The following is a 288,358-nucleotide window of genomic DNA, read 5'->3' as shown; positions in this document are numbered from 1 at the left end:
CAAAAAAAATGGAACCTATTTTGGGGTATAGATGAGCACATACTAAGCATTTGAAGTTGCAAAATTGGGATTTGTGATTTGAAGAAAAATTCAAGAATAGAGATCTCAAACATCTTGCACAAATGTGTAGATCACAAAATTCTACCCCAAAACAAAAAAAAAATTCTCAGAAAAAAGAGTCCATATGAGGGAGATATCACTATTTGAAAATCACCTCTATAATTATTTTTCCTAAATCACCATTGTCAGCCCTCCAAAAATAAATTGACTCTAGATTTCACCTCAAATGTCCAATTCTAATGAAAGAAAATTCAATTTGGTAGTTTTTCTAACCTTTTGAATATGATGCGAATATTTGATTTGCACTAGCTAACTCTAATCTTATTCAACAAAAAATCTCTCTATAAGCCCGATGGCCAAAAAAAATTCAAAAAAATATGCAAATCCAAAAAATAACGTAGAAAAATTGCATAGACTAAAATAATAAAATATGTAGATCTAAAAATTAAATTTAGAGATATGAAATGATCATTACCAAATTCGCAAATCAGGCCTTTTGGGTGCTAGTTTGCAAAAACAAATTGGTCTCAAATTTGACTATGGATTAGGGTAGGAAAGTTTATAGTCAAAATTCACCAAATTTACTCTCCAAATGCAATGGTGAGGTCCACCTTACCTCTAGACACTCCAAATGACTAAAGATTCACTTGATCTAAATCAGTGGCCCTCCAAGAGGTGAAGTAAGAATGGTCTCCAATGGCTATGAAATGATGCTCTTATGGCTTTGATACCATGTAAGAATTTGGTATAGCTATGATACCATGAAGAATTTTCCTTAGCGAAAGATGAAACCATGATCAAGAAACACAAGACTAGTACAATATGGACCAAATGATGTATGATCAGAATAACAATATGAGAATGAATATCTAATTATCTTTGGATATTAGATTATTCAATGATAGATAATTGATTGATTGATGTACAAGTACATGAGAAGTGTCTTTATATAAAAGCCTCTAAAATGACTAGGAGTTAGCAATATGATAAGCCTCACAACTAAGAACATGTCCACCAAGAGTGGATTATCCTCCATTGAGTACAAGAATTAGTGTGATAATGCAAGGATAAGATAACATTGGTGTGTCATGTAAAATTATGTTGTAGAAACAATGTGCTTAATTAAGAGTGTGAATAACTATGGTTTCTACATGAAAACTCAGTTAATTATGGAAACTCTAGTGTTGTAAACACCATGTGCTAAATTATAGTTGTTTACTCATGTGTTGTCAATATTACAACTCATATGAATACACAGACTACTAGGTGTCTAACCTAGTAAATAATAAAATAATGCATTTATCCTAAGTAAAATTAAGTAAAGTATAAATAATAATTATTTACATTAATAGATGTGTTACAATTGCAAGATATGAAGTATAGAAGACATGGAGATAAGAGATGCATATAATAGATTGCATGAGAATGGTGTTTTGAAAGAGGAATATAAAATTGTTGAGAAAAAGAGTTTAACACGAGCCCTAGATTTTCCTAATGTATTTAAAACTAAGTGGATATGAATTGTGCTAAGCCAAATTTATGATGGTTCTTTACGGCTAGATGGAGGACCTATCAAGATCACCAAGAGAATAATTCATAGGGTTACTAGCTACCCAACCCTAGATTGGCCAAAGACTATCGGAAGTGACTCCAAGGAAGTAATTGAGAAGACAATTGGAGCAAAATACAATGAGAGAGGCATGATGATAGATGTTATTGATTATGTATTGTTGAATTTTTCTATAAGAGTAATCTCACATAAATTCTATCAATCCAGTACATTGAATAGTGTACCCTATATAGCTATGGATGTTGGCTATTAGATTGTAAAGAAATATCATACATATGATCTGGAAGAGCTAAAATTACAAAAACTAATGGAGAATCTTTGAGCTATTAGGAAAATAAAGAGCACACCAGGGATTTTTTTAGTGATAATTAGTTGCCAATTAGCGAATATGTCCCGATCGGGCTATAGAAATTGGCGAAAAAAAACACCGTATACTAGTTGACCGATTCACCCAGATTTTATAAAATACTCATATAGTGGTCAAAATGTTCCCCACTATTATTAAATAATTTTAGTTTGGTAGTCAAGTTCTTTGCACATATTTCTCTTTAATGTTTACTCTTATTCACAGAATTAATTGAGTGTCTCTTTCAAAAATCATCATTCGCCAAATTCCCATTTTCCTATGTAAATTTTTAATTTGTCCTAGGACCCAATTCGCCATGCATCACACACAATGGGGTCCTAAATTCCCACCCTATAGGCCCACTCAATTACTTGAAATTATGCAAGCTTCACCAAATATTAGTTCTTATCATATGTAACGGTCGGCGCATTCGCCAAAATGAAAATGGTTTATTTATAGTTGTCTATTTAAGATATATGAGTTTCATTACTAAAACTAGGGATTGTTTTAGTGGTGATTACTCGCCAATTGGTGAATATGTCCCAATCAGGCTATAGAAATTGTTGAATAAAAATACGGTATACTAGTTGACCGGTTCGCCCAGATTTTATAAAATACTCATATAGTGGTCAAAACATTCACCACTATTATTATGTAATTTTAATTTTGAAGTCAGGTTCTTCATCCATATTTCTCTTTAATGTTTACTCTTATTCACCGCAAAATTAATTGAGTGTCTCTTTCGACGATCATCATTTGCCAAATTCTTATTTTCCTATGTGAAATTTTTATTTGTCCTAGGACCCAATTCACCATGCATCACACACAATGGGGTCCCAAATTCTCGCCCTATTCACCCAGTTGATTACTTGAAATTATGCAGGCTTTGCCAAATATTAGTTCTTATCATATGTAATGGTCGACTCATTCACCAAAATGAAAATAGTTTATTTGTAGTTGTCTATTTAAGATATATGAGTTTCATTTTTGAAACATGCCAAAAGACGGATCCTTCTTCATAGTATTGCAATCAGTAGAGAACCAGAATGACTATGACTACAAGTCCATAGTATTTTATTGCAGCCTTAATTTGATGGAGATGTCACAATCAAATTTAAATAGGAAGAGGAGTAGGACTAATGAAGGTGGAGACATCCAAGAGAGGCCAAAAAAATGCAGAAATATATCTTCATACTTTGGCGGGGGTAGATGCAATAGTGTTGGTCAAAGTAAGGAAGGTACATCATCAAAGGAGCCTGTACAATCTCAACCTACACAGGAGTCCATTCAACAAATTGGGAACCCTAATAAATCTGGTGACGAAGTTGTAGAACCCGATATCTCTAATGAAGATGACCTTGAAGAAGAATATCCAGTAAATAACTAGTACTAGGATGAATCAATCAACTTCGGTGATGATGATGGTGCAATTAATAGTAACACTAAAGGGAGAGGAAAATCGAAAGAAAAATTGATCGTCATTGGGAGATGGCTAGGAGATTTAAATTTGATTGGCCAGAAAAGTATCCACTCATTGAGCCCATTGACAATCCAATTGTAGGTAAGCCACCAATAGAATGCAGATGTGTAATTTGTAGTTGGAATTATAAAATGGAAAAGCGATTGCAACTTAAACTAGACACCATAGAGAAACATTTTGGTAATATTTACGAAACCTCAACTGTAGATGGTAAGGAAATAAAAGTGGTAAGATATAAAAAAAAGGAGCAATGTCAACATAAAAGGAATGCTGAAGAATATTATATGTTTCAAAAATTTTAGACGAAGCCTTGTGAAGTTCAAGGTTCTATTAATGCAATTTTTACAAAAGCAAGTGAAGTAGAAAATCATGGAAAAGTTGTTCAATTAAGTATTTTTTTCTATATTTTGAGTAGAGGGCATCCAATGATAAACTATCTAAAAATGAGTGGTTTTCTACGCTTTCTGAAAGTTCCTAACTATCCTATCAGTCATTGGTTGATAAATAGTGGATGGGAATGGGCAAGTTGTATTGTGTAGGTTGAAATAGAGGATGTACAAAGAAAAATAAAAGAGTCAACCTTTATTGCATTATCCTTAGATGAAGTTAAGACAATATATAATATGTCATGGGTATGCATGCATGTTTATACTGTATAGAATAATGTCCACCAACCACATCTACTAGCTATTGCTAAATTCAGAGACAATGTGACAACAAAAACTTTATTTCAATTATTAAAGAGAAATTTAATTGAATATGGAGCTATGGATGAATTGACAGTAGTGATGAAGTTGGTCTATGTTGGAGCAGATGGAGCTTCAGTAATGCAGGGTCAAAGGAATGGTCTTTGCACAAAGATGCATGCTTCTTATTCACCATATCTTGTTGACATTCACTTTATGGCCCATAGGATGAATCTTGCTTTTAGAGTTGTGAAGAAGTTTCCTTCAATAAACAAGGTTGAAGATTTAGTAAGAGAGTTGTATGCATATTTTTTTCGAAGTCCCAAGCATTTTAGGGAATTTCAGCACTTTGCTGATGGAATTACTGATGGAAACAAGCTTCTAAAGGATGTTGATACTAGATGGATATCTTTGGATGGACCAGTGCATTAAGTATTTTCTGAATATCAATATTTGATTGGACTGATGTACGCAAATCGGGATAATGCAGAAAATCAGAGATGTGGCAACGTACTTCTGAGGTTAAGCAATATAGAGACACTTTTGACTTTGGCATCTCTTCTTCCCATGATAGAAGAAATGAGGTTAATTATGAAAAAATCCCAACAAAGAGCCATGTATATTGTAAAATATGCTCAGTTGTGTAAAATGTCATGCCGAGCCCTCGATAGTCTCTATCATACTGACCTAAATTTATTTGATGATAGATTTAATCACTGGCAAAAAATAATAGATTTGGATGATCCTAATAATTATTTAAAGATCATTGAAAATGAAGATTTATGTGTTTGTGTAAGGGGATTTCAGATACCAATGTACTACAATACCCCAAAGAAGCAAGCTACAAGAGTTACAAGGGAAGAGTTTAGCAAGATCGTCAAGTCTATAGAATCTATTGCAAAGGACATAGCCTATAGAGTTTCCTCTAAAATAATATCATGATTCCCATATGATCAACTCTTTGAGGCCATGGCAATTGTGTTTCCTCAATATTGGTCCTTCAACAATAAGGAAGATTATCATAGAAGGTTGTTGATTTTGATAAAGGAATTTTGCAAATCTATAGAATTCAATGGAGTGACTATCAACAAAATATTAGATGAGGGTCTTCTTAGATAGCAATCAGGCACCTTTTCAAGGACCATGAAGCATCAATATCAATTGATGTGTAACCTACATGAAGAGGGATCGGCAACAAAGCTCTGGACAGAACTAAAACAGAGCACTTTGTTGCGTGAAGAAATTTTAGAGTACTTCAAGCTTGCTAATCTATGTCAAACCATGATATTGGGTTCAATGGAGGATGAGAGAGTTTTTAGTGCTTTGGGCTTCCTAAAATCAAAGCTAAGAAACAAACTAGACAAGAATTTGGAATAATTCTTGAGGGTATACACATGTAGGTAAAATGTCAATACTTTTCCTTTTCAAAAAGAAATGGAAATCTAGAAGAAAAGATGCAAAAGAAGAGGGGTGGGACTGGGCAACACCATTAACCAATCTCCTACAATGATTCCAAGTGGGACAAGTATAGTTGGCAGTGGCACTAGCTATGGGATTGGGAGTCATAGAAGTGGAGGTCAGACTGAACTTGAAGTTGAAGAAGACACAAATGAAAATGAAGAGAACAATGAAGCAACTAGACTACCAAAATTGGATGATGATGAAGACATAGAGATGAATTGGAAAATTTAGGAAATTTTTGCTAAATTAGTAGTGGAAACCAATAGGTATTTTTTGAACTTATTAACTACTATATGATATCCTAACATTCAATGTTCATTTTAGAAAAGCAAGAAATTAGAATCATTAAAATTTGAGAACAAAGACTATTATTGCTGCAGAGTGTAGTTTATATCATATCAACAATGATCATTCATATTTGAATTTGAAATTCCTTAATGAAATTTTATTTTCTATTTTATTTATTTATTTATTCAACATACATTGAATTTGGAAACATGAAAATTAGATAGAATCGTAGATTCAATTCCACAATTAATAATGATTAATGGTTTTCATTTGCAATATTCATCTAATATGGTACAATTCTTGTAAGCCAATGACCGTGAATTCCCTTTTATAGAAACAAGGGAGCAACAAAAGCTTTAGGTTGATTTTCCTAATGTGAAGTCTCAAAATCTAAATCAGTAAGACATCTACAAGTCTACAACATCTCTACAACTTTAGTTGTACATTTCTGCATTTGACAGGCTGGTTTAGTAAATTAGAAATTTTGTCATAGGCAAGAGCATCTGCAAGACTGCAACATTGATCCTGTTCAAAAAACAAAGTTCAAACTTGTTACTTTAAACTCAATTCTAGAGTCTAGACTATAGTATGTAGGATAATATGAAAGATATTCATATATAGTAAAGATATAGAGATGATTGAAACTAAAAGTACTTTCACATACAGACTATAAGTTTTTGTAGCATGCTCCATTCTTCTTTGGTAAGAAGGGAATTTTTTTTTATGTTATGGTAAATGACTTGCATTCTCGTCAACATTCCATACTTGGAAGAGCGAGTTTCAAGCAATGTTACTTCCACTAGTGCATGCAAATTTGTGAATATTTTGATGCACTTTGCAATGCCTTCATGAGTTCTGTCCTGAGAAAGGTTGCCTAAATTAGAGGTTATTTGGTCCTCCAGCTTTTGTTTGTAAACTTCTCTTCCAATGAAAGCCATTGTTGAGAAATTAGGTCCAGGACTCGTTAAACCAATAGATATCAATTTTGTTGTTTTATTGTTTATCTTTGCAAGAACTTCTTCTGCTTCTGTTAGTTTTTGACATTTATGAAATATAGAGGTCACTTTTATTATTGAACCAATGCGGTCTTGAATTCCCTTTCTTGGAAAATGCCTATTAGCAGTGATGTTGATTTCCTCCATAATCTGCTTTGCAATTTTTGTTTTTGACCAAAACTTTTGTTCTCCTCAAGTTGCTCTTTCAGCTTCCCAAAAACATTTGTAAGAGCTTTGTAGAGTTCGAACCAATCACACAACCTATCAATAGAAGTCTTTATTTTCCCCTAGAAGTAATTTTTATTTTCTTTATTATATTATTTACATGGTCATTCAAGCCATTTTCATATTTTTTAATAGTATCATTTGCCTTCTTTAGGTCTTCTTTCATTTCTGAGTGCTGGTGTTCACTATGTTTTCTTATTTGCTTTGCTTTATTTTCCCACCCTTTTACCTTCTCTTCCCACTCTTTTTTTTTTACCCTCTCATTTTAAAATTCTTTATTTAACTTATTGTTTACATTTGCAACATTCTCCAAGTTTTTGTATAACTTTGTTGAAGAGTCTTTTTCATCCTGAAATTTTTTTCCATTTTTTTCAAATTTTTCCTTAGAGTTTTCAATTTTGCGTCCATTTTTTATTGCTATTCAATTGCTTCTTTAGAGCTAGAGGATGAATTTTATATCCTTTTCTCTAATTCTTTGTACCTATTTACTACTACTTTCTCACTTGCCTTTACATTTGCCAGGTCCACCTTTAACTTATCTATTGTGCCCAAAAGCTTTCCTTTCTCTCTCTCCAACTTCATCACTAAACTATAGACCACTTGGTTGGTCATTTTGTACACATTTATATTGTCCAAATTTTTAATTTTGGATAAATCCATTTGGAGGGTGCTAACTTGAAATTTAGATGGATCTAACTAACTCTCTAGTGGATTGTTATCTCTAGCTAGGGGCATAACAACCATGAATTCCATCATATCTTTATCTCGGTCATATGTGGGAAATAACCTGTTGGTTGCAGGTGCTACATCACGAGATGCAACAATTGCTTCCATCTTCATTGTCTTACTATTTTTTCTATTCTTGTTTTTTGATTTTTCATAGTTAGTTACAAATTCATTATAACAAAAATTTGGATTTTGTGAGACAATTGAATGTTTGAATGGTGAAATAGCAGTAGCACTTGCTCTAATGTATGAGCTTCCACCAATACCATGAGGATAACCAACAGATAGACCCATTAGTGGGGTTTGTGGACTGTTTTGAGGGTTTTGTCCTGAAGGATGGGAAATTGTTGGACTCACAGTCACCATTAGCATTGTTGTACTAGTAGTACTACTAGTACCTGTCATAACCTTTTGCTTCTTTACACTTTCTTGATCTCTAAGATCAAATTTTTTTGCATCTATATACAATGTCCTTTTTGGACCACTAGTTGTAGTTGTACCTATGATATCTATAGCTATGGGAGTGACAGTTGATTTGGATTGAATCTGAGTGCTTGGAAGTGGAATTGTAAATGAAGCAAGAAAAAATTTAATTAACTGAGATGAATCCAATGTGGATGGAATTGACTAAGTTGATGATTGATCTCCATGCCCAAGGCCTAGTTTTTTATCATGTTTTGGTGCTATAGCCGGTTGTTGAGGTGGTAACCAAACCCCTTCTCCACTCGGACCCAGACCACCAGAACCTTGGTAGCCCATTTTTTCTACAATTTTTACCCCTTTTCTATATAGAAGTTTGGTGGACGCATCAACTCCTCTCTGAATTTGTGTAATGGATGAGGGATTCAAAGAATCCTGGTCATAGTAATCATCATCAGTATCACTGTGATGTGCTTCAGGTGGATTCTCCTTATTCTCCAATTCATCAAACATTGTATCCTCTTCAACCTCATCACAATCTAAAGAGGTCTTTGGCTCACTAAGATTCTTACTCATTTCCTAAAATTGAGAAATTTTTCTTTGACTCCCTCTAGCATCTATACATTCATTCATTAGCTCTTTTGGAATAGGTTTTGTAGATGGTTTATCAGCTTTCTTGTAGAAATTGGACAATTTCATGCCCTGCTCTTTTCCTTTCTATTTGTGCAATGACATTATTTGTGATGACAATTCCTGTATTGACATATTATTTTCAGCAACATATTTCTCCATCTATTTTTTGACCTCCTCATAGGAGTCCATGTTTTTAAAATTTCCAATCAAAGACATATTTTCATGTTGATATTTGCTTGTAGAAGTCCCAATGCCCTTAAGCCTTGCTCCAATTATGTTTAGTGGATCATACTAACAATGACTATCAACATCAAATTAAAAAATTGAAAAAAAGGCTTCTACCACTTTGAATCCTCTTCTCTCAAATGCGAACCCTCCAAAGGACAATGAAAAGGAGGGAAATATCATTTTCTTTTGCTGACCATGAAAGAGTACATCTATGCTCTCCATTTTTTGTACATATTCCAATGCAAGTACCCTCTCTATTACATGTATTGGAAGTTTGTAGGGTTCTACCCATGAACTGTAAAACCTTAACATAGTGTACTCTTCCATTAAGTACCAATTAGCCAATTGTAGTTCACTTCTGAGTTGAATACAATTTCTACAAGTAACAAGCAATCTAGGCATTAGAGTGCCTGTAACTTTATGGTACATTGGTGCCGAAAGGAAGTCTACAAAATTTTTATAGTTCCTTCTATTATCAATCATCCTTATCTGAGGTGCCCACTCATATATTGGATTTTGGCATTGAGTCTGACTACAAAGCTTGTTTGCCTCAAATAATGCACGATGCTTTGCTAGGAGAAGATAGCACAAGTAGGTTGTGAATCTAAATGTCTTCTCTGAACCTCTTTGAATCATTAGTAATTGATCTTGCATGCAAGGAACAATGTTCTCAATAAAATGATATCTTACTGGTTGTTTTTTAAAATGAATATGATAAAGCATTTCAAGAATGCTAACATCCACTTGTTTGTTACTATCCAATCCCAAACAAAATGCTAGCAAGGAAATATTGTCCTGTGCCCATGGTAGAAAAAAATAAAATCATAAGGAGGCATGTGATTTGGACTCAACCTACAACTACTTGTTATTCCTCTGATATAAGAATCTCTCTATTTTGCATCTAATTTTTAATAATCATCTGCCAGCTTTCCTAGGTCAATATGTACATTTGACTATTCAAGTTGTTGAAACCCTAGGTTCAACAGACTAGAAAATTCACTCTTAGTTATGGACAAAATTTCCTCCTGAGTAATTTTATTCACAATTTATTTTCTATTTTCATCATAATTTTTGACGTAGATCATAACAACTTCTGGGCAAGGGAATACTTGAGGTAACGCCATGTGTGCCGACCTAGCTACCCATCCGGTGCAATTTTATTTGTAGTTGCATTTGCACTAGGGTTAAATGAACAAAATTTTGAAGCCTTATTTGGATCGTTCCACTTGTTTTCAAGTGCAAATCTTATCTCCATTATACCCTTATTTCCATGAATAATAGGATCATGTATATCATGGAATAAATCACCGAAACCTGGTGTTTTAAGAATATTGTGGAATTCTGTTATTTTGCCCATGTTATTCTTGGTTTTTTTTCCCATTGTGGTAAATATTTAAACAAAGCTACAAGCCTATAGGGGTGATTCAAAATTAAAACCTTATAGACTAATTTTTTTAATATAATATAAAAAGTAAAGTTGTAAATCAGGAGGCTTGAAAAATTTAAAATTTCGGATGTAAATTTTTAGGATTTTAGTAGTTACACTTGTTCACATTCACGTTGCCCTTAGTTTCAATTTTTGCAGAGAGTTGAGAGACTATAGTTTGTTGCTTTCCTCAGACCACAATCCTCAACCTAAAAATTAAGAATCTGTAACTTTGTTGCGTTGTAACCCCTTTCTAATTTCTAAATCTATAGACAATGTATAACTGCAAAATTAAAGAAACTTAACGCACCAAAATTGTACAATCTATACTCAATAGTCTATAGTCATCACACTTGTCACACAGTACACTTTTAATTTAAATGTGAGTGGAATCGTGGACCACTAGTTACTAGACACAGATTAAGTGTTAACTAACCTGTCATAATGTCTTAATGTCATTCATAACGTCACTGTTAACTGCAAGTGGTATGTGGTTATGTCAATTTTTTAACTGAGTAGTGACATGTTTCATGATTCTAGGATGTGTTTGAAATGACAGGGTTTCTTTTTCCTTTCTGCCCAAAACTCAACTTCAGTCGTTGATCTATAAACATCCAATGACATTGGTGAATGTTGTGGTGGCCTCATGGGTCGTGGGTCCCACTCCCATTAACTAAGATAGTCAGGTATTAGGATGATTCACATCATGAGTCAGATGTGTCAGTGTCACGTCATCACCAAATTGAAACAACATTGTTATTTTTTGGTTGACCAAGGAGTTTAGTAACATGTGTCATGATTTCAAGACACATTTGAAATGACAGGGTGTCTTTTTCCTTTTAGCCCGAAACTCAACTTCGATCATTGATCTATAAACATCCAACGACATCAGTGAATGGTGTGGTGGCCCTGTGGGTCATGGGTCCCACTCCCATTAACCGAGCTAGTCAGGTATCAGGATGACTCACATCACGAGTCAGACGTGTTAGTGTCACATCATCACCAATTTGAAATGACATTGTTATTTTTTGGTCGATTGAGGAGTTTCGTGACGCATGTCATGATTTTTGAACATGTTTGAAATGATAGGGTTTCTTTTTCCTTTCAGCCTGAAACTCAACTTCGGTTGTTGATCTATAAACATCCAATGGCAATGGTGATTCATGAATGATGTGGTGGCCCCGTGAGACTACTGAGTTGCATAATTGCATATACAGAGTAATTTAAGATAATATTACTATTCAATTTTAACTAAATATTTGGGAAAACAACTAGCTAGTACAATCAAAACTAATATTAATAGATTTTTAAGACATTATCTATACATTAATATTCTGAATTAATATTAATATTATTAATCATCTCAAGATTTAATATATAAGTGCTAATCACATAATTAACATGGGTCAATGAGTCTACCTCAAATCCTTAAATCAAAATTACAATTTAATACATTTGTTAATTTATAAAAATTAAATTAAATTTTCTATATACCTAAAATTAAATATATTTCATAATACACACATATATATATATCTAAAATTTGTAATATTATATATTCACAAATTATATCTCTAACTAATATTATTTATCTTTATCTATAATATTTCTACTTTCTTTTCACAATAGGCAAAGACTTGTGCTCTAGCAAAGATCTTGTAGTTGTTATTATTATTATTTTTTTGGCAAAACTTTATTTAAAATCCAAAGAAGTGGAAAATGGATCTTTGGCACAAGCAAAAAAAATACATAAAATAATAAAATTTTACCTAACAATTGTAATGAAGGAAAAATTACAATTATTTACATAATTAATCTTGGTAGTTTAACTTTACTATTTGGACATTAGTTATTAGTGCCTGCTGTATGAACTATAGGAAATGAACGTTTTTAACCAGTGTTTGAAATAAACAACTTTAACCAATCAAGTTTCACATAACTTTTTAATAATAAGTAATAACATATTTTTCTATTAGGTAAAGTTTGAGAATGAACTACGTTACTCTACAACCTTGTTTCTAGGGGAAATGTATTAGTGATTATCATTATAAATAATATTTTATATTCACATAGGCTTTTATAAACAATTCTATAGAAAATTCAAAAATGCAAAATATTGCAATGTTGCATAAGTAAGCATAAGAACTTAAAATAATGAAATACAATTTTATATGGAATTGAAACTCTAGAAATTTCATTGATATTTCTTGAAATTTACAAAATTAGGGGAAAACCCTAGACTCTAGTACTACTATACTATTTATTGTAGAAACCACCAAAATTGACCATGGTTGCAAATTCTTGTAGCGAGTGGTTGCCATCTTCCACGTCATGCAGGAAAAATTATTTTTGATGAAAATTCAACCCAATTCTTACGCATTTTATATGGTGCTGCAACTACCCAATAGTCAAGCCTAGTAAAAATGGTTGCAGGAGCACATTCTGGCTAGGTTCTAGAAGCTTGTGGACTTCACCTGCCCAAGGGATCCCCACTCCTAAAACTGCATGAGAAAAAATTTGAATGTCATCACCCAAATATACTACTTTAAAAATCTTCCTCAGGAGTAGCACAATTTTGGTCGTTGCTTCTCCGAGGTCAAGCAAGGAGGCTAGAAATTGTGACATAATGTCACTGTTGACACAATACCGATTCTCATTCTTCAAAAACTCACGCCCTAGAACCATTTTGATAGCATCAATAAAAAAATTCACACTAGAGCATGAAACAACCTCATTACAAATTGATAAGAGGTTTTCCTTACGAACATGACCTAGAAAGGCATTCTACTCCTCTTCCAAAGTGCATCTTAGGCAAATAGGGTTGTCCATCTTTACTAGAAAGTTCAAACTCTAAGTTCTAGCAGACTAGCAACAAATAAACTTGACCTATCGACTACCAAAAATGAGATGAGCAATGATGAAAGAAGTAGCTCAATCACCTATAAATAAGCTTGGCGGGTAGGGTGCCAGGGATTATTTATTTTTTTCCATCCGACTGCCAATTCAATTATATTAAATTAGTAAATATTCTCAAATCTTGAACATAATTGCAAGTACGTGTTGAAAAGGCCAATTGTAATTAAACACTAAAATTGTCTATTTTCCTATAATGCATGTGAAGCCACTTAACCAATGGAAAATTCCAATTGTAATTAAGACTAATAGTACTACTGCTAGTGGACTGTGACATGTCCTGTAATGTGTGTGAAGTCGCTTAGCCGATGGAAAGGCCAATTGTAAATTGTAATTAACAGTGACAAGACATCAATATACTATCTCCTGCAACTTAAGTGATACATGTTGGACAGAAACGTGTCACCATTCTAGACACTTGAACAAGGTTGAGGCTTCATTCCAGACATTTGGTCCCAAAATAAACCTTCAACCGTTAATATATTATCATCGAACGGTAGTCTGAATCATGTAATTAATATTCTATATGTAATTAATGTTTATCATTTAAATAACCTAACCTTTGTTCATTTTAAACTTTAAATTTTCGTCTATAATCTACATGTAATTAATGTTTATCATTTCAATCATCTGAGCTTTGTTCATTTTGTATTGTTAATAATAACAAGTGCCACATAGTGGCGTGTATTTGCCATTATAGTTTTAATTTAATTAGTAATTAGAAATATAAGTTCAATTTAAAGTAAAAAATATAATGCTCTCAAGTTACACTTGCGAATTATAAAATTTGTAAAAAATTGTAAACAATTTTTTTAATCATATAACACATTTGAATCCTAGTTAGATTAACAAATAATCATTTTAATTATTTTTAGGATGTAAAAGTCATTTGACTAAATTTTAATAATAGTATTTTATATCTTTATTATAAATTTTTTTTTTTGTTTTTTAACCTAATTGAATATATCTAATTTTAAATTAGTTAGAGAACCAAATAAATATGCAATACTTGCTAAAATGTTTCCTTTATTATTAAAAATATATTTTTACTTTTCCTTTCATGCAGTTGTACACTATAAACCCATGATCAAAATGTGTATACTATTAAAAATATATCAAAGACATTTAACTAATTAAACTTAATACAAAATTTATCTCACAATTAGGTGTGATTGTCAAAATTTCAAGCCTCACACTAAGTAATTTAGTGTTGGGAGGTTATAAATAGAACATGTTTTTAATGTAAGAGATAAATAAATTTTATTTTATAATATCCTTTTAAAACTGATGTCTTCTATCAATATAAAATATTTAAATATGTAAAAATAATAGTTTATTTGTTGATAAAAATTTAAAAGTACTTCATCAATGTTTTGATGGGAGTATTTGTACTTCATTAATTTTATGAGTTTTTCAAAATCTATACTAAAATTTGGTTCTAATAAAAATTTAAATTTAATTTTTTTAATAATAGTAAAGTTATTGTTGCTCACTTAATTGTACATTTTTTTTTTAAAGATACTTTAGTCTATTTTATTTTGCACTCATCAATCAAGTTGTATGCAAAATAGAAAAGATAAATCTATAAACTAATATTTACTCCGAAAATCTTTCCTAAAGAAAAGAAAGATGGAGGAAGTCTCCGTAAAAAGGGGCCCTATAAGAGTAAACAAAATCAACCAATAAAATTTGAGAAAAATAATTTCTACAACATATAAAATTGATATATTAATAATAAAACTTTACAAATATTTAAATGTTCCAAAATACTAATATATAATTGGTGGAAACTAATTGAATAATAGGAGAGAGTGAATGCAATAGTATATTGCCTATGGAAAATACAATAAGATATCTTTCGGCTTATTATATATAGTTATAGATAAACTAAACTGCAATGGTATTGGTAACTATTGATAAAAAACTATTAGAAATCGGCTATACAATTTGGGAAGTGGTGTGTGGTTAGTGGTAGTGTACTAGTGAGAGAATGTCGCTATCACTGACATGGCATTTAATTCTTTCTAGGTAACTGTACTCTGTAGACAACTTACCTTGATACATGTCAACATTCTAGTGACTACCTCGACAATTCTTCTTCATTCAAGAAATGTTGGCTGAAATTAAACCTCAGCGATTGATCTTGGATCATCAGATACTTTGAGTTCTCAAATAATACATTTAGCATAATTACAGGAGTAGTGGCAAAGATTATGGTTCCATAATGTACGGTCAAACAACCACGTCTTTAAACTATCACTTGCTAGTTGCCAATAATTTATGTAAGTTGGTATGTTAGGTTAGGCTACTTATTTCCCATCTTTTGAAAATAGCCATACTAACTATAATTTTTTGAAAACCATTCGCCATAACAAATAAATTAATTCAATTATTTGGAAAACAATTTTACCATTTTTTTTATAAAAAAGGTATCGGTTATTAAAATATTTGCCAAACAATATCCATATTTCAAAACATAATTCGCCATCGATATTAATAATTTTATTAAAAACAAAAATTATAATTACCATTATTTTATAAAAATTGTCTAAATTATTAAAAAAATTGCCAACACTATTAATTATTTTCTCACCCAAATGACATGTGATTCGCCACAATTTTATAAATTTTGGGAGGGGCGGGGGGGGGTGTTCCTTAAAGTTATCCCAGGAGTACACAATGTAAGTTTCATTAAATACTAGTTTCCATTCTTTTATGTACATAATACATTTCCCTCTTTTGGTAATATAGGATGGTAGACCAATAGGTCAGTTATGGTGCAGATCAATGAGTTCATCAAGCAGATGGGAGAAAACTATGAAACCTTGATGACAAGTTACTTCGAAGATTTCAAGAAATCAATGAAGGAAAGAATAAGGATACTAGTTTCTTTGGTTGAACATGTTGGTCTTAGAGTGGTTTTGACAATGAAGTGTCAACACACTTAATCAATTTTCACATAGAAACCGAGTACACTATATATGCTGAGCTACACTATGTGCCAAGTCAAAATTCTAATAGGTGCCAAGCGATTTTTAGGTTCTGAGAAATCTTCAAGTGCCAAGTGACTTTAGGTGCTGGGTGAACCATATGAGCCGAGTGATAAATAGGTGCCAAGTCACAGTTGATGCCAAGCAAGCTAGAATGCTATAGGTGCCGAGAAAACTAGAATCATAGATATGCCTAGCACCAACAATCTAGTATATGCCGTGTAACACAAAAATTGGCATATGAGTTTGTGCCTTCACAAACTTAGATGTAAACCATTTTATTGAGCTGATATGGAAGGATCTCGAAGGATAATAAAGATAAGAATGAATCTTTTATATTTCCTATGCAAGCAGCATGCAGCCAATAAGAAAAATATACAACCAATAAGAAAAGTGCAAGGAATGAGTTGGAATTAAAAATTCAATATAAATCATAGATCCATACCCAACCCTAAGTCTTCAAAATCTTTAAAAGAAGGATGAAACTCCATTTTATGTGTGGATGAATGAAGTGTATGGGTAAACTATAGCAAAGTTTAGCAGGAAGAGTAAAAGAACTAGAGGAATAGAGCAGCATTGCAGTATCTAGATGGTCAGAACACAACAAGAACATCAAATAGATATGAGATCTCAAAGGGTCAAGATCAGAATAAGTAGATCAAGTGCTTGAATTCAAAAACCAAGGATTGTAAGCTAGTAGGTTTATTTAGTCTAATATTCTCTAGTAATTGTATTATAAGGAAAATCTTATGTTTATAGGTTAGCTTAATAGCTAGGTTGTAGATCCTTTGAAGAGGTGATAAAATCCTTTAGCAGGGTGACACTTCATATAAAGTGTTTGTAAATCCTTTAACTAGGTCACTATTGACACAGTGTAAAGCCTTTAATAGGGTAGGCCTTTAATAGGGCATACCATCAGATGTGGTCAAACATTATTGCTACATTAATTTTGTGGGTATCATCCCCACCCTAGTTTTACCTTCTCATTTTGGAGGGTGTTTGGGTTACCAAATTTGGTGTTATGTGTTGTTGATGCATGTGTTTACTTTATTCATATTTGATATGTTTACTCGGATGTAATTTATTTTTAGTTAAAAGTTTTTAAGGTTAAAAGTGTGATACTTCTAATTCACCCCTCCTCTCAGAAGTATACTTCCCATTTGATTATTCCAACAATTGGCATCAGAGAAACGTTCTCACAAGGAGAAGCCTAATAGCTTAGAGAAAAAATCTAAAGATGGAAGTCTTCAAACTTAGGAAGATTATAGACAATCAGGTGATTGATGTGCACCTCGCCCTCCACAACTTAGAGGAAGCTAGAGAAGAATTGAGAAAATCCTTGAAAAGAATAAAGGATATAGCCATAGCTGAAAATGACATACATTACAAGGAGATTGATACCACAAAAGTGTTTGCTAATGGAGATTCGAAAGAGTTTGATGCAGTAATAGAAGAATTGATAGAGAAGAACAAAGCTTAGGTAGAATAAATCAGAATACTCAAGTTTGGACAAGAATCACAAGCCATAATGCTTTGTGAAGTAACTAAATAGAAGAAGAAAGCCATTGAAGACAAGGCCATGATATAAGATGACAAGAGAAATATTACCAATATTACCAATATATTGGAGAAAAAGACAATTGAATTTGAAAGAATCTCAAACATGCAGTTAGACACCTTAAGCCAGATGATAAATGCACATCATGAGCTGAATATGAAAGACATTGAGATCTCTGTACTAAAGTTATAGAATGAACAACTACAAAATGACCTAAAAAGATAGAAGGAATTTGCAAAAAGTTTCAATAAACCCAATGAGGAAAACAAGTACTTTGAGTAGCTATTGAAATCACTAAGGGCTAGCAATGATAATTCAAGACTTGTTTACATCAGCACTGAACATGGAGAATCATCTAAGACTACAGAAGGAAGGAGTAACAAAGGTAAGAACACTAAACCTACTTGTCATTTCTATGGTAAAAAGGGACATACTACTAATGTATGTAGGAGTAAGAAGAAAAATTAGCATGATAAGCCTAAGAATGCAAGCTACTATCATAAGTGCAAGAAGCAAGGACATCAAGCACATGAATGCAAGACTAGAACTATAAGGACATCAAAATTTGAAGGTCATTGCTACAATTGGAAGAAGTATGGACATAGAACATTTGAGTGTATATCAAAGCCTATGTGGACACTAAATTAGGCAACAAGAGAAGGTAACCATGGTCATAATCACAATTGGGATTATAACACTAGGTATAGCTATCATTATTGTCAAGAATATGGACACATTCCTAAAAATTGCATAAGGACACATTTTAGAGGGAACTACAGTAGATGGCTAAGTCAAACTACATGTTTTAGTTGCTTGAAGACTGGTCATATAAGTAGGAATTTCCTAACAAAGTCAAAGACACCCAAGTCAAAAGTCAACAAAGGAAAAGAGAAGGTTGATATTAAACATATCAAAGGGAAAATGAATAAGACTTGGAAGAAGAAAGATGAATGTAGTTCATCAAATGTAGGGATCACTTCACCTAATATGTCAAGTGATCACACCTCATCCAACTAACTAATAGAAGGTGTATGAGATTAATACACAAAGCTATATAAAACATTAGTCTCAAGACAAACAAGCACCACAAAGAAGAAATCAACATGATTAGAGATGCAAAGTTAAATATTAAAAATTTTGCAAATGTTGTCGAGTTGTCCTTAGTTGTGGAGTAAATGTCAATGAATGTCAAGTTGTTAGTAGCGACTGAGTTGTTAGTTAGTGCCAAGTTGAGAAATTTCAATGGAAGCTGAGTGAAGTGGAAATCTAGTTAGTGTTGTGTAATGGAAAACTAATTGAAGCTGAGTCATGTTGAAACCTTCAAGAGTTGAGTGTACAACTGTATGCACCAAGCATTTAATGATAGGTTTTGAAAGGTATAAGGTCAATTTTTTATTATTTCGCATCATTTGAATGGAGAGAAAGATGAGAAGAGTGTAGAAGAGATCAAAGAATAGTAGTGAAGCCATTTGTATGGATTTTAAGAACGATCAAGCACAAATTTTGTTGTTCTAAGGTATTCTTCAAGTGTTGAGTTTTGTAGTTTTAAAGTTTGTTATCTTTTGAAACCCGAGTTTTATAGAATGGCTTCCAACTCCAAAAACCCCTAAAGAAAAAGGTCATGAGGTTCAATTGGTTAGCAATGAGGTCAAAAAAAAAGAGTTTAGGCCAATCCTAGAAGTCACCTATAAAAATAACCCTACAATGGTCCATTATTCCACCCAAAGTTATCATGGTATAGGATGTCAGGAAGTGCTACAATTGCAAGATAGGTGCAATAGGAGACCTTGAAATTTTTCAAGCCCATGATAAACTATGTGATAACAAAATACTGAGGGATGAATTTGAGATAGTTGAGAAAAAGGTTTTAACCCATGCCCTAGTTTACCCCATAGGTTTTAAAACGGAATGGATAAGAATAGTTTTAAGAAAGATACACAATGGTTGTTTGTGGTTGGAAGGAGGACCGATTAAGATAAAAAAGAGGATAGTGCATAGGGTTACTGACTTGCCAAGCCTAGATCAGCCCAAGACCCTGAGAAGTGACTCAAAAGAAGCCATTGAAAAGAACATTGGGCTAAAATGGAATAAGAGGGGCATGAAAATTGACATAATCATAGATCCCCTTCTAGATTTTGTAGTGAGAATCATTTCTCACAAGTTCTATCAATCTAGTAGATTGAACAATGTACCTTGTATTGTTGTGGATGTTGCATACAAACTTGTCAAGAAAGATCATACATATGATCTGTTAGAATTGATGTTGCAACAAATAATGGAGAATCTTGGAGCAATAAGAAGATCCAAAGGTGCTCAATGTAAGTTCGAATGAATCATTGTCTGCATATTTTTCTATGTTTTGGAAGAGTTTCCTTCTTTTGGTAAAGTTAACTGGAGATTAGACAAGTTAGCCATTACTCAAATTAATGAGTATATTGAGAAAATGGGAGACAAATTTGACTCTCTCATGACTAGTTATTTTGAGGATTTTTAGAAATCCATGAAACAAAGACTAAGGATACCAGTTTCCTTAGTGGAAAAACACATTAATGATGTTTTCTTCTTAGTTGGCAATGATTTCACTTATATTCTAGCATCACTTCCAAGGGTGAGATGGTTAAACCCATTAGGTTATGAGATAGATGTTGATGAAGCATCAACAACAATAACAACATTGCTTGTAGAAGAGATTGATAACGAGGCACCCCACTTTGGAACATTTGTTTTTGTACATTACAAGGTGGAAATGGAACTAAAAATTGCCTCAACCTTGAAGAAGAAGGATAAACTGGTAAAGAAGATAAAGAAGAAATTTGGTGTAGAAATTGAATAAGCAATAGGTGTAGAGGATGATGATGATGAAGATGATGATGAAGATGATGAATAGGGACAAGGCCCATTGGGATTGAAAAAAGGCTTGGGAGAGGATAAAGAAGAGGAGGAAGGTATAGAGGAAGGAGAAGCCAAGGAAACACCAACCCAAGAACCCAAGAAGAGAAATGATAAAACTCAGCCAACAACCCAACCCAAAGCAAAGAAGGCTAAAAAAACAACACAAACCAAGCTAGCACTAGTGACAAGAGCCACTAAAAGGAACTCTACTTAGAAGGCCAAGGAGCAAGTGAAGGAATAGAAGAAGGCCATTGAGGAAATTGGTGAAGTGCAAAAGAAAAGGAGAAAGTATCTAGCACAAGCAGATTTTGATGATGAGGAGAAGAATGAATCATAGGACATCAGCCAATATAAAGTGGTAAGACATCCTCCTAAGTCATATATAGATAAAATCTATGATAGTGTTAAGAATGTAGATTTTACTAATTTGGAAAATATTGATTTCAATAAGTTAAGTAGAGAGAATCAAAACAAGATAGAAAAGTCAGTGTATGTCATGATGGAAAAAATTAAGAATACACCTCTTGAGTTAGACAATACTATGCCTAGGGAGTTATATGAGATTATTGAAAATAAATGGCATTATTGTTTGAGGATGGAGAAGTAAATAAGAGAATCAACACTGGCACAAGTGATGCTTGATTTGATTAGAGGTCAACTAAATAAGGCTAACAAAAAACATGGTGGAACATTTGCAGCAAAGTATAGAGCCTTTAGCATCCTTCAAAATAAAATTGAAGAATTTGTCTAGAAATCAATAAGATTATGGAAATCAGTATATAACATAACTGATGACAAGGATGGAGAAAAAGAGAAGGATGCAGAAACAAATAAGGATGAGGCTAGTGAGAAGAAGAAGGAGAAAGATGACAAAATAGAAATAGAGGAAACAAGAAAAGGAGAAGAAGAGAAGAGAGAAGAAGAAAAGAAAGATGAAGAGAAGAAAGATGAAGAGGAGAAACAAAAAGAGGAGAAGGAGACACAAAAGGGAGAACAAATGGCAACAACTGAGCAAGAGCAACAATAAGAACAGTGTGTGCAAGATACACAGTTGCCACCTCCTAGCCCTCCTCATGTAACCATCACACCTACAGATAGTATAACTATGAAGGATGTTCTTGACACTTCTACTTAGAACATCAATCCATTGACTATAGAGGATCTCAAAAAGATCCTTCACCAATCAATGTTGCAAGCAAAATTATGCACAAATCTTGTATTGGTGATTGTGGATGAGTTGAAAAAAGTAGTAGCAAAACTTATTAGGGACAAGGTGAAAATAATAGAAGCACCTTCCACCACCTTTACAACTACTAGTGGTCAACTCCTAATGCTTCCACCACCTTTTCCAATAGTTGATACCATAGTGCAACAAAAGCCAAGTGGAGAAGTAGAGAAAAATACATCAATAGGAGAAACATTATAGATTGCTACATCTGATCCTATAGTATAGACATGAGGTACACCTCAAATTGATGTAATTGATTCAAGAAAATCAGATGAGGTGGAGGATAAAACAAAAGAAGAGGAGCAGATCACAAGACAAACACTGGTAGCGTTACCAAAAATAGGCACTCCTACAAAAACTCTTTAGAAGTTAAGCACTGATGCAACACCTTTGCAAATCTCTACACCAGGCTTGAGCTCAACCAAAGTTACCAAGGTACTTCACTATGGAGATCATGAGTTAGATGAAGAGATTGTCATACTTTTTTATGACTCCAAGACAATTAGCATTGAGTCGATCATAGAGATGCAGGATACATTAAATAGGAGAAAGAGGCAATAAATAATCAAGAAGGAGTATAAACAGAAGAAAGCATTGCATGAGATTAAGGACATCTTTATGGATGCCTTTAGCTTGCAGCCACCAGATGAGTAAAAGCCTATAATGGAACAACTATCAGATATTGTTGACTAGGTGACAAGTGAAGACCAAGAGACCAATGTGAAACTCATGGAATGGTCTAAAAGGAAGTTTCAAGGAAAAGTAAATTAGAAAATATCCAGTGCCATAGCACTTCAACAAGTTGAATTGGCCAAGAACATTGAAAAGGTCAAAACTATACTTGAGAATATCTTCTCATTATACAACAAGCTATGTGATTTTTCCAATTTCACACAATAGATAAGCCGAAGGATAATGAGCTTGGAGAGAAATCTAAAGATTTCTAGTATGCAGCTACCAAGAGATCTAGCTCAAAGTAAGAAGCATTTTACCGAATCACTTCACACCAAAATGGAGTTAACTGCACTTACAAGTTAAGAGGCCAATATAAAAGTTAGATTAATGAAAATATAGTCTTCCATAACCCCACATTTGGAAGTACTTCATAAAGAGCAAGTCTATGCTGAAATTGTTTTAAAGAAAGATCCTAATCTTTCTCCATTAGATGGACTTGTACATCTTGCTACAGAGACTGCCATCCAACATAAGTCACTAGAAATTGCTTTGGAGAATTGGGATGCAGCTCTACAAATGATTATGCAGGTAAAGAATATATTTTAGGAAAAATATGGTATTAATCCTTAGCACCCTTTGACATAAGTGTCAAAAAGGGGGAGAAATAAAATAAAGGGGGAGACATAATAAGGGAGAAATAACAAAGGGGGATAACAGACAAAAAAGGGGAGATACACTGTTTTGGGAATTGTATGGAAGGTAACATAGGTATAGAGTATGGAAACAGGGCAAAGGCAAAGAGTATCAGATACATCAGTACCATATTTTTGGTTATAGGAATGAAATGGAACATAAGCTTAGAGGAGTTATAAGAATTTTAAGGTATATTATTACTTACAAAATTTTGACCAAGGTTTTTGAAATTTTGTATATATGCTAAATAGATTGGATAATGTACTCATAAGGTCAAATAAATAATGCTTAGTTAAGTATTTTTGACACTCATGTCAAAGGGGGAGATTGTTGGTCTCAGTGTAGTTTTGGCAATTGAGTGTCAACACACTTAATGAATTTTCACATAGAAGCTGAGTACACTATATATGTCGAGCTATAGTATGTGATGAGTCAAAATTCTAGTATTTGTTGAGTGATCTCTAGGTGTTGAGTGAAGATCAAGTGTTGAGTGACTTCAGGTGCTGAGTGAACCATATGAGCCAAGTGATATATAGGTGCCAAGTCATATTTGATGCCGATCAAGAACGAATGATATATGTGCCGAGCAAACTAGAATCATACATGTGTCAAGCACCAGTAATCTAGTATGTGCCAAGTAATATAGAAATCAACATATGAGTTTGTGCCTTCACAAACTCAGATTTAAACTATTTTATTTAGCTGACATTGAAGGATCTCGAAGGATAATAAAGATAAGAATGAATCTTTTATATTTCCTATGCAATCATCATGCAACCTATAAGAAAAATATGCAACCAATAAGAAAAGTGCAAGGAATGAGTGGGAATTAAAGATTCAATATGGATTGTAGATCCATACCTAACCCTAAGTCTTTGAAATATTTAAAAGGAGGACCAAACTCCATTGTATGCATGGATGAATGAAGTGTATGGGTACACTATAGCAAAATTTAGTGGGAAGAGTAAAAGACTTAGAGGAATAGAGCAACATTACAGCATCTAGTGGGTTGGAATAGAACACAAGCATCAAATAGATGTTAGATCTCAGAGGATCAATATCAAAATGAGTAGATCGAGTGCCTAAATTCACCAATCAAGGATTGTAAGATATCAAGTTTATTTAGTATAATACTCTCTACCAATTGTATTAGAAGGAAAATTCTATATTGATAGGGTAGCTTACCAGCTAGGTTGTAAATCCTTTGAAGAGGTGATAAAATCCTTTAATAGGGTGACACTTCATGTAAAGTGTTTGTAAATCCTTTAACTAGGTCACTATTGACACAGTGTAAACCCTTTAACAAGGTAGGCCTTTAATAGGGCAAACCATCAGAAGTGGTAAACACTTATTGCTGTAGTGATTTTGTGGGTATCATCCCCACCCCAGTTTTACCTTCTCATTTTGGAGGGTTTCTAGGTTACCAAATTTGGTGTTATGTGTTGTTGATGCATGTGTTTACTTTATTCATATTTGATATGTTTACTTGCATGCAATTTATTTTCAGTTAAAATTTTTTAAAGTTAAAAGTGTGATACTTCTGATTCCCCCCCCTCTCAGAAGCATACTTCCTATTTGATTATTCCAATAGAACAACACTATAATGACATATTTTTTTCTTGTTTATGCTAATTAAACTTTTGTGCAAGCTACCACACTAAGGGTAATATGGTTAAGACCACTTGGGTATGACATTAAAGTTGATGAAGCCTCAACAATCATCACTACACTACTAGCAGAGGAAATAGATAAAAGTGCAAAGATATTTGGCAAGTATGAGAAGGTAAAATAAAAAATTACCATGGAGTTGATAACTATATTAGCCATTAAGAGGAAATATAAGATAGTAAAGAGTCTAAAAGCCAAATTTTGAGAAGGTGTCAAGGAAGAAGAAGAAGAGGATGAAGAGGAAAAAGAAACATAAACTCAAGTACCTCTTGCATTGACCCAAGGCATGGAAGAAGCCAAGGAAGAGGAGGAAACTGAAGGTGTCAAGGAAGAAGAAGTCGAGGAAGCACCTACTCCTACCAAGCCAAAGAAGAGGAAAGCTAAGGAAAACTTAGTGGCAATGACAAAGAAGATTGTCAAATCCAACCTAGCCAAGCCCACTACTCCTACCACTACAGCTAGTACATGTGCAACTATCCAATAGGTCAAAGAAAAGACAAATATAATAGAGCAAGGTGGCCAAGAGTAGTAAAGACAGAGAAGAAAATAAGTGGCATGACCAGATTCTGATGAAGAGAGGATAAAATCAGATGAAAATAACCACTTTAAAGCAGTAAGTGAAAATCCTCTATCTGATCTTGAAAACTTATATGAAAATATCAAAAGCAATGCAAATTTATCTTATTTGAAACATGTTGATTTTGATAAATTTGGAAAAGAAGAGAAAAACCAAGTGGAAGAGGCATTATATGCCATGATGTCAAAATTTAAGAACACTTCACTAGAATTTCCTAACTCAATACCAAAAGGATTATATGATATTGTTGAGAAAAAATGGCATTATTGTCTAAATTTGGAGAAATAGATCAGAGAAACAAAATTAGTCCAAGTAATGCTAAAATTGACAAATAGAAAAATTGCTAAGGCTATCAAGAGATTTGCAGTTAGTTTCACACCTAAATATATAGCCTTCAACATTCCTCAAAATAACATTGAAGATGTGGTCAAGAAATCAACCCAAATATGGAAACTTATCTATGGGTTTACCTTTACGAAGGAAGGAGAAGATAGCCCTTCAGAGGGCAAACATGATGATAAGGATGATGATAATGATGATGAAAAGGAAGATGATGAAAAGAAAGATGATGATACAGACAATATAGTTGAGGGAGAGATAGAAAAGCGAGATGCTAACAAGGAAATCCCTAAGTATCAACAAGATGAATAGAGTGTGAAGGACACACAAATGCCTAATGTCATTCCTCCTCATGACACAAGTGTAACAACTAAGGCTATAATTGTAAAGGATTTTTTTGATGCTTTAACTCAGAACATCAATCCACTTACTATAGAAGACTTGAAATAGATTCTAGACCAAACTACACTCCAAGCTAAACTTTGTGAAAATCATGTTTTGGCTAGTGTAGAAGAATTACAAAAGGTATTAATTAATGTCATAATGGAAAAGGTGAATACACAAGAACCACCTTCTATCATCCCTTTATTTACTAATGTAGAATCTTTAGTTCAAACATTAGGAGATACATCTACTAAGGTTGATACAAGTGTTAAAGTTCATACTATTGAGAAGAAGGCAAAAGAAAAAGATACAACTATAGGTCAACAATAGAAAATAGGATAGATGGATTCATTTGTACCTAAAGCACAAAAACAAGGTGCTATTTAAGATGTAGTGATAGATTAGGTAAATCTAGAAGAGCATAAGTTAACACATTAGGTGAAGGAATATGAAACCATTCGAGCACTGGTAGCCTTACTAGCATTTGGCACTCCTTCTACACAAGCTCTTCACAAGTTGGGCATATAAGCCATTCCATTGCAAGTTTTAGGAACTAGCCACAACTCATCAAAGTTTGATAAGGTAATTCACTATGGAGACATAAGCCTTGATGAAGAAATTTTTATTCCAAATTATGACTATGAAGCTATGACATTGGATCAAATAGGCATTTTACAACAAGCCTTAGAGAGGAAAAAGCATCAAGAAATGCTTAGGACAGAACATAGGCAAAAGAAAGAACTCCAAGATATTAAGGACATATTTTTAGATGCATTTAGCCTACCAACACTTGAAGAGACCAAGCCATTGATAGAAGAACTGACAGATATAGTGAAAAAATCAGTAATGAAGACCTTGGTACAACTGCAAAACCTTTAGAATGGTCAAAAAAGAAGTTTCAAGGTAAGATGAATGTCAAAATATCTACTAAAATAGCACTAACTCAAGTTGCATTGGCAACTAAGGTTGAAGAAGTGAAGAAGGTACTTGCGAATATATTCTCATTGTACACAAATCTATGTGATCCTAAACTCTTTAGTGAAGAGACTAGGAGTCATATTTTGAGTCTAGAGAGAAACCTCACCATATTAGGTACTAAGCTACCTCAGAACCCAGCTCGTAGAAGCATTTCTACTTTAGACACAAAGTCAATTTGTTTTAATGAATGTAGATGAGGCTAGCATGCAAGACAAATTGACATCAAGCATCCCTTACCCCATGCATGGAGATATTGCACAAGTAACTTGGTTTTGCAGAGACTCTACCGAAGAAATATTCCAATCTTTCTACTTTGGATGGCCTAGTGCACATTGCTGCCAAGCTTGTAATCCAAATGAAGTCATTATATTTTACATGTGACAATTGGGATGCAACCCTCAAAATCATAATTGATGTCCATAAATCTTTTTTGGACAAACACACTATACGTGTATAGCCCATGGGTAAAAGCACATATCTGTGTAACCATTTAGGATACCAAAACCTGTTTTTGTCAAATCTCATTTCTCTATCAAAACTCAAATCTTTTCAAAAACTAAAAATAGCTTTTTGTAGATCTCAGATTCAATATCATTATTATATAAATTTTTGAGTGTTTTGATTAGTTATGATATGTTATAATTTCAAAATATTATAAGTCAATATTTCAACATTTCAGAAGATGCTCCCTCAAAAAATGAAAAAAAATAATAAAACATATCAAAAACATTGAAAAAATATATTTATCTCTAGAGGAGAGAGTCTTCTTCATGAATATGTACTTTTTTTTCAAGAAGGTGTTGATTTGATAGAGAATTTTTGATGGGAATATTGCATTCTGATAAGGTCAAGCTTGAGTACTTATAACAAAAAAAACTATACATCAAAAATAATTATTTATTTTTCAATTCCCTAGCTATGCATGCCATCTATAAGATATTTTCAAATCAAAACAAAAAAAGATGATTTGCATATACTTGTTTGACAAAAACTACACCCTATATTTTTTAAAATTAAAAAAATGGACTTCAATATAAAATAAATTGAATATATTCTAACTCAAAAAAATTATTAAAGTTATAGGCATAAAATTTATCCAATTCTACACATTTCATCAGTTTACATCATCTTCAAATTGTAAACACAAATACCATTTTTTTTGTCATTAATGTTGACCTATCATATTCTGATATCTCATTTCTTCATAACAGGTAACACAGGTTTGTGCTTTTACCCCAATTTGACATAAGTGTAAAAAAGGGGGAGAATAAAGAAAGAGAGAGATATAACAATAAAATAACATGGGGAGATATAAAATAAAGGGAGATATAATATGAAAAATATGATATGGAGGAGTATAAACAAAAGAAAAATAGAATAGAAAAGGGGAGCATAGTAGCGGAGCTATATTATTGGGATGATATACATTTTTGGAGAGAAAACAACAAATAGATAAAGATATCAGCTAAGACAAATCATATCAGATGAAAGAGTATCAAATGCAATGCATTGAAGTCAAAGGGAGCACTGATTTCGGATACAAATCAACCACATTAATTTAGAGGAAGTTATCAATTTTGAGGTACATAAGTTTTTGCATAATTTTAAAATTTTAACGTTTTGTATACAAGCTAAGTCATGGATATGTTATGCTCAAGAAGATTAAGGTTGATTATATATATTCAAGTATTTTTGAAACTCATGTCAAAGGGGGAGATTGTTGATCTCCAATTGATTTTAACAAGTGAGTGTCAACACACATAAGCCATTTACTTAGTTCATGCCAAACTAGTAATACATAGCGAGCACAACATGTAAATATTAGGCCATGCTAAGTTGCAATAAGTATCAAGTCAATCATGTGTTGAGTCACTCAAGTGCTGAGAAAATTGACCATGCTGAGTGATTCAGGAGCCAAGTAAATAGGTGATGCTAAGTATAGTAGGTGTCGAGTCATAGTATATAGAATAGTGCATGCTGAGCATTAGAGACTTCATATGCCAAGTGACATAGTTTTGACATATTTATTTGTGATGGCACAAACAACTATATAAACCATTTTTGAGTTGACTTAAGGATAGATTATGATATTTTAGAGATAAGGATGAATCTATATTTGGATTCCCTATGTAATTTTATGTAGCTAATTAGAAAATGGGAAGGTTTAAGCAGTAATATAAATGAATCTAAGTTGTAGATTCATACCTAACCCTAAGGCACCTAATTCTTGTTAAGGAGGATGAAGCCCTAAAATCTTTATGAGTGAGTAATCAAATTGAAGGAGCAAACAAGATAGTTTTTAGAGCATTCAAGGTGACTTAGAAGAAAAAGTGAATTGAAGAATTGGTTAGAGAAGAATAGAGGATAGAGAGAAGCATACAACATTGAGACATCTGATCAGGAAGGATCAATTAAACATTGCATAAAAGTGATTTGTTATCAGGAAAGCAAGTACCAGTTACAGGATCTATGCCAAGACATTTTAAGAGGTGAGTTTAGTTAAATCTCTTAACAGAGCAGTCCTAATAGGTTGTATGAAATCCTTTAACAGGGCACTTACTTTGTTGTAAGTTGAAGTCCTTTAACAAGGCACTCTTCAAACACAGTGTTAAAATCCTCTAATAAGGTGAGACCTAACAATCTTTATAAGCAATCTTTATAAGCCTTTAACAGGGTAGAACTTTCATAGGGTAGACCATGACTCATGGTCAAATAATTGTAACCATCATTGGATACACTTTATTACTAAAATAGTGAAGATTTGTGGGTGTCATCCCCACCCCAGTTTTACCTTCTCACTTGTAGTCCATTTCTAGGTAATCATATTTGGCATTATGTGTTTGATTTCTTACATGTTTACATGATTTAGATGCATATGCTTTACATGTTCCACCCCTCTTGAAGTGTACTCTTTTCACTTGTAATTCCAACAGAATCAACTTTTAGTCTCAAGGGGAGAATACATTTTTGAATTAGATGATTTCATAATAAATTTTTTTTCCATTAATGTCAAAGGGGGATATTTTTGATCACTAGGCATAAGTTTCCTATTAGGGTTCAAACACAAAGTCATTTTCTAGGCAATATTACAAGGTGATCAGTGTTATCGATTTATCTAGTAAAGGCCTAGAATACAATACTTATACCAAGAAGGATAGTAATTGTTGGGCATTCAATAGAGACCAAGATAAATAGTAAAATCCAAGCAATATAATGGAGACCAAGAATATTGATTAGTTATCAAAATCCATGTAGATAGTGTTGAAAAGATATTATTTTTAGTGTGGAACCTATCATAGAAACAATAATTATTTTGTCACTAATTTCTAGTGAAAAATTTTCTTTTTGGTTTGAATGCTATGATTTGGTTGATTGATGAAGAGGATTTGAAAAGATAAGATAGGAAGAGTACCCAAAGAAAGGTTGAGTTATATGGTATGTAAAAGGAGCACTAAGATCAAGTAAGATTTATCTGATTTAAGATCTACAAGTTTTATGACTTAATCTGAAAAATCAGATATACATTTCGTATCTAAGCATTAAGTGCATGGCTATGTATTTTAACACCATTGAAATAACACAGAAGAGTAAATACTTTGAACACTTAAAATAATTATGTGTTTAATAACATCAATGAGGGAGAATAATAAAATGAAATAATTGAGAGAATAAGAGAGAGAAAAATGCAAACACTTTGATAAGAGAGTTTGTCCTTGGGGACTAGGTCTCTAGGTCCACTTCTCAATTCAAAGACTACTTTATTGATATCACCAAGAAAAAATCTGCTTTGTTACAATATCCAAGCTTCAAAGCCTTCACAATCTTTTTCACATACTTGAAGATGATATACTATATCTTTGTGCTTACAAAATATCTCTCACTTACAAAGTCTCTCTCAAGAACTTACAAAATTCTCCCAAGGAATTTTCCTCTAGAATTACAAAATAATTCTCCAAGACTAATTTCTCTCAAAGTTTCTTACACACTTAAAGGTCTAATTCCTCCAAGACTCATTATTTTTCTCTTCCAAGTTCCTCTCCTTTTTATACAAAATATTTCCCTTATTTGGTATAAAATCAAATAACAAAATTTACAACCATATCCCCATTTTAAAATAACAAGTAATCTCATTTTTGGCATTTATAATTATAAAACTTACAAAAAAATGATAATAAAGCTAACACCTCCATAATTGTAGGGAACATAATAACAAAATATTTCAAGAGGAAGCTTGTATAAAAAAACTTCTGATGCAATTTCTAAATTATATTTGGAATTGTTTTCCTAATATAATTTAAAATTTCTCCAAAATTCTAATGACATAATGATGACAGCATCAATTCTCTTTTTCCCAAACTCTGAATGATGATAACTTTCACATACATACTTTGATTTTGACAAAATGAAGGCCATTGGATAGCTCTTGATGAGCTCTTTAATTTGAGATGCATTACTGAACACTTTCAAGATAATCAAATTTCACCCCTAGTTCACCAATTTGAGTCAAACTTTGACAAAGTATATCTTGAGAAAATGGGCTCCTTTTTCACCCATTCAAGTTGCGTCGAGTTTAGTTTTCTAAGCTCTTCACAATGATGTCATTTTTCAGAGATTTTGAGACTGTGGAATTTTTAGCCTTATTGAATCCATCTGGATCAAAGATATTTATGATGTGATGTATTATTGATCTACTTGAGGGTAAATTGAATGGTTAATTAGGCTAAGTCAAGAAGAAGTGTTCTCATTAAAGGTGTCTACCAAGCTTGACTAAACAAATAGTATAAGCTGAGAAAAATTAGTTCAGGCCAGGAAGAATTAAGCATGTGTTGAGTTTTAGAAAATATAATAGGTGTCGAGCATCAATAATCTATAGTAAGGACAAAGAATCATGGAAATAATAGTGGTGGCTGAGCTGAGAAGACTAATTTGATTTTGAATAACCTAGTGTTGGTCGAACATCATAATACTATTATTATTGAGTGAATAGTGTAGATGTGGAGTGAAAGAAAAATAAGTTTAATCAAAGATTTGATGAATCTGAGTCAACAAAATTGATTTCTTGAATTATGTGAAGCATGTGGAGGATAAGTATGATGAGATAGAGGCACAAAATTCAAGGTAGACAATTTTGAGGTGAATCTAAGGAATTTGTAAGAGAAGTTTATAAAGGGAACCTAACAAAAAGAGGGTGGATTTGATGAATCTAACCTAACCCTAAGATGCATGATTCTGATTAAGGAGCGAAAGATCATAATTCTCTTTATAAGAAGATACAAGGCTAGAACTATAAAGTTTTGTTAAGAGAAAGTAGGTGTTGCTTCATATGTTGGCTGAAGGGATAAATCTACAATTGGCATAGTGAGCAAGAAGGCTTAAGGAATTGAATGCTTGAAGGGTGAACAATCAATCAAAGATAAAGGATATAAATGTCATGAAGAATGGAGGACTCAACAAGAGATTTGTATTTTGTTATCAAAGGGTGATCCCACAATAGTGTGTGCCAATTTTGTGGCACAAAAATATTTGGAAACAATGCGAAATTTCTAATTTTGAATGCTTTATGTGAACTACCATGTTTGTGCAAGCAATAAAGCAATTTTTATGTGAACACTTCTTGGACAAAGGTTTGTGTAAACATAAACAAATAAAACTAGGGATATATTAAAGTTGCGATTTTGACTTTCAATTCACTATTTTCAATTTTTCATTTTCATTTTTATGTTGGAGTAGAAATGCCTTAGACATTGGAGTGAACATGTTGGGCTGATAAGCTAATTGTGTCTTTTTTCTCCAAATTTTGGTCATTGCACTATTTTGAGTATGTTTATATCTAATTATCTAAAAAAAATTTATGATTTTTAAGTTTTAAAGGAATATTTTAGGGTTAATGAAAAATTTTGATTGCTTATGGATGTTAGTTAATTATATTAATTTTTTCATTTATAATTTTTTATTGGATAATTATCTATTAGTGTTATTAGAAAAATATTAGAAAACCATTAGAAAATATTTTTAAAAATTAGTCTATAATATTAGAAAAATATTAATTTAATAGCAAGAAAATAGAAAATAGAAAATAATAATAAGATGTCTAGCCCTAAACCTAACCCTATATATAACCCTAGTTCTATAACCCTAATTGTAATCTTAACCCTAACCCTAAGCCAAACCCTAACTCTAACTCTATCTCTAACACAAACTCAAAACTTAACTCTAACCCTAATTCTAACTCGAACCCTAACCCTAACCATAATCATAACTCTATCTCTAACCCGAACCCTAACTCTAGCTCTAACTCTAACTCTAACCATAACTCAAATTGTAACTCTAACTGTAACCCTAACTCAAATTGTAACCCTAACTTTAATGCTAACCCAAACATTCACTATAGCCCTATTGTAATTCCTAGAACTTGAATTCTGACTCTAACCCTAACTCTAATTTTAAGCCTAACTCTAGCTCTAATTCTTATTCTATCTCAATCTCAAACCCTAACTCTAACCCCTTAATTCCAACCCTAACCCTAGTCCTAACTCTATCTCTAACCATAACCCTAATACTAAGACTATTTCTAACCCTAACCATAACCCTAATCCTAATCCTTTCTCTAATTCCACTTGCAATCCTAACAATATATATAACCCTAGTTTTGTAACCCTAATTCTTATCTTAATTATAACTCTAACTCTAACTCTAGCTTGAACCCTAACTATCTCTAACTCTAACTCGAACCCTAATTATAACTCTTATTATAACCCTAACCCTAATGCTAACCCAAACTTTAACTATACCCCTATTGTGAACTCTTGAACTCTAATTCTACTTCTAACACTAACTCAAATTTTTACCCTAACTCTAACTCTTACCCAAACACTAACCCTAATGCTAAAGAAAACTTTAACTATACCCCTATTGTTAACCCTAGAACTCTAATTCTAATTCTTAACTCTAACCCTAAGCCAAACCCTAACTCTTACTCTAACTTTAACTCTAACTCAAACACAAACTCTAACACTAATCTAATCCTAACCATAACAATATGTTTAACATAATGCTATATTTAATATTTATATTTATTTGAAGTTTTATATAATGTTTTATTAATAATATTTTATTACATTCTTACTTGTCAATTATTATTTCAATATTGAAAATAATAATAGTAAAATATTGATAAATATTTTTATCAATCATCTTGGAGCATTGTAATTCGATTATTTGAAATTAAATATTTTTAACATTTATATTTCTAGTCCACCTCTAACAAAAAAATATTGAATTAAAAATAGTCAATTTATTATTATTATTATTTTGACTATTTGATGATAATTAATAAGTAGGAATGATATTTTGTATATACCAAAATCTTATAATTTTATTTTTAAGGGTAACAAAATTATAAATTAGTCAAGCATATAATTTTATTATACATTTTTTTTGCTAAAGCTTTAATAATAAAATATAATCATAATCTTAACTTAATAGTTGATTTCTGGCCTTAGGTCATTTGAATGTCTGGGGTGATCTATATCCCCTGACCACTTTTTTGTGAATATGTATCTTTAAATTATAATTAATGGAAAATTTCTATTCGTCAAAAGAAATATAATCATAATCTTAAATAAACTCTTATTTTAATATATTTATATTATCTAATTTTAACTATTTTCACAACTATATTTATTTTAAATATAAACATTAAATACAACACTATTTTACACTTATTCTAATAATTTTATTTGACTACAATAATATTCCAACCCTTAACTATTTCCCTAACTATAACCCTTTAATTCTAACCCTAAATCTAACCCTAGGTAGTCCTAACTCTACCTCTAACTGTAATGGTAACCCTAATCCTAACTCTATCTCTAACTCTAACCCTAACCCTAACCCTAACCCTAACACTAACTCTAATCTTAATTCTTTAATCCTATCTCTAATTCCACCCCTAACCTTAACCCTATATATAACCCTAGTTTTGTAACACTTATTCTAATGTTAACCCTCACAAGCTCTCTTTCTCATTTATGATATAGATGTGTAGATTAGTTGATGTACAATTTGAATCTTTTAAATTTAAATTTATGTGTCCTAGACTGCTATAAATTTATATATTTCTCTAGCTTAATCATAGTAGCTTTTTGCACATGTATGTATATGTGTATTTATAATATATATTAGCTCGATCATTGTAGATATGACTGCACACGATCAACTTGGTCATCAACTTGAGGGTGATGAGGCTCCTACTATGAATCATACTAGTGTAGCTCATGGTGTGGCTTATGGTGCAAATTATGGTACAGTTCATGGTGTAGCTCATGGTATGAGTAATGGTGGGGCTTGTGGTGCACCGTGTGGTGGGGCTCATAGTGCGGCTCATGGTAGGGTTCACGTTGTGGCTCATTGTGTAGGTTTTACTATAGCTCCTAGTGTAGGTCCTAGTGTGGCTCCTAGGGCAGGTCCTGGTGTGGCTCCTAGTGTAGGTCATAGTGTGGCTACTATTGTGGTATGTCCACACATTGATATTAATGCACTATTTTCATTTGCAGAGCAGGAGGTTACTAGATTAGAGTAGTCTATACTCTCTTGAGATGATGGTATATATAGAGACATCTATATGACCATATATAGGATCTTATAGGACCTAACTACTAGATTTAGATTACATCATTCTTTTATTCCTAAGGTATTAACTACCATATCTATGGAGCTTAGAGCTAAGATTTTGGGAGATGCATCTTTTGAGAATGTCAAGAAGGTGGCCCCAAAAGATGTCATCGAATGAGTTATGTTTCCATCATATGAGGATACCTAGGGTAGGTTGAGGGGCTATCGAGTGACACGTTGCATAGATCATGTTGTTTCTAGTATGATCTATCTCTATTTCTTAGCCATGCATGGTTGTTATCCTAATAAGAATCAGATTCCTCTTTTTTTTGCACAATAGTTTACATTGATTTCTGCATGGGGCTCAACATCAATTAGTTTGATATTCTAGATTATTGTGGATAGGGGCATGGTCAAATTGCACATCATGAATAGTATTATGGTATAGAGTATTTTAGACCTCTAAATGTCAGATAGTTTGTTGGGCATAGACTTTCTTGAGTGACTCTAGCACTAGCTCCTATTGTCGATAGAGTTTTGATTGCATCCCAGAGGAGAACAACTACAAGTATTGGACACATTGTATCTATGGCTGCCTATATCACATTTGACTCTCTTGGTTGCTCTATTCACACTCAACGGGGTCATCTAGGTTGAGCATTATTAGAGGCACCAAATAGGAACCTCCCCTGATGAGACATATAGTACTACTTAGGTACCATTACCAAGTGATGTTCATGCTCTTTCTAGACAACACACACATATACATCTAGCACTATATTTTTTTGAGGACCTATTGTGGGGTATCAGTTATATTTCTAATACACATGGGACACTAGTTCACTTAGTGATGGACACCATTAGATTGTATCAAGGCCTCACAATTCTATAGGAAATGACCACAATAGAAATAACCATTATACAACATAGCTCACAAAATTCTACACTAGCCTCATGAAACTCTACAAATTGCTTGGGCATATGAGTTACAGATATTAGGATCATAACTAAGGGTCTTGATGATTTTGTTGAGTAGTTATGAGGGCTATTTCAGATTGATACTAGTCATAGCATGGGATCATCATCGTTCATGTACATGTTATTCCAAGGCACTAACTTTACACCATTACCCAGCTAGTTACATACACTACTTAACTAGTCACTAGTAATTAGAGTTGTAGACATTGGGGTTGGCTTGGGTACTTTAAAAGATTGTGGCAGTAAGGGTGCTTTAGTAGATGTTGAAGCTTTAGGAGATGTTTTTGGTGTATTAGGACATGATGTTGACACTGGTACTAGAGGTGTACCAATAGATGATACAATGGAGGGGCAAAAGCACAAATTTGTGTCACCGTTTAGGATACCAAAACCTATTTTGGTCAAATCTCATTTCTCTATCAAAAATCAATTTTTTTCAAAAATTAAAAATGCCCTTTTATAGATCTCAAATTCAATATCATCATTATATAAATTTTTGAGTGTTTTGATTAGTTATAATATGTTACAATCTCAAAATATTAGAAGTCAATATTTTAACATTTTAGAAGATGCTCCCTCAAAAAAGGAAAACATATAGTAAATCATATCAAAAAAATTTAAAATTATATTTATCTCTAGAGGATAGAATCCGCTTGACAAATATGTAATTATTTTTCAAGAAGGTGTAGATTTGATAGTGAAGTTTTGATAGGAGGAAAAAATTGTTGGGTTTTGATATGGTCAAATTTGAATACTTATAAGAAAGAAAATATACATAAAAATTAATTATTTCCTTTTTTTTCCCCTAGCTATGCATGTTATCTATAAGATATTTCCAAATTAGAACAAAAAAAGATGTTTTGTATATACTTGTTTGACAGGAACTACACCCTATATTTTTTATAGCTAAAAAGGGGACTTCAAAATAAAATTAAATGAATAAATTTTTACTCAAAAAAATTATAAAAACTATAAGCATAAAATTCATCCAATTCTACACATTTCATTAGTTCACATCATCTTCATATTCTAAATACAAATACCATTTTTTTTGTCATTAATGTTGAACTGTCACATTGTGATATCTTTTTTCTTTATAAAAGGTCACATAGGTTTGTGCTTTTACCTGGAGTTTGATGATCATCCTCCAACTCCTAAAACTTGGGTACATATATATAATATATTTAAATTTAAAAATAAGAAATTTATAATATATAATATAACTTAAATATAACCTGCAGGCACATGTCGTAGAGCACATTATTACATATAGTGTTGGGTCATGGCATGTATGCCAAAGAGAGGACTCTACTAAGACACCCAATAGAGCTTGGGTACAAGTTTTATTATTTTTGTAAAGTTTTTTATGTTTCAAACTATATTCACTCGTATTCATGCACACATGTATATATATGTTTAGATAGATCTAATGTATATATATTTATAGGGCTTAGTTGTTGTACCTCGACAACTAGATATACAAGAGACTCAATCAAAGGGTCATTCTTTTCATATGTGTCTTCAAAGGTCAGCCCAGTAGTACTAGATATATGTATATTTTGATGTGTTTATATATTCAAGACTTTGTATACATGTTTACATATTCTAGAGACTTACATACATGTATTTTAGTAGCCAGATGACATTTATTTTAATGCTTAGTACTTCAGTATTTGGATGACATAAATTTTACTATTTATATTTCATGTATACATGTTTATTTGAGACTTACATGCATTATTGTTCACATAGTTTGCATACATGTATTTTGGAATATATATTAGATCTGGAAGTTCATTCTTGAGACGTACATGTATATCTCTATATTTTAGTAGATTAAAAATATTTATGTGAGCTTACATTCTAATCTTTATAACATGTAAATTTTCTAAATTCAAGTTTAAAAGAAACATTTGTAATAATTAAATTTATGTAATTTGTATATGAACTAAATTATGAGAGAGGGGGGCAAGGGGAAGAGAAAAGAGAAAGGGAAGGGGAAGAGAGAGAAAGGAGAGAGAAATAAATATTTTTAGTAGATTACAAAGATTTATATGAGCTTACATTTCAATCTTTATTACATGTATGTTAATTTGGTAAATCCATGTTTAAAAGAAACATACATAATAATTGATTAAATTTATGTAATTTGTATACAAGCTAAATTATAAGGAAAGGGCAGGGTGGGGGGATGGGAAGAGAGAGAACATATAAAGAAATTTGTGCATACAATAATCATATATGTTATCAATTTAAAATTAATTTTGAATTTCAAATATAAATTTAAATTTTTTTTATACTATGTTGTTCATGTATATCCATAAATAATCAACAAAAATAAAATGTTTAAATTTAAAAGTCCTAAGTTTTGATTTAAATTAAATTAGACATGGATCTCAATGTTGAAAATAGAGATGGAGTAACTCAAAGGGGAGGGGTGAATCAATTACCACAAAAATAAATCCACAGATCCTTGGATGTCTTAAAATAAAATTGTTGTTGACACTAGATAACCATACAAATAAATGTTGAAACTAGATAGATGTTTTGTTAACTTTGTTAAGCATTTAAAGTGGTTAACATGCATGCATAAAGAAATAATCATGAACACAGGAGACACCAGATTTAACGTGAAAACCCAATTTGGAAAAACCACCAAGTAACTAGTTACCAATTTTCACTCTTCTGAAGTGAGCCCTATTAGGAGCCAACCCTGTTAAAGGTTACCAAACACACTATTAGGTGTGACCTTGTTAGAGGATTTAATCACCCGATTAGAAGTGGCCTTGTCAGAGGTCTTTAAAACAATTCAACTGAATTGTCACCTTGTTAGAGGATCTACAAAATGGCTGTCAAACCAACTCTGTTAAGAGGTTTTAAATCACTGTTACAATGATTAGAAAGCAACAATGAAGTGATCTGAAATATATGCAACTTATCTTTGCTAAATAGAAATCTCTGTTCTGCTTCACTACATCCTTACTCATTGAACACAATTTTGTAGCTTCATAAGGATATCTAATCCTTCCTCAACATTCGATCATATATCCTCTTATTCATACATTTGCACTCTTATGCAGCCACACACTTGCATTTAATGAATTCCCAACTTGACCTTTCATATATACCTTTCAGATTGTCAAGTCGGCTAAATTACAAGTTAAAACAACTAAAAAACATTAAATCAGTTAGCTTCACAAGATAATTAAACTTAATTCTTTTAGAACAATAAAATTCTTTGCTGCGTGACCCAGCTCGATGACCATTGCTCTAGAATGGTATTCTCAGTGTTAACCAAGTGAAGCTCGATAAACATTGCAAACCTTGCAACTTTCTTTGGAGACTGAGTTAACTTGGTAACCACTAACCTTCCTTCATTTACCAAGTGAGCTCGGTAAAAGCTAACTTTCCTTCGCTTACCGAGTGAGCTCGGTAAAAGCTAACTTTCTCTTTGATGACTGAGTGAACTCGGTAGACATTGAACTTTACCTTTGTTAACCTTGGGAGCTTGGTTAACATTAAATTTCTACTACAAGATCCTTTGATGCCCGAGTGAGCTCGGTAAGAGCTAACTTTACTGTGTAATGTATAGGAATGTTCGGCAGACACTGTAAATTGCTTTGCCAACCATCTAAGCTCGGTAGACTCTGTCTGATGGCTAATATGAAATTTGTGTAACATCAAAGAGAATACACAATTAACAATTATATCCAACAATCTCCCTCTTTGGCATTGATGGAAACACAACATGTCATAGCAAAAATGAAATTTGTAGACAAGTCTTTCTCTTATATGGAAACAAAAACATGTCAACATAAAAATTCTCCCTCTAAGATAGAAAACTCTCCTTCTTACAATTATCTCCCTCTGTGAAGGAATTACATAAAAAATTCTTTATATTTTGAACAAATTTCAGAGAGATATGATAGTAAAACTCTTCCTCTTTGAAAACACATGCCAAAGATAACTCAACTCAAATGAATTTCAGTGTACCTTTAGTACTGATTCATATGCAGTATTTTCTGGTTACGCTGCATCAAATGATAGATCTTCAATCTTGTATGAGTTGATGCTTCACTAAAACTTTATTTTAGTGAACTTGAGATAGGGCAGTGACCCCTAAATTACCTCTTAGATACAGGAATGCATCCTTAGGTAATGGTTTAGTGAATATGTCAGCAATTTGTTCCTTTGTATGAACATATTCCAATCTGATCTCCTTATCTTGAACCAATTCTCTAACAAAATGATATTTTATTGCAATGTGCTTAGTTTTGGAATGTATCACTGGATTCTTAGATATGTTGATTGCACTTGTATTATCACAGAACATAACAACTGGTTCTTTGATTCCTATCTTCATGCCTTCCAACAATTGTTTAAACCAAACAATATTACAACAGTTTATTGCTATAGCAACATACTCTGCCTCTGCTGTAGATTGAGATGTACAATTCTGCTTTTTGCTTGTCCAAGAAACCAACCTCTTTCCAAGAAAGAATGCACCTCCAGTTGTGCTTTTTCTGTCATCAAGGTTTCCTGCCCAATCAGCATCAGTAAATACTTTCAAATCCAAATTTCCTCCAAACTTATACCTTAAACCATACTCTTCAGTTCCTTTCAAATATCTCATTACTCTTTTGATTGACATCATGTGATTTTGTTTAGGTTTTGCTGAAAATCTTGCTACAATACCAACTGCAAGGGCAATATCTGGCCTAGTATGAACTACATACTGCAACTTTCCAATCATAGATCTATACACTATTTGATTTACTTCTTTTGATTCATCTTAATTGTTGAGTTTTAATCCGGTACAAATAGGAGTCCAGACTAGCTTACAATCTACCATTCCAAACTTTTTCAATATCTCTTTGATGTATTTAGATTGAGTAATGTAGATACCATATATATTCTATTGAATTTGAAGACCAACAAAAAATTTGATCTCACCAAACATAGACATTTCAAATTCCTTGTTCATTTGTTTTAAAAATTCTTTGCATAGATCATCATTCCCTGTGAAAATAGTATCATCTACAAATATTTTTGCCAAGACAATCTTATTATCTGGACCTTCCTTAATATACAAGCTACTATTATCATTAGTTCTTTTAAAACCAATCTGAATAAGATAGTTATGCAATCTTTCATACCATGCTCTAGGGGCTTGTTTTAGACCATAAAATGCCTTGTGTACTTTGCAGACCATGTTCTTCTTATCTGGATCAACAAAACCTTCAGGTTTTTCAATGTAAACCTCTTCATCTAGTATACCATTAAGGAATTCTGACTGGACATCCATCTAATAAACTTTGAATCCTTTGTGAGCAGCATATGCTAGTAAGGTTCTAACTCCTTCCAGTCTTGCAATAGGAGCAAAAGTTTCTCCATAGTCTATTCCTTCTTCTTGAGCATATCCTTCGCATACTAGTCTAGCTTTTTTTCTTGATACCTTACCATCTTCATCCAACTTATTTCTAAATACCCACTTAGTTCCAATCACATTTTTGTCTTTAGGTCTGGGTACAAGAGTCCATGTCTTGTTTTTCTCTATCTGCACTATCTCTTCATTCATAGCCTCAATCCAACTATCATTTTCCAATTCATCTTTGACATTTCTAGGTTCAAAGTCAGCAAGTAAACAAGTACCTTTCAACTTATTTCAGCTAATACAGGTTCCTTTCCTTTTGAATGGATTTCATTATTATCTTCTTGCATTTCAACTTTAGTTTCCGTCTGTTCTGGCTTGGTAGATATTTGCTCGAGTTTTTCAAACTCGGTAGACACTTGCTTGGTATGCTATGGCTCGGTTTGAACTTCCTCTAACTTGGTTACAGATGACTAAGGAGTAGAAGATTCTTGATTCTCTGATGTAACTTGTACTGTATTAGGTTCACTGAAGACAAACCTTTTATAATCTTCTAGTTCCCTTTTGCTTTCTTTTTCAATCCTTTCTACAAACTCATCAACTTTCACATGTGCACTTTCTATGACTTTGTGAGTAAATAAGTTTAAACACCTATATGCCTTACTTTTGCATGAGTATCCAAAGAATATACCTTCATCACCTTTCACATCAAATTTTCCTTTTTTAGATTCTTTCAAAATGTAACATTTACTTCCAAATAATTTAAGGTAACTTACATTAGGTTTATAGCCATACCATAATTCATAGGGAGTTTTGAATAAGTCTTTCTTCAACTGTACTCGGTTCAAGGTATAAACTGCAGTGCTGATAGCTTCCTTCCAGTATTTGATAGCAATGTTCTTTTCAATCATTAAAGTTCTTCCACAATCCATGATGGATCTGTTTCTTCTTTAAGCTATTCCATTTTGTTGGGGTGTTCCAGGGGCTGATACCTGTCTTTTGATTCCTCTTTCAATGAAAAATTTATTAAACTCATGTTAAATGAATTCTCCACCTCTGTCTGACCTCAAGCATTTTAGCCTTTTCCTTGTTTCTTTTTCTACTCTGGCCAAATACCATTTGAAATTTTCAAATGCTTCTGATTTGTTTCTTAGATACATGATTGTCATCATTCTTGAGTAATCATCAACAAAAAGAATGAAAAACTTTTCTCCAATATAGCTTTCAATTCCAATGGTTCCACATAGATTAGTATGCACAATTTCTAATATATCTTCAGACTAATAGTTTTTGCTTTTAAAACTAGTCTTTCCCATCTTTCCAATCTGACAATTTTTGCATAGACAGACCTTAGGTTTCTTTATGTTAGGAATGCCTCTAAATTTTTTGAATTTTCTTATCTTTACTAGATTATCAAAGTTTACATGACACAACCTTTTATGCCATAACCAACTTTCTTCAACTTGAGCAAAAAGACATGAATATTCACCTAGTTCAAGATAGAACAAGTTACCTTTAGTTTGAGTACCTGATCCAATCAGCTTTCCTTTTCCATCCAACAGTCTTGCTTTACCATGCATGAATTCTACTTTGAATCCATTATTGAGTATTTGTGCCACACTTAACAAATTATGCTTTAGTTCTTTTACCCAATAGGCATTATCACATATAAGTTCCTTGGTTAGAGAGATTCTTTCTCTCCCTTTTATACAACAAGGTTCATTGTTACCAAATCTTACACTGCCACCATCGTAGTCTTCAAAGTATTCAAACTTAGTTTTGTCACCAGTCATGTGATGAGAAAAACCACTATCTATGATCCATGTATCATTTTTTCTCATATGAGAATTTAGTGCCATTTCATCATCATTATCAGATTCATATTTTATAACAATGTCCACAATTTCATCTTCTTCTTCATCATTAGAATCATTAGAATCTTTAGCCATAAAACATGTTTTCTTACCTTTATCCTTGAAGGATTTGAAATATTTCTTGCCATTCCATTTGTGATCTTTTTCTTCATCCTTATTCTGCTTTTTTGTACACCTAGCAACAATATGACCAACTTCTTCACATGAAAAATAGATTAGAGGTACTTTACCTTTGTATGTTTCTCTGTCTCTAGAATATTTCCTTGCTAGAAGGGCTTCAATTACTTTAAGATCACTATCTGAAATTTGGTTTGATTCATCTTCACTTTCTGACTAAGATTTCTTTTTGCCTTTCTCCTTGAGTGAAAGTTTGGCTTCAAATGCTGATTCAATGTTCTTGGAAGCTGGAACATAGTTATCAAAGTTGTCCAGTTCAAATGCAGTCAATCTTCCAACTATAGTCTCTAGATTTATCTTGTGATTTTCTTCGCATCTTCTTTCTTGAAGTTTTGAAACTCTGATTGCATAAATGAGAAGTAGAGTTTTGAGAACTTTACTTATAACTATCTCTTCACTGATATCTCCTCCAGAAGCTTTGATTGCACTGATACATGCTTTAACTCTTTCAACATATTTTGCAATGTTTTCATCCTCTCTCATCCTCATTTCATCAAATTATCCTCTCAGACTTTCTACTTTGGCTCTTCTAACATTATCATCTCATCCATAGATCTCTTTTAGTCTTTCCCACATTTCAAAGGCAGATTTGCAATCCTTGATATCATCAAATTCTTCATAACTCAGAGCAGATGCTATATCTATCATCATAATGTTGTGAGTCTTCTTTTCAGCAATATCATTGACAGATAGTGTACCGGCTGGTTTTACATATTTTTCATCAAGATATTTTAGTCCTATATCTCCAATAGAAACTAGATGAAGTCTCGTCAACCCTTGCTATGTTGAGAAGTTATTCCTGTTAAACCTTGGAATTTCCCTCTTGTAAGACATCTTGATATTTGGCTTAGATCCTTCAAATCTTTCCTGCAAGCACCAAAAGCTCTGATACCAATTGTTGAAAATAGAGATGGAGTAACTGAGAGGGGAGGTGTGAATCAGTTACCACAAAAATAAATCCATAGATCCTTGGATGTCTTAAAATAAAATTGCTGCTGACACTCGGTAACCATACAAATAAATGCTGGAAATAGATAGATGTTCTGTTAACTTTCTTAAGCATTAAAGTGGTTAACATGCATGCATAAAGAAATACTCATGAACACATGAGACACCAAATTTAACGTGGAAACTCAATTTGAGAAAAACCACCAAGTAACTAGTTACCAATTTTTACTCTTCTGAAGTGAGCCCTATTAGGAGCCAACCCTATTAAAGGTTACAAAACACACTATTATGTGTGACCCTATTAGAGGATTTAATCACCTTATTAAAAGTGGCCTTGTTAGAGGTCTTTAAAGCAATTCTGTTAGAATCTGAAAAGATTAATAACCCATAAAACTAGTGCAAAGAGTAAATATCTAAACTATGAATGCAAATGATACAAAATCAAAATAGAATCATAGAGTTAGTCTCCAAGAGAGTAATACAAATGCTAGAAGCAAAATAGCATTAATAGGATGCAAAAACAAGAGATGCAAATACAAGCAAGGTAGCATGCTTATATAGGCTAGGAAGAGGGAGGAGGTGGCAACACCAACCAATGAGGAGCAACCATCTATCGGACTAAAGATAGAAAAGTATCTTCCTAAGATAGCTAATGGATGCTCACATGTAGGAAGGTGACACCTCACAACCATTCACCTAATAAGACATGCTTTATTAACCTAAGCAAGATTATTAAAAGGTGTTGGAAAAACCTAGCAACATAGGAAAAATAAAAAACTACACTAACACCCCCCCCCATAAGAAAAGCTTACGTGGATGTAGAAATGGGTCCCGACAAGTCAAGCCTGATGAGGTACCCATGTACATAAGATTTCTCAAAAGAGAGAGAAAAGAGACCCACCCACAAAATAGTCAGGACTCTGAGTGAGAGGAAGAAGCCCCCCCAAAAGATGAAGCATCCCACACCCCCAGCAAAGCTCACAAATGAAGGAACTTGCTCTCAATGAAGGGTTTGGTGAAGATATTAGCAACTTGCTCGAAAGTCGAACAATAGCGAAGGTCAATGACATGACCATGGATAAGCTCCCAAATGTAGTGCATGTGGACCTCTATCTGTTTGGTCCGTTGATGATGAACTGGATTCCATGAGATCTGAATGGCACTCTGGTTGTCACAAAATATGACTGATGACCATCTGATCTGGATACCAAACTCAGTGAGAAGATAATGAATCCAAATGGCCTCAGTGGAATCATTTACATCCCCCCGATACTCAGCCTTAGTAGAAGATAGAGCAATAGCAAATTTCTTTTTGCTTGACCAACAAATAGGACCTGACCCAAGTGAGAAGCTATACCCTGAACTAGACTTGTGATCCTTAGAATCACCTGCCCAATCTAAATCTATGTAGCCCACCAAATCAAGCTCAATACCTATTGTGTAGTGAATCCCACAACTATGAGAACCCTGAATGTAGTGAAGCATCTTCTTGGCTTCTTTCCAGTGTAACTCATGGGGCTCCTGCATGAATCGAGAGACCATGCCTACAGCATAGGAGATATCAGGTCTTGTATGAGTCAGATAAATGAGACTCCCAACAAGTTGGTGGTACACAGTGCCATCAACAAGTGGAGAAGAACATTGAGCCTCAAGTTTGACTCCAGAAAGGAAGGGAGTCAGAGCAGGCTTACAATTAGCCATATCAAACCTCGAGAGTAAATCTAGAGCATACTTGGATTGTGTGATGGTGATCCCAGAAGGAGACAGAAGTATCTCAATCTCGAGAAAGTAATGCAACAAGCCCAAGTCAGTCATCAAAAAACTGTCCTAAAGCGCCACTTTGACAGCCTTAATGGTGGGTGAAGAACTTCCTATGATCAGCAAGTCATCAACATACAAAACTAAAAATAGAAGTGAATCACCTTGTTGCAAAATGTACACATTAGGATTAGAATGGCATCGAGTGAACCCAACTGATAGAAGGAAGGAGTCCATCTTGGCATACTAGGCCCGAGGAGCCTGTTTGAGGCCATAGAGAGACTTTTGAAGATGGCACACAAGTGAAGAATCCTCAAGGAAGCCCTGTGGCTGCTCCATGTAGATCTCCTCATGAAGGTAACCATGAAGAAAAGAACTCTTCACATCCATCTGATGTACTTCCCAACAATTAGTAGCAGCAATGGCAAGAACAATTCGAATGGAATTCATTCAGGAAACTGGTGCAAAATTCTTAGAGTAGTCAATCCTAGGAACCTGGGAGAATCCTTTGGTGAGCAAGCGAGCCTTGTGTTTGTCAACTAACCCATATGCTGCAAATTTTGTCCGATAGATCCACTTACATCAAACAACTTTTCCTCCTTTAGGAAGAGGGACAAGATCCCAAGTGTGGTTCCTCATCACGAAACTATACTCTTCCTGCATAGCTGTATCCCACTCAGAAATACCAGAAGCCTCATGAAAGGACTGTGGATCTGAGGTAGTAGCAATGAAGACATGTGGAACATCCTAGAATTGTGAATGAGTTCACCTGGTGTCTGATTGATCCCCAACCCAATCACCTACAGTCTGTAAGGTTTGTCTAGCCCAAAGTGAGCAAGAAGATGGAGAATCTGGAGGGGAATCATTAACCTCTGAATGATGACTAGGAGAGGAAGGAGGTGAGTTCTCTGAATCACTTTTTACATCAGAAGTAGAGGTAGAAGACTTTTCAGGTGAATCTGACTCATCAGAAGATCTGTCATGTATTCCAAGTTACTCTAATGTCAAGGTAGAAGGAGTTTGAGAAGTGATAGAAAGTGAGCTTGAAGAGCCCTCCTCAAACTGAACACTCATCTCAATGAATAACTCATGTGTAGTAGGGTGGAGCAACCGATAACCCTTCACATCATCAGGATAACCTACAAATATGCAAGATCTGCTTTGCAGATCCAAGGCCTTACATTTCTCTGTAGGAATGTGGGCCCATGCAGGGGAGCCAAAAACTCGAAAGTGCTTAACTGATGGTTTTTGACCGCTCCAAGCTTCAAAAGGAGTCACTCCCTTCAAGGCTCAATGAGGAACACAGTTCTGGATATAAAAAGCACAGTTAATGGCTTCTGCCCAATACTATGGTGCAAGAGATCTAGAGTGAATCATATAGTTTGCCATTTCCTTCAAGGATCTATTCTTCTATTTTGCAACACCATTTTGCTGAGGATTGTATGGAACTGAATGCTATAAATCAATCCCCTCTGAAGTGGAAAATCTTTCAAACCAATGGTTGACATACTCACCCCCATTGTCTGTGTGCAAAACCTTGATGGCTTTCCTAGATTGCTTTTCTACAAAATTTTTGAAGTCTTGAAAATGATCAAATACCTCTGACTTTTTTTTGAGAAAGTACACCCATGTATATCGAGAAAGGTCATCAATGAATGTGAGGACATATCAAGACCTGCTGAAAGAAGTATGTTGAAATGGACCAGCCAAATCACTATGAACTAACTCTAGTATCTGTGAAGCTCTCCATGCCTTACTTTTGTCAAACTTTTCCTTAGGATGCTTACCAAGAATGCAACCTTGGAAAACACCTCCCGAGAATTGAACCGAAGGCAACCCTATGACCATGTTTTGCTGGTTGAGCTGATGCAAATAGCAAAAGTTAAGATGGCCAAACCGCTCATACCATAATTTACTCACATCATTAGAGTGAGTGAGCAAAACAAATGAAGGAGGATCAGGAACAAAGTGAGAAAATAGATAGAGCCGTGACTGATGATATGCTCTCCCAACTACAACTACAGAATCACTATGCAACTCATGTATCTCCACTGAATTAGGAGTGAACTCAACCTGCTTGCCTAAACCTGTGTGAGTGATTTGGTATATTGATAGGAGATTAGTTGATAATGAGGGTACACAAAGAACATCATGGAATGTGCCATCCCCCACATCAATAGACCCTCTCCCACACACCTCAATAGGAGTGTCATCACCCATCAAAATAGAAGGCATAGTACATGGCTCCAAGGATGCAAGTTCTTCTTTAGATGAAGCCATGTGGTGTGAAGCACCCAAATCAAGAACCCAAGTGGATGGTGAGGAAGCAACTGCAACAAGAGCTTTTCCCTTTCCTTTCCGCTTGTTGTTTTATTTTGCCTTGTTAGACTCTTCATTAGAACTTTGTTTGATAGACTTAGGAACACTAATATTATTCTTCTCAAGAATGTATGTCAAGTGATCAATTTGTTTCTTCAAACATTTATGTTCATCATAACCAGGTCTTTTACAATAGGCACATTTAACCTTTTCTTTCTTAGGCTTATCGCCCTTAGAGGATGAGGTATCAATAGTTTCTTTTGAAGCAATTGGTATCTAATCCTTCTTTTCCTCACTATTATTTTGTTTCTCATCCTTACTATTGTTGTTACTACTTTGTCCTTTTTGTTCTTTTGTGCCTTAGTTAGTTGCTAAGGCATGTGACTTAGAGGACTTAAGAGTGCCCATCTAGATTAGCTTGTCCTATTCTCGAGTGAGATTGACAGAAAAATCATCTACAGATGGCATGGTGAATTGAGTACCAAGTGCACCCTTAGTAGCATAGAAGGTAGAGACAAACACAGAATATTCTGAACTTAGCTTAGAGAGAATACTGAGAATTAGTTGTTCATCTTTCTTTTCAATTCCACATTGTTTTAACTGCAGCCTTAGTGATTTCAATTTGGTGAAGAAATTTTGGATTGTGTTGAAATTGCATGGACTCAAACTAATTAATTCATTTTCCAACATATGACCCCTCATTGAATCTTGTGTGCCAAATAATGTTTCTAGCTTTGTCCATACTTCATTTGGTGTATCCAAAGACTCAATGTGAAATAGCAAGTCAGGAGAAATAGACAAACACAAATTTCCATATGCCTTATCACATTTGTTAAACCACTTAGGCTTGTCTTCATGCTAAAAAGAAGAGAACCCAGCCACGACAATGCCCCCCCCCCCCCCCCTTTTTACTCAATCAAAGAAACCCCCCCCCCTCCCCCCCTTCCAAAAGAAATATGATTTGGCACTTTATTTTAGTGCATTTACAACTACCACTAGAAAGAGATACTTAGTGGTCTTGATTTCAATGCATTACAAACCCTCATGAAGATCATATGCTAAAAGTGAAACTTGGGTACAATAATCAAGGAAACAAATAGAACCACTGAAATCTACTCAAAAAATCATGCACTTTCAAAAAAAGAATCGCCTTGATACGAGGTCGTATGAGAAAGTTATGATCCTCTGAAGTTTCCAAAATGAGAACTGTGCACAGTCACGGCTGAGAATCTGCAATTTCTGAAGAATTCATGCATGAAAATCAAAAAAAAACTCCACTAGTGGATAGAGCACAAAAAAATAGCCAAGTTCATAACAAGAATCATCAAAATCAGAGTCCGTATGAGCAAGAACGAGACATTTGAAAACTACATTCAAATCTGCGACTGCCAACGGAGAGGGGTATGGCTGTAGCTTTGCATGCTCGATTCTGAAAAATATACAGCTGGCATGCAAAATGTAAAAGATACCCAGATGGTTTTTCAGAGCTATGAACAAAACCTAGAAAGCATTTGTCTTGCTGATGTACAAAAGATGTTGTTGTAGTGTAAATTAGACGCCTTTAACAATAAAAAATGGCTCCAAAAATTAAAAAATGACCCCAGCAACCAAAATATGACATGCAAATGCTAGATTAGCTTCTCAAGTCCATCAATGGCATGCTGGAACCTGCAAAACTGATTGAAAACTCCAAATATGCAAGTTGGTTGTCAGATTTGAGATTGAAACCGCAGAGAAAAATTGTTTTTGTCAAAAATTTTATGATTCTCAAGATCATCCAAAGATGCAAGAGAAGAGCATACTTCATTTTTCAAAAAGCTACAATAAATTTTATTTGCCCCCCTCGAATCTCTCAAATAAGGAAACTAAAATCTACTCTTGAACATAGAAAAGCTCTGATACCATGTTAGAATCTGAAAAGATTAATAATCCAGAAAACTAGTGCAAAGAGTAAATATCTAAACTATGAATTCAAATGATACAAAATCAAAATAGCATCATAGAGTTAGTCTCCAGGAGAGTAAAGCAAATGCTAAAAGCAAAATAACATTAAGAGGATGCAAAAATCAGAGATGAAAATACAAGCCAGGTAGCATGCTTATATAGACTAGGAAGAGGGAGGAGGTGGCAACACCAACCAATGAGGAGCAACCATCTATCGGACTAAAGATAGCAAAGTATCTTCCCAAGATAGCTAATGGATGCTCACATGTAGGAAGGTGACACCTCACAACGATTCACCTAATAAGACATGCTTTATTAACCTAAGTGAGATTATTAAAAGGTGTAGGAAAAACCTATCAAAATAGGAAACATAAAAAACTACACTAACAAATTCAATTGAATTGTCACCTTGTTAGAGGATTTACAAAATGGCTGTCAAACCAACTCTGTTAAGAAGTTTTAAATCAATGTTACAATGATTAGAAAGCAACAATGAATTGATCTAAAATATATGCAACTTATATTTGCTAAACACAGATCTCTGTTCTCCTTCACTAGATCCTTACTGATCGAGCACAATTTTGCAGCTTCATAAGGATATCTAATCCTTCCTCAACATTCGATCATATATCCTCTTATTCATACATTTGCACTCTTATGCATCCACACACTTGCATCTAATGAATTCACAACTTGACCTTTCATATATACCTTTCAGATTGTCAAGTCAGCTCAATAACAAGTTACAACAACTGGAAAACATTAAATCAGTCAGCTTCACAAGACAATTAAACTTAATTCTTTTAGAACAATAAAATTCTTTGCTGCCTGACCCAGCTCAGTGACCATTGCTCCAGAATGGTATTCCCATTGTTAACCAAGTGAAGCTCAGTAAACATTGCAAACCTTGCAACTTTCTTCGGAGACCAAGTTAACTCGGTAACCACTGACCTTCCTTCATTTACCAAGTGAGCTCAGTAAAAGTTAACTTTCCTTTGCTTACCGAGTGAGCTCAGTAAAAGCTAACTTTCTCTTTGATGACCAAGTGAACTCGCTAGACATTGAACTTTCCCTTTATTAACCTTGGGAGCTCGGTTAACATTAACTTTCTACTACAAGATCCATTGATGCTCAAGCGAGCTCAGTAAGAACTAACTTTACTATGTAATGTACAAAAACATTCGGCAAATACTATAAATTGCTTTGCTAACCATCCGAGCTTGGTAGACTCTGTCTAATGGCTGATATGACATTTTTGTAACATCAAAGATAATACACAATTAACAATTATATCCAATACTCAAGGCCCAGTTCAACCATGATATTCACCTATAACATGTAATATCTTCTCATGATCTTCACTTTGTAGTCTCGGCTTGCAATGACCATACTTAACTTTGACTAGATGTACACAACGCCTAGTGGCAACAACTAGGTGACTATATTGTAAAACCTTATTGTCAGGTTGATAATCAATAGAGTGTGTTCCATATTGGACTATTTTGATTTGCTTCAAATATGTTCCCTGTATCACAAGGAAACCTTCACCACAAATTCAAATATTTTTAAAATTTGACTAATATAATGCTATATATATAGATATATTTATACATACACATGTATGTATAATACCTATGGGGAATAATATTTCATCACTTTCTTCAGGATCGTATAACTTTGTCCTCACTATAGTACATTGCAATAAATAAAAATTGATAGCTTCATGATTTCTAGGCTCAACAATCACTACAAAGAAATCTCTTGTACCACAAGTATGTACATGTAAATTACATAAGATAGTTCACTAATAATTAAAGAGAAAGTTGAGATTAATTTTTATGATACTTACCCACATTCACCAATCCTAAGATATAATTATAATCATGAGAAATCAATGGAATAGTATCAAAATTTTGGTCTTCAACTTTAATCGATAACATCAAGTGGTACCAAAATCCATACACCTATATATTTATGTGTTTGATTGATGCATTGTTCATAGTCTTCATCACTACAACTATCACCAAAAATTGAGTATTATCGTGTCTTCAATGTCAAATTGTGATTATCTATACTCATGACCGAATATAATTAATTTGTCTTTTCTATTCTCTTGTAATGATGCATTTTTTTTCTTAACTACTAAAAATTCATTACAAAAATATGGAAAAATTAAAGTTAAACTTCATTGAATCAAGATAAAACTTAAAAATTAAATCTAAAAACTTGATTGCCTAAAATTTAAATAAATGTACACATCCATAGTCGTTATCTCCGAAAATGTTCTATATGGTACTTGTCAAATCATTCATGATGAGGTCCCAACCTCATTTGATGCAAAATGTGTCTTATACCATTCAATGACATCATGTGCATTATTCATATGAACTCCCTTATAATTAATTTGATACAAGTTCATAGAGAATATTTGATGAAAGCTTCTATCACCATCGTCGTCACCTTTTCCATGTCCACTCTAAAGGAAATTCTATATATGTTTAATATTTTTACTACAATGATATCTATATAATTCATAAGATGGTCTAGATGATTTGAATTGTATGGCACATCCATCATACCAAATATAATATTTATCAATATTTATGTCTCTTTTATGCAAATAAGAAAATACCATATTGAATTAATGTTCTACATAGTAAATGTCATGTTCTTTATCATGAATTATATAAAAGTGATATTCCTTTTTAATGAATCATGCTTCTAGTGTACTTTGAACATCATCCAAATCTAACTGTACATGTATATAATAAACATGTACCATAATAGTGACCTACTTAGAAAAGAAAGAATCTGATTGAATTTATTTCTCATGAACAAATCAATTTTTTTTGCAAAATCAACCACTAATAGAATCGTTCCATGCAGGAAATTATCTTTGAAAGTTTAAAATTGTTGTGCTTGCCACTTTGCAAAATTTTTGTGGTGAATATAAAGTCGAATCAAATTCTTAAATCTATCCATAAATGTTACAATAGGTAACTCCTCTTCAACATATTCCAACCTTTTTGTCTCTTTCCCCAACTTTGTTTTGTTCTTTACATATTTTTAACTTTTGCAATTCACCTATTTCTTTACATCAATATTGTCAAATTTTAAAGGAAAAAGAGCTAATTAACCACATATTTCACATGTTCCTTTGATAAAATTTATTTGACCAACTGGATCATATATTTTGTCACATAAAATTGATTATATAGACTCACTTCACCTACTAGGAGGAGCAGGGTGAAAAACATATGTGTCTTCTACAAAATTTCAAAATTCTTGATAGTGGAGATCAAGTTGAATATGATAATGACAACAACAAGTTTCAAATACTTTGTTTGACCTCATGAAGTATGGCTTCAATATTTCAAAAAATAATCCCAATTTTTATATTAGGATGTTCACTACAAAATGACAAATCTAACTCATGTTGTGTTGTATCCAAAAAATGCTTTGTATGATGTTCATATTGACCAGATGCAATCCTATGGCTAATAACATCTGTATTGTTTGATGAAGGATGAGTTTTATTAATCCAAGATGATATTGTATATGAGCAATGTTAGTATGCTAATAGAAACCAAATTTAAATAAAGCTTCTACAAACTAAACAAAATTCATAAAATTCAAGATAGACTAAGATGAGCTCTCAATTGAGAATATGAGCCATTAATGGGCTCTCTTAATGAGAAGCTCTCTTTTTGAGTAGCTTTGTCTAAATAGATAGGATGTATGCTCAAGCTTATGATTCAAAAAGGGCTTCAAATGGAGTTGGAATTTGGGTGTGGGTGTATGGTTTTGATGTAAAGTGGCTTCTTAAAATGGCATTATGACTTTACTTCATGGATTGTGTTAAACTGGCTTGGGAGAGGATTCCTTAAATAGGCAAAGGGCCTGAGGGATCAAGGGCTAGGATGCAAGGATGGGAAAAAGCTCATGGATGGCTCAGATTGCATGAGAGGAGAGCACATGGATTGTGCTTCCTTAAACCCAATCAAGGAGTGACACATGTCATAGGGTGAGAGGATGGAGGAAAGGGGAAGGATGAGTCAACAAAGGAGGCTCAAGGGATAAAATCTTCATAAAGACCCTCATAATGGCTTGTAAGAGCAATAAAAGGGCTTGGAAGAGTCATTTATGGCCTAGTGGGCTTCATAAAGTTTTATGGTTGAGATATTTTGAGGGAGATGAGAGGAATTTTGACTTGGGCTTGATTAGGAAGGTTTTAAGCTTGCTTAGGCTTGTGCAAATGATTAGAAGATGGATTAGGATGGTTTAGGATTAGCTTAAGGATAGGCAAGTGGATGGCATTTAATGAGGGTGGGTGAAGGAAGAGATATTTCTTAACTTTGGCTTGGGTTAGTAAGTCTTAACCCATTTTTAAGGAATGTGACAAGGTTAGGAGGGCATTAGGATTAGGTTTAAAGACATCTTCTAGAAGAGTCTAGACTTTGGATGAGGATAAAGACTTTCTAGAATAGTCTAGAATTTCCTAGGATGAGGATAAATTAGATTTTTAGGAAATAAATAAAGTTTTATTTATTTCAAGGGTTTGGGTTGAGGAGATATTTATTAAAACTTTTTTAATAAACATGAGGATTAATATTTAATCTTAATTAAATATTTTGAGTTGGGATTAGGGGTAGGAAATGATGGGATTAGCCTTTAATCAAAGTTAAAGAAGGATTAGAAGATTTTGGAAGAGCTTAGTGGTCTTAAGGAAATTGGCCAAGTTTTGGGCAAAAAATGAATTTTTTTATTTATTTTGGGTTTTTTGGTCAATTTATTAATTAAATAATTAATAAATAAGGAAATAATGTTTAAATAAGATTTAAACATTTTTGGGAGGGATTCTTTAATTAAATATTTTTAATTAAGATAAAGGGATTTAATGGCATAAAAATAAATAAATAAATTAAATAATTAATTAATTAATAAATGATGATGTCATCAGGAATTTTTCAGAAAATAAAAATACTTTATTTTCTAAAGGTTTTTAAGTGTCTACAGATATGACTAAATTTTTTAATCCCTCATCAATCCTATTAGAATGACGTATTGTACACATGATTTCTCAATTTCCTTCCATAGTACTATCATCCAAAATTAATCTTTTCCTAATATATTCTCTCTTTTTCTCGAACTAAAACTCATTTCACACGAAATTAAAAATATTTGTCTATTTTGGGTCATATTCTTATTTACAACAGCTTTTGGGTCATATTATTATTTACAATAGACATCAACATACTTTTCCTACCATGGTCCTATCTTTATTTTGAGACTATTTTGCTATGTTTCTCAAACCTTGTTTAACATTTTCAATCACATCAGTTTGCATTTTAGAAAATATTCTCTTCTTTGATGTTGTGTCTACACTTAACAATTTTAATGCCTCTTACAACTTATTTTGTATAAGAAAAAGTGGAAGAAACTGAGCTTGTTCAAGTATTCCAATGTTATAAAGTATAGTCATTATTTGTCTTATAATCTTATTCATTGACCTCTTCTTAGAAAAGCTTAAGGGTTGACCATTATCTACAAGTGTCCTTAATTTATCCACATCTATTTTAAGTAAATGATATAATTTTTTATATGAAATTCCATTATTTATAGTTTGAGCAATATTTATGAGTTCAGCCATACTAGTAGGAGCACTTGATTCCAACCCTTCTCTAACTTTTGATACTTGAATTTATATAGCGAGAGATCTTGAGCCTTCTCCAAAATTCATTGTTTGAGATTCTACAAGGAGTGATCTTGAGCCTTCTCCAACATTCATTGTATGAAATTCTGGAGGGAGCAATCTTAACCCTTCTCCCATATGTACTTCTTCTACTTGTGTCGATCCTCCTTCAATATTTTCTTTACCTTCAACTTGTTAATTTTCTACAACATGTTAATAAATGAATCAAATTAGACAAAAAATTATATTGATACATAATTAAATTCAACACCATGAAAATAAATAAATTTAATATATGTGTGTAATTACATACATTATTTATTTTTAGGATAACATTGTTGGAAATGATTGAAATGATCATGAGGAAGATTGTTGGAAATGATTGAACAAGCTCAAGAATGAAGAGTAATGAAATTGGTAAAGAATGTTCTCAATCAGTGTTTTGTCATTGATTTCAAACTTGCTACTTACAGGAATGACAATTTCTTCAGTGATCCAAATACTATCAAGTGGTTGATTGACAAGGAGGTGGCAATCAATAAGATGTAACTAGAATACCTAGAGAAAGGTTGAAGTTATGATGATGTAATGTAGTACAAGGATCGGCTAAGCCATTGATGAAATAGTGTATTGATGACATACTCTAAGACATAGAGAATGGGCACACTAAAATACATCAAAGATGTAAGATTTTAGCTAAGTTATTTGTAAAGCCTAACTATGTTCATTAGAGAGAAAGAGGTGAGCAAGCTAGTTAGTGCGGAATAGATTCTTAATTGAAGCTGAGCAAGTTCAACTTCAATATGTCCTGAGTGAATATCAAGTGTTGAGTGATCTTCAAATGACGAGTAAAGAATAGATGTCGAGTGATCCTTAGATGTCGAGTGATCTTTAGGGGCCAAGTAAAGATTAGATGCCAAACAAAGATCAAGTGCCGAGAAAATATAAATGCCGACTAACACAGAGGTGTTGAGCATCAGTAAACCAATAGTCTTGAGTTGCTACATTATTTAAAAAATCAAATATTCATCAGATCTAAGCTGACAAGGTTGTTATCTAAAATTTTGTGAATTAAATAGAAGATAAGAGTGATGAGCTGGTGGCACAGAACACCATGTAGAATTTTTTTTTTAGAGAATACAACTGGACTCTAGATGAAGTTTCTAGATAAGAGCAAGATATGGGGTAGATACATTGTATCCTACCTAATCCTTTTGTAATCCTAAAGTTGGAGAGGGAGAATCAAGCTAGAAAGGAAATCTAGATTTCTATTTAAGGAGTCATAAGGTCACAAATTAAAAAAAAATAGAGGAGGTCAAGCATGAAAGCATAAAGTGCTAAAGGAGGTGCTAAGGAGTAAGAGAACATAGTTACTCTGCTTCAATGGATGACCACAGATATGGTTGCATTGGCATGATGAGTAAGAAGACTTAAGGAGATAAAGCTTGACATGGCAAGCTGTCAAAGCTGAAGTGATTAAAGCCAAGCAAAGGATTGAACTGAAGTGTGATCTGAAATCTGCAAGATATGCTATAAGTTGTATCAGATCAAAAAGTCATTATTGTTACTCTCTAAAAATTGTAACAGATAGTTTAAACACTATGGCCTTAGGTTGGTTTAATAGCCATGTTGTAAATCTTTTAATAGGGTGACATTCCAAGTGAATGTTCTAAAGTCCTTTTACCAAGCCTATTCTTAACAGTATGGTGAAATCCTCTAACAAGGTCACATTTAACAATGTGTGTTAAGCTTGTAATAGGGCAGGCTTTTAACAAGGCATCACTTTAGAAGAGTGAGAATTAAGTAGCATGTTATTGGTGTTTTTTTCCAAATTGAGTTTCCATGTAAATCACTGTGTCATATGTTGATCTTGCATATTTTATTTATGCATGTTGATTTGTTGTAACTTGCTAAGATGATTGATTTAAGCTTGGAAGGATGAATAGTTTAATAGGCTCACTATAATTGGTGAAAAAGTATTATTAGGGCATTTAGACCTTGGATAATTGATTCAGCCACCCCTCTTAGTTATTCTAAAGAATTTTAACAACTGGTATCAGAGCCTTGCTGCTGATTAAGTTTAAAGGAACTAGAAGCAAAAAAAGATCAAAATGCCTAAGAGAGAAGTTCCCAAGCTCAACAAAGAAAATTTTGTTGCATGGAAATGTTTGATGAAGCTACATCTTGGATCCATAGGAGATTATGCCCAAAATTCAATTTTTACTGAACATATTGATCTAACTGGTACTCTTACTGCAAAAGATTTAAAAAATAAAAAGGAACAAAACCAGACAATGTTGGAGATTATTTATGCACCCAACTATACTGAATTCGATGATATCAAAGGATGTGACATTGCATTCAAGTATGGTAATGTTGAAAATAGAGATGTAGTAACTAAGAGGGGAGGGGTGAATCAGTTACCACAAAAATAAATCCACAAATCCTTAGATGTCTTAGAATATAGTTGCTGCTGACACTCGGTAACCACACAAATAAATGCTAAAACTTGATAGATGTTTTGTTAACTTATTAAGCATTTAAAGTGATTAACATGCATCCATAAAGGAAATAATATGAGCACAAGACACACCAGATTTAACGTGAAAACCCAATATGGAAAAAACCACCAAGCAACTAGTCACCAATTTTAACTCTTCTAAAGTGAGCCCTATTAAGACCCAACCCTGTTAAAGGTTACAAAACACACTATTAGGTGTGACCCTATTAGAGGATTTAATCACCCTTTAAGGAGTGGCCTGGTTGGAGGTCTTAAGAACAATTCAACTAAATTGTCACCTTGTTAGAGGATTTACAAAATGGTTGTTAAACCAACTCTGTTAAGAGATTTTGAATCACTATTACAATGATTACAAAGAAAAAATGAAGTGATCTGAAATATATGCAACTTATCTTTGCTGAATATAGATCTTTGTTCTGCTTCACTAGATCCTCACTAATCGAATACAACTTTGCAGCTCCATAAGGATATCTAATCTTTCCACAACATTCGCTCATATATTCAATATTCGCTCATTCCATTTACATCCATACATTCACACTCTTATGCATCCACACTCTTCATATTCATGAATTCACAAGTTGATCTTTCATATATACCTTACAGATTGTCAAGTCAGCTCAATTACAAGTTACAACAACTAAAAAATATTAAATTAGTTGGCTGCAAACATTGCACAAAACAATTAAACATAATTCTTTAGAACAATAAAATTCTTCACTGCCCAACCCAGCTCGATGACCACTACGCCAGAATGCTTTCCTGAGTGTTAACCAAGTGAAGCTCGGTAAACACTACAAACCTTGCAACTTCCTTTGGAGACTGAGTTAACTCAGTAAACACTCACCTTCCTTCACTTACCGAGTGAGCTCGGTAAAAGCGAACTTTGTCTTCGATGATTGAGTGAACTTGGTAGACATTGACTTTCCCTTTGTTAACCGTGGGAGCTCGATTAACATTAACTTTCTTCTACAAAATCCTTTGATGCTCGAGTGAGCTTGGTAAAAGCTAACTTACTATGTAATGTTCAAGAATGCCCGGTAGTCACTATAAATTACTTTGCTAACCATTTGAGCTTGGTAGACTCTGTTTGATGGCTGATATGACATTTGTGTAACATCAAATATAATAAAAAATTAAAAATTGTATCCAACAATCTCCCTCTTTGGCATTGATGGAAACAAAACATGTCAACATAACAATTCTCCTTCTAAGATAGAAAACTCTCCTTCTTAGAGTAATCTCCCTCTGTGAAGGAAGTACATAGCAAACTCTTTATCTTAAACAAATTTCAGATAGATATGATAGTAAAACTCTCCCTCTTTGAGAACAAATGCCAAAGACAACTCAACTCAAATGAATTTTAGTGTACCTTTAGTACTGATTCATATGCAATATTTCTTGATTATGTTGCATCAATTGATAGATCTTCAACCTGGTATGAGTTGATGCATGACTAAAACTTCATTTTAGTGAACTTTAGATAGGGGAGTGACCCATAACTTACTTCTTAGATACAAGAATGCATCTTTGGGTAATGGTTTTGTGAATATGTCAGCAATTTGTTCCTTTGTATTAACATATTCCAATTTGATCTCCTTAGCTTGCATCAATTCTCTAACAAAATGATATTTTATTGCGATGTGCTTGGTTTTGGAATGCATCATTGGATTCTTAGATATGTTGATTGAACTTGTATTATCACAGAATATAACAACTGGTTCTTTGATTTCCACCTTCATGCCTTCCAACAACTGTTTAGACCAAACAATATTAGAATAGTTTATTGCTATAGAAACATACTCTGCCTCTGCTGTAGATTGGGATGTACAATTTTACTTTTTGCTTGTCGAAGAAACCAACCTCTTTCCAAGAAAGAGTGCACCTCCACTTGTACTTTTCTATCATCAAGGTTTCCTGCCCAATCAGCATCAGTAAACACTTTCAAATCCAGATTACCTCCAAATTTGTACCATAAACCATAATCCTCAGTTCCTTTCAAATATCTCATTATTCTTTTGATTGCCATTATGTGATTTTCTCTTGGTTTTTCTAAAAATCTTGCTACAGTACCAACTGTAAGGGTAATATCTAGCCTAGTATGAACTACATACTACAACTTTCCAATCATAGATCTATACAATGTTTGATCTACTTCTTTTGATTCATCTTCCTTGGTAAGTTTTAATCTAATACACATAGGAGTCCCAACTGGTTTACAATCTTCCATTCCAAACTTTTTCAATATCTCCTTGATGTATTTTGATTGAGTGATATAGATACCATTTTTATTCTATTGAATTTGAAGACCAACAAAGAATTTGATTTCACCAAACATAGACATTTCAAATTTCTTGTTCATTTGTTCTGAGAATTCTTTGCAAAGATCATCATTTCCTTTGAACACAGTGTCATCTACAAATATTTCTGCTAAAAAAATCTTATCATTTGATCCTTCCTTTATGTACAAGCTATTGTTATCATTAGTTCTTTGAAAACTAATCTGACTAAGATAGTTATGCAATCTTTCAATCCATGCTCTAGGGGCTTGTTTCAGACCTTACAATGCCTTATGTAATTTGCAGACCATATTCTTCTTATCTGTATCAATAAAACCTCTAGGTTGTTCAATGTAAACCTCTTCATCCAGTATACCATTGAGGAATGTTGAGTTGACATCCATCTAATAAATTTTGAATCCTTTGTGAGCAACATATCCTAGTAAGGTTCTAACTCCTTCTAATCTTGCAACAGGAGCAAAATTTTTTTCATAGTCTATTCCTTCTTCTTGAGCATAGCCTTTGCATACTATTCTAGCTTTGTTTCTTGATACCTTACCATCTTCATTAACCTTGTTTTTGAATACCCACTTAGTTCCAATCACATTTTTGTCTTTAGGTCTAGGTACAAGAGTCCATGTCTTGTTTTTTTCTACCTCTTCTATCTCTTCATTCATAGCTTCTATCCAACTATCATTTCCCAATGCATCTTTGATATTTCTAGGTTCAAAATCAGCAAGTAAACAAGTACCTTTCAACTTATTTCTTGTCATGGTTCCTTCAGATTTATCTCCAATGATCTGTTCTACTGAATGATGTCTCCTGACATACTTAGCTAATATAGGTTCATTGCCTTTTGAATTAATTTCATTATTATCCTCTTGCATTTCAACTTCAAGTTCTATCTGTTCTGCCTTGGTAGATATTTGCTCAGTAGATGTTGGCTTGGGTGTTCCAGACTCAGTAGACACTTTCTCAGTAGTCACTAAATTTAACTCGGTTTGCTATGGCTCGATTTGAACTTCCCATAACTTAGTTACAGATGACTCAGGAGTAGAAAATTTCTGATTCTCTGATGTAACTGGTACTGTATCAGGTTCAATGAAGACAAACCTTTTATAATCTTCTGGTTCCCTTTTTCTTTCTTCTTCAGTCCTTTCTGTAAACTCATCAACTTTTTGAGTAGACAAGTTCAAACATCTATATGCCTTACTTTTGCATGAGTATCCAAAGCATATACCTTCATCAACTTTCACATCAAATTTTTCTTTTGTAGATTCTTTCAAAATGTAATATTTACTTCCAAATACTTTAAGGTAACTTACATTAGGTTTATAGCCATACCATAACTCATAGAGGATTATGAATGAGTCTTTCTTCAGCTATACTCGATTCAGGGTATGAATTGTAGTGCTGAGAGCTTCCTTCCAGTAGTTGATAGCAATGCTCTTTTCAGTCATTAAAGTTCTTGCACAATCCATGATGGATATGTTCCTTCTTTCAGCTATTCCATTTTGCTGGGGTGTTCCAGGGGCTGATACCTATCTTTTGATTCCTCTTTCAATGCAAAATTTATTAAACTCATGCGAAATAAATTTTCCACCTCTGTCTAACCTCAAGCATTTTAATCTTTTCCATGTTTCTTTTTCTACTCTAGCCAAATACTATTTGAACTTTTGAAATGCTTCTAAATTTTTTCTTAGATACATGACTGCCATCATTCTTTAGTAATCATCAACAAAAAGAATGAAGAACTTTTCTCTAGTATAGCTTTTAATTCTAATGGGTCCACATAAATGAGTATGCACAATTTCTAATATATCTTCAGAGTGATAGTTTTTACTTTTAAAACTAGTCTTTCCCATTTTACAATTCTAACAATTTTTTCATAGACTAACCTCAGGTTTCTTTATGTTAGGAATGCCTCTTACTTTCTTGAATTTTCTTATCTTTACCAAATTATCAAAATTTACATGACACAACCTTTTATTCCATAACAAACTTTCTTCAACTTGAGCAATGAAACATGAACATTCACCTATTTCAAGATAGAACAAGTTACCTTTAGTTTGAGTACCTGATCCAATCAGCTTTCCTTTTCCATCCAGCAATCTTGCTTTAGCATGCATGAATTGTACTTTGAATCCATTATTGAGTAGCTTTGCCACACTTAACAAATTATGCTTTAGTCCTTCTACCCAATGGGCATTATCACATATAAGTTCTTTGGTTAGAGAGATTCTCCATCTTCCTTTTATATAATAAGGTTTATTGTTACCAAATCTTACACTGCCACCATCGTAGTCTTCAAAGTATTCAAACTTAGTTTTTTTTCCAGTCATGTGATGAGAACAACCACTATCTATGATCCATGTATCATTTTTGCTCATATGAGAAATGGGTGTCATTTCCTCATCATTATCAGACTCATCTTTCACAACAATGTAGACAATTTTTTCTTCTTCATCATCATTAGAATCATTAGAATCTTTAGCCATAAAACATGTTTCTTACCTTTATCCTTGAATGATTTGAAGTCTTTCTTGCCATTGAACTTGTATCCTTTCTTATCATCTTTGTTCTACTTGTTTGGGCATGTAGCAGCAATATGACCAATTTCTTCACATAAAAAATAGATTAAAGGAACATTACCTTTATATTTTCCTCTACCTTTAGAATATTTCCTTGCTAGTAGAGCTTCAATTACTTCAAGATCACTGTTTGAACTTTGGTCTGATTCATCTTCACTTTTTGACTGAGATTCCTTTTTCTTTTTACTATTCTCTTTGAGTGAAAGCTTGGCTTCAAATGCTGACTCAATGTTCTTGGAAGCTAGAACATAGTTTTCAAAGTTGTCTAGTTCAAATTAAGTTAATCTTCCAACTGTGGCCTCTAGGTTTATCTTATGATTTGCTTCACATCTTCTTTTTTGATTTTTAGAAACTCTGATTGCATAAATGGGAAGTAGAGTTTTGAGAACTTTACTTATAATTGTCTCTTCCTTGATATCTCCTCCAGATGCTTTTATTACACTGACACATGTTTTGACTCTTTCAACATATTTTACAATGTTTTCATCCTCTCTTATTCTCATTTGATCAAATTGTCCTCTCAGACTTTCTGCTTTGGCTCTTCTAACATTATCATCTCCTCCATGTATCTCTTTCAACTTTTTCCACATTTCAAAAGTAGATTTGTAGTCCTTGATATCATCAAATTCTTCATAACTCAGAGCAGATGCTATATCTATCATTGTAATGTTGTGGGTCTTCTTTTTAGCAATATCATTAACAGATAGTGTACCAGCTAGTTCTACGTATTTTTCATTGAGGTGTTTTAGTCCTGTGTCTCCAACAGAAGCTATATGAAGTCTCATCAACCCTTGCCATGCTAAGAAGTTGTTCTTGTTAAGTATTAGAATTTCCCTTTTATAAGACATCCTAATCTTTTGCTTAGATCCTTGAAATCTTATCCTATAAGCACCAAAAGCTTTGATACCAATTGTTGGAAATAGAGATGGAGTAACGGACAGGGGAGGGGTGAATCCGTTACCACAAAAATAAATCCACAGATCCTTAGATGTCTTAGAATATAGTTGCTACTGACACTCCATAACCACACAAATAAATGGTTAAACTTGATAGATGTTCTCTTAACTTATTAAGCATTTAAATTGATTAACATGCATGCATAAAGGAAATAAAATGAACACAAGAGACACTAGATTTAACGTGGAAACCCAATATGGGAAAAACCACCAAGTAACTAGTCGCCAATTTTCACTCTTCTAAAGTGGGCCTTGTTAGGAGCCAACCCTGTTAAAGGTTACAAAACACACTATTAGGTGTGACCCTGTTAGAGGATTTAATCACCCTGTAAGGTGTGGCTTGGTTGGAGGTCTTAAGAACAATTCAATTGAATTGTCACCTTGTTAGAGAATTTACAAAATGGCTATTAAACCAAATATGTTAAGATATTTTGAATCACTATTACAATGATTAGAAAGAAATAATGAAGTGATCTGAAATATATGCAACTTATCTTTGCTGAATACAGATCTCTGTTCTGCTTCACTAGATCCTCACTGTTCGAATACAACTTTGCAGCTCCATAAGGATATCTAATTCTTCCACAACATTCGCTCAAATATTCAATATTTTCTCATTCCATTTACATACATACATTCACACTCTTATGCATCCACACTCTTCATATTCATGAATTCACAACTTGACCTTTCATATATACCTTATAGATTGTCAAGTTGGCTCAATTACAAGTTACAACAACTGAAAAATATTAAATTAGTCAGCTGCAATCATTGCACAAAAAAAATAAACTTAATTCTTTAGAACAATAAAATTCTTCACTGCCCGACCTAGCTCAGTGACCACTACTCTAGAATGGTTTCCCCAGTGTTCACCAAGTGAAGCTCGGTAAACACTACAAACCTTGAAACTTCCTTTAGAGACCGCGTTAACTCAGTAAACACTAACCTTCCTTCACTTACAGAGTGAGCTCGGTAAAAGCTAACTTTCTCTTAAATGATCAAGTGAACTTGGTAGACATTGACTTTCCCTTTGTTAACCTTGGGAGCTTAGTTAAAATTAACTTTCTACTACAAAATCCTTTGATGCCAGAGTGATCTTGGTAAGAGCTAACTTACTGTGTAATGTTCAGGAATGCTTGGTAGTCACTATAAATTGCTTTGCTAACCATCTGAGCTTGGTAGACTCTGTTTGATGGCTAATATGACATTTGTGTAACATCAAAGACAACACACAATTAACAATTGTATCCAACAAGTAAGCCCTATCAGAGATTTATGGAGGAGATTTGAATGTCCAAAGAGAAAAAAGAGAAAGCCTTAGAGGAAAGTTTGATGGTATAAAAATGGAGGAAAGTGAGAATGTTACTCTGTATGGTGCTAGAATAAAGGAAGTGGTAAGTGCAATAAGATGTTTGAGTGGTCAATTGGATGAAGCTACTGTCAATAGTAAGTTCATAAGAACCTTCCTCCCTATCTATGCTATTAGAGTATCAGCAATACAACAACTAAGATGTGTACCAGGAAACAATCTAAGTTTTGAAGGTATAGTCGGTAGACTGACTGCATTTGAGTTATCTAACTTTGACAACTACAGACCTGAGAATTATGAATCTGCTTTCAAGGCCAAGCTATCACTAAAAGATGTTGAATAGGTGAAATCAAAGAAAGGAAGAAAAATGAAATATGTATCCAGTGATAGTAGCACTGATGAGGAAGATGTGGAACAATTCAAAGCATTGCTAGCTAGAAGATTTCATAGAGGCAAAGGAAAATTCAAAGGTAAGATGCTTATCATTTCTTTCAATTGCAATGAAGTAGGACATTTTTCTGAAAGGTGAACACAAAAAAAGGATTACAAGGAAGGCAACAAGTAAAAATATAGAAGAGAAGATGATAAGAGAGATTACAAAGAAAAAGGCAAGAAGTGTTATATTGTCGAAAAGAATTTTGATAATAATGATGATGAAGTTGTTTATGTCACCATGAAGGACCAATCTAATGAAGAAGAACCTACATCACTGGTAATATGTATGAACAAGAATGATAGATGGATCATAGATAGTGGATGCTCACATCACATGACAAGAGACAAAAGTAAGTTTGTTAACTTTACTCAGTATGATAGAAATAGTGTTAGATTTGGTAATGATGCTCCATATCAAATAAAAGGAAAAGACTCCATTAAGCTTACAGAGAAAATTTCATGTGATAATGCATACTATGTTGAAGGACTAAACTACAATTTGTTGAGTGTCTGACAGTTAGGCAATGTAGGATGCAAAGTAGAATTTGGAAACAAAACTGCAAAAATCTATGATACTGATGGTAAATTGATAAGAAAAGGAGATCAAACAAGAAGTAATCTATTTTATCTTGATATGGATGATGTTTCATGTTTTGTTGCAAAATTTGATGATGAATGGTTATGGCGTAGAAGGCTATGTCATGTCAATTTTGATAATATGGTCAGTATCAGTAAAATGAAGAAAGTCAAAGGTTTACCTAAACTGAAGAAGCCTGACAACATCATGTGCAAACAATGTCAGCTAGGAAAGATGGAAAAATCAAGTTTGAAAAGTAAAAACTATACATCTAAAGAAGTACTTGAGTTAGTTCATACTGACTTATGTGGTCCAATGGAAGTACAAAGCTACAAAGGAGATAAATATATAATGTTGTTTGTTGATGACTATTCCAAGATGATGACTATTATGTTATTAAAGAAAAAAATTGATGCTTTTCAAATGTTTAAGTGGTATGTGGCTAGAGTTGAAAAGGAAACATGAAAGAGTTTGAAATACACGAGATCAGACAGAGGTGGTGAATTCACATCAAATGAATTTGAGATATTTTGCAATGACAAAGGAATCAAGAGACAAATGTCAGCTCCTAGAACCCCCCCACAAAATTGAATTGCTAAAAGAAGAAATAGATTTGTGATTGACTATGCTAGAACATTAATGATGGAAAAGATTGTTGCTCTAAAATATTGGAGAGAAGCTGTAAGTGTAGCTGTTCATACACTGAATTGAGTACAAGTCAAAAAAGGTACTAGTGCAACACCTTTTCAATTATGGTATGGTCACTCACCCAATGTAAAACATTTCAAATTATTTGGTTGAAAATGCTTTATCCTTAAAGATGCTAGAAATGGGAAATTTGATGCAAAAAGTGATGAAGGCATACTCTTTGGTTACTCCACTAGAAGTAAAGCATATAAGTGTTTGAATACTAACACTAACAAAATTGTGAAAAGTGCAAATGTAAAATTTGATGAGCATACAGAAGTCCAAGCTGAAGAACCAAAGAGAATGGATGAATACAGCACCTTTGTGTATTCTTATGAAGGAATTCCTATAGACGAGGTTTCTATCAATCAAATTGGGATTTAACATCAAGTTTCAGTTTCAGCCAAGCAACAACCAGTGAATGCCAAGCTACATTCAGAAGCCAAGTTGCAGAATGAAGAAAATGCACATTTTGATCCTAAGGTCAATACACATGAAAGATATGAAGAACAACCTAACAATGAAGTACACAGTGACCCTAAATCTGAAATATCAAATATGGAAACAAGGACAGAACCAAGATTATCAAAATATGTAAAAAGACATCACCCTGCTGAACAGATAATTGGTGACAAAGATGCAAGACCAATGAAAAGGAATAGACTAAGAAATGAATCATGTCTAATCATCAAATTTGAACCTAAGCCAGTATATGGTGCATTACAAGATGATGAATGGTATAAAGTTATGGAAGAAGAGATTGATCAAATAAGTAAGAACAAAACCTGGAGTTTAGTTCCCATACCAGTTGACAAAAATGTGATTGGCACCAAGTGGGTATTCAGAAACAAGCTAGATGAGAATGGTGAGATTACTAGAAACAAAGCTAGACTAGTATGCAAGGGTTATGCTCAAGAAGAAGGATTAGACTATGGGGAAACATTCACACCTATTGCTAGAATGGAAGGAGTAAGAACTTTACTTGCATATGTTGCATATAAAGATTTTAAAGTCTATCAGATGGATGTAAAGTTTTCTTTTCTAAATGGTATATTAGAAGAGGAAGTCTATATTGAACAACTGGAGGGATTTGTTGATAAAAACAATAGGGATATGGTTTGTAAACTATATGTTGGTGTTTTAAAAGGTACTAAAACTACTAAGCGACAAAAAGCTTAATACCAGAATGATAGTACATACACAATCTAAAAACTAGCCTATTCTTATCAAAAATTGCATATGTAAGGTATTTGGACCCAACTTCAACAAAACCACAAATGGTTTTCTACTCTTTTGGCTCTGCACAACCAGGGTGGGTATACTGAGGGATGGTTCAAATATGAAACTGCTGTATGAGGATTATTCTTAGTTTCATTGTGATTCTCATTTAAAAATCCACAAATATATAAATAATTCTTACTAACTTGCCAAAACACATCCCATAAACAGATATGGCCAAGAAATCTTCTATAGATCTGCAGACGTTTTCAACAACAATGGCTAACTGAAGCTAAAAATATTTCATGCAGACAAGTGCTGGCCAACTTTGAAGATCTATAGGAAATAAAAGTAAAATTTGATTTGATGATGTATTTGAACAACCATTTGTAAGATACTTCTCTTTCAGCTGAAGTAACTTGATCAGTGCCTAATCCATTGGGGTTTCAGAGTCTATAGCAAAATCTAAGATCTAATTTTTTGCCTTACAAAAAATTGTATCAACAATTCTTATCAGAATTTATCATTCAAAATCCTTTTCAATACTTAAGGAATCTTATCACATTCATCAAATCTTTTACTTAATCTATTGAATTAACATCAATGATAGATGGATATACAACCTAACTAGATTGCATTCAATTGCATAGGCTTTTACTCATACAACATCAAGGTATCTAAGTATTGAGCAGGAGACAAAATTCAGAAAGAACGGATATGGGGACAATTCATAGTTTGTATTCATTTCCTTTGAAAATGGTACATCTTTTACAATAAACTCAGAATAGCCTTCAAAAATAAACATAGTTCATTCTATCTTCATGTATTTTCAAAAAAATTTGACAGAGAAACACATTACAAATTTGCCTTCAAAATTTGGACCAAAAACTAGACTAAGCACAATACTTAGAAGAAAAAGAATTCGGACCCTTATTTAGCCTTGGGATCTCACTTAAATAGTGTGAGATGCAACAAGCTTCAGGCTAAATAAATGACAGGTGTCCTTCTAAAGATAGGAACAAAATAACACAAAGGTTAATTACAACAAACATTTCTTGGTGGGTCCCTTTCTATTATGCTTCTTATTTGTTGAGATACAAATAAAAACGATCTGATCTTACAATCAATCTTCATCCTCAGAGTAAGTAGCCATGAGGTTTAAAAGTGGTGTGTTGTCTTCAGTTACCTATAAATTTACTTCAACTTGGGGAGTTTCTGTGTCCTCAGTATTAACTTCAGGGGTGATTGTTACTTTTTCACCTTCTTCCTCATCATCTTCTGATATTTGTTCTCAAAACTGATTTTTCCATTTATTAAAAGTATCATCATCTGGCCAATCAAAGCTCAGAACTTCTCTTTGTATCTTTATTAATGAATTTTCTTTTTCTTCTAAAACATCAAATTCTTTCCCCTTATCAGTATAAAATAACTGTACTTTTACTAGTTCCTCATTAGTCTTAGCCCAGAACCAGTGGCCAGTCTCACTCATGATGTTTATCATTCTTTCATTTAATAATTCATCCATCTCCCTCTTCCACTTTTCTTTTTCTTTTAGTATATCCACAGATTCTAAAGCACAAGGAAAAAGTGTGAAATTTTCAGCGATGTATTGGGAAAAATAGAGTGTTAATCTTCTCTGTAAAGAATCCCTTTCATCATCAAAATTCTCTAGCTTATTTAATAAATCAAAAATCTTCTCAACTTGATGATAGGGCATTTGAACTGCAGATATACATATGATTGTAATATCATTATTTCTCTCCCTCCATTTCTGTGCAAGAAGAGTCCGCTTATCCTTATCCCTGTTCAACTCATCCATGAGGGCTACAATTATGGCCAACTAATCAAAGAATTTTAACAATTTTATTTTATCCCTCAAATATATTATACCCTGTCTCAACTTTTCTTCATATTGATTTCTCAATTCTATCTGCAACTCATGCAATTTTGTTTTTTCTGCTTCAAAGTCCTCTGCAGTATAGAATTGGGGCCTTTCAGGGGTGTTAGGTATTTCAATGATAGGGGTTGATCCAAAAAATGACTGTGAAGGGTATGCAATTCTAAGTGTATTGGATTCTCCCACCTTTCTTTTCCCAAGTATCTTCTCCAATTGAGATACCTTGTTTTCCAGCTCAATTCTCTTTTTTACTTCTTGATTGTAGGCGTCCACCACTATTTCATACTTATTCTACAAATCAGTCATTTCCTTTTCTTCTCTTTCTGCAGTGGCCAAGGAAAATTTAGAATAGTCCACATTCATGTAGGCTCCCTGTACATTTGAAGTATCAGCGACCCTCCTCACAATGATACTCCTTGTTAGTCCTGAATCATCAGGTTGTAATGGAGTAGTCCTGGATCCTCTTCTTAGTGACCACATAACAAGGGTAGCTTGATCATTACTGAATGTTGTTCATAAGAATTCCTTTTTATTAGGATCCTGTAATCCTAAATTATTTGACACAGAATTAAAAATTAAGGCATCAGCAATATCCCAATTGGGCAATAACAAAATATTTGCATTTTTCACCATCTGTCTACCCTCATTAGGGGTTATATTTTGGAATTCTTGTATCATTTGTTCTTTTATTTGATTCTGAATGGAGGCTTCATCCATTTCTAGATGCTCTGCTTTCATATTCCTACACCTTTGTTCAAAAATGTGCATGTTTGCCCTCCATGCAAACTGATGGAAAGCCCTAGATTTTACAAAACTGTTATCAGACAAAAATTGCTGACTGGCTGGCTCCAAAATAGGATCTAATTCCCTTCCTCTGAAATCTGCTACAGTCAATTCAAGACTTGGCACAAGAGTCTCCTGAGGGTTTCCTTCATCAATTTCCACTTGAGTAACAAAAACTCCTCCTTGTGACCCCATTTGTTCAATTTGCTCATTGGTGAGCTGCTCTTCCTCAATTCTCATTGGAGTTTGGGAAGGTGAGTAACCTTCATCATGGGATTCCTCTTCCCTTATTTATTTTCTTCTTTTGGGAGAAGGTTCAGGGGGTCTTTCTTCAAGGATAGTACTAGTAGATTCAATTATCTGTTTTTCTTTGTTTACGATGGACATCTGCTCCCGAATAAAAGTATATCCTGTCCTCTTTCGCACAACCAGTGGACCTACTCCTATGTTAGGGATGAAACCCAATTTCCTCATAACTTCTCTAGCTTTATCTAGAAAAGAATCAATAAAATGTTGTTTCTTTTCATTCATTACCTTCATTATTTCTAAAAATGTACTCATGAGCTTATTTATCCTATCTGCATTATTTTCAGCATTACTAAGAGGACTGTAATCTTTGTCAAAACAATTAATGAATTCAAAAACTTTTGAATAGACTCTCCATTTTTCTTTCTTTGTTTCTTGCTCCTGGAGAGATTATTCATTCCTTATTATATCTTCAAGGAAATAGAATTCATGCTGACTTGGATGAAGCTTGATCCTATATCTAAGAGAAAAATTAAAGAAGTCTTCTGTGTCACAAAAATGAGCATGAGATACTGCCATCTTATATCGATCCAAAAATTTGTAGAGGAAGATCCACCCTTCTTTAGTGATTACAAACTGGTGAGCTATAGTGCAAGTAGGAAAAATTGATCATGTTCCCCTTTTGTGCAAAAAGGTTTCCTCCACTCCTCCCAACTGCCATAAAAATTCAGCTACCCCTACCTTTAAAGGTACCTGATAGGGTAGTACATGGGGTGTCCCTTTGAAACCGTAGACCCTAATGACAGTTGAGATTGGATATGGGATGATATCTCCCCAATTATCTAAAACTTTTTAACTATGGGGTCTATCCATAGGCCTAACAAGATGCATTAGTGCCTTAGGAATTCTAGGATTGTCACTCAATATGAGGCATCTTATTTTAGAAGCAAAGTGCCTATCAAATCCAACAAAACTAGCATTTTCTACTTCCCAAGTCATGTTTGCACTCCATAATTGAACTGGTAGTGCCTCCCCTTCTTGTTCCCTATTTAAAACCATTTCTTTATCGAAATATGTAACCCCTTTAAAAAGAAACATATGCATCAATAGGGAGTACTGACCCCAAACCTTTTCCACCTTGCCCTTTGCAATCCCCACTAATCCATTGTGAATCTCATTAGCCAAGTAGGATGCAAAATCAAAAAATATTTCTACACTGAAATTAGAGATTTGGGTGATCATATACATGAAGCTCACTAGAATAAAGTCTTCTTCACCCTCTCCGAAGACTCTGCACAGGGTCCTGTATATTTCTACTGCCTTGGCATTAAAGCATGATTTCTTGAAAGGTTCTTTAGAAGATAATGTTATTGTTGGTAGATTTCCAATCTTGCCTATGTGGGCTTTCAATGCACCTTGTCTAACTATCTCCCTTTTGGACATATATTCTTTTTCTAACTCTATCAAATTAATGGGCACATGATACATGGTGAGAGGTCCCAGACTAAAAACCTTCCTAATTTCTTTTGGACTGATGGTAATTAAAACTTCAACATCCATTCTTCTCACTACCTTAGTGGCTTGATCATAGCTTTTCGCTACAGTTTCAAGTAGGTCATAATCCATAAACACACTAGGAACAACAAGCTTCCCAAGATCAAAATTCCGTATATTGGCATGAGGGGCATATAATTTCCTTTTTGTGAACTATTTTTTGAACAGACTCAAACCAGTTTGAGAAGTCTGAGCATCCTGAACCCAATTACCCTTATCATATAGTCCATCAGCTATCCTTAGCCTAGGGTTTAATGAGGTTAACCTCTTAACTTGTGCTGTCTCTACAGTAGACTCAGGAAGCAACTCAAGAAAATAATCATGCACATTCCTATCCAAATAATTTACTACACCTAAAAATCCCTTCTTTGGAGGCATCTTGGACTTATTTGTCACAGAACTGAAAAGCCTATGAGGATAATGGTAGTATTACTTACTTGAATTTTGTCTTTGTTTTCCTTTGTATTTCTGCAAACTTTCTGCGAACAGACAACTTCACAATTTCTACCAGGCTTTGGCACACCTTCCTTCAGTAATTTCTTCTGCACAAGAATGGCTTCAAATCTTTGCTTGCATAAGTTGAAACTGATGAAATCTCTCTGTATTATACTCCATTTTTTCTCACAGACGATGCTTTCATGTCTAATTAATACAAGGAGTGGCACTACATTTTGTGTTTAAAACTGCGTCGTCGATCTTTAAAGATCTTACGATCATGTGATACGGAGAGAACAATTAGGAGTTGCATTTGACATGTCAGTCACTTTACCCAATGAGGACTTACCACGTATATCATTCTTTCCTTGATGACGCTTGTATCTGGACCCATTGACAATCTGAGGACACATGTCAGCATGTCACTACTCGTTATGCATAAAAAACAAGCATCTTGCCATAGCAAAGCAGCGACAATCGTCGATCTGATTCGGAATCAATCAAATGATATGCTATTGGGTTTGCTCAGAAAGAAGGCAGTGGGCCCTATTCGCTAGGTCGCTATAATTATCTCCCTCGCAACTCTTCATAGCGAGAAGGTGACAGTCGTTGATCACATGCTCAATCAAGGGTGAAGAAACTGTGCGGGGTCTTCTGATTCATACTCGCTATGTCGCATGGCTTAAAAAGCATGCAATTTTGCATAGCAAGGTAGCGAGGACCGTTGATTCTGTTCCAAGATGACGTTCAAGATCTCTTTGCACATTCGGTCAGAAAGGCATTAATGAAAAAAAAGATCTCTGCATAGTTGGCGCCTGTCAAAAATTTACTGTAGTCCTAATTATCATTCCGCGTCACCAAAGGTCATCGCCGATCTTTCTTTTTTACGGGGCCTCGCTACTTCGCTAACGGTGAAGTAACTTATTTTTCTGATAGCGAGGTAGTGAGTTTCGACATTTTTAATGAATTCTGTACCGAAAAAAGCAAAGGGGCAGAAGATAATTATTATTGTTATTTAAACTACTTCTGACAATGGCATTTATGACTTGTCACGCCACCTGGTGTAGTCACAGTGCTAGAAAAATGCAACGTCACCACCCCTTCAGATTTCATGGGCCTTGCTACTTCGCTAATGGTGAAGTGTCTAATTTTTCCAATAGCAAGGTGGCAAAGCGTCGAAAAAATCATCATTCTGGCTCTATTTCCAGATATTCTACTGGGTCCCCTTCCCTATTTGGATGGTAGTTGCAACGTGTACATGCACAATAAATCATTCAGAAAACAAATCTTCGACCACCATATCTTCACTTTGTGGTCCTGCCTCATAAAATACTCAGCACTCGCTACCTCGCATGGCTTAAAAAGCATGCAATTCTTCATAGCGAGGTAACGACAGCGGTAGATCTACTTGGATCTGATGGCTGGAAAGATTGAGAAAAAAGGGGATCTCGTGGGAACAAAAAATAAAGGGGACAGAATTTTCGTTTCACTTGAAAATTCAAAAGTTTTACGCGCGACAGTTTATGAACAGAGAGAACATAGGGTTTTCATGAGTTTTTTTCTTTATGGATGGATTATCTAGAAACCCTATGTTTGACTTAGAAATAAAAATTCTGACTTTTCTACAATTTAACAAAAACTTTTGTTGCACAAAAAGTCAGACCAACACTATATAAAGCACTCTGTGGTCTGAAACAAGCACCCAGAGCATAGTATGAGAGACTTCACAAGTATCTAGTGTAAATAGGATTTGAAAGAACTGATGATAGCATCAACATGTATATTAAATTAGAAGAAGACAAGGATATTATTGTCTCTAAAATCTTTGTGAATGGCATAGTTTTTGGAGAAAAGGAAGTCCGTTATAAAGGCTTTGCTGACAAAATGAAACATGAGTTTGAGATGTCTATATTTGGAGAGATCAAATTTTTTGTTGGATTGCAATTACATCAACTAAAACATGGTATATTTGTGACACATTCAAAGTACATCAAAGAGATACTTAAAACATTTGGATTGGAGGAATCCAAATCAGTCAACACACCAATGGTAACAGGAAATAAGCTATCCAAAAATGATGAATCAGCTGAAGTCAATCAAACAATGTACAAATCCAAGATTGAAAAACTACAATATGTTGTACATAGCAGACCAGACATAGCATCAGCTGTTGGAATAGTGGCTAGATTCTCTACTAATCCCAAAGAAAATCATCTCATAGTAGTAAAAAGAATAATGAGGTATCTCAAAAGAACTAGTAAATTTGGTCTATATTACAAAAAGAATGAGAAGTTTGAGCTCAATACATATACAATGTAGATTAGGGAGGCAACATTGATGACAGAAAAAGCATAAGTGGAGGTACATTATTTTTAGGTAAAAGGCTAGTTACTTGGACTAGCAAGAAATAAACATGCACATCCCAGTCTACTGTAGAATTAGAATATGTGGCAGCAACAATCAATTGCACAAACATTGTGTGGCTTACACATCTGTTGAAACGAATGAAAGAAGAGGTAACCAAACATGTGATATTGTATTGTGATAATACAAGTGCTATAAACATATCCAAAAATTCAGTAATGCATGCAAAAACCAAGGATATTGCAATCAAGTATCACTATGTCAGAGAGTTGGTAGAAGACAAACAAGTGAAGTTGGAGTACATTCACACAAAGGAACAAACTGTAGATATATTTACCAAACCATTACCCAAGGATGCTTATGAATATATTAGAGGCAAGTTGGGGGTAATGCCCCTACATCAAGCAGTTTAAAGAAACAAGGAGGATGCCCTACATCAACAGGAACAAATCATTGAAATATCTTAAGAATGATGCAAAGGATGACAACAGGAGCAAAAACTCCAAATTAGTCACAAGCATGGTGATAGAGGGAGAAAATAGATGATACAAAGCTTATACTTTGCATGTTAAAGATGTTACATCTTTGGCATTTATGTCAAAGAGGGAGATATAAGAGATTCTTAGTAAGGATGCAGTAGTTAGGAAAGAAGCAGAAAATGCATATAATTTTAATCTCATCATATTTTTAAATCATCATATGTTAGATATGTTTCACTCATCATAGGTTTAACTTATCATAATAGCATGGTGAAATCTTCTAACAAGGTCATATTTAACAGTGTGTTGTAAGCCTTTAATAGGGCAGGCTTTTAACAAGGCATCACTTGAGAAGAGTGAGAATTAAGTAGCATGTTATTGGTGGTTTTTTCCAAATTGGGTTTCCATGTAAATCACTATGTCATATGTTGATCTTGCATGTTTTATTTATGCATGTTGATTTGTTGTAACTTGCTAAAATGATTGATTTAAGCTTGGAAGGATGAATAGTTTAATGGGCTAACTATAATTGGTGAAAAAGTATTATTAGGGCATTTAGACCTTAGATAACTGATTCACCCCCCGGTCTCAGTTATTATAAAGAATTCTAACAAACATGTCAAAGTTTTGTGAATATTTATTTATTCTAGTTCATAAGATCTCTTCCTCGCATGTTTTCTTTGTCTTCCTTTCTTGTTTCCCATCAAAAAATTGTCATTTCCTTCAAAAATTCACATTTACTTTATAAAATTTTCATTCAATTTCAAACATTTGTCCTCATTGTGAAAGTGACCGATTTTGTGTATGGGTGAAAACATGCTTTTTTTACATGTTCGAGTGAACACATCAAATTAGAAATCTAGTCACCAAATGTTTTTGGTAGGCATATTCGTGCAGACATATGTTCACAAGAACACTTTAAAAATGTTCTTTGGGAGCACATATTTTTTAAAAACTTTCCTATTTTTTTAAGGGAAAAAATTGGTCTTTTGACCCTCAAGATTGGGATCAACTGATCTCTTATCATAAATCAAAAAATATCAAATTATCCTTCTTAGAGAAAGCTTTCCAAATACTATAATTTTAATATGTATATTATTCATTAAGTTTTTAAAAATGAGTTTAACTCATCATAGGTTGATTAATAATTAAACACCAAAAAACTTCAACACTTTGAGTCATTCTTTTTTCGAAAAGTATCCAAGAAATAGTTTACTGGTTGAGCTTTCTATTGAAAAAAGAAAACTTGATTTATGATATACTAAGTTCAAGTTATCCTTGTCAAAATGAACATATGTGTCAATTATGATTGATATTACTTCAAAACTTCATAAACTATATAGTATTCAACCAAATTGGATCAAACCAAATGTATCCTCTAGATAATGATGATACAAATCCAACATCAAAAGAATCACCTCAATATAATTTATAGAAAAAATGTTATTCTTATAAAATAGATTGTCATTCTTTAAAAAATTTGATTTTTCATATGTACCACTTTTCGGGGGAGAAGAGAAATTTGACTTAAACAATTTTTTTGAAAAAATTTAAGAATATGATTTAAAACTTGGAACAAAGTACTAGAAATAACTATTTTACATCATCCCCAACTTATTCATAGTTTTAATGATATAGTCACTTGAATGTGAGGTTTGTTTCAAAAGTATTGATTTTAGTTTCACCTAGTTAAAGGATTTACAAATGATTTTTGGGTCAATCTTGTTGAAGTTGATGAAAGCCAACTTCGAAGATGCCCAAGATCACTTGCATGCAAAACTTTTCAAAGAGAAGCCAAGGAGAGGAAGAGCATGGAGCAAGGGAAAAACCCTAAATGGATACGAGAGACCATAAGATATTGAAACACAATGAAAATGTATTTACAATATGAAAAGTGATGTTCTATGAAATACAATGAGGGAGCCCACTTATAAAGAGCTCATGGAAGCTTGTAGAACAAGCTAGAAGGTGGTAGAAAATAAGGATGACAACTCAACACACATCCACAAAAGGTGGAACATACTAGAAGGGAACAAACTCCCATGTTGTCAACAACTAACCACTACATGCATTAAATACAAAATATTAAATAAATGCATTTACCTAAGTAAACTTAAGTAATAGAATAAATAATTAATTATTTACTCTAACACGCCCCCTTAAGTCCAACTTAGGGAAATGCCTTAAGCTCACAAAACTAAGAAATCCAGAATGGGTCCCGACAACAAGGCCATGTTAGGTACCCAAGTACAATGCAAGAAGATGCAACCTCTGTAAATGGAGAAAGACAGAAAACCATGTGGGAAAAACCCTCCCCCCAAAAGAGATAAACCTAGTGAAGAATTGAAGAAGCCTCCAACTAGGGAAATGTCCCCTAAAATAGGTACAAGGAGTGATCATTAAGAGCATCATTGAAGCATGAAGAAGCCACAAAATCTACCAAACTACTGATCTAAAGAACCTCCATGGAAGAAGAAGGCATGAACCGAGCATGTCTATATGGTAGATGATCCATCTCACCGAAATGCATAGGTAGCCAGCCACTGCAATCACCTTGTACATAGGATCAACCACTGAATACATAGTTCACACTATCGAACCATCAAACCACGGATGCATTAGAACAATAGCATAACCCCCCCTTAATGCAGACGGGGTGTGATGACAGGCATTTGAGAAGGTGGGACAAAGTCTCCTATAGATGAACCAAGAATTATAAGAGAGGGAAAGAGGTACAAAAAAATCATAAAGACATGGTCAAACTGACTCTTCATGGGGCTAATGTCATGGAACAGACACTCACTTGACAAAGGGAGAAGGCTTGAAATAGCAAACAACTATTCCCCACATGGTGCTTTATAACAAATAGTGCAAGTACAACTGACTCAAAACAATATTCATGACCCTTGAAATGCAAAAGTGGCACTTTATCTCAGTGTGATACAAAAAAATGCTTCAAAATGATAGCTACAATGATAAGAACTAAAACCAAGCTACAAAAAAACAAAGTATAGCCTAAAACAAGGGAAATCATGCCAAGAAAATGATTCTCGAGCCTAAAACACTCAAAATATCTACCATATAGCAAAAATGCCAAAACTATGATAGAAAGAGCAGGCGACTAAAAACTAACAAAAAGGACAACATTTCTAAAAAGATGATAGAACCAGCTTTCCAAAAATATAAAGTTTGCAAAAAAATGGGCATGGGATCCAAAAGATATGCTTGCTAGAGTCAAAAATAGAACTTCAAAGTTTGACTGAAAAAATAGGCAATAAATGGCATCAAAACTAAAAATACCTGCACTAATGTCTCCATCTTGGAACCAGCTTTTCGGTACTTCTTTTGGATTGGAAAAATACCTTTGTATGCAAATGTTATGGCCAAAAAATACAAGTAGGTCCAAAATAGAACCTAGAAAGGTGCATGCAAGGATGATGTCATGCTGACACCAGCAAATTGGTGGAAATAAATTCACAACCCATCAGCCGTCACAAAAAAAAAGGTGCCATGTGGCAGTACCATGTAGTAGCCACATGACAGTACCACATTGGTTCCACATGGCAGTACAGATGACATGGCAGGGGCCACATGGCAAACTTGCCACATGTCATGCATTGATTCACTACGACTTGGCAAAAATGTAGATGTGGCAGACTTGGAGTGGAGAAGAGTGTAGAGGCAGAGGGCACCCAAGGAGGTGATAAATAGGAGAGGTGACTTGATAGAGGCAGTGCAGACACCGATGGTGCTAGCCAAAGCAGGAGACGCCGCTAGGTGTCAGCAGAGCGTAGGAGGTGGTGGCTCCGCAGTGAGGTGCCAGTGGTGCTTAGGCAGAGCAGCTTGCAACCGTTGCTACAAATTGCATGTGGGTGGAGTGGTGGTGGCCTAGTGATGGCACAATAGCGGCCCTAAATATTTTTTTAAAAAATTGCAATTAATGACCTGCAAATCATCCGTACGGCCTCCTTAGGTAAAAAAAATTTGCCTCTCGGAGCTCTGTCTCCAAAAATGGAAAGTTTTATATGAATCTTGATTGCAAATAGCCTTCCAAATTCAATGGAAATGTCCATTTGGCCCCAATGTGCTCCAAAAAATTGCTGATCCCCCAATTTGAAGAAAAAATGCACAAACAAACTAGGATTTGTGACTTCAAAAATCTTTCAACGAAGCTGCAGCAGGAAGGCTTTGATACCATGTTGGAGTTGATGAAAGCCAAATCTAAAGACACCCAAGATCACCTGCATGCGAAACCTTTCAAAGAGAAGTCAAGGAGAGGAAGAGCATGGAGCAAGGGAAAAACTTTAAACGGACATGAGAGACCACAATATATTGAAACACAATGAAAATATATTTACATTATGCAAAGTGATGTTCTATGAAATACAATGAGGTAGCCCACTTATAAAGAGCTCATGGAAGCTTGTAGAACAAGCTAGAAGGTGGTAGAAGATAAGGATGACAACTCAGAACACATCCACAAAAGGTGGAACATGCTAGAAGGGAACAAACTCCCATGTTGTCAAAAACTAACCACTACATGCATTAAATACAAAATATTAAATAAATGCATTTACCTAAGTAAGCTTAAGTAACAGAATAAATAATAAATAATTAATTAATTATTTACTCTAACAAATCTTAATCAAAAACATTTAATCTAGACTGATATACTAGTTAGAAAGTAGCAGAAGGACATGATTTGATAACAAAATACAACTCACATGCATATTATAGTTCTCTAGTTTATTCCTTCATTCTGCTTAGCATTCATACCCTTTGTCTCAGATTGCTTGTTCACTCTTCAAGCATTCAACTCCTTAAGCCTTGTTCATTAGTATTCCAACTGTAGATTCATCCCTTTGACCACCATATGAAGAAACACCTCCTTTCTCTTAACAAAACTCATTAATTTTGGCCATGTATCCCCTTATTAAGTGAATTATGATCTTTTACCACTTAGTCATAATCATACATCTTAGTGTTAGGTCAGATTTATGAAATCCTCGCCAAGGTATTTTTTAGTGGCTAATATTCGCAAATTGGCTAATTTTAGATTTTTTTTTCGAGTAATTTGGCTAATAATTTAAGAATTGATACAACCTAGATCGCCATAGTTTCATAAAATTTAGTTTTAGAATATTTAATATCGCACAATAATTTATTTTATTGAAAAATTTAAACTCAAATATTTGTCACAATATTCATTACATGATGAGATTTGAGTCACCTAAATATAATATATTATTTGAGATATTAAATTGAACTCACAAACAATTATCATAATTATTAGTTACTTTAGGGATATATCACCAATATTTAGTTTTCACTATTGATTTAAAGTATATGTAACGATCCTCATCATATTCCATGAGGTAAAAAAATGTTCAATTTTGATTTGTAATATTCCATGCTGATTAATGACCTTTCTATTATTATTGAGATTCATCAATATTTTATACAAAAATATTATAATTCAAGAATAATTGCTAATATTAATCATATTTAGAATAAAATACTGAGAGATCCGCCAATAGAAATAATTTTTTTTCTCAAAATAATGAAAGATTCACCAATATTTTATATCTTTATTTAGAGGAATCTTTCTTAAATTTTACCCTAATACTTTATCTTTCAATTAGGTTTCCTCTAGAAACTTCTATTTCAATCTTCATTAGATTTTTCTCAGAATGGTTTACCTTGAATTTTGTGTCTTAAACTCATCATACTTATCTCCCACACATTTCACATAATTCAAGAAATCAACTTTGTCAACTTAAATTTGTGAAATCTTCAATTAAACTCATTTTGTTGTCACTTGACATCCAAATTGTTCACTCGGTAATAATAGTCTTGTGATGCTCAACTTCAACTAAGTCTTCTTAGATTGGTCACCACTATTATTTACTTGACACTCGACACTTACTATAGATTATTGATGCTCATCACCTACTAAATTTTCCAACACTCTGTAAATGCTTAATTCTACTCTTCCTGAACTAAGTTAGCTCAACTTATAATGTTTTCTCTATTAGACTTTGCATACACCTTTTATGAAAACACTACTTCTTGACTTAGCTTAAGTAACCACTTACTTTAGCCACAAGTAGATCAATAATACATCATACAATTAATGTTTTACTTTTTCTTAGTACTCCTTTTATATACCATATAACTCAACCCTTCTCTAGGTACTCTTGTTATCTTATCCTTTCAAATCGTCTTCATCAATCAATCAAATGATAGAATTTAGGCCAAAGAGCAATTGTCTCACTAGCAAGTAGTAGGTTTGACATCAGTGAAAAAATAATGATTGTTACCATGATACATTGCACACTTCAAAAAATCTCTTTTCAACAATATTCCTATTTGACATTGATGGAAAACCAAACCAACAACAACACCAAATATAAACATAGTACCTTTGAAATTATCCCCCTATCAGTATGTGTCCTTCCTTTATATAGGGTAATATAATATTTTGTAGTATCCTTCTAAATTATATGAGCATATACTTCCTCTTTCTATATTGCATGTATATATCCCTCTTTCTTTTAATATGTTCTGTGTAGATACCAATATGTATCTCCCTCTTTGACAACAATGCAAAAGACTTCTCATCTTATCATGTAGATATTACCAATTCAAGTTCTCACTCTATAACCTTAAATGTGACTATAAATTTTCTATTTCACCTCATTCATTACTTTAGGAAGATCCTAAAGTAAATTCCACTACACCAAGTTATCAAACATGACATTCAACTTAGTTGATGTAGGCCGCTACTCTAACTTCTTCAAGTAGCTTGAGATAAGGGTATCACCCCTAGCTTACCCCTTAGATGTTCATGTGCATCCTTAGGTAAAGCCTTTGTGAATATATCAACTATATGTTCCTTTATATTCACATATTCTATTTTCAGTTCTTTTACCTGAACTGATTTTCTCAGATAATGATATTTGATTGCTACATGCTTTGTCTTTATATTCATCACAATATTTTTGGAAATTTTTATAGTACTTGTATTATCATATTATATTACCATAGGTTTAGTGATTTCTTCCTTCATACCTTTGAGTAATTGTTTGATCCACACCACATTAGTACAATTCACTGCAGCAACCACATACTCAACTTCATTAGTAGATTGTGAAATATAAATTTTCTTCTGACTAGTCAATTTAAATAGTCTTTTTCCAAAGAAAAATGCCCCAACACTTAAAATTTTCCTATCATCAATGTTTCTAGCCCAATTAGTATCTATATAGGCTCTCAATTCAAATTTGTCATTTTTCTTGTAGTATAGACCATAGTATTTTGTTCCTTTAAGATATCCAATTATCTTCTTAATATCCATTAAGTTATTCTTCTTAGGATTGGTAGAAGACCTTGGAAAAATCCCAATAGCTAGTACAATATTAGGTCAACTATGCACTACATATTGCAATTTACCAATCATAGACCTATACATAATTTTATTAACCTTAGTAGAATCATCATTTCTAGATATTTTGTGTCCCATCACAATAGGTGTGCTTACTAGGCGTAAATCTTCTATACCAAACATTTTCAAAATTTCTTTTACATATTTAGACCGATTAATGTAAACACTATATTTCTTCATATACACGTGCTAACCAACAAAGAATTTGATCTCTCCAAACATAGACATCTAAATTTATTTCATTATTTCATAAGAAAATATCTTACACAATGTATTTTGTCCTCCAAATATGATATTTTTAACAAATATTTCAGCTAGTAAATTCCTTTACCTCCTTTAGTTTTCAAGTATAGGTTGTTGTTGTCATCAGTCTTCTCAAAACCAATCATAACAAGATAATTATGCAATCTTTCATACCATGCTCTGGGATCTTTCTTCAAATCACATAAAGAATTGTGCAATCTACATATCATGCTCTTGTTGTTAGGATCAAAAAATCCTTCAGGTTGTTCAATATCAATCTCCTTTTCTAGTATACCATTCATAAATGTTAACTTAACATCCATTTGATAAACATTGAAACCTTTTTATACAAAGTAAGCAAGTAGAGTTCTCACACCTTCGAGTCTTGCAACTGGGGCAAATGTCTCTCTATAGACAATTCCTTCTTTTTAAGCATAGCATTTGCAAACTAGTCTTGACTTGTTTATTGTTACTTCACCATTCTCATCCAATTTGTTTATGTACACCCACTTCATTCCAATAAAAAAATTTCTCCATTCTAGGCACAAGTGACTTGGTTTTGTTCTTCACAATTTGATCAATTTTTTCATTCATAGCTTTAATCTAGTCTTCATTTCCCAATCTATCCTTCACAAATCTAGGTTCATGTATTCTCAACAAACATGTATCATTCTACAATCTATTCCGTTTCATTGGTCCATCTTCTCTTCCACCAATGATTTTTTCTGTAGGGTGATCTCTTCTAACATCCTTTGATAATCTTGGTTCTATTTTTATTTCTTCAACAATAGGTCTTTCTAGAAATTCAATTTTAGGTTCACTATGTACATTTTTGTTAGTTAATCTAGCATAATTTTCTTGTAAACTATTCTTGGCAACATTCTATAACTTGACAGTCATTGATTCTTGTTGATTAACAACTTCATTTTCAAAATAATCAGCAGTCATGCCTTCATAACACTATAAAAATTTATAGTAATCTTCACATTCCTTTTTTGGTTCAGCTTCATGTATATCTATATACTCATTAAGTTTTACATTTACACTTTCCACAATTTTTTTAGCGTTAGTCTTTAAGCACTTAGCTTTGCTTCTTTTGGAATAACCTAGAAATATGCCTTTTTTACTTTTAGTATCAAATTTACCTTTACTGTTTTCCTTTAAAATCTAACATTTGCTTCCAAATACCTTAAAATATTTGACATTGAGTGAATGTCCATACCATAATTCAAAAGGTGTAATACATGTATCTTTCTTCATTTGTACTTGATTCAAGGTATAGAAAACTTTATTCACATCTTCTCTTCAATATTTTAAAGCAACATTCTACTCCATCATTGATATCCTAGAATAATCTATAACAGATTTATTCCTCCTTTTACCTATCTAATTTTTTGGAGGGGTTATTGGTGTAGAGGTATGTCTCTTGATTCATCTATCATTACAAAAAATTTCTAACTCATTCGATGTAAAGTCTCTACCTCTGTCAGATCTCAGATACTTTAGAATATTGCGAGTTTCCTTCTCAACTATAGCCAAGTACCACTTAAAAATTTCTAAGGAATTATATTTCTTTCTCAAGAAAGATAAAAGTCATCATTCCATAATAATTATCAACAAATAGCATGAAGTATTGATGCAAGATCATCTTGGGTGTAAGGGTAATCTTGCATCATCGAAAAAAAAAATTTATTTTTAGTCTTTTCCATTTTAATAAGGACTATTAGATAGGGTGGTTACTATTTATGGGAACTTATTATTTTTAGTAAGTTCTTTATATGAGCCTAAAATGTTCTCATTTTTTGTAGGAAGGTTCATTTTAAATTTGTAAGCCTACCATAAAAATCTCATTGGTCAAGCAATAGTATCAGAGAAGTTATTATAGATTTTTGGTGCAAAAATTTGTAGAGAAATTTTTAGGCTCACCATTGGAGGCCTTAAAGTTCTTGGATAAGGTCTAAAAACTCAACGAAAGGGTGCTACCACTATTCCAAGCTTGTAGATTAGGAGATGGAATTTCTGAAAAGTGCTAATAATAGCTAATCAGAGAAACAATTAATGAGTTATGGTCTTCAAAAGTTGGGCTAGCAAAATTTCTAAAATAATTTGTCAAAGGTGTATTTGGCTGACTCTATGTGTATTGTTAGGGTCTATCAGCCCCAGGTATTAAATTTGAGCATCTAGAACCTTCCTAAGCGACATAAAATTGCCTATTTAAGAAAGGCCTAAACATTGTTTAAGACAACTCTAGGTGATAGTTTGCAATACTTTCTTGCAGATTACCACAATGAAAGTGCCCATTTGGGTTAGCTTATTGTAATTGACAATTTTTTAATTCCACATTTATGGCAATAATATGAAGTCCATATTCTTGCATTTTTTTTTGTTTCTTTGTTTCTGTTATGAGTGTATGGTATTAAGGGAAGTCCCTTGCTTCAAGCGATGTCAGAGCTAGAGTTCTTGAGTGTGTGGAAAAATTGCTGACTATGATGTAATTCACACCAGGACTATGTTTTGGGCTGATTGTGTAAATAGATCACTAATTGTGAGGCAATTTGCACTAGAGTTTTAGTAGAAGCATGAAAATGTCATGAAGAGTGTGGTAGAAGAGCTGTGTTACACCTGAGGGTTTCTCAACCCTCTAAAGGAAAATGCAAGCATTCAAAGAACAAATGCAAATAGGAATAAATATTCCTATTAGAGATGAAGGAAAGGATGAGGAAAAAGTAGAAGAAAATGCCAAAGCACAAACAATTCTAAATCCAAAGGTAGAGAGGCTTTTTAGGGCCATCTCCAAGATTGGAAAAAGAACTAAGTTTGAGGTTCCCACGATTTCAAAATATCTCAAACTAGAAGAGCTAATAAATTTGATCAATAAGGGGAGTACTTTGAGTATGAATATATTGATGATCCTAATAGGGTCAAGCTTGCAAAGGCAAAACTGAAGTGGCATGTGAAGATCTAGTGGTAAGAGATTTAGTTGGAGTGAAATAGAAAGGGAAAGAAAAAAATCACCAGATTGGATGAGATGTAAGATAAACTAAATCAACAAATCATTAATGTGGATTATGAGCTTGATCTATTAAATGAGATGCAAGGGTTGAAGCAAGTAGGAAAATCGATTCAAGAGTATATTGAAGAGTTCTACTGAGTTCTCATTAGAACTAACCATGCAGAAGTTGATAAGGAGAAATTTTCCTATTATCTTAATGGGTTAAGGCCCATCATTTAGGATGAGCTAAGTCTAGTTAAAATGCGTAGCATTGATGAGGCATACTAGTTTGACCTAAGAGTTGAGGAGAAACTAAGTAAGAATTTTAACAATAAGAATAGTGGAAGAGGTCGTGGTGGAAGATATGGTGGACGATCTTATGGTGGTCATAATGATGATCAAAATAACAAGGATGAGGCTAGACTTAACACTTAGAATAGAGGGGAATAATCTCAATCATTTCCATGATCAGAAAAATAGAGATCGGAGAGGAAAAGATAGAGGACAAGGATCTAGAAGAGGAGGCTTCCATGGAAAATGTTTTCACTGTGGAGGAGAAGGGCATAGAACATTTGAATGTACCTATAGAACCAGAATCAGTATGCAAAGAACATTAACAAATAAAGTAAACATTCACAAACCAAAAACTAAATTCACATATATGCTTAGACTAAGAAAGAAAATAAGAAGTGCAAACCTCACGAGAGAAAACACTCCATGCTTTCTTGATTCTGTAGATGTGTCCTTTTGCTGTGGATGTATGCTCAAGATGCTCAAAAGTTGCTTCAATGGAGATGGGTAATGGCAAATTGGTAGCTTTGTGAGCTCTCAATTTGGCATTATAAGGGTATGGTTGATGGATTTGGTTCTCAAAATAGCATGGTAACTTTAGCTCAAAGATTGTTGATTGAAATGGCTTGGGATGGGATTCAATTTATAGGCTAAGGGGTAGAGGGATGGAGGGCTTAGATGCAAGGATGGATGAAGGCTTAAGGAGGGCTAAGATGCACTCAAAGGGGAGCACATGGATTGTGCTTGTTTAGCACCAATGGGAAGGTGACACTTGTCACAAGGAGGATGAGTGTGAGAGGGTAGGGTTAAGGGTTGGTTAAGGGCATGATGAGTGGGGTTGAGTATGTAAGAGGGATGTAAGAGGAATGAGTGTGGAAGAGGGAAGAGTGTGGAAGATGGGTGTAAGAGTCATGAGTGGGCTTGTAAGAGTCTTTATGTTTTGTAAGAGCACTCATGACTTAGTGGTTGGGTTTTTTTGAGGGGAGACTTTGGTTTGGATTAGGAAAGTCTTAAACTTGTTTAAGGAATGTGACAACATTAGGGGGTGGATTAGGCTTGGGTTTAGGATTAGATTAGGGATGTTAGAGATGTGCAAGTGGATGGCATTAATGAGGGTGGGTGAGTTAGTGGCTAAGCTTGGTTAGTATGGGTGGATGGGGTGGATTAGGCTAAATGGAGGATTAGAGATAGGTTAGGGTTTTTTTGAATTTGAGGATTTCATTTATCAAATAGATTTATTTAATAAATGGGGATTTTTGGAATTAGATAGGAGAAAAGGATTTAATTGATAAATAATAGGTTATTTGATTTATCAATTAGGACTATAGATGATTAATTAAATTAATCAACTAGGGGATGACAAAGGATTAATTAAATAGAAATTTAATTAATAATGCCTTTTTAGATAACTAAATAGGATTACTAAAATAGTGTAATCAAATTTAGGTGTCTACAGTACCTAGCTCTAACAAAGGATAGATCAAAGAATAGAAGGTCAGGTGAGAGTTTCATGTATGGATGAAGATGCTAGATCCCCATATTCTAAATATGATAAAAGAGGAAAAGTCCTAGTTAACTGCAGAGTCTTGCTAAGTGGTGAGAATGAACCTGAGAAAAGAAGGAGCTTGTTTTACACAAGATATAGATGTGAAGATAAGTTTTGTGATGTGATCATTGATGGTGGAAGTACTAAAATTCTATTACTAGAAATGATGGTCACCAAGTTGAAGTTTAAGAGGCAAAAACAACCACATCCATAGCATAATGCTTGGGTGCAAGATGATGACAAGGTCATGGTCAATGAGCAGTGCTCAGTGAAGTTCAAGATTGGAAACTACCACAATGAGGTACTATGCAATATCATACCTATGAACATATGTCATATTTTGTTGGGTAGGCTGTGGTAGTTTCAGAGGCATGTTTGACATGATGGGTGAGAAATTACTTACACTTTAACTAACGATGGAGAGAAACATAAGTAGAAACCTTTGAAGGATAAAGAAGAAAAGGTATGTAGTGCTACTAGAATATGTTTTGTTGATGAAAAAGAGTTTCTTAAAGGTATGAAGAATGAGCATATGTGTTTTTCTATAATTCCTAAAGAAAGTAAGGAAGAAGTAGAGGAGCTACTTATAGAAGTTGCGAATATGTTGGGAGAGTTTTTTGATATTGTATCAAATAATGTACCTAATAGATTGGCCCTATTAGGGAAGATCAATCACCAAATGGATTTGGTTCTAGAGGCCAGTTTGCCAAATAATGTAGTGCATAAAATAACACCTGTAGAAAGTGAAGAATTGAATATGTAAGTTCATGAGTTGTTGTAGAAGGGTTTGATTCAAGAGAGTCTGAGTCCATGTGCTATACTAGTAGTGTTTGCACCAAAGAAGAATGGAGAATTGAGGATGTGTATAGATTCTCACACTATCAACAAGATCACCATCAAGTATAGATTTCCTTTTCTAAGGATGGATGATATTATGGACTATTTGGGCAGAGCTCAGTATTTCACAAAGATAGATGTGAGGAGTGGGTACCATAAGATTCATATTAGAGAAGGTGATGAGTGGAAGACTATTTTCAAAACAAGGGAAGGACTGTATGAGTGGGTAGTCATGCCTTTTGGGCTAACCAATGCACCAGGAACTTTGATGAGGCTAATGAATGAGATACCGAAGGATTTTCTAGGTAAGTGTGTCATTATTTACCTAGATGATATTTTGATCTTTAGTATGACACTAGAGGAGCATTTGATTGATATTTGCAAGGTGTTTGATAAATTGAGGGAAGAAAATTTGTTGATAAACATGAAGAAGTGTAGTTTTGTAAAGAAAGAGTTGGTGCACCTGAGACTTGTAGTCTTAGGAGAAGGTTTGAAAATGGACCTAAAGAAAGTTAAGGCTATCCTTGAATGGCCCACTCCAAGGAGTGCAACAATGATAATATCTTTTCATGGACTGGCTACATTTTATAGAAAGTTTATAAGAAGTTTTAGTAGTATTTGTAGACCCTTGAATTAAACAATGAGAGGAGATAGGAAAGAGTTTAAGTGGACTATAGGAGTAGATAAGAGTTTCAATCTATTAAAATAGAAAGTTAGTGAGTAGCTTGTTTTAGCACTTCTTGATTTTAAAAAGATGTTTCAAGTAGACTGTGATGCTAGTGATACTGCAATAGGAGCTATTTTGTATCAAGAAGATAGACCTATTGCTTATTTCAGTGAGAAGTTAAATGATGCAAAAGAAAATATTCTATTTAGGATCAAGAATTTAATGCTATAGTTCAAGCATGAAGAAGTAGAGATACTATCTTCCTCCTAAGGACTTTTTTTTGTATATTGATCATCAAGCTTTGCACTATTTGAATGGTCAAGGAAAATTGAACCAAAGGCATTTAAAGTGGATTGAGTTTTTGTAGATATATACACTTATTTTGAAACACGGGAGTGGGAAGTCTAACAAAGTTTCAGATGCTCTTAGTAGAAGACAACCTTCGCTGACAAAAATGTAGATATAGGTGGTAGGATTCAAGGCACTCAATACATTGTATCCAGATTATCCTAATTTTTGTGAAGCATGGAAGGCTTGTATAGAACCTGTTACACTTGACAAGACAAAGTGGTTGGATTTTATGATCCAAGATAGTATGTTGTTCAAAGGAAGCTAGTTGTGCATTCCTAAAAGTTCAATAAGAGAGAACCTGATCAAGGAGAAGCATAGTGGAGGATTGGCTAGACATTTTGGCATAGATAAAACTATAGCTTTGGTTGTTGAAAATTATTACTAGCCATAGTTGCATCAAGATGTAATGAAGTTTGTACAAACTTGCAGAGTATATTAGATGGTGAAAGGAGTGAAGCAGAATATAGGATTGTACCAGCCCTTACCTGTACTAGAGAAACTATGGGAGGATATTAGCATGGATTTTATTCTTGGATTATCAAGGACACAATGCAGACATGATTCTATTTGTCTGGTGGTTGATAGCTTTTGAAAGAAAGCACATTTTATTCCTTGCAAGAAGACTAGTGATGTTTTTCATGTAGTAGAGTTGTTTTTTAGAGAAGTAGTGAGATTACATGGTCTGCCAAAGAGTATAGTTTTAGATCAAGAAACCAAATTTGTTGGGTATTTTTGGCGTACATTGTGGAAGAAGATGAAGATAGATTTGAAGTTCAGTTCATCACACCATCCATAGATTGATTGACAAATATAAGTTGTGAATCACAAATTGGGAAACTTGATAAGATGCTTGGTCAGAGTAAACCAAAAGTATGGGATATGATTGTACCATAGGAAAAATTTTCATATAATAATTTTTTCAATAGGAGTATTGGTAAATCACCATTCTAGATTGTATATGGGAGTAGTCTTAGAAATGTTTATGAACTAAGGCAGTTGGACAAAGGAGAGATAGTGGTGTTGAAGCAAAAGATTTTGCTGAACATTAGAAGAACATCTATGAGGAGGTGAGGAAGCATGTAATAAAGATGATTACATAGTATAAGGATAAGGTAGATGTGAAAAGGTGGTATAAGGAATTTTAGATTGGAGATGAAGTCATGGTTCATTTAAGAAAGGAGCATTTTCTAGTGGGTATATATAATAAGTTGAAGATGAAGAAGTTTGGCTCATGCAAGATATTGAAAAGACATGATTCTAGAAATGCATATGAAGTTGAGTTGCCTACTAAATTGAATATTTCTCTTGTATTTAATATTTCAGATTTAACAAATTATTATGAAGGAGGTGATGGAGATGAAGTTATAGAAGTGCAATGGGGCATTCTAGCAGCTAGTTCGACTACAAAGGAGATTGAGGAGATACTAGATAGTTGTGTTATAAAAAAGTACCAAAAATAGAACTTATTAGGAATATCTAGTAAAAAAAAAAGGGAGACTGGTTGAGGATTCATCATGGCTAGCAAAGGAAGAGGTTAACCATCTTGGTTTTCCTCTGAACACCTAAGACATGACAGGGTCCCTTCTCAAATTAATCGAGGTGTCTGATGCAAGAGCATCCTGGGTGTAAGGGTAATCTTGCAGCACCCAAAAAACTATATATTATTTTCAATCTTTTCCATTTTAATAAGGACTAGTAGATATGGTGGTTATTGTTGATGGGAACTTACTATTTTTAGTAAGTTTGTCATATGAGCCTAGAATGTCTCATTTTCTATAGGAAGGTTCATTTTAGAGTTGTAAGCCGACCATAAAAATCTAATTGCTCAAGAATTAGTATCAGAGGAGTTAATGTGGATTTTTGGTGGAAAAGTTTGCAAAAAAAATTCCAGCTCACTATTGGAGGCCGTACAGTGTCTAGATGAGGTCTGAGCATTTAGATCAGGAGCTACCATTTCTGAAAATTGGTTATAATAGCCAATTGAAGCAATGGTTTGTGAGTCATGGTCTTTGAAAGTTGGGCTACCAAATTTTCTAAAATAATTTGTCAAAGTTTTATTTGGCTGATTCTATGTGTATTTTTAGGGTTTGTCAGCCCTAGGTATTAAGTTTGAGCATCTAGAACCTTTTAGGTAGCATAAAACTACCTATTTAAGAAAGGCCCGAATATTGTCTAGGATAGCTCTAGGTGATATTTTGTAGCACTATCTTGTAGATTATTGTAATGAAGGTGCCCATTTGGGTTAGGATATTGTAATTAAGAATTCTATAATTCCACATTTGCAGCGATAATAAGAAGTCCATATTTTTTTCTTGCATTTTTTGTTGTTTCTTTATTTCTATTATGAGTTTATGGTATTAAGGGGAGTCCCGTACTTCAAGTATTTATCACTTTTGTAGCTTTGCACATTAATTGGTCTAGATAGATCAGTATGAACTAATTCTAAAATTGCTTTCAAGAAGTATTAGTCTTAATCTTAAAGATAGACATAGTCATCTTACCTAATTGACATTGTTTACAAATTGCATTATCGAGTTTCTTCAATTTTGGTAAACCTATGTCTCTCTTCATCATATTGATACTGACCATATTATTAAGATTAAGACGACATAAGCTTTTGTGTGATAGCCATGCATCATCAATTTCTATAACAAGAAAACTAGCCTCATTCATGTCAAGATAAAATAGATTACCTCTAGTATGATCACCACTATCAATGAGTTCACGATTTCCATCATAAATATTAGCCCTTCTATTTCTAGATTCAAAATTATATCCTAAACTATTCAATTGTGGCACACTCAAAAGATTACTGTTAAGTTCTTCCAAATAATAGGCATTGTCACATATGATTTTATCTAATAGTTTTATTGGTCCTTTTTCTTTTATTAGATAGGGTGCATCATTACCAAATCTAACACTATTTCCATCATAATGCACAAGAGAGTTGGACTTAATTTTTCTCTAGTCATGTAATCGGAATAACCAATGTGAATGAACCATTTGTCACTATTATTCACATAAGACTCTAATGCAGTTGCCTCATCTTTATCAAAATCATCCTTCACAATAACATAGACAACTTCATTATCATGAAAATCTAATTTTTCATTGGATTCCTCCTCAATAATGCAGCAAGCTTTATTTCATTTAACTTTATGATAATTTCTACTCTTATCTTATTTATCTCTATATTTGTCTCCACTTCTATTGTTCTTCTTCTCAAGAAGCCTTGTAGTAATATGACCAACTTCATTACAATTGAAATTCATGATAGGTAATTTACCTTTGTATTTCCCTTTTCCTTTATGAAATATCCTAGCCAACAATGCTTCAAGCTCTTCTACATCATGTTCATCTGTATCACTATTACTAGAAACATGTTTGGCCTTCTTCTTTCTCTTATCTTTAGGCTCTTCTAGTGACAATTTAGCTTTCAAAGAAGTATTGCTATCACTAGAAACATGATTGACCTTACTATTTCTCTTATCTTTAGGCTCTTCTAGTGACAATTTAGCTTTGATTCAACATTCTCTAATCTAAAATTATCAAAATTTGAGAGCTCAAAAATAGTATGTCTACCAACCAGTTATTCAAGAGTCAGATTGTTCACTAAAACATATGGGGTCAAATTATGATGGTAATTTGTGTTGGTGATGTAATTTGTGGTCATTTTCATGTTTTTTCTGGAATTATTCCCAATGACATTGCAATATCAATTTCATCATCATAATTATGATGCCCTAGTGAGCATAAAAAAAGAAACATGACAATAATTTTCTATTTGTTTTGATTTTGGAGAGATTTGCACATGAAAACGGTGGAGAGGTATGAATGTTGTTGTGGCCCTTGCGATCAGAACATTTTGTTGTTGTGCCCTTGCTTTGTGATTAATTATAATATCATACTCTTTCTCTATGATTTCATTATAGTGTCATGCCCTTACTCTTCAATTTCATTATTGTTTGGTGCCCTTGTAATCTATGTTTCGTAGCTCTATGATTTTCTTTGAGGGTGAGAAAGGGTATGTATGTAAATGTTTTTTCATTTTTCTTGTAAATATCTACGTCTTTATATTTCCTTCTAAACATGTATCTCTTTATATATTCAGGGAGATCTTTTTCAAGGTGCTTATTAAATATATGATCCAGCTACATACATATTCCAAGATCCAAATAATAAAACAATAAAACTTAGTCAACCTGTGCTAAGTGACTTACCTCAAGATCCTACACAAAAATAATATAGACCACAAGAAATGGGCCATGTTCACTAGAAATTTTACAAAAACATATCATAAAAGATACTTTTAGATAGAAACAAACCAGAACCAATTACATGGTTCTAGTTTTTTATTAGCTAGGTTGATATCTACATATATTTAAGTATGTTATGGCTTTTAAAATTGAATGAACCTCATGATTATGCATATATGTTTGGTGTATTTATTTCTTATGATATATCTTTGCATTTCATTGTCATTCCCTTGCTCTACAATTTTCTTGTCATGCCCTTGTGATCTTTACATTTTCTTCTCATGCTCTTGCTCTATTATTATGGTGACATCATCTTGTTATGTGATTTTATTTCCATGTTGTGCCCTTTCTCTTTGATGCTATTGTCATGTTGTGCTCTTCCTCTATGATTTTGTTGCCATGAGTTCACCATTGGCATCATAAATCTTAGCCATTTTGTTTTTGGATTCAACATTATACACTAAACTATTTAATTGTGGTACACTCAAAATATTACAATTTTGTCCTTCCAAATAATAAGCACAGTCACATATTAGTATATTTGTTAGTTTTATTGACCTTTTTCCTTTCATCAGATAGGGTCATCATTTCAAATCTAATACTATTTCCATCATAATTCACAAGAGAGTTGGACTTACTTTTGTCTCTAGTCATGTGATTGGAGTAACTAGTGTCAATGATCAATTTGTGACTATTATTTAGATAAGACTCTAATGCAATTGCCTCATATTCATCAAAATATCCTTCATAAAAGCATAGAAAACTTCATCATCATGATCATTTGTTTCTTCATTGGATTCCACTTGAGTAATGTAGCAAGCCTTCTTTCATTTATATTTATGATCATTTCTACTCTCATCTTTTTTACCTTTATATTTGTCTCCACTTCTATTGTTCTTCTTCTCTAGACACCTTGTAGTAATATGACCAACTTCATTACAATTGAAAGACATGATAGGTAAGTTACCTTTGTATTTTCCTTTGCCTCTGTAAAATCTCCTAGTAGACAATGCTCCAGGCTCTTCTAATTCATGTTCATTTGTATTGCTATCACTAGAAACATGCTTGACCTTCTTCTTTCTCTTATCTTTAGGCTCTTCTGGTGATAATTTAGCTTTGATTAAACATTATCTAATCTAAAATTATCAAAATTAGATAGCTCAAATGTAGTATGTCCACCAACTAGTCCTTCAAGGGTTAGATTGTTCACTACAACAATTGGGGTCAAATTACAACGGCAATTTGCGACGGTGGTATAATTTATGGTCATTTTCATTTTTTTTTGCAATCATCCTTGATATCATCATAATATCAAAGTTAATTCTGTAGTTTTCATGTCTTCATGCATGAAAAAGAAAGAAACATGACAATAATTTTCTATTTGTTTTCATTTTAGAGAGATCTACACATGAGAGTGGTGGAGAGCTATGAATGTTGTTGTGGCCCTTGTGATCAGTACATTTGGTTTTCATGCCCTTGCTTTGTGATTTCATTGTCATGTCATGTCCTTTCTCTATAATTTCATTGTCTTGGCATGCCCTTTCTCTTTGATTTCATTATTGTGTAGTGCCCTTGTGATCTATGTGCCCTAGCTCTACAATTTTCTTGAAGGGCTAGAAAGGATACATATGTAAATGTTGTTTTATTTTTCTTGTATACATGTATGTATTTATATTTCCTTCTAAACATGTATCTCTTTGTATATTCAGAGAGATCTTTTTTGAGGTGCTTATTAAATATATGATCTAGCTACATACATATTCTAGGATCCAAATAATAAAACTATAAAATTCACTCAACCCATGCTAAGTGACTTACCTCAAGATCCCACACAAAAGAATTGCAGACAACAAAAAATGGGCCGAGGTCACTAGAAATTTTACAAAAACATATCATAAAAGATATTTTTAGAAAGAAACAATCCATAACCAATTAAATGGGTCTAGTTTCTAATTATTTGGGTTGATATATACATATGTTTAACTAGGTTATGGCTTTTGGAAGGTAATGAGCCTCGTGATTATGTATTTCTTTGGTGTATTTCTTTCCTATGATATATCTCTGCATTTCATTGTCATTCCCTTGCTCTATAATTTTGTTACCATGTCCTTGTGATCTCTACACTTCATTTACATGCCCTTGCTCTATGATATTAGTGTCATACCCTTGCTCTGTGATTTTTTTGCCATGCTCTGCCCTTTCTCTATGATTTTATTTCCTTGTTGTGCCCTCCCTCTATGATTTTGGTTCCATGCCCTAGCTTTGCAATTTTCTTCAATGGTATGTAAATATTGTCTCTTTTCCTTCTATATAGGTATCTCTTTATATCTCCTTTTGAACATGTATATTTAGAGATCTTTTTTAAGGCACCTATTACATCTTAGGTACACAATAGAAAAATTGATCCAGTTGCCTACATATTCCAAATTTATAAAAAAACTCACTCAACCTATGCTAAGTGACCTACGTCAAGATCCTCCACAAAAATAATGTAGACTAGGAAAAATAGGTTAAGTTCAAAAAACAGTTTACAAAAAACATATCATAGGAGATATTTTAAGAAAGAAACTAGCCATATGATTAGTTAAATGGATCTAGTTGTTGATTAGTTGGGTTGATTACAAATTCCTTTAGAATTGTCATCAGATTAGGTATAATAAAATGAAAAATCAATTGTTTCCAGGTAGTAGGATCAAATATAGTTTTCCAAGGTGATAAAATTACATATGCAAGGAATTGAAGAATAACTTTAGTGAAGAGTTGTGTGTAAGGAGTTGAAGAAGTAGTTCTTCTGTGTAAATGCCATAATCATGAGGCTCATTCCCTTGGAGAAGCCTCTGCCATAATGACATTACCTCTAAACAATTTGAAGGATGTTGAAGTGGTTCCTAACCTTGGAACACTCTTATAAGCAATTCATACTTAGGATCATCATAGGGAGACTGTGCTAATACTTGAAACATTGTTTTAAACATTTGATATTTGGACTATAAATTCTCAAAGACACTTACAAGTGATTTCAATGTCATAATACCTATGACAACACTTCCCTAAATTCTAACTAGTGTCTCCCATAATATCCTCTATGTTGTCTAGTTGTTGTTTATGACATGTAGTCTCTTTTTAAAGTTTTTCCTTCTCCTTTACTCTTGTGCTTTAAATTTTGATTATCAATCTTCTAAATATCTACCTCTATATTATCTAAAATCAACTTCGCAATGTGTTATAACTCTGTCATAGGTGTTTTATCATTGATGGCTTTTATTTAAGTATTCAATTTTTCAAGATTGGTTAACACCCTCACTTGTAGACCTCTCATGTCAAGCATTTTTTGTACTATTTCAACACCATGGCCTTTCTTTTGACCTAGTAGTTCTTCAATGCATTTTTTTGTAAAACATTGATTTTGTTAAACAATTGCAAAATCTTGTAAAGTGCATGATTGTTTTCATGTATGTATCTAAATATGTGTGTGTGTGTGTGTGTGTGTGTGTGTGTGTGTGTGTGTGTGTGTGTGTGTGTGTGTGTGTGTGTGTGTGTGTGTGAATGTATGTATTTAAGTATATATATAGAGAGATGTTGTGGATTTTGGATTATGGATCATAAAAAAAAATTTAAAAAAATATGGCATTAATATTTCCTCATTTGTTTTGACTGATTATGGAGAGTTGCATGCAAAAGAGGGTGGAAAGCTAAAAACAAGGCTAGAGAGCTCTGAACATTGGTGGAGATTAGTGGAGATCTAGGATTTTCTTGCCATTCCCTTGTGATCTCTGTGTCCTTGCTCTATGATTTTCTTCAAGGGGAGAAAAGGCACCTATGTAAATGTTTTTAATTTTCTTTCTAAACATTTATCTCTTGTTCATATATAATAGCTTTGGTTAGATTCAAGGATAACTTATTATGATGATTGTATCATATATCAATGTATGTATGTACAGTGAACTACTTTACATGCCTACATACATACTTGCATAGTACTTGTGCTAAATTAAATTAATCATTCATGTCTTTAATTCACACAAGCAATTATCATTGCATTCAATTAAATTTATTCATACCAAACTAAGCATGGAGAAATCTATACTTATAGACTATATAATCTCTTGGTGATTGAGTAAAGATCTCATGCATAATATCACCCAAGAGATGATTAGATACATTCACATTAATTCATAATAGGATTGAGAAGATGATCCATTTATGTTACTTCATACTTTTTTTATTAAACATTTTGTTTAACATAATTAGTAATACTAGATTTATATGGCTATAGCTAGTACACATGTTTAATTTATTTAATTATATACATTTAAGAATATTATTTTTCTTAAAATTAGACTGTATATTTATTATCACTAAAACACAAATATAGATCTCCAATAATTATATTTTTTTAATTTCAAGATCTTCATATTTAACATGAAGAGTTTCCACTACTAGACAGTGGAATAGCCACAATGTAGAGCAACATAGCTCATGGCCTTTTGCACCAAATTATATTTTTATGCTTCAAAAATATTATAGATGAATATTCTTCTAATTTTCCTTAGATTTAATAAATTTTTACTTGCCATTTGAGGTGATTTGTTATTATGAGATAGAGACATCTATCATAAGGATGGACATGTCAATATTGATCATACTACTTTCAAAGTTGATTCCCTTATCTAATTAATGAAACTATTTGCAACTAAAACATTGAGTTTTTGTAACTTGTCCTATCAATCATTCGCACAAATGAATCATCCTATATCCATAAATAAAATCTAATCTTCTATGAGTGTCTCTCCTCTAAAGACCCAATACATGGAGCCATTATCATCATGTGTAGATTCACTCTCCTTAGATGAATTCAATCTGAACTATTCATACCAAACTATTAGATGTATATAAAATTGAATATGTAGATGTATGTATGTATGTATGTATATATGTATGTATCTTTGCATCTCATTGTTGTGCCTTTCGGATCTTTTGATATGTGTGTATATATATATATATATATATACATACATGTGTATATACATACATATATGTATGTATATATATGTATATATATATACACATACATATACATAAAGAGAAGCTTCTCTAATCACTTGCTAGGGGAAATATAAAGAGATACATCTTTAGAAGGAAAATAAAAGAAAATATACATAGGTACCTGTTACCTCTGGTTTTACCGCCAAGGATTTAGATTCAAATGCACGGCTTATTCAACGGTTAGTTTTAGAGTTGGTATTTTAATGCTACAACCCACGAGTTTTTTGGCCGACGGATCTAAGCAGGATCGACGGTTGGTGCCATCGTGCTATAAAGAAAATGCACGATATTTATGATAGTGCGATGATGCCCTGAGGACACGTTGCAGAGGTGGGTCCAGCGTTCGGCGGGTTGGAAAAGTTCCACGGTGCCTTGTCCGCTATGTCGCTATTGCGTTCTAGCCAAAAATTCTCGATGGCGACATAGCGCCTGACTAAAATATTCGTGGCAGCGGGCAAAAGGATACAATGGGCCAGAAATTCCAAACAATGGCTTGGCGCTATGGCACTAATGGAAACTTCATGCATTTTTCGATGGCAACATAGCGCCCAAACAGAAAAGCCCACCATGGCAAAGAATGATCGGACGGTGTGTCCTGGTAGGTACCTTGCAAGCGCAGTCGACATGGTAAATCGGATGGGGACACGTGTTAAGGTCAGGGCATGCTGTCAGTGTGTGCTATGGCATTATGGGAATTTGGTCTCCATTTCTGCATAGCGACATGGCACCTAGCTAACACGTGGTCACTCTATGGATCAAGTCTTAGGTTGCGAGCTAGTGTTTCGTCGAACCAAATAGGGAAGTGCCATGTGTATGAGTCAGTGCACAGCGTACAGTGAGCCCAGTTGTTCCAGAAGGAATGGTGAGTCTTCACGATCGTCGGATCCGTAGGGATCTACAACTCGCGTTGTCTCGCTATCGAGAACTGCTCAGGAGCTAACATCGGCGACATAGCGCTTGTGCACCATGTGTCCTTGTGGATCCATGTTTCATATAGCTAACGCAGTAAGGATTAAGCGATCATCAGGCCAATAGGGAAATGCCACATATGCCGCGAGCCCAATGATTCACAAGGCAAAGGGGTTGCAAAATGATGAGTCTCCATGATCGTTGGATCAAGGCCGATCGACGATAGGCGCCATCGCACTATGGCGAAGATGTGCATGGGTTATGTTGGAGACACAATGCGTTGTCGACACGTGACCTATTAGTGCAGTCGAGGATGGTGGTTGGCAGTTAGTGTAGCCGTCACAGTCATGATAGTATTCAAGGTGGCGCGGTTAGTCCAATAAAGGGTGGTAATCCATAGGAGGACCTCCAGGTGGCAAAATAGAGAAATGCAATTGGCCCGCACAACCTAGTTGATGCATAAGGAGCCTGGTTGACCTTTTTGACTTTGACAGATTCATGAACTAGGAAACGAAGATAATCAATTTTTTGATTCGATCTGATCTCCATGATCAATCTCGACCTACCAGAGTAAACGTAAAATAAAGAATGACACTCCATCCATTCGTTGATCCATCTACTAGGTTAGAGCACAGTTATGGTCCCATTTTCAGTCTTCTCAGTACATTATTAGCGAAAGAGATCAAATTTTCTTGAGTTTTTTTTTCATGATTGTCTTCCACAGGACTTAATGGCAAGTAGTTGCAAGGTCATTTCAGTAGTAAAAGATCTCAGTTATGCCAGAGCTATAAAGGCAGATTTTGTACATTTTGTGAGGGTCGACTCTTCCTAATTTTCTTAGCTGCTACTTGCAGACTTGCGGTGTAAAATCCCTTTGTCTCTGAGCTAGATAAACATCCTGTATCATCTCTTTTAGCCATCAACGTGTATGTGTATCATTTTGCCTCTCGTTGATGCATTGTTGAGATCAGTGGTCTACATACTATATCTATCTTTTGCCTATTGAATAATATACAAGCAAAATCTTCTATTCCTGGTGTTATTCAGTCAGTCTCCTAATCTGTATGTGGTTGTTGGTTGATATAAGTTTGAATGAATGTATGACCTTGAATGTTACCCTAGTTTTGTAGTGCATATATGGGCAGAAGATGAGTTTGAACACTCTGTTTTGGTGCATCACCACCTTAGATTAGACTAGGTAGATTTGCTTTAATGCTCTCTTTCTTCCTTTCCCTTCTAAGAATAGATAGGTGCACCCTGACAGTAAGAGGAAGCCGGCCTTCTCTGGAGACTCAACCTCGCAGTTCAAGTCCCACAGCTTGGAGGTTTTTTCCATGTTTCACTAGGTTTTTCTCGTGCATAGGCCTTGGAAAAGGGTGCAAACCTAAGTGACAAGAGTTTTTGGCACACCCGGTGGGACCTATATCAGAAGATTTTAGGTCTACTGGTGTCAAGAAGAAAGAATTCTAGAGATAAATGCTAGAGTAGTAGTGTTGGCTTCAATTTTCAAGCCTTTAAGAGGCTGATTCTTCAAGTACTTGGTGACTCTGAACATCAAAAAAGTCTAGTTCTAGACCAAGTTTGCAGTAATTCATGCCCAGGACTGAAACAAGGGCGTCTTCTAGAGGTAAATTTCAATATCAAGAGCTTTCTCTTTCAAATCCTAGGAGAAGAAGGACTAGAACTTCATTATCACCAATTAGGGGTAGAATAACAGTTGGTATACCTATAAGATCTATCTCTACTTCCCCTACTGTTCTAACTCAGCCTAGATTGCCATCAACACTCATCAATAGAACACTTGTTTATATGGCACAGCGAAGAGTTCATGCTTTTGCCACCTTTAATGGTGGAAGTCCTCTATTGTTAGCCCAAAGACATGATATACCAGTATCTGCACTAAAAAGTATACCTAATTTTACTGGTGAAACTTCTATTTCCCCTTTAGAGCATATCCAAGAGGTAGTGAATGTCTACAATATTCATGGTATTACAAAAGATGATGTTGCTGTCAGAATTCTAGCCTCATCTTTAAAAGGAAAAGCATTACAGTGGTACAGAGGCTTAGCTCATGGTTCCATAACTAATTAGGATGGACTAGGAGCAGGATTATGCAAAAATTTTGAGGATAAGAGTGACCATTTGTCACTACTAGAGCAGCTGACTACAATAAAAAGAGCCCCCCATGAATGTATGATCGATTTTAATTACAGATTCCAAAAGACATGGGACAGAATACCTACTATAGTGAAACCTACCCCTGGTAATGCCTTCTTGCATTACCTTAGAGCTTTCAACAGTGACATTGCCACTACTATCCAAACTATGGGAGGAGATACATTACCAAATGCTTATGAGACAGCTATAAAAGTTGAGAATATCCTAATACAAGGTGGAAAGTTGGTTCCAAGGCCTCCTATGCCTTTCTTTCCTGATGTTCCCAACCACCAACTAGAAATAGCCCCCCTTCCTACAATTTCTACATCACAAGCCCTTACTCCAGTTCCCCAAGCTTCCACATCCTCAAACGGAATAGAGGAACTCAAGGAAATGCTCCAAGGTCTAGTGTTGAATACAGATAAAAGAGAGAGGACTCTTGATAAAAAATTGCAAGAGTAGGGGAAGGAGTTGAAGGAACAAGGGAAGAGATTAGAGGATTGTTTTTCTCTAATACAAAAAATGAGTAACAAGGTGGTGGCCTTAGAAAGGCAGCAAGCCCAAAGAGGTAAGCCCCCCCAATTACAACATTAGGCCCCGAGTGGTGGTAGGCCTCCTAATCATTGGAATAGCTCTTTTGATCATAACAAGCAAAATAGTCATGCTGCTGCTTCAAGCTCAAATCAGAGTAGAGCTTTAGTTCCTCAAAATAACTTAGCCCAAGATCAAGACTTCTGTCCTTCATGTAACTATTCTTATACCTACTGCCTATGTCAGAAAGTAGAATCTTATTTGGCCCTAACTATCCAGGGGTCCGCAGTAAAGCAATCACACAAGGAAGATCATCCCAAGGAGGCCTCATATGTTCAAAGGCAGGGTGATTGCTCTTTTATGAATCACCAGATTGAGGAGCATTGTAATGTAAACCAGGATTCCGTTGCTCATAACACAAGAAGCAAGAAGAGAGCTATGGAACATACTGCCACCCTTTCTCCTGAGCGGGCCTCAACTTTGAGTGTTATACCTCATACACAAAAAGAAAATGAGTAGAAAAACACTTCACAATAGAAAAGGCAAGGTCCAAGAAAGGAGGATGCAAGTGATCCCTATGATGCTCCATCTCAGCCTCTCATGGGTACAACTCCTAAAGTTTCTGCTAAATTTCCTAATGCACCCTTGAGTGTGGTAGAGAAAATGAAGAAAACCAATATAAGCATTTCCATGTGGGATGTAGTTGCCACCATACCAATGCAGAAAAGGATGCTGTAGCAAGAATTGGAAAAGATCGAACCCAAAGATCAGTCATCTACCATGGAGAGTGACACTAGTTTAGTACAACCATCAGTTATTGTGGAGACAAATAAAAAGGTTAGACCTCCTCCATTCTATGTTTCTCTGATTATAGGGGGCAAGTTAGTCCATAATTGCATGATAGATTTAGGGGCTAGCAGCTCAGTAATGCCTAGGTGTGTTGTTGATGCTTTAGGAATGAAATATGAGCCCATTATTAGGGATGTGTTACAACTAGATGGGAGTACTGTCAAAACCGTAGGCATCCTTAAGAATGTGGAAATGGCCCTACATGCATGCCCTGGTTGTACTGTGATTCAAGACATATCTGTTGCTGAAGTCAAGCCCTATTTTTCCATCTATCTTTCAAGAGACTTCACTGCCCAAATAGGTGGATTCATATCTACTGATTGATCTTATATGTCATTTAAGACCAGATATGGGGCCAACTCTTCAATTAGAGTAGAACCTCAAGCCCTTCATCACACTAAACCCTATACTCCCAACTTCATTAATATGAATTGCCCCATTTTGGAGATGGATGAAAATGACATAGTAAATGAGCCTGCCACCTCCATAGTAGAGATTCTTGATTTCTTCTTAGATGACTGGGAAAATACATGTTAGTTTGAGCCTATGTCAAAAACTCTTGAGACAAGCCTTAGTACATATTGCATAATAGAGAAGGAGGCTCAAGTTTCTGATCTTGTTGGAGCTAATGATGACATAGGTAGAATATGGAGTATGTACTTTGATGGCTCAAGGAATAGAAATGGAGTAGGGGCTGGTGTTATGTTGATCTCTCCTGCACAAATAAGATACTACTTCTCTTTTAGGCTCCAATTTAGTTGTACCAATAATCTGGCCAAGTATGAATCTTTGATCCAAGGTCTCCTACTTGCCCAAAAGAGGGGAATTCAAGCCTTGAAAGTATATGGAGACAGTGAGTTGGTAGTGAACCAAGTGAGAAATCAGAATATCACCAAAAATGGCCTACTCAAGTCTTACAAACATAGAGTCTGGGATTTGCTTGAGGGTTTCCAAGCATTTAATATCCAAAGCATTCCTAGGAAAGAAAACAAATATGCTGATAGACTTGCAGCAGTGGGTGCATCTTATGATGTGCCAAGGAATCTTGAGGAAGAGAAGAATCAACAAATAAGGGTGGTAGTAAGGCTTGCTGTTCCTGATAATAACACTCATTGGTAGGTGTTTGAGCCTGATGATCAAATTGTGAGTTTCTTGCAGAATGAAGTAGAATTTGGTGATCAGATCATTCACCTCAGTTCCAACAAGTTGCCCAAGGGTCTCATTACCTTGGAGAGTGTCTTTAATCCTAATGATCAGACAAGAGGCAAAGGAATAAATCTAGCTGCAGAAAAGGATGATCATGCTCCAGTTACTATTGCTGATGGAAAATCTCTTAACATGGGGAAGGTATGTTCTGAGGCTAAACAAGAAAATTTCATTCATCTATCTCAAGAATTTAATGATGTGTTCACTTGGACATATGATGACTTAAAGGGGTTTGACCCTAGTTTATTTCAGCATACCATAGATCTAGTTGATAGGGTCAAGCCAGTAAGGTAAAAATAGAGGCCAGTGAATCCCAAGATTGAACCCTTAATGAGGAAGGAACTATCCAAGTTGATTGAAGCTAACATAATTTTTCCTATCAAACACTCATCATGGGTGGCTAACCTTGTCCCTGTAAGGAAGAAGAATGAAGAAATCAGACTGTGTGTGGACTTTAGGGATCTTAATCAGGCTTCCCTTAAGGATCACCATCCTCTCCCTTCTATGGAGCAAATTTTATCCAAGGTCAGTGGGTCAAGGAGGTTCTCTTTTCTTGATGGATTTTCTGGTTATAACCATGTGTTGGTTAAAGAATCTGACAGATATAAGACAACATTTACTACTAAATGGGGCACCTATGCTTATTGCAAGATGCCATTTGGACTAACAAATGTAGGTGCCACATTCCAAAAGGCAATGGAGGTGGATTTCAAAAGATTAATCGATAAGTTTGTCTTAGTATACCTTGATGATATAACTGTATATTCCAAGAATGTAAAAGATCATCTTGATCATTTGAGATAGGTATTTCTAAGATGTAGAGAGTTTGGGGTTTCCCTCAATCCAGCCAAGTGTGTCTTTGCTACAAGCCAAGGAAAATTACTGAGACACATTGTATCTAAGGATGGGTTGACCATTGATCCAGAAAGAACAAAAGAAATACTTGCCCTTCCTCTCCCTAAACACAAGAAGGGGCTGCAAAGTTTCCTTGGTAGGATAAATTTTGTAAGAAGGTTTATTCGTAATCTTGGCATCATGGTGAAACCCCTCATACCCATGCTTAAGAAAAATATGGTCTTCTCATGGACCAAGGAGGGGAAGGAGAGTTTTGAAGAAATCAAGGAAGCCATAGCCTCAGCCCCCACTCTCATGAACCCAAATTTTGAGAAAGATTTCATCCTCTACACTTTAGGTGGTGAGTCAAGTGTTTCTGTTGTCTTGACTTAGACAAATGACAAGAATGAGGAGCAGCCCATAGCCTTCTTTAGTGAAGGACTCAAGGAATATGAAGATAAGTATAGCTTTGTTGAGAAGCAAGCCCTTGCAGTCATTAGAGCCTTGAAGAAATTTAGACACCTCTTATCCCACAATAGGATCCATTTCTTGGTGCCCCATGCGAGTGTAAAAGACTTCCTATTAAGCAAGGACATTAGTGAAAAGAGAGCTAGATGGATCACTAGGGTAATGGAATATGATGTTGATATTCAGATTACCAAATTAGTAAGAGGGAGAGGATTATGCAAAGAAATGTTATCAGGTCAGGATTCAGATGAAGGGACTGCTATGGTAATTGTAGAGTAGCAGGAGGAAAGAAATGTTAATGCCCCAAGGAGCTGGATGGATGACATGAGGAACTTTTTATCAGGGAATGGATACCCTCAGGGATTGGATAGAGTTAAAAGAAGACAATATAGTCTGCAGTCCATTCCCTATGTTGTGATTGATGATGTCCTATTTAGGAGGGATTTTGATGGGACCTTGTTGAGATGTATTGAAGAAGATCAGGCTGAGAGGATGATTAAAGAACTTCATGATGGCCCTGATGGTGGCCACTTCTCTGCAAGAACAACCGCCATGAAGATCATGAGGGTTGGATGTTACTGGCTGTCTCTGTTCCATGATTGTTATAGGTATGTGAGAAAATGTGAGAAATGTGCCTTTTTCTCAGGCAAACAGAGACTTGCAGCTCTTCCTCTTCATACTATTCAGGTGGATCAGCCCTTCACCTAGTGGGGTTTGGATTTTATAGGCCCCATTAATCCTCCATCTAGTGCAGGTCATAAATGGATCTTGGCTGCTACTGATTATTTCACTAGGTGGACAGAGGTAGTTTCCTTGAAGGATGCTACAGAGCCATCAATTTTTGAATTCCTTGATGGAATTGTATCTAGGTTTGGAGCTCCTTCTACTATCATCTCAGATAATGCCAAATCTTTTATTGGAACCCAGATTTGTGCATGGGCAATGAGTCACAATATCTATTTGAGCACATCATCGAACTACTATCCTCAAGGTAATGGTTTGGCTGAATCCTCCAATAAGAATCTGATGAGAATCATAAGGAGAATGATAGAATACAATCAGAGGGTCTGGCATAAAAAATTAAGGACTGATCTATGGGCTGATAGGATAACACCTAAGAGATCTATTGGGAATTCACCTTTTGTGTTGGTATATGGTACGGAGGCCAAACTTCCAATCTCGTTGGAATTCCCATCCTTGGAGTTGGCTCATCAGCTGGAATTGGTTGAAAATAGTCCCATGTTAGTGAGAATGGAAGAGTTGATTGAACTGGAAGAAAAGAGAAACAAAGCTATGCAAACCCTGGAGATACACCAGCAGCAGATGAAGAAGAGTTTTGATAAGAAGGCAAGGGCCAGAATCTTCAAAGAAGGAGATTTAGTTCTCAAGTGGGACTTAGATAGAGCAAAACCAGGAAGGCACTCCAAATTTGATCCACTATGGAGTGGCCCTTATCTGATCTCTAGTTGCAAACAGGCCAATGTGTTCCAGCTAAGCAGGCCAAATGGTGAAATTCTGCCCATTCCAGTCAATGGGATCCATTTGAAGCCCTATTTCTGAAGGATTGTGAATCCATGTACATAGTTATTCTAGCTGCTTGCTATTCATTCCTGTTGCAATAAGTGCGCGTGCACATGGCTCTCCTCTTGAGTCGCCAGTTTCCAAAATTTTGACAAGTCTCAGGTTGTTGAGGAAGTTCTATTTTTGTTCTAGTCACAGAAGTAGAGCTAGAGTTTAAGGGTTTTCAATGCTTTGATTTCCTCATTAGAGGTTAGCGTTTCTTGCAGCTCTCAGTTTTGTATCTTCCAGGTTTTCTTTTTGACTCTATGGCCCAATGGATTATTCTCAGGCACTAGTCATGCATTGAGCAGGCTCATGCCCCCTGTGAGTCACCAGAAGTGTTACCTCTAGTTCTACCACCAAGGATTTAGGTTCAAATGCATGGCTTATTCAACGGTTAGTCTCAGAGTTGGTATTTTAATGCTATGACCCGCGAGTTTTCTGGCTGACAGATCTAAGCAAGATCGACGGTTGGCGCCATCGCGCTATAAAGAAAATGCATGATATTTATGATAGCGCGATGACGCCCTGAGGACACGTTGCAGAGGTGGGCCCAGTGTTCGGCGGGTTGGAAAAGTTCCACGGTGCCTTGTCCGCTATGTCGCTATTGCATTCTAGCCAGAAATTCTTGATGGTGACATAGCGCCAGGCGAACATATTCACGGCGGTGGGCAAAAGGATACAACGGGCTAGAAATTCCAAAAGACGGCCTGGCACTATGGTGCTCATAGAAAGTTCATGCATTTTTTGATGGCGACATAGCGCCCAAATAGAAAAGCCCACCATGGCAAAGAATGATTGGATGGTGGGTCCCAACAGGTACCTTGCAAGCACAGTCGACATGGTGAATCGGATGGGGACACGTGTAAAGGTCAGGGCATGTTGTCAGTGTGTGCTATGGCATTATGGGAATTTGGTCTTAATTTTTGCATAGCGATATGGCACCTAGCTGATATGTGGTCACTCTATGGATCAGGTCTTAGGTTGCCAGCTAGTGTTTCATCAAACCAAATAGGGAAGTGCCATGTGTATGAGTCAGTGCATAGTGTATAGCAAGCCTAGTAATTCAAGAAGGAATGGCGAGTCTTCACGATTGTCAAATCCGTAGGGATCTACGACTGGCGCTGTCTCGCTATCAAGAACTACTGTGGAGCTAACATTGGTGACATAGCGCTCGTGCGCCATGTGTCCTGGTGGAACCATGTTTTATACAGCTAACACAGTAAGGATTAAGTGACCGTCGGGCCAATAGGGAAATGCCACATATGTCGTGGGCCCAATGATTCACAAGGGAAAGAGGTTGCAGAATGATGAGTCTCCTTGATCGTTGGATCGAGGCCAATCGACGATAGGTGCCATTGTACTATGGCAAAGATGTGCGCGGGTTATATTGCTGACACAACACCTTGTCGACACGTGTCCTATCAGTGCAGTCAAGGATGGCGGTTGGCGGTTAGTGTAACCGTCACAGTCATGATAGTATTCAAGGTGGTGTGGTTAGTCCAATAAAGGGTGGTCAACCGCGGGAGGACCTCCAGGTGGTAAAATAAAGAAATGCAATTGGCCCGCGTAGCCTAGTTGACACATAAGGAGCCTGGTTGACCTTTTTGACTTCGACGGATTCATGAACCAGGAAGCAAAATAATCAATTTTTTCATGCGATCTGATCTCCATGATCAATCTCGACCTACCAAAGTAAATGTAAAACAAAGAATGAAACTCCATCCATCCGTTGATCCATCTACTAGGTCAGAGTGCAGTTATGGTGCCATTTTCAAACTTCTCAGGACATTATTGGCGAAAGAGATCAGATTTTCTTGACTTTTCTTTTCTTGATTATCTTCCACAGGACTTAATGGCAGGTAGTTGCAGGGTCATTTCAGCAGTAAAAGATCTCAATTACGCTGGAGCTATAAAGGAAAATTTTGTACATTTTTTAAGGGTTGACTCTTCCTAATTTTCTCGGCTGCTGCTTGTAGACTTGTGGTGTAAAATCCCTTTGTCTCTGAGCTAGATAAACATCCTGTATCATCTCTTTCAGCCATCAACATGTATGTCTATCATTTTGCCTCTCGTTGATGCATTGTTGAGATCAGTGGTCTACATACTATATCTATCTTTGGCCTATTGAATAATATACAAGAAAAATCTTCTATTCCTGGTGTTATTCAGTCGATCTCCTGATCTATATGTGGTTGTTGGGTTATATAAGTCTGAATGAATGTATGACCTTGAATGTTACCCTAGTTCTGTAGTGCATATATGGGCAGAAGATGAGTCTGAACACTCTATTTTGGTGCATCACTACCTTAGATTAGACTAGGTAGATTTTCTTTAATGCTCTCTTTCTCCCTTTCCCTTCTGAGAATAGATAGGTGCACCCTGACAGTAAGAGGAAGCCGGCCTTCTCTGGAGACTCAACCTCGCAGTTCAAGTCCCACAGCTTGGAGGTTGTTTCCATCTTTCACTAGGTTTTCCTCGCGCATAGGCCTTGGACAAGGGTTCAAACCTAAGTGACAATAGTACCTCTTCTCCCCTTGAAGAAAATCATAGTGTAAGCACTACTACATTTTGTTTTGAACACCAAAAATTACATTGCCGTGGCAAATTGTCATCGTATTTTTACCCCAAATGTTGCAATGTTGCAAAGGGCACAAAGATCACAAGGGAACAACAATGAAATGAAGAGATCATAAGGGAAAATAAATGAAATCCTAGATCTCCACTAATATCCTCCAAGGGCATGACCAAAAAATACAAAGATCATAATGGCACGAAAAAAAAATGTAGTAATCACAAGGGCACAACAATGAAATCTCTACCAACATTTGGAGCTCTCCACCCTCATTCAGAGCTTGTCACCCTGTTTGGCATGTAGCTCTTCAAAATTAAAACAAATGGGGAATGATTTATGTTATATATATATATATATATATTTTTTAATATCTGAAATTGACTTCATATTGTATTGTAACTTTGCCATAGGTATTTGATCCTTGGTAGGTTTCATTTCAACATTTCAAGGTTCAAGTTTTCAAGTATCCTCTTCATTACATAGTCATTTCCACACTAAAAACCACTTTGTTACTTCATTAGAATTAGGACTTGAACAAAGCCAATGATAAAAAAAGCCCATATTCCATAATCTAAATAATAAAACCATAAAACTAACTCAACCCATGCTAACTAACTTAGCTCAAGATCCTACACAAAAATAATTTAGACTAGGAAAAATGGGGAAGAAATTTTAGAAAAACATAATATAGTAGATATTTTTAGAAAGAAACAAGCCATAAACTAGTTAAATTGGTCTAGTAGCTAATTAGTTGAGGTGATTACAAATTTTTGTAGAACTATCATCGAATTAGGTACAATAAAATGAACAATTAGTTTTTCTCAGCTAACATGATCAAATATAGTTTTCTGAGGTGATAAAATTGCATATGTAGATGTATGTACATATGTATGTATGTATATATTTATGTATATGTGTGTATGTGTATGTATGTGTGTATGTATTTATGTATATGAATATATATGTATGTATGTATATATGTATGTATATATATGTATATATGTACATATATAGATAGATCTTATGGATTGTGGAGATCGTTGGAGATCTAGGATTTCATTGCCATACCCTTGTGAGCACTACATTTCATTCTAATGCCCTTGTGATCTCTATATATGTATGTATATATATACATATATACATAGATACATATAAAAACACACACACACACACACACATATTTATGTATGTGTGTATGCATGCATGTATCTAAATAGAGAGATCTTGACACAATAGAAAAACAATAAAATTCACTGAACAGGTAGCATGGCCACAGGTATTGTCACAATCTTTTAAAAATAACTATATAAGGAGTGAGTTAGGAGACATATAGGTTAACCTTACATTACCTATAAACTATAGCACAAAGGTTGCACTAGGGTATTACAATATTTTAATTATAGAAAATGGCCTGATTTGCCCAAGTGGGTGTATAATGGAAAAGAGTTGTAATAGGTGAGTAAAAATCACCAGTGGTTATTGCAATATAGCTACATCAAAGTAGTTAGAAACAAAAACTACATATTTTTTAGAGTGAGTAGTTCAAGGGTCTTGATCCTATGGATACAAGTATAGGCAGCCTGGTAGGCAGAGTATGCCTCCAATGTGCAACATCCTTGGACACAAGTAGGTAGCCTTGGACATGGTTAGGTAGAACTTAGGCATGTATGCATGTATGCATTATGTATGTATGTAACTATTCTCTACTTAATAGTGTCATCCACGTGTGGGGATGGGGACATTGATCTTGCATCTTTGACAATACTTCTTTTACATTATTTGTGCTCTTTGAACCAAAGGTATATAAATTTATCACTTGTAACTATAATTTTCAAATAGTACAAACCAAAATAGTTTTAGGCTTACAAAATTGACTTTTAAAAATTAATTTCATTTATGTACATCTTTTTAAAGTTTGATATTTCTCTTTTTCTGGATGTACAGTCCAAGAATAACTTTTCAAAACACATACTGATCAGTTGGAGATTGAGCCAAAAAAATGTAAGAATGATTGTTCCAAAAGAGCTTAAAAAAATGATTGTGCATGATAAACATCTTTTTACAATAATCATCTTTTTATGTTCTTTTTGGTACAGTTGTTCTTACATTTTATGAATTTTTCTTAGAACAAAATTCCAAACTAATTAAGTGGGTGATAAGACTTGTGTCTTGTGATAAAACCTATTTCTTTATTTAATAATAATTAAGATATAAGTATAGATTATGATTCTAAATTGATTTTTTAATTTTTAAATGCAATTATAATACATAGACAACTCCTACGTGTAATCTTTCTTGATGTTAGAGTTTTAGGTGACTCTACAACACCCCCAAGATCAAGTGAAAGACCAAGAAAACATTCACAAGAGATTTGCAAGACAATTTCCTGAAGATGCGAGAATGTTATTATTGACAAGGGACTTGATTTACATCCAATGGATTTATTTTAAATGTACATATTAGGCTTTCTTATATAAGAGAGACGATAAGTGACAATGATAAGGAGAAGATAAGCTATCACCCACACAAGGTGGAATGACATGTCGATGAAAGTTGGATCATCCTCCATTATTCAATGAAGTATGTGTGATGATGAGGATGATAATGTGATTTGTGCACTAAAGGTGGAATGAGATAACAACTATGACCACCTAGAGTGGAATTCTCCTACACCATGTGTTTAATTGAGGTGCAAAATCCTAAGTGCCTCAATCACAAACTACTATGAAACACACTATCCTAAGTAAGCTTAAGTATGTGTAATTAGTGAATATTTAATTGCACCAACACCTACCCTCCCTCCTCTCCCTAAGTGTGACTTAGGGGAATGCACTTAGACTCACAATGCAAGATGGGTCCTGGATACAAGGCCATTTTAGGTACCCATGTACAATATGCAAAGTAATACATGAAATGTAATCTCTCATAAAGTGGAGAAAGAGAGAAAGCCTGATGGGAAAAACCCTACTCCAAAAAGAGAGATAAAAAAAAGATGCATGAATGGATGGAGTACTCAAGACCCCCAAAAATTGCATACATCATGTATATACAAAGAATGATCCCCCCATAGGAAGGAAATAAGGAGACATGATATCCTCCCCATAATGAAGAAGCTCCAATGTAGATGAAGAGTACCTTCAAAAAAGAGATAATCCAATGCTTGAAAGAAACATGTATCAAATTAGGAAGAGATAAATACATCAAATGATGAAGTAGCCAATCCATGTAAAAAGTGAGGAAGGAGGAAGAATGTGTCCATGTATGCATCTCTAAAGACTAAATAGGTGTCTACAAGCTCAAATATTTTGTCACACCATCAAGCTGACCTATGAGATGTGAAAAAAGAAGAGAATATGAAGAGTTGGGGAATCTAATCTCCAAAGAAGGTGAAGAAGTATCTCGAAGAGAAACCTCCTCAAATGTATTAACCAAATCTGCACTGTGAGACTCATCTGAAAGAGCATCTAGGAATTCATCCCACACTACAAGATCTAAAGCATAAAGACCATCCTCCTGAATAGTAGAGATCATGTCTAAAGAAGTAGGAGGTGGAGGAGTAGGAAGTTCAAAATTTATCTCAAGAACAAATTATTCAAGCTTCCAATGTTCTCCTCACATTAATTATTAACACTTGATAAAGGATTAGGTATATCATGAATATCATCATCATTATCAACAAAATGTGTAAAAGAAAACAAGCATGATGTATGATCAACAACTCCTGTAGCTAGGACATCTCCAGTCTCCATGTCCCTAATATAGACATAATCAGAAGTGAAATCAACAATTTTACATTGTAGCCCATGAGTAATTTGGTAAATGGAAATAATATTAGAGGTCAAGGATGGTACACAAAGAAAATCATTCAATGTACCATATCTCATAGGACTAGAACGTTTCCCACAAACCTTAATGTATGTATTTTTACCCACCAATATAGGTGGAAAAGTACAAGGCTCAATAGAAGAAAACATATCCATAGAAGATACAATGTGATGTGATGCACCTGAATCAAGAAGTCATTTACCTTGCTTAGGATGTGTGGAAGCAATGAGTGCTTGTCCTTTAATTTTGGATGATGATGTCAATCTAGATGTAGAAGATGCCTAATGTTTAGAAGAAGGAGAAGACAATGATGAGGGAAGTTGGCTATTGTTCTTTTGAAGAACATGAGTGATATCATCAATCTTCTTATGGAAATATTTAATTTCATCATGTCCTAACTTTCTACAATAAGCACATTTATCTCTCTTTCTTCTAGATGTTTCCTCTCTTGAAGAGGACTTGGATTCAATATGATGTTTTGAAGGAGATTCATCACCTTTGTCATGTTTCTTAGAATCCTTGAGATGTTTGTTTTCCTTTCCTTTGGGAGCCTTTGGAGAGGATTCATTTGCAACCAATGCTTGATACTTGGAAGGCTTCAATTGAACCATGTGTGCTAACTTTTCCTATTCCTCTATGAGTTGAGCTGCAAATTCTTCAAGACAAGGCATTTTGTATGCACTACCAAGAGCATCCATAGTAGCATAGAATGTGGATTTTTTTTTTTTTTAATATTTAGGACCTAGCTTGGAAAGAATATATAATATCAATTGCTCATCATCTTTAGTAATGCAACAATTAGAAAGCTCCAAACTAATGGAATTGAACTTAGAAAAAAAGTCTTGAATATTGCTTAAATCACATGGACTTAGACCTATAAGCTTATTCTCCAATTTTAATTTTCTTATTCTATCAGGTTTACCGAAGATTCCTTCCAATGTAGTTCATGTATCATGAGGATGTGTGTAGGATTCAATATGATATAACAAATCAATGGAGATGGTAGACCTAAGAGAGCCAAGTGGTTTATCCCTTCTATCTAACCATTTCCTTCTTTGTGCAACACCTATAGCTAGTTCTAGATCCTATCCAAGAATCATTCTAGGCAATGCAATACTCATCAACTAATTAGAAACTACTTGCTTCGATTCATGATAGTTATATGGACCGAGTAATGAAACTTTTGAAAAATCCATAATGAATCAAAGAATGACTAAAATCAACTGATAGCTCCTTCAAATTATTGATTCAATTATGAAAATTAAAATCAAAGTATTCACCAAGTGGAAATATAGCCAAAAATAATCTATTTCTAAAAGTGATATGTCTACTCCAAATCACTAAAATCTAATAATAGATCTGGAAAGTAGAGGAAAAATCACAAACTTACAAAAAGATTGCAGCTGAAAATGTTACCGGATGTGCCCAAATAGAGCCTTGAAAGTTGTAGAAAATGGGATTTGTGATTTTTAGAAAAATTCAAAGATAGAGATCCAAATTCACCTACACCACTAAGTAGATCATGAAATTCTACCGCCCAAAAAAAGAAAAATTGCTCAAGAAAAGAGTGCATATGAGGGAGATATTGCTGTTTGAAAATCACCTCTAAATTTATTTTTTCTGAATTGCTGCCACCACACCTTCAAAAATCAAATTGATCTAGATTTGGCCTTAGATGTCCAATTTGGATGAAATAAACTTTGATTTATGGGTTTTTTGAGCTCCTCTATATGATGCTAACCTCTGATTTCGAACAACAAGCTTTAATATTTTCCAATAATAGAAGCTCACAAAATATTACTCCCAAAATCTCTTTCAAATTGCAATGTCCAAATTGCCAAATGTTGCACCAATAATGAGTCAAACGAAGATTACACTTCTTCAGAAGGTGTCTTCACACATTGAGAGCTCTAATACCATGTTAGAGTTTTAAGTGACTATACAAAAACCCTAGGATCAAATGAAAGACCAAGAAAACCTCCACAAGAGATTGGCAAGACAAGTGCATGAAGATGCAAGAATGCTATTATTGATAATGGACTTGATTGAAATCTAATGGGCTTATTTTAAATGTATATAGTATGCCTCCTTATATAGGAGAGGCAATAAGAGACAATGATAAGGAGAAGATAAGCTATCACCCACACAAGGTTGAATCACATGTCTATGAAAGGTGGATCATCCTCCATTATGCAATGAAGTATGTGTGATGATGAGGATGGTAATGTGATATGTGTATTTAAGGTGGAATTAGTTAACATCTATGGCCACCTAGAGTGGAATTCACCTACACAATGTGTTTAATTGAGGTGCAAACTCATAAGTGTCTCAATCGCAAACTACTATAAAATTCATTATCCTAAGTAAGCTTAAGTAAGTGTAATTAGTGAATATTTAATTACACCAACACTTTTCCTGAGTGCATTATGAGATCTTCTAAAAGTGTTTGATAGTATGACCAAAGAGATTCCTGAATTGAGATTTCTTACCCCCATGATGCAATGAATCAAAGAATAATTGGCATATTTCATTATGAATGTTCATTTCTAGTTGGTAGAAAGCATCAACTATTTGAAAGACAAAAGATTATCCAAATTATAAACTACCTGATCAAACTTAAGATTATAAGAGCTCAGATATAAAGAAGAACATAAAGATAAATTAAGAAAGTTTAGTTGTTTTGGATCTCATACAATGTCAATCAATATGGATGAAGTGAAATGAGTGGTCAGTATTTTATCCACATTCTAATTGTTGATGCTCATTTAATTTACTAGTGCTAAAAAATGCTTTCCAATCCAAAATAGGAACTCTATTCATTCCCTCCTTTTTTCTATCAATTTTAAGCATAGTATAAAACATTTGACAATATCACTTTTAATTCACTATTAAGATGCATCTAATTTTCTTGCAACGAAGAAACCCTATAAGATAATTCATTACCTAACAAGCTGAAACAAAGTTTTGATAGTGTAGGAACAAATGATATTTTCAATGGCATAGAAAATTGAGTTTATTTTTACTTGGTTTTGGATAATACAAACTTTTATTTAAAATCTATGTATTTTTTTTTCAAGTGCCATGATTTCAATGAGAAAATCTAGCTAAAATATCAAATAGAAATTCTAGAATATATTTGATTTTGTTAAGGAAATATTTGTTCAACTTTTTAAAGAGTATCTATATTTAATGATTGCTTTATTTTGCAATGCATTTTGAAATATGTTTACTTGTTTCTGCCTCTTAATTATAGCTATGTTTTCTATTTGTGCAAGAAATAAGAGTTTTTGAAATTCCAATTTGACTTCAATTAGAGTTAGGAAAATTAGCTAACAGAGGGTATTAACAATGTGGGAACCTATTTGTTCTATGTATGATATTAAATTTAACTAGAATTGTTTGATCTCAAAGACATGGTATTTTTTCCCTATTTTATTAAAGTTTTAAAAGAATTACAGATAAAGAACTTGATTTAAATTCAATGGGCTTTGAATTGTATTAGTATGCTTTCCCTGTGAGAATCTCGAGTATCTACTACTCCTATTAATTTGGGCTAACTTTTATTAGTTAGGTTGAATATAAATTCCTATAGGGTTGTCATTATATTAGGTACAATAAAATGAGCAATCAGTTGTGCCTAGCTAGTAGGATCAAATACAATTTTCTAAGGTTATAAATTTGCATATGTAGATGTATCACTTGAATGCAAGGAATGAAACACATTCCCCAATTTATAAAGAATGGTTCGATATAAAGGCTTCATATACTAGCCCAACAATGAAAGCCAAGGGTGTAACCATGCATGTATTAGTACATTCTCACTACGAGGATCGCAAGTATCAAATCTTGTTAATTTGGGCATCACTAAATGATCTAAAATGTAATGAAGTACTAAATCCTATAGTAAATTATCTCATGTCTCCATAAAATTTAGCATGGGTTTAGTGTCCCTTGGCTCCCAGGAATCTGTTGTAACTATTCTCACTCCTAAAAGAATAACTTGAGTTAAGAGTTGACTGTAAGGAGTTTAAGAAGCAAGTTCTTCTTATGTGTGAATGTCATAATTGTAAGGCTCATCACTTGTAGAAGCCATAACCAAGTTAAATGGGTCTAGTTGTTAATTGCCTGGGTTGGTTACAAATTCCTATAGAATCATGATCAGATTAGGAACAATGAAAGGAAAAATCAACATTATTTTTTAGCAGGATCTAGAGCTAAGTCACTTAGCATAGGTTGAGTGATTTTTATTGTTTAATTATTTGGATTCTAGAATATTTATGTTGGTGGATTAATTTTTTTGTTGTGCTAAGATGTAATAAGCACCTTAAAAGGGATCACTTTGTATATGTACATGCGTACATACATACATACATGTATATTTATGTATGAATGTGTATATATGTATGTATGTATATATATGTATGTATGTATATATGTATATATGTATCTATGTGTGTATATATGTATATGTCATGTGGAGATCTAGGATTTTATTTTCATACTCTTATGATCATTGCATATTGTTGTCGTGCCCTTTTGATCTTGATATTCCATGTATCTATCGTTGATGTTAATTTGAGCATCACTATGTGATCAAGAATGTTATGAAGTACTAAAGAAAATAATAACTTCTCCCATGTCTCTAGAAAATGTAGCATATTTTTAGGGTCAACTGGCTACAAGGAATTTTTAGTAGCTATTCTCACTACTAGATGAATAACTTTAGTGAAGAGTTGAGTGTAAGGAGTTGAAGAAGCAAGTTCTTCTTTTGTGTAAATGCCATAATCATGAGGCTCATTCCCTTGCAAAAGCCATAACCTAGTTATATATACTTATATATCAACCAATCTAATAAAAAATAGACCATTTTAATAGGGATATGGTTTTTTTATTTCTAAAAATATCAGCTATAAAATGTTTTTTTTAACTTTCTTGTGAACTGTGCCCATTTTTCCTTGTTTGCATTATTTTTGTATCGAACGTTATTTAGGAAAGTCACTTAGCACCTTAATTAAAAAAATATCTCTTTGCATATATATACAAACATACATACATGTATGTAAGTATGTATATATTTATTTATATATGTATTTATGTATGTATGTATCTATGTATGTATATATTTGTGTATGTATGTATGTGCTCTTGTGATCACTACATTTTGTTGGCATGCCTTTGTGATCTTTGCATCTCATTTTCATGCCCTTGCAATCTATTTATATGTATGTATATATGTATATAAATAGAGAGATCTTGGCACAATAGAATAATAATAAAACTCACTCAATAGTTAGCATGACCACAGATACAATGGAAACACCTATTGATAAGTAGATTCCTCTTTCTCTCTCACATTTTCCATGTATTTATTTCATTTGAACTATTATTTCTTACAGTGTATTTTTTAATACTAGATTCACTTTATGTACAAGACAATGAGGACATTCCTAGATATACCATGTGATAACTTTCCCATGAGCAATAAAGATGGAATTCCCTTGAGAGTAGAAGGAGGCAATGAGGACATTCTAGGTACTTTAATGATTAATTCTTTCTTGAAGATTTTAGATGCTAATGGGGAATTTAGATGTTAGTGGGTGGGTTTTGAATGAGCTTCCACCTTCATGTGGTTGGCCTTGATTAGTAGAGAATATTAAACTATTCTCTAAACCAAGTAAAGCTCAACAATAAGCTATGATTGTATGACAACTAATTGTGTGAATCTCTTGGTTTTAGGCAATGTAGAATGATACCATAGTTCAATATGCAACGCCAATTCATATGCATATGACATCAGGAGGACTTGAAAAATGCAATAGCTTTGTATTTTCATTGGAGGTCTTTAATTAGATATTTTAAGCTATAGACCATCATGAACATTGCTCATGATGATTCTCTTTGATTTTAAAGACTTAATGGACCTTTTAAATAAATGTAATTGGGTTGTATTTTATTAGCTCCACCTACTATCCATGCATTTGAACATAGTTGCACATGTATTTTCAATTCAGAGTGGTGTAATCTTATGTTGGATGTGATAGAAAAATGACATGCACCAGAAGATGAAAAAATGATTTCACTTTTTTAGGGTTGGACCTTTTTTTTACTTTAAACACTGATCATTTCTTAAAGATTTTAGATGTAAACAGGGAATTTAGATGTTATGGGTGTGGGTTAGTGACAAATGAGCTTCCACCTTCACATGGTTACCCTCGATTAGTAGAGAATATGAAACTATTCTCAAAACTGATTGAAGCTCAATATTAACCTATGATTACATCATAGCTATTCAACCTTTGCCGCCATTTTTTTTATTAATATAGCATGATGTTTGAAATTGCAATGGTGGGTCATTGATCCAACAACATTACTGCAACATGCACTTCCCAATTTTGATGAAGGTTTTGGATGGCTTGTTATGGTACCCATAACATTTTTGTTGCATAGACATCGCAATTGTGGCAATGTTTTTAACAAATTTAGTTCTCAATTCTTACAGTGAAAATGAAAGGTTTTCCAGAATGATAGCCTAATTTACAACACCTATAGCCATCACAATTGTGATGGTAACCCTTTTCATTGCAACTTGTGATATAAAAATTCTAATGTTTATTTGATGAGAGAAAATTTAGATAGATGTCAAATGCGCAATGGGTAACTGTCATAATTGGGATGATGTGCTATTGCAATTTGAGCACAAATCTAGTAGTGGTTACCAGGAGTACAACTCAATTTTTGTACAGAATTTTTATTTTATAACATACATAGGTAGTAGGATTCACAAAACTTTTCTGATCATAGTCTCATCTTCAATTTTTTCTTTAGATCCCATGATGGCATTGATAGTTTCTTTTACTCTTGCACAATATTAAACTATATTTTCACCCTCTTGCATTCTCATATCATCAAACTTTCCTCTAAAACATTCAAATTTGATCCTCACCACATTCTTATCTCCTCCATAAATCTTCTTTAGGGAATCCCACTTTTTTTTAGTACTATTCCATTCCTTGATGCCATCAACCTCTTAATAGCTTAAGGCAAATGCAAAATCCAACATTGCAATATTGTGCAGTCATAGCTCCAATTACTTCTACAAATTTGATAGTTATAGTTTATAGGGAAAACTCTACAAGTATTCCTAGATGCATCTTCATCAAGATTTTCCATGCTAGAAAATTTTCCTCATTTAAATTGGCTACCTCCTTTCTATACCTCTTGATCTTTAGCTTTTACCATGTTCAAACTATTTCCTCACAAGCACTAAAGCTCTAATACAAATTGTTGGAATATTTAGAATAACTAATAGGGGGGTGACTCAATTACCCAAAGTCAAAATGTAAAAATAAAACTTTTTAGTAGATTAACTTAGTAGATTAATGTACAAATCATTCAATAATTCCATAACTTAGTAGATTATTGCCTTAGGTCAAAATAAATTTGCAATAAACTTGTTCACACAATTTCATAAAAGGATTTAATGTGGAAACCCAATTTGACAAAAAATACCAATAACATGCTACCAATTTTCACTCTTCTAAAGTAAGCCATGTGACGAGCCAACTATCTTAGAGGTTACAATTCATAGTGTTAAATGTGAGATTGATTTAGTGTGCATTGTAACCATTAACATGGTTAGCTCCTCCTAGGTTAGAAGAGTGAAAATTTGTAGCATGTTACTAGTGGTTTTTCCCAAATGGGGTTTCCATGTTAAGTCCTTGTGTCAAATTATGTGAATAAGTTTTTGGTGTTTCATTTTTATATTACTACAATGTTATTTGGACGTAGGATAGTAATCTACTAAGTTATGGAATTATTGAATGATCTAGTCAATGCTTGCACTTATATCTTTGGTGAGAATTAAAACCTTTCATTTGTACATTTAGACCTTAGATGACTGATTCACACCCCTCTAAGTTATTATAAATACCAATAGATAGGTATATAGAGACTAGGAGATAGAGTGTAGATTTATGCTTGACTGAGCATCAAAGAATTGAAGTGCCAATAAGTTCAATTTTAGTTTGTAATTGCACAAAATTATATGTAAACCATTTGTAATGGGCACCCTACAAATGCCCAAGAACTAAACCAATTACTAAAAGTGATTTAACTGTCTTTGCATAGGTTTCTATCAACACAACATGAGCAAGAAGGAATTTATGCAAATTGAGGACTGAACCACTACTGAAATAATATTAGTTCTCACAATGATAAAATCAAGTACATAGAAATGTATTCCAAAGGCTTATCCCCAAGGGAATGATGTTCAAAATGTTGCAAGAGAGGATGAACATCCTCTAATGCCAAGAAAGATATGTGACTCACACATCCAAGCTCTTATCTAATGCAATTCACAATCATCTAATTCCAAACAACAAAGATCCCACGTCTATTTATACTTTCCCTACCCCCTTCTAGAAGGAAACCAAATATTAATTAATTGCAAGTGCTAGAAGCTTCCCCCTTTCAATAATTAATGAACTCTCTAGAAACTCCTCCCTTGCAATACAATAATTAATTGTGCTTCTAGAAAATTAAATTACTAGAGGCTTCCCCCTTTCCAATAATTAATACACACTCTAGGAGCTTCTCCTTGAAATAAAATAACTAATTTAATTAATTAAATATAAAGTCATCTTATAATTTTTAATTTATTTAATGACTTTATAGGAAATTAATTTAATTGCTAAAATGGGGACATTACAGTCCACCATCCTTGAAATAGCTTGTCCTCGAGAAATCCAACAACATAATGAATGCCAACCTCCATTTGGATCCCAATTGAGGTAATATGTGATATCGCTATGGACATTAAACCAACTGTTAGCCGACATCATTAGGACCAACCACATGTCTTTCAACCTAGCACCCAAAACTTTTGTTGATAATGTAGAAGTCAGAATGTCACTAGAAGGAAACTCTGTAGAAGATCTATGAAATATCTTCTTCCTTGTATCCACCCACATAATATATATTGGATTTGAATCCTAATCATCACCAACATGCATTGAAAAATATGTAGGTACAGGCAAACCATATGTACTCATGCCAACTATATCAATAATAGGTGTAGCTACATCAAAATCTATGGACATAGGTACAACACTGACTACTGCAACAAAAATCTAAACTCCATTTGTAGTTGATGAAAACTCATAATTATCAACATGTGTGCCATCATTAGAACACACATCAAACACTATATGCATACTGGTAAACTCCTTGTTAGATGGTTCAATTGACATAAAAGTGGTTGCTGATATTGCAATATCCTCACATTCTCCTAATCCCACTATTTCTGCATCACCATCCCCTAACAAAGGCTCATAGGTGGACTCTTGACTCTACACACATGACTCAACACTAGATTGTGAATTAATAGTACTAGAGCGTAAACCCACATCTACTGACTCTGCTAAAACATCGACATCGCCAACATCATAGCTGGGTGGCCCTATACATGCCTTGATCCTACCTGAGGAATCAACTACCTCTTACATTGGAGCATCATACAAATCATCAATGTTGATACCTATATGTGTATCCATAAATTGCAACATCATATCCATTCACTTATTCTGCTCCTCTAATGTATCTAGTAACTTGCACATTACATTTTCTAATTTGGACTAATATACATTTTGTCAAACATTTTTCTCTATATACAATTATTTCACATTCCCAAAAAGAATTTCATAGGATGGAAGGACTTATAGCTTTGATACCATTGTAATGGGAAGCTCTGACACCACTATAATGAGCACCTTGGAAATTCCCAAGAACTAAACCAATTGCTGAAAGTGATTTAAATGTATTTGCATAGGTTTCAATCCACACAACATGAGCAAGAAGGAATTTATGCAAATTGAATATTGAACTACTACTGAAATAATATTAGTTCTCACAATGCTAAAATCAAGTACACAAAAATCTATTCCAAAAGCCAAACCCCAAGCCAATGATGTCTAGAATGTTACAAGAGAGGATGAACATCCTCTAATGCCAAGAAAGATATGTGACTCACACATCCAAGCTCTGATCAAATGCAATTCACAATCATCTGATGGTAAACAATGAGGCTCCCACCTCTATTTATACTTTCCCTACCCCTTCCTAGAAGGAAACCAAATATTAATTAATTGAAAGTGCTAGAAGCTTGCCCCTTCCAATAAATAATGCACTCTCCAGAAACTCCTCCCTTGTAAAACAATAATTAATTGTGCTTCTAGAAATTTAAATTACTATAGGCTTCCCCATTTCTAATAATTAATACACACTCTAGAAGCTTCTCCTTGCAATAAAATAATTAATTTAATTAATTAAATATAAAGTCACCTTTTAATTTTTAATTTACTTAATGACTTTATAGGAAATTAATTTAACTACTAAAGTGAGAAAATTATAGCATTTTTGGCTAATATTCTATGGTATTTAATATTTGTAGAGATAGAATAGATATTGATTATGTATCATTATAGAAGATAACAATGGTTAGGTGTACAATTGAACCAATTAGAAAATGAGAAATAAATGGAAAAAGATGATGAAGTTTAAGCCATCGATCAAGATGTGGAAACTTCATGGAACAGCTATTTAAGGAGTATTCTATCCCTAGAATTAGTAGTTACAAAAAGAGAGTATTCTAACCCTAGAATTTGTTGTTGTTAGAGTTCTTATCAAGGAGAGGAGATGTGTAAGGAGTGAATGTGCATGTGAAAGAGTAAAATGAAGTTTAATTAATAGACCCAATAGAGAGAAACTAAAGAAATGAAGGATTGAATAGAGTTATCAGATTACAGTTAAATAGGAAAGATTTGGCACAAGATTAACTTGAAGAGAGAACTTAGGGTCATGTATTATATCAGTTATCTTGTAATTGATACCAAGTAAATCTCTTAATAGAGTCATCTTAGCAAATATATGTAAACCTCCTAATAGAGTCCTTACTTAATTATGAGCTTTTAATAGGGTAGATATTTCATAGGGTAGACCATATTTTATGATCAAATATTGTAAACTTAACATGGTAACTTTATTGTTGCAACAATGAAGATTTGTGGATTTCATCCCCACCCCAGTTTTACCTTCACCTTGAAGTGTTTCTAGGTAACCAAATCATTGTTTTATGTGTTGAACTTTCTATGGATGTGATGTATTTCACTTATGTTTCAACATTAGAGTTTTATTGATAAATCTATACGATTATTTGAATATAAATTAATGGAATTAGTTTTGAAGTAAAAATTTTAAGAGTCTAATTCACTCCTTCCCCCTCTTAGTATATTCTTTCTCATTTACTCATTCCATCACATTCATCTATGTGCATGATGGTACTCCCAGAACTCAAAATAATCAAGGAAATCAAGTTGTAGTTTCCTAATAGATAGAAAAATAATAAAGTGCAAATACAAATAATTGACTAGCAGAGAGTGGGTATCAAGCAACAAATTGTAGATGTTGAGTCATGAACAAGAAATTCTAACCATTACAGAAATATGTTGAGCATACAAAACATGAACCAGAATGTTAGCAATAAAGAGAAAACAAGCTTGAGATCATTTTCTAAGATAAACATGTTGAAGAATAAAGAACAAAACTACCTGTGTTGGAAAATTATTTGAGAAGACATCATAAGCATGAACAGATCATTGATAATAATGAATCAAGTATTTTAATATTTAGAATAAATGAGAAGGGGGAAGGCACGTGGATTAGTTATCCAAAGTCCAAATCTTCAAATAAAACTTTTTAGTTCTCACAAGACATGTAATTGTATGCATTGACTAGATTATTCAATAATTCCATAAATCGGTAGATTACTATCCTAGGTCAAAATATATTTCTAGTAATGTAAACCTAAAACACCACAAACTCATTCATGAAAATTTACACAAGAGTTTAACATGGAAACCCAATTTGGGAAAAATTATTGATAATATGCTGCCAATTTTTACTCTTTTGAAGTGTGACCTATGAGGAATCAACATTGTTAAAGGTTACAATGCATACTATTAAATGTGACCTTGATTAAAGGATTTCAATCACCCTATTACGAGTGGGCCTTGTTAGAGGACTTTAGAACATTAAATTAGAATGTCACCTTGTTAAAGGATTTACAAATGACAGTTAGGTCAAACTGAATCCAAAAGATTTATTCAAACTGATAGAATGGTTAGAAAGTAGTAGTAGGACTTGATTTAATATTAAACTACAAATCACTTGTAGATTATAGATCTCTAGTTTAGTCCTCCATTCTACTTGGCATTTACCCTTCATCTCTAATTGCTTGTTCACCCTTGAAGCCCTCAACTCCTTAAGCCTTCTTACTTAATATGCCAATTGCAGATTCATCTGTTTAGCCACCATATGAAGATACACTTTTACAACACTTGTTACTTCTACCCTTGTATCCCCTTATAAAGAGAATTATGATCTTTTGCCACTCAATCACAATTTTCAATCATAGGGTTAAGTCAGATTCATCAAATCCTCCTTCTTTTTATTAGGTTCCCTCTAGAAACTTCTCCTACAATCTTCCTAAGATTTGCCTCAAAATTATTTACCTTGAATTTTGTGCCACAAGCTCATCATACATATATGGTTTATTGCAAGAACTTGGGTCTCACTTTTGGCCAAAAAGTGGAAGTGATTTCACTTTTTTTGAAATATCCTGTCACTTGATGCCAAATTTTGAGGCATTTAGAAATTAAATATTAAAAAAAAGCTTTACAAATAAAAATTGTACTGCCTAGAGTCTCCTTTTTGAATATGTAGTTTATTTGCATACCCATGTGATAGATTATTTTTTTGTATGGATCTTTAAAAACCACTTTTTCAAAATGTCAGTTTTAGTACCATATCGTAGTTGTGTATGGACACCATAATTTTACAAAACTAAATTATTTTTTTAAATCATTTCAAATGAGGTTACCTAACACACAAAATATTACTGTGAATAATTTTCTTAAATTTTTCAATTATTATTTTTTAATTGATGATTAAGCTAATTTCTAAAACCTCTTGTGTACAGAAATTGTAATTTAAATAAAATTTAACATTTTTTAATTTTTATGTTTAAACTTCAAAAGAATTGTGTAAAAATTGATGACATGTAAATTAATTTAAGATATATGAATTTTTTTTAAAAGTTATTTATGTTTTAGCGAGTCTCACTATTTTATGTCTAAGAGACACTTTTGATTAATAAATAATGAAAAAATAGAAAATGATTGATAACAATATAAAAATTACTTTTTTGAGATTAGAACAGTAAGACCTATAATGGGTTTTCATTTTGTCAAAAAATTCAGTGGGGACAATCGTATAAAAATTACAACAATCCCTAAGATTGTCAATTAAATGCCTTAGTCCAAATTTGGGTCATAAAGGCATAGGCTTGGTCCCACCAAGCTTATGTTATGCATTTCCCTAAGGTAAAACCCAGTGCAAATTCTTTCCCATGGAAAATTCCTAGCCATGTCATTAGAATTAGGCGCCTGATTTACAATTCAAAAATCATGTGCTCGATTCTAATTTAAGTGTTATCAGAATTGGGAACCCAATATTTAAACTATCAGGTACACGATTGTTTAAAAATTTTGTGCTTGACTTAAAATCAAGTACCCAATTGTTTAAAAATTAGGTACCTAATTCTAAAGTACCCACTGGGCCCCAAAAACTGCCCCACAAAGCACTTATCAATCATTGCAATGATTAAATGACAATTTTTTGGCTGCAACAATAATTTTCTATCGCAATTATTTGATTTTTTTGTCATCTTCTATAATTTTCAAGCTATTGATTTAAATTCAAAATTGGTGCAAATAGTAGATCAAAACAACAAAGAAAGAATAAAATAAAAGTTTTGACAAGTGAGGAGTTTGCAACAAACAATGAGAATGAAGCACAACATGAACAAGAGAGAAAACAAAGAATTAGAGAGCTGAGCAATGTTTTAGAAGATATTGAGGATATGAGGATACGAGGATGGATGAAAAGGCTGAAGAAGAGAACCCAATACAAGGAGATTCAAGTGAACATTCTAATCAAACATTCAATATAGGCATGTCTCCAAACCCTTGAGTTTTTTCTCATAATGAAATTGGAGATTTTATAGAAGCAGGTTACAATTTAAATTATTTATTTTTTCTTCATGAGAATAGGTTGCCAAATGATCATGCACAAAAATCTCGAAAGGAAATGCAAGCCCCAAAAAAAATACCAAGAAAAAATGAAAATGAGATTCAAATTCCAAATAATAGTGAAAACAAAATGCCAATTGAAAATAATTATGGTATGAATGTGGACATGAAAACACCAAGTACTGAACAAACATGTCTAAATGATACTAAAGTGCATGAATATAATTTTGATTTTTCTAATGATGTGCTAGATAATCTTCATGGATTGGTTTCATGGAGAAAGATTAGGACACATGCTAAGAGATTATATAGATTATTTTATTATAAGAATTTTGGGTTTCAATGTCAGTTGATGTTGCAACTAATTGAAATGTATAAAATGCCAAAAGTAATGAAAAGGTTAGGAACATATACAAAACTCAAGAATAAAAATCCATCTTTAAAACAATTTGTGTCCATTGTTGCTAGTGTCTTTGATATTATTGAAAAGAGAAGTTGCTCTAAAGATAAGAATGCAACATGATGAGCAATAACAATAAATTTAGTTTTAAAATGCACTACTAAAATAAGACTGATTAGTAACATAAGTGGACATATTAATATGAACCTTAAGAGTTTAGAAAGAGCTATCAAGAGAAGGGTTAAATTTGAATGTGATGTAGCAAATAGTTTATGGACTTCGAGTGGTAGACTCTTGAGATCTGATATGAAACTTACTAGTTAAGTCTAATATTTGGTTGACTTTTTTTGGCATGATAATACAAGAGTACTTACCTAATTTATGAGATTTTCTTAAATTGATATTTGTGTCAAAAATACATGATCCACATCCTATAAAAAACCTATTGGACATGACTCAAACTGAATTATCTAAGAAAACTTTAGATGATAAGGTGCTAACTATTAGCTTTAGTCAAAGATATTTTGAATTGTGTAAATCATGGTATGTAGGAATTAAAAAGGAAAGAAGCACATGTTGTAAAACTTTTGTTCAATTTTTTAACAATTATGATGTATTTTGATCTATACATGATACCATGCATAGTGATGTAGTGCAAGGTAGGAGTATCACCAAAGCAGATGTCCTAACCCCCTAGCTATACAACCATGCAGCAGAAACACAACAACAAGAAGCAATAACACAAGATTTGATATCAAATCAAATATATATATATATATATATATATATATATATATATATATATATATATATATATATATATATATATATATATATATATATTCATAAAAATAACTATTACATGCAATGTGTTGGGGTATGACCAAATACAAAGCAAGTAATAGTTCAACAAGATCCCTCAAGATCCAATCCAATCCTAGCTAGTCCAGATCCACACTCTGGTAGAAACCCCTAAGGAAGTTCTCAACTTGTACTCGCATGCCCACCAAGAAATCTCATTATTTTCCAAGCCGCAACTACTAGCTCTTCTTTAAATTTTCTCTTCCAAGCTCCTCCTCTTCCCCACAATGGATGAATAATCACAATCATGTTGTAAACTTCCTCACATTTGACACTCTATCAATAGACTCAAGAAAATTCACTATCCAACTACTTCCCACACTCACTCCTCTTTTTAGTGAATGAATAATGACTAAAGACTTCCCCCATCACCTACTTATACCAATATAAGCCACAAGTTCACCAAGACCACAAATTAAATACAAATACATAAATTAAATGCCAAAGTCATCCTCCTAAAACAATTAAATTCCCAAAATCAATGTCTTAGTAAAATTGCAATATCTACTAGGTCTGATTGAATTAGAACTCGAGCTTCAAACCATAGGTAGAAATCTAGGCCCTCTTTAATCAATGAAATTTTCACTCTATAACTCATTGTGGAAAATTAGCTAAATGGCCTGAAATAGACACCAAATTCCTAGACCATGCTGAGGAACTAAAGACCATGCCGAGTGACAAAAGACCATGTTGAGAAATCAAAGACAATTGCAAGCTCCAAGACCATGTTGAGCTCGCAAGACCATGCCAAGCTCCCAGACCATGCTGAGCTCCATAGAACATGCTGAGCTCCAATCCTTCTTCAATTGAGTACTAGTCCAAGCACCCTCCAAAGCAAGGATTGAGCCTCCTCCCATAAACTCCAAAGTAGTCACCAAGAAAACCCAAGATGCTCCTACATTAGATTCCCTAAGTAAATAGAAAATTTTGTCCCACACTTTGATGCCCAAAGAAGGAGCAACAACCAAATTCATCTTCACCAAAGGCTCCCACTCCAATAGGGATAAGAAAGCCAATCTACACATCATCCACAACCACATCATTCTGTCAAACACTAGAATCTCATCCAAGCAATAATCATGCTCACTCTAAGGAATAGATTCAACATAATGCTTCATCAACAAACCCCCATCCATATCAAAAACTAGTGAATCCACACCGGTAGAAACCAACTCCACATTAGTACCAACATGAAGATATCCATCAACACATGTGAAACTCACAACCCCAGCAATCTCATTACTCACAACAACATGCTCTACAATATACAACTCACCGCCAACAACAATAGGATCATTCATGGCCAAGTGCTCTATAATTTCCATGTTAAATCCAACCAACTGATCATGAAAACTAACCTCTATCCCAACATCAACAAGGTTAGGAATATCTTCAGCAACAACCTCTCGTTATTCTACAAGTTTTGTATCAAACTCCACAATTTGATCAACAAAACCAACATCTTCCACCTCAACCTTGCAATGCCATCTTCTCTCATGAACAAGTCTCTTAACCAACCAAAAAAATATCTTCTAGATTAGTATACTCCAACTCCAAAAACATCTAAAAAATTCCTTCCTCATCCTATCCTTACCTTGATCATCTGAACTAGTTTCAAACTGAGCAACCACCTTCTTAGTTTGATTAGCCAAACTAGCTTCAACCTGAGAAATCATCTCAAAAAACCTCCTCTCCACTATATCATGGAGTTTTAAAATCATCTTAGGGTCTAATCCTCATAGGGCTATCTCCAAAGTTCTTCATAAACCATTTGCAATAAATCCTTCCCACACTCCTCGTGACAAAATTGAATTGTTTGTAAGTCAAATTGCAACCTACCACCTCACATAAACAATCAGGAACCACATCACAAGTCCAAGACCATGAATCTGCAATTCAAAAAATCTCTATGATTATGCCTTAACAAGACTAGTCTTTCATCTTTGCATCCATTCATCCATCTATAAGCCCTCTATAATTGCAAGTCAGAACCACGATCTGCCACCTCACAACCAAAATATCTAAGACTCTAGAAAGAAAATCCACCACTAGGTCAAGACCAACTCATATCTACTTCTTCAACCCAAGTCTTGGTGTGAAATGCCTCAACTTCAATGATCTATCTACACACTCAAAAATAACCTTCAGTTTGGTACCACCTGATGTAGTGCAAGGTAGGAGTATCCCCAAAGGAGATGTCCTAGTCCACTAGCTATACAACCAAGCAACAAAAACAAAACAAAAAAGAAGCAATAACACAAGATCTGATACCAAATCATAAATATATATATTCATAAAAATAACTATTACATGCAATGTGTTGGGTTGTAAGACCTTCTCGGTTATGAACAATTACAAAGCAAGTAATAGTTCTAGAAGATCCCTCAAGATCCAATCCAATACTAGCTAGTCCAGATCTACACTTTGGTAGAAACTCCCAAGGAAATTCTCAACTTGTGCTCACAAGCCCACCAAGAAATATCCTTCTTTCCCAAGCTGCAACTACTAGCTCTTCTCCAAATTCACTTTTCCAAGCTCCTCCTCTTCCCCATGCTGGATGAATAATAACAATCTTACCATAAACTGCCTCACATTCAACACTCTCTCCACAAACTCAAGAAAACTTGGTCTCCAACTACTTCCCACACTCACTCCTCTTCTCATTGAATGAATAATGACTAAAGAGTTCCCCCTAACCCCTACTTATACCAATATAAGCCACAAGTCAGCCAAGACCACAAATTAAATACAAATACATAAATTAAATGCCAAAGTCAGTCTCTAACAAAAATTAAATTCCAAAAATTGGTGTCCTGGTAAAATTTAGATATCTACTAGCTCTGAATGGACTAGAACTCAAGCTTCAAACCATAGGTAGAAATCTAGGCCCTCTTCAATCCTAGAAATTTTAGTCCTTTAATTTATTGTCGAAAATTAGTTATATGGCTTGAAATAGACACAAAATTCCCAGACCATGTAAAGTAACCAAAGACCATGCTGAGTGACCAAAGACCATGCTAAGTGACCAGAGACCATGTCGAGTCCCAAGACCATGGCAAGAAATTGAAGACCATTCTAAGAAATCAAAGACCATGCCAAGCTCCAAGACCATGCCAAGCTCCCAAGGCCATGCCAAACTCCCAGACCATGCCAAGCTCCCAAGACCATGCCGAGTTCCAAGACCATGCTGAGCTCCATAAAACATGTCGAGCTCCAATCCTTCTTCAACTAAGTACCAATCCAAGCACCATCCAAAGAAGCTATTGAGCCTCCTCCCATGAACTCCAAACTAGTCACCAAGAAAACCCAAGATGCTCTTGCATCACATAGTGAAGAAATATTATAGGAATGTGGTGTAAAAGTAGCATCTCAAAATAGAAAGGATTCATATAAGGTTTTTTTTGTAAGAATTGTAATGACCAATATTTTCTTTTCAATTTATGTCTTTTTGGTTCATGTTATATTTGTGGTAATCTTTTTTTGTTAGACAAATGTTTGCATGAAAATTCTTTGACATCTTTTGGACAACAATTAGTTGGTGTAAAAAGATTTGAAACTATTGAAAATTCATTAAAGGATGCAAAGACTAGAAGAAGGTGTCATCTAGTTATAGATAAAGTTAGTTGTCATACATTTCTTTAGGAGCTTAAGAGTATGATTATCCCAAAATATGTTAACCACTCTCATATGCTAGATGGATTGATGGCAATTTCTCATATGTAAGAATAGATTTCCAATTGGTACTATACTTTCAACTATTGACATTGTAGAGAACTAAACACTTGCATCACAAGATGAGGTGTAACCACAATATTACAATTCAGTGCAAGTAATAGTTTATGTTCATATATTTTATATGCATGCACCTGATAGTACAAAGGAGGATCGACAAATGTTGATAGAGTGCCATTTCTATATGAGTGATAATAAACTTCATTCATATAAGTTAGTCCAATATTTTTTCAAGGTCTTTTATGATAATTTAAGGGAGAGACAAATTTAAATGGCACAACATTGGATATGGTCAAATAATTTTACAGGACAATTCAAGAATGCTAGAATGATCTACTAGTTGAGTCGAACACACAGGAATATTAATATCCAACATGTGTGGAGTGTTTTGATGCTACACATGGTAAAGGAGAACATGATGGTGTTGGTGCATGTGTGAAGAGAGCCCTTTACAGAAATAAATTAAAATTTGAGGAAAAAATTCTAATTCAAACATGCACATGAGATTGTGGAATTGTATAAAAAATATTTATACATAGGATCAAGTCAAAAATCTATAATATGATGTTTCTTATGCCTATTTGAAAAGAAGAATATCCTTTGAAGATATGACTATAAAACAATTAAGGGGTCAACTAAATGTCATTCATCTAGGAGTTCAGATTCTAACACTTGGACTATATGGACTAGGAAGCTTGCTTGTTTTTGTTTAGTTTTGCCTTGAAGGTGAATGGGAAGAATTCAACAATAAAAAATGGGTTGAAGATTGGAAACATAAATCATTAGCACATACCAACACACATTTCCTAGATGATATAGTAAATGAAGGCCAGAATGTTACTTTTGCATCAAAAAACTATGGTCATATTTCATACCTCAAACAACCCAGTATGCACACTTTAATAAAATTTTGATGTGACCATGTTTCAATTTATATTATTTATTTATTTATATGTAATTGTTATAATTCAAGTACACATCATCAATACATTATTTATTTACATGTACACATATGATTAAAGTGTTTATGTACTTTATCTTGTCTTGTAGGACATGTTTATGTTGTTATTGCACCTAATGATAAGAATGAATCGATTGAGTTTTGGCTAGCTAGATATGTGGAACCTAAGAAAAAATTGATATGTCATCAAGAATATGGTGATGGTTTTGAGTATCAAATTGGGTATGCCATTTTAGCTGGCACCTAGATACATACATACCTAATAAGAAGAAATAGTTTACCAACATTTGAAGACTACCAATAAAAAAATAAAATTATACCATTCTCATTTGGTTGTGTAAATGAATATAAAATTAGAAAGATGTAGAGGGAGATCCACCAATAAGGTATTATGGAATATTTCAATGGATGAGCATGAGACAATCATAGATGCATTACAAAAGATAGAGGATCTAGATGATACAATGAGATGAGTACATTTAAATCAAACACATGTAATTTTTTTCTTTATTGTGCTTTTTTTATATATGTAGTTATATAATTTAAATTTATGTATGTATGCATTGTCAATAGAAAATTAGACAACCTATATCTACCTCTTACTCTAATCTCAATTAAAATTTATGCAAAGTTAAATTTTTAAGGTGGATTGAACATCAAAATCTTCTAGAATTAGATGTAGTGAGTACATACATTACACATATATATATTGTTAGAGTTAGGTTGCCATTGTACCGAAAGACTGGTCTGTCAATGCTTGATACAACCATTCAAATTATAGTACATAGGAGGCAGTTAATCCCTTGTCACAAATCCCATGGGGAGTACTGAACAAATTTCTATCAATTTCCCCTCCATGTTACCCCAAGGTTTGAGGATTCAAACCTATGACCAAACTCTTATACCACTTATTAGAATGGGGTTATCATTGTAGCAAAAGAATGGTCTGTATTTGCCTAATACAACCACTCAACTTATAATACACAAAAGGTGCTTAATACCTTGTCATGAATCCTAAGGGGAGCACTAAAAACTTTCCAACATGCATAATATAGATAACTCTTATTACATTAATGCTTTTATTAACATGTGTTTTTAAAAAATAAAATAAAATTTGGAGGATCTCATTTGAAGAAATGTGTTGAACCAAATACTTATTTTGAAATTGAAACATGTAAACATTTTAGAATAAGAGTGAACTTCTATTTATATGCTTCACATTGTGTTAAATATATTTCACTTCACTTGTTTTAAATTTATATGATTTTAGTTGTGTAAAATATAGGAGTTCACTTCTATTTGAATGTTACAGTTGTGCACTTGATATTAAAAAATCTTTGTCAATTAAACTAACCACCTTGTATATTTTTCCATTACTTTCAAATTCAAACATTTAAAATTAATGTTCTTATATTTAATTAAAATCATTAAAATTATTGTTCATGTAAGATATACTAACAAAATGTGTCATAAAATGAATAAAATATGTCATAATAAAGAAAATGATTCATACTTACTGTAAGGAAACTCAGGTGCGAAAATAGCTTCCTACACTAATCTCATAAGGAAAGTATGATGCAAATCCTATTAAAATCTTCTACACTTATAGATTCAATATCATGTAAACAACAATATTGTAGGCAACCATGCATACAAAAACTAGATAGAGAAAGGAACACATAACACAAGGATTTGCCGATGGGGAAAAACCTTTCGGTAAAACAACCCCACCCCTTCAGAACCTGCACAATGTATTATCTTCAACACGAGGTTACAATACACTTGCAATGCAAGTTCAACATCAACAACAGAAGACTCCAGTAGCTACTCGCAGTACCAGCAATACACCCTTTTCACATCGCATCTCTTTGCAACCCTAAAAATGCTTATAACATGTGCTTCACTTTAGGGCTACTCCCAAAAGGTAAACCGTATTAGGGTTTTACCATTCTTTGAGAAAATACGAACCCTGAACCCTGCTATTGGGGTAGAGTGTACAGTACTCAAATATCTTAGTTGCCACATGTCTTCACCTATCCTTGAATCTTCCTAACATAGCTCTTATGTGTCATAGGAATCCGTCATAATCATTTTCGTCATGATCTCCTTACACACAATTCAAGATGTCAACACATCAAAATTATTTGCAAAAAATACATATTACAAAACAAATAATACGAATAGGAATTATACAAGGTTGAGACATCTTATTCCTAACATTCTCCCACTTGTCGAACACCTTGTAAGAGCAACAAGAACATAACAAGAACTAACCGCTATAGACTGAAAGGCCCATAGACTCCGAACACCATCTGAACTTCTTAGTGCCCACTAGTTTCGTTAATGAATCTGTAACATTCTTCACAGTATCTACCTTTTCCAAATTTACCTTTCCATCTTCCACCATATCTCTCACAAAGTGATATTGCACATCAATGTGCTTCGTTCTGGCATGGAAAGTTGGATTCTTTGCAAGGCAAATAGCACTCTGACTGTCACACCAAATAGTAATCTGTTTAGCATCAACACCAACATCCGAACATAATCTCTTAATCCAAATGGCCTCCTTACAAGTATGAGTAGCAGCCATGCACCCAACTTCTATAGTGGACAAAGCAACCACAAGTTGTCGCTTGCTCATCCAACTGATGGCACCACCAAACATAGTGAACACATAAGCACTGGTGGATCTCCTACGGTCAATATCACCTGCCCAATCTGAATCCACAAACCCATGAATACAATCTGAATGCAGACATCTAGAGGAGTTATCATGATAACATATGGAGTAATCTAATGTACCCCTCAAATATCTGAATACTCTTTTAACTGCATCCCAATGTACCTGTCTAGGATCAGTCATAAATCGGCTTAGGACTCCCACTACTCGGGCAATGTCTGGTCTAGTATAGACCATATCATACATAAGACTGCCAACTGTACTAGCATAAGGTACTCTACTCATGTCCTCCACCTCACTAGGAGATTTTGGACAATCATCTATAGATAACTTTGTTCCCATAGGAATAGGAACACATAGTGGTCTACAATCTACCATGCTAAACCTGTCCAACATAGACTTCACATACTTACTCTGACTCAATCAAAGTTTTTTGTTAGACCTGTCTCTACTAATTTCCATACCCAAGATGTACCTAGCTGTCCCAAGGTCTTTCATCTCAAACTATGCTGAAAACTAAGATTTAAAATCAGAAATCATACCCTTACCCTTCTCAAATAGCAACATATCATTAACATATAATGCAACAATAAGAAGGCAATCATTTTCAAACCTGAAATAAACACAATGATCTAATTTCAATCTTACAAATCCAATTGACAACACAAAGGCATCAAAATTAAGGTACCACAACCTAGGAGATTGCTTCAAACCATATAGAGATTTCTTTAATATGCAAACTAAGGATTCTTTACCTTTAACAATGTAGTGCTCAGGCTATGACATATAAATCTCTTCCTCCAAATCACCATGAAGGAAAGTTGTCTTCACATCCATCTGTTCTATCTCTAAATCATATTATGCAACAAGAGATAAAATAAATCTAATGGATGTCAACTTTGCAACAGGAGAGAATATTTCACCATAATCTATTCCCTCTACCTGTGAATACCCCTTTGCAACCAAAATAGCTTTGTACCTTTCAAAAATGCCATTTGAATAGAATTTCTTCTTGAACACCCATTTACAACCAACATATTTTCTCCCTTTAGGCAAAGGTACAAGGTCCCAAGTTTTTTTTTTCTCTAATGAATCCATCTCATCATCCATAGCCTCAATCTAGGAACCTGCATCTTCCATGCCCAAAGCCTCTTTCACAGATCTAGGCTCATAAGTGTTAGTAATCAAATTAAAAGCACAACTGGAATCTAACATAGAATAACCAAACCTTTCTGGTTTCTTTCTTTCTCTCGTGGATCTCCTCAAGGGCTGAGGTTGAGGTTGTTCTTCCTCTTCTTCTAAACAATCACAATTGCAAGAGCTCTCTTCATCATTAGACCCAACATGGTCTCTCTGTTCAGTCTTCTCAGGGGTAGGAGGCAACTGAACAACATCTTTTTCCTTTTCTTTTTCATCAAGTTGTAGCACAATAGGAGAAGATGGTAGCTCTCTAAAAATAAAATTTCTACTATACAACACCTTACTAGTCATAGGATCCCAAAGCTTGTATCCTTTCACACTAGCACTATACCCGATAAAAATACATTTAACAAGTTTGTTTTCCAACTTAGATCTTTTCTCCATTGGAACATGTACATAAGATTCAAAACCAAAAACATGAAGATTTCTAATTGAAGGCTTCTTACCAGACCAAACCTCCATGGGTGTCTTACCAACAAGGGCTAATGTAGGAGATCTGTTAACCAGATAGCAAGCAGTGGCCACAGCTTGGGCCCAAAACCTTTGTTCTAAACTAGCTCCACTAAGCATACTCCTAGCCTTCTCCATCAGTGTCCTGTTCATTCTCTCTGCAACTCCATTTTTTTGTCGGGTATATGAAGTTGTCTTATGCCTCTTGATACCTTGTTCTTTACAGAATTATTCAAACTCTGCTAAGCAAAACTCACCACCATTGTCAGTTCTCACACACTTAATCTTCTTACTAGTCTAATTCTCTACAAGGGCTTTAAATTCCTTGAATCGACTAAAGACTTGTGTCTTACTTTTAAGGAAATAAATCCATGTCCTTCTACTATAATCATCTATGAAAGATACAAAAAATATAGACTTGGAGATTGAAGGAACTTTTACAGGACCAAATACATCAGAATGAATAAGATCCAAAACATCAAAAGATTTGTGAGAGCTAGAGTAAAACTGAACACAATTTTTTTTAACATATACACAGTGTTCACAAAAGTCAAACTCAATATTGCAATCATTTAACCTCTCAACGAGATTTTTATTTTTCAGGGTTCTGAGACCCTTATCACCAATGTGACCAAATCTCAAATGCCACAACATTGTCTTTTCTGCAGTAAGCTTTCCTTCCAAAGTGTTTGCACCCTTAGATACACTTGTTACACTACCATTAGAACCACTAACCATAGTCTTCTTTACTACTCATTCAGATAGTGGGGATGAAGTGATAGCTACTCTCTTCTTTGAAACAGAAGAAATATTACATTGAGAAATGTGTGCATCAAGCTGAAACAAAGTACCTCTCCTAGTACCCTTAGCAAGCACCATAGCTCCTCTCATCATCTTACATCCATCTTTAGAAAAAAAAACTTGCACACCTACATCATTCAGCATACTTATAGATAATAGGTTTCGTGCCAAACCTGGAATGTGCATAACTCCATTTATTCCCTTTACTCGTCCATTAGGAAATTTGATAGTGACCCTTCCACGTCCAACTATCTTTAGGTGAGAATCATCACCCAAGTACACCTTTCCACCATCAAACTCTTCATTTTTTGAGAACCAGTTTCAATGAGAGGTCATGTGAAAAGATGCATGCACCCGAGACAACCAACCACACATCATTAGATGCATGGGCTGCCAAAGCTACGATGGATGTATTACCATCTTCTTGAGATTTTTTTAGAACTAGAATCTGAGGCTTTCTTCTTCTTCTTAGTCTCTTTACAGTCTTTACGAAAGTGCCCAGTCTTATCATAGTTCCAACATTTTTCCTTGGACTTCTTTGAAGTCTTTGACTTCCCACGGGATTTGGATCTACCCTTATTGTCAGACTTATTGTCATTTTTCTTCCCTCTTTTCATGGATCCCCCACGAACAACAAGGGCTTCTTTTTCTAAAATGGAAGCCTTTCTTTGCATATCCTCTGATAGCAGTGAAGACACCACATCATCCATTTTGAGAGTGACTAATGTGCTTCTGAGAGCCATCACAAGATGGTCCCATGAATCCGGTAAAGAACACAAAAGTGTGTAGCAACGATCCTCCTCTAACTTGACACCAACTGATGTCAACTGTGCAACCAATAGATTAAATGCATTTAAATGATCCATTAAGGATCCACCTTCCTCCATTCATAGAGAATACAACTTCTTCCTTGAGAACAACTTGTTCACCAAAGATTTGGCCTGATACACGGCCCCAAGTCTCTCCCACAAACTATATGTGATTTTCTCATCTAGAAGATTCAGAAGGACTACATTGGTTAAATAGAGTCTTATGAGACCCTCAGCTTTATGATCTTTGATATCCCAATCTGCTTGAGCTATAGTTGCTAGTCTTGTAGAGCTTGTAGTCACTTCCCATAGGTCACAATCTTCCAACATGTCTTCCATCTTAAGTTTTCACAACTCAAAATTAGTGCCATTAAATTTCTCCACCTCCATTCTTCCATATGATGAACTCGCCATCTTAATCTACAAATAAGATTCAAGATGCTCTGCACAAGATTCCCACTCAACTTGAGATTAGCTTAAGAAACCCTACCCAACAACTAGGATCAAAATTTGATCAAGCTTTGATACCACTTGTAAGGAAACTTAGGTGCAAAAACAACTTCCTACATTAATCTCATAAGGAAAGTATGATGCAAATCCTATTAAAATCTTCTACACTTACAGATTCAATATCATGTAAACAACAATATTGCAACCAACCATGCATACAGAAAATAGATAGAGAAAGGAACACATAACATAAGGATTTTTCGGTGGGGAAAAACCTTTCGGTAAAACAACCCCACCCCTTCAGAACCTGCACAATGTATTATCTTCAACACGAGGTTACAATACACTTGCAATGCAAGTTCAACATCAACAACAAAAGACTTCAGTAGCTACTTGCAGTACCAACAATACACCCTTTTTGCATCGCATCTCTTTGCAACCCTAAAAATACTTATAACGTGCGCTTCACTTTAGGGCTACTCCCAAAAGGTAAACCGTATTAGGGTTTTACCATTCTCCAAGAAAATAAGAACATTAAACCCCACTATTGGGGTAGAGTGTACAATACTCAAATATCTTAGTTGCCACATGTCTTCACCTGTCATTGAATCTTCCTAACATAGCTCTTACGTGTCATAGGAATCTGTCATAACTATTTTAGTCATGATCTCCTTACACATAATTCAAGATGTTGACACATCAACATTATTTGCAAGAAATACATATTACAAAACAAATAATAAGAATAGGAATTATACAAGGTTGAGACACCTTATTCCTAACACTTACAACATGATAACACAATAATCTATACTGCATACACTAGTATGATAAGAAGTCATAATAATATATAACATCTAATACATATAATACAATTAATTGTCATAGTACAAAGTATATTAGAATAAACTGTGTCAAAAAAATACAATCTAAAGGTGTCAACAGACCTAATATATCTGATCTATAGTCCTCTTTACTCCATGTGAAGATGACTCAGATGGATCATCCTATGTGACATGACGTGTCTCATAATGTGGGATATCTTGTGAGGAATTGTGTATCAAATCCTTAAAAGATATTATGTACATTGTTAATTGAAATGGGTTTCAAAATCTTTCTTGTGAATAAATTAAATATTTAGTACTTATTACAAATAATAGCATGTGAGGTAGGTGTCCCTCTATAATAGGAGGTAGAGTTTCAAAGCTACCAAATGTGGTAGTGGTGATGTATGTACCTTCATCTTGCTTAGTCCTATAGTCTCAACATCACTCATGGCCACATAGTCCTAATATCATTGATATATAATCCTTGAGTCAAAATTATATATACATGAATTAAAAAGTAAATAATTTACACTACATTTTTTTTGAAATTAAATCATATATATCATACTTAAGTAGTATTCATGTCACAAATGTGTCCATATGATCATCAATATGTCTAAAATGGCCAAAGGATGAAGGAGTAAAAAATAGACTATACTAGGGCCTATGTAGATAAGCACGATCCATCTCCTATTTGTAAAACCAAAATATATTATTTTATATGAATCAAAGTTGAAGATAAGTTAATAACATTGTGTACATGTAAAAATAGTACAAATTATTTTCCTTCAAACTTAGTTCATACCATAGGTATTTGAGGTTGTGCCTTAGTGGTCAATGGATGAAGACCTACATACGAATTAGACTATGAAATAGATGACAATCCCTAAAAAATAAGATAAAAATAAAAGATGAGTACATGTTATTAAATTTGAGTTCCAATGTACATTATTTACAGTGTAATTCAAAGTGTATACTGTATGAGGGATGTCAATGTCTGAAGGTCAAAAAAAGACTATAGTCCCTCCTAGGAGGAACAATATCATCAATCCTATGTTAATTAAAAATCAACATATTTTAATATGGTTGATTATACAATTATGTATATATGTAGAAAGTAAATAATTATGTACTTTATAAATTTTCAAATTAAACTATTGAATGTTGCTGCAAACTCTATCCCTCTCAACAAAGAAGGTAAACAAATGATTCAACATCAATCCCATCACTACCAACACCATGATAAATGCACACCTCATCATCAAAACCAAAACCCTCAACATCATGGTCATCATGTGCTACATCATCATCAATCTGGGGCCTTTGCACATACCTCCACAATTGGTGCAAACATGTACAAGTGCACGAAGATGTGAGGGTGGACTAGACATGGGCCTCACACCTAATGGTCTCAATGTCTCACATGAGATCATGAATTTTGCACCTCATGCTCTCCCTCAAATCCTCTATGGTAGGTAGTGGAGGAGGACTAGGTGGTCATGGAGGTAGGGGTAGAGATGGAGGTGGAGATGGAGGGGATTGGAGCGAGTGGGGGTAGGGTTGGGGTAGGGGAAGGGGGAGGGGGTGGTTTGATCACATATAATCTGCATAATGCAAACAACATAGAAATTCACAAAATTAATATTTAATAAAATAAATCCAAAATCTAAATTATATAAATGTACATCTTTAAAACCATATCAATTTACATCTAATATATCTTTAACTAATTGAATTTAACAAAAAGATGAGCTCATATATTTGGATTAAATAAATATTAGGGACATCGTAAACATACAAAACCATAAAAATTATATGAAACTAAATATTATCTTAAATAATATTGAAAATGAAGACTAAATAAAAGTGAATGCTAAATGTCCTTTCTTGGAATCTAATTTAATCCAAAAAATAATAATCTAAAAACAAACTGTAATAATAAAGCACGCTTAAAGGAATGGAAGACCATCCTAAGTGTAGAGATCAAATCAAAATCTACAAAATACACATAACTAAATTTCCAATAGGGGATAAGTAACCCAAAAAATAATAAAATATGAGGTAAAGCAGTAATATGTAAGGGAAAAAACCCAGATAATAGATTTAGAAGATCCACACATTAAGCCCTTTAATAATGATTATCTTTCCTTCCTATTCCAAGTTATCCTAATAACAAATCTCCATACTTTTATTGTTATTTGAATTCATAAATTGATACAATCTATTATTAGGCCTAAGTATTGAGTAGTACTTGATCCAATCTAAACTGATGAGACTTGCTAGATGTTTTTAACATTAATCTGATATGTTGATTCTTTATACATTCTATTTTCCTGTCTTTTTTTAGATGAATTTAACATCAAAGGATTATTATTAGTCTTAAATAGTTCTAATAGTGCTAGTTCTATGCTATCTTCCTATTGATTCCCTCTAATCTTATGTTTATTTATCTAGTTTTGATTTGATGTATTACCTTCTTTTAGACATTAATTTTTGTACTTATACAATCTCTTCATTTATTAATTTATATTATTTTAGAGTTTGATATCCTCTATTGCTAATTACTAACCTTGATTTCTGCCTTAATTTTCTATCCCTATCTATTAATCGGATCCAAACCCTGATTGATTCTATACATGAAGCTTTTTAAATTTAATGATTAATTCATAAATAAAATAAATAAAATAGGATAATCTAAATTTATTGATCATAATAATGGTACTAGATCTTCTATCTAGCTACAAACAAAGAAGAAGGAAATGTAAACCATTCCATATCTCCAATGTGTTTAATAAATTATAAATCTAAGCACTAACCATCTTCACCAATTGATTTGAATGTATGTAAAACTTATGATTATATTGATGATAGAAATATTTACGTACAAGATGCCAACACTGCAGTCTGCAAGAATTTGTAATAGGACCAAAGGGAAAGTGGTCCAAACAAAGCATGGAAGATCATACAAAAGGAACCAGAAGTCAGGGTCAGGAGCAGAACAAGAATAAAGTAGGGAGACAACAGAGACCAGAATATAGAGACCCACAACATAACAAAGGAAGAAACTATAATAATACAATACAACTAGCATCGATATAGACAAGATACTAAAAACCCAAACTAGACCAAAAAACTAGCCAAGCACCCACATTTAAACTTCATCCTTCTTAATACAAACCATGATGATATCTAGGGCATCCTTTCTATTTGTCACCAGGAACCTAAGGAGACAAGCAAAGATAGCTTTTTCTTTCCTTGATTTGAATAGGTTAGGGAGGATGAATTCAACATTCTCTAAATGGTTCAAATATACCTCTGGGTCAATCTAATTTGAATAAACATTTAAATAGATTTAAAGCCAATCCACTTTTTCTTCCTCCACAATGCCTCACCGCTGCAACAAAAATTAGATGTTTGCTTCCATCTTTAGCCAGGATTGGATGAAAAGGACATTGTCTTTAATAGTCTGAATAGGACACCAAAACACCTTAGCTAAGGCCAAGCTCCCTAGAGAATGATGCATATGGACCTCTAGTAGAGGTATCCTTTGTGCTTGATTGATACTTAGTACCACTTCCTCTAGCACCATTATCCAAGTACGGTTGAAAATATTATGATAGAGGCTGATAATTTCTATTTTCCCTATATTAGCCCTAGCTAGGAAAGTGATAAATTCCCGAATAATAGAGTTGTTTGTTCTCCATGTGAAATCATAGTTAAAAACATGCTCTCCTAAAATTCTACTCACTACAACCCTAGACAAATAATCTACATTATTCAAAAACCTATTCCATCTCTTAGGTTTGAAATTGCCTCTAAATGCCATAGTCCAGACCTCTAAAGCATAAAAGATAGCCACTATAGACTCCATTTAAGAAAGAATAGAGCTAACCTTAGGGATGACAGTGATACAAAGAAAACACAAAAAGAGACCATATAAATATAAGGAATAGAGTCGAAGCCTCTAGAAGGCTAAAATAATGAAAAATTAATATTGATTATTTAATTTTGGTTTCCCTTTAGAAAGCGCCATATAATGATACTAGTAATCATGATATATTAATCTTCTTAATTTTTCATTGTAGTGTATAGTTATACTTTATAGAATTTAGTGTTTATGTTTTAAGTTTCCAACTACTCATATAGGTGGATCTATAATAGATGATTTTTCTTTTAATCTTGAAATATTTATTTGTATAAGAGGTAATGTGCCTAATCTTCTATGAAGTAATCTAGTATTTTCCATACTTTTATAAAACTATAATATATAGTTTTCAAATTTTATATAAGAGTGTAGCTTGGAAAAATTAGATAAGTGTAGATGAGAGAAATGTGAAATCTTCACTGTCTACTCATTTGTTGGCTAATTCATTAGCCTCTATATTTTCGTCATGATAAATATGTTGAAACCTTGTTTGTTCAAGATGATCTATTAGACTTAACACCTTTTCAAGCTTGGAGTTCAAAACCAAGTTTGCCATCTGACATTTTCTAATGGGATTGATGAAAATTTGAGAATTTGTTTCAATGATTAATCTTGTGAATTTTTAATTTAAACTTAGTTGAAGACCTTCTTGTAGAGATTCAAATTGTTCTATATATTAATTGAAATAGTAACCAAGTGTTTAGCTCATTTGATAAGCCATTGGCCTAGATCTAACCTAATTATATATCCAATTCTACCCTTCCTTGGATTCTTTTGGATGCTCCATCAATATTTAACTTTTCCCATCCCTTAGGGGGGCCTTTCCATAGACATTATTTCCTAGCTTTAAGGTAATTTTTCTCATATATTAATTGGGGATTGATAAGGTGTTTCCATTTTTATTTTTTAATGTCTGCATTGTTGGAAATATATGATAGGCTAGGTTACTATGAGGGGAGGGGTGAATTAGTAACCAATAAAACTTAATCTTATCCCACGAATTAATCGTTCATGTGTATTTTGATCTAATTGCATGCATGTAAAACTAAAGGTATTAAAAAATTCATAACAGTTTGAGACAAAATATGGTGACCCAAAAACCTTCCAAATAGAAAGTAAAACTATGGTGAGGATGATACCCACAAGCTTTAGTATTGCAATATAAAGTTGGCTTATTAAGGCTTAGAATTATCACTTCTGATGAGCTACCCTATTAGGAGCAATAAGGACTGCTAGGTCCAGCTTGTGAAGTGATTTACAAAACATACAACAAAGTATGCATGCGGTAAAGAGATTTATAAAAGACTATTAAGTCTACCTTCTCAAAGGATTTAACTATTCCATTTGTTAGGATGAACCAATGGCTGATCTTTGGTCTACAAATTTATTTACTAAATGAGATTACCTTGAGTGTAATGATCATCTTCTTGTGATAGATAAATTTTTGTTGCTCCTTATACTATTGTAGCCTTTTACTTCATGCTTCTTCTCTTCAAATTTGCATCATAGTCATGTCATAGATCTACATTAGATGTGATACAATACATCACATATATATCAATCCAATTTAGAAACCAACAAAGTTAGCTACAATACAAGTTTACACAAAATACACAATGTTGGCCTGACTAGAGGAACTCAAATTATGAAGATTAACTTGGTGAGGTCTTGATACTCGAAATCCACTATCAATGCTCGACATTGTCATGCATTTGGTAGATGTAGAAGCTCAGTCCATACTGATTTCTTCTACTTAGTTTGAACTTGGTCTATACTAGTGACTCAGTGAATGTTGCAAAACATGACATATATATTGAATCACTTGATTCACACCGCATATCTCGGTATAAATTGAATCACTTGGTTGACATTGAGTGGCTCGGTCAACATTGGATTCACATTCTTGAATCTACAAACTTAGTAGCTACTATAGAACTCAATTTTCACAAGAGACTTGGTAAACACTATGAAGCTCAATTTACACTAACAATCATCAACTTGGTAGAAATTGCATAGCACAAACTGAATACTATTCCTCAAACTTGGTAGCAACTATAGAACATTGTAGAGTCTAAAATTCATGGTTAACACTTTTGACTATAAAATAAAATTGGTAGATACTTACTATCTGAATAAGTGTGTGTCACTAATAACAAACTTGACTGTAATGTCAACAATCTCCCCCATTGGAATTACTAACAAAAACACTTAATCAATCAAAATTGAATACTCAAAAGGTTTCAAAAAAATCTTTATTCTTGATCATATGTCTTCAACTCAATAGCATACTCTATTTTTAAGATTTTTAAAGATTTCTTTTGTAAGAGATGTTTCTCTGAATATTTGTACATGTATATAATATGATATTATGATACTATGATGCTTCCCATACATATATATACAATATACTTTGTATACATCTTCTCTTCTTTTATCTTCTTCCTTTATATCAAATCTTCTCCCCCCTTTTACAATATACATCTTCTCATCTTTTACACTATATTATATACATCTTCTCCCCCTTTTTGACATAAATGCCAAAGGTGTATTCTATACAATAATGCCAAAACGTGATAAGAAATCAGAATGTACCTTAAGAATTAGTGCCATTGTCTTATCCCAGATTTCTTGCAACACCTTGCTTGTGTGCAATGCAATCTAAACTTCTACTAGTAATTCTATAGTAAAATTAGCAATGGAGAATTTTCTATCATGGATGAGGGTTTTAGCATGTGCAATATCTTTCTATAATGCATCCATGTTTAGGATAATCATGCATTTTATGTCTACTAGTGTAGATCTTGTCACAGCTTCTTCCCTTAGCAATTCTACTTGCATATTAGTTAGAAATATGATCTTTGTCTATGAGTAGAACTGTAACTCATGTCAAGTAACAACTAGTGTGCACTTGCCTTCAGATCTTCATCAATCTTAGAAAATTTATCTTTAATTTTCTCAATGAAAATTGTTGTGTCACATAGTTTACCAAATAAAGAAGTTACATTGTTGCAAGAGGTTTCCAATGAGCCTAGAATAGCATACACGTCTCCTTGATGTATTGCAATCTTTTGTGCTACTAGCTCCAAAACTTTATTCTCAAATTTCTTCTCTACTCTCTACAATAATTTCTCTTATCCATTAAAATCTTCATTGAATTTCTAGAAAACTTTTGCCAGCTAAGCCAACATTGGTTGAGAAGTGTCAACATCAGTGATGAGTACCTCTACAAGAATGTTCTTTGCATCTTCAAGAACTTGGAATTCTTTGTTCCTTTCTTCTAAAGTAGCTCTACTACTATATGCATTTTATAAGGATTCAGATTGGAGGTAGCCTAATTTGTGATAACTATCTCCTCATCAAGATCAATGTCTTCTTCCTTTTATTTTCCTTTTCTCAAAACTTTTGTACTTGGTTGAGGCTTGGCCTCAATTCTCTATGTACTTATTATTTGCATGCTTAGAATGAAAAAAATGGTAGAACTAGTAGGACTGGAAAAAAAAAGTAGATATTGTACTTATTGAAAAAATACCTTATTTGACCAAAATTAATGGAGGAGGAAGTATTGAATACTCAGTAGATGAAGTGCTGGTCACTTCTATCAATGAATTACTGAGCTGAATAGGTGAAAAGATTGGTTGAGTGCTTGAACTTGTAATGTTTGACACAACAATTTCTGTAGTAGCTTTCTCATAGCTTCATGTCTTCAATGCTTTACTTAGAGAATGAGGAAGTGAGGCTATGACCGCCACTGCAATCTTCTTAGGATTGGTCTCCTTAATGTTTTGAACCTCAAGTCAATTCTCCTCATTAGCTTCCTATTCATGTTACTCATCATCTTTCTTATCATCATTAGTTTCTTCTTTATTAACTTTTTCCTCTTTCTCCTTATTATCTTCACCATCATCATCATCATCACTATCATCATCATCATCATCATCATCATCACCATCATTGTCATCATCATCATTTTTATCATCATCCTTGTCACTGACATTAACAAAAAAATCACTCTTCTTATGAAGATTATAGATATTCTTCAATGTGTTGGTAACATTTTTAACTACATGTTCAATGTCATTGATCAATATTAGACAAGTGTTAAACTTCAAGGTAATTTTCTCTTCATTCCATTTGATGGACTCATTAACATCTTTATCACTCAAGCTTGGCATGAGTTTTCTCAAGGTCTACTCATATATGTATTTAGCTATTTTCTTGGCCTATTCCCATCTTGGCTTGATTTTCTCCATCAATTCACTAGGAATCTGCTAAGTAAGGTGGTTAGGAGAATATTACCATTCACCCATTTTAGACATCACCATGTCTTCCACTTGCTTCTACCCCTCTATAGTTCTTATCTCATACCTTAGGACCCATTTGGTTACTAGAATATGATTCGAGAATTGCCATTCAGAAACCTTGATTTGGGATTTTGGAACTTGAAATATAGATTATTATTTTGAGGATTTGATTTGGGACTATTTGGTTCACCAAGAATTCATTATGAGAATACACATTTTCAGCATTTGGTTGTACATTTATGGAATTGGAATATTGACTAGAATAAGGCTCACTATCTCAAACAACACCCGCTCTACTGCCATCATCGATCTCTCTCTCACTTGAAATTCATAATGTTGTACAAAGATTGAATGAATTTTAACCAGAATAATAATATCCACCCCTATTTAGAGGATCCTCTAGCAGGATTTATTCTCTCGCTCCAAATCCTCAAAATCACAAGCACATAATCTAGATAAATGTAGCATAAATAAGACAAAAATGAATCCAAAATCAAAGACTATACACCAATAAATATCATGTCGGTTGTGTGATGACAATAATAAGTTGCTGATGACAAATCTTTAGCACAGTCTTCAAAAATATATATTGTAGTATGTTTACAAAGCAAAAAGGAAAAAGTATGAGCATTTCCAAGGCTCTATTGTATATATCACAACCAAATTAGCATGCCATTGCATCGCCAATGTAGTAGAGGAATCCATGAGAACAAATTTTTAGCTAGAGAAAATGGAGAGAAAAACATTTGGCAAAGATAAAATGGAGCGTAAATGGCAATATAATTTGGCAAAAAAAAGTTTGAGTGTCAAAAAAATTAGGTTTGTCAGACATAAAAAAAGTTTATTTTATATTAATTTACAATGCTTATTTTTCCAAAAATTAGAATTAAAAAAGGTATTTGAGCAATACCAACTATTTGGAAGGAAGAGCGAATCCTCGAATTGGGCGATAAATGAGGATACAAAATTCTAATTTTTTCATATTCTAATTCTCATTTTGTTTACCCAAACAATGGATTACGATTTATTAGAATTCACAATTCTAATTCCTATTGATAAGCATGAACTAAACATGCCCTTAGTGATTTGAAATTTCCCATACTAGCTCCAAAGTCAATTTATTTCAACTTTTCTTGGAATGTGTGTAGTGGTTATTTGAAGATGACATCTCCTCTGTGTTAACCAAGTTTCTTCCTAGATTCCCTCCTTGTAAACACTACAGTAGATGGTTTGGTAGGTTTGGTTATAATAACCTTACCTTTCTTTTGACTTTTTTAAATCTTCTGCTTCATCTTCTTCTATGTCATCTCCTTTTCCTTTTGTCAATAGAAGAGTAGAACTAATTTGTTTCAATTTTACAATCCTCCTCTTCCCTTTGTTGACCGCCTAAGGGATTTGTATTTCTAGTTCAATTCTTTCTTTTGCTTCCTCATAAGCACCAAAATATGTAGCTTTTGGATTAACAAGTTCATTTAACAATGCTTCAATGATTTTTCTTGGTTTCATCAATGTTAACCTCATAACCTAGAGGCTTAACCCCTACAATTCTCAGTCTTACTGCTTGCATATACACTTTATCACAATCAAACATGAAACAAATATCATCTTTGTAGTCTTCTAAAAGTTTCTTAAGTATCCTGAATCTGTTGTTCATCTTTTTTGTAAATACATCAAAATAGTTACCCATGATACTAACATAGTTTTCTCCCATTTCTACTATATACTCATAAATTTGTTAAAGAACATGTACATCTTTTCTCCACATAACTGTACCCTTTGATGGAAAGAACTTTTACACAAAGAAAAATAAATACGTTAAGAGTGAACTAAACTTACAGCTATTATTCTTCGAATTTTTTATGCTTTCCACATTTTTTTTGTATTGGTTCAACATCAACTTAGCATGTTCAAAGGACATATTATTCTTGACCACTTTGAATGCGAGATCCATGGCTTCAAAAGATACATTATTTAGATGACTAGAGCTATATATCGTATGTGCAATTATATGCATTCTAAACTTCAACTCCATATCAGTGACAAAACTAATCTTCATACCCCTTCCATCCCATTCAACAAGGGTTTTCTACTGTAGTTTCACCTGACTTAGGGTTTTGGTGGTTTTAGCCATCGTGAACAATAGAAGTCTTGTGATCTGATGGATCATTTTCTTTGTGATCAAAATAGGTTTTTCTCACCATAGTTTCCAATTACACATACAATTGAGGATAAATCTCATCCACTTTATGTGAACATCTTGGGGCATGTGTGGAATGTGGGTCAAAACCTGCACTTCCAAGTATTGATGCTTTGATTTTAATACATCATTGTTGCATAATTTTTCTAATGACTCATCCACTTCTAGAGTTCCTATGTCTTGGATAGAACATCAAAAGTGAAAGAAAAATCAGTAATCAACAATACGTTGGATGGAATATGAGATTGTGCTCCAGTTGGATCAAGGGTTTCTATAATTGTCAACCTAAGCTTCAAATTTGGTGCTTTTCATTAAATGCCTTGAACCAATATTTTTAACCCTTTCTTTGTCTTGTTGCTAAAGGATGCCATTGATTGATAGGGTTTAAGAAAATGTGGAAAAATGCAATAATAAATCATACTAATCACTTGGATGCACTAAAATTTCTCTTCCCAAGTAGCTCTTAAAAATTCACGGTGACAAATGAATTTAATTTTTCCCTTTTTAACAAATTTCTCCTTTCAATTGCCATAAATGCTTGGTATTATCACTTGGTTGATGGAAGACTGTCTTCCACTTGGCTTGATTTAAATGCTCAGTAGGAACATTCACTACTTGATTTCCACATAAAACTTAGTTACTCATGACCTTTCTCGAAAGGGTCTTGCAACCTAACCTTGCTTGGTAATGACTAGCATTTTCTTGAACGCTCAGTGATTTGTTTGCATCTTGAATGTTGATATGGATCTTTTCATTCTACTGATTGGAACTAATGTAAGATGTCTACTTTAGAATCCTACCTCTAGTTCTCCTTGAGGAAGATCAAGTAAAAATGCTTGAGTCACCTAATTCTTGAGTGACATGTGCTTCATTTCTTAGACTTGCATCCTAAAAAGATTTTTGATTCCACTATTGTCTCATCTTCTTTCTAATGTTATCAAACTTTTTCCTTCTTTTCATCTTCAATTTCTCCATTATTCATATAGTTCTTAGCAAGATTACCAAGTTCTATACAAATAAAATGTCTTCTAGTGGTGTCTCATCCTCATATGATGTCTTACACAATTTATTCCAATGAGTCCAAATTCTCCACAGTAGTGACATCTGAACCAAGTGTTGTAGTTCCAACTGAATATAGCTTTTGCAATATGTTTTGTTGGATTCAATATGTTAGTTTTACACTTTGAAGATTTGTGCCATGATTTTTACATTTGTGATGTTTTCCTTCAAATTTGGGTTTCTCCTTACATTCATTAGCTCTATGATCACGTTGATTGCAATTGTAGCATTTTCCATTGAATTTAGCTTTGTCATTGTTCCAACATTTGTTTGATGTGTGACTTATCTTACCATAGTGACTACAAGTAGGGTTTTGATTATTTTGAGCTCCTTTCTTGGATGATTCGCCTTCCTCATTTATCCAATTCCCGCTTTGCCCTTTTTTCTATATTGGATTTTCTCATTCGGTCGATCCATGTTTGCTTGAGATATCATCACACTCTCATTGGTTTTCCTTTTAGTATTTAGATCATTTTTCAATCTTTCATTCTCTAATCTTAGATTAATGATTTCTTCATTTGTATTGGTAAGCTGATCAATAAAGTTTATCTATTGAAGGGATAGGTGTTGAATTTTGTTATTCTTTCCTTCTAACTCTTCTTTTGTCTTATTTTTCTCTTACATGACTCCACAAAATCTTACTAACTAAATTTCTTGTTCACTTTTCAGCTTTCTTACTTCTTCTTGAGGTATGCCATTCTTTTCTAATAGTTCTCTGAATGCCTCATTAGCTTCATCTAAAGTACTTTTTGAATGGATGCCTTCAATTCTTTCTTTGATGTAGAGTTGGCCATTCAGCAAGGATTGAGAGAGTTGCTCTATTACTTTCTTGAATTGCCCAATAGCCAATTCCAAATCCATCTTTTCATTGTTAATAGCCTTGTCAAATCTAAATACCTCCATAGCCTCTTGACCTTTGCTCAATTTGATCAACTTTTCTCTTAAAACCACAAATCTCTGATACTAATTGCTTGAAATATATGATAGGCTAGGTTACTGAGAGGCAAGATGTGAATCATTAACCAATAAAACTTAATCTTATTTCACCAATTAATCCTTCATGTGTATTCTAATCTAATTGTATGTATGGAAAGGTAAAGCATTAGAACATTCATAACACTTTGACACACAATATGTTGATATAGAAACCTTCCAATTAGAAAGTAAAATTGGGGTTGGGATGATACCCACAAGCTTTAGTATGAAAATATAAAGTTAACCTATTAAGGCTTAGAATGATCACTTCTAATGATATGTCATATTAGGAGCAATAAGTATTGCTAGGTCCACCTTGTGAAAGGATTTACAAAACATACAATGAAGTATGCACTCGGTAAAGAGATTTACAAAAGACTATTAAGTCTACCTTGTGAAAGGATTTAACTATTCTACCTATTAGGAATCTCATTCAACAAATCAAGTTGTAAATCCTCTGAGTGTAATGATCACCTTCCTATGATAGATAAATCTTTGATGCTACTTATACTACTATAGCATTTTTTCTTCGCACCTCTGGTCTTCAAATTCACATCATACTCATATTATAAATCTACTTTGGATGTGAGACAATACATTACATATATACTAATCCAATTTATAAATCAATAAAGTTGACTACAATATAAGTTTACACAAAGTCTACCCAACTGTAGGAACTCAAGTTCTGAAGACTAACTCATTAAGGTTCTCATACTCGGCATCCACTATGAATGCCCAACATTGTCATGCATTTAGTTTACATAGAAGCTTGGTCCATACTGATCACTTCCAAGTATTTTGAACTTGGTCTACATTGGTGACTCAATGAATACTACAAAACTTAGCATATAAACTAAATCACTTGATTAACACTACGTAGCTCGATCAATCCTATTAGTAGGAGTTTAGTAGAAACTAAATTAGTTGGTTGACACTAAGTGGCTCGATCAACATTGGATTCACATTGTTCAATATGTGAACTTAGTAACCATTATAGAGCTCAATTTACCTTGAGAGATTTGGTAAACACTATGAAGCTCATTTTAAACTAACAATCATCAACCCAATAGAAATTGCTCAGTGCAAACTAAATACTATTCCTAAAACTCAATAGCAACTGTAGACCTTGATAGAGTGTAAAATTCTTAGTTAACAATTGTTGACTATATAGTAAGCTTGGTAGATAGTTACTATCTAAATAACTGTGTGTTACTAATAAAAAACTTGACTGCAATGTCAACATCCATCCCATTTAGAGAAGGATCCTTCCAATTTACTTATTTTTCTAAGATAAGTTTTCATTACTATAAAAATTTTCTTAGGGAAACATTCATCCAAGATCAAAGAACTCAAGCACAAGCACAATAGTAGACTAGAAAAAGTATGATCAATATATCATAACATGTCCTAATACATCACTATGTGTTTAGATTGATTATACACATACTGATATATTAGGACATGCTATGATATATTGATTATACTCTTTCTGGTCTACAATTGTGCTTGTGCTTGAGTTCTTTGATCTTGGGTGAATTTTTCCCTAAGGTAAATTAGTACATGGTATCAAAGCTTGGAGAATTTCTCTTCACATAGTTGTTTGAGATTATCTTGTTGCTTAAGCAAATCAGCTCGAATCTAGAGTATCGTAGAAATTGGGAGCATCCAAAACCAGATCTAACCTCACCATTTTGTTCGGAACATGAGGCAACATTTTTTTTACAAACTAACAACCTAAAGGCTTGATTTTTCAAATTGGTATGATCATTTCATATATGTATATTTAATTTTCAGAGCTGCATTTTTTATCTACACCTCTACTATTTTTTTGGATTTACATTGTTTTCCAAAAAAAATTTAGCCATCAGGCCATAGGAGAGATTTTTTGCAAGTGAAGATTGGTGCTTGTTGAAGAAAATCAAATATTTGCATCAAATTTAGAAGGTCAAAAAACCCCCAAATCAGATTTTGATTCATCCAAATTAGACATCTAAGTCAAAATCAGCAGCCATTTGATTTTTGGAGATGCATTGACAGTGATTCAAAAAAAATAACAACAACAATTATTTTCAAATAGTGATATCTCCCTCATACAGACTCCTTTTTGCATGAATTTTTTTGTTTTGTTTTGGGATAGAATTTTGTGATCTACACATTGGTGTAGGTGGTTTGAGATCTCTATTCCTAAATTTTTTTGCAACATGAAAATATCAATTTTTGCCACTTAAAATGCTTAGTATGGGCTCATCTGGACTCCAAATCAAGTTTGCCTTTTTTTTTGAAAGTAGATTTTTTTTGTCTACTTTCTAGATCTATAATCATATTATAGGTTCTATAAACAGAAATACTGCTTTCAGAAATAGACCCTAAATTGGGAAGTGGCTACCAAGTGCCTAAATAATTCTTCATTAGGGGGGTCTGATTTTATCTAGAGTTGAAGAAACCATAGTTGGAGTGACTGAATGTAAAATTTGCTCTGGAGATGGCCAACTCAAAAAAGAATAATGCAAAAAGATACAAAAACTCCTAAGTGTCTCACAAAATAAATAATAAAATAATCTAATATAATAAAACAATGCATTAACCTAAGTAAACTTAAGTAAAGTGTAAATAGTAAATACTTATTTACACCAACAACTACTTCTATTATAGATGCCTCAATTTTATTTAAGAGGGATGTTAAATTTAATTCAGAGTTATTAAATATACACCTATTTCTTTCTTTCCAGATTTCCCACACCAAGATGGTTGGAGAAGTATTCCATGATTTATCATAGATATAGTGTTTTTTTTTGCATGGAGTTGATTGGTGAGATCACCTGATAGAGGTGAGGTCCAATTGAGTTTATGTTTAAGCCAATAAAAAACTTTATGAGAAAAGGAACATTCAAAAAGAAAATCTTTAGAGCTTTCATAGTTTTCTTTACGTAAACAACATATGGAAGGACCTTCAAAGTCCATTTTTGTAAAATGATCTACTATTAATATCTGATTTTGGGAGGCTTCCCATAAGAAGATGCCAGCCTTAGGTAGGAAAGCATCATCTCAGCATAGATCTAGAGGAATTTTAAGATTGTTCCATCCATTTGAATTGATTATGATATTATATCCTAGTTTTACTTCGTATTTTCCATCTTTGGATGCTCTCCAAATAATTTTATCTATTTTATCTTTATGGTTGATTATTCATTCCTTGAGAATATTTTCTAGGTTTACTTTGTACAGAGGAGGGATGTCGACATTCTCTAGACTTTTCCATTCCCATATCTCTTACCCTCTAATCTTACTGAGAGTTTTATAATCAAATACCTTTGATCCCCAAGTGCTTGTCATCTTATCTATGATAGTATGGGGAAAGTCTAAAAGGAGAAGAGGTAGATGCCAATCCCAAGAATATTTTGAAAAGAGTGCTTCTTCCTCATTTTCTAGGTCTTAGGTTAAATGATTGATAATTAAGGGCCCACATTTAATCATGAAATTCCAAGTTTCAGATCTTGCAAGTGAATTCCTAATTCTGAATAATTAAGTTCGGTCATCAAGATTAAGATATTTGTTAGAAATAATATTTTCCCATTTATGTTCCCTTTCTTGATAAACTATAAATACAAGTTTTACACCTTTTATAATGTACGATATAGGACTTTGGTCTTAGGCAAGACTAGAGATTTTCTTTCTCCATCCTTCCTACCAATGTATGTTTGAACGGAGATTAATATAACAATTCCTTTTTATTATTTCATACAATATAAGGTTTCAGCCATTTAATGATTAAAAAAAATACTCTAATAATAAATTTAATTTAATCTTAATCTACACTAAAATAGAACCATAACACTAAGACTAAAATAAAGTTAAACACTTAAGTAAACTTTAATCTTAAGGATAATTGAATATTATTCCAAATTTAATCCCAATCATAAAATAATACTCCAAAAAATATTAATAAATCAACTTAAATGTTAATTCTAAAAATAATTGACTGATAAAACAAATTGAATCATAACTACAAACCAAACTAGAATATAAGACAATATGAATGGTAACTTTAAACAAAATAAAATAATCCAAAAAGATAGATAATAATGAAGAGGTGAAAGTGGAGAGAGAGAGAGAGAGAGAGAGAGAGAGAGAGAGAGAGAGAGAGAGAGAGAGATGTTTTAAAGTTTTATTCTTATTTGGTAGATATTTATATCAAAATTAGATTTAATTTAAATTTTAACTAAATATATATTTAAAAGTATATTTAATAAAATATCAATTTTCTCAAATATAAATATCAAATTTCTATATTTAATTTTACATTTGATTTGGAAGGGAAACATGGCTTATTAAAAATAACATTTAATAGAATATAAAAGATAGTCTATGTTTATGTCATAATTAGGGCTAAGGTTTTCTTAAGGATTTGGTTATGATTGTTTAGTTTTAGGGTTTGAATGAATGCTATGATTAGAGTTAGGCTTAGGATTAGAGTTACATTCATCAATCAATATTTTACAATTTCAATTATATTGATTTTTTTTATTAATTAATATTTATATCAAATACATTGAATTTTAAATTTTAATTAATTTGTATACATGATAAAGGTTTTTAATTTTTTTTTTTTAGTAGATATTTATATCAAAATTATATTTAAATTAACTATATATTTAGAATTATATTTATTGCAATATCACTTTTTTCAAATATAAATATGAAATATACATTTAATTTTGCATTTGATTTGGAAGGGAAACACGAATTATTGAAAATCACAACTAGAATTTGAGATCTAGTCTAGGTTTATGTCATAATTAAGGTTGTGCTAAGAATTTAGTTATGATTGTTTAGGATTAGGGTTTTAGTTAATGTTAGGACTAGAGTTTGGCTTATGATTACAATTCCATTCATGAATCAATATTTTTGAGTTGGGCTTAGGATTAGAGTTACATTCATAAATCGATATTTTACAATTTCAATTGTATTGATTTTATTAGTTATTAATTAATATTTATATCAAATATATTGGACTTTAAATTTTAATTAATTTTTATTTATGATAAATTTTTTAAATTTTTATTTTTAATTAATAGATATTTATATCAAAATTATATTTATCACAATATCACTTTTTTTCAAATTTATAAATATCAAATTTAAATTTAATTTTACATTTGATTTGGAAGGAAAACATGATTTAATGAAAATCACAAATAGAATTTAAGATCTATTCTAGGTTTATATCATAGTTAGCTATAAGGTTGTGTTAAGGATTTGGTTATGATTGTTTAGGATTAGGGTTCTAGTTAATGTTAGGATTAGAGTTTAGCTTAGGATTATAGTTATATTCATATATACACATACATAGCTCTAGATCATTTTATATAAAGGTAAATTACTTAACTTATCTATTATTTGATGTATTGAATTTATAATTTATTTTAATATGTGAATATTGATGATTTATTATTTAAAATATAAAATAAATTCTAAGTTGATTTTTTCATATAATGAACTTGTTGGGTACAATTGATTAATTGTGTATTATCTTTGATGTTACACAAATTTCATATCACTATTAGTCAGTATATGCCAAGCTCACTTGGGTAGTTAAGATAGTTTTTTGTGTTTGCTGAGCATTCATGTATTTTCCTAGTTCAAAACGCAGTTTCTACTAAGTTCAGTTGGGTGTCAAAGGAAAGTATGGATAAGATGAGTGTTAATCGAGCTCACTCAGTTAACCAAGGAAATTTGGATGGAACTAGTGCTAACTAAGCTCACTCAGTTACCAAAAGGATTTTTGCAAGTTTGCAATGCTAATCGAGCTTCTATTGGTTAACAAAGGAAATCATTTATGAGTTAGTTTCTATTGAGCTAGGTTAGCTAATAAATGATTTTATTATTTTTGAATATTAAGCTTAATTGATTTATCTATTGATTCGAGTTGACTAAGGTAATGAATATTAATTATCTAAGTTGTATTTGAAATGACTTGACAAAGTGGATGATAAAAGTATAAGATCAAGTTGTGATTTCAAAATGCATGTGCATGAAAAAATATGAAGATGTTATTGAATATTTATTGATGAGAAGAGGAAGAAAATTCGAAGGATGAGAAGCATATCCTTGTGGAGCAACAAAGCTATACTCAATCAGGAAGGATTAGATACCAGCTAGAACAGAGATCTATAATCAGCAAATCAATCACATTCAAATCAGGTCATCTCATTGTTACTCTCTAACTATTGTAGCAATGATCAAAATCTCTAAACAGAGTTGGCTTAATAGCTATTTGCAAATCTTCTAATAAGGTGGCAGTTCTATTGAATTGTCTCAATACCTCCAACAAGGCCACTCCTAATAGGGTGATTAAATCCTCTAATAGGGACACACTTAATAGCGTGTTTTGTAACCTTTAATAGGGTTGGCTTCTAATAGGGCTCACTTTAGAAGACTCAAAAAAGTAACTAGTTACAATTTTTGGTTTTTCCCAAATTGGGTTTCCATGTTAAATCTTTGTGTGAAATGTGTGCATGCTATTTTCTTTATGTGTTTGCCACTTAGTTAAAGTAATAGGTAATCATAGATAACATCTAAAGTTTATATGTTAAACATTTACCAAGCTAATTCAATTATTACCAAGCTACAACATTTTATGTGTGTTTATCAAGCTTTAGCAGTATTCAATTTTCAATTTGCATTTTTGTATTAACATCTAAGGGATATAGGATTTATTTTAGTAGTAATATACTCACCTCTCCACTCTCTATTAATACTCTTATATTTCCAGTCATTGGTATTAGGGCTATTGGTGCTTATAAAGAAGGTTTCTAGGATCTAAGTGAAAGATTAGGATGTCTTATAGAAGAGAGATCCCCAAGCTAAATAGAGACAATTTTGTTGCATGGAAAGGACTCATGAAGTTACACTTGGCTACTATCAGTGAGTTAGGATGCAAGTATCTTGATATTGAATACAAGACTCCCACTAGAACATTATTTAATGATGATATTGTTGAAAAGAAGAATCATAACATCATGATGATTGATATTGCATTTTCTCTTAGCTATGTTGAATTTGATGAATTCAAAGACTACAAGACATCTTATGAGATTTGGATCAAACTGAAAGATATATATGGAGGAAATAACAATGTAAGAAGATCTCAGGCTAAAAGTCTTAGAGGTCCATTTGATCAGGTGAAAATGAGAGAAGATGAGAACATTGTAAAATATGTGAAAATGATCAAAACAAGTGTAAGTGCAATCAAAGCATCTAGAGGAGACATTAAAGATAAAACATTTGTAAGCAAGGTACTTAGAAATATTTTTCCTATTTATGCAATTAGAATGTCTGATATTCAAGAAACGAGATGTGATCCAAATAATAAAATATATTTTGAAGCTGTAGTTGGAAGATTGATAGCTTTTGAGTTAGATAACTTTGGTAACTATGTTCCTAGTTCAAAGGTTATTGAATCTACTTTTATAGCTAAACTCTCACTCAAAGAAAAGGGTAAGAAATCAATGTCCATTAAATCAAGAAGTGAAGAAGAAGGAACATTAGAAGGAAGTTTAGATAGTGATCTTGAAGTTGTTGAAGCCCTACTTATAATGAACTATCCTAAAGGAAGTGGAAAGTACAAAGGTAAAGTTCCTTTGATCTGCTTTTCTTGTGAAGAAGTTGGTCACATTACTAGTAGGAGTCCAAATAAGAAAATTAAAGATGAAAAGAAGAACAATTAGCATAAATGCAAGAAGGATTCCAAGAACTACAAGAACTACAAGGACAAAGGTAAGAAATCTTGTTTTATAGTTAAAGACTATGATAACAGTGAAGATGAAATGGTATATATTGCTATGAAAGATGAATTTGATGATGAAGGAGATAAGATGGCACTTTTCTCTCATGTTAGAAAAAATGATATATGTATTATTGGTGGTGTTTGTTCACATCATATGACTGGAGACAAAAAAAAATTTGAGCACATGGAATATTATAATGGAGGTAGTGTGAGATTTGGAAACAATGAACCTTGTAACATAAAAGGAAAATGAGGTATCTCATTGACTAAAGAACTTGTATGTGATAATGCTTATTGGGTTGAAGGACTAAAGCATAATCTACTAAGTGTGGCATAATTGAATAACATTGGATTCAAGGTAGATTTCATCAATGGATAGGCCAAACTACAAGATGGAAAAGGAAATCTGGTTGGATCTAGTAAGAAAACAAAAGGTAATCCATTTTATCTTGATGTCAATGATTATTCATGTTTTATTGCTCAAATAGAAGAAAGCTAGTTATGAAAAAAAAGGCTATGTCATGTAAACTTTGATATTCTAGTTAAGATAAGAAAACATAAAAGAGTAAGAGTTATTCCTAGTTTTAACAATCTTGATATGGGTCTATGCGAGAATTGCCAAATTGGTAAGCTGAGAAAGACTAGCTTCAAAAGCAAAAACTAATAGTCAAAAGAAGTCTTGGAAATTGTTCATATAGATTTATGTGGACCTATTCGAATAGATAGTTATAGTGGAGAAAAAAATTTCTATTTTTTTGTTGATGAATATTCTAGAATGATGACTATAATGTAGCTAAAGAAAGATCAGAAGCCTTTCAAAAATTAAAGTGGTATATGGAGAGAGTAGAAAAAGAAACTGGAAAGAGGTTGAAATGCTTAAGATAAGATAGAGGTGATGAATTCATCTCCAATGAATTCAATAATTTTTGCATTGAAAGAGGAATAAAAAAGACAAGTATCAACTCCTAGTACACCACAACAAAATAGTATAGCTAAAAGAAGAAATAGATCTATCATGGATTGTCCAAAAACCCTGATTATTGAAAAGGAGGTTGCTCTCAAATACTAGAAGGAAGCTATCAACACTAAAATTCATAACTTGAATATAGTACAATTTAAGAAAGATTCAAACAAAATTCCTTATCAGTTATGGTATGGCTAGAAACCTCATGTAAGTTACTTGAAAGTATTTGGCAATAAATGTTATATCTCGAAAGAATCCAAAAAAGGAAAATTTGATGTAAAAGGTGATGAAGGCATATTTCTAGGATACTCCTATAGAAGTAAAGTATATAGATGTTTGAATTTAACTGCTCATAAAATTACAAAAAGTGCACATCTTAGAATTGATGAGTTTGTAGAAAAGAATGAAGAAGAAAGCAACAAGGAGCTAGAAGATTATAGAAATTTTTTTAACTATGAACTAGATACCCCATAAAATCTACCTAAAATAAAGGAAGCTTCATCTCCTGAGTCTCCAAAATCTCTAATAGTTACTGAGTTATAGATAGTGCAAACTAAGTTATAGTCTAAAGGACCCGAGTCACAATCAGAGCCTAGTGAGCTAGTTCAAACCGAGTCTAAAGGACCTGAGTCATAGACAAAAGGACACAATCTTGAAACTAACATTCATAATGAAGATGGTGGAACTCATTCAAATCCAAGAAAACCTATGATAGAAAGATATTTCAGAAGGCATCATGCACCTGATCATAACGTTGGAGACAAATTAGATGGAATAATGACAAGAAGCAAATTAAAAGGTACACATTTATTTGTTGGACTTAAACTTAGAAGTGTTAAAGATGATTTGGAAAAGGAATGTTGGATTGAAGTAATGAACAAAGAGATAGAATAGATAGAAAAGAACAAAACTTCGACTCTTGTTCCTAGACCCAAGGATAAAAATGTAATTGGTAAAAAATGAGTATTCAGAAAGAAGCCGAATGAAGATGGAAATGTTTCAAGAAACAAAGCAAGAGTGTGGTGCAAAGGCTATTCTCAAGAAGAAGGTATTGACTATGGTGAGACTTTTGCTCCTGTAGCAAGACTAGAAGGTGTTAGAACTTTACTAGAATATGTAGCACATAGAGGTTTCAAAATGTATCAAATGAATGTCAAATCTATATTCATGAATTGAATTCATGATGAGGAAGTCTACATTGAAAAACTAAAAAGTTTTATAGATCCTAATAAAAAGGACATGGTTTGAAAGTTACACAAAGAATTATATGGTCTCAAGCAAGCTCCCAGAGATTGGTATGAAAGACTTAATAATTACTTGGTACATATTGGTTTTCTAAGGACAAATGATAACCATACTCTGTATATCAAGGAAGGACTAGACAAAAAGATTGTGTTGGTAGAAATATTTGTTGATGATATTCTATTTACAAGAAATAATGACTTATACAAAGAATTTTTAGAAGAAATGAGTAAGGAATTTGAGATGTCCATGTTTGGTGAAATAAAATTATTTTTTGTATTACAAATATAGTAGAACAAAAATGGTATATATAGCATTCAATCTAATTATATCAAGGAGATACTAAAGAAATTTGGAATGGAAGATTCAAGACCAGTTGGAACCCCTATGTCTACTAGACAAAAGCTCTCCAAAATTGATGATACCAAAGAAGTAGATCAGACTACATATAGATCGATGATTAGAAAATTATAGTATGTAGTACACACAAGAACTGATATTTCTCTAGTAGTTGGAATAGTGGCAAAATTCTCAACAAATCCTAATGCAAACAACATGATGGAAATGAAGAGAATCATTAGATATCTAAAAGGCACTAAAGAATATGGTTTATGGTATAAATTGGGAGGGAATTTGGAATTGAAAGTATTTAATGATGTTGATTGGGTAGGAAGTATTGATGATAGAAAAAGCACTAGTAGTGGAGCATTCTTTCTTGGTAAAAGACTAGTGTCTTGGACAAGCAAAATGAAAAATTGTACATCTCAATCCATAATAGAGGAAAAATATGTGGCAACTACAGTTAATTGTTATAACATTGTTTGGTTCAAAATTTTTTTGGAAGGAATGAAAATAGAGATGAAGGATCCAATAGTCATATACTGTGATAACACCAATTTAATCAATATATCAAAGAATCTAGTGATGCATGCTAAAACAAAACAAATTGCTATAAAATATCACTTCTTAAGAAAATTGGTACAAGAGAAAGAAGTCATATTGGAATGAATATATTGTAGACATATTCACCAAGCCATTACCTAAGGATACATTTCTATATCTAAGAGGTAAGCTAGGGGTCATTCCCCTATCTAAAGTTTACTAAATAAAGTTTAGTGATGCATCAACAAGAGCAAAGTTGAAGATCAAGAAGTTGGTGCAGAATTAGAGAGGGCATATTACAAATGAATTAGTAATTAAGGCACATTGGTATTTAGAGAATTATTGTCTTTGACATGTGTTTTCAAAGAGGGAGAAGTTTACTATCATATCTCTAAGAAATTTTTGGAACTAGAATAAATTAAGAAACTGTAGAACTAAAGAGGGAGAAGTTTCCAAAGAAGGAGAAGTTTGTTGAAAGAGGGAAAAAGTTGTGAATGAACTTGGTAGCAGTTGTTGTAGACAATGAAAGAATTAAGTAAAAGGAAGAGCTCATACTGACATAAGAAATTCTCAAAGAACCAATCCAAAATCTCATTGTGCTATGATAGATTGTGTTGTCATCAATGCCAAAGAGGGAGATTTTTGGGTACAATTGATTAATGGTGTATTTTCTTTGATGTTACGCAAATTTTATATCATTAGCAGTTAGTATATGCCAAGCTCACTCGGGTAGTGAAGACAATTTTCTATGTCTATCGAGCATTCCTATGTTTGCCTAGTTCACAAGGTAGTGTCTATTGAGTTCACTCAGGCATCAAAGGAAAGTCTATAGAAGATGAGTGTTAACTAAGCTCACTTGATTAGTGAAGGAAAGTTGGATGGAACCAGTACTAACCTAGCTCAGCTAGTTACCAAAGGATTTTTGCAAGTTTGTAGTGTTAACCGAGCTTCTATTGGTTAACAAAGGATTTTCTTATTTTGGCATATTAAGCTAAATTGATTTATCTATTGATTTGAGCTGACTTAGAAGGTGATGAATATTAATTATTCTAAGTTGTATTTGAGCTGACTTGACAAAGTGGAAGATATAAGTATAAGGTCAAGTTGTGATTTCAAAATGTGCATGGGTGAAAAAGTATGAAGATGTTATTGAAGATTTAATGATGAGAAGAGGAAGCAAATTTGAAGGATAAGAAGAATATCCTTGTGGAGTAGCAAAGCTATATTCGATCAAGAAGGATCATATATAAGCTAGAACAAAGATTAGTAATAAAAAAATCAATTATATTCAAATCAATTCATCTCATTATTACTCTCTAACCATTGTAGAAATTATCTAAATCTCCTAATAGAGTTGACTTAATAGAAATTTGCAAATCTTCTAACAAGTTGAAAGTTCTATTGAATTATCTCAAGACCACTAACAAGACCACTCCTACCAAGTTGATTAAATCCTCTAAGAGTGTCACACCTAAAAATATGTTTTGTAACCTTCAACAAGGTTGGCTCCTAATAGGGCTCACTTTAGAAGAGTGAAAATAGTAACTAGTTGCAATTGGTGGTTTTTCCCAAATTAGTTTTCCATGTTAAATCCTAGTGTCTAAAGTGTTCATGCTATTTTCTTTATGTGTTTGTAACTTAGTTGAAGTAATAGGTGATCATAGATAACATCTAAAGTTTATATGTTAAGCATTTACCAAGTTAATTCAATTATTACCAAGTTACAACATTTTACGTGTGTTTACTAAGCTTCAATAATAGTTAGTTTTAAATTTGCATTTCTATATTGATATCTAACAGATCTGGGATTTATTTTAGTAGTAATTGATTGACCCTTCCCCTCTTAGTTACTCCTCTTATATTTCTAGTAGAACTATTAATTTATAAATATGAACATATGTGAATAATTGAGAGACTACAACACTTACCATTTTTTATAAATTTAATACATCTATATAAAATATTAAACTTACATTCAAGTCAAACAAACATACATCACCTTAAACTAAAAGATTAGGGTTTCATGGTTAAGTTTTAGAAATAATATTTTAGGGTATGAGTTAATTAAACTTGGTTAGGTTTAGTGTTATGCTATGAATATGGGTAGCTACCATCATGATTTACATTTACATTTAGAATTAAGTGTCAATATGTTAGGTTTAAGAATATAAACATGTATTTAATATCTACAACAAAATAATTTACAATTAATTACTATTTAGTTGAAATTACTCTAAAACAACAATGTAATTACATGTTTAAACAAGTTAAACATCTATCTAATTATTCATCACTTTAAATTTTATAAAAAAACATTGAAACATCTAAAATAATAATTTTTAAATGAACATCTACAAAAAATATATTTAAATGAACAAATAAAAAACTATTTAAGTGAACAAATACAATAATCTAAATATAAAACTATTAAAACTATAAGTTTACATATTCAAAACTGTTAAACATAGAAAAAAGGAATTATATGACAAAATTATCGAGTGAAAATATAAAAAAATGAAATAAAATAATAGAAAAAAAAAGTTAAATACCTAGTAGAGTGAAAAACAATAGTCGGGGGTTAGGAAAAATGCAAAAATAGGCTCTTGTTTCCAAGCGAAAATTGGGTTCCCCTTCACAATGAGGGTGAAAATGAATAAAAACCACAAAAAATTAGGCTTTATGGTTTTCTTAAAATTGGGCACCAAATTATAAAATGACAATTTGAGTACCTAATCCATAATAAAAAATTGGGTGCCTAATTTTTTTAAATGGATTGGGTACCCATTTTTGAAGAGGTACAATTTCGTGGGATTGACATCCATGAAATTCTGACCCAACTTTGTGCATTCACCCATGTTCCACATGCTTCACATAATTCAAGAAATCATCTTTGACACATCAAATTTGTGAAATGTTCAAAGAAACTCTTTTTGGTATCAATTGACATCCATATTGTTCACTCAAAAATTATAGTCTTCTAATGCTCAGATGACACAAAGTTGCTTGGCATTAACTAAGTCTTCTTAACTGAATTGCCACTACTATTTTCCTGAGGCTTGATACTTACTAATATTTCCTAAGTCTTGTAACCTTCTAGCTTTTCTAACACTCAATTGCTATTGAATTTTTCTTGGCCCGCATTTAATTTTGTTAGCTTCCACTATTTTCTCGACTTGGCTCACTAGACACATTTTGTGAAAACACTTCTTCTTGACTTAGCTTAAGTAAAAATTCACTTTAGCCTTAAGTAGATTAATAATACATAATATCATCAATGTCTTACATGGTCTTAGTGCTCCATTTATATAACATATAAATCAACCTTTCTCTAGCACTCTTGTTATCCATTCTTTTCAAATCATCTTCATCAATCAATCAAATGATAGCATTTAGACCAAAAAAATTTGTATTGCTAGCAAGTAGTAGATTTTAAATCATTGACAAGATAATTATTGTTTCTATGATAAGTTCCACACTGCAAACAATCTCTTTTCAATATCATGTGTTACGACAAGGAGAAGACTCATAGATTTTACATGCCTACTTTGTCAATTTGAGCCCAAATTAGTAATAGATACATTAGAAAATGAATATTTGAGTGGACTTTAGTGCCAATAACTAAAGATAAATATATTAATGGAACAAAATCAATTTTCAGGAGCAAACTCTATGAAAATGGAGAGCTGACAAGAAACAAGGCAAGTCTAGAATGCAACAGTTAATATGCTGAATAAAATTTAGTTAATTATGGGGAAACTTTTTCTCCTATAGCAAGAGATGAACAATTATGAACTTTTCTCGCATACTTAGCCTACAAAAACTTTGAGGTATATCAACTGGATGTAAAATCTACATTTTTAAAGGGTATACTTGAGGAAGAAATGTACATTGAACAACCTGAAGCACTTATGGATCCAGACAAGAGAAACATGGTATGCAAGCTAAAAAAAACCATTTATGGATTGAAAAAAGCCCCAAGAGCATGGTATGAAAGAAAAACAAAATATTTGGTGAAGATTGGTTTTGAAAGGACAAATGATAATAGTGATCTATACTTAAATAATGGTAAGAACAATGAAGTATTGCTATCTAAAATATTTAGTGATGATATTATACTTGGAGGAAGAGAATCATTATGCAAATCATTTGTTGATGAATGAAGAAGGAATTTTAAATGTCTATGTTTGGTAAAAAACAATTATTTATTGGATTAGAAGTATTTCAAATTAAGGTTGGTATTTTTCTTACTCAATCAAAATACATCAAGGAGATACTAAAGACTTTTGGTATTGAAGATTCAAGCCCAATGAGAATACCTATGTGTAAAGGACATAATTTATCTAAGAATGATAGTTCTACTAAAGTGGACCATACCTTATACAAATCCATGATTAGAAAACTACAATATATTGTTCATAGCAGACAAGACATTATATTTGCAATTGGGCTAGTTGCTACATTTTCATAAAATACTAAAGGGAATCACGTGATGGTTGTAAAAAGGATAATGAGATATGTGAAAGGAACACAAGACAATGGATTATACAAGAAGAAAAGTGATAGATTTGAACTGGAGATATTCACTAACTTAGATTGGACAAGAAATATTGATGACAAAAAAAAAACTAGTGGAGGTGCATTCTTTCTAGTAAAGAGATTGGTATCATCGACAAGCAAGAAATAGAATTCTATTTCCCAATCAATAGCTAAAGTCGAGTATGTGGTAGATGTAGTGAACTATTCAAATATCATGTAGATGAAGTAATTACTGAAAGGTATGAAAGGAGATATTAGAGATATAGTGGTTATGTACTGTGTTAGCACAAGTGCTATCAACATTTCAAAGAATCTAGTGATGCACACTAAGAAAAAGACATTTCTATCAAGTATCACTACTTGAGGGAATTAGTTCATGAGAAAGAAGTGAATTTAAAATATGTACACACCAAAGAATAGATTTCTGATATATTTACAAAATCCTTACCTAAAGATGCTCTTGAACATCTTAGAGGTAAATTATGGGTGATTCTCCTAAAGAAAGCTACTTAAGGAAGTAAGGTGCATTGCATTAAATGTGCTAATCAGAATATATTACACATCGATGTAATACAACTCTACTTTGGGAAATGAATAAGGTAGAATAGTTCATTAAAAAATAATCATATTAGTTATAGACAAATGATAGAAATTAGAGAGACCAGCAAATATCTACATAATTTAGATGTATTAATTTTGAAACACAAAATAAGAAGATAAGTGTCCTTTCCATTATTTTCTAAGAGTGAGAGTATGTACACAATATAAAAATATATTGTTAATTTATAGAAATTGTTGTCAAAGAGGTTGTTGGCTCCTGATTTAACAAAGTTTGAATAACCAACTATGCAAGGAAATAATGCATCTATGGGTAGCTATCTCCAATAATGGACAAAATTCACCAAGAACCTTGGCCAATTATAAGGCTACACTCCTTCTTCACTTCAAGCTCTACAAGACCTAGGTGAGTGGACCTCAAATTCAATCTATATGGTACCAGTTCTAAACATTTTCTTGAAACTATTAATAGCATACTTAACCCTTATTTTTTCCTAATGAATCATGAGATAACATAGATCTGTGGTAGCTACATGCAAGATAATGAAATTCCAAAGCTAAGTGAGGGCATTCTATTGTAGCTTTTCAATATGAAAGGGAAAAGAATTTGACTAATGATGTTGAGTTCAACACAACCCCAAATATGCAGCAGTAAGAACTAATTGATCCTATAACTGATTAGTGCCTTATCCATTGGGCAATTCTATGAATCAAATACATACATACAGACACCTGAGACGTATTAATATGTTCAAATATCTAATCCATCCATTCACCTTGTAAATAGACATCTATCTTCATAAGAATTCTCACTACTTACTAGATATCCTCCTAATGAAACTTACAACCCTATCAAGGTAAATAAGCATTTACTTGGCTCTTTGTTCGAATAAAAAACTTATCCAGAAATACAACCTTAAGGGATTACAAATTAGTTTAAGCTCTTTGTTCTTAAACACAAAACATTGTAGATAATAGAGGAAGGAGACAAGAATCAGAATGAAATTAAAGAGATTTCTACTCAACTGTATTCATTTCCTTCAAATTATACATTCATATTCATAAAATCAAACATAAAAGTACCTAATAGATCTGAACTAGCTATATTATCTTCACTACTATTATTCATACAAGATAAATTGTTGAATAAAATGTGGTGTTACAGTAATGAAAAGACATCAAAACTGGAGCCATTGGTCTCATAGATCCAATAAAACTCTAGATTAGAACCCCTATGGTATCATAGTAGTGAGTCTTTTTCTCTTCAAAACTAGAACCATTACAAAGAATGAGAAAGAGAATGATATAGAGGAGATTGAATTGTTAGATCTATTCTACATCTAACATGTGTCTACTTGAAAACCCTCCTCAAGAAGTGAAAAGAATCTCTCTAATCTCTCTCTCAAAACTGCATATCAAATCCTTGAGCATTTTGGCTCCTAAAATCATAAAGTATATCAAAATATTTGATGAAAGAATATAACTAATTTTGATGACAGATTTGAACTCAAGGCAACAAAAACAATTACTCAAAAATGAACTCTATAAGCCAAGAAAACTTTTTAGAATCAAATTAGGCTTCAAAAAACTTCAATGGTGGCCCCCAACTAATTTTGATGCTTTATGATGAATTTTTCCCTTTGAAGACCTACTCAAAAAATGACCTCATATCTAGAAAATTTATCTCCTCCTAGTTCCAATAGTATTCTACACTACATATTTTGGATAAAAAATGTGTCCCTATGGTCAGTTTAAAAATTTCGCTCCTAGACCATGAACATAACTTAAAATTCAAAAAATTAAAAGTTTACATAGCATAAACTATATAAAAAATTTTAATTTGTTCAAATCTTTCATCAATTTGAACTTACACATTAAACCATTTCTAAATTTGATTTGACAATAACCTTTTGAAATGCTTTTAGTTAATTAATTTTAAATTAACTAATCCTTTTAATTCCTATATCATTTTGTAATATCTGATTCCTTATGATTTCATCCTTCGACAATCTCCTGATGACATGAGTAACACATTAATATACACTTAATATATTAATCCTTTAAACCATTTAAATGATCTCAGGGAAAAGTAGTGTAACCCTCTTTGTTTTATCTGTATGCTCTTATAAAAATTTTAAGAGTGTAAAGCCTTCTTGAACTTTACCTCTCTCTCTTATGCTAGGTCCCATTTTGTAATCTTGGTCGTAACACCGTGACCCTTTAAAAAATGCCATCTGACCACATGAGAAGAAGTCCATCTTAGCATCGTAGAGCCTCATATTTCAAGCTCTCTTCATATCACTATTTGTCACATGGAAACCTTTCCTATGTGGTTTGGTCAAAATTTACATGACTTATGTGCTGACCACAAGCCCAATACACCACTGATTTGCTTGTTTCCAAGTGGTTGTCTCAAAGATAACTCACCTATTGAGCCATTGCTATAATAAATAGCAAAAAACCTTCCCACTTTACAAATGTGGGATATTCATCTGAAACATCCCCTTCCCCTACTACTAAGGCCATGGGTGTTCCATTTTCCTCTCATGGGGGCTTTACCTTTGACACTGCCTCTTGTGGGCTTCCTTGCCCCTATGGCTTCTTCCTCTTAACATGCCTCCATTTAAACTAGCAACTATCTCTTTTTTAACATGGTTGTGCATGCCTTCGTTGCATAAATTGCCTCCCTTGCTTATGGTTTCCTCTCATTCCATTTCTAAATGCTGCTACCTTCTTATGTGGCTATCTTCAACCATGGAACCTTGATATACTTTCCTCTCATGTTGATTGTTTTGTTTGCCTACCACAGATGCTTTTCCCTTCTTAAAAGCATAGAACACCTTGTAGATGGAACACTTCATTACTTCATTTTGTTTCCCCTACTATCTAGAGCTCCCTTTGTGGAAATTTTAAAACTCCAATGTCTTTATCAATATGATACTAGCCGGGCCCCCAAAGCACATCCGACTAAATTTTTTTTTTTTCAAAAAACTAAACTATCAAAATAATACATTGAACCCTTCATACTAATTAGAAACAAGTTTGACTACTGATCTATCATTAAAACTCATTTTATCACTTTATTGCAACTTGTCAACTTTGGGTCAGGAGGTCTTTTGACTAGCTTTAAAAATTGATCTAAACCTCTGACTAGGCTCTAAAATCAAACATATTGAATCTCTGTTCCACATACTTGCACCTTGTCAAATATTGTCTCATGATGAATTCTCAGTCAAAGGATATTTACTATCAAATTTTCCCTCTTAGAACTACTTGCAAGAAAACATGTCAGAAAATAATAAATCATGTTTGGATTTAGCTTTAAAAACTTGGTAAACTGACACTTAGGGAAGAAAAAAATGGGGTGTTAGTTCACTGTCACAAGGAGAATGTAATTCTATGATTTGGGATCATGATGAATAATGGGGTGATTTTGGAAAGCATGCAAAGATGGTTGCCTAGATTTGCAGGATAGTGAACATCCGCAGAAAACTATTTTTTGCAAATGGAATGGACTTGGGAAAGTGTGCAGACGGATTCATCAAAACTTGCAAACTAGCACACTCAAAGTATTTTTAGTGTACAAAATAGTGGTACAAACCATTTTATCTCACTTATCATGGATTTCAAATGATGACATCATGAACAAGGGTATTGATCAATCTGTATTTCATGACACCTATGAAACTTTATAAATTGCAAACAGAATTGTGTTTGAATACTGATCAAATGGATTTTTCATAAGTTAAACCTAGGAACATAGAAAGTCCTTGACCCCTAGAATATGATTCAAAAAAAAATTCTTATTTGGGTCAGCTGGTCAAAAGTTATAGTAGGTCAAACAAGGCCTTCTAGAATTTTGTACAATTTGCAAATGCATGAAAACAGTAAACTACCAAATTTGAGGGGTTCAAAACCTAATCAAATGGTTTCAAAATGACTTAAAAATTGGAACATAGGTTCTTTGATATGCATATTAAATATCACCAAAGTGATGGATCCTAAAACATTTTTGGGCAAAATATATTCAAAGGAAAACTAGGCTTCCTGTCACTATTTGACACTTCGGTAAAATGTAGAATTGGAAATTGCTCAAAACGAGACTTGATAGAATGGTTCAGAATGGAAAAATAAAATTGTAGATCACATGCATATGTCAAATAAAAGGTGTCAAGCCACCCAAACACAATCTAGGCCTTCGACTAACAACCAACTACATATGCACAAAAAGCATCCATAGGGCATTGATTCTTCAAAATTTTCAATATGCGACTGAAAACTGACCATGCAATTTTTAGTCCCAATATTGGCTTTGTTTGGGGATGCATGTCCCATGTAGGCATGACAAGAATTCTTATCTCTAGAAGAAGCAAACTATTCAAAAAACTTCTCTCAAACAACTTTATTGAAAGCAAGAAACAACTACTCCTACTATGTACAAACAATGACCATGGGCCGCCAAACTTCAACAAATTTTTTTACCTTTGTCATACATCTAATTTTCATCTGAGCTTTCATGAGGTGAACTGGAAACATTATCCATTTTAATCTCATCAATCAGATTAGCATCTTCAATTTCTTCAATTGGCAAAACAAAATCATCACCATTACTATCATAGTGCATGTAAGAATTTGGCATAACTTCAACCTCTTGCTCACTATGAAAAATGACATTAGCATGCTCATGAATACCAACATCAAACTAAAACTAATCTTTATAAACTGATTTATGAACATCATCAATCGAGAATACAAAGGCCTTATATTCAACTTCATCAAATGAGTTATATATATCACTCATACCTTGACATTTCATCTCCTCAAATGTTTCCAGCTAGATTTCAAATGAGTAATCAGATTTATATTCACACATAACATCATCATAAAAATTTGAAATCACTCCATAACCTCCCAGTGTATCTTCATAATTGAAATGTTGATTAGTTTTTACCTTGTATGAATCATCATCAAACTTACTATGAAGTGACAACTTCTCTTCAAAAACAACTCCATCAAACACCTCATCTTCAATATCACAAAATGCAACATCATTAAAAAATTTACTATCGCATATGCAAGAACAATATTTTGATTTGTTACAGTAGTATGAAAATATGTCACTATTTGCATCTAGCCTAACTAAATTTGAAACTTACATGTCTTCTTCAAACAATGGATTCATAACTCCATGCAAGGATCCTCTATGAAAATTTGGACAAAAGATGGGTTGATCATCATCACAACCTTCATCATATAAAATGTTAGTATACATTTTAAACTCACTACCCATTTCATTTTCATGGAGACTCTCAACATATGAAGAAAAATCAGAACTATATGAAGACTTACTTTCTATTTCTTCTACCAAACATATAGTATCCATAATTACATTCTCTTCATTATCTTGTTTAGGATAACCATTATAGATTGACCATGATTCATTCCTAAACCCCTCACTATATGCTGTAAATTTATTGTCTAATGTAAGAACACTTGACAACCCTTCCTTGAAATCTTTATATTCAAATTCATTAGCATCAATTGAATTCACTATTTCTTTATCTTCATACTTTGAGGAAAAGTCACTCAAATTCTTCATTGAATAATTGATTTGTATAATGCAAAAATTGAGATGCAACTTCTTTTTTAGATTCAAAAAAACAATTCATACCTTCACCTTTGTATGAATTTTCACTTCCATCATTTATTTCTTCTTCTCCTATTGCATCTATCTTATAGGAAGACATCTCAACATCACTTCCTTCATCATTCTCATTCACATAATTATTTTCAGCATTTTGTTCTTCTAATTGTGATTGAGATAAATGTGATTCACACTCTTCATCTAGTGTTATGTTATCTCTCCATGGAATGTTGGATCAGCAACATCAAACTCATCATTAGAGACATAAATCTTAGCCTCCTCACTTGTACAAGACTGAGATCTAAATATGGCAACTTCATGTCTAGACACATTAGCAACATCATCATGTACATAATTAGCATTACAAGAACTCACAACTGTAGCTAATCCTTGATCTATAATATGATCACATTTCTCATTTCTATCAAAGTCTGAAATACATCTTACTGCTCTAACATCATGAACATATGTGTCTTCATTTGCAATAGACTCATTCTTCTCTACACACACACACACTTTGATTTGAAATTTCAATGTGATTATACATTATAACAGGGGTGTTGATATTCTGATTTGGAATTAAAGTGTCAACACTGTGATCAGCTTTTCTTTCATGGGTGAACCCACAATAATGGGTTTCACTTTAGTGGGACAAACAAAAATGAAAAAAATTGCAAAATGGGAAATTGAGTTTACCATATGTTTGCTCAAACATATTTTGTATGTTCGCGCGAACATACGTGATAAATATGTTTGTGTGAACATATGAAACATCGACTTCCAATGTTTTAAGACATCTTTTAACCCATTTCTTTTGGGTCGTATGTTTGTGCGAACATTATGTTCGGGCTAACATATTCGCATGTTCGCGCGAACATGCAAAATTACATTTTTTTGGGCCCTTTTTTCTTTAATTTTTTTTTTCTCTTTCGACACCCATAATTGAAGATAAATGATCTCCTATTGTAAAAGAAAAAATACCAAAATGTGCTGCTCGGAGCAAGCTTTCTAATGACTATAATTGTAATACATATTTTAATCATTAAGGCTTTCAAATATGAGTTTAACTCATCATAGGTTCATTACCAATTGAACATCAACCAACTTCGAGACCTCGAGAAAATTAGTAAATCAGGTCAAAAAAAATTTTAAAATATGTAGGAACTAGCTTATTGACATACCTTTCTATTCAAAAAAAAAAAAAAAAAGGTTTCAGATAAATTGACTTCAAATTATCTACGTCAAATGGAACGTATGTCTAAATTACGATTTGTGTCACTTCAAAACTTCATAAACTATACAATGTTCAACCAAAATGAATCAAATCAAATGCATCCTCTAGATATTGATGTTACAAATCTAACACTTAAAGAATTACTTCATTATCATTTTTAGAAAAAAAAAGTTGTGTGTCAAATAGACAGTCACTCTTTTAAAATATTGAATTTTATTATGTACCACTTTTCGAAGGAGATGAAAAAATTGAGATAAATAATTTATTTTTTTAGATTAAAAAATATGGTTACAAAGTAGGAACAGAGTACTCAAAATTATTTGTTTATGTCATCTTGAAATTATTTATATTTTTCGAGATATAGTCACTTGAACATGATGTTTGTTGCAAAAATATTGATTTCAGTGTCAAAATTTGTCAAAAAGTGGAACCCATTATTGTGGGATCACCCTCGTAACCATTATACTGATAGTCATTCATAGAAAAATGACCTCTAACCAATCCATACTTCAAAATGTTTTCAACATCCCTAGCGGTCATAAAAGCCTGATATAATGTTTGTAGTTCTTTATCCCTTAGTAGATAGTTCATTTTCTTGCCAAATGCATTTAAGGAAATAGCTAAACACATTTGATCATTGGGTCTATAACTCTGAGAGATCTCATTCAAAACTCTTGCAAGTCTGATATTAAATTGAGGAAAAAGTTCACCATTCTCAATGTGAATCCTTAAAAAATAATTCTAAGAATTAGATATGCTTACCCTTTCTCCAAATTGCTCCATGAAGGTTGAATACAACTCACTCCAATGTGCAATAAAACATCTTGGTAAAAAGGAAAACTAGTCTCTAGCATCACCTTCTAAAGTTTGAACAAACAATTTCATGTGCACATCCTCATGAGCAATCTCATAGTCACCCATCAAATCACTAAAAACTTGAACATGACGAATAGATGAAAAAACATGTTTCCCATTAAATTTAGGCAAAAAATTTCTAATATCATTAGGAATGGCATTTGAGAAACCATAGATACCATCAAAGCATAATGAGATGTATCTCTTGGTAGAAAAAGATCTACAAACATCACTAACCAACTACATACTTGATGAACGGAGACTTCTCATTCTTCAAAGCCTTGATAGTCATCGACAATAATTCTAATTTTTAATTTACAAGAGGCTTATAACCTTCTACCAATGAATCACTTCAAACACTTCAAAAAATGTTACAAGTTAAAACTTATTCCCATGAAGTGTATAAAACCTATCACACTATTCTCCTCCTCCTAGTGCTGAAAATCACTTGATGGAGAACACACATGTATACCACTTTCTTTCATGAAAAGAATAACATCATGAAAAATAAAATACCTCAAGTGTTGATGCTAAAACCACTAATCTAGTGGTATGGTATTAGTGCAAACATGAACTTCCTCACACCACATATGAAACCATTATAGAGACTCCACCTCCTTGAAGAGGAAAATTAAATCACAACAATGGTTTATTCTTGAAATAATTCTACTTGTAGCAGATACACACAACACCATAGATCCAAAATGTACCTCTATTTTCCAATAAGCTAGATCTACCCAAAAATAATGAAAGCCTCTGATATTGAAATAAACCATGCACTAGTATAGAGATTTAGATCAGAGTCATCACTCACACTTAGTGAGAAAAGATTTGAAATAATTTACCACTTGTGAATTTTGAACCAGACTTTCACTATAGGAGAAACTTACAGATCATCAACATCTTGAAAGGAGAATATACTTCATAAACAATTATGACTCTAAAATTTCTCAATAACACTTGCAAAAACTGAATTGATCGAAGATAGATGAACACAATTTACATCAAATTCTCACAACATACTATTGTCCATTAACAATGCTTAACTGGGGAACACCAAAATCAGCAAGGATATGAAAAGAATACCTCAATTCCTCACTACTGCACTACTTTCCTTGTGTTTTTCCTCCTATATTGAATCTCCCTTTTTCAAATTCTCAATGTTTTTCTACCATTTAGATTCAATACAGTTGCCAGTAAAGTCACCATTTTGTTGGCTCCCAATTTTATAAAGTTTGAATAACCAAGCAAGCAAGGAAAGAATGAATCTATGGGAAGCTATCTCCAATAATGGACACAATTCACCAAGAACCTAGGCCAGCTATAAGGCTACACTCCTTCTTCACTTTAGGCTTTACAAGACCTAGGTGGGTGGACTTTAGATTCAATCTATATGGTACAAGTGCTAAATATATTCTTGAATCTGTTAACAATAGAGTTAATCATTGTTTCTCCTAATGACTCATGAGATAACATAGATCTATAGTAGCTACATGCAAGATAATGAAATTAATAAGGAGAGTGAGGGCATTTTATTGTAGCTCTTCAACATGAAAGGGAAAAGCATTTGATTAATGATCTTGAGTTTAGCAAAGTCCCAAATATGTAGCACTAAGAACTAATTGATCCTATAACTAATTAGTGCCTTATCCATTGTATAATTCTATGAATCAAATACATACATACGAACACCTGAGACATATTCATATATTCAAATATTTGATCTATCCATTCACCTTGTAAATAGGCATATATCTTCATAAGAATTCTCACTACTTACTAAATATCCTACTGATGAAACGTACAACCCTGTCAAGGTAAATAAGCATTTACTTGGCTCTTTATTCTAGTAGAAAACTTATCCAGACATACAACCTTAAGGGATTGCAAATGAGTTTAAGCTCTTTGTTCTTAAACACAAAACATTACAAATAACAAAGGAAGGAGATGAGAATTAGAATGAAACTAAAGAGATTTTTGCTCAACTATATTCATTTCCTTCAAATTATACATTCATATGCATGAAATCAAACATAAAAACACCTAATAGATCTAAACTAGCTATATTATCTTCACTACTACTATTCATTCAAGAGAAATTTTTGAAGAAAATGTGGTGTCACAGTAATGAAAACACATAAAAACTAGAACCATTGGTCTTACAGACCTAAGAAGAAAATCATATAGAGGAAATTGAATTCTTAGATTTGTTCTACATCTGACATGTGTCCACTTGAAAAGCCTCCTCAAGAAGTGAAAAGAATCTCTCTAATCTCTCTCTACAAATCCATATCAAATCCTTCATCATTTTGGCTGATAATAACATAAAGTATCTCAAAATATTTGATGAAAGAACATAACTAATTTTGATGTTAGATTTGAACACAAGGCAACAACAAAAATAAATTAAAAATGAACTCTAGAAGCCAAGAAAACTTTTTAGAATCACTTTAGGCTTCAACAAACTTCAATGGTGGACCCCAAAATAATTTTGATGCTTCATGATGAATTCTACCCATTTTTTTCTGAGAATGCCTTGGAATACTCAAATCTTCTTGTAGATAGAATCGATGAAGACCTGCTCAAAATTTGACCCCATATCTAGAAAACATATCTCCTCCTAGTTCCAACGGTATGCTGCACTACATATTTTCGATTAAAAAATGTGCCCCTATGGTCAATTTAAAAATCTGGCTCCCAGACCATGAACAGAACTTTAAATTCAAAAATTTAAAATTTTACATAGCATAAACTATACAAAACATTTAAATTTATTCAAATGTTTCATCGATTTGAACTTATAAATTAAACCATTTTTTAGTTTGATTTTATTTCATTTTCAAAACTCTGAATCCACTAATGCCAAGTGTCAAAACTTGATTGAACAATGACCTTTTGAAATGCTTTTAATTAATTAATTTTAAATTAATTAATTCTTTTAATTCTTGTAGCATTTTGTAGTATCTTATTCCTTATGATTTCATCCTTCAAAAATCTCTTGATGACATGAGGAACACATTAATATAAACTTAATATATTAATCCTCAAATCATTTAAATGATCTAATGGTGAAGAAACGTAACCCTCTTTGTTTTATTTTTATGCTCTTGAAAATTTTGTCAAAATGTAAATCCTTTAAATATTATCTCCAGCTGTTACACTGGGTCCCATTTTGTAATGTTGGCCATAACACCACGACCCTTTAAAAATTGCCTTATTACAACACAGGAAGAAGCCCATCGTAGCATCATAGAGCCTCATATTTCAAGCTCTGGTCATAAGACTGCTTGCCACGTGGAAACTTTTCCTGTGGGGTTTAGTCAAAATTTACCTAACTAATGTGCTGACCATAGGCAAAACACACCAATTCTTCGCTTGTTTACAAGTAGCTATCTTTAAGACAACTCACATATTGAGTCATTGCTATAATAAATAGCAAAAGACCTTCCCACTTTACAAATTTGAGATATTCATCTCAAACGCACCCTCACCCTGCTGCTAAGGCTATGGGCATTACATTTTCCTCTCACATAGGCTTTACCCTTGATGCCACCTCCTGTGGGCTTCCTTGCCCCTACAACTTCTTCCTCTTAACATGCCTCCATTTAAACTAATGAATTTCTCTTGTTTAACATGGTTGTGGATGCCTCCATTGTGCAAATCACCGCCCTTTCTCATATCTTCCTCTCACACAATTTCTCAATGTCGTTGCCTTCTCATGTGGCTATCTTCAACCATGGAACCCTACTATACTTTCCTCTCATGTCAATTGTTCCCCTTGCCTATTGTAGATTCTTTGCCCCTCTTAAAAAAATGGAACTCCTTATAGATGGAACACTTCATTGCTTCATTTTATCGCCCCTACTATCTGGAGCTCCTTCTATGTAAATTTGAAAACCCCAATGCCTTTATCAGTCTGATACTAGTCGGGCCCCCAAAGTGGGTCTGACTAAAAAAAAAATATTTTTGAACAACTGAACTATAGAACTAATCGATTGAACCCTTCATACTGATTAGAAACAAGTTCAACTACTGATCTATCATTAAAACTCCTTTTATCACTTTATTGTAACTTGTCAACTTTGTGCCAAGAGGTCTTTTGACTAGATTTAAAAATTGATTTGAACCTTTGATTGGGCTTTGAAATCAAACATACTGACTCTCTGTTCAACATACCTACACCCTATCAAATCTCATCTCATGACGAATTCTTAGTGAAAAGATATTGACTGTCAAAGGTTCCCTCTCAGAAGTCCCTACAAGAAAACATGTCAGCAAACAATAAATTGTGTTCAAATTTGGCTTCAAAAACTAGGTAAATTGACACTTGGAGAAGCAAAAATTGGGATGTTGGTTCACTATCATGAGGAGAATGTAATTCTATGATTTGGGCTCATAACGAGTAAAAGTGTGAGTTGGGAAAGTGTACGAAGATGCCGACCTGGATTTGTAGGACAGTGAAGCAAAAAAGTATTTTTTGCAAATGGAATGGACCTTGGAAAGTGTACAGACAAATTCATCAAAACTTGCAAACTGGTAGACTCAAAGTATTTTTAGAGTAAAACATAGTCATACAAACCATTTGATCTCACTTATCATAGATTTCAAGTTATGACATCATGAATGGGGGTATTGATCAATCTATATTTCATGACACTAGTGAAACTTTATAAATTGCAAACAACATAACATTTGAAAACTAATCAAACAAATTATTCATAAGCTCAAATCAGGAATGCAAAAAGTCTTTGCACCCTAGAATATGAGGCTAAAGGAATTTTTTTATTTGGGTCAACTGGTCAAAAATTATAGTATGTCAAAAAGGGCCTTCTAGAATTTTGCACAATTTGTGAATGCATGAAAATAGTAAACTACCAAATTTGAGGGGTTTGAAACCTAATCAAACGGATTGGAAATGACTTGAAACATGGAACATAGGTTATTTGATATGCATATTAAATATCCCCAAAGTGGTGGATCTTAAAAATTTTTAAGTAAAATATATTCAAATGCAAACTGGGCTTCCTGTCACTATTTGACACTTGGGTAAAATGCATATTTGGAAATTATTCAAAACAAAACTTACAGAATGGTTTGAAATGGAAAAATAAAATTTTGGAGCACATGCATATGTCAAATGAAAGGTGTCAAGCCACTCAAACACCATCTAGGCCTCAAACTGACAACCAACTACATATGCATAAAAAGCATCCATAGGGCATTGATTCATAAAATTTTTTGAATATGAGACTGAGAGATTACCATGCAATTTTCAATCCCAACAGAGGGAGAGATACTGACACAAATTATTAAGTGGGAGAATATACTATGATAGAGACAAAGAGAAATAGGGAGAATATATACATAGATGGAGTTATACAAAAGTTCAAAGAAGAAGACGAGATCTATCACTTGAAAGCAAGAAAGTCAGAATAAAAGTGAAAATATTTTGGATTTTAGGGTAATTTATTTCTAGTATTAAGATGTTTGAGATGTTTCCATCAATGCTAAAGAGGGAGATTATTGGAAAATTACAATTGGAATAATTATAGTTTTTTTATTGATGTCAAATATATTTGATAAACATATTGCTACCTAATCTGAATGTCATATTTATTTGACTGGTGAAGAAGATTTGAAATATTTCTTATAATAATAATGCCTAATAGAAAGGTTGAGTTATGAAAATAAAGTTGTGTTGGACATTTGATTTGATACACTTTGATAAAGCAAAGTGATTGTTCATATCAAGAAAGCTAGGTTAAGTCAAGCGATAGAGTAAAAGCTAAGGAAAATCGAGTAATGCTAGTGTCAACCAAGCTACAATTAGTGCGAACAAAATCTAGTGTTGATCAAGCATTAATATTGACTGAGAAAGATAGTTGATACCTAGCCAGATGTTTTAAAAGTAATTAAGTAATTCAGTGACGACCAAGTATCAGAACTAAGAGATTATCAAGAAAAAGTGTTGAGAATTAATTTGAGGATATCTTGATTCCCATATGAATCAGTTTATTTCTTGGGAGATGTACATCATGTTGAAGATAATATTGATGAATTGAATCATTAAATTTAAGGAAAGGAATAGGTAAAGACCTAATAGATGGATTTCACAAAATTTTCTAGAGGAAGACAGAGAAGATGGATAGATACAATGCATCATGTTGAACCTAATCGTACACCCTAAGATCTATGGTGATCATATAAAATAGTAAAGAAAGAATTTTATATTTAAAGAGGTACAAATCTGAATAAATGAGTGTGTGAGGTGTGATTCTAGTGGCTATGAGAAAGGCATATAGATAGAGGTGGATGAAAGATGCACAAGGGTGAACACAAGAGTGTGGTAGTGAATGTGAAGCTAAAGGAGATACCTTGCATAGATGTTATTGATATTGATAAGTTAATCTATGTAAGATTTCTTAAGTTTTGTTAAGAAGTGAAGGTTGATTTTTTGAAGGATTTCTAGGCAAACCAGAAACAAAGAGATGACAACAAAGAGCTTATCAAGAAGTCAATAAAAAGACCGAACAAAGATCTAAACATGCAAAGTGAGTTCTAATAACACCGATCAAATCTTCTATTTTATTTCTAATCATTGTAAACAATTTGTATTGAAGTCCTTTTAATAGAGGTTGACCTAATAGTCTATGTAAATCCTCTAACTAGGTGACATTGTAAATGGAATTATTAAAGGCATCTGACAAGGCCACTCCTAACAGGGTGATTAAATATTATAATAAAGTCACATTTAATATTTTTTATTGTAAACCTTTAACATAGTTGCCTCCTAAAAAGGCTTAGCTCAAAAGAGTGAAAAAGTGGTGACATGTTGGTGGTGGGTTTTCCCAAATTGGGTTTCCATGTAAAAATATTTGTCTCAAAACTATATTAAATCCTTTATCTGTTCTTATATTTGATAATGTTTTAATTAAGAAAAATATGTTATGTTTGACAGAATAATTTTGTAACCACAACAGAGATCGAGGAACAATGGGATAAGTAGAATAGTGAATGCTTATGTTTTATTCTTCAAATGGTATATTTCAACCTTGAGTAATTGATTCGCCTCCCCACCCTCCTCTCAATTATTCTAAACATGTATAACACTTAGTAATGGTCAATTGATAGTATATTGAATGCCTATGAGAAATTCTAATTTCTAGCCAACTCAATTGATTTCTTGGGATATGGAAATTATGTTGAAGATAAGTATTGAGGACATCATTTAATTAAAGGAGGGGATTATGTAAGATTCCTAATGAATGAATTTGATGAGAAGTTTCTAGAAAGTAAGGAAGATAAATAGATATAATGATTTCGATGAATTGAATGATGAATCCTAAGATCTATCAAGATTGTGAAAATGGAAAAGGGCCATAATTACATATTTAATGAGGTGTTGAGATGAAATTTAAAGTATGCACATGAAGTGAGTGATATAAGTGTGAATGATATATATATGAAGAAAAGAATAGAGAAAATAATCTTTGCATGTTATGAATAAGAGGAAAAAAGTTGGTGAGGTTAATAAGTGAATCTAAGCAGATTGCTTAAGTTTAATGTGAAGTGAAGGGAGAAATCTCGAAGGGTTACTGAGGAAATCAAGAATAGAGGTGAAAATAAAGTCTTATTAAAGAATCATCATGAAAACTAAATAGAGATCTCAAACAATAAAGTGAATTGTAAGAAAACAGATGAAACCCTATAGTTTTCTTTCTAATCATTCTAAAGAATTGTATCAATATCCTTTTAATTAGAGGTTGACCTAACAGTCATTGAAGCACTTAACAATCTATGTAATTTTTTTAGAAAAATGATATTCTAATAGAATGATCAAAGTCCTCTGACAAGGCCACTCCTAACAAGGTGATTAAATCCTCTAACTAGGTTACATTTTATAGTGTGTAGTGTAACCTTTAACAGGATTGGTTCATAATAGCCCTCACTTCAAAGGATTGAAAAAGTGGTCACATGTTGCTAGTGGTTTTTCCCAAATTGAATTTCCACATTAAACCCTTTTGTCAAACTTCTGTTGAATTTTTTATGGTGCTTTAAACTTAAATGTTTAATTTTAGAAAAGTTTGTTATCTTAGGACAATGAACTACTGGTTAATTTTGTTACTAAGTTTACAGTAGAGACTAAGTTATATAAGGATAAGTAGAATACATACTATTTAATGTTTGATTCTTCAAATGGTACTTATAGACCTTGAGTAGCTGATTCACCCGCTCTCAGTTATTAGAAAAAATACTACAAGTATTGAGGTGAGATCTTTTCATTGATGAACTAGATTTTATAAAATATTTGCGAGAAGTTTTAGTAGTATTTTTGGACCCTTTAGTCAAACATAGAGAGAGGATAGAAATTTTTTTTAATGTAGCATGGAAGTGGATAAGAGTTTTAGTTTGTTGAAATAGAATGTTATGGAATAGCTTATTTTAGCACTTCCAAATTATAAAAGGGTGTTTCAAGTAGATTGTGATGCTTGTGGTACTATACTAGGAGCTATTTTGAGTCTAGAATAAGACTTTTTTTTTAATTTAAACTAAAAATTAAATGATGTAAAAATAAAGTATTCTATTTATTATCATGAATTTTATGTTACAGTCCTGGAATTGAGGTAGTGGAGACAATATTATCTTGCTATGTAGTTTTTTTTATATAAAGATCATCAAGCATTCTATTATTTGAATAGTCAAGGAAATTCAAATGCAAGGCATTTGAAATGGGTTGAGTTCTTCAAGAGTTACACATTATCTCTAAAACACACAACTTGTAAATCTAGCATAGTCCTTGAAGTTCTTACTAGGTGATAATATTTTCTAATAGAATTGCATATTGTGGTGGTTTGGTTCAATGAACTCACAAGTTTGTATCTAGATGACCTTGCTTTTGGTGAAGCTTGAAAATCTTGCACATAACCTTTTACACATGACAAAATGAAGTGGTTAGATTTCATAATCCAAGATTGTATGTTGTTTAAAGGAAGTCACTTGTACATTCTAATAAATTTTATAAGGGAGAATCCCATCTGATACATAGTAGAGAATTTTATAGATATTTTAATTACTACTAGCCACAATTACAAGAATATGTCAAGAAGCTTATATAAACTTGTAGAGTCAAATGACAATGTAGACCATTAGAAAATTGATTATGACTTACAAGGGAGGAGGTTGACCATATTGGTTTTTTCTCTAAACACCTAAGGCATCATGAAGTCACTTCTAAAATTACCTTAGGTGTTTGATTCAAGAGCATCTTGGGTATAAGAGAAATCTTGCATCACAAAAAGATATTTCATTTCTATCTCTTGAATAAGCATTGTCTCAATGTAGAGTTAATTTTTTGTGGAATATTTCAACTTAGTAAGTTGGTAATACAAGCTCTGAACATTCTCATTTTAGAGCTAAAGGTTCATTTTGGATATATCAGGTTGTTACTTGAGGTTTGCCTCCATATCATGAGTATTCATTAAGTTATTCTAGATATTTTGTACCAAACTTTGAGCTCATTTTTGAAGGCCTTAAAGGCCAATGATGAGGCTTAACAATTGGTTTAGTAATTCATAAGTTATGGTCATTGAAAGTTGGGCTACCTAAAATCATGTCATAAAATTTGTAATTATTTTGGGTTGACTCTATACATAATTCTATGTTTGATGGTCCTCAAGGGTTATAGCTAAATGTCTAGAAACTTCCTAGGTACAATGGAAAATTACCTATATAAGAAAGGCCTGTAGATTATCTAGAATAGTAATGGGTGATGGTTTGTGTCTTTTTGTTGCATGTTATTGTACTTGAAAGGTAGCCATGTGGGTTTGCATATTGAATTTAAAAATTCTATAATTCTATATTTGTGGAGATATTTAGATGCCCATATTTTATTCTAGAAAATTATTTTTGGTGGTGTATTTCTATTATGTGTTTGTGGCTTTAAGTGGAGTACATTTCATCACTTACAGTCATTCTCCCATTAACAGGCCCCCTAAGATGGACTAAGAGCATGTGTAACTCATTGGAATCAAGGTGAAATGAGAAAACTACTACTACTTGATGAAAATAAAATATATTTGATGATAGTATCTAAAAGTTATCATTGAATACTTCAAGTTCCGAGTGGTCATATTAATGCATCATGTGGTCACCACTATGTTTTATGAAGTAATTTTTTCCACAATAGTAATTTTTGCCCCATTTTATCTATGGTATTCACTGCAAGATAGCTTGAAAAGCTATATAAAGAACCCTATTACAAAACCATGTTTTACATGAGGATCTGTTTGTCCTTACTTTTAACAATAGAAGGCCATGTTGACCCTATAAAATCTTACTATGTCTTGAAAGAAGGATGAAACCACAAAAATGGGAATTGATACTAATATAGGAAAAATCATTACAACAATCATGCTTAATGCTAGAGAAGGACAAGGGAACATTAATCACTAATCCCAATAAGAGGACATTGGAAAATTGAAAAAGGAAGGTTAACAATATTCTAGTTGATCACATTGACTTGAAGAAGATGGGGATAGAAATGACGTAGGTAGAGGTTGATACATCTCAAGTACTTAAAGGATCTGTTATTTTTTCTATTCCTAACTTTGTATTTTATGTTATGTATTTTCTTTTTAGTTGTCATTTTGGTGGTCCCTAACTACCTTTTCACTATATATATTTTTAGTATATTTTTCTTTGGGGAAGTTAGGTTTTATTTTATTGTCTTCGGTATGTACTATTTTAAACTTTTACTCTCTTTTTTTCAAAGTGCTTTGAATTCCTTCAAATAAATTTAACAAAAATAAAAAATCATTCATGTACTTTGTATATTTCATTTGAAACTAAATAATTTGCTGAATTATGTGTTCTTTAAAAATATTAGTTAATCAAGAGGCACTTTCTATGAGATATTTTCCTATTTTAAAACAAAATATCATCTAGAAGATCTCCATCATGCTTTGCTTATCAGACAAACAATGACATTTCTTTGTATGGCAACTCTCTCCCTCTATTTTTCACTATATGGAATGTCTTTTCATTGATTCATTTCCTACCATCATAAAAACAAACTACCTAATGCACATACAATTTCTAGCACTTTGAATAGCTAAGTATGATTTATTTCCATTTTAAAAATGTCTTCTATTCTAGGAATGATAGATTCTACACAAACACAAATTCTAAAAATATAACAATTATTGCAGTATTATTTTAAAAAATATTACAAAGGGTTGAATATAAAACATTCACACTCAGAAAAAACAAGCAAAAATCTTTTGAACCTTCTTCCTTGAAATTCCATTTTGTCATAATCTTCAAACCAATATCTTTTTTAAAACATCTGGATTGTTATCATCATAACAATTTCCATCTATTTTTGTAAATGTCTGCTTACCTTCATCTTAATCCTCTTTATGGAAAGAAAATTTGAATGCATCATCCACATTAAATTACATAGATCACTTATATCACATTCAACATCATGAATTGATTTAGTTGACATCAAATATTCTTTTCCATTTTCTTTCTCTAACATTTTTACCTTCTCTTCTTTTCTAATTCCTCCTCTAGATTATTATTTTCACAAACTTTGTCATAAACATTCTCTCTCAACCCCCTAATAGTTTCTAACAACTTTGACTTCTTTTTTTTTCAAAGTCATCAATTTATCATTCAAACATTCCTTCTGAGAAACCAAATTTTCATTTTCTTTCTTTACTTTTTTCCTATCTTCCAAATTAAAATAAATGAAACTCTTACATAAATGAGTTGTGTTGGCAATATTCTTGAGCTGCAAAAAATAATTTATGTAATCACAATAAATTTTCAATCTTCCTCTAACAATAATCTACAATCTTCCTTTTCTCCAATACTACTCATCATCTTTTCTCTTTCATTTCAACCTCGTCCATAAATCTTTTTCAACAAACTTATTTTTTGTTCTACAATGTGATTGAAATCAACATCTCATATTTCAAAAGAAAATTCATCCCAAATAGTTTAATAAACACTCTTTACATCCCATGGTATTGATCTACTCTAATATCAAATATACAATTTACACAAGCATAAATTCATTTATTTTTATTTCAATAGTATTTTAAACAATATTACAATTTTTTTTTTTTGGCATCTTTGAGAGGGTTTTCACTCTACTAGGATTTCATGCAATCTTTGACTTTCCTTGTGTATGACTCTTTGTTTAAGCTTTCCTTCTATGTACTCCAGTCGTCATACCATATTTACTATAGGAGTCTTTAGGCTAGTTTTTATTGGCCCTAGCTAGTGGTGACCTATTTGTTGATATTGGTGTTAATGTTGCTACTTCAAAAAGCCATGGTACCTCCATTGAACAAACACCCTAGCAAGTTCATCCTAAAGGTTTTTTACAAGGTAATCCTAATTTTATCCTTCATTTGCAAGAATTTGATGCTACTTTTGATTGGTTAGAACAACATAGCTTGATAGGGTATTTTGTGGGTAGGACTCCTCCTGAAGCTATGCTTCAAGAATGGGTTAACACGAGCTAGACTTGTCATGGAGTCTACCTTGACACTATGTAAAAGCTTACCAAAGGTCTTTTTTTAATTTTTCTTTGCCAACTTATCATAGGTAGATGTGGTTTTGAGGAATGGTCGGTGGTCTGTGCATTCATCCCTACTCATTTTTCAAATAATTTATTATCTTTGATGAAAAAATACTTAGAATTCCTATATAGGTAGAGTTCCTAAGTTTACCCTTTCCATGTTGGCCTTTTATTGATTCCATTGCCAATAATCTTGGAAAAGTTATTACAAAGGAACATTAAAAAAAAATTCAATGCTCATCCTCAGAAATGTGTTTGTGTTGAGGTTAATCTTTCCAAGGATTTTAAGGATTATACGGAAATAAAGACTGGTTCCCAAACCTTCTCTCAGAAGGTTCTTTATTTGAACCTTCCTAACACATGTTATAGGTGTGAGTTAGTGGAACACAATATTAGGGATTCCCCTTTGGTTGTGCCTAGTGTTAAACCCCTGCCTAGAGAGGTTCCTGCCAAACTAGTAGAAGGGGAAAAAGAAGAATGGACTACTATTGGGCATAAGGGAAAGGATCCCTTGGCTCCTAAATATTCATATATGGTTGTCATTTCAATTCCCCCTATCTTAATAGGAGCACAAACCCCAGTTAGCATAAGAATGCAAGTGATTTTTTTGGAACGAAATCCTAGTGTTTCACAGGTTTCAAACCCTTGTTCACAAGGGATTAAGGTGTCTGAAGGGGCTAACACCTTAGTTGTGATTTGCACCCCTCCTACTAATTCTTCCATACCAACTCAAAAGTGTGGCATTCTCATAGTCCTCTCGGACATGCTGAGAAACCAAAGGAGAAACATCAAGCCATCAATCCAGAGGATTTTTCTTTCGGCTTTAACCTAGTTTGAACTTTCTTGTAGAATAGCTGCTCCTCTCTTGAGGATGAACAAGATATGGAAGAATTTTCATGAATTTTTTTATCATGGAATGTGCGAGGTCTTAAATACCTTTCTAGAAGGTACTATGTTAGGGATACCCATCGTAGACTTGGAAATTTAGATTTTTTTCTTTGTATGCAAGAAGTTAAGATCTCTAGTTTCATGCTTTCATCTGCATGTAATGTCATTTGGATGGATGGCATTATGTTTTCTTCTCAACACAATTCTCGTAGGGGTGGTTTAGTTATCTCTTGTCACCTTGTCTTCATTCTTCTATTACTTCAGATGGTTTTGACCCCATTCATAGAATTGTTTGGTTTTTTCTTTCCATTCAAAATCATTCTTTTGGAGTCATTAATGTTTATGCTCCCAATGATGCTATGGAGAGATCTCAATTGTGGGGTTGGTTGGCTGACAATTTGCCTTCAGCTACTTAGGTTATGTGTGGTGACTTCAATATGGTTGAGGTGGCCTCTGACAAAGATGGCGTTTTACCTTTCCACTAGACAACTGGGGAAAGGGAATCTTGGTACTACATGCACAATAAATTGGGCCTTTTTTATCCCAATACTAACTGCCACTAGCATATTGGGATTTGACACACTTGGTCCAACTTTTAAGCTAGCTCTAACCACATTTTAAAATGTCTCAATCATGCCATGATTACTACACAAATTTTTTTCTCTTTTTCTAAGGATTGAGATTTACGTGTGATTCCCTTACCAAATGTGATGTTATTTGACCACTATCCCATTTATTTTGATATTTTATGGCATAGCTATCTAGAGAGTTTTCAGTTCCAATTTTTTCATCAACACGTTAGTGCTGATGCGTGCTTCCACTATTACTCATATCCTATATCTTTAGAATTTGGAGCCACATCCACATTCCCAAACAAGGTGGATTTAGTGGTAGAATAATGCCATTACTAGAACCACTCACTTTTTTCCCATCTATTGGTGACAGTTGATGGTTTATAGAAGGTGGTCTTTTAAATCCACTACCTTTGCTCTCAAAAAACCCTTTGAGGCTCTCATCCTTAACCCTTTTGATGTTGATTTGCAAATTCAACTTGCCAAACTTCACCATGACAAATAGGTTGTGGATAATTATTCTACTCGAGGGGCCCAAATTAATGCTTGCCTCCACTAGTTGGAGGTTGACAATAAAGCTTAAAAGGAGTTCTTTCAGGCTCTTTGAGCCCATCATACCAATTTTGGGATTAAAAAATTCAAACAAGGTACTTTTGCTCTCTCAAGTCCACCTAACATCCTACAAGAATTTGTTCATCAATATGAAAGTTCATGTTTGTTTCATAGGGAAATTTGGTTTCTTAGGAGGAAGTTCTCAAAAAGTTTATTTCTGTTACTCAAACCACCTAGCAATTAAGCAACGTGCTTTGTATGAGCAACTTACTAGCCTTTGAGACCTTAAAGAGGTGGTTTTCTCCATGGAAGATTATAAATCCCCTGGGTGTGATGCATTTTGCTATGAATTTTACAAACACCTGTGGGAGCATATTGGTCTTGATCTACAAAATTTTTATCTTGAAGCCTATCATTCAAAAAGCTTGGGAGCTATTATCAACAAAGGAAATATTAAATTCATACCTAAAGCTAGAGATCTTGAGGATATTTGCAATTTGCAGACCATTAATTTTATTAATGTGTCATATAAGATTATTGCTAAGGAGATCTATCTCAAGATTCACCATCTCCTTCCGTTAATTGTGCGGGCTGAGCAAACAAGCTTTATCAATTCCAGATATATTCTTGAAAACATCATTGTTGTCTGACAAGGTATAGAGTGGGCTCACAAGTCCAAGTAGCTGGCTATTTTTTTGAAAATAGACTTTGCTAAAGCTTATGACTAGATTGAATGGGCATTCATTTTGGCTATACTCCAAGCTCTTGGTTTTGGTTCCAATGCCCTATAGTTTGTGGAGATGCTCTTTGGAGAGGTTAATACATGCATTACCATCAATAACTCCCAATCTAACACCTTTGGGCTCTTTCGTTCCATTAGGCAAGGCTTCCCTCTAGCTCTAGTGCTTTATGTTCTTGCTTCTTAAGGGTTTGGTTACTTGTTAGCCCATCCAAATCAAAATTCTTTTGACTTATTGCTTTCTACAATTCCAAGTCACTTAATTCTTAAAGTCGGTATCCAGTCTATTAGATCTTGATGGACTGATTGGAAGTTGTATCTTGCCACTCATTTTACTAGCTATAAACCAAGTTTGGGTTATAGATGGCTTTCTCCCCATCTGTCAATGGTGGATACGATCAATCCGTGATGGCATTTGCAATCATCTCTTTCACAATGGGGAAAGCATTTTGACAATACTTGTAATACCATTATATCACCCAAGATAACCCAATTTGCTTGGTGCCTAGATTTCCAAGGTCTTCCTCTTAGGCCTGGGCTCAAACATATTGGGCTTCTAGATCCTAGGTGTCTAGTTTGAGGCCAACTAGAGTCTTTCCTAGATATTTTCTAGTTTTGTAGATGTGCTCAAAATTATTGGCACTGAATTCATGATTTTTTAAAGTCATTTAAGCCTGAACCCTTTTCTTGGCACATGGTTATTTTGGGGGATTCCCCCAAGATTCCTAAAAAATTTACCTAGATTTGGCATATGTTCATGATGGAGATTTTGTTCACTCTGTGGAACGATAGAAATGGTGTTCTTTTTGCTCATATTTTTTTCAATATAAATATTGCTATGTACACTAAGGCGTACATTCATAATGATGTCATGATGCAAATACAAGTGTAAGCAAACAAGGTGGCCTTGGAGGTTTCCCACCTTCAAGAATAACTTAATCACTAGGATAGTGCCCCTTGTATTGTTGAAAGGGTACCTCTAGATGCCTTATTTGATACATCGATGCTTAGAGGTCATTGCTAGACATGTAGTTCTTTAGGCTTATGCTCGCACACACTGCATTTGCAAATTTCCTGCCACTAGTCTCCCAGTGTTGGCGATGGTGGGTGTAGGCACCACTTGGTTTCCTTTCCTTGTGGTGGCACTAGCTAATCTCTTGCTCCTCCTCCTAGTCCTTGGTGAGTGGTTTTTGAAAAGTGGCATTTTTGCCTGGAATTATTCATCTCTCCGTCACGGCCTAATACAAAGGATGTTGAATGGGCCCCTAATGGTGCTACTAATGGTTGGATTATTCTAAGCCTGCTTGCTAATCCCAGGGATAACTGGGGATTTTATGATCAGGATGAACTACCCCCCTTAGCTGGCACAGCTTTAGCTGTTTAAGTTGTTGCTTCTTATATATATTTTTAATGAATAGTTGTTGATTCTGGCTTTGAACGTGTGAACTCTCATGGGGTGATCTTTTATCCCCCAACCCTTTTTTGTGAATTGTAATCTTAGTATATTATTTATTAATAGAAAAGGACTATTCATAAAAAAAAATTTTAAAAAAAAAAAATTAAAAAAAAATTACAAAGGGTTGAATATAAGGAATTCACATGTAACTAAACAAGTTTTATTTTGCAAATGAATAAATATAAAATTGAATAAAATTGAATCCTAAATATATGCATATTTCAGCATATTATTTATTTTTTTAAAAACTTCTTAAGGGTATGTGCAAGATCATGGTGTACCAAACTATGGCCTTAAGTAGCAGTGAAAAATCAAAAAATCAGGGTTATGTCAACTTGACACATAATTTTAAAGTGGTTATGTACTTTATATCAAAAAGTTGTGAGAAAATAATATGTAGAAAATTGAATGTAGTTTCTAAACTACTAGGCCTTATTAGGAGAAAAAAATAATTGATTGGTCAAAATTTTGAATTTTAATGCAGTACTACAAAAATTTCAGGGCAAAAATAAAAAGTAGGTGTATGTCTGACCACCTTAATCAAAATCAAATGATAATATTTTTTTACTATAATTATAGATATGAAAAGTAGACTCATGCTCGGATGTGACGCATATTTTTTGATATTTTTATTCCAAATAAATAATTAAATATGAATTTTCAACCAAAAAATTTTTGGAAAAAAAAAGTCTTGTGTCTAACCACCTTAACTAATAGAAAATTTTACCAAATTTTTTTTAAAATTTTTTTTTCTTATACTAGGCGAAGCATAGAATGTGATGCAACTTTTAGATTTAAAAAATGTTATACCGTTTGAAAATTATAGCTGTTTTTCAATCAGTATGTCAATCAACACTTAACAATAATCTTCATTGATAATTAATTAATTAATACTTATCGATTTCAGAATTTAATAGAAATTATATTGATGGAATCTCGGGAGCGATATTAAAAAACCTTTTTTGTTTCATTCAATTTCAATCAAAATAATATTGTCTGACGACTACCCGAAGTCTGAGTATCAGTAAAACTCTTTTCAAACACGTCTTTTGAGTTGATCGGGTAGGCTTGGTAAAGACCAAGCCTAATTGGATATTGGATTTGAAATCGGATATCAGATTTCAAATCGAATATCCGATTTGAAATCGGATATCTGATATGGCTAGGTGAATTTTGGTGGGAAATTTGAAATCCCAACCCATTTTGGAGGGAAAACCGAATTTAAGACTTATAGCTTATGATTTATAAATTATTTTTGTTATATTACTATGTAAATATGTATTATAATGTATTATATATATATAATAACATAATGTAAAGATATAACATATAATATATTAATATATAATAATATATTATGTTATTCTCATTATAATCTATAAATATAATTTATATTATTATTATTTTTACTAAATATAATAACGTAATATTTTTATTAAATATAATAACCTTATATATATATATATATATATATATATATATGTTATTAATCTTTAATATCGTTATATATAATAACGTAATATTTTTATTAAATATAATAAATATATATATATATATATATATATATATATGTTATTAATATATATAATAACGTAATATATACTATAACGTAATATTTTATAGCTTATGGTTTATAAATTATGTTTGTTATATTACTATGTAAATATGTATTATAATATATTATTTATATATATAATAACGTAATGTAAAGATATAACATATAATATATTAATATATAATAATACATTATGTTATTCTTATTATAATCTATAAATATAATTTATATTATTATTATTTTTACTAAATATAATAATGTAATATATATATATATATATATAATATTTTTATTAAATATAATAAACATATATATATATGTTATTAATATATATTATTATATTAATATGTATGTTATTAATATATATGTATATTATTAATATATATGAGTCAAAGGGGGTCATAGGTTGACCTATGACCCCCTTCGACCCATTACATAACAACATATGTCCCTAGGGGTCCTAGGACCCCTAGTGACATATTAGAAACATTCTTATGGGTCAAAGGAGGTCATAGGTTGACCTATGACCCCCTTAGATGCATTACATGATGATATATCTCCCTAAGGGTCCTAGGACCCCTAAGGACATATTAGAATCATTCTTATGGGTCAAAGCTGGTCATAGATTGACCTATGATCCCATTCAACCCATTAAATGTTGGCATATGTCCCTAGCGGTCTAGGACCCATAGGGACATATTAAAATCATTCTTATGGATCAAAGGGGGTCATAGGTTGACCTACGACCCCCTTCGACCAATTAAATAATGACATATGTCCCTAGGGGTCCTAGGACCCCTAGTGACATATTAGAATCGTCCATATGGGTCAAAGGGCATCATAGGTTGACCTATGACCCCCTTTGACACATTACATGATGACATATGTCCCTAGGGGTCCTAGCACCCCTAGGGACATATTAGAATCATTCATATGGGTCGAAGGGGCTCATAGGTTGACTTATGATCCCCTTCGACCCATTACATAATGACATATGTCCCTAAAGGTGATAGGACCCCTAGAGACATATTAGAATCATTCTTATAGGTCGAAGGGGGTCATAGGTTGACTACCTATGACCCCCTTTGACACATTACATGACGACATATGTCCCTACGGGTCTTGGGACCCCTAGGGACATATTAGAATCGTTCATATGGGTCAAAGGAGGTCATAGGTTGACCTATGACACCCTTTGACCCATTATATGAATACATTTGTCCCTAAGGTTCCTAGGAACCCTAAGGACATATTAGAATCATTCATATGGGTCAAAAGGATTCATAGGGTGACCTAAGACCCCCTTCGACCTATTAAACAATGAGATATGTCCCTAGGGGTCCTAAGACCCATGGAGACAAATTAGAATTGTTCATATGGATCAAAGGAGATCATAGGTTGACCTATGAACTCCTTCGATCCATTAAATGATAACATATGTCCCTACGGGTCCTAGCACCCCTAGGGACATATTAGAATTGTTCATATGGATCAAAGGGGGTCATATGTTGACCTATGACCCCCTTCGACCTATTAAATGATGACATATGTTCCTAGGGGTCCTAGGATGCTTAGGGACATATTAGAATTGTTCATATAGGTCAAAGGGGGTCGTAGATTGACCTATGACCCCCATTGACCCATTGCATGATGACATATGTCTTGAGGACCCCTCGGGACATATGAGAATCATTTTTATAGGTCAAAAGGGGTCATAGGTTGACCTATGACCTCCTTCGACACATTACATGATGAGATATCTCCCTAGGGGTCCTAAGTCCCCTAAGGACATATTAAAATTGTTCATATGGATCGAAGGGGGTCATAGGTTGACCTATGATCCCTTTCGACGCATTAAATGACAACATATGTTCCTAGGGGTCTTAGGACAGTTAGGGACATATTAGAATTGTTCATATGGGTCAAAAGGGATCATAGGTTGATTTATGACCTCCTTTGATCCATTACATGACGACATATGTCCCTACGACACCTAGGGACATATGAGAATCGTTCTTATGGGTCAAAGAGGATCATAGGCTGACCTATGACCCCCTTCAACGCATTACATGATGACATATGTCCTTAGGGGTCTTAGGATGCCTAGGAAAATATTAGAATCGTTCTTATGGGTTAAAGGTGGTCATAGAGTGACCTATGACACCTTTCAACCCATTACATGATGACATATATCCCTAGGGGTCTTAGAACCCCTAGCGACATATTATAATCATTCTTATGGGTCAAACGAGATCATAGGTCAACCTATGACCCCCTTTGACCCATTACATGATGACATATGTCCCTACGGGTCATAGGACATCTATGGACATATTAAAATTGTTCATATGGGTCAAAGAGGGTCATAGGTTGACCTATGACCCCATTTGACCCAATACATGATGACATATGTCTCTAGGGGTCCTAGAACCCCTAGGAACATATTAGAATGCTTCTTATGAGTCAAACGGGGTCATATGTTGACCTATGACCCCGTTCGACAAATTACGTAATGACATATATCTAGTGGGGTCCTAGGAACCCAGGGGACATATTAGAATCGTTCATATGGGTCAAAGGGAGTCATAGGTTGACCTATGACCCCCTTTGACCCTTTACATGATGACATATATCCCTAGGGGTCCTAGGACCCCTAGGGACATATTAAAAATGTTCTTATGCGTCAAAGGGGGTCATAGGGTGACCTATGACACCCTTCAACCCATTATATGACAACATATGGCCCTAGGGGTCCTAGGACCCCTAGGGATATATTAGAATCATTCTTATGGGTTAAATGGGGTCATAGGTCAACCTATGACCTCCTTTGACCTATTATATGATGACATATGTATGTACGTGTCATAGGACACCTAGGGACCTATTAGAATTGTTCATATGGGTAAAAAGGGGTCATAGGTTGACCTATGACCCCATTCGACCCATTAAATGACGAAATATGTCACTAGAGCTCCTAGGACCCCTAAGGACATATTAGACTTGTTCATTTGGGTCAAAGGAAATCATAGGTTGGCCTATGACCCCCTTCGACCCATTAAATGATGGCATATGTCCTTAGGGGCCCTAAGACATCTAGGGACATATTAGAATTGTTCATATGGGTAAAAGGGGGTCATAGGTTGACCTATGACCCCCTTTGACCCATTACATGATGACATATGTCCCTAGAACCCCTAGGGACATGAGAATCATTCTTATGGGTCAAAGGGTGTCATAGGTTGATCTAGGACCCCCTTCGACACATTACATGATGACATATGTCCCTATGGGTCCTAAGACCACTAGGGACATATTAGAATCATTCATATGGATCGAAGGGGGTCATAGGTTGACCTATGATCCCTTTTGACCCATTAAATGACAACATTTGTCCCTAGGGGGCCTACGACCCCTAGGGACATATCAGAATCATTCTTATCGGACAAAAGGGGTCATAGGTTGACCTATGACATCTTTCAATGCATTACATGATGACATATGTCTCTAGAGGTCTTGGGACCCCTAAAGAAATATTAAAATCATTCTTATGGGTCAAAGGTGGTCATAGGTTGACCTATGACCCGCTTCGACCCATTACATGATGACATATCTCCCTAAGGGTCCTTGAAACCCTATGGACATATTAGAATCGTTCTTATAGGTCTAAGGGGGTTACAGGTTCCTTTGACCCATTACATGATGACATATATCCCTAAGAGTCATACGACCCCTTAGAGAAATATTAGAATGCTTCTTATGGGTCAAAGGGGGTGATTGGTTGACCAATGACCCCCTTCGATGCATTACATGATGACATATGTCCAAAGGGGTCCTAGGACCCCTAGAGACATATTAGAATCATTCTTATTGGTCAAAGGGGGTCATAGGTTGACCTATGACCCCCTTCAACCTATTAAATGATGACATATGCCCCTAGGGGTCCTAGGACATATTAGAATCATTCATATGGGTCAAAGAGAATCATAGGTTGACCTACAACCTCCTTCGACCCATTACATGACGACGTATGTCCCTAAAGGTCCTAGCACCCCTAGGGACATATTAGAATCATTCATATGTGTCGAAGGGGGTCATAGGTTGACTTATGATCTCCTTCGACCCATTACATAATGACATATGTCCCTAGAGGTCCTAGGACCCCTAGGGACATATTAGATTCATTCTTATGGGTCAAGGGTGGTCATAGGTTTAGCTATGACCCGCTTCGATACATTATATGATGATGTATGTTCCTAGGGGTCCTCGAAACTCTAGGGACATATTAGAATCGTTCTTATGAGTCAAAGGGGGTCATAGGTTGACAATTGACCCACTTCGACCTATTACATAATGACATATGTCCCTAGGGGTCCTAGAACCCCTAGGAACATATAAGAATGCATCATATGGATCAAAGGGTGTCATAGGTTTACCTATGATGCCCTTTGACTTATTAAATGATGACATATGTACCTAGGGGTCCTAGGACACCTAGGGACATGTTGCAATCATTCTTATGGGTCAAAGGGGGTCATAGGTTGACCTATGATCCCCTTCGACCCATTAAATGATGACATATGTTCCTAGGGGTCCTAGGACCCTTAGGGACATATTAGAATCGTTCTTATGGGTCAAAGGGGGTCATAGGTTGACCTATGACCTCCTTCAACCAATTACATGACCACATATGTCCCTAAGGGTCCTAGGACCCCTAGGTACATATTAGAATCATTCTTATGGGTCAAAGGGGCTCATAGGGTAACCTATGACCCCCTTCAACCCATTAGATGATGACATATGTCCCTAAGGGTCCTAGGAACCCTAGGGACATATTAGAATTGTTCTTGTGGGTCAAATGGGGTCATAGGTTGACTTATCACCCTCTTCGACACATTACATTATGACATATGTTTCTAGGGGTCCTAAGACACCTAGGGACATATTAGAATGTTTTATATGGGTCAAAGCGTGTCATAGGTTGACCTACGACCCCCTTTGACCCCTTAAATGATGACATATATAGCTAGGGGTCCTAGAACCCCTAAGGACATATTAGAATAATTCATATGGGTCAAAGGCAGTCATAGGTTGACCTATCACCCCCTTCGACCAATTACATGACGACATATGTCCTTAGGGTTCCTAGGACCCCTAGGGACATATAAGAATCGTTCTTATGGGTCTAAAAGGGTTATAGGTTGACCTATGACCCCCTTCGACCCATTACATGATGACATATGTCCCTAAGGGGTCCTAGGAACTCTAGGGACATATTAGAATCATTCTTATGGGTCAAAGGGGCCCATAGGGGTACCTATGATCCCTTTCGACCTATTAAATGATGACATATGTTCTTAGAGGTCCTAGAACCCCTAGGTAAATCTTAGAATCATTCTTATGGGTCGAAGGGGGTCATAAATTAACCTATAAGGCACTTTGACCCATATGAACGATTCTAGTATGTCCCTAGGCATCCTAGGACCCCTAGGGACATATGTCATCATGTAATGGGTCGAAAAGGGTCATAGGTCAAACTATGACCACATTTGACCCATATGAACAATTTTAATATGTCCCTAGGGGTCTTAGGACACCAAGGGACATATGTCATCATGTAATCTGTCCAAGGGGGTCATAGGGGTCATAGTTCAACCTATGACCCCCTTGAACCCATAAGAATGATTCTAATATGTTTCTAGGGGTCCTAGGATCCCTAGGGACATATGTCATCATTTAAAGGGTCAAAGGGGGTCATAGGACAACCTATGACCCCCTTTGACTTATATGAAACATTATAATATGTCCTTAGGGTTCCTACGACCCCTAGGGACATATGTTGTCATGTAATAAGTTAGAGGGGGTTATAGGTCAACCTATGACCCCCTTTGATCCATAAGAATGATTTTAATATGTCCCTAGGGGTCTTAGGACCCCTAGCTATATAGGTCATCATTTAATGGGACGAAGGGGGTCATAGGTCAACCTATGACATTGTTTGACCCATATGAAGCATTCTAGTATGTCCCTAGGTGTCTTAGGACCCCTAGGGACATATGTCATCATGTAATGTGTCGAAGAGGGTCATAAGTCAACCTATGACCCCTTTTGACCCATAAGAACGATTCTAATATGTCCCTATGAGTCGTAGGACCCCTAGGGACATATGTTATCATCTAATGGATCGAAGGGGGTCATTGGTCACCCTATGAGCCCCTTTGACCAATAAGAATGATTCTAATACGTCCCTAGGTGTCCTAGGACCCCTAAAGATATATGTCATCATTTAATGGGTCAAAGGGGGTCATAAGTCAACCTATGACCCCCTTTGACCCGTATGAAGCATTCTAATATGTCCCTAAGTGTCCTAGGACCCCTAGGGACATATGTCATCACGTAATGTTTCGAAGGGTGTCATAGTTCACCCTATGACCCCCTTCAAACCATATGAAAGATTCTAATATGTCCCTAGGGGTCATAGGACCCTTAGGGACATATGTCATCGTGGAATGTGTCAAAGGGGGTCATATGTCACCCTATGATCCCCTTCGATGCATATGAATGATTCTAATATGTCCCTAGGGGTCTTAGGACCTCTAAGGACATATGTCATCGTAGAATGTGTCAAAGGTGGTCATTGGTCACCCTATGACCCCCTTCAACCCATATGAATGATTCTAATATGTCCCTTAGTGTCCTTGGACCCCTAGGGACAAATGTTATCTTGTAATATGTCGAAAGGGGTTATAGGTCATCCTGTGAGCCCTTTTGACCCATATAAATGACTCTGCTAGAAATAATATAGTAAAAATAATAATAATATAGTATAACAATCATATATATATATATATATATATATAATTTATAGATTATAATAATAACATAATATATTATATATTATAATTTACATATGATAATAATAATATATTATAGATTATAATTTATATATGATAATAATAATAATATGTATTAATAACATATATATAATATATTATGTTATTATATTTAATAAAAATATAGTAAAAATAATAATAATATATTATAATAATATATATTATATTTATAGATAATAATAATAATAACATAATATATTATTATATATTAATAAATTATATATTATATCTTTATGTTACGTTATATATATAATATAATATAATATTATATTATTATATAATATATAGATTATATATTATTTTATATATAATAGTTATGTTATTATATTATATATTTATAGATTATATATTATATCTTTACATATATCATAACTCAAATTAGTTATATCACTTACAAATTTGTTTTTCCCTCTAATTTTTGTGCCTTTTCCCTCCAATTTTTATGCCGCCGATATCGGATATCAGATCTCATATCAGATATCCGATATGAGATCCGATATCCGATATGAGATCTGATATCCGATCTCATATCGGATATCTGATAAGGCTTGGGCCTTACTTTCCAGGTTTGGTACCTAGATAGGTGAAAAATAGTCAAAGCGGATTTTGAAGCGCTTTTAGACGTGTTCAAACTCTATTTTTTTCACATTTCCACTCATTGGCACACCATGATCCTGCACATACCCTTAAGAAAAACTCTATTTTTTTTACCAGCATAAATTATCAACATTATCAACATGAATTATATTTTTTTCAAGTAGAATATTCTTATAATTTTCTACAAATTTTTTTATTATGAATAGATTGAAAGAACAACCATGATGGGATTGGTTCTAACTTGGTTCACTAGAAAACTAATTAACTATTCCTAAACACAATGCACATTTCTTCTTAGTATTTGTTAATAGTAGCCACAATTTGTATATACCCTCGAGGTAAGTCGTTTCCCATGGCTTTGATAAGTTTTTCCATTTTATAGTTTTAAAATTGCTTACCAGCCTTTTGCTCTCTTCTATCTCTAAGATTTTTAGATTTTATTTGGGTGCTCTTTTTTTGTTTACAAATTACCTAGTTAAAAATATTCTAGCTAGAAATACTAAGGTTTTTAAATCTATAATCTCGGTCTTTTTATAGTGAAACACTTTGGATCAGGCCTGGAAATTGATGGCCATATTGGTCATTTTTCAATATTTTAACCACATATGATAGGCTAATTTTTTTAAAGATCGTACACATTGATAGGCTAAAAATCTATAAAACCATAAATTTGACAATTAGATTTCCTAATAAACTGTCAAAATCTCTTATAAGGATAATATAATACTTCACTTACTTAGTAATATAGATATAACATTATATTAAAATATATGTAATATATGTATAATAAAATATAAGATATTTTAATGTCTAATTAATATATAATATATATTTTTATATAGTAGTAGTAATTTACAATCTAAAATATATGAATTTTAGAAACTCAACTTACTAATAAATAATACTATGATGTAATTGTTAACATATTTTATATTATTCATTAAATATTTACATTTCTATATTTTTAACTTAATTCTTCATTGTAATTTGTAATTATTATTATTTTAGAATATTTTTTATAAAGCATGTGATTTTAGAAACTTGTTAATATTTATATTGATTTAACATTTTTTAAATTAAATATATTAATTTTAGAAAGTTGCCAAGCTTCTTTAATATTTTTATGATTTTATATTTTTTATCTTATAAATTAAATCTTATATTTGTTAAAATTTTCTTATATTAATTTAGAAACGGCTATGATTTTTAATATATGATTGAGTTGTACTTATTTTTTATTATCATTTTTAGAATTGTTTTCAAAATGAATATGAAAAAATTAGAAACTTGTTGTAAGTATGAGATTTCTTTATTTGTTACTAAATTATACTTATTCCAATTTGTATCTATATAAAATTATTACCAAAAATATTTTTTTTTGTTAAACAATTGTATTTCTATTTTATTGTAGCTTCAAAATTCTTCATCAATTGAATCACATAAGGTAAATTTTATGTAGTTTTCAAAAATTTTCTCTTCATTATATTGAATCACATAAGGAAATTTTTATGTAGGTTTCAAAACTCTCCTTCTTCATCAAATTGAATCACACAATGTAAATTTTATGTAGTTTTCCAATATCTATATAAAATAATATTCATACATAGTTACTAATGTTATATTTAATTTTGTAGGTACATAAAAAATTTCTTCAAAGATAATGAAACAAGAAACTATTGGAGAAATGTATAGCTGGCCTAGCAAAAAAGATTTAGATGCTTCTTGTATTTCATTACTAAATAAGGATTAACAATCTCACAATAAAAATTTGAACAAAACTTTGAAAGGAATTTTTGGGTCTTCTTTAGATGAGGATTTAAACGAACAAACAAATCAATTTGGGAAAGGGTATAGTCTTAATTATGAAATTGAAGATAGGAAAAATATTTCTAATCAACGGAAGGAAAAAGTTCAAGTTAAAAGAAAATTTTGAATGGAATAGCTAGAAAGAATTGTGTGGCTGAATCATTTTTGTGATGATGGTAACATAGTAATGAAATATAATTATTATGAGAAGTACAACATGCCAAGACCATGGGGTGTAGGGGATGAATGTAGTAATTTTCAACATGATGCCCTAATTGCTCATGAAAAATCATGGATACACAAAGATGCCGAGGAAAGATGGATTAAAGCAAGGAAAAATAAGATAAAGTCTATTCTTGATCAGATTTTAGAGATTGAAGAAGTTAGTAGGGAAAAAATAATAACCACAATGAACAAAACTTATTTTGTTTGTCAAGAGGATTTATCTTTAGCCAAATATTAGAAAATATATAGATTTCTCATGGATCTAAAAACACCCAATATGCCAAAAAATAAAGATGACTTTGCATACACAAATTGTAAGAGTGCCAATGAGTTTCTTTTTTACATATCAAAATATCTTGATGTTGAAAAGTCATTTTTTCTCACTAATGATTGATGAAAGTACTGATCAAAGTTTAGAGCAACATCTTATTGTTTATGCAACATATTTGAGTTTGGAAGGTAATGAGATACCAATTTCCATGTTTATGAAGATAGTGAATCTGCCAAATGGTAGAGGGAAAACTCTATATGATGTTATAAACCAATTAATGAATGATAGAGAGCTTCCATTAACAAAGGTAATAGTTGTCTCAATTGATGGGGCTTCTACAATGGTTGGTCATGAAAATAGATTTGTTTCTCTTATGAAAAAAATGTTCCAAATCTCATTGCAGTATACTGCATAGCTCATCATGAATCATTAGAAGTGGGTGATGTTTCCAAAATGATACAAGAGTTATTGTGTGTTGAAAAAATTGCAAGTAAAGTGCATTCATGGATCCAAAATTCATCAAAAAGAAACAATGAGCTAAATAATTTACTTAAAATTATGTAGATTGATATTTTGAGTGTTTTGCATATCCATGGAATTAGATGGTTATCCAGAGGAGAAGTCATAATAGGACTTGTGAAGCTTATGCCAACCATTTTAACCTTGTGGGAAAAACATAAGAAGTGTTCATCATTATATGAAAAGGCAAGGATTTACTCTATTCAGTTATGGTTACACATGCTTGCTAATTGTTTGGGAGAACTAAATCAATTGAATAAGGTTTTTCAAGATGAAAATGTAGACATCACGGTTATTGGTTTGGCTCTTGCTGAAGCTATAGGAAATTTATATAGATGGCTTTTGAGAAGTGGTACATTTGCAAAAGGTACAAGTTATCTTTCAAACTTCTTAATTGATTCTTAGTTTGGATTTATTGAAGTTAAAGAAGAAGATGTTGTAATTGATAAGCATGAATTACTATATATTCCTATTCCAGATGAGGGGTTTCAGTATGGGGATGTAGGGAAGAATTTCATGAAACCCCATGTTGAAGGAAAACAAGAAAGTTTTCAACACATGACAAAGGGTTATATTTGTATGCCTAAAATGTGGGCACACTTCTATGAGTCATTATATCCAAGATTGCTTAAGAATGAGGTCTCAAATGGTAGCTCAAAGCTCTCTATTCATGGAGTGCAAGGGTTTGTAATGGAGGCCCTCGAATTGACCTAGTTTGTGTCCATGCAAGTACACCATGAAACAAGAGATTCAAGGATCCAATATGCATGAAAATGGAGATGAAAACTAATCTATATGATAATAATGAAAAGAAATGCAAAAAAAAAGGAAATCTAATAACAATTCAATACTAATCTATGAAAACAAATATGATTCTAAGCTAATATGCGAATGCAAGGATGAAAACTCATGCTGGAAGCCATGCATGCAAGAGAGAATAAGACACGAAGATAGAAGTTCTCCACAAAAATCTTTACTATTCAAAACTCCTTGAAAAATTTCTCTCCAAACTTGCATCATAACAATAGCATAATAATGGATCTTCAAAATGAGGAGAGGGCTCTCCCTTATAAAGGAAAATATGGAGGTGAGAGGCTTCTCACAACCAATATAGGATAATAGAGTTTGATTTATATGAGACAAAATTCCATCATTGAGAAAAGAGGAGTGTTGGAGAAGAAAGTGGAAAGAGGAAAAAGATAGATACCACATTTAGTGTAGAGAAAAAAAAAAAAAAAAATTTAAATTTTTTTATTTGTTTTATTTCCTTTTTCACGTGGGAGGAAAGAGGAGGAAAATTAAATGGATTCAATAAGGTTTTGGAAGAAGAAAATGTAGGCCTCACGGTTATTGGTTTGGCTCTTGCTGAAGCTATAGGAAATTTCTATAGATGGCTTTTGAGAAGTGGTACATTTGCAAAAGGTACAAATTATCTTTCAAACTTCTTAATTGATTCTCAGTTTGGATTTATTGAAGTTAAAGAAGAAGATGTTGAAATTGATAAGCATGAATTACTATATATTCCTATTCTAGACAAGGGGTTTTAGTATGGGGATATAGGGAAGAATTTCATGAAACCTCATGTTGAAGGAAAAAAAGAAAATTGTCAACACTTGACAAAGGGTTATATTTGTATGCCTAAAATGTGAGCACACTTCTATGATTCATTATATCATAGCTCTCTATTCATGGAGTGCAAGGGTTTATAATGGAGGCCCTTAGTTTGACCTAGTTTGTGTCCATGCAAGTACACCATGAAACATGAGATTCAAAGATACAATATGCATGCAAATGGAGATGAAAACTAATCTATATGATAACAATAAAAACAATGCAAAAAAAGGAAATCTAATAACAATGCAATACTAATCTATGAAAAAAAATATGGATCTAAGCTAATATGCAAATGCAAGGATGAAAACTCATGATGGAAGCCATGCATGCACGAGAGAATAAGACAAGAAGATAGAAGTTCTCCACAAAAAGATTTAGTATTCAAAACTCCTTCAAAAATCTCTCTCCAAACTTGCATCATAACAATAATGGATCTTCAAAATGAGGAGAGGGCTCTCCATTATAAAGGAAAATATGGAGGTGAGAGGCTTCTCACAACCAATATGAGATAATAGAGTTTGATTTATGTCAGACAAAATTCCACCAATGAGAAAAGAAGAGTGTTGGAGAAGAAAGTGGAAAGAGGAAAAAGATAGCTCCCACATTAAGTGTAGAGAAAACAAAAAATAGAAATTTTAAATTTTTTTATTTGTTTTATTTTCTTTTTCATGTGGGCAAAAGGAGGAGGAAAATTAAATGGATTCCCACTTAGAAAATAAAAAAAGATTTATTTAATTTTTTATTTGTTTTATTTCCTTTTTCATCAAAAATAGATATTTAAGTGGGATTTTTATTTAATTAAAAGGGAGCAATTTTTTTTAATTAAATAGGAAATATTTAATTAATTTAAAAGAGGGGTTTTTTCTTAATTAATTAAATATGGATGAATTATTTAATTAAAAGAGAGGTTTTATTTTAATTAAATAAGACTTAGGATAAAATGATCAACCTTAAAAAAAAATTAAAATTGAAATTGATCAAGGAAATTGATTTAATAAAATATTACAAACCATTGATTTAGGAAGTTTGATAAATTGAACAATGAGGGTCCATAGTCTAGGTGACCATTTTAGGGTGCATACAATATTCAATCTCTTATTGATTGTTTGAATGAAATATTTCTAGATCTTCCTCTTTTTAATGCAAAAAAACTTTTTAGCCCTTCTTATTATCCATCAGATCATCAGACTTGAGATAATATCTCAGAGCACTAGCTCGATAAGCTTCTTCAACATTTGCAACATACTAATTCAATCAATGTCAATGATCTTGAATCTACATTTGATTTTACTGGTTGCAAAAGGGAGATAAATTCTTTTGTTGATGCACTACAATCGAGTTGTGAGGGTTTTAAAATGAAAGATGCATGGAGAGCCTTTAACAATACAAAGTATTGACATGGAAGTTATCCTCATATGATGGAGTTATGACAAACTATTCTTACTATTCTATCAAGTACTATTGATTATGAAAGAGTATTTTCAAAAATAAATATCATCAATGATGTGAAAAAGTCAATCTAGGTTTGGATGCACTATATGCATTAATGAGAGTATCTTTAAATAGATGTGAAATAAATGATGTAAAAAAGAATGAAATATATCATATATGGAAGAACACAAAGTCACAAAGAGATCTTGACCGTTGATTAATTTATTTTTATTAGTCTATGTTTTGCATCCCAATTTCAATTGATTTTTTTTCCTTATAGATTGGAATATTAGATGGTTTACTTTTGATTATACTTTTTATATTTAATATAATGCAAATTAGAGTGAAATTTATTTTAAAATTTTCAAAAAAATTAAATTATTCATATCAAAAATATTTAAAATCAATAAATTTTTTGACGTAAAATAAAAGGTACTAAAATGACCCAAACATCATAAAAAATTCATATTACAAGCATGGGTGACTGTCAAATCCTAGACTTGCTTTGGATATTCAAAATGTAGGTATATTTGTATGCTTTGTACCTTTGATTTTTAGAGAGACTCGAAACATGCATGCATTCACATGCCCCCTTCACATGGTATGAAATTTGCAAGTTTTCCATGTTAAAGCAAATACTATAAGACATCATTTTTGCTCACCCAATAATTAGTTTCTAATCTATTTATGTGAATGACTCATAGGGCTTGGAAGAGCTAGCAAATATCAAATTGCATACAAGTAAATTATAGTGGTAACTATGTTGTAAAGAGAAACATATTCCAGATAACTTTAGTGGTTCTTTTTTCCACTCTCTTTAGGAAACCAACATAGTAGAAATATAAATGCTAAACTATACTTCCTTAGCAAGGGGAGAATCTAAGATTGTCAATATACTCATACTACATATGGTAAGGCTCTTTACTTGCTTTCAATTTTTTAATATAATTATTTATTGATGGCACTCTAAAACAAAATTTTATCTAAGATTTGGTACAAAATAAAGCAGTTGACTTGAAGTATATCAACACAAAGGAGAAAATCCCAGACATCTTAACAAAGGCAATTGCGAAGGATTAGTTTCTCACACTCAGAGATTAGATTGTGAGTCCTCTCAGCATCAAAGAGGAGTATGAAGATTTATTCCAAAATCTACTCTAGATCCATTGCTTCAAGAAACTTCAACTCTTCTATTAACTCTCCAGTTTAGTTTAGTTTAAATAAAGCATGATTGAATACATGAAATTGTTTTAGCTTAGCTATAAATAAAATCTATGTTTTCTCTCATAGAAACAAAGCCTCCCCTATTCTGAATATATGTTTTCTTATTGTTTTTGTTGTTCTTTAAATCCTAAATTTTTTAGGGGGATAATGATTTTGAATTTGGAAACAATGTTTTAAATCCTTCCCATGAAATCACTACCCATGTCTAGCTCATTATGTCAATTATTTGTGTCAATCTTGCAATATCATCTCCTCCATAAAATTCACCATTTAGGCCTGCATTGACCTAGGAACTTCTATTTATAATCTAAAACTAATAAGTGAAGGTTATAAAAAGAGCACTCAATATCCTAAATTTATTATTTCATAAGAAAATAGTGATTGAGGATTCTATGTGAAAATGATCATGCAAGACTAAAACAAAAATGATAGAATTTAGAAAAAGAGGGGAAGTGGATGATGAGAATGAAGAATCGTATTTTCTTAACAAACCTAGAGATTTCTTGTGTAATTAGATGGATTGGAGTTGAAGTTGAAGTTGCATGACGAGGAAAAATATATTATTATAGTAAAGCGCCAAAGGTGAGACTTGACTCAAATGAAGAGTTGGTCATAATCTTAGCTTAATCTATCCTTACAAGATTCCATAGACATTAACTTGGACCCATATTTCAAATTCAAATTCTTGCTAGAAGAATTAGTATTTGTGGTTGTGAAAGAAAAATTAAGGGTGATTTTACTTCTCTAAGATAATATTAAAATGTGTGTCCTTCTCAGGTGCTTTGCATTTTGTAAATCTTTCATTCCTTCTCTTTCAATTGTAGTTTTTTCTAGCAAGGTACTCTTGAGTTTGACTTTTTTCCTTTGGGCATATCATAAATAAAACCAGAATGATTAACAAATATGTTTAGAATAGCTTGTTTTTTCATAGGAAATACAGTTCTCTTTGGTTTACTTTTTTAAAACATTGCATACCATACACTTAAATTTGTGACTCACATGTCACTACAAGGCAAATATCATTCTTTTATACCATTTCCTCAAAATAATTCCTTAAGTTTTCCTTTATAGTTTCCTATTTAATTATAATAGAATCTCTTTAAGATAAACAACTATTTGAAAATTACTAGAACACTATTGGCTCATAGTCTTTACAACTTCTCATATATATGACTTCTAACCTTACACACTTGCTAAAATCATCATTGGGTTGTCTGATATTACTGTTAAACTTTGCTTATCAAGATTCTATCTTTGTTAGGAGATACAATCCAAACATCACAAATTGATTCTCATGTATTCTATTTATAGACTATCCTTTATAAATCAAACATATCCACTGCATATCTTCAACTTTCTCCATGTGCACTTAACCACTTCGTTATGACACAACATAGAACATATCCTTAAGTACACTTGACCTTATCATCAATACACAATCCATATGACCCCATCCTTTGTCTGCTACTCTATCAGTCTTAACAAAAACAACACTATATTCACACCAATGATAGATACTATTACATTTATTGCATTAATTAGGTTAGATTCTAAGTTTAGTTTAAATAAAAAAATTAGTTTGATATAAAGTTTCTCAAAAGTTATTCTCGTATGCAGTTTTTGTAAGGGAAAATGAGATTATATAAAGTTTTACACATATCAATGTGAAATAATTCAATATTAATTCAATATCAATTATGTATGTATCTAAATGTATCTAGAAATTTTGAATTAATAAAATTAGCATTTTATATTTTAGCTCTTTAATTTGGTATTAGAGCAGGTTGATCGATGGGGAGAAGAGTGTTGTTAATGGATTTTCGATAATCAGACCCTAACTTTTATGGATGGATGGAAGAGAGGCTTGAGTTTTATTGTGCAGATATTATAATATTATATTGTCCATGAATATGTACATCACTCAGTTTTTCAGTTACATTATTTTTTCTATAGCATTATTTTCTAAACAATAGATTTAAATTATCTACAATTCCCAAATTTGAAGGGCCTCTGTTTCACACATAGAAAATTAAGATACAATTGCTTTTGATCAAAAAATATTTATGGGACATTGTTAATGGAACTATTTAGAAACCCTAAGATGTCTGCATTGATTGGACTTGGTCTATCAGATGCATATTTGCACCATATTGATCTTTCAAAGACTTCAAAATAATCATGGGATGGACTTAACATCTTGTTTGGTTCACAGGCTTCTAGTGCAAAAATGTTGATAAAACAAAAGTTGTTTAGGTTGAAGATGGATGAAGGTGATAACATTGTTCAACATATAAGTACTTTTCATTCACTTCTTAATCAACTTGTAGGTGTGAAATCTAAAGTTGATGATGATGATGCCAAAGCAATCCTACTTAGTAACATACCTTCAAGCCTTAATCATATTGTTTTCACTTTGAACAAAATGAATCCTAGCCTAGAAACTATAATTTTTTCTTTAATTGATGAAGGAAGTAGAGCTCATAAGAGTCATAATTTTACTAAGGATTGTGCTTTATTTGCTAGAAAGAAATCTAGTATTCTTGGTAGAAGAGAACTAAAATGTTTTTATTGTCAACAAAGTGAACATGTACAGATGAATTGTTTTTAGTGGGCCAAAGATCTTATCGATGGGAAGCTGAAGAAAAATACAACCTTTGTTGCAATTGAAGGTGAGACATACTTTTGTGATTTTGCAATACATATAAATAATGATGATTGTGATAGTCCACCTGAAACTGATAAAATATTTGTGCATTAAAGAATAAAAAATAGTAAATAGGAGGTTGGAGGCAATGGAAGCTGGGGATTTTTATCATCTCAAGCTAGCATCTTTCTTAGAGATGATTACTACATGAGAATCACCTATTTGTGTCCTTGTAAAGTCGAGGCTTGGAAAACTCATCCCTGAAGATAAGAGGGGATTTGATAGGTTTGTGTCCCAAAAGAAAAGAGTGGGCTTAGCTGTGTGATTATCCTTCTATGGAGTGAAGGTGGGTAGAATTTGAAGAATGGCATTAGAGGCAATTGAAAGAGATGTCGACTTTTAGAGGCAAGGAATCCATGTGTAGGCATATTAGTGGTGATTGTTTCTATGGCACTTGAGGAGGCATTAGACACACTCAGAGGAGATGTGGACTTTTAGAGGAAAGATGTTTCATGTGCAACACCAGAGGAGGCATTAGGCACACCCCATGGAGATGTGAAATTTTTAAGGAACTATGAGGTGGAAAAAATGTTATTATGAGGACAATTTCACGATTTGCAATCTAAAGTTGGGATATAAAGGCAACTTTAGGATTAGGATTTGCAATCTGAAGATGCAGAGAGAAAATCTACTTTCAAAGATTGGTGAAGGAGCTTCATCAAAATTTCTAGAGGAATAATATTGGTGATGGTTTTCAATTTTATTGGATTAATGTAATAAGGGGGGAAATGTTAGACGTATTGCATTAATTACGTTAGTTTCTAATAAGGGGGAATGTTAGATATGTTGGATTAATGTAATAAGGGGGAATGTTAGATTTATTACATTAATTAGGTTAGTTTCTAAGTTTAGTTTAAATAAATAAATTAGTTAGATATATACTTGCTCGAAAGTTGCATATCGTGAATGATTTATGTTTATATTACAAATGATGAGAGATTGTGCTATTTCTTTTGAAATTTTTATATTTCAAATGTTGAGAGATTATGTTATTTAGTTCGAAAGGATACATATGTATTGTCATTTCTTATGCATGTTTGGTATAGAATTTATATTGTCCTTATCAACTATATATTAACACTTATTAATATTAAATTCAACTACAATTGAACCCTCTTTATTTTCTCATCATTCCTTTTAGTGGGGTATTATATTATTTTTTTAAAGATATTTTTTAGTCCACCTTACCTCTCTTTCCATTATTTGCTCATGCTTTTAGAGGGTTTATAAACCTTTGCCTTTTAGTATCGAGCATTTGACTAGTGTTTTGGTGATGCTATGTAGATCCCTTGTTCTTTGAGAATTTTTATAATTTATTTATTTTAAACTCTTTGATATGTCTTTGTCATTACACACACACACACACATATGTACTTGGCTATGTGCATTTTCAAAAGATGGATCCTATCCCTATTTTGTAAGTTATGTATTTAATATTACTTTGTAGCAGCATATAGATTAGCTTAGATATTATTTTATTTAGTAAATAAAGAAAATCAAGTCATTATTAGTGATGATTATTATTAAAAAAAACAACAATTATAGGATAATGAGTCCAAGTACAAACAAATTTATTATTTATTGTTGTTATCCTTTAATATGTAGTCATTTGATTAGTTGAACTTAACTAACATTATAAACATGTATTTTTTTATTATTGATAAAATGCAAGTTGCAAAGAGTTGCAGCAAACAACTGCAAAAAGAATCTGTTAGAAGCAAGATAGACAACAAGCAACAACAACAATTCATAAACATGTAATTAGTAATAATCAATATATTTTAATCTATTATTCAAATGCTTATTATAGCAATCCTAATCCTTATTTAACTGACTGGTTATAAATATTGCCTCTTACTGATATTATATGATATATTTATGAATATTATGATCTAACGGTAAATCTTATTTTTTTAAAGAGAAAACCCTCAAACATATAAATTCTTAGACAAATTGAAAATACTATACATAGATCTTCTCATCTCGGAGCCAAATAAAAGCAATACCTCACTCCATAGGTTAATACATCCAATGTCGTATTTCCTTGGCTGTAGTAAGCAATATTGAAAACCCATGAGAATAAGTTCACCGGTACCTTATACTAGCGCTTTAATAAAACAGTGCTAAATACTAGTTTCAGTCCTTAAGCATATAGAAGATCTGAAAGGCATTCAAATTGTATACATTCATTTCTTATTTTCTTCAATAAGTTGAAGGATCAAAATTTTCGAAGATATCTTGCATATTTCCATAAAACGTCTCATTATTTAATTATATTATATATAAAAGTATTCCATATTAGATGAGAAGTATAAATATGTTCATCTCGGCATTGCCGCGAAAAAGGCATTTTCATTGTCAATATGAATTCTAACAGACGGATCTTCATGACCAATTCAAAGTTCCTAAAAATCATTTCGATACATCTTTAACATTTTTGTCCATTTCACACAAATCAATTTGTTCCACTGAACAGTACCCATATATCGCTCTCAGAACACCCCCATCACCACCTCCAACTACACATTTTAAAAGTTATATTTCGACTTTTAGACACGGAATAGAACAAAACTGAAGATGCGCTATGATTTCTTGGTAGGCATGTTTCTCTTGTAGGACAACTGAACACTTATCAAGCAAAAGTAATTTGATATTCCAACTTCTCTATGAATAATACCTTCTCCACCTTCAGCAAATGTGCCTCTATGATTGTTGAAATACTGTAAATTTTTGGAACCAGGTGATCTAACACTGCTAAACAATAGGTAATATCCCCTCCTCGCTTTTCCACGCCCTGAATGATTCCTCACAGAAGCACCATATTTTCAGCTTCCTCTTCTCCTTTAGCAATCAAATGCTTTGATTGAGCAGCAATTCACATTCACAGTTTTATGAGCTTCCCCCATGCTGAAAGGAAATCATCAACCGTCAACTATTGGTAAAATGATCAAAGATAATAATCTCATATCTACCCTATAACGATAATAATACCGCAGTTACTAGTAAACCCTATAACAATCCTGATACTGATGCTACCAGTCATAAACGTTAGAGAAGGTGGAAAAAATATGTACATCATATCCTCCCATCTCAGGGCCCAATAAAGACGACACATCAACATTCTCCTTCTTACTAATTTTTCCAATACCTCCAATACCTAATTTATGTAGCTCTAGTAGCCACATACTCAAGACCTTGAGAGTAAATCCATCAGTACTAGTGCTTTAACAAAAGCTTAATTAGAGAGCTGACTAGTAGTTTGAGAACTTGCACATATGATCTGGATTGAAGTGAACTTCCAGTTCAATCGATAAATAGTTTATTTAAATCTTATGAAAATTCAATCAACTATGCACATTCATACTTTTTTTTATTCCATTCATGAACCATGTGCAAGGCATGCAAAAAATCAGTTCTGCTTGATAATTTTATTCGAGACATGCGAATTATCTTTGCGATGGCGTACATAACGGTGTCCATTTCTTTTCGTATTCATTTTGCTGTCACTTAACAATCTGCGTGAGCTTTCCTGATCGATATCTTGTCAAATGTAGCTCTAATTGGTTATTGAATAAGTAGCCCAAATTGATTATTCAATAAGTACTATGTCGAAAATTTAACGTTCGATTTTATTTTTTATCAATAATTAAAAATCTGCATTCAACTAATAATCGAGGATAGTCCCACTAATCCCTATTTTGTGGTTATGTTCGATGCGTGTGGAAAAGGTTACGAATGCGGAGGTTTGCAAATTGCCAAACTTTAATTTTAATTATTTAGATATAATTATAAATTGTATAGTATTTATTGTTCTGAAACTAAATTTTTAAATGATATAGATATTTTTTAATTATTTAACAATCCCTTTAATAAATGTAATTATGTTGTTGGATATATATTAAGTAAAAGTTTTTAAAATTATGTATAAAAGTTTTAATTTAATTATTTCAAAAGTTCTAAATTTTAAAGATTAGAATGGTAACAAGATCAAAATGAGTTCAACTAATCTAACTACAATCCAGCATACAAACATCTATAACTAAAATTCATTTATAGACTGAATGTAATACAAGAGCTTATCTATAATATTGAACATCCCAATTACTTGAATATACCTCCAAGGCCTCAAATTGAAGAGACGCCATTAATAGAGTGAAATTTGAATAGTTATGACTAGACAGAGTAGGAGAGGGCCCAAACCCAACTTTAAAATAACATCAAATCATTAAAAGGAAAACAAAGAGGAATTCACAAGAAGTGGAGGCACAAGGCTTTTAAACCGAACCACAACTACACATAGCTAACAGAAAATACCTAGAAAAGGAGCTAAGAAACTAGAAATCACCAAACAACAATATTTAGGAGCATTAGAGGAAGAAAGAACCAATGCAAACCAAAACAAATTCTAAGAAAGAGAAGAAACCCAACAACCTCAAATGAGCACACAAGACAACCAAGGATCCAAACACCACAAAAAATGATAGGGTAAAAGTACTAGAAAAGGTGGAGATATAGTATAAACAACACCCTCTCACAAAGAAAAGGATAAAACTAGGCACCACAATGGTTAGAAAATAACCACCAAAAATGAAAGCGATTAAGTCTCGATAATCCCAAGTAGAGAAACACAAAGCACAAGAAAGAAAGGATATGCGAATGCTTCACTCAAAGTCAACAACAAGAAGGAGCAAATAATCCATAAATAGATCAACTAAGGAGAACCTTATCCACCAGCCATAAAAAAGGTCAATGATTTTGAAACAATAATGAGAATCCAATACAACACCAACACCATAACTAATAAGGAAAAGAAAAAAAATACTTAAAAAAGAGTGTTGGGCTACTTCAGAAAACAAAGGCCCACACAACAAGAGAGGGTAGCAACATTGACAAGGGAACTAGATAAAGGTTGTAATCCAAAGATGCAAAGAAAGGGAAAGAAAAACTACCTACAAGAACACTGAGACAAAGAAAAAATCAAACCACACTAATCTATTAAAACATAAACCCAATCCAACTTCCCAAAACACAAACAAACAAACAAAGGACATCCTAGAATCATCATCAACACCTTTCTACCAATAGTGTACCACCTCCATAAGATGCATCCACTTGAAAAGGGGATTCTACCTCAAAAATAAGTAGGAAAGATTAAAAATAGAGTAAGAGGAACCTTAGCCACCATTGAGGCATGAACAATAAACACCACCTTTTATAGGGTAGCTAGACTAGAGAGAACCCCACACACCATCATTGGGAAGATAAGAAAAGCCAAAAAGAATAAGAAGAGACACATGCCACATAGAAGCAATAAAAAATCTCCATGACTTACATGGAAGGTAGAGGGGTGGGGCTACTCATAATACTCTCCCCAACAACCAAAACATGGCATAGAAAACCCCACACACCATGAATAAAATGACAAGAAAAGATGAAAAGATTAAGAAGAGACACCTTCCACATAGAAGACACAAAAAATCTTCAAAATATTTTAGTGAAGGGAGAGGAGAGGAGCCACTCATGAAACTCTCCCCAATAACCACAACAAGGCATAGAGAAATAACCCTTTAACCAAAAACTAGAGAGAAGGCCCAAAACTCAGTAGTAAACAAAGTGCAGCTGCCAACACCTAAAAGAAAGGGGTACCAAAAAAAGACCTCCAAACCCAATAGAAACAAAAACTGTTACTCCTAAAACAAAAAAGATAAGAAGCACAAATGGCACCCTCTTGATGTTTTTTACTTCAAACAATATGGGATATAGGAGAAGAAGGTCAATGTTAACAAAAGTTCAATATATTATAAAAAAATATTTAAAATGTAATAATGGGGAAAATATATAGAGAGAGTTTTAGAGTAAAAATATAAAGAAAGAGCATTGCATTTCAAAAACAATAATTTTAAAGTGGTTTATATGTTTCTAGAACCCTAGTCTTAAGGTATCTAAAACTAATAAAGGTTACTACTGATAATGTTAAGGTGCTGTAAAAAATTTTTGATTAAGGGTTAAAAGACATTTCTTTTATAGGTGACTTGAAACCCTAAAAGTCACTACAAAATCAAAGTTAAAGTTTAACATAAAGAATGGTGTTGGAATGTAATAACCTCCTATTGACATGTAACATCCATTAACACATGTGACATCCATTACTTTAAATGTTAAAAAACATATATTTAAACCGTTATTTTGATTGCCTATAGTAATTAATAACAATATTAAATGTATTTATACTATTCAATTGATATGTATTAAAAGGAGACATAAGAAATCCTAGTACACTGATGTATTAATAATAGAAAATAATAAGTCATTAAAAGATCAAGTTACAAATTTATTTATATGACTAAACATAATATATATTCACAATCCATAAACAAATAGTTGTGAGGTGGCAGTTCCACCACATATTAATAGTCAAAGACATCGGGGGAATCAAAAAATCATCACAAAATTATAACACAGTAAAAAAAAGACTACACGGTATTCAAGTACGGAAGAGCACAGTGACGTGAAAGTGACTACCACCCTAGTAAGAATACAAATGTAGGGTTGACGTGGACAGGGAAATTTACAAACAATACAGATGGTAAAAATAGTGAAGTAGACAACGCACTAATAAATTAGCACACGTCGAACAAGACCATGAGCATTGGAAACGTTTGAGGATTTGGCCCCATACACGTGCCACAATTATCGATATGAGTAAAAGACATTGGGTTTCACATACAAAGCTAAGTATACTTTCATTATTAAATGACTAAGATAATATGTACTTCTTATGTTATTATTCCCATTTTTATTTAGATAATTGTATATAGTAAATGCAAGAAAGTGGTAAGGTATTGGGATTGATTAAGAAGTGATATTTATAAATATAAGTTAACTAATTATTTGGTACATATATTTCATACAAAATGATTAAGAACTCATACTAGTAGTATAAGGACATTGCACACTTACATAAATGGCTTCATGCTAGTATAGGGTCAGGAGTCATCTTTATATAAATGGCTATGATGCCCATGCGAGTGATGAGTAACCTTGTATAAATTATTGATGGCTAAATGAGAATGAGATAATGGCTAGAATAAAGGAGAGAATAATATATTTCTTCTTTTTAGAATTTAATCCTAACATTTAGTTTGCAAGTATTAGTGCCCCAATCTAACCCTAAAAGTGAGGACATTATAGTGGTATCAGGGCATAATCCTTTCATCGTGTGTAATTGGTTAGTCAACACATTGTCACACCTTAAATAATGATGGCAAGGAAACTAGCTCGAGTAAAAATCAACTTTATAGAACACACTAATGCGAGATTTGAAAGGACTAAAAAGTTCAATAGGGTGCTACTGGAAGCTATACAAAAATTAAGCAGTAATAGTAACAAAAATGAAAGATTAAACTCATAGGGGGACAATCATTGCACTCTTGAAGAAAATGAACCCTCATCACAAGGTTTAGTCGCACGAAAAACATTTTCCTCATTCATTTTGAGAGAAGAACTTGTTGTAGATAATGGAATGACCACTAATAGCATGGAAGAAATTGTGCAAATGTATGTCTACTTAGATCCCAATCTTCAAAAACTTATTCCCTTTAAATAATAATATAAATCTAAACTCATGGAATATAGGAAGAGACGTCATGTACATGAAGACCTTTAGAAGAAGGTAAATAAGGTAAAATTACTATGTTTTAAGGGTCAAGAGATGAAAATGCTCAATCATGGGTCCAAAAGTTATATACATATCTTTCCTATAGTCCTATGATAGAAAAAGGTGTTTTCAAGTTTTTCATACTTAATTTAAGGAGATTAGCCCACAAATGGTGGCACTATGATCAAATTTCCCTAGAGCTCAAAAAAATTACCTCCTATAGTGAATTCACTCAAAGATTGAAGAGTAGATTAGAGCTAAGGGGTCTGGAAAGTTGAATGGTACTTCCAGCAGCTAACTCACCTAAAAAAATTAGGGTTAGTAGAAGAATATGCAATTCAATTTAAAGATATTTCTATAATGGTTCCAAATCTATCTCCAAGTAAAATCACTCATTTATTCATAGAAGGACTTAAAGAATCTACTAAATCACAAGTAAAACCCTTTTAGCCTCAAAGTCTTGAAGAAGTCATTAGGAAAGCCAAGAAAACTGAGTCTAGCACATGCAAAGAAAATTCAAAGAACTCTACACCTTTAACTTTGTATCAAAATAAGGCGATGAAAGACAATCAAGGCAAGACATGCCACTACTGCAGGGAGCCATGGAAAAAATATCATAGATGACATGAATTGAAAGAATTGAATGAAAAAAACTTACAGTTTAGGTGTAATGAACCTTTGAAGCATGGTCATTGATGTAAGTGAGGAAAAATGAATAAACTAGCATATGATGATAAAACTCCAAAGAAAAAGGCATGAATTGATGAACATGAACATGAAATGTTAGCACTCCTTGCTCAAGAGGATGAGGATAATCCCTTTCGAATCACTCTGTAGAATGTAAAAAAATAGGAAAGTTTGTATTACTTGAGGACAAGAAAATTTGAGAGGGGCAGACTATAATAACCTCGTATTGATATGAAACATCCATAAACAAATGTGACATCCATTACTTTAAATGTAAACAAACATATATTCAAACCATTATTGTGATTGCCTATAGTAATTAATAATAATATTAAATGTATTTATACTATTCAAATGATATGTATTAAAAAGAGACATAATAAATTTATACTAATAAATTGATGTATTAATAGAAAATAATAATAGTCATTAAAAGATCAATTAACAAAATTATTTATATGACTAAACACAATATATATTGATGAGCCATAGACAAGGGGTCACAAGGTCACAATTCCAGCATGTATTAATGGTCAAAGACATTGTGGGAACAAAAAAAAGATAGAAGGTTGACACATCATCACAAAACAATAAGTAAAATAAAGGAATACATAGTATTCAGGTATGGAAGTGTGATTTGCATAGCAACATGGAAGTGACTACTACCTTAGTACAAATACAAATGCAAGGTTGATGTGGATTGGGAAATCTTTGAACAATACATATGGTAGAGATAGTTAAGTAGACATCACACCAATAAATTAGCACACATGAAACAAGGCCATGCGCATTATAAATGTTTGAGCAATATGACCCCATACACATGTGCCACAATTATCTATCAGAGCAAAAGACATCAAGTTATACATACAAAGGTATACATACTTTCATTATTAAATGACTAAGATAATATATACTTCTTAAATTATTTTTCCCATTTTGGTGTTATTAAATGCAAGAAAGTGCTAAGGTATTGGTATTGATTTAAGAAGTGATATTTATGAATATAAAATAATTACTTATTTGGTACAAATATTTCATACAAAATTATTAAGAACCTATAGTTCTACTATATTGACTTTTCTCACCTATACAAATGGTTTCATGCCAATACAGGGTCATTTTCGTCTTTATATAAATGGATAAGATGGGATTGCTAGTGCTAGTGAAGGAAGTGAGATCCTCGAATAAATGGCCAGCATGCCAGTTTGAGAGATGAGTAACCTTGTATAAATGGCTAGATGAAAATGAGATAATGACTAAAATAAAGGAAAAAATAAAATATTTTAACTTTTTAGTATTTAATCTTAACAAATTTTTTGCAAGTATTAGTGTCCTAATCTAACCCAAAAAGTGGGGATATTACAGTGGTATAAGCTATCATCTTGTGGAATTGGTTATTCCATGCATTGTCACACCTTAAAGAATAATGGCACAAAAACTAGCCAAAGAAGTAAAGAGCATTATAGAACAAAGTAATGTGAGTTTTGAAAGGACTAAAAACTCCAATAAGCTACTACTAGAATCTATACAAAAATTAGGCTGTAATAATAACAAAAATGAGAGGCTTCACTCATAAGGGGGCTATCATTCCACTCATGAGGAAAACGAACCCTTTTCACAAATTTTATTCCCATGAGAAACCTTCCCCTCATTTATTCCGAGAGAAGAACTTGTTGTGGATAATGAAATGACCACTAATACTGTTGAAGTAATTGCACAAATGTATGCTAGCTTGGATCCCAATCTTTGACAACTTATTCCCTTTAAAGAATACTATGAATCTAAACTCATGGAAGATAGAAAGAAACATCATGTAGATAAAGACCTTCAAAAGAAGGTAAATAAGGTAAAATTTCCATGTGTCAATTGGCCAAGAGAAGAAATTGCTCGATCATGGTTCCAAAAGTTAGACACATATCTTTCATATAGTTCTATGATAGAAAAAGGTGTTGTGAATTTTTCCATACTTCATGTAAGGGGATCACCGTACAAATGGTGAAACTATGACTAAATTTCCTTGTGGCTCAAAAAATTTACCTACTATAGTGAATTCATTCAAATATTTATGAGTGGATTTGATCTAAGGGATCTTGAATGGTACTTCCAGTAGCTAACTCACCTAAAACAACTAGAGTTAGTAGAAGAATATGCAATTCAATTTTAAGATCTTTCTATAATGTTTCCAAATTTATCTCTAGGTCAACTCACTCATTTTCCATAGAACGACTTAAAGAATCTACCAAAGCACAAGTAAAACCCTTTGAGCTCAAAATCTTGAAGAAACCAGCATATAAGCCAAGAAAATTGAGTCCAAAGAATGCAAAGACAATTCAAATAACTCTACTCCCATAAATTCATATCAAAACAATGGGATGAAACAAAGTCATCAAGGCAAGACATGCTACTATTATAGGGAACCATGGAATAAACATCATGGATGTCATAAAGTGGAAGAACTGAAAGAAAAAAACCTTATGTTTTAGGTATAATGAACTTTGGAAGCACGGTCATCATTGTATGGGAGTATAAAAGAATAAAATAACAAATGATGATAAAATTCCAAACAAAAAGGAAAGAATTGATGAACATGAATATGCAATGTTAGCAGCCACCACTCAAGAGGACGGGGATAACCTTTTTTGAATCACTCAGTAGAATGTAATGTTAGGAAAGTTTGTATTGCTTGAGGAAAAAATTTTTTGAGAGGGGTGAGCTGCAATAACCCCTATTGATATGCAACTTCCATAAATATATGTGACATCCATTACTTTAAATTTAAACAAACATATAATTCAAACCATTATTTTGATTTCCTATAATAATTAATAATAATATTAAATATATTTATACTATTCAAATGATATTTATTCAAACGAGACACAAGAAATTCTAATATGTTGATGTATTAATGGAAAATAATAATAGTCATTAAAAGATCAAGTAACAAAATTATGTATATGACTAAACACAATATATATTCATGATCCATAGACAAGAATTCATGAGGTGACAATTCCAACATGTATTAATAGCAAAAGACATCGAGGCAATAAAGAAAGAGAGGGAAGGATGACACATCATCACAAAATAATAATAGAGTAAAATAAAGGACTACATGGTATTCAAGTACGAAACCACAATTTGTATAGTGACGTGGAAGTGACAGCCACCCTATTATGAATACAAATGTAGAGTTGATGTGGACTGGGAAATATTCAAAAAATACAGATGGTAGAGATAGTTAAATAGATAACAAACCATTAAATTTGCAAATGCCAAACAAGGCCATGAGCAACGAAAGTGTTTGAGCAATCTGGCCCCATAAACATGTGCTACAATTATCGATAAGAGTAAAGGACATTAGATTTCACATACAAAGGTAAGTATACATTCATTAATATTAAATGACTAAAATGATATATACTTCTTACATTATTATTCTAATTTTTATGTGGATAATTTTACATATTAAATGCAAGTGCTATGGTAATGGTAATGATTTAAGAAGTAATATTTATAAGTTAATTATTTAATTTGTATATATATTTCATATTAAATGTTTAAGAATCCATAGTGCTAGTATAAGGACAGTGCTTTCCTATATAAATGGCTTCATGCCAGAATAGGGCTAGGAGTTATGTTTATATAAATGGTTAAGATGGGATTGATAGTGCCAATGCAAGAAGTGAGATTCTCATATAAATATCTATCATGCCAGTGTGAGAGATGAGTAGCCTTGTATAAATGGCTAGATGAGAATGAGATTATGGCTGGAATAAAGGAGAAAATAATATATTTTTTCTAGTTTTTATGTTTTAATCCTAACATTTATTTTACAAGAATTAGTGTCCCAATCTAACTCTAAAAGTGGGGACATTATAGGGAAAAACAACCAACACCTCCATACAACTGGTATAAAAATAAAACTAGCTAAAAGAAAAAGACAAGAATGAACACCAAAACTAAACATCTATCAATAATATTTAACCAAAGGGTAAAAATTCATAGATTATAAAAATAATCCAGCATTGGACTAGCTCTAGTGCCATGTCCTCCTTTTCTTCAATCTTCTCAGCAATAGCTTTGACATCCTCCTTGAGTAACTCCTATATCTTTGCTTTATTCTTCCTTGTAGAAGACTGTCTTGTCTTCTTACCTATAGTATTTGTCATGCCCTTATCCTCATTTATGTCCAAGACCATCATGTTGTGCACCAATATATACATATTGCCAATATTTGAAAAAAAACATTCCACTAAGGCTTCCATCAATTTATTCTCATTATTGATCAGCATGAAAGTATTTATTTCCAAATTCATAATTCTTTTCACAAGCCAATGAATATTCCCTTTGACATTATTAAAAACTTAATCATTACTTTATTCCCCATTCAACATGTTCTCAATTTCACCATTTTAGCATTTACGTTTGTGTAATTAATATTGAGCTTTTTAATGGAGTTGAAAGTCAACTTCTCCATTATGAAAGTGTACATTGAAATCATTTTTTTTTTTCATTTGAAGCACTCCAAGAGAGGCCTGGATATCAATTCCTTTTAGGTCTTCTTCCATAAAATTAAAGCTGGCCTCTTCCACAGTTACAATATTTTGAATAGTGTGATTCCTCTATCTATTTTCCTCAATCTTCTCCTTGGACTCTTTAGAGGCTGCATTGAAAGGGGAATTCTTAGTCTCAATAATGAAATCACTAGAGACATTGTTCTCAAAGGATTTATAACAAGGGGCCTCCTTATCATACTTATCTTCTTCCTCCACTATCTCTGCATTCTCATTTCCCTCTTCTCCACTAATTTCTTAATTTTTGCCTCCCTACTCCACCTTTTCATGGAAACTAGAATTCATCTCCTATGAATGAACCCATATGGGGGAAGGAAAAGTACTTGCGATCTAAAATATTTTTCCCACTTAACCATTGGAGAAATCACTATCTATTTTATCCTCTATTTCCATACTTTTATCTCTATCCTTAGAGATTTCATTTGAATACAACTCATTTTCCTTATAACTTAGCTTTTAGACAAATCCATTTTCAAATCTCCCATATTAACTATCAACCTCTTTCTTACATTCTGGTGACTGATCAAGAAGATTTTCGGCCATGGCTGACATTGTAGCCAACATATGGCTGACGTATGGTCGACATGTTGTAACCCTAAAATGACATAAAATACTTGTATAAAAGGGTTTAGGGTTAGGTATTTTCATGATTTTGTGATGCAAAATTGCTTCTTGTAGCAATATTGAGCTATAAGGGATTATGAATTGTAATCAAGTTGTAATCACTAGATTGTAATAATATTGGACTTGCAATTTGGTGGATGTAGCCTAGGGATTGGGTGGACCACGTTAAATCTTGGTGCCTTGTGTTCATTTCTATGTGATCTATTATTTTTTGTTATTGGTTATATTTGCATCTAGTTTTTATTTCTGTCCATGGTTTATCCTAACAAGTGGTATCAGAGCCTAGTTATTTTTCAGCTATCCTCTACAGGAAAGTTTCATAGTTGAGTGGGAGTCTCACAGTTGAGTGGAAGCAATGGTAGATGAGGGTAAGTTGAGGGTTGATAGGTTTAATTGGCAGAACTTCCAGTTATGGAAGATGCAAATGGAAAACTATATGTACAGAAGGATTTATGGAAGCTGTTGGAAGGAAAAGGCAAGAATCAGGGAACTATGTCAAATGATGAATGAGATATTTTGGATAGAAAGGCACTTGGAAGCATTCGATTATGTCTAGCACCATTGGTGGCATTTAATATTACAAAAGAAAAGATGATAGAAGAGTTGATGAAAACCCTAGTGACACTGTATGAAAAGCCCTCCGCTCTAAACAAGGTATTTCTCATGAAGCATTTATTTAATATGAAAATGGAAAAAGGTGGATCTGTTACAGATCATTTAAATGAGTTTAATACTATTACTAGTCAAGTATCTTCTGTGGGTATTAATTTTTATGAAGAAATTAGGGCTCTCTTGATTTTGTTTTCTTTGCCTAAAAGCTAGAATGGCTTGGTAATGGTGGCAAGTAATTCTGTTCCTAGATCTAGTACCCTAAAATATGATGATGTGATCGGTGTTGTTTTGAGTGAGGAAACTCGTAGGAAATTCTCAAGTGGATCTACATCAGGAAGTGCCTTGAATGCACAAAGTAGGGTCAAAACGACTAAGAGAGGAAGTAACTCTAGAAATCATGGGAAATCAAGGCGAAAGTCAAAGGGGAAGAGGTCTCAATAAAGAGGACCAAATGACTGCTAGTACTATAGGAAACCAGGGCACAAAAAGAAAGATTATTGGAATTGAAAGAAAAATGAAGGAGATAAATCAGATGGAGACAAGGAGGAAAATGTGGTAAGTAAAAAATTTGAAGAGGATGCTTTTCTTTTGTCTTTAAAAAGTGTTGATGATTCATGGGTTTTAGATTCTGGTGATTCATTTCATGCTACACCTCAAAGAGGTTATTTCATTGATTATGTCCAAGGGGATTTTGGGCTTGTTTATTTGGGGGATAATGAACCCTATCAAATTTTTGGAAAGAGAAAAATTAAGATTAAGTTGCAGAATGGGAATCATTGGCTACTACATAAGGTACGACATGTTCCAAGGCTGAGTAGGAATTTAATTTCAGCAGGACAACACGGTGATGAGGGTTGCATAGTTACTTTTAATGATAAAAATTGGAAGGTTTCAAAAGGTTCCTTTGTAGTAGCAAAAGGTGTGAAATTAGTTACCTTATATCTTTGTATAGGTCATATTGTTCCTTCTAATTTGATTGTTTCAGAGAAAAATGAATGTTCAGGAATAATTGTTGTAGTTGAGAAGGGAGAACAAATAGCTATTGTAGATTCTGATACAGCACTATGGCACAGGAGTCTTGGGCACATGAGTGAGAAAGGTATGAAAGTACTTCATTCAAAGAAATTTTTACTAGGTCTAAAATGTGTTAATATGGATTTCTGTGAAAGTTGTGTGTATGGAAAAAAAAAGAGAGTGAGTTTTGTAAAGACTGGGAAGGAAAACGGAAAGGAGAAATTAGAGTTTGTGCATACAAATGTATGGGGACCAGCTCAAGTATCTTCCCTTGGTGGATCTCATTATTATGTTACATTTATTGATGACGCAACTAGAAAAGTATGGGTTTATTTCCTTAGATAGAAATTTGATGTATTTCAAACTTTTAAGAAATGGAAATGCTTGGTTGAAAATGAGACTGGTAAGAAATTAAAATGTCTCAGATATCTGATAATGGTGGTGAGTATTGCAGTCATGAATTTGAAGATTATTGCTCCACTAATGGTAATCATAGACAAGAAACTATTCCAAGGACTCCACAGGAAAATGAAGCGGCTGAATGCATGAACATGACTGTAATGGAGTGCACAAGGAGTATGAGGTTGCTTGTCGGGTTGCCCTTACACATGTGGGTGGAGGTTGTCAATAGTGCAATATATTTGATTAATAGAGGTCCCTCTACTTCTTTTGGCTGTGGTATTATAGAAGAGTCATGGATTGGTAAGAAGGTGCATTATTCTTTTCTCAAGACCTTCGGTTGTGAAGCTTTTGCTCATATAGATTCTGAAAATAGAACCAAGTTAGAAGCTAAATCAAAGAAATGTGTCTTTTTTGGATATGGCATTAATAAATTTGGTTATAGGCTTTGGGATTTTGAAAATCATAAAATTGTTAGAAGTTGGGATGTCATATTCAATGAGAAAGTGTTGTACAAAGATCTGTTGCAGCAACATGAGAAGAAAGAAGATGATTATGTATTGTTGGATGATACTCCAAAAGTTGATGTTCCAACCATTCCTCATGGTGTGCAACAACTACAAAAAAAAATACCACACACACTGGTGAATGTTAGATGATCAACGAGGCAAATTAGACCTCCACAAAGATTTTCTCCCTCTTTGTATTCTAATTTACTTACTGATGTTGGTGAACCTAAAAGTTATGATGAAGCTGTGCAAGTGGATACTAAGATTCAGTGGGAGTCTGCAATGAAAGATGAAATGGACTCTTTGTTGAAGACTAAGACATGGGATCTATGCAAGTTTCCTGCAATTAAAAAGGCTTTACAAAATAATTGGGTTTATAGCTTGAAAGAAGAGGAAGGAGGTCAGAAAAGATTTAAGGCTAGGTTAGTTGTAAAAGGATTTGCATAGAAAAAGGGAATTGATTTTGATGAGATATTTTCTCCTATTGTTAAAATGACTTCTATTCGTACTATTTTAAGTCTTGTGGCTACTGAAGATTTTCATTTAGAGTAGTTGGATGTTAAAAAAACCTTTCTTCATGGTGATTTGGATGAAGAAATATATATGGCTCAGCCATAGGGTTTTCAGGTCAAAGGTAAGGAGAACTTAGTGTGCAAATTGAAGAAAAGTTTATATGGCTTGAAGCAAGCACCTCGGAAATGGTATCTAATATTTGACAATTTTATGCATGAGCATGGATGTAATAGGTGTCATTTAGATTACTGTGTTTATTTTAAGAGGTTGGATGATGATAGCTACATTATTTTATGTTTATATGTTGATGATATTCTTGTAGCTGGGTCTAACATGGATCATATTAAGGGGCTAAAACACTAGCTAGCACATGCATTTTCTATGAATGATTTGGGGGCAGAAAATGAAATATTTGGTATGAAGATTTGTAGAGATAGGAAGAAAAGAACATTAACGCTATCTCAAACTAATTATGTTGAGAAGGTGTTGTAACCTTTCTCTATGGAGAATGCTAAAGCTGCCAGCACACCTTTACCTGGTCATTTGAAGTTGACTAAGGAGATATGTCTTAAGACATAGGAAGAGGAGGATAAGATATCCAAGGTACCCTATGCTTCAACTGTAGGAAGCTTGATGTATGCTATGGTATGCACTAGGCCAGATATTGCACATGCAATGGGAGTTGTTAGCAGGTATATGAGTCATCTAGGATTTGTGCATAGGAACACTTTCAAGTGAATTCTTAGATATTTGAGAGGAACATCCAATAAGTGTTTACACTTTGGAGCCTCTACTACTGATTTGCATGGCTATGTTGACCTATATTTGGCAGGGGATATTGATACCAGGCGGAGTACTATAGGCTATGTTTTTATTGTTGGTGGGGCAGCTGTGAGCTGGGTTTCTAGGTTATAGAAGATTAATGCTCTATCCATTACAGAGGCAGAGTATGTTTCTGCTACAGAGGTAGCCAAGGAGATGATATGGCTTCAGTTCTTCTTAGAAGAATTGGGATATCCTCAGAAGGATAATTATTTGTTTATAGATAGTCAGGGTGCCATTCATCTTACAAAGAATTCAGCTCTGCATTCTAAAACCAAACACATACAGTTGTAGTACCATTTCATTCGGTTAGTTTTGGAGGATGGATAGTTAAAGCTAAAGAAGATCCATACAAATGAAAATCTAGTAAATATGTTGACAAAGGTTGTAACAAGGGAGAAGTTGAACTCCTCTTCAGCTGTGGTTTGTCTTTTAGACTGAACATGAATAAAAGAACAATAGAGTCTAGGGTGGTTTGATCCAGTGGGAACCCCATGTTAGGATAAACCATGGACAGAAATGAAAAATACATTCAAATATAACCAATAACAAAAAATAATAGATGACATAGAAATGAACAGAAGGCACCAAGATTAAACATGGTTCACCCAATCCCTGGGCTACATCCACCAAACTGCAAGTCTAATATTATTACAATCCAGTGATTACAACCTAATTACAATCTGTAATCCCTTATAGATCAATACGGCCGCAAGAAGCAATTTTGCATCACAACATCATGAAAATACCAAGCCCTAAACCCTTTTATAAAAGTATTTTATGTCATTTTAGGGTTACAACATGTCGACCATACGTCGGCCATATGTCGGCTACAACATCGGCCACAACCCAAAATCTTCCTGATTAGTCACCACAATCTAACAATCTCCCACTTGGGGACTAATCAAGCTCCACATAAAACAACTCTTTCCTTTTCCTTTACTACTATAAGGGGTTTTAGGGATTTTCTCTATTTTAATAGGTATGGGAAAAGAGAGAGATTCCTTCATATGATCTATCACAAAATCAACAATTAACTCCATTAACCATTCATGAAGAATGAGTTTGTTTGGTTTCTCCTTGTATTCTTTGATGCCATGGCAAAGAAAACACAATAAATAGAAAGTGAAGTAACCCTTGATTTAATGGTGAAAGTGATTAAGAAAAATAAAATGATGCTATTTTAGCTTCCATAAGATAATATTCTCCCATTGTAATCATGTCATCCATAAACTTCTCATAAGAAAAAGAGAGATCGATCAATAATCTAGATACATGTACACTACTTGATATTCCTAGGGTCTCCACCACAATTGCAAAAGGAATGGGAGATAGTTGATCACCTTTTCTTAGTCCTATAGAAGTTTTAAAAATTTCAAGAGGATCCATTGATAATAACCATAGATAAAGAAGTACCAAATAAATTGACGACTAGTTGATTGTATCAATCTCAAAATCCAAAAAAAATCAACATTTTGAACATAAATTCCCTATCACCTTTGTAATATGCCTTTGAAAAATCCATATTGAAGAAGAAAGCTTGAGAATTCTAATAATTTTTGGAATAAAAAACCTCATTGACTTTGATAATGGAGTACAATTTGTTGCCCCACAAAAAATCAATTATGTTGAGGCAAAATGATAAAGGGCTGAATAGTCAATAATTTGGATGTCATAACTTTAGAGAACATCTTATAAATAGAATTAAACAAATTGATCAACCTAAAGGCTTCCAGATTCTCATCCTTTTTTTGAGGAAATCAAAATAATGAAGGTTGAATTAAGTTCCTTTAGTGATTTTTTAGATCCAAAGAATACTTTAACTACAACACTAAATTCTAGCCCTATAGCATCCCAATTGCTTTGAAAAAAAAGAACATTGGGAAACTATCAGGTCCCCAGGATTTATTACCATTAAAAAATAATTGAACATTGCGAATTTCATCCATAGAGGTAGTAGAAACTATCATTATATTAGTCTCATCATCCATCAGAGAGGGGATAGACTCTGAAAGAAGGTTCTAATTGTTAGGTCAAAAATTAAACTCTATATTCAAAAGAATGGAGAAAAAGTCCATAAAATCTTTAGAGATATCCCAATTAGATTGGAGTTCCCCTAAAGGAGTAGAAGTATCCATAATTATTTTAGAGCCCCTATGTTTAGAAGTTCTAATATGAAAAAATCTACCATTATAGTCACTAGATTTTATCTAGAAAGCTCCAAATATTAGTTTCCAATAAAATTATTCTTTGGTCACAATATCGTGATACTTGTTTAACACCTCCTTTTGCTTACCCACAAAATCATGAACATCCCCATCCTGGTGAAAATATTTTTGAACTCTATCCAAAACAACTTTAGTAAAAGTTTATTGAAGAAAATAATCCCCAAAAGTCTCCTTAATCCAACCTTTGGCTTTATTTTTTAATGTAAATAAGTTTTGTAGCTATATTGGACATAGTCAGCACTTTGAGCTTCACAATCCACTAATCCATGAAAAGATAATTAAAGGAAGGATCTTCTAGCCACATCCTTTTAAATATAAAGGAGACATTGTGCTTTACCACAAGAGGATCAACTAGTAGAGAAATAAAGAAGTGATTAGAACTAATCTTAGTGATAGAATAGAGGGCACAATGGAACCTATTAAACCAATCACCCAAGCTTAGATTTTTGCCTAGCTTTAATTATATGAGATATTTAAATTCATATGGCTGGAATATGTATAAGAACATAATTAAATATCCACATCCAACATAATGAGTAATTGGAGTATAAAGAGGCATATAATCGACCATATAAAAAAAAATCAACGCATCCTTTTCATACTTTGATGGATAAAAAAATATTTCACTCAAACATCGATAAACCTCCATGTCAATAAAATACTTCATGAGACCTAAACCTTTCATCTCAAATTCATTCGTCACAACAACTTTGAACTCATTTTTCATCTTAGAACATCTATCTATATAACACATCATCAACACACAAACTCACAATGGGAACATCATTATCTTGTTGTTTGTAGTAAAGGGATGGTTCACTCTTAGCAGAACAAGTATGTGGTGCTTGCTTGATACCATACAAAGCCTTCTTCAACTTGTACACATGATCTTCTTTGCCTTTAACTTCAAAACCTTGTAGATATCCCACATATACCTCTTCTAAGTACCCATTCAAGATGACACTTTTCACATCAATGTGATGACTACTCCATTTCTTTTGAGTTGGAACAAAGATTAACACCCTAATAGTCTCTTATCTTGCTGCTAGTAGAAAAGTTTCTTCATAATTAGTTCCAGAACTTTGAGTGAAAGCTTTAGCACCCAATATTTCCTTGTATCTTTCAATGCTCACATCACTATTATACATGAAATTGTAGACCTATTTCATACCAATTTATTCTTCTCATTTCAAAACTCTACAAGGTCCCATGTTTCATTCCTATGCATCAAATCCATATTTTCATTCATTTCTTGCATCCAAATCACATTAGTATATGCATCTTCAAAACCTAAAGGTTCAAAATCAAGTTTAACAAGTAATAAAATTTTTACCATATCACCTATTGGGTCTTCTTTATGTGCTTAATTTTGAGACATCTGATAAATGTCACTTAATCTTCTTACCTTTCTTGTAGAACTTGGACTTGAGGATGGATTTTCACTTGGAATTAATGAGGGATTTCTTGATGGATTTGAGATATTCAAATTGATCCATTACCTACCTTCTCATTGTCATTATCTCCAATTATATCATCGTCCAATAAAAATTTTATCTTTTCAACATGGCTATTTTGATGACCATAAACTTCTTTTAAATAAAAAATCACATCTCTTGAAACAAAAATCTTATTACTAATAGTATTGTGCAATCTATAACATATGGTATACTTGTTATAGCCCACAAAAATGCATGATTCACTTTTAGTAGATCTAACTTATGTCAATTCTAATCAAGTATACAAACATAAGAAAAACAAGCAAAAACTTTAAAGTGAATGACATTAGGCATTTTATTGTACTACATTTTATATGGAGTCATCATATCTAGCGAACTTGTTGGACTCATATTGAGAATATAGAATATAGGCTAATGTAGAAACTAAATCAGCCCAATAAGAATTTCCCAAACCCTTTTTTTGTAACATGCTCCTTCTCATCTCTACCATACTATGGGTTTTCCTTTTAGCCATTCCATTTTTTTGAGGTGTGTACGTAGTTATGAGTTGTCTCTTGATATCATTCATCTTACTAAAATTCTTAAAATTTCTTGAGCAAAACTCTACTCCATAATATTTGCTCAAGAAATATGGCTATGATTCCTTTCTCATTCTTGACATGATCTTTTAATATCTTGAATGTATCAAGTTATCACCCTTAGTGATCAAAAAATAAACCCAAAAGATATGTGATTAAACATCAATAAAAGTGATAAAATATGATGACTTATCTAAACTTTGTATTTGCATGGGACCATAAATATCTGAATGAATTAGATGAAGTGGGTGATGGCCCCTCCATGCATTGCCTTTTGGAAATGTTTCCTTATCATGCTTAACTTTTGGACATCCTTCATAAATATATTTACGCTCTTCAAAATTGGACAATCCAAAAACCAAGGAAATTGATTGTAGAATATTCAAACTATTGAAATTCAAATGAAGATACATGAGACTCCAAAATGAATATTTATCCTCATAAGCCATATTGACAAGATGATTGTAATTTTAATCAAACTTCAAAGGAAACATCATATTCTATTTTATACAAATCTGAGCACTTTATTTACCCAATCCTTATCATAGATAGTGTATTTCATATTTTCAAATACCACTCTATAATTCTTATCACATAGTTTCCAAACATGTAATAAATTATGCTTCATTATTGGAGTAAAATAGATATATCCTTAACACTTTTTGTACCTTCTTTTGTCTAGCCATTCATGTCTTCCTTGGCTGCAACCTCTGTTTTATGCTTATTAACAAGAGTAATATTGGATCAAAAACTAGCATCAAGCTTTGAAACTATTTCTTTACTACTAGATATGTGGTTAGAACACCTTGAAAACAAATACCAAACATCATTCACATTATTTTCAGCTTTTCTGAAACAGAAATATTATTTTTCTCAAGAAGGATATTCATCTTGTTCAACATAATTTGCATTATTATTACATGATTTGAATCTACGTTGTTTCTCAAAGTGACCATACCTATTGCAATGATAGAATTGAATATTAATATTAAAAAATATGTCTCTACCTCTTCCTCCATGAGAAACTCCTCTTCATCTATTTCTTATTGTATAATTTTTATTTTTACCCCTTCTCTTGCCTCTATTTTTCCTAACTAAATATGCATGATTAAATAAATATGCTTGATAAAATAAAGAGAACTAATTGTCACTAAAAATGTTAAAAAAATACAATGATAAGCATGAATTCATAAAAAAATCATCAATCTTAATAATATGTAATGCTATAACCAACATTTGAAATACCAAAAGAACTCCCATTATTTAGGTATGGTTATGAGAATCCCAAACACCACTAAGACATTCATGTTGATAACTTATGCATTAACCAATTTACTATATCCATTTTCTTAATGATTTGTAATTTTTTTTTTTAAAGGAATTAAGTCTAGTTTCATATAACATAATACATTTAGTTCTTATTTGGTTGTCAATGGATGAGAGGGTTCTATTCCTCCTTAGATCATGAATTCCTTACACCTGTCATACATTCCCAAGAAAATACATGTGTAGCTATATATTAAGTCCTTTTTCAAAAAAATGATATAAACGCTTTGATGATCATGTTGGAATTACAATAGGAAAGGTAAACTTCTGATAGGGAATGGAGGGGAGGGAGGCGAGGGGGGGTGGGGGGCGTGGGTGTGTAAATTAGTGCTTTAAAATTTGACCAATTAAAGTATTCACCACACATTCATCTCACATATTTAATAAGTAAACTAAAATACAACATAAAAAATATATATCTAAGGCATGTAAGTAAGCATTAACACACTCGTGACACAATATATGATTGCCAAGAAACCATCTAATGAGAATGTAAAACTAAGGTGGGGATGACACCCATAAATCTTCACTACTATAGTAATAAAGTGTATCCAATGAAGGTTACAATGCTTGATCATGAACCATGATCTACCCTATGAAAGGTCTTCCCTATTAAAGGCTTACAAATACTATCAGGTCTTACCCTACTAAAGGATTTCAACAAACTATTAGAAGTGTGTCTGGTTAAAGGACTTCCACTCACAATTAAGCACCTTGCTAGAGGATTTCAATAAAGCCTATTAGGACTACTCTATTAGGAGATTTAACTGATTTAGCTATTAGAATGTCTTAGAAATGATCTTGTGGTTGGCACTTTGATGCTTGATGATAAATCACAACTATCCTCTTGTGTACTTGATCCTTATTGATTAGATGACTCTCTATTGTTCACTATATCCTTCCTCCATTCTTCTTTAATTGATTTTGGAATACAATTCAGTTCAAAATACCTTGGTCACCATGAATGTCATGGTTTGTGCTTGAAAAACTCTCCTTGATCAATCATTCATTCCCTTACTCGCTCTCTCTCATAAATTTAGGATTTGTCCTCCTTAAGAAGACCTAGGTCACTTAAGGTTAGGTACGAATCAATGTTTTTGATTCATCCATATTGCTACTTAAACCTTGCTTTCAATTAATTGGGTGCATGTAATATATAGAATTCCAATTTCAGATTCATCCTTATCACCAAATATTATAATTCAATATTTAAGTTAGCTTAAAAGTAGTTTACGTAGTAGTTTGTGCCAATTTACAAACAACTATAACAAAACTGTGTTACTCAGCATCTGAACTCCCTAATGCTCAATATATACTATGAATTCAATGTTGTCACTCAGCATCTAAATGACTCAGCATGCACTATTTCCTTGACACTTGAATCACTCAGCACATACCATCTGCTTGACACATGAGTGACCCTGCACTCACTATTTACTCAACATGCTCTAAATGATATGTTGTGCTCAACATGTGTTATTTGTATGGCATGAATTAAGTAAATGACTTAAGTGTATAGGCACCTACTAGCCAAAACCAATCTGAGATTAACAATCCCCCCCTTTGACATGAGTGTCAAAAATGCTTGCTCATACATTAACACTCTTATTCTTACAAGCATAACATAAACTCTTATCTGACTTCTAAAAAAGTTCAAAATATTAAAATTTTTGCAAGATGAATTATAACTCAAAATATTATAACTCCCCCTGAGGTTTTTGATTTGTTCTGTACTATATTATGTATCAAAATCTTTCTTCTCCTATTGAGTAGATTTGCCTCGACTGATTCTGTTCCACCATTTCGCTATTTTCTATTTTTACTCTATTTGTTTTTTCTTGCTTTCTCTTACTCCCCATTCTTTCTCTACTCCCCTCTAATCCCTCATAGCTCCTACTTCCCCTTTTTGACACTGACGTCAATGGGTTATACACTAATAGTGTATTTGTCTAAAAAAGATATGGACCTCAAGAAAAATCTTAAGAGCTACATCCCTATTATCACATGCTACCTTCAAAGACTTAATTTGGATACATCAAGGTGTACTAAGAAATCTAATGTAGAATGATTGGGGTCTTTATTCATAAGTGTCTCTACATAGCCTAGCTCCTTGTGTAGAATCTCCATGTGAGGAGTTAATCTAGACTAGATGCTAATCAGTTTAGCCCTTATTTGGGCTTCATCTCCATTTAGTATTGTTAAATAATGTTGGGTTTGCAAAAAGGTCCTAAAATATTTCTCACTTTGAGCTAGAGTCATGGGAAATTTGGCTTTGGATGAATGCATGTGACTTTCCAAGTTGAAGATGTGATTCCTTGTCTCTTGCGTGAAGAGTCTAGGATTGCATAATTTCATGTATAGAGAGAAAATGTTCTCTAGTACCTTCTTCACACTTTCTATCTTAGTTGCCAATATAACTTGTGTTAGTGCTATATCACTAGATATCTTCTCATTTAATTTATTTTGGAACTTCTTGTCAGATCATTCTAATAATTTTGCATTAGTATCTAGGTTTGTATCACTTATTGTTTCCACTATGTTGGTTATTTGTTAATTGATTGGCTTTGTATCATCTGGAGGAGGTAGACTATTTATGCATCTAAGAATTTTTTTTTGATCTCAATCAAAGCTTGCTTCTACCTATGCTCCCTTCTAAGTAGTTCTTGATGTTTATTTCTTGCCACAACCTCTTGAAGTATACCCATATACTAAATCATTATTGTTGCGTAATCAAACTTAGGCAAAATAATTTCTTCTTCTAGGCTAACATATCCATAAGTTATTACCTCTTCTATCTTAGATGACCTATGACTTGGCACTAAGAATTACAAAGGTGTTACATCTATTGTCAGCCTCTGAAGAGTCTAACTAGAAGGAGTCCCTAATTCTAGTAATGTTACCAGTGCTTGAATTACTTCTAGATTCTTCAGCTTGGTTGTCACATTTATCTCTTTAGGCATGTATTCTTCTACCTTTTTGTTTCTATTTACACCTTGAACTTGTGCTAGAGTTGTAGGTACATCTACTTGACCCACTTGACTAGGTGTCCCATCATTTACTAGTGTTTCCACCTTATCTTCTCCAACTGTTTGAACGTTTTTTTTTTCCAGGTTCATGAACATTTTGTGGGACTAGAGTGATTTTTGTGGGTGTACTAATAGTACATCATACTATCTCCTTCCTTTGATATACAACTAAGTGTGGTGAAGGTTGTACACTCATGACTTGAGGAGTGAATGTAGCTGTGTCATGTGTTTACACTTTCTATCCTACAGTCATAGATTCTGACTTCTAAATTTCATCAACACTTACCAATACAAGGTTGTGACATAATTTGGCCTAAAGTGTCGATTGTTCAAGTATTTTTTTCAAATATTCCTCTATTAGGGGATTGATGTTCTAAGTAGTAGGATCAAAAACATCCTTTACCTTGATAGTTTCAGTATGTACACTTATTACATATGGAAGGCTGACACTCCAAATTTGTGTATCTTATACATTCTAATCAGGTTGTTGCTCTTGCTTAGTTGTTGCCTGATCATCAATATTCATATCAATGCCTCCCTCAACTATTTCCTCTTCATTTTTGTCCTCTTCCTCATATTCTACCTCAATAGGTTATTTTTTCATCATCTTTAGCTATGGCTTGTCCATATGTAATCTTCCACATTTGTTTTGACTTCTTTAAAACATCCTCTATGTTGTTTTGTAATATGCTAAATGCCCTCTACTTAGGTAAAAATCTCACAAAATATTTATTTGTTTTTCATTTTAGCCTTGATGAGTTCTACCATAAATTAGACAAGGGATGTCTCCCTAATTTTCCTTTTTGTGTTCAAACAATAATTCTATTTTTTCTCAACTCTATCATATAGACTCTTAGATATGGAGTTGGAAATTTCTAGAGGAGCCTTCTTGAAAGTAGCCATCATGGCATATATTGCATCCTCTACTTGATTTTTCTCTATCTTTCCAAGGTGATCAAATTCAATGTGAGAGAAACTTGACAAATCGGCATTGTTTCTAATGTTCTCACATAAATTATCTAGATCTAAGGAGGAACTATGACTCACCACTTAGAATTGGCTAAATTCATTAGATTTAGTATTCTCCTCATTAGATTCTGATGCAGTGTAGGGTAGGAGAATCCCCAAAGGAGGTGTCCTAGATCCCAAAAAATAACCATACAATAGAAACACAATAGCAAGAAAAATTAATGCAAGATCTGATACCAAATCATAACTATTTATTTATAAAATAACTATTTACATGAAATATGCCTAGCTGTAAGGCCTTCCAGGTTATAGACAAATACAAAAACAATTACAATAATAGATCTACAAGATCCTTCAAGATCTAAATCAGTCCATATCCTAGCTAGCCTAGATCTGTAGCACAACAACAACCTAGTAGAAACCTCCAAGATCTCAACTTGTGCTCACACACCACCAAGCAACATCCTTGTTTCTAAACCATAGCCACCAGCTCTTTTCCAAATACAGTCTAGGATCCAAATGTAAACTACCTCACATTTGGCACTCTATCCACATGCTCATAACTCCATCATAATCCTACTATAAACTACCTCACATTTAGTGCTCTATCTACAGACTTAGAAAAAACTTGCTCTTTAGCAGCTCCCAAAATTGTTGCACTCAATCACTTCTTTCCAACCACTTCTGCAAAGCTTCTCTCCAATTTTTTCTACCAAAAGCTACCCAAATTCTAAGCCAAAACAACCTATTTATACTTACCAAAATGACTTACAGAAGATTCTAGAACATTAAAAAATACAAAGGATGACCAAAAAATAGTTTGGACACATCCCAAAGCAAGATCTTGTCATAAATGACACCATCAAAATAAAACCTGGAAGTAGGCTCACACCAAAAACATAGAAATCATGTCCAAAATGCTAACACTTGGCATAGATAGGAAAACTTGGCACATGAAGAGTCACTCAACACATTAAGAGTCACTCAACACACACTATGGAACTTGGAACACACTGTAGAGAAAGATGGGATAACATGCTAACCCAAGTGTTAACATGACATGGGATAACCTGAACTCAACTTGAACTACAAAATTACTGGCACTCACCAATTGCTATAACTTGGTAACAAATAATTGAATTAGGGGGCCAACATGAAGGCAAGGATGCTCCTACATCAAACTCCCCAGGTAAATAGAAAAGCGTGTCCCACACTTTGATGCCCAAAGAAGGAGCAACAACCATCTTCAACTTCACCAAAGGCTTCCCCTCCAATAGTGAAAAGAAAACCAATCAAAAAATCATCCATATCTACATCATTCTATCAAATGTGCTAGAATCTCAACCATTCAAATCAGCATGCTCACTCCTAGGGACAAACTAAACATAATGCTTCTTCAAGAAATCTGCATCCACATTAGCAACTATTGACTCCACAGAGCAACAAAAAACTTCACATCAATAGCAATTTTTAGATCTCCATCAAAAAATTCCAAACCAACAATCTCATTGCTCACAACAAGATGACCTACAACATATAAGTCACCACCAATAGCAATTGGATCATCCACGACCAAGTTCTTTGGAATCTCCATGTTAGACTCAACCAACTGATCATGAAAACCAATCTCCATCCTAGCATCAACAAGGTTAGGAATATCTTCAATAGTAACCTCTAGCTACTCCATAGGTTCTATATCAGACTCCACAAACCAATCAACAAAACCAACCTCTTCCACCTCGACCTTGCCATGCCATCTTGTCTCTTGAACAATTGTCTTAGCTGGCCAGAAAACTCTCTTCTAGATTAGTATACTCCAGCTCCATAAACATCTAAAAAATGCCTTCCTCATCTTGTACTTAGCTTGATTAACCAAACTAGTTTCAAACCGAGTAGTCATCTTAGAAAACCTCCTCTCTACTACATCGTGGAGATTCACAATCATCTTAGGGTCCAATCCTCTTAGAACCATCTTCCAAGATCTTTGTAAAACCTCTACAACAAATCCTTCCTATGCTCCTTATGATAAACCTTAAATCATTGACAAGCTAGATCACAACCCACCACCTCACATGAACAACCAAGAACCACAACACAAGTCCAAAACCACAGATCTGCAATCCAAAAACACTCTATGTTCATGCCTCAACAAGATCAAACTTCTATCTTCACATCCATCAATTCATCTGTAAGCCCTTTATAATTGCATGTCAAAACCACAATCATCCACCTCACAACCAAGAGATCTAGGACTCTAGAAAGAATAATACACCACCAAATCAAGATCTTCTCAAATCTAGTTCTCCAATCCAAGTCCTACTGCAAACTACCACAACTTTAGTGATCTATTTACAAACTCAAAAAAAATCTTCACTCTAATATCTCCTGACATAGTGTAGGGTAGCATAATGCCCAAAGGAGATTTCCTAGCCCCTAGCAAATAACCACACAGTGGAAACACAATAAAAAGAAACAATAATGTAAGATCTAATACCAAATTACAACTCTTTATTTATAAAATAACTATTTACATGCAATATGCCTAGCTATAAGGCCTTTTGGGTTATGGCCAAATACAAAAGAAATATTACAATAACAGTTCTACAAGATCCTTCAAAATCTAACTCAATCCATATTCTAGCTAGCTGAGATCTATAGCACAACAAGAATCTGGTAGAAACCTCTAACATCTCAACTCATGCTCACAAGTAACCAAGCAACCTCCTTTTTTCTAAACCGCAACCACTAGCTCTTCACCAAACTTAACCCAAGATCATAGTATAAAATACCTCACATTCAATGCTCTGTCCACATACTCACAACTCCATCATAATCATGTTGTAAACTACCTCACATTTGGCACTATATTCACAAACTTAGGAAAAACTTGCTCTTCAACAACTCCCAAAATCAGTGCACTCAATCATTTCTCTCTAACCACTTCTCCAAAGCTTCTCTCCAATTACTTCTCCAAAAACTTGCCAAAACTCTAAGCCAAAACACCCTATTTATAATTTCCAAAATGACTTACAAAATATTCTAGAATATTACAAAATAGAAAGGCTGACCCAATAATAGTCTAGACACATCCCAAGGCAAGATTTTATCATAAATGACATGATCAAAATAAATCCTGCAAGTAATCTCACACCAAAAATGCTTAAATCACATCCAAAATTGCTGACACTCAGCATTAATAGAAAGACTCAACAAATGAAGAGTCACTCAACACATGAAGTGTCACTCGATGCATGAAGAGTCACCCAAAACACACTATGGAACTCAACACACAGTAGAGTGAGATGGGATTACACACTAACCTAAGTGTTAACACAATGCGAGATAACCTAAACTTAGCTTAATAAATTACTAGTACTAAATAATTGTTGTAACTTGGTAGGAACCAATAGAATCATGGGGATAACCTAATAGCTAGGATGCTCCTGCATTAGATTCAACCTAAGAAACATAATTTTTTCATGGTCTTTTCTATGTTCCACCTTCCTACACTTTAGGCTTGGCTACATCTTTATCCTTTTGTGCAGTGACTCTTATACTAGCCCTTGTGGTAGGTGTTGTAGGTTTGGGATAACTAGGTTTTGCAACCTTCATTGGTCTTGTCACTAAAGATATCTTTTCCTTTCTTTTTATTTTTTCAGTGGGAGTAGGTGCTTCATCAACTTCTTCTCCCTTGTCACCTTCTACATTTTTTGTCTCCTCTTCTTGCTGATCCTCTCCATGACCTTGTGTTAGAGCCAGTAGTACTTGAGTCTTTGTTTCTTCTTCTTCTTCTTCTTCTTCTTCCTCAACTCCTTCACACATTTTTTTCTTTTATTTTTTTCACCAATTTATTCTTTATGTTGATTATAGAGGTAGCCTTCAACTCCATAGTGATTTTAGATTTTGTCAATAGTTACCAAATGCATTGGCTTCTTTGTACACTTCTTTTGCAACTACAGTTATGTTTTCTATAAAGGGCTCATCAACATTTATCTCATAACCTAATGGCCTTAGCCATATCACTCTAGGAATTGTCACTTGTACATATGTGTGATCAGTATCAACTAGGAACAAAACATCATCATAATGTTTCTCCACTAGTCAAGATTGGTATCCCTAATCTCTTCTTCATGGATTATTTGAAATCTTCAAAATAACTAGAGTCATTACTTACTCAAAGTTATTGCCTAATTGTTCAATGAATTCTCCTATATGTACTAACCAATTGATCTATTTGTCTTCCATGCAATCTTGCCAAAAGTAGGAAATGTATTCTACACATAAAATAAAATACATACCAAAATAGATCCAAATTTACACTGAGCACTCTTTATTTTCCTTATTGCTTCCAGGTTTTCAATTAATTGTTGCAACTGCAACTCGGCAAGATCATAAGTATGATCCTTTTTCACAATTTTATAGCCCATGTCCACTACAATTCAAGGTACACCATTGAATCTTCTTGATTGATAAAACTTATGTGCTATTACCCTTCCTACAAAATATATCATGGGATTTGTGATTGTGTCAATGGTCATATCCCTTTTGTTCCATACAAGCCCTATGTTCCTTTCAATAACTTCTTTTGACTCACTTCTCATAGTCTTTGGTGGATCTAGGGTTGGATACCATGATACCCTATGAATAATTTTCTTTCTGATTTTAATTGGTCCATTATCTAACCATATTGACTTGTCATGTATTCTTCTTAAGACAATCCTTAGCCACTCAATTTTGAAGACATTTAGAAAATCTAGGGCACGTGTTAACCCTTTCTTCTTAACAATGTTGTATTCTATCTTCAATGCTCCATTTTCACATAATCTTTTGTATGCTTCTCTAATTTCCATGTGACCTATGCTTCCAATCTTACAATTATAACAATTTCCAACATCTTGTATCATTAAGGCTCATGGTGGTATCATAGACAATGCACCAGAGGGATCCTTCTTATATGCTATGTCTAGAATAGCCTTGAAAATAGGATGTTTAATATCATTACTTATTAACTGAATATTTAAGAATTCTTTTCCCTTTACACCTATCACTTTCAAAGAACTAGATGCCATCACATAAATCTAGGGTTTACAAAATTTAAAACTAAGTAACTTGGCACATGATAAATGCCTTACAAATTCTAATGAAATGGTGTCAAATAGCCATTCAAATCTCCTACAAATGCTCAGATGAAGTTCTCCAGATTGCCTTTCACCCTTCATCTTCTTTCTCAATTTCAAATGATGTTAAATGAGTATAAATTGATCAAACAGCCCTTAAAATACTACAATTAATGCTAAGTTCTTACACAGTTGTAAGCTTGACATTAACTAATTTCTAGCTCACTTGACATCCACATATTTTTCTATTCACTTGAAAACCATTATGAGCTCAGCCTTAACTAACCAATTCCACTAGCTATCCACCAACATTTCACTTGACAATCATAGGACACTTTTCATGCTCGATAGTAAAATGAAAAAACTAACAACACTTTAATGAATTTTCCTTGATTTCTAATAACAATTTGCATCTTTATTCATGCATATGTAATATTTTCAGAATTAGATCCTTCAAACTAATGTACGATATAACTTTTAAATATCAGTCCCAGATACCACTTGATTTCTTATTTTGATGCGATGTGATCACCTGACCTGTTGGGTGAAGTGATCTCATATGTACTTGATGTGTTTGAAATCCTCCTTTCTCTTCCATGTCTTTTTCATCTCATCTCTAACATTTTCAATATCTTCCTTGCCTTTTCCTTTGTCAAAATCACAACTTGGTGCCTTTGACCTTGTTGGACAATATCTCCTAATGTGACCAGCCTTCAAATAGCTAAAACATGTGGTTTGACTCAACCATCTTTTGTACTCACTTCTGAAGTGTGTTCTAATACACTTATCAAGAACATGTCCATAGTCTTGATAGTAGTGAAAACTGTACCTTTTATTATAATCTCAATTATAAATGTTGCCATTGTTCTTTACCTTTTTTTACTTGTTTGATGACCACATGGGTTTGGATTTGTACTCAAAACCTCTATGACCATACTTCTAACACATATAATAATATCCTTCAAATCATTGAATGTGCATGGTCTTAGTTCTACATTCATGTGCCTCATGACCTTGTTTGTCATATTTATGGTAGTGACCTGTGCTCTTCTACTTAACATTCTAATTTATAGTCTCACTCCTACACATATTAGGAGATTTTCCTTTCTTACTACAATTATGACAAGTAGGTTTCAAGTTCTTACCTTTATTACTTCTTTCTTTAGCACTTTTGGATGACCCTCCTTCTTCAGTACTTATTTATCCCAGTCTAGAAGTGTCATTGATAGCTCTATGCGATCTCATTAATTGTTCAAAGTATTTGATAGCTTCATTTGGTTTATTGAATCTTTTAGCAAAATCCTTTTCCCTTTTTAGGTCATTCCTCAACTATTCATTCTACAACTTCAGTGTTGTTATCTCAATGTCTTTACTATTTATTTCATGATTTGCAATAATGAATTGATTCATTGTTTCCAATTGCATGTTGGCAATCCTATTTACTTCTGAAGATTTTTCCTCTAGTCTTCTGATCAAAAGTCTTTTTTCATCTTCAACCATGGCTTTGTCTTTTATGGATTTCTTTTCCTATTCCATCACTTCACATAGTAAGATGGCTTGTGATTCTTGCTCATCTTAAGATTTAGACTTCAACTAGAGTTCAATACTTTTCCATTAGATCTGTAATTACTGCATCAAATTCATTTAAGTCTCGACTTGAAAATTGCTTATTAGTGTCCATCTCTTGGTATTATGTGTCATTCTCCTCAATGGAAATTTTCTTCCATCTCTTCAATGATTTCTTTAGATCATCTCTTGCTTCATTAAACTGATGTAGAATGAGTTGTATTTCAATTTCCTGATTCTAAATGATTTTTCCCAATTTGTAGAATTCCATTTTCAAGATCATTCCTCAAACCTGCAAAGCTTCACTTTCAGAGAACTAGGATCTGATACAAATTGTTAGAATGAAAATAGAAAAGGTAAGCTTCTAGGGGGGGGGGGGGGGGGGGGGGGGGGGGTGAATCGATTCTTTAAACTTTGACCAATTAAAATACTCACCACACATCCATTTCACATATTCAATAAGAAAATTGAAATACCATGTAAAATATATACATCTAAAGCATGTAAGTAAGCATTCACACGTTCATGACTCAATATATGATTAGCAAGAAACCCTCCAATGAGAAGGTAAAACTAGGGTGGGGATAACACCTACAAATGTTTAGTACTATAGTAATAATGTGTGTCCAATGAAGATTACAATGTTTGATCATGAACCATGATCTACCTTGTGAAAGGTTTGCCCTCTTAAAGGCTTACAAATACTATTAGGTCTTTCCTTGTTAAAGGATTTCAACACCCTGTTAGAAGTGTGCCTGGTTAAAGAAATTCAACTCTCAATTAAGTAAGCATCTTGTTAGAGGATTTCAATACAACCTATTAGGACTACTCTATTAAGAGATTTAACTAATCCATCTATTAGAATGTCTGAATAATGATCTTGTGATTAACACTTTGATGCTTGATGACTGATTACCTCTATCCTATTGTATACTTGATCCTTCTTGATTAGACGACTCTCTAATTTTAACTATTTCCTTCCTATGTTCTTCTTTAACAAATTGTATAATACAATTCTGATAAAAATAGCTTGGTCACCATGAATGTCCTTGTTTGCACATGCAAAACTCTCCTTGATCATTCATTCATTCCCTTACTCCCTCTCTCTCATAAATTTAGGATTTATCCGACTTAATAGAACTTAGGTTACATAGGGTTAGGTATGAATCATTGGCTATGATTCAACCATATTTTGACTTAAACCTTCCATTTACTTGATTGGGTGCATGTAATACATAGGGATTCCAAATTGAGATTCATCCTTATCACCAATATATTGTAATTCAATCTTTAATTCAGCTCTAAAATGGTTTACATACTAGTTTATGCTAATACAAACAACTATGGAAAAACTATGTTACTCAGCATCTAAAGTCCCTGATGCTTGACACATATTGTGACTTCAATGTTGTCACTTGGCATCTGAATGACTCAGCATGTACTTCTTTCTTGGCACTTGAATCACTTGAAACATATTGTCTACTTGACACTTCAGTAACTCACCACTCACTTTTTACTCGGCATGCTCTAACTTATATGTTGTGCTCAACATATGTTACTTGTTCGAAATGAACTAATTAAGTGACTCAAGTGTATAGACACTCACTAGTTGAAACCAATATGAGATTAATAGATCAAGCACTTGATTGCATTCAAGGAGACCTTATATTTATGAGGTATTATCTCATTCAAGCAATGTATTCAACATCCTTAATATACTGATGTGTCGATGAATAATGGTCATGAGCCTCTACATGAAATCAATAGATTATGTAGTACATTCATAAAGAAATAAAGAGTTTTCTTCCTTCAAAATACCCTTTTTCAATTATATATCATCATAATGGAATTGCATTGTTTTTGCACTAAAAAAGGAACATTATACTATTCTATTTTTTAATAAAGGATACAAATGTTCCCACATATATTTAAAATATTTTAAAATATCAATATGCCATAACCAAAAAAAAATCTTAATGAATTCCCAATTTTTTTAAAAAAAACTTTTGTGTTTCTATTTTAGCAACTCAAAGTCAAATTAGTTATATCCACTCATTTTTCAACACTAATAATCTAAATGGTTTTTAGTTTTATTTTTTTGAGCATAGATTTTTAATTTACTTTTTCATTATCACTCACTTTTTGAACTTTGAGTGTAATGCCCTCCCAAGAGATCCAAAAAATTAACCTAAAGTTTCACTAAGTTTGGTAGCATTTTTTTTTTTAAAACATGAAAGTAAATACCACATATAAATTATACAAAATAATGGGAGCAATAGCAATGTCTATCTAAAAGTAAACATAACATACACAAAAAATTACATTCTTTAAGGATCCCTTAACATTGAATTACATCTAAATCAACTAACATTATTGAATCCATCTAATACAACAACCACATGAAATAATAATGATAAGTCCAATGTCTATACATTACATTTCTAAATGCTCAATCATCCAGTGTACATGTCATAGGGTATGAAAATCTTAAAAGAATACACATATGTAAAATAAAGTACATCATCCTAGTCTAATCCATGATACATCAAAGTAAAGATAACCATATGATACACATGATACATCATCATAAAAAATTCAAACATAATAAACTAAGTGCATGGTTCCTCCCAACCATAAATAGAATCATTAGACCATTGTGGATCCTAGCCATCCCTCCATGCATAACATTCCAAATCACCGAAGAGATCATCGGTATTAACATAGTAGGAATGTCACACCTAAATCATACTACATCATATGCAGAAAGAAATCAAACATGCAAAGTAAAGCATAAGATAACATCATCTAACATATGCTAATCATCAATGAGAGAATAAATATCCACCATCATGAAGGATGCATTAGCCACGATGTCTCAAACGGATCTCAAATGATAAGAGTGGAAAAAACACTACCACCTGACCGCATGGTACCTAAGTGATCCACTCCCACTGTGTTGAGGAGATAATCTCAAGTCCCAAATAGGCTATCAAAATCACAAAGCATAAATCTCTATAAGTCTCAAAATCTTAGAAGTTTACTAACTCAAAGGTTCCAATCACAAAATCGACATCTAATTCCCAGAGGCACACAAAGCCATGTAGGAACCTACTATGCAAGCAGGAAAGTGTCATCCCATATATCATGTAGAAGTTACCTTGGCAGTTAGCTAAACTCCATGGGTCCCTACTGATCCTCATGTAGCCACTAGTATCCTCTGATACTGACAACGCATACTATGGAATGCAAGGTTGCAACCATGCGTTCTCTCTACTCCCATCCTAGTTTGTACTAGCACTCAAGGCATGGGCGAGAACAAAAAAATTATCTTCTTAGGTTCATTTAGTTAGTATTAGGTGTGAATGTTTTCACTTATTAAACAACTTACAATGAGTTACCCTGGCAACCTCTTAGAGCCTTGGCCCCCATTGCAAGCCACTTCCCGACACTATAAGCAGATAACCTACACTAAGCTCATGGAATCATAAATCTCAAAATCACAAAAGATGATTCATAATAAGAACACCAAATATGCACAATAAAAGCATCAAATCTCCATGAGCAAGCATCCATAGAAAATCATGACCACAACAGCTCTCTATTGGCAACTAAAGTATCACTGATAATCAAAAGTATCCATTGGTTCTCAATAACAAAAATATATCTCAAATCTTACCAATTGAAGACTCCAAAATGGTTGAGTCAAAACATGTCACAACATGACATCATAAATCAACATTTCAGTCCCATCATGGCGACTAAAAAATAAACCAAGGATAATTGATCGATGACTCAAACATGGTTAAGTCAAGTGTCTCATACATATGAATCCCAACTATAATAATCAATAATTACAAACATTACATAGAGCGTTCCATCACATAACCATGCTTGGGTTTATAAAGATTGGAAATAAGACATCATCACGACATCACAGTCATAACCCCCAAGCCTCTGGTAGACATCCTATAACTGGTCAACACTAGTCAACCCAAAACCCAAAACAGAAACATAAAGAATACACAATGCAAGCACATATTTTGGTTTTGCTAAACTACATAACTGAATTGAGTGTGGAGGTCTCAGTTTTTCGTTTCCAATTTTAGATAATGAATGGAGAATCATTTGTACTTTTTCCCATCCCATGTATTTCTTAAAAAATTTCTCTCCCAAAATTAAATGGTTTATATAAATGTTGTTCAAAAAATGACTCCTATTGAGTTCGAATAATCAACTATTGATTCAATAAATTGCATAATCAAAACTTCGATTTAATCCTTAATTAAACTAAGTTTAATTAAGTTAACTTATTAATATCGTTCCTTTTTAGAATAATAATTGACAAACTAGCATTGATCTTTTAAAAACCTTTATCTTTTAAAAGAAATGACCCATTAATTCAATCTCTTAAATATAATAATTGTTCATAATTATATATACATATATACTTATATACATACATACATACATACATACATACATACATACATACATACATACATACATACATACATACATACATACATACATACATACATACATACATATATATATATATATATATATATATATATATATATATATATATATACATACATACATAAATATATATACTAATAATGACAACATTTTAAAGAAAAATGAACTAGAAAATTGAATTGCAAATCGCATCCAATTGATGATAGCCGATACATTATATAATAACCGCAACCAAATAAATGGTGTCATGTGGGCCTGCTATTGTAGTCCTGCGACAGTGTTCGTAGAGCGTGTAGCAACAGTGTCGCTGGCGACTGCCGTAGGTACAGAGGTGGGGATACGGGCTTGGCCCTCCCTGCCCACATATATGTGATTCATTTTTTTTTTAATAAAAATTTAATAACATTTTTTTTTAATAATGTTTTTCAAATGCAGTATAAATACAAATCACGATGCAATTTAATGAATTCTCACTGCATTAAATTACTCAACTTTCCAATTATATATATATATATATATATGTATGTATATATATATATATATACATATGTATGTATATATATATTTATATACATATGTATGTATATATATATTTATATACATATGTATGTATATATATATTTATATACATATGTATGTATATATATATATATACAAATGTATGTATATATATATACAAATGTATATATGTATATATGTGTGTGTGTGTGTGTGTGTGTGTGTGTATAAATATACATAGAATTTTATAGAGCATAAACATATATATTTAAAAATATATATGTATATTTATGCAGATCTGAAAATATATATTTTTCCACAAATAATATATATACAATTTTATGAATCTCCTATAAAATATTTGTTCTCTAAATTTATCCAATAATTTTGCTAATGGATTTGGCTATAATTTAAACCCTAGCCTCGTGTTCTCATCAGATCTATGCATATGAAGTTTTCTCAAATAAATTTTAACTTCCCATATTGAGAATGCAAACAACCAAAATATGGGAATCCTCAGAAAACATATGGAAGACATGAAGAAGACAGGAAGAGCAAGATGTAGAAATAGCATAAGCAAAATCACAAGAGTCTACTTGAATTCTGATGCTAATTCGCTTTTTCTCAAAAAACCCGCAAAGAAAGCTCCTCCCTTCTCCAAAGTTCTCGAGTCCTCCAATGCTCCAAACTGCTCTCTAAAATGTTGTTTCTAAGCTTCTAGGAATGTTTGAATATAAAGGCCTCTCAGGAAGTACCTAGAATGTCTCTAGAAACAACTAGAAGGTGTAGACAACTAAGCATGAGTCTATTCCAACCTTATAGATGAGTCATTAGGTTGTAGACACCATGTGCTTAATTGGTGTACTAACCCCCATGTTGTTGACATATGATAAATGAAAAGGTGCGTTAACTCCTAGGCAAGCTTATAACTCTTATTTAATTTTTTATAACTTTCATTTTAATTTTTTATAACTTTTATTATTATTATTTATTTATTACATTATTATTATTTTATAATTGTTATTAATTTTAATTTCTAATACTCTTTTATTTAATTATTTTTTTCTCAATTAATTCTCTTTTAATTAATTATAATCAAAATATCAAAGATCATGATATTATATTAATTTTCTCCAAATAATTAATTTATTAATTAAATCTATTTATTAAGACTTATTTAATAGAAAATTCACCATAGACCTCCAAGATAAAATATGAAAACCCATCATAGAACATTTCACATAAAATCAGTCTAAAGGGTTAAAAATCACGAAATATGTCATCCGACACATTTGGTGGGTAAAATATCCAGATACTTGTCCTACCTCACCAGGACAAATGGTTTAAGGGTTTGGGATTTGGACTTGAGAATTTATCTCCCTTCTCTTATCATTGAGATAGTGTAATAGGGTACACTCATCCTAGCAATTCAGGAAAGTCGATACTCGATACCTGCAACCTACATAAAAACCATGCATGTACATACAATATATATAATGCTAAGCTAAGCAAGCAATGGCAGGAAGTGGTGCATTGTGTAGATCCTAACTAGCAGGAGACTACGGCTCCCTTCCTTAACCATATCAGAAATGCCATACAATAAGAACAAACATGCACACCATACACATGCAAGTATGGGGTAAGTATCCATAATAAAACACATGAGATAATAAACCATCTAACTAATCATCATCAACAACTGAAAGTAATGTAATAATCATCATGCATAAATGAAATGTAAAGTCTAAATGATCTCATCATATATCAACTGAATCCATAAGATAATGTTTGATGGTCTCAAAACAATACCACTATTCCATCAACATAAAACTAGTCTAACATGGTCTAATAATAATAGCAACAATGTGTCCAGGAAAAGGGTAAACAAGGGCAGGCACTACATTGAGATTCCATATGTTGTGTGTGCTCAATTTTTGAGCATGAATAAATTGTATGGTTTTTTATAGTTTTATCTAGACCACTCAAAAATGTTTTTTTTCTAAGTGTTTGAATTTTGAACATTAGGAACTATTTTAGTTTATTTAAGTTAGGATTTTCATAATTTTCAAGAAACTAGGCCTAACATAGGAAATTTTAACCTATATTTTATATAAGCAAGCTTTTTTTAAAGATAAGGATGAGGTAGTCAATTATATAATAAAAAATATTTCACAAAATGTATTTTAATTAATTATTATTATTATTAAAATTTGAAACATATTATTTTAATTAAAAAAATTTGGTCTTAAAATATTATAACATGTCTCTACAATAAATAGGGAAATAGATGGCTCTAATAATGAACAAGGATTGAAAAGGGTGAGTAGATGAACATAGAGGAAACAATAAAAAATGTTTACTCTAAAAGCGGAATAGGGTCACCAAAAAGAATGAAAAGATTCCCAAGAGGAAAACACTCCAAAACTATGACATCAATACACAATTATAAGAAAAACATTTAATAAATACAAATAGTTCAACTATCTATAAAGGTGATGGATAATCTAGCTTATTGATGGTAGTTCTTTCAAAGTTTCTCATTATAGGGTTAAGCTAATTGTGTACCATCTAGATAGGAAAGAGTGATTTCACCTTTTGGCACATATTATTAGATGTAGAAAGGACCTCTCCACATGGAGTCAAGTTTTCCATGAATGCTATTTCATTTTCTAGATTAATCCTAAAAAATAATTAGGTCGCCTTCTTAGAATATCCTATTCCTAACCTTTTTATTCAATAACTCTTTCACACATACTTTTTCCACATTGATTATATCTATGACCATTTCTTTTTCTTCTTCTAACTTGGTTAAATGAAATACCTACCTTTCAATAGAATAGCTAAATTCACAACTTTAAATTATTTTTTGCAATATCCAACTAGATAATTCAAGAGGAAGATATTTTTTAGCTTTGTAAAATATATTATCTCAAATGGAGGCATACATGTAACCCTTTTATCGGTTATCTTATTTTCCCACAATACTTCATATAGATGTTTGTGCCAAGACTTCTAATTTTCATTGATTTATTTTCCTTGAAAATGATAATTTTTTGTCACTCACCTCCACTTGACCATTTCTTATAAGGTATTAGTCCCATGAATGGAACAATATAATACCATACTCATAGATATAAGATGATAGCTCCTAAGAAAGGAATATTGTAGCATTGTAACCAATAATTTTGTTGGGGGTCTACATTTGATAAAAATATTATATTTTATAAAATTGTAGTACACCTCAAAATTTGTTTATTTCACTATTATGGATTCTATCCATTTACATAATTAATCAATTTACATCAATATGTGTGTATGAACCAAATTATATTGTGGTTTGATAGACCAAATAAAACATAGACTTCATTATTTAAAGTGGTCTCCAATTGCTAATTGTTTGAGAGGAAATGCTACAATTTGAATTCTTGGACATGATTTTGTTATTATTGTGGAGTGTAATTAGTCTCCAAGTGGGAGATTTTTGTGATGTATAACCAAATCATATCCAAAGGTTTATTTTTCCCACTTTATTTAGTGTAGTTTCTCCCCAGATTATTTATATGAGGGTTTGGGGGAAGTGCACCTTGTAATTTTATGGGATAGATCTCAAAGTTCACTCCTTCTTGTAGTATATGTTGGGGTTAAGGGGTGATGGCTCCATGATGGTTATCAAATGTAGTGCCCCTAAAATCTCAAGTGAATTTATTATTGTGAAAGGCTTTAGGTACTATTTTCTATTGGATGACACATTCTAGCCCTAATTTTGTTAGAGAAAAAGGATAACATAAAATGGATTAGGGTTATGAATTTCATAATGTTTGATAATAGTTCATATGAATTTATTTCTATATTGAATTGTAAGGTATTACTAATTATACTCAGGTTGTAATCACTAGATATTATGAATCTTAGACTCATTGTTGGTGGACTTTACCAAAAGATTGGGTGAACCATGTTAAATCTTTGTGTCTTTTTTTTGTGTTGTAAATTTTTCCAAGGTAGACATTGGATGTTTTTATTTATGGAAACATATCTTAAGTATGGAGAAGGAATACCTTGAGAAATGAGTCATGTTATTTATATGAAGAAATTTGTCTAAGTATAACTCACTTTATCTAGCAGAATAGATAGATTATAATTGATCAACTCACTTCATATAAGTCATATTGGCTCTAGTGCACTTGAGGAAAGATAGTAGAAAGTGTGAGTCTACAATCAAGTTTGTGGGTGAGTAAAAGTAGTGAGGCAAGAGTTGTGGACAATTTACTAGTTAAGGAAGTAGACAGGCAAAATAGAACATAACACATAATTTGATATTTCAGGTTAAGGAATTATTTTGTTTACAAAATAACTACTTAACTAATTAGGGACAAAATCTTTCATTTTATCATTAAGTCAAAGAAAGATAATGATGCATTTTGTAAAGTGTAATAATGCATGAAGGTTGACTAGGCAATAATATTTTATTTGTAAATGTATCAAGGGAAGATTGCGAATGCAAAGTTTTATGAAGTAGTATTTGTGATGTATGTTATGTGATTTCTTGTGTATCATTAGAGAAATATTAACTTAAATAAGGTTTTGTGTTAAGCATCATTGACAATATTAGATAGTGAAGATATCAGTAATAGTTTAAACGAATTCTTTGTATCTATCTCTTTGTATTAAGGAACTACATTGTGTTAGCTCCTAATTTGAAATAATTTTAACTACCTTTTATAATCTCAGAAAACCTAGGAATTAGCTAAAAACCATATTCATTATTCCATAAAATAATAGAAGGACCAACTAACAAGACACCAGAGTCTTCTCCACTTTGAGCTATGCAAGATTTAGGAGAGTTTTCTATGGGAACTTAGTCTTGATCACTTCAAAATCAATGTCTACAACACAAATTCTAGGAATAATTGATTACTTATCCCTCTTTCTTCTAATTCAATGGTAATAAAGAGATGATAATTAGCCATTTTACCAAACCCTAGACATCATGAACCAAGTATAGGATGAATTTTAAATCCTAAACAATAGGGAATTAAAAGATTAATTCGTATAAGTTTAAAGAAATTCCAATAAGATTAACTCAAAAGGATCTCCAATACCTTATCCATTGGGCTATCACTAACATAGATCACACACCTACATCTAGACATTGTCTTAACACTTTGTACAAATATTTATGTATATTCAAATCTCTCCAAATATCATTCTTATCATATCTATGCTTAAATCCATAGTATTCCTCCAATTTACCATAAGCATTTACATAATCAATTAGGTTATCAACAAAAAAAAAATTGAAATATGATTCAAAATGAACTAAAATTGAGACCTAATAAAAATTTCTATCAAATCTTAGAGAATAAAACAAAGACAAGAAAGGAGAAAAGATATGGGCTGAATTTAACTCTAGAAAATAATTTACACTATACATGGACTAACTCAAAATTTACATATTCTCAAGAAACAAAGAAATTTGGAGCCTCCTCTAGCCTTGGGAACTCACTTGTATAGTCTTAGTTGCAACAAGGTTTAGGCCTAGAGGGAAAAGGATAATTGTTTTTAAAAATAAAAATTACACAACAGAAGAACAAAGAGCTTATGATCTTTTATTTGACAATAGAATAATTCATTTTATTAGTTACTTTTTGGTGGGGCCAATTCTATTATGTTAGTTTCTTGTTCCTCAGTTGTACTTGATGATTGACCATGTTTGTTAGTTTGTGGCTCCAACTTTTTTTTTTCTATTATATTTGACTCTAATATTTTGGCTTCTAGAATAGGTTGTTGATTTGTTTTTTTCTTCAATAACTACTAGTACCCTACTTTGAGGCTCTTGTATTGGTTGAGGAATTATCTCATCTATCTATGACACTTCATGAATTGTCTGAAAAAATTCATCAATAAACTCAATGTTGTCACAAGATGTTGATTTATCTTGCAATGTGCTCTCTCCTATTGTTGTTCATGGTTCAACCATTGGTGCAAACTTTCCCACCCATTCATCATAAGTTGCATGATCGGGCTAGTCAAAATGAATGATTTCTTTCTCTTTATTTTCAAAATCCTTCCATTTATTTTATAACATTTACAAACACTCCATTTGCATCATATGTTATAATATAGCCTACTTTGTCATTCAAAACTGCCAAATATTACCATCCCAATCTGTCAAAGTTTTCATTTCATTTCCCTTTGTGAAAAGTGAAGGGAAGAAATAATTTTTTTTATTTTGACACTTGGAGATGCATGACCCAAAATTTCTCTTTCATGACTCTATTTTCATATCAGAATCCAACAATCCTACTACTTGACCTTAGGTCCTTTCAATTATGTGATTATCATTGATATGATCAATTATTTTAAGGTATATTTCTATCACCACCTCCTCTCTTACTACCCATTTATAAAAATCCCTCTCACTTTGTGATCATCTCTGCCACAAGTTTGATGGATAGAAAGTAACTCATTTATCATGTAGTATAATCTCCTAGTATCAATGTCATACATAAAGAGAAGAATTGCCTCCCTAACCTTCTACTTGTCCCTTTGCCATGTTTCTACTAACACAGTCTTCATCCTATCCTTTTCTTCCTCCATACCTTTTTTGTGAGTATCATCTTTCTGTAAACTGGTGTTAGGAATCTCCACTATGGGGAAAGCCAGTGGTCAAAAAGTAGGTGAAGAGGCAAGTAAATTTTGAGATGACCCATGAACTTCTTATATTTTGATTGGTTTCCTTTTATATCTTTCCATTTCATTTCAATGTTAGAGCCTTTTTTGGATTTCCTCATTTTAGGATGCCAAGACTTGTTCATATTTCACCTATAACTCTTCTATAAACCTCTTCTCTCTTCTTGTAGTAGCCAAAGTGAGATTTGTTTTCCCAAAAATTGATTTCTTCTATCTTGTCATTTGGGGTATCCTCTACTCTTTTAAAAATTAAATTTCTGATTAACACAGAGTCACTAGGCTCAAAAGAGCTTGTTCTAGATCCTCTTTTCAATGATCAAATAAGTCGAGAAGCATGGTTCTCACTATACTTTTCACCATTGAGAGCCTTCTATTTTTTCTCTTCAAGTTTTAGTTCCTTTTTTATAGCATCAAAAACCATTGCATCTGCAATGTCCTAGCTTGGAAGAAGTAGAACTCCCTCTGATTTGACCATTTTCCTTACTTTCTTAGGGGTTATATTGTTGAATTATTGCATCATTTCTTCCTTGATTTCACTATTTATGATAGAATCTTATTTCTTAGGTTGTTTAGTCTTCCTTTTATTGCATCTTTCCTCAAATTTTTTTATAATTGTTCTCCATGCAAATTGGTAGAATTCCCTTGATTTTACAAATTAATATTAGATAAGAATTCATGGCTAGCCTATTTAATTACATTATCTAGCTCCTTTCCTTTGAAATCACCCACAGCCAATTCCAAGCTGGGCATTGGGGGTTTCTTAAGATTTCCTTCCTCTAGTTCTACATTTGTAATGAATACTCCACCCTAGGATCCAAGTTTTTCAATTTGGTAGTGAGTTGTTCTTCTCCCATATGTAGGGAATACTAGGATAGTGTATAAATTTCTTCTTGAGATACTTGTCTTCCTTCTATTTTCTACGTGTTCAACATTTTCTTTAATGACCTCTCTTCAAGCCGAGCTTTCCCTATCAAACTAGTAGTGCTTGGTCCAACATTTTCCTTCCCTTTAATAGAACATTGTTCTTGAGTCCTGACTATGTTGTAGCCATTCTTCCTTTGAATGAGAAATTATACTAAGCTTACAGTAGGAGTAAATGGTAGCCTCTTAATAACATCCCTTGTTCTGTCAACATAAGTGTTTATAAGAAGGGATTTTTTCTCATTCACGGTGTACATAATTCCTATAAATGTTGTCATTAGCCTATTTATTTTGTTAGATAATGTTATGTCATCTTTTAGGGGAATGTATTCCCTTTCAAAATAATTCATTAATTCTAATACCCTATTGTCGATTCATCACTTCTCCTTTTTTATCTCAAAAAATTGCTCACTATCATTGAACCCAGGATGTGAGGTAGCCATTTTATATGATCTGAAAACTTTATATAGAAGATCCCAACCACCCTTTGTAATTACAAATTGATGAGAAACAATATGAGTTGGGAAAATTGAACCCCTTGACCTTCCTATTAATTTTATTTCTTTAAACCCACCTATCTACCATAAAACTTCTACTAAACTAACTTTAAAAGGTACTTGGTAAGGTAGCTGATGAGGGGTCCCCTTAAATCCATATACCCTAAAAATAATAAATAATGCATATGGAATGATATCTACCCAATTATGGGAGACATTCAAACTGTTGGGGGAGTCCATAGGCCTAATAAAATATAAAGGAAACTTAGGCATCCTAGGATTATCACTTGATAAAATAATCTTGAACATAGATTTAAAATACCTATCAAACCTTAAAAAACTTTCTTCTCCTACATCCTTGGTCATATTTGCATTCAATAATTGAACTAGTTGAGACTCTCCTTCATCTTCCCTTGTTAGCTCCATCTCTTTCCCAAAATATTGAACTCCCTTAAAAACAAACATTTGCATTAACATAGAATAATGACCAAAGGTTTTCTCAATCTTTCCTTTAACAATCCCAATCAATTTCAGATGGATTTCTTTAGCCAAAAATGATACAAAATAAAAAATAAAACTAAATCTAAAGGATTAAATTTGCAAAATCATATACATAAATTTTATAGGCATAAAGTCTTGTTAATCCTAAAAAAAAACCTCACATATGGACATGTATATATCTATAACACGAGAATTGAAAAATTACTTCTTAAAAGGCTCCTGAGTAGAGGTTATGACCAATGTCAAATTTCCTATTGTAGATAAATGTCCTCTCAATGCTCCCTACCTAACGTGATCTTTATGATATATATAGTCCTTCTCTAAACCATTAAAATCAATAATCTCATGATATTTTCAAGTGGGATCCAATTGAAATACTTCTTGAATTTGTTTAGATGTGATTTTTATGAGGCATTCCCCATTTATTCCACTTAAAATTTGGGCTATGGGGTCATACATTTGGGTTATAGAGATAAGGAGGTCTAAATCTATAAACACTCCTTGGGCAACTAGTTTTCCTAGGTGAAAATTCCAATTATTTCCATGAGGGGAAAATAGATTTCTCTCTGTGAACAATTTCTTGAATAAATGCAACCCAGTATTAGATTTCTTTGCATCAAGAGTGCAATTTACCCTATCATATAAACCTTCACTTACATTTAACCTAGGATATATAGGGACCAATTTCTTCATTTTCAAAACATCATTAGTGGAGTCATTTAACTATTCTAAGAAACCATCATGAATATTTATATGTGCATAATCCCTCTTCCTAGAGAAACTATTCTTTAGAGGCATTGTAATTAACATTTACAGGATATCCAAATTCTTCTTACAAATAGAAAAATAATTACTTGGCTTGTAAATTCATATATATTACTATAGTGGATCACTAATACAAGAACTCACAATTTGGCTTGACACCATAGAATAATTTTCTAGTACGTACCATGCTCAAATTCTTTAGCAATCTATTTTAAGAATGAAATCACGAAGTTTTTTGTTATAGATTTGGAATCAAATATCATGAGAGGTCTTTAATTCTTATAAATATTTTATAAATAATAGAATGACATTTTCTGAAATGTGAAAATGAGTCACTGAGTCACAAAAGTTTGACAGGAAGAACATAATTTACAAGCTGATTCATCTTAAATCCTCTGACTTGAGAGTCAAACCAATCCAAATTCCAAACTTGGGAACCCTTTTATTTTTTATAATCCTCCATGTAATGGCTATGATGTATGAGACACATTTCACCATGTCATTATGTCTCTATCGTTAAAAATTGAGCAGCTCTCATTAGTGACATAACAAAAGCCTTAGATTATTTTTAGATCTGATGACTAAAAAAATTAACTTAACTTATTGGAAAGTGGGCCAATGTGCTACATGGAAACATGTTTCTACGTTATTAAAATTAATAAGCTTGCATCTTTGCTTAGTGACATTACAAAAACCCTTAATTAATCCTCAATCTGATGGTTAGGAAATACTCTGCACTATGGAGTGAAATAGGCCGGCAAAGACATGCATCTTCACATCGCTATATCACGTGAATTAAAATACTTCATCTTTTCATGGTGATAAAGTTATAGTCATGGATCTATCCTAAGATCAATGACCCTCATTAACATCTTTTATTACTACATTTGGCTTAAAAAAAAGGTCCCACGAATTCCATGCATCATATTGTCACTATGTCACTATGATTAAAAATCATGCAACTCTTGTTGGCAACATAAAAATAGTCATATATTTATCTTTAGATCAATAGTTGATAAAAAATTTCTTCAAATGCCTCACCTTATAGAATAAAAAATCATGTACAAAGACATGTCACTTTGTATAACAACCCTACCACCTACAAAGAGAATTGGCTCGCAAAGACATGTGTCTTTATATTGCTATGTCACATGAATTAAAAAGAATAAATCATTTCATAGTGACATAACAAAAACCCTTGATCTTAATGAATATCAAGGGCTATCGTTATCACCCCATAACTCTAACTCAAAAAAGTAACCCATGTAGGAGAAAAGGAAACTACGACATGACCTTAGGTTGAGAATGAGTTATGAGCTCTGGTAAAGCTTAATTTCACAAAATATTTCATAGGATGGAATAAAATATTTATACTAAGAAATTTGTTGAAAGTACTAGGGCTTTATTTAAAGACTCCCAACTTAAATTAAAAAGTATAATCAATTTCATATTTTCAAAAGGGACCTAGGCCACAACTGATATTAGGGGTTTTCTAGGGTGCGATTAAATAAAAGACATACAATCCATAATCACAATTTGATAATTAGATTTTTTCAAACAAATTTTGAATGATTTTTATCATGTGAAAAACCAGGCCAATAGTGGCTCTATTTGGGGACTATGAGTGAAACATATTCAAATGAGGGCTTGTAATCTCTTGTAGAAGCATACCCTACACTTGACAAAAATGACAATCTTTTAAGATAGAAATGCTCAAACTAGGAAACACAACAAAAATGTATACAGAGACAAACACATTGCTACATGGATTTAGAAAATGTGCAAACCTAGATTACTATTCATGGAAATAAAATTATCTTCAATAGAATTACTTCTTCAAGAATTTTCCATGAACTCATAATTCAAGAATATTACCTCATAATTCCTTAAGGATATAAAAATCCTCTACCCATGTAGAATCAATCAAATATGGACCAAGCCAGATGGGATCAAGCTTGCCATGCTTACTTTTTATCTTCCATTTCCGTATTACACATTATGATTAAATCTTTTAGAAAAAAAAATGTTTCCACTACTTTCCTATCATATAAATTCTTTATTTGTAATTAGAATTTTACATTTCTAGCAAAGGCTTCTTTTCTAGTTTTAGTTAATCCTACCAATTCATCCTTTATTTCCTTCATATCATCTAGGACATCATCATCATCATACATATGAATTTAATTATATAGGCCTATCAAATTATTTTGAGGAATTATTTCTTGGATTCCACACACTAAGTCAAAAGGTGAAACACCTATTTCCTTATTTATAGTTAGTTTGTCATCCCATACTAGTAAATACAACTTGGGATCCCAGACCTTTTAAATATCATCCAAGGTTCTTATGATAATGTTTGACAAAATTTTATTTTTAGATTCAACTTATCCATTTCCTTGTGGATGATAAGGGGATGAAGTCGATCTTGCAATAACACATTTGTCACAAAACTTGACAAACTCTTTTGACTTAAAGCACATGGCATTATCAGTCATAACCCTCTCAAGACACCAAAATATAGTTATGATGTTATTTAACATAAAATTACTTACCACTTTAATAGTGGCATTTATGATAGGAATAAATTCTACCAACTTTTTAAAATAATTTGTTGCCACTAATATCCATGAATAACTATTACTAGACTTGGTTGAAATTTCACCTATGAAATCCATCCCCCATTATTGACAAGGTTCTTGTACTTCCACTGATTTCAAAGGATTATTTCCAATTTTTTAAAGGTTTCTAGTAAATCTCTAGAATCACATTTTCTAACCAAAACCTATGCATCCTTAAGTAGACTAGGCCACCAGAAACCAACTCTCATTACTTTGTGTGTATTGGTTTTGGCTATGTATTGACCTCTACATACTCTTGAATGCATGCCATTTAGTACATTTTTTTAATTCATTATGATCAATGGACTTAGAAAACACTCCTTCAAAATTCCTCCACCATAGACTTTCATTAACAATAATATATCTAATTGAATGGAATTTTGCAAATTTCCTTTCATTGTCTATCAAATGGGATGGAGCTTCCATGTGTTGTAAGTAATATATTACATCTTTGTACCAATCACAATAATCCAGCTTATATATATATATATATAATTTGAGATCTTCACTTACCACATTTATTTGGTTTTCATCCAGATTAGATTGATTCATGAATTTTACTAACCCCTAGATTCTCACCAATTTTATGATTTTGATCTATATGTTAAACTCTTGTATCCTATTTATCTATCTGCACCTTCTTCTACATACCTATTGCTGAGAAAATATATCTTTGACTACTACACTAGGTACAAATGTAATAATGATAGCATTAATCAAGTAACACCTAAAATCCTTTATAGCTTTGACAAGAGCATAGGCCTACTTCTCATTGACCTCATATTTCAATTTTGTAGGCTAAAGTGATTTTCTAAAAAATGCAATAGGTTTCTCAAGCCACTCTCCTTTTTTCTAAATAAAAACTAATGTAGGAGTATCCTAGGTGTAAGAGGAATATTGTATCACCCAAAAATATTTTTATTTTTAGTCTTTCTATTTTAAAAAGGACTACTAGACAGGGTGGTTACTATTTATGGGAGCTTACTATTTTTAGTAACTTTTTCATATGAGCTCAAAATGTTCTCATTTTCTACATGAAGGTTCATTTCAAAATTATAAGTCTACCATATAAATCTCATTGCTCCATCTTACATATCAGAGAAGTTATTGTGGATTTTTGGTGGAAAAATTTGCAAAAAAATATTCAAGCTCATCATTGGAGGCCTTAGATTTCCTCGGTGAGGTCCAAAAACTTAATGGAAGAGCATTTGTGTAGTTCTCAGTCTATAGATCAGGAGCTGGCATGTTCAAAATGTGGTGATAATAACCAATCAGAGCAATAGTTTTCAAGTTATGGCCTTCCAAAGTTGGGCTACCTAATAATCCTAAAATAAATTTAAAATATGTATTTGGCCAACTCTATATGTATTTTTTAGGGTCTCTTAGCCCTAGGTATTAAGTTTGAACATCTAGAACCTTCCTGGGTGGCATAACATTGCCTATTTAAGAAAGGGTTGAACATTGTCTAGAATAACTCTAGGTAAGAGTTCACAAAATTTTCTACTAGATTACTATAATGAAGACACCCATTTGAGTTATCATATTGTATTCATGAATTCTATAATTTTGCATTTGTAGTGATAATAAGAAGTCCATATTCTTTTTAATCATTTGGTGTTATTTCTTTGTTTCTATTATGTTTTTATCATATTAAAGGGAGCACCCTTGATCAAAAACTATTGCTATGGTATGGAATGTAGTAAAAGAAAAAATGCACATAGGCTTTACATAACATGGTGTTCTAAGAATTAGAGCATTTTAAATGGCATTTTGAATTTCTTGAAAGGAAACAATAGGGTCACCTTCCTAGGTAATGATTGCTCCTTTTTAAGCTTCTTGGAAATAGGCCTATTGATTACAACACAAATCCCCTCAAGAAATTAACTTGCCCAAAGAAAGATTGGATGCCTTTAACAATTGGGCTTAAGGACCTTGTCTATTTTTGGCACTCTTTCAGAGTCAATATTAACTCCCTCCTTGGATACTGTGTGGCCTAGCAACTTCCCATATGACACTTCTTTGGTTCCAATGAAACCCCATACTTTAAGGCTTTTATAAAAATCTTTGCTAAATGTTCGCAATGGTCCTCCTCCTTCTTTGAGTATATTTTCAGATCATTTTGATAAACCACCATGAATTGATTAATATATCTTAAATAGTCATTTCTCTTCAATTTTTATTTCTCATCCACCAACAATTGGTTGTATTTAGATAAATCATCCATCATGGACATTAACTCTGAACTAGTGACCTACTACAACATGGCCTCAATATCTTGTAATCCATAATTGTCTCTCCAGGATGCATTATTCAAATTCCTAAAGTCCACACACAACCTAATGTCACTATTCTTCTTTCTAACTAGCACTAGGTTAGATACCCATGAGGAATGTCTAATAGGTTTCATTATCCCCCCATTCCTAAGATTCATAAGTTCCTCTTGCATTTTTAGGGCTAATGTGGGATTGGCAGGCCTTTTCTTTTGCCCAAGTGGTTTAACATTCTCTTTAAGGGGTATTACGTGTTGGAAAAGATCTTCCCTATAGGCCTTAAGGTCGTCATATGACCATGCAAAAACATGCCTAGAATTTCTCAACAAATCAAGCAAAGAATTTCAAACTATAGGGGAAACAATCTTACTAGTGCATACCTTCTAATTCAATTGTTCCAAGGTTAATTTCTTCTAGCTCCTATGGCTTTTAATCCTTAACATTTGAATGCACTCTGTCTTGATTATCAAAGACACTTTCCAATACTACTAACCCTCTAGGCACCTTATTTGTTTTAAATTGTAGGATTTCTTGGCAAAAAAAGGTTTCCTTTCCATCTACTATCTCAACCAATGTAGTAAAATCAATTTCATGGTTATGATATTTGTCCTTATTAAGAAGGAAATCCAAGATATTTCTTATCATCTTGAAATACCTACCAATTTTCCATGTTGTTAGGAATAGATGTTCTATTCTTCATCTCAACCTTAGATACACAAAAAAATGATATATCATCTAGTTTAATTGCCACATTGGTGAATATGTCAGCCATCTTATCATTGCTTCTATCCATCCAAAAAATTCTAGAAGCATTTAATGTTTCAATCTTGTCCCAAACAACATTACTATAAGATTTTAGCCTCTTATTCTTGGATGCATATGTCTCTCTAATTTGAGACACAACTAATTCAAAGTCATGAATGACACAATTTTTTGATTCCATGATTTGTTGCTATTTTCAACCAAAGGAGAAGTTCTTTATATTAAACAATATTATTGGTACATGTGAAGGTTAGGGAAAATGAGTACCTTAAAGTATTCTTCTCTAGAGATACGAAGAACCATCCTTAGATTTAGAGCCATCAAAGGACATAGTCCATAGATTATGAGAATCTAGACATCTTTATGATTCTTGTGAAATTAATGGGACTAACTTCTCAATTTCTTGAATGGTGATTTCAGCTCTGAAAGCATTCACCTTACTTTCTATAAAACATGTATCATCAGTGCTAATATTGTCTTCAAGCATATGGGTAACTCTTGGCTCTCTATTCACTTCAATGGCTCTATCTCCTATGTGAAATGTAGCATAAGACAAGTTACATTGTAGGCTACCTCCTATTTAAGCACTCAATTTTCTACAGAGAAACATTTTATATTGTGGAGGAATATCAACTACTAAGACAATCATGGTTAGATCAACATGAAGATATATAGCTAATATAAAGGGAAATGCATCGATTGAACCTATGATAGGGATCTCTCTTGAATTTGTAGCTCTACGCCTAACTTGTTTAGTACTTTCAAAGAAAGGGATTCCATGATTATAAAAGGCATGCTGGTATTTGATGGTCTCGAGTCACTCATAGAATTTTTTAAAATTTTACCATTTATGCCTATTCTAGGAAAGAAAGGGTAAATTTTTTCTATGTAGGCTCCAAACGAATTATCCAAATACATCTAAGGTATTTGGGATATGGCTCATTTTTCTTCCTTTTATTTTAATACAAGTGGCATTTCCTATCTCACTAATGACTCATGTTTAGCAACATTACTACTCTATATTCCTCCTAATCAAGAGAGGGCTTTACTTTTGTTTTCCTCTATCCTAAACATTTCAAATAGTGAGACATTAACATTAATTTGAGACAACAGGGAAATCATGTCTATGAGATCATATATAATAGGTTTCCAAATATTACCTCTAATTGCTTGTGTTTGAACAATAGAGGCATCCACTTTCTTGATGTCACTAGGATATGATTTCTTTTCTTGCACATTGACCTTGACTATCTCTAAACCTTGGAACTATAATTTCTTTTTTTTTTTCCCACTCCCTTCTCTTATTGTCTTTAATCTTAACTATCACTAGATTATCCTTCTCATTTTCATCATTCATTTTATGAGTTATGTCTTTGATGAAAATACCAGATGTTTTTCCAACATTGTTGTTCACTATTCTATTTCTAAGATTGTAATTGCTGTGAACTTGGGATACCATCTTAGTTGTTTAAAAATTCTATCTATTTCTTCATTGGATGGTTTCATCAAATTTATATGCACAACATTTGATATCATATTGTGTGTCTTATCTTCATCTTTATCCTCATCATTTGAAAATACTTGCTAATAATGCAAATGATACATATTCCTTCGGATATAAACATCAATATCAGAATCTTCAAGATCAAATTCCCCACCATTATCACATAAATTTGTCATCATACATGCCTCAAGCTCATGGTTCTTTTCTTCCTCTCCTTCTTCATTCTATTTTTGTTGGTTTGCAGAAAAAAAATTGGGAAACTACACAATAATAAGGAGAATGCGGGGCATTGGCATATAATACAACAACACATACCTTCCACCATATTTATAGAATTTCTCTATAATGGATTTGGTGTACCTTTATCTTTTATTCCTTGGGCAAGGTTAAGGATGGGGTTTCCTTCTTTCCATTGTGTGATGTGGGGATAATTCTACATCCCAGTCTACTTATTGTAATTATTGTTGAATTTAGGCTTCTCACCAGTATTCTACTTGTTATCATGTTGTACTAGAGGATTAAGATTCTTAAGAAGATTTAAAAATTGATCGATTTTATCATCCTCAGGTTTCTTTTTTATAGCAAGCTCTTCACCTTCTTTTCTATTACCTCTTGGATTGAATATCTTTGGATAATCCATTCTTCCTATCTTTCCAAATGCTTTTCTATTATTTTCAATAACCATCTTGTATGCATCCCTCAATATTTTAGGATACTTATCCCTTAAGGTATAAGCCATCTTACTATCAAAGGAATTGAAATAAGTTGTAAGGCACACATCTTCCGCTAGCCTCGTCACTTGGAACAATTTGAACATTCCCTTTTGAAATATTACATTAAAATCAAAGATTGATTCATTTGGATTCTTTTTAATGTTATTGAACTCATTTAACATAAAATATCACTAGTGTTATCACCATACTACTCTTTGAAAAGTTTCTCCAAATCACTCCACAAGCCAATATTTTCATGAGACAATCTTCTAAACCAATCTCTTGTATCTTTAGTAAGAGAATGTACAAACAATTTCATCACCACATACTCATGCTCTACCTCATATTCATTGAACATGTCAATAAATTTTCTAAGATGCTCTTCACTGGTTATAGCATAGATGCCTAAAAACTTGATGGCTTTTTCTCTTAAATTATTTGAAATGGTATGAGGGAAATAAGGTATGCCTACAAAAGGATTTTTCTTATATTTTTCCATATAAATGAGTCTTCTATGAAGTCCTATGGTGTGTGAAGTTCTTGGACATGCTCCTTGAGTTTGCAAAGAAATTTGGGCTTGTTGAGTAGTAGATATTTGGCTAGTTAGTGTAGAAGAAGAAGCAAGTGTTAATTGAGATAAACTTTGGCTAGTTACCACTGGTTCACAAATTTGAATAGATGACATATCTTGTGAAGGCTTGTTTGGTCATGAAGCTAGGGAAGAAGTGGATTTGATAAAGTGTATTTTCCTTCTAGTTTCAATACACTAAGCTTCATTTTTAATCCTTTCAAGCTCCTTAGCTAAATCTTCTTTTTCTTTCTTTGAATTTTCTAACTCAAAGTCTAATCATTTGGGTCTATAAAAGTGGGTGCTAAATCAAGTGGATGATCCAAGTCTATGAGGTTTCTCTCAACATATGGGAATTTTATATGATTAAATCCAATATCTAGATTATCTTTATATCCCCACCTATAGTTCACTTCTCTTACTATATTACACCTAAGAGGGATATCCCATACAAAAGAAATAATTTTATCTTGGTAAATCCTCTCTTCTAGTAATAGGGTGGTGAATATCTCTTCCAAAATTCTAGTAGTCTTTGATTCCTAATTTATGGAAGAGGAATCTCTTTCTACCACAAGGTCATATTGTGAATGGACTAATACACTCCCCATAGTCTTCCATGTAGGGTTAGGAACTACTATATTTTTTTTCTTGATTCTCCTACCCACACGAGGTAACATCATCTAGATGGGAACTTCTCAATTGGCTTTTGTAAATGCTCATGTACTTTTCCTTTTATCTAAAATTTTAAATGAATCATTTACAATTGGCTATAAAACCTTTGACTAAGTCACCAACCTATGAAGAGAAAATATTTCTTTTTAAATGGCTTGCAAAAGCGAAAAATATCATAGGAAAAATAAACTCCTAAAAAAAAACTAAGACACTCACCTAGAAAGCTTGAATCTGGTAAACTTTTGGAATTTTAGACTCTGTATTGCAGGAGAGATAATGATGAAGGCACAACTTTTGTCATGTACTTAATGTTGTATTAGATTTTTTAAAATATTCTTAAGGTTTGTCAATATAAAATACCAATACAAGCACATGCAAGATGCAAATGATGTAAGATTGTGGATGTACAACTTTACACTAGAGACTAAAGTATTCTTTAAATAGAAGATTGCATTAGACAACTCCCTAGTAGGGCCATTTTTTTGGCTCCTAATTTGACAAAATTTTAACTACCTTTTATGATCTCATAAAACCTAGGAATTAGTTTGAAACCATATTGGGTGTTTTGAAAACAAAATAAAAGGACCAACAAACAAAACATCAAAGTCTTCTTCACCTTGTACTCTCCAAGAGTTAGGTGGGTTTACCTTGGGAATTCAATCTTAATAACTTCAAGATCAATGTCTACAACATGAATTCTATGAATAAAAAATTAATTAGCCTTCTTTCTTCTAATAAGATATGATAATTTTCTATTTTACCAAACCCTAGACACCATGAACCAAGTATAAGCTAAATTTTTACTCTTAAATAATAGAGAAATTAAAAAATTGATTTATATAAGTGTTTTTTCTTTATGCAAAGCATTCTAATTAGTTTAACTCACAAAGATGGTAAATTGCATATCCATTGGGTTATCACTAACGTACATTATACAGCTACTTTTGGAGCTTATCTTAACACTTGATGCAAAGATTTATCTATATTCATCTCCATATCTCATTCATATCATATCATTGATTAAATCCATAGCATTCTTTCAATTTACATTGAGTATTTACATAATCCATTAAATTATCAACAAATTCAAATTAAAATATAATCCAAAATGTGTTAGCATGTATGTTGATGCTATGGGAGAGTAGTGTAGAACATTATGATGTATTTATAACTATGTTTTTCATTGATGAAAACATAGTAATAAGTTTGTAGAAAATTGATAAAGAAAGTAGATTAAGTAGCAGACTGAGGATTTTTTATTGAGGACAATAGGTTGCATATCTACTCACGCACAATTACCAACATATACTACAACATGTATGTGACATGTGGGCAAGTGTGCAAAACTTGAATCAATAGTGTACAAAAGTTATTAATGATTTATAGAGAACCACAGGGAAACAGAGCATTAGGAAAAAAATTTCTATTGTATGATTGATATAGCATATTATATTTGGAATGAAGGGTTGTGTATATAACCAGAGCAAATACATTGACTATTGATGATGTCAGCAAGTGTGTAGGTACAAAAGTCACACGTGTGAAAGTTTGTATATAATTGTGAGCTAATAGAATTATTTATATGTGTATTTCATTTAAATAACTTATGATAAAGTGTGGAGCTGACTCAATGAATTAATATTGAGTATGGTATAATAGAAAGATGTTTTCCAAGTTTTAGTTATCATGATTGGAAATTTAGAATTAGAGAAGACTTGTGAATTACAAAGTAGAGTAGCAAAGTAATCTACTAATGCATGGCCTTAAAGGTTATTGATGAATATAGAGTTCCAGATCTAGTTGCATGATCTAAAGGTGAACAAATATGATGTACTCGATAGAGGAAAAAGCTAAAGATTATTTAAGATATATTATTCTAAAAGGAACAGTACCAAAATCAATTAGATAGTGGGTTAGTTGATTTGATCTTGAAGCTCTTTGGACAGTGGGTTTAGCTATCTTCTTCAACTCCTAATAGGGTTGGAATCTCCTGATAGGGATTCAAAGTATCCTAACAGGGACTCATTTTACTAAGTGTTGTAACAAACTCCTTTTGTGGGCATCATTACCACTACGTTTTTCCATTTGATGAAGGGTTTCTGTAGCCAACATATCTAGTGCTATTGTGTATTCACATTTCTTTATGATTTTTGCTTACTTGATTGAATATTAAAATTGTTGGAGATTAATATATAATTGATTCACACCCCAATCTCAATTATATTGGTGATATATTATTTCTAACAATTGGTATCAGAGCTTTAGGTCCTTGAAGGGAAGTTTAAAAACTTTGGGAGATCCATGGCGAATTTGTTGAGAAAGGAAAGTCCTAGATTCGATGGCATAAACTATGAAAGCTAAAGGGATAAAATGAAGACTCATCTCTTGTTTAGGGGTCCAAGATATTGGCTTGTAACCAAGACATCAAAAAATATTATAGAAGAAGATAATCTTGAAACCTATATCAAGGAATAGAGAGAAGTGTTTATGTGCAACATTAGAGCAAGAAAAGAAATACTATCAGTGTTACTTGAAAGTGAGTATAGTCAGGTAAAATTACTTAAAATATCTCATGAAATTTGGAAAACTTTAGAGGCTAATTATGAGGGTGATACACATGCAAAAAGGATTAGATTGCAAAATTTGCATTGTGCTTTCCAAGATGCTAGTATGATGGAAGATGGATTTGTAAGAAGCTATGTTGGGAGAATAACTAAGATTGTTGTAGGAATCACATCTCTTAATGGAAAGAAACCCGATGATGAAGTAATATGGAAGATTTTGAAAAGTTTGATGCCACCTTTCAAGATAGTAGCACAAATGATTCAATTGATGATACCCTATACTATTATTTTCACCAAAGATAAATTCATTGATAGATTGGAAGCTATAGAATTTGATCTAAAATAGTCTAGAGAATTGGCAAAAGTTGAGACATCATTTAGTGCACTAAATATCAAACCTAGTCTAGCAAGGAGCACAAAAGCATAGGGAGACATTGCTAGCAGTAGCAAGACCATTGAAGAAAAGATCCAAGAGGGAGTATCTCTTCTTGTGGAAAGAGAAAAAGATGGTAAGAATATCTTAAAATGTTGGACATGTAATGAATATGGTCATTATGCATCTAAGTGTCCTAAAAGAGAAACAAAGTATAACAAAAGGTTCAAGTATAGAAGATCTAGGAATTTTGTATGCTAATGAAGAAGAAGAAGAGAAGGAATCTTATCAAAAAATGAGTGAAGAAAAATTGGGATTCATAGCTATAAAGGAGGATGATCTTGAAAGAGAAATTAAAGAAGAAAGTGCATTGATCTCACAAGTTGAAAAGAAAGATTGGATCATTGATAGTGGTTGTTCACATCACATGACTGGTGATCTAAAAAAGTTTGTCAAATTTAGAAGCCATGATGGAGGAATTATCAGAGTAGGGAACAATGTAGCCTATCATATTATAGGAATTGGATCTATCACACTTGATGGAAAAACATACACTGATAATGTATACTTTATTGATGGACTAAAGCATAACATGTTGAGCATTGGAAAACTTATGAACAAAGGTTACCAACTATAGTTTGGTAATAACACATGCATTATAAAAAACAAGGAAGTAAAACTTCTTGGTACTAGCACAAGAACTAGATGTAATGTATTTTAGTTAAACTCCACTGAAATAACATGTTTGGTAGCTAAGTTTGAAAATAGTTGGCAATGGAATAGAAGATTTTGTCACATTAACTTTGATAACATTGTGAAGGCCAATAGTACACTTTTTGTAAGAGATTTACCTAAGATCACTAACCCCACTGATACTATTTGTAAGGAATGTATTTTTGCTAAGAAAAAGAGAGTCTCATTTCCTAGCAAGTAGTTTTGTACTACACAAAAGTTGGAACTAATTCATACAGATCTGAGTGGTCTTGCAAGAACAAGAGGATACTATGGAGAAAGGTACTTTATGATTTTTGTTGATGATTTCACTAGAATGATGTGGGTAGCTTTTCATAAAGAAAACTCAGAAGCATTTGAGAAATCCAAGATATTTAAGAACAAAGTTGAGAATGAATCTAGAGTCAAAATCATGAACTTAAGGTTAGCTAGAGGAGGAGAATTTACCTCTAGAGAATTCAATATCTATTGTGAAGAGCATGGTATGAGGAGACATCTATCTTCACCCCATACATCCAAGTAGAATGGGATTGCTGAAAGAAGAAACAAATCAATTTCTAAAACAACAAGAGCTATGTTGTTCAAGAATAATGTACCAAAGACCTTTTGAAGAGAAGCAATCAATACTATAGTATATACACTGAACAAAGTATAGATTAGGAAAAGTATGGACAAGACGCCTTATGAGTTATGGTTTGGTTACTCACCATCATGCAAGTACTTTAGGACATTTGGAAGAAAATGTTACATCAAAAGAGATGATGATATCACTAAGTTTGATCCATTGAGTAATGAAGGTATGTTTCTCAACCATTCATTAAAAAGTAAAGCTTGTAGATGTTTCAACAATAGAACAAAAACTATAGTAGATAGTGCAAATGTTAAAATTGATGAAAATTTTGGCACCAGAGAAAGGATAATGGATTATAATTCTGATGGAGATGATTACTCTAGAATACCTAATAGAAGTAATGAATTATTTCCCAAGACTAACAATGACTTGCAAAATAATGTGCAAATTAACAATGTAATAGAAGAATAGAGCACAATGCCTAAAATAAGAATTGAAGTAGCAACTCCTACTCCAAATAAGAACATGATAAAATATCATCTTGTTGACCAGATAATAGGAAGCAAGGAAAAGGGAGTAATGCCTAGGAGTAGAATTAATGAAGAACTATGTCTGATATATAAAGTACAACCAAGAAGTGCAGATAAAGCAATCAAAGATGATCACTGGATAAGAGAAAAGGAAAAAAAAAATGATTGGCACAAAAGGAGTATTCAGAAATAAAATGAATGAACAAGGAGAAGTAATAAAGAATAAAGCCAGATTTATATGCAAAGGCTACTCTTAGAAAGAAGGAATCATTTATGAGGAAACATATGCACCTATAGCAAGGATGGAAGTAGTTAGTATGTTCCTAGCATATGCAACAAACAATAATCTCAAGGTATATTAGATGGATGTTAAATCAACATTCTTGAATGGAGAACTTCAAGAAGAAGTTTACAATGAACAACTAGATGGTTTTCCTTTATCATAATAGAAGGATATGGTTTCCAAACTAAAGAAAGAATTGTATGGATTAAAGAAAGCACCAAGAACCTAGTATGCAAGCTTGGACAAATACTTAGTAAAGCTTGGATTTGGTAAAGGAACAACAGACAATAACTTTTACTTAAAGAAAATAAGAGATGATATGTTGATAATCATTATATTTTTTGATGACATCATTTTTGGTGGAAATGATGAAGCCTGCAACAATATCTCAGATGACGTGAAAGATGAGTTTGAGATGAGCATGATAGGAGAAATGAAATTCTTCTTAGGATTGCAGATTGTTCAAAACAAGGAAAGTATCTTTATCTCTCGGACCAAGTACTTAAATGGTTTTCTAAAAAGATTTGGTCTAGAAAATTGTAAACTAGTTGGAACTCCTATGGTAACTAGACACAAGTTATCAAGAAAGGATGAGACACCTACTATTACACAAAAGAAGTATAGATCTATGATTAGAGGATTGTAGTATCTGACTCATAGAAAACTAGATATAGCCAATGTAGTTGGAATTGTGGCCAGATTTCAAGCTTATCCTAAAGAATATCACTATGTAGTAGTAAAAAGGATATTCAGATATCTGAAATAAACATTAGATTATGAAATTTGGTATGACTAAATAAATGACTTTACTCTTTGTACTTATATATATGCTGATTAGGCTAGAGATAGGGATGATAGGAAAAGCACTAGTGGAGGAGCATTCTGTCTAGGAGGAAGACTAGTCTCTTGGCTCAGCAAGAAGCAAAATTGTACCTCACAAAGTATTGTAGAGGAAAAATATGTTTCAGCAACAAATAATTGTAATCAAGTCATGGGGATGAAGTAGATGATGAAGGATATTGGAATTACATTCATAGAACCTATTATCATGTACTGTGATAACACAAGTATTGTCAACATGTCTAAAAATCCTTTGTATTCTAAGACTAAACACATTGCCATAAAATATCATGTGTTGAGAGAGAATGTTGATGAGAAAGAAATTAGACTAGAGTACATTAATACTAAAGAGAAAATTGCAAAAATTTTCACAAAGGCCTTGCCAAAAGATACATTTGAGTACCTGAGAGGTATGTTTGGGGTTATGCCCCTACCTAGCTCAGAATAGAAGATTCAAAGAGTGCATTAGTCCAGGTTATATAGTACAATTATTAGACTAGATTGTATGTTGATGCTTCCTTGATGGGGGAGTATCTGTGATGAACAGAGTCAGTCAAGTACTCTTGGAAATAGGTAATTGGTGTACAACATTATCTTTAGATACTTGTGTTATTTATAGAACTATATGAAAAAATTGTAAAGTAATAGATAGACTTGTGGTTGTGCTAATAAGCTATTGTATGTTCACTTTTAGTACAATCTTAGACTTTGATGTCAATGGGGGAGAGAGTGACATAAAAAATATTAGAAAAATTTGTACCATGGGGGAGAAGTGTAGCAACAAAATATTTTCATGAAGAAACTTAAGTGATAAAACATGTTGGAATTCTTTGAACTAGATGTTTTTTTATCTATGTTGCCATCAATGCTAAATGGGGAGATTGTTAGTGTGTATGTTGATGCTATGGGGGAGTATTGTAGAACATTATGATGTATTTATAATTGTGTTTTTCATTAGTTAAAACATAGTAATAAGTTTGTAGAAGACTAACAAAGCAAGTAGAGTAAGCATTAGACTAAGATTTTTGTATTGAGGACAATACATTGTGTATCTACTGATAAATAGTTACCAACATATACTGCAACATGTATGTGACATGTTGACAAGTGTACAAAACCTAAATTGATAGCATATGGAAGTTATTAATGATTTATAGAGAACCACAGGGAAACAGAGCATTAGGAAAATAATGTCACGAAAATAGTGTTTTTTTTAAAAAATAATAATAATAAGTTTACTAAGTTTTAAGAGTTTGGTCCACAAGTGAAAGTATAGGTTCACTACATTACATCTTAAGTTTAGGATCAAGTGTAGGGATAAAAAGTTAAATTTAATCTTTCATTATAAAATTGAAAATGACATTAGTTTTTCTATTACAATACTTTTAAAACATTATAGTAAAAATTATAGAACTAATTTAAAATAATTGACACATCTAACTTTCATGTAAATATACTTTATTTAACTTTATTTGAAACATAATTTTTATTTAAATCCATGTTTAAAAAAAAAACAAAAAAACATTCTTGCTATAATACCATATAAATTAAACTTAAATCTAGCTAAATCATAAAACAAACAAATTAACCATTACCTATAAACCTCATATAAACATAAAATTACTACTAAATTAGAACAAATTTCTAAATTAATCTACAAACTAAACACTCTAAACTAATACTAATTAACAATTTAAACTTAAAAGAAAATTTTTATAAATGAAGCATACTAACACTAACATTTTAAAAATCTAAAATAACTACAAGATTAACATTGTCTAAACCTTAAATAACTACTAATTAATACTAAAAAAAAAAAAGTAACCCGCTAAAGACATACAATAAGCCACTATATTACTGAACACATTAACTCTTAACTAAATCTTAAAACCTTAACATATTTAATAAAAAGAAAGAAAATCTATAATAATAATAATAAAACATCCTATACTAACATTCATTCTAAAAAGTAAATCCTAAAAATAATCTAACAAACTTCATAAAAATGAAGCACCACCAAATTTAAAACTACCCCAAGTCCCCTCACTCCTCCAACTGTCACTCCCCTCTACACTGAGGCCATGTGCTTTCACAAAGCACCTAATCTTACCATGCATGGAGGTTCACTGCCTGAGGGTCCTCCCCATGCACTGACAAAAATGCAAATAGCAAGGTGATGTGGGCAACCACAAAGAAAGTGGGAGAAGGTTTGCAATTAAAACAATCTCCTCTCACAACACTTCCACTATACTTGTAAAATCACAGGATTTCCTAAAGCTATGAAAACTTATGGAGGAGTACCAGGGTGATGTCACAAAATAAATGGTTCTTTTTTTTACTTTGGTTAAAAATTTACTCATGCCCCTTTTAAAGAGTTGGTGCCTAAGAGAGTGGAGGGAGGAGTAAAAGCTGAAAAGTTAAATTGGTGGATGAAGATATTTTCTAGATGCTTAATATTATATATATATTTTTGTTTATTTAGTTATACACAAGTAAATTTATTTATTTTATTCAAAGGGGAATATCTAAGAGATTCTTCAAAGATTCTCTGTTACAAGGGGGATTAATTCTTCCACTCATACAAAAACCAGAGAGAAATTTTACTCTAAGAATACATTTTTTCTTTGAAGGCTTCTTTCTTTTATAAGTATAATTTTTTTTTCAATACAATCCATTTTATAAAAAAAATTCTAATAGAATTTACTAGCTACCTAGTTACACCAAGAACTTGAATAATTCATTTTAACAACATTTCACGATTGATCTTATTTCCTTATAGCTACGAAAATGAATTAACGTTCCACATATAACATAATTTTTCCTTAACATATTTGAGAATTGAAATTTACATAATTGCCAATCACCATTTTATCTTGTTTTTGATACACATACTTATAATAGAAAATGGGAAAACCTTGAAAGAAATGATATTACTCATTCATTATTTTATTGACCACCCAATTCAAAGGCTCCGTTGAGAAAGAACCAAGAAGAAAACCCGACATCGTTGCCACTACAACAAAATTTTAAAATACATTTCTACATAGGATTTTAATCTCGAACAAAATTGGTTTTCAAAAATCAATTTAAATTTCCTTCATGGCCCTAATCAAGGGATCCATATCATTATCTACAATGCATCGCTGAGATTCTGGAGGAAATGAAAATTGACCAGGTGACAAACAAGCATAACAAGGAACAAAATCAAACATTCATTTCCATACCGAGTTTTCCCAACCAATTCAATATTGAAACAAGACTAGGGAGAAGGTGGATTTTTCCAATAGGAAATGTCAGACACAACACCAAAACACGTGCCCAATCGGAGATATAATTCAAGAACTTTCGTTCTTCCATTCTTTTATGCCAAATTTGATACATGGTTTGTGCTGACAGGTAGGGGCCCATAACACTCTACCCTCTCTCCCTCTTCTCATCCTGAGAAGAGACTCTACACTGTTGGAGTCCAACTGAAGACCTTTGCCTGAAAATGGCCACTTCTAGCCTATTTGAGGGTGAGTAATGCCAAACACCCATGAAAGAAAACTTCAAAATTCCAAACAAACACAAAGGAAAAACATTGAAGAAAACTATTTCCAATCCCTCCCAACATACCCAACACACATACAAACATACATAAGTAATAAAACTGAAACATGAAGCACTACATAAAACCAAAATGAGGTAATGTATTCCTGCCTTCAAGAAAAAAAGTTATGGCAATGAACAAGTTTGAGAAGAGCTAGCTTTCCTCTCCAAATTCAATTTTGAAAATCCCTCTAAAACTAGAGGTTGGGTTAACAACCCAAACCTCCTCAAAAAAGTCTCTAAATAAGATCAAAACTCAACTACTTCTCCTAAAATCCACTAACTCCCCTTCACTTGCCTAAAGATCTAGAGGTTTCTAACTCAAATAAACCTAAGGTTAACCTCAAGGTGGGGTTAGGGTCAATCAACCCATGGTGAAAACATTCTATTTTCGCACTAAAGCAAAAATGGACTTTTTGAGTGACCATAAAAGTAAAAAAAAAAAAAGGGCCTAGGGGGTTGGAAAATGCCCCAAACCCATAACCATACCCGTTGGGTACTAAAATTTCATGATTTTAAGCCTTAGGGATTAATCTGGGACCAAACCAATGCTAGAAATTTTTAGGACTATCTAACAACTCTAAAATGTAGATTACGCACTAATCCAAATTAGGGGTAACTAAACTCAATTAAAAGTAGATAAGCAAAAAAGGGCACTAACTTAGTCCGGCTTAGGTCCATAGGTTACTCAGTCAACCCTAACTAGCATGTTGAAAAGCAAAAGAATTCACGAGTGTCAAGTGACACTATAAGAACATGGTTATGAAACATTAACATTTACTGATCATGGAAAGATACATTCATACATCTCATGGTAGAAGTAAAATATGAACAACATGGTTTCCACAAATGACACATACGGTTCAGTTTTGTTTCCTCATTAAGTTCCTTGGCTAAAACACCCTGCACACTCATTGCACACATTAGTAGCTCTAGGAAATCACATGCATATATGTATATAGCATATCAAGGAAATCTCATAAATTAAAACATTCATCTTTTAGATAATTCAATTTTTTTATCTTGTTCTACTCACATTCTCAATCATTAAAATTTCATGATCAATGTGTTAATTTTTGCATTCACTTACTTTAGTACACATGTTCATAAAGCATTAAATAACTAAACCAAATATCTAAAAGTAAAACTTCACACAACATGAAATAATATAATATGTTCAAAGTATCTGATAGTTTCTTGACATATCACATCATGAGTATCAAAATAATAATGTACCACTATGCTACGATGGGTTGGGGTGAGGCCTCACATCTTCCCCCACTAGGCATGAACTTCCTCCTGGAGTTCATAAAAAAGATAAGGGTACTGAGATCACACCCATGATGCATCCTCCCATGAAGCCATGAACTCATCATAACAATCCCACTGGACCCTAACCTAGTCCAGTTCTTGCCCTCGAAGAGCTAGGGTCTGTCAGGCAATATTACAGATAGGCTCCAATGCTAGCTGCCCGTCTGGCTTCACCTGCAAAGCATCCCAATCTATAATATGAGACTCATCATAAATGTATCCTCTCTAGGATCTCGAACGATCCAATGAACCAGGGTGCCAACTTAGAGCCCTTTTTGAATCGAATCAGACTATTGTGCAATTTCACCCTCAAGAACACTCTATCTCCAACCTGATACTCTCGATCTATCCTCTTCACATTTGCATACTTCTTCTACCTATCTTGTGCCTCTCTTAGGCATTGTCTAATCAGGATTACTTGTTGTTCCATCTCCTTGACTAACTAAGGACCAATAAATACTCAATCCTTGATCCTATCCCAACTCAAGGGAATTCTACAAGGTCTTCCATACAAGGCCTCATAAGGTGGTATACCTATGGAGGAATGGTGACCATTGTTATAGGAAAACTCGACAAGATGTAGGTATTCCTCCCATTTGACCTGATGGTCCATCACGTATATACGTAGCATGTCCTCCAAAACTTGATTCACTCACTCAGTCCAACCATTGGCCTGAGGATGGTACACTATATTAAAATTGAGCCTAGTGGCCAAAGCTACCTACAACTCTCTCCAAAATGAAGAAGTGAACAATGAGTCTCTATCAGAGATGATCTTACAGGGAACACCATGAAGTCTGACAATGTCTCACAAGAACACTTGAGCTATGTCTTGTGCTATGTAAGTAGTACACACTGGTGAGAAATGGGCAACCTTGATCAACATGTTAACTATCTACAAAATGGAATCATGGTGGCAAGATGACATGGGGAGACCAACAATGAAATCCATAGATAGAGTATCCCACTTCCACTCTACAATCTCATGCGAATGAAGAAACCCACCAAGATGATGAGGCTCTACCTTCACCCTCTAACACTCAAGGCATTTTGCAACTATACTAGAAATCTACACTCTCATGCCTAACTAGTGATATAACTATCTTAGATCTACATGCAACTTCTTAACACTGGGGTTTGTTGTATAAGGTGCTTTATGAGCCTCAAGTACATTGAAGTCATGTAAGCCCCCCATGGAAGGTACATACATACATCTTCTATGATGCAAAAGTCTATCAAACTCTAAGGAATACTCTGAATACTTCCCTTCCAAGAGTCTCTTAGAATGCACTATCTAACTCACTTCTACATAAAGCTCATCTACTAGCAAGTGTTGTAAGATCCGCTCTCTCAAGTTAGTGCAAGTAGTCACAAATAAAAGCTCATGGTGCCTTCTACTTAAGGCATCTACAACCACATTCTCCTTTCCCTTGATGTAATGAACATAAAAATCATGCTCACAAAGAAACTCCATCCACCTTCTTTTCCTAGCATTAAGGTTTGGCTACGAAAATATGTACTATAAGCTCTATTGGTCAGAATGGAGTTTCAATCTATGGCCTAGAAGGAAGTATCTCCACCTCACCAAGGCATGAACCACTACCACAAGTTCTAGTTCATGAGTAGGATAGTTGAGTTCATGAGTCTTTAACTTCCTAGACTCAAATTAAATAGGTCATCTATCTTGTATAAGGACTACCCTTATACCATCCAAAGATGGATCGGTGCACAACAAAAAATCTGTAGAAGGATCTGGTACTACAAGAATTGGTACACTTGTGATGGCTCTCTTGAGCTCTTGAAGATCTCTATCACACTTCTCCATCCATTCATACTTCTTCCCCTTCTTCTAAAGAGATGCAATTGGGTGTGCCAATCTAGAGAATCCTAAAATGAAACATCAGTAGTATCCTGCTAGACCCATAAAGCTCCTCACTTCAGTGACACTGGTGGGTGCTGGCCAATCCATGATGGCCCTAATCTTTGATGGGTCTATTGAGACACCATCACTTGATATGACATAAGCTAAATAATGTATCTCAGGTCTGAAGAATGCACACTTTGACAAGCTGCCAAACAATTGATTCTCTCTCAACTTTTGGAATACCTTCCTCGGGTGCTCTTTATGCTCTTTCTCATCATGAGAATAAATTAGAATGTCATCAAGGAAAAAATCCACAAACTTATCCAAAAAGGTACAAAATACTCCATTCATGAGGCTCATGAATATAGATGGAGCATTTGTGAGGCCAAATGGTACCACAGTGAACTCATAGTGACCATACCAAGTACGAAAAGTAGTCTTGGGGATATCACTATCCAAAATCCTCAATTGATGATAACCTAACTTCAGATCAATCTTTGAAAATACTTAGGCACCCTACAACTGGTCAAAGAGATCATCGATTCTAGGAAGAGGATATTGGTTCTTGATGGTCACTTTGTTCAATTGTTGATAATCAATACACAACTTAAGTGACCCATTCTTCTTCTTTATGAAGATCACTACTGCACCCCAAGGTGACACACTAAGTCGAATATGCCCCTTCTCTAAGAGTTCCTCCAACTAAGTTTTTAGTTCACTGAGCTCATGAGTGGTCATCCTGTATGGTGGTCTCAAAATTGGTTCGGCTCCTAGCACAAGATCTATATGAAAGTCCACTACTCTAGGTGGAGGCATACCAGGGAGCTTTTAAGGAAACACATCTGCAAACTCCTGCAAGATTGGAAAATCATCGAAGGATGGCTCCCCCTCTAAATCTTCCTCTCTGTCACTAATGGTGATAGTGAACAACTGACAACTCTTTTGCATGCACTGTCTAAAATCCATAGCAAAAATCATATGAAGTGATACAGGTCTCTTCACTCTGAAGATCTCCCTAGCCAAACCATCTTCATCCACACATTCCACCCTCTTCTGTCGATAATCCATCTTGGAACCATGGGCATAAAGCCAATCCATGCCAAGAACAATGTTGTAAGAACCTAGAGGGGTAATGCGTAGATCATACATCGTGGACATGTCTCCAATTTGCATCTAGCAATTATACACCATGGAACTAACTCACATTCTCGCTCATGAGGCTAACTACTTCCCAACTGACATCCTATCTAACTATCACTAGCCTATAATGCTCCACTACATATGGAAATATAAAAGAGTTAGTAGCACCAGAATCAAAGAAAGCTGCAACCATATGGCCCTAAATAATACTTGTAGCCTCGATAACTATGGCTTGATGCTCAGCCTGGCAGTTGTCAACCACTACAAAAACTCTATGGGATCTGCTCATGTCACCAATTGTCAGCTCTGAAAAAGCCCCTCTTTGACCACTAGATGTTTGTTCTTGTAGACACTCTCTAGCTATATGACCCATGCCACCACAACTGTAGCATGGTCCTCAGGTATAAGATCATGCACCCTATGATCCAAACTGGTGTGGGCCTCTTGACATTCTAGACCCACTGTATCCACCCCTAGAAGACTGTCGAGTCTTTACTAACTGTGGCTGTGGGGCCTGTACCTTCTGATCCTACTTGGGATTCAGAGATTGCCATTGCTTGGGCTTGGAACCCTGATAACCCTGTGAAGGTTTCTACTATTTCTATTGTGGTTTCTGCTACTAAGACTGTTGGCCCTTAGAGGACCCTATTGTATAGTTTTGATTCCCCTTCCAAGGGGTTTTCTACTAGGTAGAGTTTCAGTTCTAAGACCAATCACATGACTCATATCTACCTTGAGTATCCTTAGCAACTAGTGCTATCTCCACTACCTATCTAAAGCTGGTAGGGAAAGCCATATAGACTGAACCCTAAAGTGATAAATTTTGACCATGATAAAGTGATGTACTCATAGTCTCTCATCCTTTATATATTCAACATAAGGAAAGAGCTCAAAAAACTTGCTCTCATATTGAGCTACTGTAAGACCCCTCTAATATAGAGAATGAAACTTCTCTATCTGCTTATGCCTGAAGTAATTTGATAGGTACCTCTGTTGGAATCTCTCCAAGAATGACTCCCAAGTGAGGGTATCCATCCTCGCTATTCCTATAATCTCTTCCTGATGCCACTAATAGGAGGCATCCCCTCTCAGCTGATGGACTGCTAGAGATGCCTTTAGATTACTCCCATAAGGACCTAATCTAAAGCAACGCTATAGGCTCTGTATTTAGGCCTCTGCTATTGTCCCCTTAGTGGAACTAGTGAATAATAATGGCTTGAGTCATATCAATTCCCTAATATCATCTCTTTTATGCCTAGGAGGTCTGTCAAGTGGGGGTCCTCTCTAGTGTATTGACTCACCATTGTGCTCACCCTGTCCGTCTAGCTGCCTAGGTGGGGGAATCCTAATCCTCTCTCTGCCTCCGAGCTTGCCTCCTCCAGGTACCTGTACTTCCACTATGAGAATTCACTATCCTAGCTGAACTACAGTTAGTACCCTTTGCTAAACTACACCAATAATGTTTGAAGGGCATCTAAAATGTCCTGGTTTGGGTTCAGTGGTGGTGGAGGTGGTGGTGGTCAATCCTCCTATCCTATTCTACCACCTCTTGCCCAAGGACCTCTACCTCGTCGGTTGCTTTGAGTAACAGGAGGCATCCTACACAATTTAACATTTTAGTATAAGTTCTAGAAGCATAATGGTTTTAGGTTCCTAGTGTTCAAACATGGGCTTTGATACAAAATGTCCTGCCCAAAAATACGAGGGCAAAAACACACATTTTTTTTATTTTTATTTTCAAATAATAATAATAATAAGTTTACTAAGTTTTAAGAGTTTGTTCCACAAGTGAAAGTATAGGTTCACTACATTACATCTTAAGTTTTGAATTATAAAATCAAAAATGACATTAGTTTTGCTATTACATTACTTTTACAACATTATAGTAGAAATTATAGAACTAATTTAAAATAAATGACACATCTAACTTCCAAGTTAATATACTTTATTTACCATTGTTCAAAACATAATTTTTATTTAAATACATGTTTTTTTTTCCTTTTATTAAACATTCTTGCTATAATACCATATAAATGAAATACCATATAAATGAAGCTTAAATCTAGCTAAATGATAAAACAAACAAATTAACCATTACCTATAAACCTAATATAAACATCAAAATTACTACTAAATTAAAAAAAAATTCTAAACTAATCTACAAACTAAACACTTTAAACTAATACTAATTAACAATTTAAACTAATTTAAACTTAAAAGAAAATTTATATAAATGAAGCATACTAACACTAACATTTTAAACATCTAAAATAACTAC

The sequence above is a fragment of the Cupressus sempervirens genome, chromosome 11, assembly GCF_028749045.1.
Source record: "Cupressus sempervirens isolate cs-2001-9-10 chromosome 11, ASM2874904v1, whole genome shotgun sequence".
Classification (NCBI taxonomy): domain Eukaryota; kingdom Viridiplantae; phylum Streptophyta; class Pinopsida; order Cupressales; family Cupressaceae; genus Cupressus; species Cupressus sempervirens.
This window is presented reverse-complemented; position numbering follows the sequence as displayed.